A 225,740-nucleotide genomic window follows, 5' to 3' on the forward strand; every position below is an offset into this window, starting at 1 on the left:
TTCAAAGGTGTCATTACTACAACATTACTCAAAGTCATTCAAAGGCATTACTGGAACAGCAGTTGCAGGCTATAAGATGTTTCGTTAGGAGGTGTTTAAAAGCCTCTTGAATGTTGCCTAGTCATGTGTTTCACTTAGCCAAACAAAAGGCCACTAGGTTCTTTGTAAAGGCTCAGGTTGCACTTTGTAAAAGTATTTCTGCTCGTAAATGCTGCTTAGAAATGTTAACTACAGTTCTGGTGATGCCCAGCTAGATGGGGATGGAATCATGGCTTAGCGGAGAGGAGCAATGTCCAAACATGCAGTTGTGCTCCTTAATTTGTTCACGTAAGCAGATCGTGATATTTATTAACTTTACTATCATCATCATCATCATCATCATCAAGAATATTTAAATACAGTCTGCTTTTCAACAAAGTTCTCAAATAATTTACATTTAAAAATGAATAAGATGGTTCCCTGACGCAGAAGGATTTGTAGGCTAAAAAGAAATGCAAGGTAGAAACCAGCAACAGCTGCTGCAAAGACACTGTGTTGGGTGGGGTTGGATAGGGACAGTTGGTCTTCTGCTAAATAGAAGAGAGTCACCACTTTAAAAGTGCCTTTTTGCCCAGTTAGCAAGGGCATGACCACAAACATAAGCTTTGTAGTCTACCATGCTACATGTAGCCACCTAATGGCACAGCAGGGAAGTAACTTGCCTAGGGAGCGAGAGATTGCAGCCGGTTCTAATCCCTGCAGGTATGTTTCCCAGACACCTATATTGGGCAGCAGCGATATAGCAAGATGCAAAAAGGCATCATCTCTTACTGTGTGGGAGATGGCAATGGTAAACCCCTCCTGTATCCTACCATGGCTCTGTGGTCGCCAGGAGTTGACACCGACTTGATGGCACAACTTTAACTTTATGCTACATGTAAAGCAATTCAACTATGTTTGGTCAACCTACCTGACCCCTGCTAACTGGGCAAAGAAGCACCTTTTACCGTGGTGATTCTCTTTATTTAGCATTGGGAGAGTAACTGGCCCTATCCACCTCCAGCACAGGACCTCCAGTGACTGTTGCTGGTGTGTGTCTTATGTTTCTTTTTAGAATGTGAGCCCTTTGGGGACAGGGAGCCATCTTATTTGTTTGTTATCTCTCTTTGTAAACAGCCCTGAGCCATTTTTGGAAGGGCCATTTTTGGAAGGGCAGTATAGAAATCTAAATAATAATAATAATAATAATAATAATAATAATAATACCTTTCATATGGTCCTGTTTCATTCATAATACTGAATCCATTAAAATGCCCATTAGAATCAATGAGTTGGGCATACCTCCAAACAGTGACTGCTGACAGGGCTGCACTGCAGGGCTACCTCACTCCCCTGTGAGGGTTCTATGCACACAGTTGCATGGTGCAAGGCCTATTGGAAATAATGGGCATTGTGAATGCAACTACATGCACAGAGCATCAGCAGTGCTTATGAGTGCGCAGGGATGTGGGTGGTACACAAGCTGTATGTGAGCCTCCTTTGCTTTTCTCATAAACCACAGAGCTGGCTTAAGGGAAATAGAAAATGCATGTAATGGACCTCATTAATCCAAGCTCAATTATGAGTCAAACTTCCCTCAGAACTGTGACTTGATCAATGGTAATGCGTTACCAAACACCTCTTTGGTTTCTGTTATGTAATCAGCTGTGTGATTCCTTGGAATGCAAGTGAGTTTGCAGGTAGGAGGCCAGGTCAAATGGTTGTAGAAAGCAAATTCAAAAGACACCATTATGCCACAACCTTTTCCAAAATGTTAATGTATTTCCTTTTTAAAGAAATGTGAAATTGTTCAGAGAAATCTCAATACAAACATAATATTTTTCCATATCAACACCAAATTGGTTTATTTTTTTCTGAAGGTAGAAGTTAGAAGAGATTAATAATTCTGGGACTCAGAACCAGATCATACAATAGAGATGGCCCCTGCAAGTCACAAATCTCCCTGCTAGATTCTAAGCTCTGTGTAATACATCAAGGAAATATCATAATTTTGTTTGTATTTCCATTTTTAAAATCAAGGAAAACGTATTTTAGAAAGGTGTCCATGAATTTAATGTTCAGGTGAGACATAGTAGAAAGAAGGAGCTGAAGAGAGTAGCTGGCAGGAATCAGTACCACATTATATTGTCCATTTTAAATTGACAAAGTACATCACAATCCATGGTGGCAATTCTGTGCACAGTTAGGCTGCTTCAGTTGTATTGATAAGATGTTAAGCAGTCTGTGTGCAGGACTGCAGCCCAAATCTTGTTTTAATCTAAGATCTGGCACCTTAAATAATTTCTTGTTATTCCCATGTACATTTCGAATGTCTCTCTTTCTGCTTAATGAGCTGCATCCCACTGCTTCTAGAACTGACTAAGAATGTGAAGATAAGAAAATATCTCTCTTTCTTCACACAAAAATCTTCTTCCCCAATAGCGTCTTTGACTAACATTTATCTCCCACCACCACCACTGCCACCCCTCTTGGGGCATCCTCCTAAAAAACTCAGCACGCTAACATTTTGCCAGTAAATATACTGTGGTGCCTAAAAAGACTGTTAATCCTTTTTGGCAGTCTTTAAAATACAGTTAAATGAAAATACTATCAGATACAGTTTTGTCACTATGTTGGACATTTAAAAGCCTTGCCCACATGTATGGTATGAATTGAAGGATCGGTATTACTTCCTTCGGGGCTCTGGGGCTTCTACACAGGAATTGAAGTTGTGATAGAGATAGCATAGCAGATGATCTTGCTGCTTTTAAACTGCAACTCTTCAAGGCAACGGATGCCAATAGGATCTTGCCTTATCAAACCAAGATAACTGATATAATGGGATTAAATTTATTCTTTAATAAGGTTGTTACAGTTTAGGGGTTTCCCATCAGTCAGCATTATACACCATCCTAAACAACCTAATGTTCTTGAAAACATTACTTAAGAAAGCCTCTTGCTTACTATCACAAGAAATAGTTCTGTATGGTAGCTGCCATTCAAGCCATTACATTATTCTGCAAAGATGAACTCTATAGCGTTCCATTTATGCAAGACAGAAAAGGGGAGGAACAGAGAATAGTACTTACAGGTAACAGGATTCCTTCAGTAGCTCCAGCACAAGAGGACACTGGCTTGGGAAGGATAATGAGAGCCACTGACCCAATAATCTCTGCTTTAAAAGACTTGTAGAAAGAGGTGGGGGGAGAAATCCAAGGAGGTGGGGTGGGGGAGCTGAAATTCCAGTCTTTCTGGTCAGCTTGCTTGTATTTTCCTTTGTGCTAAACATCCACATTAAAAAGTCTCCCTGCCATAGCTGGCTGCCAGACAGCTGCTGGCTTGAAAACTTCCAGAATACAAAAGCTGCAGTGCTCTCTATGATAAGGACATTCTAAAGATGCCTTCAAGTGTTTACACTGAGCAATTATTTTTTGGCGGTGAGCCCCAGAACTTCCCTTTTTCTTTCTGCTAGTTGGCTGCACTGGGGCTCTCTCTCGCGCGCGCGCTCTCTCTCTCTCTCTCTCTCTCACACACACACGGTGTGCTCTTCCCACTGTCTTCTCACACCAAACTTTCTACCAGTTTTGTATCACCTGTAGTTCTAGACTACACTGTTAAAGCAGCAGTAGTTTTAGTCCAGACATTTTCCCACTTAGAGGTAATATCACTAGCAATCAATGGAGTCAGGTGTTGCAGACAGTCTCCCTCACAACACTTAATAGTGAGGTGATATAAAACCAATCGCCGTCGCCATCAGCTATTTATTCCCTACCGTCCATGTACACCAGAGATTCTCAGAGATTCTGGGGACCCAAGTTTGAGAAGCCCTGCTGTTCATCATTCTTTACTACAAATGAGAAGACAGCTCCCCATCCCAAGAGGCTCACATGCAAGGGAGTCTACAGAGGAAGGGGAGGGAAGGGGAGGCAGTCCAGGGTTGCCATGTCCCCCAGAATTTAGGGTAGCCCCCTGATTTTGGCTCTTCCCCCCAGCTGCTAAATTCCACCCGAATTTACATGGATTTCAAATGCGTTGCCTGTATTGCCCAGATTTTAATCTGTATCCGATCACATGGGAAGGCAGAGAAGGAGGGGAAAGTATACAAATCTTTCAAATAAATAAACAAACACAAATTAGTTGCAACATAATTTGCATAATATGCAAATTAGGCAACCCGGATTTGGGAAGCTTGAATATGGCAACCCTATAGCAAGGGAAGAATATGCATGGCTCTGGGAAAAAGCCAGAAATGGCCAGAACAACCCCTTTGAAATCAAAATGGATCCCAAATATTTCCAGTATTACACTTTTATTAACCCCATCCAGAGCCAAAAATGGACTGGAACATTGTTTTGGAATCCAGTTTGATTTTTAAGGGGTCGTTCCAGCCTGTTCTGTTCTGGCTTCTACAAAGACCCCCAATACAATTATTTCATATAGACATATTTTGACTCAGTTGCAGTAGTCTATGGGGACATGGAAGAGGAAGCAGTCGCTCAGTTGACAGACCTCTTCTCCCCTAGGGCCCCCTTGTTCAATTATAGCAACTCCCCCTGCTGTCTCACAGGGTTGTTGTGAGGATGAAAGGGAGCAGCGAGAAACATATATGCAAGTCTGAGCTCTTTGGAGGAAGAGTGGAACAAATGCAATAAACGAATCTATCCTGCCTTGTGGTGTGATTTAAAATGCTAACCATGGAATGGTCATAATGTGCAAACTGGCCTTGTGGCTTGCTAATCTAAATTGTATTCTCAGTACCAAATCTCCCACTATTAGTGATACCTAAACTGCCAGATTTGGCTGAAAAGATGTGAATACTAAGACACTCTTTCTACATCAAAGGCTCCTAAGCTAGAGATGGAATCGAAGAGGAATACAGAAAGCATATAGGATGGCCCCATTCTAACCCTGCTGGAAATAAACAGAGGATTTGCCACTAGACCTTTTGAAGGCATAAATCTTACCTCTGAGGTTTGTTAGAAAGCCATTGACTTGACTAGAGATGCTTGCCGTTTACACCAAAACACACAGTTTCCCACACAGAATCAAAAGGAAACAGTTTCATTAAGGAAAACAGCATGAGAGCAAAGCAGATGTTCTTATTTTGATCAGGAACTATGTAATGACAGCATGTGTAAACAAAGTGCAATTCTATACACAATAGAAAAGTAGTAAACCCCACTAACACAAAGCAACTTACTTCCAAGTAAACATGTCTAAGAATGCATCTGAGTACTGAAGTGGGCTGTAAAAGCTACATCAAAGAGACTGGAAATAAAAGTAGGCTTGTGGGAGTATTTTCTGTTACCTGTATTAGGAAGTTGGGAGCATTAACGTTTAGAAATAGGTACATACCCATGGACTCTGAATTACTTTTATGAGTGATGGTTGACATTAGAAAAATGTTTATAACCAACCAATTGGTTGGTTATAAACCCACAGATTGAAAATAGTCCCCCAAAGTGATCATGTGAAATTAACTAACAACAGAACTATATGTTCAGCAAAATCACATGGTAAAATCTATCCTGGATTGTATCATTCAAAATTGCAGTTAAGGAATCACATTTAAAATGCTTCTGTGTGTTTAAAAAACAACAACAATTTCCTGCATACAGCAAACTAACACTTGAAATGTGCTAGATATACTAGCCAATAAACATCCAAATTCCAACCTATTAATGTGTACATATCTATTTGTCACTGTAAAAATAATACCTTGGATTTCCTAACAACCTTGTTCCCTTTCACTGCAATAAATTTTAGAACAATCTTTCTTGTCTGAGTCATTAAAGTGTTTTCTTTGTTTAATTTGCAGAACATATCAGCATTGACATATATTCTGCATCTAAATCCATGCAATGGGTGGCCTTCTTATATCATTCATTTCCCATGCTTGGGATCTGCACTGTGTCTGCTTAACAAGAAACATGTGTATGCTGTCAAGGACAGTACATTTGCGAGAGAGAGAGAGAGAGCACTTTTTGAGAAGTAATGCATCTGGGCAGGTTCAGTATAGTCTCATCATTTCCAGTTTTTATCACAGAAGTTTTACTAATTGCTCCCAATTCAACTAAAGGTAATTGTGTGTTTGTGATTAAACCCCTCTGCAAACAATGAGACAAGTTGAGATTAACCTTTTCCACTGCTTTCAACTAAATTTGTCATGACTGTTTCTGAAGCCTCCAGCCTTCATAAACACGAAGGCCCATCTCCAGCTAAAGTTCATATGAGCATGTCCATATATCCAACTTCTGCTAGTCAGAGATATAATTCTTTTTAAAAAGTTTTTAAATTGTATTTGGTATTTGGTATTTTAAAAATTGTGTTATGATTTCATGTGTTATGTGTTTTTACTTGATGTCATAATGCTATGTTGTGAGTCGCCCAATTTGTTAAGGGGCACCTAACAAAGTTGTATATTATATTAATTATTATTTATTATTATTATTATTATTATTATTATTATTATTATTATTATTATTATTATTTTACTTTTCTCTGCTTATACCTCACAAATGTATTTAAGCTGCTGTAGCTTTCTAGGGGTTCCTAGACTTCAATGAATTTCAGTGAGGCAATGGCCACATTCGCACGTAATGTGGAACCAGAGTTGCAGGGACCAGAGTTTGCCAAACCGTTACATCCGCATGCGTGCAACTACAGTCCCATTTGGAAAGCAACTGGAGGTTGTGCTCTGCAAACTCCCGTTTGAACTCTTGGCTTGTAGTGAATTTTGCTGCTCACAGCCAAGGTTGGAGTTTGGGAGAGTTATGAGCAAATGCAGAACTGGAGGCTGCATTTGCTCCAACTGGAGTTTAGGGAGGAAGCTTCTCCCTCTCTCCAGCTGTGATTGGCTTTGTGGGCTGTCCTTCAAGCAAAAAGGAAGCCCACACAGCTGGTTCCCCCTCCTCTACGCAGTCTCCCTGATTGCAGAAAGCCTGCTCTCCGTTTTGTCCAAATGATGACAGGGGAGCAGAAAAATGGATCCACTGGACCAGTGGTTCTGCATTATGTGTGAATGCAACCTATATGTGGTTTTATGTACCACATCAATTTTCACAACACCATATTTCAATGACACACTTCCCGAACTATGGAATACAGAAAAATCACAGATTTTTAATAAAGTAAAATCTGTTTTATTTACTACCTAATAGGCTAAAACCAACATTCAGGGCTCATCTGCATTCTACAACATGCCACAAAATATTGAGCACATATAAAACTGCACTCAGTGCATAACATGTCAAACTGCTTACAGATATGGCCCTATGTGTGCAGAGGGGTCATCCCCTTACAGCAGTCCTAGGCATGTGTATGTCACAAGCTGCTCATAAACTTGCAACAAATGCTTTAGATACAGAATATTTTCCCCTCACTGTTGCTGTTCTTGACACAGTTCAGTACTAGAAACTGGAGGCAGAGCATGAACACAACCTATCAAGGTATTGGGTATGCTGAAGAAGCATGTGTTCCCAATTCCTGTTTAAATGCAAGACTAGGAGCCCCTTCTTATGATCAGTGAGAAAGGGCTTGAGGGCACGTGGGGAGGAGGGTTTGAAAAGCTAATCTCCCTGCAGATGATTATCGCTCTGGGTCTGGGCACAGAGCTCATGCACCCAGACATGCAGCTGCTTCCTCTGGCAGCATGGAGGGTCAGGGGCCTGGATGCATTGCCCTGGCCCCCAGAATTCGGCCCTGGATCAAAATGCAAGTGCACGGTGCATTATGGGGATTACCCCAGAGATGGGCAGGAGCCCCGCAGTCTCCCAGCTGCAGCTGCCCCATTTGTTCATAATGCTCCTGAACTCCAACTTAGCTATGAGCAGCGAAATTCACTACAAGCAGCCGGGGCTGGTAAAAAATGGGGCTAAAGGAGCACTCACCTTCCGAACCCCATTTAAGGAGCTGGCCTCTTTGGTGGGTTTGCCGCTACTGGCAGCCATTTGGCTGCCATGGGTTCACACACAGCGGCAAGAGCGGGCTTGGCTGCCTTAACCCGCTCTTGGCTGCGCATGTGAGCAGCCTGTATAACTATCAGAGATTTTCCCTCTGTCAATTGAGAAAGAAAACACACCTGTTAATGCATAACATAATACGTAACCATTAACATAATACAATGACGCTATTCACATGTGCAGGCCAAACTGGGCTGAGGAAGCCCAGCCCGGTTTTGCCTGTGCATGTGTGCTGCTAGGATCAGGTCCGATCCCGGCAGTGCCTTGGTGGCAAATCCACCACCCTTGAAAACGAGGTTAGTAGAGTGAGTGCTCTCCCAACTCCATTTTTGTGACCGTCTGCCAGCCGTAGCTACTTGCAGCCAGGGCTGGCAGACTTAGGGGCTCCCAGCCAGCTTCGGGGAGGGGAGGGGAGGATCCCCATAATGCACCATGCACTAGCATTATGGGAGCTCCAGGGGGCGGGGGGTGGGGTCGATGCATTCCGGCACCCTGACCCTCCAATCTACCAGCAGCAGCCAGTAATCGTCTGGGCAGGCGATCCACCCACCAAAGAGGGAGCCCTCGGTCGTCTGCGGAGAGGTAAGCTTTTTAAGGCTTCCTCCCCACTAGCTCTCTTGCCCTTCCTCACTGCTTGTGAGAAAGGGTTCCATACATAACAATTAAAAGATTTCCAACATTTTAAAAAACAGCCAACCAACATAGGTTTGGACTAGCCTCGTTATTGTTGGGAATTCTCTCTGGTAAGAGAAACCCTTTTTCATTCTAGCAGCGTGCACAGAGGCACAACACAGTGGAATTTAGTTAGGCATGCGTGTATGCTGAGAGTAAAGTAACTTGGAGCCAATTCAAAGTTTCAAATCAATATAAGTGGTATTTTTTTTAGAGAACTCCATTCTGGATAGGAAAGTGAGGAGATAGAATCTCTAATCTAGCTAGCTAGCTGGATTCTGCATCTCTGCACACATGTTGCACGGGAGAGTTGCTTGCATGTTGCAAGGTAGAAGGAAGGGAAGAAGAAGGGAAGGAAGTAGGAAGTGGCTGGAAGTAAGTAAGCCCCTAAGGAAAGCAATCTACATATCAAGGGATAGTGTCAGGGCAGTTGAGAAGGGATGACCAATGTCTTGACCCTCTAGCCCTCTGACTCACTAGTCTGTCCTCCTATGTCATTGAGACAAGAGACAGCGTATAGTCCTTCACTTTCAAGAGTTATTAGAGGCAGCTTATTTATTTATCTATCACATATCTATATACAATCAGATGTGTGTGTTCCTAGGTAGTGTACATACATTTCAAATGTAACAAATATAAAAAGGATAAAATGCTTAAAATATTTTACATTATAAAACAAGCAATTTTAACTTAACTAACCAAGAGCCTTAATACAGTTGTGTCTTAAGGGTAATTTTAAAAGCAGCCTGAGACAGAGAAGCTCTTATTTTGACAGGAAGTGCATTCCAGAACCCTGGGCAGCCACCAAGAAGGCCCAAACATAGGAATATAGGAAGCTGCCATATGCCATTAGTCCATCTAGCTCAATATTGTCTTCACAGACTGGCAGCAGCTTCTCCAAGCTTGTAGGCAGAAATGTCTCTCAGCCCTATCTTAGAGAAGCCAGGGAGGAAACTTGAAACTTTCTGCTCTTCCCAGAGTGGCTCCATCCCCTGAGGGAAATATCTTACAATGCTCAGACTTCTAGTCTCCCTTTCATATGCAACTAGGGCAGACCCTACTTAGCCAAGGGGACAAGTCATGCTTGCTACCACAAGACCAGCTCTCCTCTCAGTCCTGCCAGTACTGAGTAGCCACCAAACGAGTTAGTGGCAACCATAACCAGATCTCCCCAGATGATATTAAGAGGCAGGAGGGTTCATGACAAAGAAGGCACTCTCTTAAGTACCTGCCTTAAATACCTCTTTTTACCTGTCACCCATGCACCTGGCCAGCTCTGTCCTCTGGCTGGCCCTGCCCTCAGCCACTTGACTCACTGCCCCATCCTCTGGACTGGAAGTCCAGCACTGCTTGCTGCCCCTCTCCCCCTCACTGGCCTCTTTGGCTGCACCACTGCTCACTACACTGGAGAGCTGGCATAGCAGTGGCAGCAGCAAGAGATAGACTGGCTTGCGAAGGTGGATTATGCCTGCTTTGGGTAGCAAGCAGTGGGCACAGCTTTCCCTGCCTTTAAAACTTTGCCAGCCAGTCTGCCTCTCGCTGCCACTACTATGCCAACTTTCTCTCCCTCCTCTACCAAACCTGTCTGCTTTCTTTCCTCCCCCAAGTGTCAACTGGTGCCCAGGGGGAGTGATCCAGATCAGGAGCACAGCAGGGGAATAGGGCTAAAGCCCCATCCCCACCACAGTCCCTATTTAGCTGCTGTTTCCCAAGGAAAATTAAAGGAAGAGAGCTGGTCTTGTGGTAGCAAGCATGACTTGTCCCCTTAGCTAAGCCGGGTCTGCCCTGGCTGCATGTGAAAGGGAGACTAGAAATGTGAGCACTGTAAGATATTCCCCTCAGGGGGTGGATTCACTCTGGGAAGAGCATCTAGGTTCCAAGTTCCTTCCCTGGTATCCCCAAGATAGGGCTGAGAGAGATTCCTGCCTGCAACCTTGGAGAAGCTGCTGTCTGTCTATTAAGACAATACTGAGCTAGATAGACCAAAGGTCTGATTCAGTATATGGCAGCTTCCTATGTTCCTTTGTTCCTAAAGTGCATTAGGACCTGTGACAGTTTTACTTTTACTGTTTGTAGGTATGAGAGGAGTCTCCCAAGTGTTGCTCCAGCACAGTAAAAAGAGGCTCGCCTAATCAATGCTTGACTAAATTGCAGAACCCCCTAAAACATGAACACCTTTGATCCAGGGGTGGAGCCACCATTGCACGAACAGATTCAAAGAACCCGGGCCACCACCAATCAGGGGCCGCGCCATGCGCCTCAGACACACATCCCGCGCCTGATTTCAATCCCTGTTTGGGAGAATAATTGGCCAGCCAGAGCGGCTTTCCCTGCCTTTAAAAGGCCCCGCTTGGGAGCGAAACCACTCCCCTCAGGGGTGTAGCTATAATTGAGCGAATGTGTTCAAAGAACCCAGGCCCCCAAGCTCCTGAGGGGCCCGCAGCTCCACCGCTCCCTATTTTCTTCATTATCTCCCTCACTGGGAGGGGCCTCCAGGGAGAGTGGTGAACATGGGCCCCCTCTCCCTTAGCTACGCCCCTCCCCACATCTGATGTCAGATGTGGGGGGCATGGCTTAACGCTCCCTGCGTCTGACATCAGATTCAGCAGGGGGTGGGCTGGCGGTGTTTGGCTCCTTCAACGGCTGATTTGATCCTCCTGCTGTTGCTTAACTTTAGTTCAAGAAGTATTCTTAGCCAGGCAGCTTTCAATCTATCTGTGCTCTGGAATGTCTGTTGATCAAAAGAGCCTAATGTTTGAAATCATTATTGTTTTTGCATATCTTTCATGTAGTAATTAAGTAAATTTGAATCACTGTGGCTGGAAAAGAAGGTTCCAGGAACTATTGTTTTAATATGGTTTGTCTGAAAAGTTTTCATCCCTCTTTGTTTGGCAGATAAGGATCATCAGGGCAGATAAAGACCCTCAGGATTCACAAGTAACAATGAAGCTTTCCAAGGGAAGCAACACAGCAATAAATCAGCACATGGTGGATGGTTCTTCCTTGATAAGTATCAAAAACATTCCTTTCTGAGGCCTTATGTTACAAAGACCCAAAAACACCTTAAAGGCTTTGTTTCAGATACCTTGCCTTGGGGAAGTTATTTTCAGCTTCAGCGACAAAACAATTGACCTCTGAATTCATGGTCCATGACTGCCGTGTTTTCTGAGAAAAGAAAAAGCATGTAACTGTGACCTAAGTGAGTTTTAACAAGCATGTACCTCCATTAGGAAGACAGAAAGGCATGCTTTTATTCTCTGGGGAGCAGAGGAAGAGGCTTTTGATAACAAGCCTGCTAACAGCGTATTATCTGATGCCAGCCAGCTGATTCATTTCCCCAGAAAAACACTGGGCCCTGTCAGATGCAACATGCGAAGCCAAGTTTTATTTTAACCGAGCTTCTAAGAACAAGCAGAGATCCACTCCACAGACAATAGGGTGGTTTGTTTTGGCTGGAAGTGGTTGGTTTTTGGTCTCTCCCCTATCCCAGTCCTGCCAGACACAATCCCTGCGTTCCAAGTGGACCTGGCAATAATTTGTCTTGCCACTCCCTCCCTTACCATTGGGTCACCAACTTGGCATGGGCGTGGAAAAGTGACACGAGCCGCTTCAACTCATTTTGCCCATCCTCCTTGGCTGCTCTCAGAAGTTAGGATGAGGGGTGTTGACGCTTGCACTTCTCATACCTTTGCTTCGCAGCAGGTTAGAAGGAAAGGAGGATACCGGCCCACGGCACTCCAGCACAGAAAGCCGCTAGTGGTTTGCTTTTGGCTCCTGAAGTCACCCTGCCATTCCCCCACCTCCTGAAACTCCTGGTCAATGTCTGCACCCAACATACAATGGTATAGGAGAGTTGCTGTTGTGGACTGCTTATGGTTGTAGTGATGTCAATAATCACTAGGTTGTCTTCCCCTAACGCATCCAGAGGAGAAACCCCAGAGAGGCAGTACTTGGCTGCTTCTTTGCTGCACTGCTCTGTGCTCTGTGCTCTGTGGGTAGAGGCGGAGTTCTTGCAACAAGCCAAGAGTAAACTACCAGGGCTGGTTTAGATGCAACATGATGACAAAAATGAAGCATGGTTAAAACAAACAAGCCAAATGCAAACTTTGGTTGCAAAGATTGGTTTGTTGGACCAATCTGAACCTTGGTTGAATTTCAGAGGCACATTCAGACAAAAAAACAACCTGGGAATGATGGCATTCAGCCAAGCTTCTGCACTGCATCTGGAAGTGTCCACTGAAAGTATCTATCTATCTATCTATCTATCTATCTATCTATCTATCTATCTATCTATCTATCTATCCATCCTTCTAAGAACTGAAATGTCATGTAATGCAGTCCCAATTATCAGAGTTTTTGATCCTGTGGTAGTGCTTTTCCATTACTGAAACCTAATAATCAGTAGCTTTGGATCTTCCCAGATAGCTGTACAATGTGAAAAACTGGTGCACAAGTTCTGAGTGCAGGCTTACTCATCCTCCACTTCCTCCCACATGCTTCCATCTTCTTTCCCAGTGCAAATTTGCACACTGTTCAGATGCTGAGCAGGGTCCTCACTCAATTTTTGCAATGCCCCTACCAGCCAGCTCTTGCTTTCCAAGAAGAACCAGCCCTTTCCCCCTGCCAGAAAAGTAGTAATTTGTTGGTTCTCTGGAAAGGCAAGAGCTGGCTGGCAGCTGGTGGTGTAAAAATCGAAATGAGGACCCTGCTCAGCATCTGAACAGAGCGTGAATTTGCACTGGGAGAAGGGACATGGAAGCATATGGGAATATGTGGAAGGTGAGAAAACCCACACTTGGAACTTGTGCACAAACTTCTCAAGTCACATGCAAATACACATATGAATCCAACAGATATTTATATACCACTGTTCAACAAAGTTCCCAAAGTAGTTTACATAGATATCAATAAATAAAATAAAATAAAATAAAATAAAATGGCTCCTGGTCCCCAAAGGGTCCACAATCTAAAAAAGAAACATAAGATAGACACCAGCAACAGCCACTGGAGGGATGCTTTGCTGGGATCGGACCAGTCACTTACTGGCATCTGGAAGGACCCAAAGATGCTAATGATTGGGATCCAGTCACGAAAAAGTAATACTTAGCCACATTTTGGTCTATTAGTGACTTTGGCATCATATGAGCAGACCATGCTTAGAAGGCATAACAACATGGAAGCATTCAGTCACCAGATCTGGAGGTATTTCATGAAAACTGTTGAGTTGTGGAACTGGATCAGGATTCAGTAGCATATCCATGATAGAAAGAGGGAGAATTATGGAAACAGATGAGAGAAATTAGAAGCAGGAGGAAAGGGGTTATGGAGGAGGGAAATTTAGTCACACAGGGAATATAACATGCATGGAAGCCATTTGATGTAATAATTCTGAGATATTTGTTGGATAAAATATGTATTTGTTTTTTAAAAGTCCACAAAGTATTGTAATGTCCAGGCTCTGATAAACACAACAGAGACAAAACACTGATTTAAGGTGCTCCTCTTATACCCCTCCCCCTCCCCCACTCTTTTAAATTAGTATATCATGCTTGATGTTTGAGCTTTTTTGGTCAAAGACCGTAAATAAAGTATGATGATGATGCATGAGTATACAAAAGTCAAAAGGATTGGTTACATGCGCACATGCAGATGTTCACATACAGATTAAAACACAAAGGGTTCAACTATCATGTCTCCATACCATCAAAAGATATTAAAGATAAAGGATTGTATCCAGACAATTGTGAGCAGCCTGTGGAACTCCCCACCTCTTTCTCCCAATTGCACCTCTACAGAGCATCTCCTGAGTGGTAGGGGACATTCGATATGAAGTGGGATGGGGTGTGGGGAGCTGTGCAATATCAGCCAGAGGCAGATTTGAGCCCAAGCCTCGCTCTCTTGCCCCACTCTGAATAGATCAGTTCCAACCAAAACAATGACCAGGGGCTTCTACTGCTGCAAGAGCTGTTGAGCAAAGGAAGAAGCCATCATCCGTGACTGTAGGGATGCTTCACTTCACTGGTGAATATCTTCATTTGACACCTGCCCTAGTTTGACACCATTTATTTTATTTTCAGCAGTCTAAGGACATATTCTCTGCCAACTGGCACTCAGAGCAACATAAAAACAATAAAAACAGGATAAACCAGTTATTAATCAGCTTCATGAAAGCACCAAAAAGCCCATAAATGGGAAAAAGTTAAAAAAAAAGAACAAAAAGCTTTTCACCCTAGCCAGCTTCTGTTTCTGATTCAGAATTTTTGCCATCTTTTGCCCTTATCTTTTGAATCACATCATCTTTTGCCATAGTCATTTGGATCACATTGTCCCCTACATGTAATTCTGACACCCTGGAGATCCTTTCACTACTTCGTAGTGGTCCCATGTGAGTACAGCAACATACAGAGGACCTCTTACTATTCCATCGATTGTAAATCTATTCTGTTGATTGTATGTTACAAGGAACTATGATTAAAGGAATTTCATTTGACACTGGACCAGTTTGGACAACATACTGACCTGCTGACCAGACCAATTCAACATGTGATGGGAGGAGCATAGATGTACACATCCCCCCACTTGGTGCACCATTGCCTAAGTACATAGTGGGTGTTTCTCTGAAATGCTCCCACCTGCATTATTACGTAGGTGATGTGCCACCTCACACCCTCCTCATAGTCGTTCAGTTGGGCCAATCAAAGTATCATCCAAATCAGTCCACAGAGTATTAAAATGTGGTCTTGTCTGTGTGGCATAATTCCGTAAGTCTATAGAGCTGATTATAGACAGTGTATATAGTGTATAATGTGGAATGCTGATCAGTACTTGGGGTATCCTATAATGTGCACAACCACACACTCCATATTTATGCCATGTAATAATCAGTTTCGTCATATGTGCTCACATACAACTGATTGGTGTGTGTGTGTTCTGTACCAAGCTCCATCTCTTTTTAAAACTTTCTGAACATGTAAACACTTTGGATGAAACCCCTATAGAGTGTAGCAAAAGGGCAGCATCCTATTTGAGTTTCAGAGAGCTAGAAACATATTTACATTTATTACAGCCCAACTACCTTTTGTTCCTGCACTCCAGATCCCACAGAAGATCAAAGCAGAGCAAGTCATAGCGGAAAGAGCCACCCACCCCTATGTTCTGAAGAGATCCAAGCAATGAAGAGTGTTGAGCTGGAAATGCTTTTTGGGAAGGAAGGCAGGTCCCCAGGCAATTCACTAACCGCTTTGTCTTTAAAGGGTTGGACCTTTTAACAGCTCAGGGATAATTAACAGGACTTCTAAACACCATATGTTTAACAAAAACAATGTGGGTATAAAGTTCCGTTGCCTGAAGGCCTTGCCAACTGGGAGAGAACCAGAAACATATTATTGCTTTAATAGAAGTTCAAAATGTAACAGTGGGTCTTTTCTGGGATCAAGGTAATCATAGTCAGCACATCCAAACGAAACCAAAAAGGGACATGGTTATCTTAACCAGATATTTTAATTAACTCTGAAGATTTTGCAGAATCCATTATCAATGGTAAATTTTAGCACTCTGCTTCAACAGGAGGAAACACATGTACTTGCGGGACTGTGGCTGTGTTTCTTGGGGCTGTAAAACTTGATTGAGAGGCCAGGGCTGCAAACACAGAGCACCAGTGAGAGGTTGTGCTATAACACTAGATCTGTCTTTGCTCAAGAAGAGACACAGGGAAGAATGTTGGGAGGACTGAATCCACACACACTGAACCCCACGCTTTCCACACTCAATTGGCAATATGACAGAGCTCCTAATCAGAGCTCCAGACACATAGGCCTTGTTCAATTTCCCCCCTCAGCCCAGCATATATATATGTTCAATTTCCCCCCTCAGCTCAGCATATATTTATTCATTTATTTTTCCTGTTAAATTAGGGCCATAAAGTGTTTGGCCCAAGCAAGAGGTTTTGGCATATCATACAGGCACAGTAGGAACATAGGAAGCTGCCATATACTGAGTCAGACCATAGTTCCATCTAGCTCAGTATTGTCTACACAGACTGGCAGTGGCTTTTCCAAGGTTGCAGGCAGGAATCTTTCTCAGCCCTATCTTGGAGAACCCAAGGAGGGAACTTGGAACCTTCTGCTCTTCCCAGAGAGGCTCCATTCCCTGAGGGGAATATCTTACAGTGCTCACACACTTCAAATATCCCTTTCATATGCAACCAGGGCAGACCCTGCTTAGCTAAGGGGACAAGTCATGCTTGCTACCACAAGACCAGCTCTCCTCCCAAAGACAGTATTGTTTGTCTTGTTAAAGGATGGTGTAAAACTTGAATTCCACCATAACCAGCTTTGAACATTCTACCTGTCATAAAATTTAAACAATTTTATGCCTGAAAATTTGGCATAGACCAAATAGGTGAAAAGCTCCACCATCACCTCTCCATACTTCATGCAGATCCACTGAGTGACCAAGAGATAGCAGTTTCAAAACCGATGCCTAAGAAGCTGATTTCACTTCTTGGCAACCTAAATTTGGCCCATTCCTCCCAGCCCCCCACTCGCGTTTCTTGTTTGTCATATTTATTTGAACGATTTGCGCTCTCTAGCTAGCCATGAGGCATGATAGGTCTTATCTATCCCCCGGATGGATTTCCTAAACAAACTAATTTGAACTCTAGCTCCATCATGTCTCCAGACAATATCGATCAGCAGTGCTCCCTCACCTGTGCATTTCTGCTCCACTGTAGCTGGGGCAGATAAAGGAATCTCCCCTTCTGAGCTCTCTAACATGGTGATGGGCCCAGTCAACCCAGAAAAAGCAGACAAAATGGCACAGTAAGTAAGTGGAAGGCCTGCTTGATTGGAAAGGAGTTCCAGAAAAATGGCAGGGAACACCCAGCTTGTTAATCTGGAGTTGCCAGCTTTTTTCCTAATAGCGGCTGTGAGTCTTTGAGCAGCTACAGGAGACATCAAAATTCAACAGAGCCATCTTTCCTTGCAAGAAGGCATAAAGCTTCAGCTGTTGCATTTCTGCCCATCTCTCAAATTGTTAAAGGCAAAGCCTCTGTCAGAAAGAAAGTGGCAACCCTACCAATGTCTCATTATCACAGCTAAACAGACCAATACTGAGGCATTTGCATCAGGGGCGGGGTGCCTCTAGGTATCAGTTGCGGGGGAGTAACAGCAGGAGAGAGGGCATGCCCTCAACTCCTGCCTGTGGCTTCCAGAGGCATCTGGTGGGCCACTATGCGAAACGGGTGCTGGACTAGATGGACCTTGGGCCTGATCCAGCAGGGCTGTTCTTATGTTCTTATTTCAGCTGAATAAAAATTGAGCCATAACTATTACTTGTACCACACATGGCTTCCAACAACAACAAAAGTCTTTAATCTGCTGTGCTCTTTATGACTTTTCAAAATAATCCTGAAATTATGTGCTTCTACAACAATTTTAAGAGCACTCTCTCATAAACCAGAGAGGTTTCTAGGTTTTTGGAAGGTATGCTGAACTTTTTAATCCAACAACACTACTTAAATCTAACATAATCCTTCAAAAAGATTAATTTCCAGGCATTCCCATACTTGGTGCCTAGCCAAGATTTTATTAAGATGACAATTTAATTAGAGAAAATTGAAGGAGTCTCTTGAGATTTAATGGGGAGAAATTCAGACAACTAGGGAGCCTTTCAGAAATTGATGGATCCCATTTGTTTGTTAAAACAGAGGGTACCAAGAGGATATTGTATGAGTTATAACATATTGCTTCTTATCAGAGATATTGTTGCTGCAGAAGGAATGAGGGGGCTGTGCCAGCAGTCTTAAAAGAGGCTGTGGTACACCCTCATTTGAAGAACACTTCTCTTGATCCTGAGGTCCTTAATAACTATAGACCAATCTCCAACCTCCCATTTCTTGCAAAGGTTTTGGAGAAGGTTGTATGTACCCAGCTTGAGAGAGTTCTGGATGAAGCTGATTTTCTAGATCCTTGTCAGTCAGGTTTAAGGCCATGGCATGGCATGGAAATGGCATTGATCACTCTGGTTGATGACTTGTATCGTTACCTTGATGAGGGTAGCGCCCCTCTGTTGGTCCTTTTAGATCTCTCAGTGGCTTTCGATACCATCGGCCATGGTATCCTTCTGGAGCGCCTGCGTGGGTTGGGTATTGGGGACACTGTTTTGCAGTGGTTCTGTTCTTTCCTTAGTAGGCACTTTCAGTCGGTGTGTATTCGTGGCAAGTGCTCTGCCCTGTGACCACTCCTTTGTGGTGTGCCTCACAAGTGGCACTAATTGTCACTCCCATTCTTTTTAACATGTACATGAAACCGCTGGGGCAGGTCATCCTTCGCTTTGGGGTAAGATTCCATCAATATGCCGATGATACTCAGCTGTATATTGTCACCCCAGGACATTCCGGAGATGCCGTTTCTGTGCTTGTCCAGTGTCTGAAGGCTGTCAGGATCTGGATGGGTCAAAACAAGCTCTGACTTAATCCCTCCAAGACTGAGTTGCTTTTGCTTACTTCTCGATCTGGCCAATTGCAGAGTCTGAGTCTCTCCCTGGACGGGGTTGCGCTTCCCCTGAAGGAGGTGGTCCACAGCTTGGGGTCCTCTTGGACTCACGGCTCCTGCTCGAGTAGCAAGTGGAAGCTGTGGCCAGAGGTGCCTTTGCCAAGCTTCGGCTGGTCCACCAGTTGCAGCCCTATCTCAACCGGCTGGCTCTGGCAATGGTAACTCATGCCCTTGTCATCTCTTGTTTGGATTACTGTAATGCGCTCTACCTGGGGTTGCCTTTGAAGACAAACTGGAAGCTTCAGTTGGTCCAGAATGTGGCGGCCCACCTGCATATGGGCGCTAGAAGATATGATAGTGTGACACCTCTTCTGCGGTCACTGCAGTGGTTACCTATTTGCTTCCAGGTCCAATTCATACTGCTGGTTCTTACCTTTAAAACCCTTCAGGGCTTAGCGCCTGCTTACCTTCAGGACTGCCTCTCCCGGCCAGTCCTGTCCTGTCCTGTCCTGTGAGATCTTCTCAGGTTGCCCTTCTTTTGGTCCCTGGTCTCAGAGAGGTCCATAATACTAGAGCCCTTGGAAGGGCTTTCTCTGTTGCCACCCCTTCACTTTGGAATTCTCTTTCCCCCCCAGATTCGGTCTGCCTCCTCCCTTTCAGCCTTTGACCTTATTGAAGATATTTCTTTTCCTCCAGGCATTGGCCCTTTAAAATCTTTAAAAAAAAAAAAAAATCTCGGATGCTGTTCTTGCTTTGTACACCACCCTGAGTCTGTGCATTGGGCGGTATATTAAATTTTTTAATAAATAAATAAATAAATAAATAAATAAATGCTCACAGACTATTGTTATTATATGTTGTTAGTATTGTTCTCAATTAACTATCAGGAGGTAAGATAGGCCAGCACATTGGAGGTGCTACTAAGGGCAGCAGAATGATAGACAGACAAATCTTACCCATGGAGCCCAATTCACTGGGAAGTTCCCCTGCAGAAGTACTCACTGAAATCAGCAACAGTTCTATAAGAGGATGGCCATTCGGTTTTTCTGCACCAGGTATCAAAATATCTTGGGTTGGCCCTGTAACTATCACCCAGAAAGTTAATGAAGTTTATGATCTAGCTCAGGGTCTCCCTGCAGATCTGGGCCAGCGTCATGGGTCAGCACAGTTGAACAGCTTTCAAGGACTCAGACCCCACTGCTGATCCCTGAGACCACCTCTGTGCTGTAGCCTTTGTGGCGGCGGCACAGGAACTCTCGCGGGGACCTTCCAATAGAGGGGGTCTGTGGAGGCTAGTTTTCCAAGGATGCCCTGAAATCTTGAGCTGCTCTGCTGGAGATGAACCAGAAGCAGACTAAAGATCATTGACTGGTCACTGGCTCATATGTTTCACAGCCACAGGGCAATGAAAGAAGGCTGTGGGTCCACAGGAGGCTTTCAGCATCCCTGAGCTGAAGGCTTCTTGAGTTGTGGAGCAGGTGCAATGGGGGAGGGAAGCAATTTTTGCTTCTTGGCAAAAGCCCTTTCCACTTGCATAAATCTGTTGCTGAGAGCCACCCAACCCTCCACACTTGATCTTCTGTGCAAGAAGCCTTTCAGCACAGGGGTGCGGAAGGCTCCCTGTGCAGACCAGCCGTCCTCCTTCTGTCACTGTATAGCTGTGCATCATGCCAGCCATTGAAATCAAATGGCTTATTATTGGACCACTTTTGAATAAAAAGATCAGGCTAAAAATTAAAACAACAACAATGAAGGAGAACTCAGAAAGAACCAACATGGAAAACAGCTGCAGCAAGATACAAAAGCAGCACCTGGGAATAAGTTCAGCCAGCAGAATGGGGAGATAAATAGGAGGGTTCATTCGTGGACATGAGCCTGTTCTGTCCCCATGTTTATCACCCATCCATACACCAAGACTTGATGATGGCACTAATGCAGTCCCACTAGCTCTCACCATGAAGGTCATGCATTTGCTAATATCATCAATTAGAAAAGTCTGGATAAGTACACATAATTTATTTATTTTATTTTTATTTATTTATTTTTACATTTCTATACCGCCTTTCGTTAAAAGAAAACCCCAAGGCAGTTTACAAAAATTAAAACATACAAAAAAAGCAGTAAAAACATCAAGCAATAAAAACATCAAGCTAAAAACATATAAACAAGCATAAAAACACAACAACAGATAGATAAAAACACAGAGAAGCCGCAGTAAAAACGATCATGTAAAAGCCTGGGTAAAAAGCCAAGTCTTTAAAAGCTTTCTAAAAGCCGTGATGGAGTCTGAGGAACGAATGGCCACCGGGAGAGCATTCCAGAGTCTAGGGGCAGCAACAGAGAAGGCCCTGTCCCGAGTGCACGAAAGCTGGGCCTCTCTCATTGTCGGCACCCGGAGCAGGGCCCCCCCAGATGTCCTAGTCAAGCGGGCAGCAACCCTTGGGAGCAGGCGGTCCCTCAAATACCCCGGGCCCAAACCGTTAAGGGCTTTAAAGGTCAAAACCAGCACCTTGAATTGGACCCGGAAACGATCCGGCAGCCAGTGCAGCTCTTTCAAAATGGGGGTGATATGTTCCCAATGGGCAGCTCCAGATAACACCCTCGCTGCCGCGTTTTGCACTAGCTGCAGTTTCCGGATATTCTTCAAGGGCAGCCCCACGTAGAGCGCGTTACAGTAATCCAGCCGCGACGTGACTAAGGCGTGGGTAACCGTGGCCAGATCTGCCTTCTCGAGAAAGGGATGCAGCTGGCGCACCAGCCGAAGCCGTGCAAAGGCACCCCTGGCCACCGCCTCCACCTGAGCCTCCAAAAGCAGAGCCAGGTCCAGTAGTACCCCCAAGCTGCGTACTTGCTCCTTCAAGGGGAGTGCAACCCCATCCAGAACCGGTAAAAACTCCTCATCCCGATTGGCTCTCCTACTGACCAACAGTACCTCCGTCTTATCCGGATTCAATTTCAGTTTGTTAGCCCACATCCACCCCATCACGGCCTCCAGCCCCCGATTCAGGACATCCACCGCCTCCCTAGGATCAGATGACAAGGAGAGATAGAGCTGAGTGTCATCCGCATATTGCTGACAACTCAGTCCAAGTCCCCGGATGACCTCTCCCAGCGGCTTCATGTAGATGTTAAACAGCATGGGGGACAAGACCGATCCCTGCGGGACCCCACAGGCCAACGGCCACGGGGCCGAGCAGTAGTCCCCCAGCACCACCTTCTGGACCCTTCCCTCAAGAAAGGACCGGAACCACCGCAACGCTGTGCCTCCGATTCCCATACACGAGAGGCGGCCCAGAAGGATACCATGGTCGATGGTATCGAACACCGCCGAGAGGTCCAGCATAACCAACAGGGACGCACTCCCCCTGTCTAGTTCCCGGCGTAGGTCATCCACTAGAGCGACCAAGGCAGTCTCAGTCCCATACCCGGGGCGGAAGCCCGATTGAAAAGGGTCCAGATAATCCGTATCATCCAAGACCCTCTGCAGCTAGGACGCCACCACACGCTCCATCACCTTGACCAAAAAGGGAAGGTTAGACACAGGTCTATAGTTGTCTAGGTTGGAGGGATCAAGGGAGGGCTTTTTAAATAGTGGTCTTACCACCGCCTCCTTGAGGCACGATGTCATCCTGCCCTCCCTTAATGAAGCATTAACGATCACCTCCAACCATCTGCCTGTCCCCTCCCTGGCAGCTTTTATTAGCCATGAAGGGCAAGGGTCAAGAGCGCACGAAGTCGCCCGCACACTGCCCAGGATCTTGTCCACATCCTCAGGCTGCACCAACTGAAAAGAATCCAACACAATGGGACCAGATGGTACCAAAGGCACGTCTGCCGGAACTGCCAAAACTCTGGAGTCCAGGTCAGCACGGATGCAAGCGACTTTATCTGCAAAGCGACAGGCAAACCGATCACAAAGAGCTGTAGATGACTCCTCCCCCATTGTCTGGGGGGACGTGTGGAGCAAAGTTTTCACCACACGAAACAGCTCTGTTTGTCTGCACTGAGCAGACGCAATGGAGGCGGAGAAAAAGCATTTCTTTGCCGCCCCCACCGCCACGGCATAATCCCTAAAATGGGCTCTAGCCCGTGTTCGGTTGGATTCATGACGATTCTTCCTCCAGCGTCGCTCCAGCCGTCGCCCGAGTTGCTTCATCGCCCTAAGCTCTGAGGAAAACCAAGGAGCCGAACGGGCTCCACCAAGCCAGAGAGGGCGTTTAGGAGCAACCCTGTCAACAGCCCGGGTCATCTCTCCATTCCAGAGATCAACCAAGGCCTCAACAGGGTCACCAGCTCTGGACACTGGAAACTCCCCGAGGGCCGTCTGAAATCCGAGCGGATCCATAAGCCTCCAGAGGCGGGCCATCTTAATTGGCCCACCACCCCTGCAGAGGGCAGACGGAGCAGTCAAACTAAACCCCACCAGGTGATGATCTGTCCATGACAAGGGAGTGATCTCAAATTCCCCCACCTCCAGATCATTTATTTCCCGGTCGGCAAAAACCAGATCCTGAGTGTGTCCCGCCACATGGGTAGGGCCCGATACCAATTGAGACAGGCCAATGGTTGCCATGGAGGCCATGAAATCCTGAGCCGCACCCACTAGGGGGGCCTCAGCGTGGACATTGAAATCCCCCAAAACAATAAGCCTGGGGGAACCCAAGGCCACCTCCGAGATCACCCCTGCCAGCTCAGGTAGGGAGACTGAAGTGCAGCGGGGTGGTCGGTACACCAGCAGAATCCCCAGCCTATCTCGGAGGCCCACCCTCAAGGACAAACACTCGAAATTCTGAGATTGCCTGACCGGGCACCTGGAAACGGGGAGAGTCTCACGAAAGATGACTGCAACGCCTCCTCCCCAGCCCTCGAGGCAGGGCTGCTGCACGATCTGGAAACCTGGAGGACAAAGCTGAGAGAGACCGACCCCGCCCAGTGCATCCAACCAGGTCTCCGTCACACATACCAGGTCAGCATGCTCATCCACAATCAAATCGTGGATGAGAGATGTTTTTGCGTTAACTGACCTGGCATTCAGCAGCAGCACCCTAATCCTCGAAGGAGTGTTCTCAGAGCTCCCTAGGGTCAGAGGGTTGGGAGAAGGGCCGGAAAAAGGAACAGGCCTCAATTGCCTGGACCGATTTCCCCTGTAACGGCCTGCCCAACTCCCACCGCCATACCTCCCTCTGCCCGCTACCCGTGATCTTGCCGCCCCCACTCCAGACCCACTTTTTCGCTCTCCCAGACACATCTCGCCAGACTAACCCACCACGGCCACTTGGCTTAATAAAAACCAGAACCAGGCTTATGTAAACTCCTGCTAGCTTCTCGATTAAGGGAATAATATGTGCACGTCCACATTTGAGATAAAGGTGTGCTTAACTATCTTCCTTAGGCTGTTCTAAACACATTACTAAGAAGGTTGTCCCATTTAACTCTACATTATTTACTAGTGGTGTGTCCGAACCGGTCCGGCAGCCATTCCAAAGAATGGCCGAACTGCCGGACCGGTCCGGCCCTGCCTGGTCCGGGTCCGGGTGGGGGGTATGTCTTTAAGGGCGGGGAGGGCTTGCTTAGCCCTCCCGCCTCCTTGCCCCCGCCAGCGCCCGTATTGTACTGTATAGGGGCGCTGGAAACCAGCCGCCCCCCCGCCGCCGCCGCCGCGGCGAAATAACCTCTAAAACCATCCAGCCCTCCCTCCCTCCCAGCTAGCTGCCCGCCCACCCACCCACCCACTCACCCAGTCGCTCACCCGGTCGCTGGATAAAAAGCGAGAGGAGCTCCGGCACAGAGCTCCTCTCGCTTGGAAGGCCTCCAGCAGAATGGTGGCTTGCGCGCGCGCGCATGCACACGCCGCAAACCACGCCGTTCTCCGGAGGCCCGGTCTACCCGGCGGGAAAGGGCCGGGTAGACCGGGCCTCCGATCGCTGGGTAGACCGGGCCTCCGGCGATCGGAGGCCTGGTCTACCCAGCGATCGGAGGCCCGGTCTACCCGGCCCTTTCCTGCCGGGTAGACCGGGCCTCCGGAGAACGGCGTGGTTTGCGGTGCGCGCATGCGCGCACGCGCAAGCCACCATTCTGCTGGAGGCCTTCCAAGCGAGAGGAGTTCTGTGCCGGAGCTCCTCTCGCTTTTTATCCAGCGACCGGGTGAGCGACTGGGTGAGTGGGTGGGTGGGTGGGCGGGCAGCTAGCTGGGAGGGAGGGAGGGCTGGATGGTTTTAGAGGTTATTTCGCGGCGGCGGCGGGGGGGGCGGCTGGTTTCCAGCGCCCCTATACAGTACAATACGGGCGCTGGCGGGGGCAAGGAGGCGGGAGGGCTAAGCAAGCCCTCCCCGCCCTAAAAACAAGGCCCCCCTTCGGTGCCGGTCCGGACTTCTCCGGACCGTGAACATCCCTATTATTTACTTCCGAGTAAATACGCATAAAAGTGCACTGTTGAAATTCAAAGCTTGTATCAATATCATTTGTACCCCCGCCACCCAAAGCACCAATGGAATTTACTGAACTATTCAGTCTTCAAGCCAGTAACTTTATTAACTCAGTCTGATCTAGACAACAACAAAACCCTTATTAACAGTCTAGCCAAAGACTGTAGTTTGATCCTTTTAAATCATGGACTCAAGTCAGGTATGTAATTACATGGAAGGGAATTACATGGACAGTATCAAAGACTTCTTACGTGTGGCAATGGATATGATCTTGGCTTAAAATCTTTTTTATAACAGACTGAATTTCATTGCTTCTGGGTACTTGTTTTTCTATTAATTACTCTTTGAGCCCGTGAAAAGGAGGGGACAAATGATCCTAATGCAGTGACAGTACATGAAATTAAAAATATGCAGCTATTGCTCTCACCCTAGAAACCAGGAAATGAATGGACAATAAGTCTATCAACAGCTTATTGTATATCCCACTATAATCCATGAGCTCAGAGTGACTTATAGCACTTTCCCCCTAAAAGTTAATACTGTACTCCTGTCCCTAGGGGGATCACAATTTAAAAAAAAACAAAACACATATTGGTTTGAGGAATAAAAGGAGCCAAATAAAATCAAAATAACATTGTAAACAAAATCAATTTAGAAGAAGATGGAGTTTTGCAGCCATAATAGCTAAACAGAGTGCATGCACTCCCACAATGTCATGTGAACCCAGAAAATTTCCCCGATCTCCGGCTGGCAATGCGCCAAACCGATAAGAAGTGACATGTCAACTCATTGACAAGCTGAGTTCAAATCTAGATTACAGCTCTCAACTTCATGTCACTTTGGCCCACTGTCAACTGGAGATCAAGGAAATTTTCTTAGTTTACATGACATGCCCTACAGGAGCGAGCACACAACCAGAATTTTGCTTTTCATCTGACATTAGATTGATCATGTGAAGAGCCCCTGTGTACCTCTGATTAACAGATGTGACTAAAAAAATAATAGGGAGTAGCTATGGTTATCATGTGGTGCTTATGGGGACTTATTTGATTATTTGACTGGCCACGGTTGGAAACAGAATGCTGGACTAGATGGACTGTGGCACTTTGATCCAATCCAGCAAAGCACTTCTAAGAGTCTTGTGTCATCCTCCTGTGCTGGGCAACAGCAGTGATCAGTCCTGGGAGTTATTCACACATGGCTTCATGTGTGGGGTAAATGTTGAGTGAAGCCACTTCGAATCACACTCGCAGCATTGAGGGAAGCAGCTCCTCCCCTCCGCTTTTGGGTTTTGTTTTGTTGCAAGTTCACATGCCATGCCTCCATGTTTTCCTTCTAGCCAATGGAGGTGGGGAGGAGAGCTTACTAAAGAGGTACATCTGCATTTCTAAAGAGAGTATCTCTCTTATCGTGCTAATGATTCTAGTAAGTGCCTTTCCCTAAATGCCTTTCCATAATTGCATAAATTTCCATAAATGTCTGTGTTTTCAGAAAAAGTAGCTTAAAACCAGCATTTTAAAAACCCAGAAATAACTCAAGATAAGCTAGAATTCGCAAGACAGAGCCTGAGTTGTGTGTGAAGTAGGTCCAAGGATCTTGAAGGGACTTTGGGGTAAGTTTGTGTGAACGCATACACCCAAAGGAGATTTGGGGTAGAAACCCTGTCTGTAAAGGGCTGCTCCAACACTCAGAAAAAGCTCTTACAGGAAGCATGTTTTCATGCAAGTGATTTGGGAGGGATGGAAAGGGGATGGGACCTCCAGAGTCCACTTGTGCAGGAAGGATCCAAAGAACTATGGACATCACCTGCTGATGTTGTAAAAATTGTATTGCAACTAGTGTATTCAAAAGGGGGAAGGGGGCTTCAAGGGCAGATGGATCACAGCTGGACAGCTCTCCAAAGATGCAATTAATGGTCGTGCTTACACTGCAGCAGTGATATCAGAGATGGGTCAGGGCTCTAAATGACTCCTAATTGACGCTTGAATGATTTTTCTGTGGACAATTTTGAAGCAGTCACTTGACACACTCAGCCCACAAACTGACAGCACATATTTCAGCATCTATTGAAGGTTATATGAAGGCTACTCCACCAATTACAGTAAGAGGAGAGCTGGTCTGAGAGGAGAGCTGGTCTTGTGGTAGCAAGCATGACTTGTCCCCTTAGCTAAGCAGGATCTGCCCTAGCTGCATATGAATAGGAGACTTGATGTGTGAGCACTGTAAGATATTTCCCTCAGGGGATGGAGCTGCTCTGGGAAGAGCATCTAGGTTCCATGTTCCCTCCCTGGCATCTCCAAGATTGGGCTGAGAGAGACTCCTGCCTGCCTGCAACCCTGGAGAAGCCGCTGTCAGGCTGTGTAGACAAGACTGAGCTAGATGGACCTAGGATATGGCAGCTTCCTATGTAAGCATGGATCCCTTTGTGAAAACACATGGTAAACATACAGTAGGATGGCTGGCTGAAACTTCTTTGGACACATGTTTACAATGGCCAAATGCAAATGAGAATGGAATTCCTTTGCCTTTAATAATTGTGCCGAAGAAGAATTTTTAGCAGATGTCAATTGTCATGCAGGAGCACTGGTACAGACAGAGGGAAGGTTTGCAGAGCAATTCCTCACTTTATTATTATTATTTATTTGCACAGTCAGACAGGTGTTATTGACTGGTTTGTTTTATCCAGACATCGAGTCCTTCCCAAGGACCTGAGATGGCTGAATTTTATCGTCAATGTTGTTGCTGTTGTTATAGATATCGTCGCATAATATAGGCTGTTCCCAGTAAAGTTGCTTTTTGTAATTGGCTGGTGGTGATTTCTGTGGCCCCTATGGTGTTGAGGTGGTCTTCAAGGTCTTTTGGAACTGCACCCAGGGCGCCAATTACCATTGGGATTATTTTGGTCTTTTTCTGCCACAGCCTTTCAATTTCAATTTGTAGATCTTTGTATTTTTGTGATTTTTTTTTTCTATTTCTTTTTCTTCTATTCTGCTATCCCCTGGTATTGCTATGTTGATTACTTGTTTTTCTTTCTTCTCGACTACAGTTATATCTGGTGTATTGTGTGGCAGATGTTTGTCTGTTTGTAGCCGGAAGTCCCATAATATTTTTACATCTTCATTTTCTACAACTTTTTCAATTTTATGGTCCCACTATTATTATTATTATTATTATTATTATTACATTTTATATCCCACTCTTCCTCCAAGGAGCCCAGAGAGGTACAACCCTGTGAAGTAGGTTAGGCTGAGAGAGAAGTGACTGGCCCAGAGTCACCCAGCAAGTATCATGGCTGAATGGGGATTTGAACTCGGGTCTCCCCGGTCCTAGTCCAACACTCTAACTCTGGGAAGAGCAGAAGGTTTCATGTTCCCTCCTTGGCTTCTCCAAGATAGGGCTGAGAGAGCTTCCTGCCTGCAACCTTGGAGGAGCCGCTGCCAGTCTGTGAAGACAATACTGTGCTAGATAGACCAATGGTCTGACTCAGTATATGGCAGTTTCCTATGTTCCTATGTTCCTAACCACTACAACACGCTGGCTCTTGACTTTATTTGGGATGGGGAGAAGAAAGTTTATTTCAGTGGAGAGATATGGATTATTAGGTTTTGTGTTCAGCAACATGAGGAGAGAAACAAATGCTCAAAGGTATGGAATCTACACCTTCCGAGATTCTCTCCTCTGTACAACTCTTAACAGTTTCCTGTCCTCAAGGGGACCTAGCTTGCCAATGCCTCTGCATGTGTTTATTTTACTTAGGACAAGTGCTCTCAGGAAAACTAATAAGTCAAAACAGTTTAAAACCATAACCTCAGACAACACAGCGATGGGGACAGCAGGCATAAAAACAGAGCAGCAACATAAAACCAACTAGACATTTACACTTTGTGGGGAAATGAAAGGGTCTTTGCCTGATGCCACAGAATGAGTAGTGGGTGAGCCACCCTGGAGTGTTCCCAGATGGCAATTTTGCTTTGATTAACCACAGACAGGCAAGTATGTGCTCACATATTGTCCAGCTTTAAGTCAAAGTCTGTGCGAGCTAGCAGGGAGCACTCCATAGATGATTCGTGTTTTTCATTGCTTATCGGAGCTTAGCTCAATTTATGTCCGTGGTAAATAATCCACTTTTTGCATCATTTTTTAAGGCAAATTAGAAATATTTGTAACTCGCAGTATTTCACCCCTCTTAATCCCGTGATAAAGCTTGCTGTCTAGGAAAGCTCCTGGCAAGGGTATTCCAAAAGCAGGGTGACACAGCCAAAAAGGCCCTTGCCATCTGATTGCTTCTGGAGGCACGGCCACCAGAGAAGGGTATCCAAGGGTATAGCCCTATTATCCAGGCATTTAGTAACCATGTACAATGTACATGGTCACAGCACTGACCAAAAGCAACTCACCCCAGGGAGAAATTTTCCCTGAAATAGGGAATGCTTGGATGCCAGCATTCCTAATCACAGGGAAGATTTCTTCCTAGGTACAGTGTTTGTTTGGCAGACACATTTCGCATTTATCCGAATAGAAGACAACCCTGAATTTAAGACTCCTTAAAGAACAGAGGTTAAATATAGGTTATACCTGTATTTACCCAAACGGATCAGCACTATTAATTTAAAACACCCCCACCCCCATACACACATACACACAATTTCTAACATCAAAGAACTTGGGGGGAAACTTAGTCTTGGATTCAGGTAAATACAATACTGTCGTTGTGGTTGGCATGTGCTTTCTAGCTTGATGGTGTAGGAAACTGGACTTTCAGTCTGTATTGTACCCATGTACACCGTACACCATGACTGAACATCTGATTTAGGCTTATGTGATTTACCAATTATTTTATGTTTTCAGACAGGCAAATAGCCATTAAATGGTGTAGAAATGATGTGACTGAGCTAGAGTTAAGAGCTGTTCCAGATGGCCGTAGTGTGGGATATATAAAGCCTCCACACAAGTTTCTAATGTCATTTTACAGTCCACATGCTGACGTAGCCTTTGTGCTTCTTCTGGACAAGATCTTATTATCTCCAAACATGGTCCTCACACTGTTTTCACAGTATCACCTGTAGGCCAGAGCTTGCATTCTGAGAGGAACCCTTCCCTCTCCATTGGGATGATGGGTCATTCTCAGAATGTCAGTGCTGGCCAGCAGGTAGAGCTGTGAAAATAGCATGATGACTGTGCCTGGAGTGTAGTCACAGAGTAAGATCTTGCCAGGGTGTTATTCACACATGCCTTCATGCCACGGGGTATCTGAAGAGTGAATCTGCTTCGCAGCAGATTTGCAAGATGCTTAATTTGGGGGATTAAATTGACAGTTCACATAGCTGTCGGCCCCTCCCCGCACTCCCTGGCAGATCTTTTTCCTGTGTGTTCCCACCTACTTGCTCCAGGTTTTTCCTCCAATCAATCACAAATAACACCACAAAGGAAGAGGCAAGAGAGTATTCTGCATATCTAAAGCCTATGTAAAACATAGGAAGACACACATTTTGCAGTTTGTGTTTGTGTTTAACTCAGGAATTTATCCCCCGCTCCCCTTCTGGACTTCCTCCACAAAGTATCCCCAATCTGCAACAACACCTCCTCGCCCCCAGCACCTGCAATTGCAAATCACTTAGAGCAAACCATACCCAAAACAGCTGTCAAGCTCCCCTTCACTGAGTTTTGAAAAACGCCAAATTACTGGCATGATCACCCCACAAATAACAGAAACTGTGGGGCATAACAGAAGCCCTGTTTCCCCTCCGCAAAAGCCTCTGAAACTAGAGGATTTTAAAAAGCTGGGCATACTTTGGGCTAAGCCGGAATGCACAGCCTCCATTCAGGGGGAAACAAAGTCCTGTCTGTCCTGGTCCCTGATAGCCCACAGGGACATTGGGGTAAATCCAGCTAATATGTAGACTGGCACACTCTAGTCCGGATTGGATTCAAAATAAAAGCCCTGTCTGTAAAGCTTCCAGGAAGGCACATGGAAGCTTACAGGAGCATGTGGACTGTGAGTAAGATGGTGCTAGAAACTTGTGTGGAAGTTTTCAAAATCTCTAACTGAACACCCTTCTTTTTGTGGCAGCATATGAAGTTGCCCTGAGATGATCCTAACTTTAAAGTTACACAAATATTTTTATATTGAAGTATTACTGTGGTGGGACAGAAACAAAGAAGCCTGAGTGTTTCCACAGGACATTGTTTAATTTTCCCTCCATTTTAGTTCATAACTGGGAATGGGAGAATAGATTATTGCCCGTGAGCAGGTTTGGGTAGAGAGGAGAAAGATGCTGTGTTGTGCAAGCCGTATTATTGCCCTAGTACTTAACTTCCCCACTTAAATATAAATATATTGAGGCCCACCTGCTCATCTCTCATGTTAAGCATATTTGCTGTGGGCTCAAAGTGCAATTGTTGTTTCCAGATATTAGCTTGCTGGGCATTGGGATGGAAAGGCTATGGGGATCCAGAGTTATTTAACACTGTTGCTTTCAAAATAACAGAAGTCTTCTGCACAAAGAATCCAAGAGGGAAGACGTGCCCAACCCGTGATCACAACATACCATTGGTGTTGCATTCAGGGATGCCACTGAGGGACGACAAGGAAACCAACAGCCTGCCTTGGTTCAATTCACATGCAATTATGCCTCAGGAACACCTGTATTTAGGATTGTGATGTGCTACGTCAGTCACCAGAAGTTTCTCTTTAAATCTCCATTTGAAGTGTGGGGGGAGCAGTTGCAGCACATCCCACTATTTGCTCCTCAGCAGAGCTAGCATCAGTGGTCAGCATTGGCAGGTAGCTCCTGAGGGCCCTCTGATGATCCCTCCCTGAGAACTGTGCCCATGGCCTTTGTGTGGTGGCAGCAGAGTGACTCTGTTGAATTGCTCCTTCATCCACCAAGACAACCCTCGCCACATACCTTAGGGGAGTCCCACCCCACCCAGGTAGGAGGGGCTCATAGAAGGCAGATTGTTGAGGGGCCAGCTCCCTGCTCCTTCCCCTGCTGTGATACACAAATATATGGATCAGTTCAGATGACACCTTACCAGCCCAAGTTATTAGAAAGGGGATGCACCAAGTGTGTGCCCATCTTGACATCTTATGTGACTGTCCTTTGGAGCATATTGAAAGCAAACATTCAGAAGAACGGCCCTCCCCCATGCATACAGGGACATGCCACAAAAGCATTTGGACTGCAGAAGGTGTCACAATGGGTACACTCGCAGCATATCCCCTTTATAATTGTGTGGGCCCATAAGGTATTGTCCAAAGCTGTCCTTTATGTGCTCCACAGTAGGTAGAGAGGGGGCAGAGAAGAGGACTGTGGATGGAATGTGTAGAAGGAGTAGTGTCTGCCTTTTCTTTCATCCCCCCGCCCCTGAGATTTTCAGGAACTGGAGCAAGAGTTGGCAAATGTCCTTGCACTTCTGGACCACTCACTGCTTCTACACACACAACTATTTTTATAAACAGTAAGTTGCACCTGCGTACTAGCAATGTATGCCAGAGCAACAATCCCTTTTCTGGTTTTTTTTTAAAGTGAATTTTAAACCGGAGTCCAATAACACTGTTGTGGTTATTACACTTACACACACACACACACACACACCAAAACAATGGATACTCTTAGAAATCACTGCTTTTCCCTGTTTAATCTTTGATATGTTCAAGAGTGGGCTTTAAATCCTAGGGAGAATCTTGCTCCCTCCTGCTGAAATCTTTGCACCCACCCCACATCTGAAAAGGCACTCTAGAATGTGCAGTGGAACGGCAAGGAAAAGGTTCAAGATGCTGATTTACACTTCCTTTCAAAATATGTCTTTATTCTCCAATTTAACTGGACTCTTTCAAAAATATCCAGAAAGCCCTCTGGAAACAGGACTATTTTCCAGTACGTGCAGGGTCCTTGCTGCTACAGGAGCCAGCTTGTTTTTTAATCCCATTTTGTGACAGATGGTTGCAATCAGCTTGGTCCTGATAAGCACAAACAGAAACTGAAGTTTACATTCCTAGCATCCTCTGGATAATATCTCATGGAAAGATTAAGTAAATTTCATTGTGAAATGTGTCTTGAAATGCTTTTAAAGGGATTAATGATTATTTCAGTTCCTCCCATGAGGTCATGAATGCAACTGCACACAGTTAAGGGGTGGACTCTTGACTTAATCCTATTCCTTTCGACACTCATCTGACAACGCTCAGAATTTCATTGGCAATCTCATGGATTTAGAACAGTACCGGTGTCAACATTATCCATATTTTATTTTAAAACATGGATTCTAGGCCTTATGATCATAAACCATTTTGAAAATGTGATTGCCTTACACTCTGGTTACTGTATAGAGCTGGGGCCATGGCCCAGTAGTAGAGCATCGGCTTTGCAGGCAGAAGGTCCCAGGTTCACTTCCTGGCATCTCCAAGTAGGGATGGGAGAGACTTGTGCCTGAAACCTTGGAGAGCTGTTGCTAGTCAGTGTAGACTAGGCCTGCTCAACTTAGGCCCCTCAGTGGTTTTGGGATTTCAATCCCCATAATGCTTAGCCACAGTGGCCAATAGCCAAGGATTATGAGAAATGTGGGCCAACATTTGCAGGGGGACCGAAGTTGAGCAGCCTTGTATAGACAATACTAAGCTAGATGGGCAAAAGGTGCAGCTTGGTATAAGCAACTTCCTATTTTCCTTGTAAAAAGATAAAAAGGCAAAGAGAAAAGCACCAATATTCCAGTTTGTTCTAAAATCCTTTTACTTAGCCAGTTCTGCTATTTGTTTTATGTGCCCTGGCTCTGTATAGCATCTGAAGGTTTCCAGTTTGTGATCCTCTTGTTTCTTTCATGTCCAATACATCCATATGAACCTCTAAAATCAGTCTCCCATTGACACACATTTGATTGGTGGGAGCCAGGACTAGGATGTTTTTGGTGGTGGCACCACAGCTGCGCAATGCTTTCTCCAGAGAAGTTTGTCAGACACCCACTCTTGCTGCATTGAAACATGCTATCAACACCAGGGGTGAAGCTATAATTGAGCAAAATATTTCAAAGAATCTGAGCCCAGAGTTCCTGGGAGCCCCCCAGCTCCACCCACCCCTATTTTCTTCATTATCTCCCTCACTCTGAGGGGCCACCAGAAAGAGGGGTGAACACAGGCCCCTCTCCCCTAGTTATGCCCCTGATCAACACTCTTCTGTTCTGCAAAGCTTTTAGTTGAAACTGTTTTAACTTTGTCCCTGTTGTTGTTGCTGTTGTTGCTGCTGCTGCTGGCTTCTTAAGAAGCTCACCACAGCCACCGTCAATTTAAAAGGGAGCCACCCCTTGCTTGAGGGATTTACCACCACCTCCACAACTCAGGAGCCCATTCCACCTCCAGCCAATCTCACCACCCAAGAAGTGCAAGTCAAGGACACATGAGATGGACTTCAGACTTCCAAGCATTTTCTCAGGTAATACGATCTGGAAGAGGCACAGGCCAAACAGAAATCTGGTTTAAACCAACTCCCACCTTGTCCTGTTTGACTCTGGTCATGCACTGCTTCACTGCTGCTCCTGCTGAATCACAGGGGAAATGCTTTCAGACATTACATCATCACTGCTTTTCAGAAGCAAACGTGGTGGCTTCCCTGTGGGACTTATAACATCCGAAGATATGAGATTTTGCTTTCAGAAGCATGATCTGGCCACTCTAGGTAGAACTCTCTCCCAGTGCTATGTCTTCACCTTATGGTATTGAATGTCTCGAATCAGATAGTGAATTATATAAAGGTAAAGGTAAAGGGTGCTATCAAGTCAATTTTGACTCCTGGTGACCGCAGAGTTCTGTGGTTTTCTTTGGTAGAATACAGGAGGGGTTAGGTTTACCATTGCCTCCTCCCATGCAGTATGACATGATGCCTTTCAGTATCTTCCTGTATCACTGCTGTGATCCAAACTGGCAACCTGTTTGTTAGTCAAGTATTTCCTCACTGCGCCTTAGGTGGCTCAGTGAATTATATAGAATGTCTTTATTACATGGCTGATCTTATAATCAGGGGTGTAGCTATAATTGAGCGGATTGTTTCAAAGCACCCAGGCCCTCCAGCTCCTAAGGGCCCCTCCAGCTCCATCCCTCTCTATTTTCTCCATTATCTCTGTCACTCCGAGAGGCTGCCAGGGAGAGGAACGAACTCTATGCCCCTGCTTATAATAAATATATAATCAATAAGTCTTGCTTTTGGTTTTCACTCTCAGTTTTGCCCTGGGTATTCAGGAGTTGTAGCTACTGAAAAACACATTACTCCAAATATATTACAGAGAAGAGTTAAACAATAGTAAAGTAAAGTGTGCCATCAAGTCGATTTTGACTCCTGGCGCCCACAGACCCCTGTGGTTTTCTTTGGTAGAATACAGGAGGGGTTTACCATTGCATCCTCCCATGCAGTATGAGATGATGCCTTTCAGCATGAGATGATGCCTTTCAGCATCTTCCTATATCGCTGCCCAATATAGTACCAGTGGGGATTCAAACCAGCAATCTGTTAGTCAAGCATTTCCCCGCTGGTACTATAGCAGCTAGTACCATCACCTAAAATTAGTAAATAAGGTTTGCATAATTAGGTCCCAGGGGAAGCTGGAAGGTATCGGAGAAAACGTAATGGTTGCTGTGCAGACATGATGTGTGGTTGAATGAACAGCAGCTTATCAGGATCAAAGGAGCAGAGCTCAGTAAGAGGTACAGTGGGAAGTTAATTAGGAACCCTAAGGGATGTGGCTGGCTGTTGTGAGTTTAAGGATGAGAAGGATGAAGGAGAACCTGTCAGAATTCCAGTCACCTCAGGCTTAAGTGAAATGAGGGCCTGCCTGATTTGGAGCAAAAGGAAGGGAATTATTTATTCAATGACTGTATATATGATTCTGTCATTATAAAGCAATAGTTTATGCTGTGAATATCTGCTGTTGTGCTTCTTCACACAAACAAACTGGATAAATTAATAAAATTGTTTTGCTCCAAGTGTTGAAACTTCCATCATGAAGCAGTCATGTATAATGTCTAGAGGTGGGTAGGAGTGAGTTCCCCTGACCAACTTCTGGCACTTTATATGATTTTTCTGTAACATCCACACATTTCCTCCCACATCAGCAGTAAGCATGACCGCCAGTACTGGCAGTGGTACAATGAAAAGCAGATGGGTGTGGGGACTGAGCATCTGACCCAGTTTCCCCACCACCACCCATTTGGAACATCTGTATAAAGAGATTTGTGCATATATCCTCTCTTAATAATAGGATTGATGACTACATCCCTGTTCTTTTTTCTTCACAGATGCTGAGCGCTCTCCCCTGGTCCGCATTAAAGGGCCACGTTAAACACAGAGAGCAGTAACACTGACTAGCTCGTTGCCTCTCAGCTGCTTTTGCTGCCTGCCCCCATAATTGCCCTTGCCCTGTCCTAGAGATACTGGCTTCCTTTAGGGCCATGGCTGCATGGTAAATAATGACATCTTGTCCTCAAAAGACAATTTGGTGCATCCATTTGATCACAGAGCATCCTAACTTCCCCTGCTCTAGATGCTTCAGAACAACTTTTGCAAGACACTTGGCAGTTTAAAACTTGCTGCAACAACACATCCTGTGTTGCTTGATGCTCAGAGGGAGGCCACCGCCCACATGCAGTGCCAGGCCCACTTATGCTTTATGCATGCTATAAGGCGATCACAGAGTGTTATGGAGCATCTGTGCCCAAATGTGCTTAGAGCCACAGATGCAATTGCACACAAAACAAAAAGGAAATGCTTCAAGGGGCTTGAAAGCACTGAGTGGAGTGTTGTGACTGATATATACTAGGCACCAATAGGCCTACCATGGACTAAGGAAACAAAAAGCAGTCCAGAGCTCTCAAATAGAAGATTTCTAGTCTTGAGAATTGCTTTTCAGTCCTAATAACCGAAGGCCTACAGATACCCTAAGTTACTGGATTTATGCCTTGTCCCTGGACATCTTCGTTAATAGCTACTGAGAATGGACCTAAGTGTTACATACAAGAAACAGTTCTGCAACCTAAAATGGAGGCCCTACATTGAATTCTACTTCCTTCAGTGTAGTATCTAGAACTTCTTCCATATCATTAAACCATGGTGTAATGCATTTCCACACTCCTATTAGTGGCAGTCAATTATGTGGGCCATTTTTGGAAGGGCAGTATAGAAATCAATCAATCAATCAATCAATCAATAAGGAATGTTGATGGGGAAATCCATAGCATGATGATGTCAGGGCATGAGATAGCAGATTGTAGCAGATGTTACAGAGATGGAGTGGAGAACAGGGTCACTGTTCCCTCTAAGGTGTGCACACGTGCTCAAAAGTTTTTGGATGTCTGCTCAGTTCATTTTAGATCTCGCTCAGGTTGAATCAGGAAGGTCCCACTCTGAATGCAGGTGCGCACACACTGCCTTGATACTGCCACCCAGAACAAAACTCATTCCACACAGAGACGGGAAAAATAGAGGGACCACTGCCCAGGACTGCTGTTTTTGGTGGCATCCCTGTTTCTTACAACATGTAGCTCTTCCCTGACATTCCCATATCCCTTGCATTTGTTTTGTTATCTTTAAATAAATGGATCTATCAAGTGTATGTAACAAATGATCTATCTCCTAACAAAGGCAAAGCCCGTAGGGAAGTTTGGTATAGACTTCTTATGTACACTACTTAAATGAATGGATACTGTGAAGCCACTGTGCTCAATGGGTCACTTGCATGAACTCCCTTTTCCTTATTTGATTATTATGCACATTGACTGCTAATCCATGTGCATAATAATTTGCCCAGTACTCAGTGAGCTAAGAGGCACCTTTTCAAAGTGGTGATTCCCTTTATCTTTAGCAACGGGGAGGGGAGAACAATTGGCCCGATTCAGCCCCAGCACAATACCCCTCCGGTGGCAACTGCTGGTGTCTATTTATTTAATTTCTTTAACATATTTGTTTACCACCCACTAGTAAAGACTCTAGGTGGTTTCATTTTAGACTGTGAGCCATTTGGGAACAGGGAATCATTTTCTTACTATACTTTTTCTACATAAACTGCTCTGAGAGCTTTTTGTTGTAAAGCGGTATATAAATAACAGGAATAGTAATGTTCGGTGCAGCCAGAGGTGCACCTAGGTAATTTTGGAGCCTGGACCTAAAGGCCTTTGGAGCCCTTCCCCCTCCCCTACAAATTAAGCATCATCATGCTCCACCGGGCGACCACACCACCCGGGACAGACTAAAGAGGATTTGGGGGGCCCCAGGGGCAGTGGAGCAGGCCTCCAAAGTCCCCCAACATCCAGGGGTAAGAGCATCTTTGACTGCAGCACCTTCTAGAGTGTGAAGTCCAACTGTTGCATTCAGCAGTTTATAATTTAAAGATTACAAAGATAAACAAGACCAAATGCATTTTCTTCCCAATAGCATGGTTTCCCAGAAAAGGATGAACTGGAATGAAAATCCCTACTGAGCCAGTTAACATGTTAATCATTTCCAGAGCTCTGCACTTTAATTAAAAGAGTTATGTTTGAGAAGTTGTGTGTTTGAAGCGCTTGAAAGAACACAGTCGTCTCTCCTTTAAAATGCCTATTACCATTTATGCTGTGTATCACATAAAGGATAACGGTTAACTAAGTCCCAGTAATGTTTAAAATGAAGCACATACTCCACTACCAGTGGGATATTGAACACTTGGCACTGTTTTGATTTTTAATCTGACTGTAATTAAATTGCACGTACAAAACGAAATCAAAGTAAGCCAGCCAGTAGAATAACATAAGTGAAAGATTTTTGTTACGAAGTAAAATACATTGTTAAAAACATCAAGGAAACAAAATGAAAACTGCATGTGATACTGACATGTGATTAGTCATGTGCACATACATATACCCCCTCAAAAATGCTACATTATAGAATATATGCAAAATGCTAGTCTTTCCATCAAAAAGTCTTTTAAAACTCTGAGATAGTCCAGCCACTTGCAATCTGACCCTGAGAAACTCTCACAAAACCAGACAAGTTATAATCAAGGCAGGAAGAAATGCTATTAGATATGTACATAGCAATCTTATGAACTAGCTAGCCATTAGATGCAGACTCTGAGGGGCTCCACAGAAACAGCATAATTAGACTGGGTATTCTCGGTAGCAGTGTTATTAATTAAAGCAGGGAACTAAGAATGAAGACAACTCTGTTTCCTTTGCCTGTGTCTGAAGATAATGCTACATGTTAAGGACATTCAGAAATCTCATAAATCACCTACACAGCAAAGTGTGGGATGTGGTAATTACTGAAAAAATTACTCATTAACTACATGTTGCTAAGGGGAGACTTAAGTCAGAAGACTTCTTAGTGTAGCTCCATTCTTGACTCTTGCAGATGGAGAAAACTCTTTGGTCAATGTTCAATAAGGCAAAAATATATGTATGTGTATCTATATATTTAATTTTCTTATGGCCAATCTGGTAGAAAACTCCGTGGGGATGTTGAGACACGTCTGGATGCCTGCTGGAATTCTCACGAGGTCCTGCAAGAGTTCCAACCATTGCCTTGGGAAGGAACGGGCAGGAGCAGGAACATTGCCTGGGGTGGGAGGGCAATGGGCGGCGAGGCACCCGTTGGAGGCCAGGTCAGGAGGGGAACGGGCAGCAAGACAAAAAAAGTGAGGGCCGAGACAAAAAGGGGTGTAGAGGAGGTGGAACATAGGAAACTGCCATATACTGAGTCAGACCATTGGTCTATCTGGCTCAGTATTGTCTTCACAGACTGGCAGCGGCTTCTCCAAGGCAGGCAGGAATCTCTCTCAGCCCTATCTTGGAGATGCCACCAGGGAGGGAACTTGGAACCTTCTGCTCTTCCCAGAGCGGCTTCATCCCCTAAGGGGAATATCTTGCAGTGCTCACACATCAAGTCTCCCATTCATATGCAACCAGGGCAGACCCTGCTTAGCTATGGGGACAAGTCATGCTTGCTACCACAGGACCAGCTGAGCCGCACCGCTGAGAGGATCCTGGCTGGGTGGGTGGTCGTGGGGGCGGGCTCCCGAAAATGGCCAGATGGAGGCTGGCAGAGCAACTGGGGCTGTTGTGGCAGGGATGGGAGCTGGGAGGGGGGAGAACGGCAGAGGAGGGAATGGGGAATGGACTGGGGCAGAAGGGAGGGGGGAAGCGGTGCAGATGCTGTGCGCCGGGTCTGCTAGTTAATTATATTTTTATCTGACTCTTCGTCCAAGCTCAAGGTAATATGGTTCCCCAACACTCAATTTTTCTCTTTGAGATAAATTAAACCAAGATACAGTGACTATCTCAAGATTACCTATTCAGCTTCACAGCTCAGTAAGAACTTGAACCCACATTTCTCTGTTTCAAGTCCAGGACTGTAACCAGTATGCTACACTATACCAAGTTGGTGTATACCCCTTATAAGTACTTAATAGAAGGATAAAGTCTTAACTTTATATGCTGTTGCTAGCACTGCTTTTCTGCCAGCTTTCATAAGCCTCTCTGCTTATGTTTGAGACTGCAGGCATATGGGTCTCACTCTTGACATGCTCAGGAGCCTCACAGCATCATGAGTTCGCAGTTTGTTGGCATATTGGAGATCAGTCACTTAGTAGGCAGTGGGACAGTTACCCCCAGATTTAGCAGCTGCCAAAGCCAAATTGTAAGGGAACACGCCTCATACCTTCCTCATGCTGGGACAGGTAAATAGACTCCCAAAGTTAACTCGCAACAGTTAACTCTCTGTTCAAGGTCTCTCTGCATTATTAACCCTCCTTTCGTTTACCTTCCCTCCACAGATGCTTCAAAGCAGCTAAAAACCAATTAGCTCAGCAGGGAAGTCAGATAAGCATTGGCGGAATACTGCATAGGCACTATAGGCAGCCACATATGGTGGCAAATCTTGGGGAGTGGCATCTTGGAGAGAAACTTAATTCTTCTTCTTTTTCAACTTTTAAAAATGCTGCTGTGTATTGCCCACTCTGTGTCATTTGTGAGTAAGCTGGGCTTGAGTGAGGACCTCTTTCACTGCCGTCCTCCAGCGCCCGACCTCACCACCTGCGATGATTTAGGAGGCGGGTGGAGCTTCTGCTGCTACACAGCAGCATTTTTTAAAGTTGGAAAAAAAGAAGAAGAAAGTTTCCCTCCCCTCCAAGGCCCCTTACTCTTGTCCCTGGGATGGATCTTTGGCTGCCTATGGGCGGCAAAAAGATTAATCTGCCTCTGCAGATAAGGCTCCATGAATGTGCATTCCCTCCTTATCTAAAGAAGGCTAAAGTGGACGATAGGAACTCAAAGATGTACCTATTAAAATGCTGATTAGTTTACTAAGTGTTTCAGACTGAAAAGAGTTACCATGTTTGCACGTCCAATCAATCCATTTGCATTGACCTATTCAGACATTGAGGTGATTCTCACTATCGCCCAAAAGTGGGCCCTCACTTGGTTTCCATATTTCGGAGTCACCCAATTCTTGGACGCAGCAGTGGATACTTGCCATACCACTTGGGTGTGTTTTGCTCTTGATTTATGCCTTGAAAAGTTGAGCATGAAATTGCCAGTTTGAAGATGTTCCTTCCATGGAGCCATCTGCAAATGGTAAAGTCAGCTCCTAAGGAGAACTGAGAGAAGGAGGTGGGCAGAAGATAAAAGGGGAAGAAGCCTTCAGCAATGCAACCAAGCAACATGCAAAGCCTTCCTCCAGGATTTCTGGCAATTGCTTTGGTTTGGGAATTGGTTTTTTAAATGACCAAAAGAAAAAAAGAAAGAAAGAAAGAAAGAAAGTCAAAAAACATGACAAAAAATTACTCAAGTAATTCTGAGGATGTGCTGCAGGGAAAACAAAAACAAGAACTCAGACAAGTTCCATGTAGAAAAATACTGAAAAAGAGAAAGGAAATTTATAAGAAACAACTACAATTACACAGAAAACCACACCAAAAAGAATAGGTGAAGTAAGTTAGTAGAATCATGTGAAAATAGCTTCATGTGGCTAGCTTCTGCCTGAGTCCTTCTCGGGAAACAATGGGCAGGTTCAGATGATCCGTTACAAGTAAGTAGGCACAGAGGAAGCTGCCTTATATCAGGTCAGATCCATTTAGCTAGTATTGTCTACACTGAGGGGCAGTGGCTCTCCAGGATTTCAGGCAGGAGTCTCTCTCAGCTCCACCTAGAGAAGCCAGGGATTGAAATTGGGACCTTCTGCATGCAGAGCCGATACTCTACCATTGAGCTGCAGTGGTGCTCCCCAGCAAGTGCCAAATCCCACCATTTGCCAGTACTTCAACCCATTTCCTTGTCATGCAAACTAACCAGTGTTGGGTGGAGGATGGTCTCCTCTGTCAGGATGCATCAGTGTCCCAGCAAGTTACAGCCCCCTTCATGTCCCAGCCAAGCCCACCCTCTTGCATGCTTGGCCCAAGCAAAATGGGAGGTGGGGGCCAGAGATGTCAGTTGGGCAGGCAGGAGGACCAGCAAAATTGGCAGCTGCCCAACTGTGTCAATTATAGCCGTTGCAACAATAGGTGGTGTGAGTGCCCACCTCATAGGCAGTCCCCTTTAAGGTGGGAGCACTGCCCTCCTCGCTAGGGGTGTAGCTATAATTGAGTGGAAGGGTTAAAAAAACCTGGGGCCTAGCTCCTGAGGGCCCCCTAGCTCCACCCCTCCCTATTTTCTTCATTCATTCATCTCCCTCACTTTGAGGGGCTACCAGAGAGAGGGGTAAACACGGGTCCCCTCTCCCCTAGCTACGCCCCTGCTTCTTCCTCTTGCGGGTGTGCAGTGGGGTTGCCTCAAGGTAGAGATGCCTGGATTGTGACTCTATTTAAGCCAAAAAAAGACCAGAAAAGAAAGCTTATACATACAGTAGGGCTGCTAAAGACTATGAGTATAGCTAGAAGGGGGTATTTTAATAACAAAATAGTCCTACACAGAACAACTAAGCGCAGTTAAAATCATTCCATAAAGGTAAAATATAAAACATTCTGATACAAATAGCAATATAGTAGCATAGAACATATAGGAATGTCCCAAGTAGTAAAAATATGCTCGCAGGTGAGCCAAAGTCCTCTTGAAAACTGAATGCTGTACCACCAAATAATAAGAGGTCTCCCCAAAGTGTGTGGAATGTTTATACTGTGAACATGTGAAAGCAATTAAATGTATCCAGAAGATAAACCTGGCTAGCCTTCATTGCAAAGCTTCACTGACTTTTAATGTGTGGTGCCAAACTTTAATCCCAGTCAATGAGTTATGGGGCTGTTCATGACATGTATTTTGAAGAAGACCAAAAAGCACTGTTTTAAATTAGTAGTATTAGCTTGTAGGTTTCACAGCTGCAGCTGTGCTGTAAATCTAGAACTGAAACTTAAATTGTTCACAGTGCATTCAGAGGCTCCCATAACGCTCAATAGAAATGATTATTCAGAGACATGGGCTCTGAGCCAGAGAAAACTAGTCACACTGAAGTCTAGTTGAAATCAATGGGACAAGTCAATTGCATTTACTTCACCATTAAGTACTAAACGTATAATTGTAAAAAGCATATATTTTAACATACGATATAGAGGTGGCATTATTGGAACTGGGCTCAGAAGAGGCAGAGTCAGCCTTATGTAGCCATGATTGTGTTTTTCCAACCAGAGAAGGTAAGGCACACTTACATCAGAATTACTGCGTTGTGTCTCCAATGCCACATTGCGCTTGGAGACGGGCCTGATCAGGACTGAGGCTAGAGTGTGGGTGTCCACTCTCTGTTACTGGCTTAGATTACCCTCTTGCCCAATTGGACTTGCCCCCTTAACCCTACATGATGAATATCAATAGATTAAGGGTGGGGAACCTTGGCCCTCCAGCTGTTGTTGAACTACAACTCCCATCATCCCTGGGGATGGTGGGAGTTGTAGTTCAAAAACAGCTGGAAGGCAAAGGTTCCCCACCCCGATCAAGATGGATACAGTCAATTGAGGCCAAAATGGCTACCTTGGGCCTCTCCCCTCAGTCTTTGCTCAACATGGGTTATGATCAGGCAAAAGCAACCATCAAGCAGAGCATCACAGACATTGAGCCCCAAACTGATCTCAGTAGGGTTGCAAAATTTTATATTGGTGACGGGCTCTGATATTCTGTTTCTCCTGCATCATTTCTCAATCAGCTGGAGGCCCCAAACCATAGAAGGGCGTTTACTTTGGCTCTCTGCCATGGCCTCCCCTTAGCAGTGCTAGAATGCCTCTACAGAAGGATCCCTCTTGCAGAGAGACGATGCCCCTGTGGCTCAGGACAGATTGAAACCACCGAGCATGTCCTTCTACACTGCTCGTTCTATAAAGACATCTGCGCCTTGTTTATCCTCCCATTGTTGAACAAGTTTCCGGGCCGTCCAATTTTATACCTTTCTGCTACTCTCTGACTCCAAGCCGGCCATTACATACAGTGTTGCCAGGTTTTGCGCGGCGGCGATCGGCATCCGCCAGAGGCTGACGGACTGTGAGCCCCCTTAGTCATAATCTGATTTCTGGTGACTCTGACTAGACCTCCTATTTGCCCTCGTCTCCTTTTACTTTGAATTGTATTGTCTTTTAGAATTTGTCTTTTAGAATTTTAATCTTTATTGCTTTTATTGCTATTATTGCTTGTAATGTCTATTTTGACTTGCCCAGTTTTATTACCATTTTATGTTTTCTTATAAAGCTCCCGCGCCTGGCTGCAGCTCCATCGGGAGCTCCAGGGATCACGGGAAGGGGAGCTCTGCTGTGCAGCACCCTGGCCCCCTGAACTCTAGGAAGGCACATGAGTGTGAGGTGCCTTCCTGGGGTCGCCCCTCCCCTTTCAAGGAACCAACGATTGACACACAAGCAGAAAAACGAAGTTAATGGAGCGCTTGATCCATTAACCTTGTTTAAGAGGAGGGGTGGTCATGCAGGCTAGCCACTGTGGAACCACTGGGCTCGCCTGCTAGTCTGGTTTTCAGTGATCGTCAGAATAGTTTCATAGATAGCTGGAGAAGTTAGTATTATCTCTCCTTCCTGGGTGTGTTAATTTGTGCGATGTCCAGGCAGATGTAACTCCTCCTGAGTAAAGTGTAGGGTAGAAGTGGGGATCAAGAGCGAGGGAGCAGCAGCCGGATTAGGTGCACTCGACAGCTCTGAGCAGAATCCAACAGATTCTGAGACCATTGTGGCCTGGCTACCGCTACAATGCTACTAATACAAATATTGATATACCGCTTTTCAACAAAAGTTTCCAAAGCAATTTATATAGGCGCTTTCCAGATTACACTCTGTTCAGCAGTAAAAGGTTTTGGCTTGGCAGGATTGTTTTGAAAATTTAAATAGCTTGTGCAACACTCCTACAATGGGAAAATACAGCTTTTTTGCTTTTTTTTTTTTTTTGCAACCCCAGAAGTGCACCTAGGTAATTTTGGAGCCCGCATGCTGGCTGGAGGCCCCCCTCCACCACTACAAGTTAAGCATCATCTCCCTACGCACACATACACTGTGACACACACACCCGGTCTCTAAAGCACCCAGCACAGGTCATATCTTGGAGCATGGGCCTCCGAGATAGGCTGGGGATTCTGCTGGTGTACCGACCACCCCGCTGCACTTCAGTTTCCCTACCTGAGCTGGCGGGGGTGGTCTCGGAGGTGGCTTTGGGTTCCCCCAGGCTTATTGTTTTGGGGGATTTCAATGTCCACGCTGAGGCCCCCCTAGTGGGATTTCATGGCCTCCATGGCAACCATGGGCCTGTCTCAGTTGGTATCTGGCCCTACCCAAGTGGCGGGACACACTCTGGCGGGACACACTCTGGAGGTGGGGGAATTTAAGACCACTCCTTTGTCATGGACAGATCATCATCTGGTGAGGTTTAGTTTGACTGCTCCGTCTGCCCTCTGCAGGGGTGGTGGGCCGATTAGGATGGTCCGCCCCCGGAGGCTTATGGATCCGCTTGGATTCCAGATGGCCCTCGGGGAGTTTCCAGTGTCCAGAGCTGGTGACCCTGTCGAGGCCCTGGTTGATCTCTGGAATGGGCCCGGGCTGTTGACAGGGTTGCTCCTAAACGCCCTCTCTGGCTTGGTGGAGCCCGATCTGCTCCTTGGTTTTCCTCGGAGCTTAGGGCGATGAAGCAAATTGGACGACGGCTGGAACGACACTGGAGGAAGAGTCGTCACGAATCCGACTGAACACGGGTTAGAGCCCATTTTAGGGACTAGTCCGTGGTGGTGGGGGTGGCGAAGAAATGCTTTTTCTCCGCCTCCATTGCGTCTGCTCAGTGCAGACAAACAGAGCTGTTTTGTGTGGTAAAAACCTTGCTCCACACATTCCCCCAGATAATGGGGGAGGAGTCATCTACAGCTCTTTGTGATCAGTTTGCCTGTCGCTTTGCAGATAAAGTCGCTTGCATCCATGCTGACCTGGACTCTAGAGTTTTGGCAGTTCCGGCAGACGTGCCTTTGGTACCATCTGGTCCTGTTGTGTTGGATACTTTTCAGTTGGTGCGGCCTGAGGATGTGGACAAGATCCTGGGCAGTGTGCGGGCGACTTCGTGTGCTCTTGACCCTTGCCCTTCATGGCTAATAAAAGCTGCCAGGGAGGGGACAGGCAGATGGCTGGAGGTGATCATTAATGCTTCATTAAGGGAGGGCAGGATGCCATCGTGCCTCAAGGAGGCGGTCGTAAGACCACTATTTAAAAAGCCCTCCCTTGATCCCTCCAACCTAGACAACTATAGACCTGTGTCTAACCTTCCCTTTTTGGGCAAGGTGATGGAGCGTGTGGTGGCGTCCCAGCTGCAGAGGGTCTTGGATGATACGGATTATCTGGACCCTTTTCAATCTGGCTTCCACCCCGGGTATGGGACTGAGACTGCCTTGGTCACTCTAGTGGATGACCTACGCCGGGAACTAGACAGGGGGAGTGCATCACTGTTGGTTCTGCTGGACCTCTCGGCGGCGTGCGATACCATCGACCATGGTATCCTTCTGGGCCGCCTCTCGAGTATGGGAATCGGAGGCACTGCGTTGCAGTGGTTCCGGTCCTTTCTTGGGGGGAGGGTCCAGAAGGTGGTGCTGGGGGACTACTGCTCGGCCCCGTGGCCGTTGGCCTGTGGAGTCCCGCAGGGATCAGTCTTGTCCCCCATGCTGTTTAACATCTACATGAAGCCGCTGGGAGAGGTCATCCGGGGATTTGGACTGAGTTGTCAGCAATATGCGGATGACACTCAGCTCTATCTCTCCTTGTCATCTGACAATAGGGAGGCGGTGGATGTCCTGAATTGGGGGCTGGAGGCCGTGATGGGTTGGATGTGGGCTAACAAACTGAAATTGAATCCGGATAAGATAGAGGTGCTGTTGGTCAGTAGGAGAGCCAATCAGGATGAGGAGATTTTACCGGTTCTGGATGGGGTTGCACTCCCCTTGAAGGAGTGCAACCCTTCAAGGGGAGCAGCTTGGGGGTACTACTGGACCCGGCTCTGCTTTTGGAAGCTCAGGTGGATGCGGTGGCCAGGGGTGCCTTTGCACGGCTTCGGCTAGTGCGCCAACTGCGTCCCTTTCTCGAGAAGGCAGATCTGGCCACGCTTACCCACGCCTTAGTCACTTCGCGGCTGGATTACTGTAACGCGCTCTACGTGGGGCTGCCCTTGAAGAATATCCGGAAACTGCAGCTAGTGCAAAACGCGGCAGCGAGGGTTTTATCTGGAGCTGCCCATTGGGAACATATCACCCCCATTTTGAAAGAGCTGCACTGGCTGCCGGTTCATTTCCGGGTCCAATTCAAGTTGCTGGTTTTGACCTTTAAAGCCCTTAACGGTTTGGGCCCGGGGTATTTGAGGGACCGCCTGCTCCCAAGGGTTGCTGCCCGCTTGACTAGGACATCTGGGGGGGCCCTGCTCCGGGTGCCGACAATGAGAGAGGCCCGGCTGTCGTACACTCGGGACAGGGCCTTCTCTGTTGCTGCCCCTAGACTCTGGAATGCTCTCCCAGTGGCCATTCGTTCCTCGGACTCCATCACGGCTTTTAGAAAGCTTGTAAAAACTTGGCTTTTTACCCAGGCTTTTACATAATCGTTTTTCCTGCTGATTCGGTGTGTTTTTACTTGTTGTATTGTTTTTATGCCTGTTTTTATGTTTTTAGCTTGATGTTTTAACTGCTTTTTTATTGTATGTTTTAATTTTTGTAAACCGCCTTGGGGTTGTTTTTAACAAAAGGCGGTATAGAAATGTAAAAATAAATAAATAAATAAAATAATCACACTTGGTCACCCAGTGCAGTGAGGGCCAGGGGCAACCATACCCACCCAGGACAGACTAAAGAGGATTTGGGGGCCCCAGGGGGTGTGGAGGCCCTGGACTTTGGTCCCGAAGCCCAGAGGTAAGAGCATCACTGTTTGTAACAATATTTCCCTTGAACACTGAGATATTGGAATGAAATATAAAGCCCTTTCTTACGAGCAATGAGAAAGGGCTACCTGGTTTGCAGGGAGGAAGCCTGAAAGCACTTAACCCTCTGCAGACTATTGTTCCGCTGTCTGTGGGTGGGTGGATTGCCCGCCCAGACGAGCATTGGCTGCTGCTGGCAGCTCTGAGGGTCGGGGTGCCGGGACACGCCGCTGTGTGTCGCTCCACCCCCTGGAACTCCAATAATGCACCATGCGAGTGCACGATGCATTCTGGGGATTCCACCTCCCCAAGTCTGCCAGCCGTGGCTGCTTGCAGCTGTGGCTGACACATGATCAAGGAAATGGGGTTAGGACTAGGAGAGAGTTTGCTCTCCTAACCCTGTTTTCAAGGGTGGCTTCATAGGCGGGTTTGCAGATGTGGTGCCACCGGGAGAAGGTCTAATCCTGGCGGTTCATGTGCACATGCAAAACTGGGATGGGCTCCCTTAGCCCAGTTTTGCACCCTCATGTGAATAGCCTCTTTGTGTTATTGTTCAGAATACAATTCTACATTTCACGTTCAAAATCAGCCCCTTTGTCCATTTTTAAGCAAGGGGAAGGAACATGCAAAATGCATTGGAATGTGATATCTAAATGAGACCTCCTGATCTGAAGCTTTACTAGTTACAAAGTGAAGATTCACAGTCATGAAGTGTATTGAGTCAAAAGCTAGGAAGTGGCTAATTAAAAGATGAGGAGAAAATTAAAATTTGGTAATGGATTTCTCCAATAAATTCATGGCACACTCAAATCTAGCAAACAAGCAACAGAGAATGATTACCCAAATACATCACCACATGCTAAGCCATGCCAAAAGGAGAGAGGAGATGAATAATATAATAAATGCCTGTTCTTCATTTTAAAAAAAAGGTATCCTACACACACAAGACAGCCAGGCTTCTCAGTAGCAGCTATCAGCAGCTGAGAACTGGCAGATCATATCTGAACTATGGAAAACCCATAGTTTTCTCTCACACCAGAGAAATCAGGGAGATTAAGGTGAAAAAGTTGGGATATTCCAGAATGGCTACTGAAGGAAGAAACAAAAAAGCAAGGCTTTCTTTTCTCCATGAAAGATATCACATTCCTGGGAATAACTACCACCATGGTTGAAAAACTCTCTCTTGTGTTTCTTTTTACTTTAGAATGAGAGTCCTTTGGGGACAAAGAATCATGTCTTCTTTCTTTATGCTATGAAAACTGCTTTTGAGAACTTTCTTGTTGAAATGCAGTAAGTACATATTCTAAAGAATAGCAGCAACTTGTTTGGTTTCACAGTATTAACATGTACACACATACACTGTGACACATGTGTGTGTGTGTCCCTGCTCTGTCTCTAAAGTACTCGGCATATAAATATACAACCAACTCCTTTTTCACTTAATAGTCTGAACTTCCTCTCACAGTGCAAAAGTTACCTAATGTTGTGATATTCATTCTCAATTTCATGACTGTTATATTTTAATTTTGTTATTATAAACATAAAATCAATACTTTTTTAAAAGGTTTTTTTTTAAATCGAAGGGAATTGCATGTCAGCACTACAGCACAGATAGCTGAAGGTGGTATGACAGAAGCATGTCTCTACTCACAGAGGTTATTCCCACGATCACTGGAAAGTGGGCTAAGGGAGCTTAGCCCGCTTCCCAGGGATTGTGGGAAACATCGGGCTCGCAGGCAAGCCTGGTGCTCCCAAGGCAGCCAGCCTGCCTAATTCCCCCTCCCCTTAAATGAGGTTAATGGAGCAAGCACTCCGTTAACCTCATTTGGTTGCAGCCTTCCGGGCTCGGGGGTCTCTCTGGGATGCACCGCGCATTCACGCGGGGCATCCTGGAATGTCTGTGGGCCGCGCAATCCCCACAGCCCCCACCGGCTCCGTGACAGAGCCAGCAGCCATGTGGGTGGCCAATCTGGCCACCCAGCTACAAGCGGCTGCTCAGCTGCGGGGAGAGCAGGCTAAAACCGTTCTCCCTGCAAGACTGACAGAAGCTCTTCTCACGGATCATTAGAAGAGCTTCACAGTTTTTCAGGGTTTTGTAGGGTTTGAAACTTGTTTGGCAGAAGGCTTATAAAAATAAGAGTGTATACTTTGGGAAATTATTAGGGATGTGCCCAAATAGTTTCAGTGGCTCTGTAATGAGGCTGTAATTCAAGCTGTTGCAGCCAAATCATTGTGGTGGTGGCAGGGGAGAGGTAGCTTTAAGAGGAGGCACTCAGGTCTTACTGCTCTCTGGGGCCCCCCAGCTGCTTCCCCCCCAGTGCTGTTTTCTAAAAAGCAGCACTGTGCAAGCCATTTGCGTGCTGGTGCATGCACAGGCTGCTGACAGCAGCATTGCAGTCGTGCTGTGTGGCTTTTTAGAACCGACAGCAGGATGGCGGAGCAATGAGGGGTGGAGGGGCAGGTAAGATCTGTGTGCCTCCTTTTAAAGTTCCCGTTCTCCACCCCCCACAGCTGCACAAAACACTTTGTGCACATCCCTAGAAACTATTCCCCTATCATACCACTTTCACTTCTATTAAAACCGATTGCCTATCTCCAGCCAGTGAAAGAAGGTCAACAGGGTGAGTGAAGTGCAATTAGCACAGTCCCTTTTCCTGTCATCTCTTGCTAGGTTGTGTCCAGAAAGCAGTTTGCTGCAGTGCTAGTTGCACACATTCATGCCAAATTAGAAGTGCAGGAAACAGCATCAAAGAAAGGTAGCATCAAAGACTGAATAAAAGGTTGTGCAGCCATCACAGAGCAACCCCATCTTTGGGGCTACCTACAGTATGAACTATGTCACTCATAAGGGCCAGAGCAGGAGAGGAAATGTTGAGAATAGCGAGACTGGGCAATAGTTAAAAAGGAACAAAACATGACAGGGAAAGAGGAATTAAGACAGGTCCTGAGAAGAGAGACATACTCTGTGGATGGTCCCTTTGGACTGTGCCATCTATGAACCCACTAGAAGGGATCACCACAGCAGGGACTAGCAGTGTGCCCATGTGGCTTGTCACTTGTTAAGGATGGTGGGGAGAAACTGGCTGTGAGTTAGGCATTGCAGCTCTTTTACAGCTGCTTCCCTCATACAAACATAAGGAAACCTTAAGCAGGTTTAAAGGTAAAGGTAAAGTGTGCCGCCAAGTCTTGGTTTCGACTCCTGGCGCCCACAGAGCCCTGTGGTTGTCTTTGGTAGAATACAGGAGGGGTTTTCCATTGCCATCTCTCACATGGTATGAGATGATACCTTTCAGCATCTTCCTATATTGGCTGTTGCCCAATGAAGGTGTTTCCCATAGTCTGGGAGACATACCAGCGGAGATTCTAACCGGCAGCCTCTGGCTTGATAATCAAGTCATTTTCCCGCTGCGCCATTAGGTGGCTTTAAGCAGATTTAATTAAAAGTTTATTCAGAAACAACTCCATTTCCCTTTTTCTCCATTTTCCTTCTCCTTTCCCTCCCTCTTCCTCTTGACTCCTCCCCCCTCTTTCTACAGGCTCCCCCTTGGGACAAATGTTCAAACAAACTTCAAAAGGTTACTGAATTGAATACAACAGCAACTTGATAAGCAAATGTACGTGTGTGTGTGTGTGGTTGGGGTGTCAGAGAAGAAACGCTTAAGATGGGTTATTCTGTCCACCATTTTACAATTTTGTCAATACCATTTGAAGTAACCCATTGGGGTTCATGCCTGACATCCAAGTCCTGCTAAGTTTCATAGGCCATATGGGATAATTAATGAGCTAAAACGAAGTTCCCGGCATTTCTGACTGAACTTAGTAAGGCGGCTTTTTTACAGGCAATAAAACTGTTTGCCTCCCACTGCAATTTCAAAATGTTTCAGGCCAGAGCATCCAGGAACGTTGACTACAGATTGTCAAAAGCCACATGAAAAACAAGCCTGCTTGGTGTCCTAAATTACAAACTCTGGACTCTTCTGGTCACTTTTGAAGGTTGTTGTTTTGTTTATTCGTTTAGAAAGACACAATTGCATATTCTCTATGTGTTGTGTGGTGACCCACTTGACTACATTACATAGGAACATAGGAAGCTGCCATATACTGAATCAGACCATTGGTCTATCTATCTCAGTATTGTCTACACAGACTAGAAGTGGCTTCTCCAAGGTCGCAGGCATGAATTTATAATTGAAGACACCCTTCCCCAGGTTTTCAAAGAGTATGTGCTTCCACGATCAGCTGAATTGCTGATATAAGAGGATTCATGGGAAATGGTCTACTTATTGCTATGGACTAAAACCACCAAGATGGCTGGATTGTAGTGGTATCTTTATCCTTTGACATTCTTGTTTTAATACAGGAAGTATGATTGCATCATCACTATTATTTACAATACTTCTGAGATCTGATTCACACATGCACGATCATCTCTAGATTACTGCAGTGGTGGTGAACATATGTGAGACTAAGCCATAAAAGAGACAACTTTCATATCACCCAGTGCAGCCTGAGACATGATGCTTCTCTGTAAAGCCTGTTTACATGTTCAGCTGTGAGTCATCAAGTGATGGGAAATCAAGTGAAATACATGCTTGTGTGAACTGTCTCTTTTCCTTTTCAAATATTAGTGTTACTCATTTTAGGTAATTTGAATTAGCAGTGACTACTGTGAACACATACTGGTCAGGGCAAGATTACAGTTGTTGTTGTTGTTGTTGTTGTTGTTGTTTTTAAAGAACATGGAGCAATCATTCACTGACAGCCATACTCCCCTTGTGACCTGAGACCATTGCCATCTCCCACGCAGTATGATGTGATGCCTTTCAGCATCTTCCTATATTACTGCTGCCCAATATAGGTGTTTCCCATAGTCTGGGAAACATACCGGCGGGGATTCGAATCGGCAACCTCTTGCTCGCTAGGCAAGTTACTTCCTCACTGTGCCATTAGGTGGTGGGGAATGAGGTAAGGTACTCCAAATGATGAAGGGGATGTAACACAGGATGGACATTTTTGGCGACAGGCCATGCTCCTTAAAACATCTAGTTCTCTCCAGTTCTATTATGTGTGTGATTAAAAGGAAGGTAGGAACATAGGAAGCTGCTATATGCTGAATCAGACCATTGGTCTATCTAGCTCAGTATTGTCTACACAGACTAGTAGTGGTTTCTCCAACGTCGCAGGCAGGAATCTCTCTCAGCCCTATCTTGGAGAAGCAAGGGAGGGAACTTGGAACCTTCTGCTCTTCCCAGAGTGGCTCCATCTCCTGAGGGGAATATCTTACAGTGCTCACACTTCTAGTCTCCCTTTCATATGCAACCAGGGCAGACCCTGCTTAGCTAAGGGGACAAGTCATGCTTGCTACCACAAGACCAGCTCTCCTCTCCCTGATGCATAAGCCCAGGAGCTAATAAGTACATAAGGGGAGCCTTTATTTTTTCAAATTTTCTTTTTTACATTCAAATACTGCCCCAAACATCCATCTCTGGTTCAGAGCCTAATACAGCCCTGGTCTGACCTAAAATTGCCTCTCTTTCTTCTGCTTGCTTCCCAGCTGTTTCCCATCTGCTTCTGCAGCTGAAATTAGTCAGCAGCCCATATGCCCAGGCAAGTCTCAATGGACAATGCCCCAAACCCACAAGGCCCAGTCTGCAAGACAGTCTCTCTGTAAACAAAATAACTACTGCCACAAAGAAAGTGTGTGAAAGCGCAGACTGCCTGCTGTTCTCCACTTCATACACCAGGAGGATGAATACTGCCACCCGGAGAAAAATGCACAGGTATCAATGGGCTTTCTCAGCATAAATAATTCCCTTCAATTTGGATTAAATATTAAATATAATTCACAACAGTGATGTTTAATTATGTACCAGCAAAATAGCCATTATGGTGGAGAGATGGAAAACAGGCCCTCCATCACTGAGAGATCACATCTGTGTCTCTAAATGTTAACTATAATCTATACAGCACTGTACAGGGGAACCTTTCTTTGGAGTTTGCCTTTTCTTATTATGCACCTTCAGAGGACTTATGTCATAGTTCCTGCCAGAGCTACAAGAGGAGGGGGGAGTACATTGGGGTGAATCCTTGACTGTAAGGGATTCAAAGTAGGCTGTCACCATCCACTTTATTTTTATGTGGGACAAATCACACTTTCCACATAAGATTCCTGGGGATGTAAAGTGGAAACGCCTCTCTATATGGGCTGAGCTGTCCTAGGCCTCCAAAGGTGTGTGATGAAGGCAGACCCAAAATGGAGAGTAGCATAGTTCAGCAACAATGATTTATTATTGGGGGTAAAATAAAAAGGTATGCAATAAGAACCATTATCTTTCCATATAGCAGATTGTAAGAGAGCGTTTTCATGAACCTGGCAGTTCAGATTCAAGCAATATAATAAAGGAAAATAACTTCCTTCACGTGTCTAACTGAACTGGTCCTTATCTCATTACTCACAGGCAGGGATTTTGGCCTCACATTTCCCCAACAGCTTCTCAGCTAGTTTTGCTGGGCAATGACCGAATAAACTTATATCTATTTTTCTCAGCTAGCTGCTTCATCATGGCACTCCTGGGACAGAACAACTCAAGAAGAGGCTCTCTCTTCTTCTGTAGGGGGCTGTGAGAGTAGTTCTCACCCATTGGTCCTTTTGTTTTGGTTTTCCCAGGCTTTCCCCTCTCACTAGGAAAGGCACACCCTCCCAGCAGTTGCTCTAAGTGAGGCCTCGCCCTCCCTCAAAGCCTCTCCTCACTGCAATTTATGATACACTAAAGTGCTCCTGTTAACAATCCAGAAATATTCTCTCTGCAAAACCTGTCCTGGATGTTGTTTGCAGTGGGGCCATGTTTGTGAACTTCTTTCCTGCACTGAGATTTCTCAAGAATAATTGGCCTAGCACCAATAGAAACTTCCTTATAGCACCTTGGGTGGGGGTGGATTCAGGGGGAGGGGTGCAAGGGTGCAGCTGTACCCCCAGTGCATTTGGATAAAGATCGGCAGTTCCTTGGTGGCGGCAGAGTAAAAAAGTGGGGGTTAACTTCACTCTGTGCTGCGAGTCCTGCTCTCTTCTAGCAGCAGCAGCAGCAGCAGCAGCAGCCTGATTTGTCCTCCTGGGTCTTGTGCTCCTCCCCCACTTGGGCTGGCCTCTGAATGTACTGCAATTAATAAAATTGATAAATAAATAAATAAATAAATAAATAATAAATTTGCCACAAGGATGATGGAGTTGCTGGCTGTTGGGCTTGTCTCCCCCCAGGAGAGTAAAACATTTTTTAAAAACCCAACCCTTATCTGTTTGGGGTGTGTGTGTGTGTGTGTGTGTGATTTGTTCCCCTTGCTTAAGTCACTGAGGCAAGTCACAGGAGCAGTGTGGGGCACCAAAATGAGGTCTGCGGGGAGAGCGGGCATAGCCCGCTCTCCCTGCAAATGATCAAAAGGCAGCCCTGGACAGCCGGATCGGCTGCCCACATGACTGCCGGCTCCATCATGGAGCTGGCGGGGGCTGAAGGGATCGGGGGCCACACGGCCCCCAGACATTCCAGGATGCCCCGTGCAGGTGCGGCGGGCATCTTGGAGAGACCCCCGAGCCCAGGAGGCTGCTTGTAGCCTCCCAGTTGGGGGTTTACTCATGTGTTACTGCGCACCGCAGCAACACACAAGCAAAAAGATGAGGTTAACTATGTGGCTCCTGTTGCAGCACATGATCACCCAGGAGTGGGCTAGGCTCCCTTAGCCCACTTTTGGGCAATCGTGAGAATAGTCTCAGAGTGTTTCTCTTCCCACCCACCCCGATGAACCATGTGTGTGTGTGTACACACATGTGAAAGAAGTGTGTGTGTGTTTTTTTTGTGTGTGTGTGTTTTGTGTGTGTGTGTGTGTGTGTGAGTGAGAGAGAGAGAGAGAGAGAGAGAGAGTATCATACACTTAAAAAAAATCATTTTCAAAGTATAAGCCAAATTTGTTCTAATACAAACTTGTAAGAAAAACCCTCTTTGTCCCAACAATATAGCTTCTTGTGAGGAAATTACTCAGTTCAAAAGTATTAAAATCTTTAAAAGAATGAGAGAAGAAAAAATGCTCTAACAAAATGGATCTGGTTTTGTTTTTGTTTTTGTTCCTGCCTTTTGTTCCTGGAGACACTAAACTTCTTATAGCTCTAATTCTGGCCTCCGTGTGGGGTGTGGGGGTGTGTTCCCCTCTCCCCCACCCCATGTTAAAACATTTATATGCTCCTTTATTAGCAACAAAATTCTCAAAATGGCTTAAATAGCAAAATATGAGAAAATGGTTCTTTCTAAACATGTTTCCCCTTATAATCATTACTATTTTATTTTGCTTTGTGTTTGTAACAGTAGCTCAAATATAAATAACTTACAGGTCCGTCCAGAATAAACCTGAAATCATCCATGATCTGATTCTGGATGAAGGGGCAGACCTGGTATGTATTACAGAGACATGGTTGAGGGAGGCTGGTGGCCCACTCTGGTCCCAGCTTCTTCCTCCAGAGTACTCTGTAGAGGAGCAGGTATGGGGACGTGGGCAGGGAGGTGGAGTGGCTGTGGTCTATAAGAATAACCTCTCCCTGGCTAGGATCCCTGTGGAAGTGTCTGACCATATTGAATGTGTGTACCTAAGTCTGGGGACCAGGAACAGACTGGGACTTCTCTTGGTGTACGGATCGTCCTGCTGCCCAATGGAGTCCCTAACTGAGCTGACAAACTTGGTCTCGGGTTTGGCGTTGGAGTCTCCCAGGCTTGTGGTGCTGGGGGACTTCAATGTCCACTTTGGGACCGATTTGTCTGGAGCGGCTCAGGAGATCATAGCAGCCATGACAACTATGGGCCTATCCCAAAGGGTCTCTGGACTAACCCACATTGCACATCGCACGTTTAATCTGGTCTTTCACTCTGATCAGGGTGGTGTTCCATGGGTGTGGACTCATGTGATTTCTCCATTGTCATGGAGGGACCACCATCCAGTTAAGGTTGGACTCACAGTCACACCCCACCTTCAGTCACACCCCTCACAGGGGCGAGGGGCCCATAAGAATGGTCTGCTCAAGAAGGTTATTGGATCCAATAGGGTTCCAAGGAGCCTTGGAGGGATTTAGTGTTGGCTCTGCCGGTGATCCTGTTGATGCCCTGGTGGAGAACTGGAACTGCAAGATCACCAGGGCAGTAGACATGATCGCACCTATGCATCCTCTCCGACCCACTTCAAAATTGGCCCCTTGGCATACGGAAGAACTACGAGGGCTGAAGTGGCAAGGTAGACGACTGGAGCGCAAGTGGAGGAAGACTCGATGCGAATCCGACAGATTACAACATGGAGAACATTTGAAGATCTATGCTCTGGCAATACGGGCGGCAAAGAAGCGATTCTTTTTGGCTTGTATTGTGTCCGCAAGTTCACGTCCAGCAGAGTTGTCCAGGGTTGTGAGAAGGCTAGTGAGTGCCCCTCCTCCCTTGAATCAGAATTGGGAACCATCTGTTACCCATTGTGATGTGTTTATAGGTTTTTTTGTGGATAAAATCTCTCTTATTTGGGCTGATTTGGATTTAGACCCCACAATTTCTGCAGTGTCTGAATTGGAGGTGTCCAGAGACTCTTCTTATGTAGTTAGGCTGGATCAGTTTCAGTTTGTGACACATGAGGATGTGGACAAGCTGCTTGGAGCGATGCAGCCTACCACCTGTTCTCTTGACCCTTGCCCGATGTGGCTACTACTAACTGGCAGGGAGGTTGTTGTAGAAGGCCTGGTAGAGATCATAAATGCTTCTCTAAGGGAGGGCAGGATACCTCATTGTCTTAAGGAGCCTATTATTAGACCACTTCTTAAGAAGCCTGCCCTGGATTCCTCAGAGTTGAGCAACTATAGGCCTGTCTCCAATCTTTTGTGACTGGGCAAGGTAATTGAGAGGGTGGTGGCCTCCCAACTCCAGGCACTCTTGGATGAAACTGATTATCTAGACCCGTTTCAGACCGGCTTTCAGGCGGGCCATGGGGTGGAGACTGCCTTGGTCGGCCTGATGGATGACCTCCAATTGGGAATTGACAGGGGAAGTGTGACTCTGTTGGTCCTTTTGGATATCTCGGCGGCTTTTGATACTATCGACCATAGTATTCTTCTGGAGCATCTGAGGGGGTTGGGGGTGAGAGGCACTGCTTTGCAGTGGTTCCATTCTTACTTCTCGGGCAGATTCCAGATGGTGCCTCTCAGGGACTGTTGTTCTTCAAAAACTTAACTCCGTTATGGTGTCCCTCAGGGCTCCGTATTGTCTCCTATGTTGTTTAACATCTACATGAAACTGCTGGGAGAGATCATCAGGAGATTTGATGCAGGGTGTTATCAGTATGCTGATGACACCCAAATCTATTTCTCCATGTCAGCATCATCAGGAGAAGGCATAACCTCCCTAAATGGCTGCCTGGAGTTAAATGCCTGCTGGATGAGAGGTAACAAGCTGAGACTGAATCCAGATAAGACGGAGGTACTTATTGTGCGGGGTCGGAACTCGGGAGATGATTTTGATCTGACTGTTCTGGATGGGGTCACACTTCCCCAGAAGAAACAGGTATGCAGTCTGGGAGTGCTTCTGGACACAAAACTGTCCCTGGTGTCCCAGGTTGAGGAATTGGCCAGAAGTGCCTTTTATCAGCTTCAGCTGATATGCCAGTTGTGTCCATTTCTTGAGATAAATGACCTCAGAACAGTAATACATCTGCTGGTCACCTCCAGAGTTGACTACTGCAATGCACTCTATGTGGGACTGCCTTTGTACGTAGTCCAGAAACTGCAGTTAGTCCAGAATGCGTCAGCCAGGTTGGTCTCTGGGTCATCTCGGAGAGACCATATCACTCCTATCCTAAAAGATCTACACTGGCTACCGATACGTTTCTGGGCAGAGTACAAAGTTTTGGTTATCCTATACCATAAAACCCTTCGTTGTGCGCCCGTGCTGCCCGTGCTGCCCATGCTGCCGCATGCCCAGATTGGCCCAAAAAGACACGGCCGCCCAGGCACGGGCAGCCATGTTGGGGCCCGAGAAGCGGCGGCCTAGGAGAAGTGGCCACCACCAACGGGAGAAGAGTGCTGGCGAGGCGGCGGTGGCCGCGGCGGGGCGACTGGCCCCGATGGCGGCAGCGGCCGCCACGACGACAGGGCCGGAAGGAGGAGAAGCAGCGGGCCGAGGAGAAGCAGCCGCCACCAGCGCCAAAGGAAAGTGCGGGCCGAGGTGGCGCTGGCCGCGGCGGGGCGACTGGCTCCAATGGCGGCAGCTGCCACCACGGTGACAGTGCGGGTGAGGCGGCAGCGGGCACCCCCCCCCCACTAGAGCCCGACTTCCCTGCACCCCCCCACATGAACAAGGGCCAACATGGCCCAGGAAAATGCCTCCGCGGCGGCCGCCGCCAACTACCCTCCCGCCCTCCCAGGAGCCCGATCCCGCCTTCCCCGCTCCCCGACACATGAACAAGGGCCAACATGGCCCAGGAAAATGCCTCCACGGCCTCCGCCGCCGCCAACCGCCCACCCAGCTGCCCGAGACCTCCTTACCTGAAGAAGAACCAACCCAGACGAGCGAGGAAAAAGGAGCTCATGATAAGGGCTCCTCTCTTGGCAAAGGCACTGCCCAGACTGCCGCTATGGACGGCCGCCCAATGCAACAGTCCAGGAAGAGGCTTGGCCGAGAAAGGACCTCTGCTTGCGAGCAATTTTCTCCTTCGCATTCAAAATGGTGAGTAAAGTTGCCAGGTGGGGGGTGGAGCGCAAGATTCTTCTGGGCAGGGGGGAGGGGGAGGGCAAGTGGGAGTGGGACAGGGGGGAGGGGGAGGGCAAGAGGGAGTGCATCAGGGTGGAGGGGCAAGAGGGAATGGGGCAGGGGGGAGGGCAGGAGGGAGTGGGGCATGGGGAGGGGAGAGGGCAAGAGGGAGTTAGGCAGGGGGAGGGGGAGGGAAGGGCAAGAGGGAGTGGGGTGGCAGGAGGGACTGGGGCAGGAGGCTGACAGGAAGGGGAGGGTGTGAGCAGGGTGGGAGGGGGAGGGAGAGCAAGAGAGTGGGGTGGAAGGGAGAGGAAGAGAGGCCAGAGTGTGGGGCAGGAGGGAGGGTGGGACAGGAGAGAGAAGGGAACAGCCAAACAAGGGGGGAGGGGCAAGAGGGAGTGGGGTGGGAGGCAGGAGAAGAGAGACAAAAGTGTGGGGCAGAGGGGAGGGAGGGAGAGTGGGGCAGTACTCTCAGAAAAGGACCCCCACCCTCGGCCAGAGGAGGCGACCTACTAGCGCCCGTTATTTTAACGGGCTTAAAAATACGAGTAACCTGTAAAGCCCTAAACAGCTTGGGCCCTGGGTATTCAAGAGAATGTCTTCTTTGCTATGAACCACACCACCCATTGAGATCATCTGGAGAGGTTTGTCTGCAGTTGCCACCAGCTTGTCTCCATTGCTGCCCTGAGGCTTTGGATCACACTTCCTGCTGAAATAAGAGCCTCCCCAACTCTTACAACTTTTAAAAGGGCAGTCAAGATGCATTTGTTCACCCAGGCTTTTAATTAGATATTGTTTTAATTGTGTTTTTATTTTTTTAATAGTTTTAACTTTTTAAATTTTAATTGTTGAAATATGTTAATCTTTTTATGGGGTTTTTATTGTCTTGTGAACCGCCTAGAGAACTTGCCTTTTGGGAGGTATTAAAATGTGCTAAATAAATAAATAAATATTGAGGCACTTCACACAAGCAGGAGGTTTGCGGGTTGAGTGTTTTTGACCTGCTCTCCCTGCAGGTGATTACGTGCCCATTGCTGTGTGGGCGGATTGCCCAGCCAGATGAGTGGCGGCTGGACCTCACCATGCCTCTCCCAGCAGCTCCCGTGTTGGGTGAAGGAAAGAGACACCATGTGATGCCCTCCCCCCGGAGCCCCAGTAACGCACCATGTGAGTGTGCAGTGCATTTCTGGGCTCCCCCTCCCACTCCCTCTCTCCCAGTGTGCCCGCCACAGCTGCGGTGGACACATGATCAACTGAATGAGGTTAATGGAGCGCCCGCTCCGTTAACTTCATTTAGAGGGTGGCTCCATAAGCAGACTTGCTGCCAGGAGCCACACAGTTCCCTGTGGTTCTCACAAGCTGGACTCCCTTAGCCCAGTTCCTGTTGCTCTTGAGAATAGCTTCATTGTCTTTTTAATAAGCTTTTAATGGACTAAAATACCCCAACTTTTTGAAAATAGCTAAATTTGTGAAGTAATTCACAAATTGCTAAAATGAACATTAAGCATTTCTCCTCCCCCCACCAAAAGTCTATTTTATACACTTGCTTCAATATGAGGTTTTGCAAATCAGATCACAAGAAACTCATTTTAACTACTCCCTTGCCCATGAAATGCTTGGTTGTCTTTGAATCTTAAGAAACTGGGGGTAACTCAATATATGACATTCTGCTGTCCTGTTTGAATGTGGTTCATAGAGAAATCAAACTGGGCTGCTTGCTGCTCTGATAGATGTATAAAGCGGTATTTCAATTTGCTTCTGAGTTTACATGTTGAGGATTGGAGTGCATGTGGCTCAAAGTCAACATAAATGTGTATATGGTATAGACAAATCTTTGCGGGCTAAGCCCACAGAACCCCACAGAACCCTCTCAGGCACCACAGAACCCTCAGAACCCTCCCCACAGAACCCTCTCAGGCGCTTCACACGTGTCACGTGAAGCACCTTATCCTGTTCTTCCTCCAAAAAGTTCAGGGTAGGGTACATGATCTTCCTCCCCACTTTTATCCTCACAACAATCCTTTGAGACAGGTTTGGAGGAGAGAAGGAGAGAGTGTGTCTCACCTAAAATCCCGCTCATCCTGCAGCAGGTTTCATGACTGATTGGGGAATGCCAGTCCCTGAATCCTAGTCTTAACACTCTAATTACTGCACCACACCAGTTCTAAACTACTTGGGTACTGATTGCAGGAGAAACCGATGCAGGAGAAAAAGGAGATTCATTTTTAGCAGTGAAGCAAACTAGTAGAGAGGAGAGTGTTGGATACCTTTTAAAGGTAAAGTGTACTATTGAGTCGGTGTTTACTCCTGGCGATTACAAAGCCATTTGGTTTCCTTTGGTAGAATACAGGAGGGGTTTACCATTGCCTTCACCCGCACCGTATGAGAGGATGTCTTTCAGCATTTCCCTGTATTGCTGCTGCCCGATAAAGGTGTTTCCCATAGTCTGGGAAACATATCAGCGGGGATTCGAACCAGCAACTTCTGGCTTGCTAAGTCAAGTCATTTCCCTGCTGCACTATTAGGATACCTTTTAGAGAGCATGAAATTGTTTAAATATCAAAATGTGGGGAGGCTGTGGGCCCAAGCCCTGGATCTTTTAAATACCTAGCAACATCCCCCAGAGGTTCATTGGAATCCAATCCGGCCTTCCACCAGATTTGAGTTTGACAGCCCTGGCATAGTGCATATGCAAGAGAGAGAAAATCCAAGCCCCAATATTTTTATATGGCAGGGGTGGGTTCTCTGTTGCACCCCCTGTAATTTCCTCCTGGATCCATCCCTGGGTGAGGGGTATTTTTGCTGAGACCATGACATGAGGGAAATAGTCAAATGCTTCTTGTGTGCTGTGGTCCTGATCCTCACATAGCTGCTATTTTAGTTAGGGGAGAGAAATAAAAGCAGAAGTGGCATGTTTTGGAGCTGTACAAGGACTTCTTTTAAGAAGCAAAATAGAACATCCAGACACACAAATCAGTGTGCTTTTGGCTTTAGAACTCCGGTTACACTCTCCAGTATGTTTTAGGAGCAGATCCAGCCTCACCACCTGTTCTGGAAGCAAAAAACAAAACCACTTAAAAAAAAGAGTATTCAAATAATTTCAGAGGGGATTAGGAGGCATTCTTTGCAAATATGTTTTCTATTAGGAGTTTGGAAATGATGCAACTCAAATACCTCAGTTCCTGGGATCCAGTTCAGTCTTCTTCAGCTTCTTCAGCTGTTCACATTTCTGGGGAAGAGGGGAGCACTGAAGAAAGAAGGAATTGCTTCAGTTGTTGGTTCACCTATTGTTGCCTGAACTAATAGTTCCTTCCCTTGTTTGAAATGCTGTTATCTAATCCAACATGTCCACAGATACAGGTACCATTTTCCAATACAGTAATTGTGAACTGGGTAGCCTTTTCAACTGTACTTTAAGTTTAAGGACTCAGAAACAGCTGTATATGTTTGTGGTATCTCTTCAATAGCTGACTGAGGTTTATCACAAACACTAATGCATCTTGAGATAGTGGACGCTTGGCAAGGCAACTTTCTGGCTTTTAGGAAATCAGCTAATAAGTCCATCAGATCTCCCTCCCTCCCAGAAATATTTCTCTGAGGAATGTGGTCAAAGCTGTGAACAAGATATGTCAGAGAGGCCTTTGTCTACGATTAAATAAATGTAAAATTAAGCCTAGCAGCTGCAACAGCTGTTTCATCAGCCTGACTCCCCATTTCTACGGTTCACCATCACTTTTCAGTTCTCACAGAATCATAAAGCAGGAGACCAACTTGTCTAACTCGAGCCACTAACTTCAAGGGCCTTTCCACAGCATCCATTTCTCTGTGTACAATAGCAGAGGATAGGATATAAAGTTTCCCAGATGATATTCTGGAAAGCAATCTGGTCAAATGTGGGCTAGATTCTAATACCACCAGGTAGATTCCCAACTGGTTTGAAGGGCTGAAGGAATCCTCACCAGATGTGCAGATTAACTAAAAAGCTTACCTAAAGCCTCCGAACTCAGAAGACAGGAATAACTTTAAAAATGTCTTTGATCGAATAGAAAAAGGGACCGAAGAAACTGGAGAATGAAATTCAGCAGAGACATTTGCAAAGGTTCTGCACTTAGACAAAAAATGAAACCGTTAAAGCCCTCTTTATATACCTGAAGGGCTGTCACTTAAAGGAAGGCACACAGACCTGTTCTCTGATTCCTCTGAGAGACTAGATCTAATAGGCCTAAGTTATAGGAAGGTAGATGTCAGCTGAATATCAGCGGAAGAAGTCCATCTGCTTCCCACCCAATACTGCCTGGGGTGTGAGAACAGGTGGGCCTTGGGGGCTCCTCCTCCTCCTCCTTCTGCTGCTGCTGCTGCCTGCCTGCCTACTCCTGCTTCCCCTGTGGGGCTGCTGCCTGTAGGTGACATCTGTGGGGAGTGAGTGCAGGACTAGGGCCAGCCCCTGAGTGACTCAGCTGTTCCTTGGGTCATCTGCTCAGTCTTGGGCTTTATAGGAGGATGCTTGTGGTGGCGGGCCTGCCACCGGTGGGGTTGGTTGCCACTTTGGGGGAGCCACTTTGGGGGAGGGCTAGAGGGCTTCTGTTTAATTAGTTTTAGCTGTTTGGGAATTGGGTTGAAGTTGCTGCAATGTGTTTGGATTCATCTGGAGATGGGGAAACAGGGGGCACCTTGGTTGACTATGGGGCAGCTATTCCGGTGGTGGTGGGTAATAGAAGAAGAAACATTGGCAGGCCAGCGGGTTGCTCCAGGGGAAGGGTAGTCAGAAATTTATTAGCTGTCTCTCCTTCCAGCTGTCCTGCCAGCTCTTTGACCTCGGGGAGCACTGCCAACAGCCCACATAGCCTTACCTTGCTCCTCTGCAATGCCAGGTCTGTCCAAAATAAACCTGAGCTAATCTATGATTTGATCATGGATGAAGGGGCTGACCTGGTATGTATTACCGAGACTTGGTTGGGGGAGGCTAGTGATCCAGTCTGGTCCCAACTTCTCCCTCCAGGATATTCTGTAGAGGAGCAGGTGAGGGGACATGGGCGGGAAGTGGAGTGGCTGTGGTCTATAAGGATAACATCTCCCTCACCAGGGTCCCTGTTAGGGTATCGGACTATATTGAATGTGTGTACTTAAGTTTGGGGACCAGGGATAGATTGGGACTTCTGTTGGTGTACCAATCGCCCCACTGCCCAACGGAATCCCTTACTGAGCTCACGGACTTGATCGCGGAGCTTGCGTTGAAGTCTCCCAGACTTTTGATGCTGGGGGACTTCAATGTTCGTTTTGGGACCAATTTGTCCGGGGCAGCTCAGGAGTTCATAGTGGCCATGACAACTATGGGCCTATCCCAAGTGGTCTCTGGACCGACACATATTGCAGGTCACACACTTGATTTGGTCTTCTACTCTGATCAGGGTAGTGTTCCGTGGGTGGGGACTCCTTTAATCTCCCCGTTGTCATGGACGGACCACCATCTGGTTAAGGTGGGACTTACAGCCACTTCCCACCTCTGCAGGGGCGAGGGGCCAATTAGAATGGTCCACCCAAAGAGATCCAGTAAGATTCCAAGAAGCCTTGGAGGGATTCAATGTTGGCTTTGCTGGTGATCCTGTTGATGACCTGGTTGAGAACTGGAACAACTCGCTCACCAGTAGACACGATTGCCCCCAAGCATCCCCTCCAACCCTCTTGGCCCCTTGGTATATGGAAGATCTGCGGGGGCTGAAGAGGCAAGGTAGGCGACTGGAGCGCAAGTGGAGAAAGACTCGGCTCGAGTCTGACAGACTACGACATAGAGCACATTTAAAGATTTATGCTCAGGCAATATGTACTGCAAAAAAGTGTTTCTTTTCTGCCCGTATTGCCTCTGTGAGTTCACGCCCAGCAGAGTTGTTCAGGGTTGTGAGGGGACTGGTATCCGCCCCCGCTCCCTTGAACCAGAATTTGGAGTCATCAGTTACCCGCTGTGATGTGTTTAAAGAGTTTTTCGCAGATAAAATCTCTCTGATTCGGACCAATCTAGAGATGGAGACTCCACAGTTAATTTGATGCCTGAACTGGAGGTGTCCAACCAATCCTCTTATGTGATTTGACTGGATCGGTTTCAGTTTGTGACTCCTGAGGATGTGGACAAACTGCTTGGGGCGGTGAGGCCTACCACTTGTTCTCTTGACCCTTGTCCAACATGGCTTGTTCGATCTAGCAGGGAGGCTGTTGTAGACAGCCTGGCAGAAATTATAAATGCTTCTCTGAGGGAGGGCAGGATGCCTCCTTGTCTTAAGGAGGCAATCATTAGACCTCTTCTAAAGAAGCCTGCATTAGATCCCTAGTTGAGCAATTATAGGTCTGTTTCCAACCTCCCATGGCTGGGCAAGGTAACTGAGAGAGTTGTGGCCTCTCAGCTCCAGACGGTCTTGGAGAAAACTGATTATCTAGACCCATTTCAAACTGTTTTTTGGGCAGGCTACGGGGTGGAGACTGCCTTGGTCGGCCTGATGGATGATCTCCAATTGGCAATTGACAGAGGAAGTGTGACTCTGTTGGTCCTTTTGGATCTCTCGGTGGCTTTTGATACTATTGACCATAGTATCCTTCTGGAACGTCTGAGAGTGCTGGGGGTGGGAGGCACTGTTTTACAGTGGTTCTGCTCCTACCTCTCGGACAGTTTCCAGATGGTGTCGATTGGAGACTGTTGCTCTTCAAGATCTGAGCTTAAGTATGGCGTCCCACAAGGCTCCGTACTTTCTCCAATGTTTTTTAACATCTACATGAAACCTCTGGGAGAGATCATCAGGGGATTTGGAGCTGGGTGTTACCAGTATGCTGATGACACCCAGATCTACTTGTCCATGTCAACTTTTTCAGGAGCTGGCATATCCTCTCTAAATGTCTGCCTGGAAGCAGTAATGGGCTGGATGAGGGAGAATAAACTGAAGCTGAATCCAGATAAGACGGAGGTACTTATTGTGCGGGGTCAGAACTCCAGAGAAGATTTTGATCTACCTGTTCTAGATGGGGTCACACTTCCCCAAAAGGAACAGGTTCGCAGTCTGGGAGTACTTCTGGATTCACACCTCTCCTTGGTTTCTCAGGTTGAGGCAGTGGCCAGAGGTGCTTTCTATCAGCTTCGGCTGATACGCCAGCTGCGCCTGTTTCTTGAGATCAGTGACCTCAAAACTGTGGTACATCTGCTGGTAACCTCCAGACTAGACTAGACTGGACTTTTGTAATGTGCTTTACGTGGGACTGCCTTTGTATGTAGTCCAGAAACTTCAGTTGGTTCAGAATGCGGCAGCCAGGTTGGTCTCTGGGTCATCTCGGAGAGACCATGTTACTCCTTTATTGATGGAGTTACACTGGCTGCCAATAGGTTTCTGGACGAAATACAAAGTGCTAGTTATACCTTACAAAGCCCTAAACAGCTTAGGTCCTGGGTATCTAAGAGAGCGTCTTCTTCATTACAAGCCCCACTGCCCATTGAAGACATCTGAGGAGGTCCGTCTCCAGTTACCGCCAACTCGTTTGGTGGCTACACGGAGACGAGCCTTTTCGGTCACTGCCCTGAGATTGTGGAATGCACTCCCTGCTGAGATATGATCCTCCCCATCTCTGGCTATTTTAAAAAAACACCTGAAAGCCAATCTCTTCACCCAAGCTCACTCAGCATCCTAAATTTTGGAGGTTTTAAAATCTGGTTTATTTTAAAATTTAAAACCTGATTTCGGAGATTTTAATTACTGTAATGGTTAATTGTTGTTTTAAAATGTTTTTAAATTGTTTGTTGTTATACTGTTTTTAATTTGTTTTAGCTCTTTACTGTTTTAGTGGTTTGTTTTAACTGTAAACCGCCCTGAGCCATTTTGGAAGGGCGGTATATAAATCAAATAAATAAATTAAATAAATAATAAAATATTCAGAGAAACTTCTTAACACTAAGAGCAATCTGAAAGTTGAACCAAGTACTTAGGAGAATGGTGGGCTATTTCTCAGTGGAGGTCTTCAGGCAAAGGCTGGATAGCCATCTGTCTAGGGGGGGCGATCCATAGATTGTTCTAGCTCTGTATTTCCTGCATAGAGAAGTGGGTTGACCTACAAGACCCCTGAAACTCCATTTGTATGAACATGAAGGTGCCAGTTAGTTGTCATGGCTAATGGATCTATCCTGTGATCAGGATAATGGATCTATCCTGTGATACTCAGCTGTGATTCTCACAGCCCTCTTCTGAATTCTTTCCAGTTTGTCAACATGACGTTTGAACTATGTTTCCAAAATCAAGCATAGCTCTCCAAACAAGGCCCCTCACCATCAGTGGTCAGCCAAGAAGTACGAGGCAATTCACACTTCTCAAGGGGCAGGATTTGGCCCAGGAATTTTCAGAACGAGTTACCCACAAGTTTTCTACGGACAGTCCAGGCTGGAATCCAAAAGTCCTTTTGGGTCCTTCACCTATTATTTTCCATCTTTCCTTTCGGCAGTTTTTTTTCACTTTAGTTGTATTTGAGAACAGAAATAAATGGTGTTGCAAGAAACACAGTATCGTGTTGCAAATCCTAACCACTTCCACTCACTCTAGTTCTTTTCATACCATAAAGATACTTTAAGTCCAAAACCAGCTCCTCTAACCTAGTGTGTCGAGCATCCATCCATCTGTCTCCTTTCAAATCCCTCCTGAAATGTCAAATGTTCCATATGTTAACTTCCCTCTCCCCCAATTCTGCCAGCTTCTTGCCTAGACAGACAAAAGGGCCTTTAGTGGTGTGATGACACTTCAGTTTCTGCTCATCCCCCGCTCCTAGCTCCCAATTGCTTCTCATCAACTTATATTTTAAAGGCACAGGTGCAGTTGTAGGAGGCACTCCTATGACAGAAGATAAGTGAAAATGTCTTGTCTGAAATGCTATTTTTGTCAGCAAGATTCTGAATTTCTTATGTTGCAGAATTCAAAGATATTGAAATAAAACACCAAAGCCTGGATAAAAAAAAAAAAACTACTTTAGATGTGCCCAAGAGCTTGCACTTTTATCCAGGGGTATTTTCCCCTCACTTTGAAAAGCTCTCCTATATGACTAGCTGATTTTGACACTTGACTGAAGAAAATTATTTTGTTAAGAACTCTGAAGGTGGTACAATAGAGGCATCATCACTGGCCAGGATGTACACTCATCCCACTACTACTTCTGGTTTTTGTAATGCTTCAAAAAGGAGGAGGACAAGAAAATGTGTACACCAAAGGCAGCAATGTGTCTTAACAACTGTCATCTGTCTCCAAATCACTTTCAGAAGCAGTTTGTTTCTGCTTGTTTGAAAAGCATAAATCCAGAGCCTCCTAGGGTGTATGCAACTAAGTGCATACTAGGCCAGAATCAAATTGTGTACACTGCACAAGTAAAATTAAGTTGTATAAACTGAACAGAAGCTGATGGACATTTGCATATGTTGCAGTATTCAGTGTTATAAAAACATATCAAAACCAAACTTCAGTACCTCATTCAGTATACATGTAGTCTATGAGCAGGGAGGTCTACTCTGTACTGTACATTGTTATTCTGCTAGTCCATTTGCACTGGCAATAATCAGCAGAAGGAAGGATCAACAACATGAACATATGGGTTGCAGGCAGCTAGTATTCTTATTGAGAGTGTGAATCATCTGCATAACTTGTGAAAACAACCACATCTAGAAGTGCCCTTCAGATCTTTTAACATTTCATCATTACTGTCTTCCCTCCTCAGGACAACAAACATATATTTAAATGGAATACACAGAAATAATATTATTCATTTGCCTGGGGAGAAATGGACTCCTCTTTCTCTGGTTTGAAGGAAAACCAGTGCTTTCATAACTTCAGCAGATGAGAACAGCAGTTAAGAGCAAACGAATCTCTTTGAAGCAATCTTCTCCTAGCACGAGTTGCACACGGGGAGCCCATATCAGTTTGTTAGCAGGAACAAAGGTAATGCTTATGAGTCTGGAGGACTAGAAAAGCAAAACTCTCAACCATCTGAGATTGGTTTATCTCCCCACCTTTTCATTATTTCCTTTACCGTTTTTAAAAGGATCTTTCCATTATTTCTTCCCCCAGTTTGAACAGGGATCTTGCCATCACCCCCCACCCTGTTTTCACAAGGTTTTCCCATTATTCCCCTCCAGCTCTTTTACAGTGAAATGTCCACCACTCTCTCTCCCTTTAACAACAGTGGCCTATGTGATGCTCAAGGCAACACTGACATTCCAAATTGGCTGGCTCTGCTACTCACATGAAAGCCAGTCTTGCAGGGCTGCGCCAGAGTGCAAAGGAAAGGAGAGCTGGTCTTGTGGTAGCAAGCATGACTTGTCCCCTTAGCTAAGCAGGGTCTACCCTGGTTGCGTTTGAATGGGGGACTTGATGTGTGAGCACTGTAAGATATTCCCATAGGGGATGGAGTAAGTCTAGGAAGAGCAGAAGGTTCCAAGTTCCCTTTTTTGGCATCTCCAAGATAGGGCTGAGAGAGATTCCTGCCTGCAACTTTGGAGAAGCCACTGCCAGTCTGTGTAGACAAGACTGAGCTAGATGGACCTGTGGTCTGACTCAGTATGTGGTCTGACTCAGTGCAATTGCATTCTTGCCCAACACTGGCAGGGCTAGCTGCCATATGTGCAGCAGTGCCAGCTGATCAGAAATACTGGCATTGCCTTGGGAATCATGTGGGCCATTCACAGGAAATTCACTAGACTTGTCTGTGACAAGTGAAAAATGATGCCTAATGAGTGAAACAGATCCTAACAAGTAAAGTACCAACATAGTTTGAGAAGTAAAAAATTTTGTTTGGCTGGTGAACAGAACCAACATTTTTTAAACCTTAGCCTTTCGGTCTTATTCTGAGGAATATTTGCATAAGACTGTACTGTCAGCCACAAAAGAGGCTCAATATGCTGGCAATCTCTGCCCTGAACAAGTTAGACATGCAGTTCAGCTTCCTCTCTGAGTCTGCTGGTCTACACCGCTAAGCAAAAGGTCACACAGCAGCCATCTTTACTTAGGGAAAAGACTGTTACTAGGAAGAATCAATCACTCTTTGGCATGTAGATCCAAGCTTCTCCCTGGTGTCTCAGGTTGAGGAGTGGCCAGAGATGCTTTCTATCAGCTTTGGCTGATGCACCAGCTGCGTCCATTTCTTGAGATAAATGACCTCAAAATGGTGGTACCTATGCTGGTAACCTCCAGACTTGACTACTGCATTGTGCTCCATGTGGGGCTGCCTTTATATGTAGTCAGGAAACTGCAGTTGCTACTAAATGCAGCAGCTAGATTGGTCTCTGGGTCATATCAGATAGACCATATTACTCCTGTTTTGAAAGAGCTACACGGGCTGCCAATAAGTTTCTGGACAAAATACAATGTTCTGGTGATAACCTATAAAGACCTAAACAGCTTAGGCCCTGGGTATTTAAGAGAATGCCTTCTTCACCATGAGCCCCACTGCCCATTGAGATCATCTGGAAAGGTTCGTCTGCAGTTGCCACCAGCTCATCTGGTGGCTACTCAGGGATAGACCTTTTCCGTAGCTTTGGAGGCTTTGGAATGTGCTCCCTGCTAAAATAAGAGCCTCCTCATCTCTGACAACTTTTAGGAAGGCAGTTAAGAAACATTTGTTCACCCATTAGATTCACAGTTGTTAATACTTTTAACATGGTGTTGAATTTTTAAATTTTAAAGCTTTAACATTTTAATTCTGTTTCAATTTGTATTTTATTGTGTATCGCCCAGAAATGCAGGTTTTGGGTGGTATACAAGTGTGTTAAATAAATAAATGTGTGATTATGATGGCATGTGCTGTGATGTGTGATAATAGGGATTTCAAAATGCATGACCTGAGAAATACTCTGATTTTTTCAAAAAACATATACTGCTCTCGGACCAGAATATTGTTTGATAACTAAAAAGACAACAAAAACAAAGATAAATGTAGATACTTCTGGACCAAATACCAATGACTTGCATGTGAAAAACATCTTCACAGAGGTCCATTTTCAAACTGATTTATTCCAGTAATTCCTCAATGAATTTGTACAGGTAATGGTTTGATTGTCACCTAGTTGCTCCATGGCAGACTTAAGGGAGATTTGATGAATGCTTTGGATTTTATGACCGATAGAATATTGAGAGTTTATGATTATCAATTTTTATTTATTATTTTATATGTTGAAATGCAGTTTTTATAGTTGTCCTTAACTATACAGGAGATAAGAAGGGGGGGAGTAGGTACCAAAAACCAAATACAATACTGAAAAGCAAACATGAAGTACCTAACTTAGTAAGTTATACTAGTTGATCCAGCACAGAGCATCTGCGCCCCTAGTTCTTCCTGTCTTTTCTCCCCATCTTCATTCCCCCCCTCCCCCCCTTCAGCCCCAGTCCATGCTCCTTTCCTCCCCCTCCCAGACTGCTTTCCTTCCCCGCCGGTCTAGCAGCGGTGGTTTCACTGGCTGGCTGGCCTAGCCGATGCTTTCCCTGTCCGCCCACCCGCCGCCATTGCCATTTCCTCGCCCCATACCATGGCTGTTTGGTAGCTGAGCTGCCAGCATGGGATTAGCCATGGGAACATCTTAGAGAAATAAATATAAAGGAGATTATCAACGGAAGAAGACACAAATAATAAAAGGCTGAAGTATTACAGTATAGGTAATGTTTTGGGTAGTGATACAAATGACAAAAACCAGAGATTATGCAATAAATACAATACAACAAATGTGAAACTTGTAGCACTTAGACTAAGTTTCAAAATCTTCCTCAGTCAAAATGAAGTACAAACAATGACCCAGCCATTATTTTGTTAATGTTAATCACATTTCAAATAGGCTTGTGCCCGAAACATTTCGGAGGCCATTATGAAGGCCTCCGAAACGTTTTGGCTCCGGGGGCCGTTTCGGCGCTTCAGCACCGGCTGGGATAGTCCTTTAAGGGCGGGGGAGGGTGCACTCAGCCCTCTTGCCGCATTTCCCCCACCGGCGCTCCGTTACTTTTGAGCCCCTCAGGGCGGCAGAGTTCCTCCCTACCGCCCCGTTTTGGTCATCGGCCGGAAGTGGCAGGAAGTAGCAAGCATGCATTTGCTCGTCGTGCACGTGTGTGCATGGCGGACGGGTGCACGCACACTTGCTACTTCCGGCCACTTCCAGCCGATGACAAAAATGGGGCATCCCTAATGAAATCCACATCCCTAATTTCAAAGTCCTCTGCATAACTATGCAGGCACTGCATACTTAATATGCAATCATGTAGGAACCTAACAGTGAGAAGGCGTCCTAAGGCTCCAAAGATAATTTTGCAGAAGCGGGTACATGAGGAGGCCAGCCCTAGAAGCTGAGACAAGGAATGAATGGCCCGACACTAATAGTGAGTCAACACAACAAGGTCACAAGCCTACTTGCTTCCTTGTATCAAAGACCTTTAAGCGTCTAAGCACCATCTGGCAAAACAGGCTACCCAACTGGGAACAGGGTGTGGTCCTCTATACAGTACAACTTGGCAGGCACTGAAATTTGAGATAAATGATAGTATTTATTCTGTTAGAAACAATGGAAGTAGTACTTCACAACCGTGCAGATGCTGTTTAAAATCATTGTTGTGCAGTGCCATCAGGACAGCCACTCACTGCAGCAATCCCAGTGGGTCTCTAATTGTAGCATACCACTGGGCAGAATGTTGACCACTTAATTACAAAGGCACGGGAGACGGGAGAATCTGTGTATTATGGGTGGAAAGATAAAACAGCATTCTATCATGTTATTTCACCGGATCCCCTTCAACCCTCTGTGCCTTCTCAAACCTTTCTGTTTGTACTATTTATGCTAAGAAGGGGAAATTTTATGCTCAGAATCTGTTGCTCAACAAGTCTGTCAGATTTTTACTTAATCTGAGGAGAAATAGCTAAGATATGAGGAGTAAAAGTTGAAAAGCAGACATGGAAACTGAAAATCACCATTGGGTCTTCCCTGCCCCCATCAATCAGTGAGAAGGGCTATCGTTCACACGGGGAGGAAGGCTGATGAAACTTCTTTCCCCTGCAGATGATCATTGGGTCTGTGTTGGATACCAACTGCCCCCAGCAGCATGGAGGGCCAGGGGCCGGGATGCGTTATCCTGGCCACCAGCGAGTGCGTGGTGCATTTTGGGGATCCTCACGGCATTGACCAGGAGGCTGCTCTGACACATGGACATTTAGCCCGGGTTAAGGGTGCACTCATGCCCTTAACTTTGGCTAACAGGCAGGCCTCTTGGGCAGGTTTGCCTCCAAGGTGCCACTGGCAGCTGCGTTGCTGCTGGCAGTTCTCACGCACAACCAAGCCTGGGCTTGGCTGCCTTAACCCAGTCTTGGCTGTGCACAAGAATAGCTTCACAGTCTGACTCAATTTCTTCAAGAAAGGTCCCTTTCGGTGGTCTGTCTTCCATATGAGGCTCTTTGGTGGGTTTGTCAAAGAAAACATGTTTTGAATTTCTACAAATTAGGAAACAAAACAGTATTGTAATGTCAAGTTGGCACACGCCCAGTGCAGTTTGAATGTTCATAAGGAGAAACGGGGAGGTGGGAGTGAGTGTGGGCAGAGAAGGGAGGAGGAAGTAAACAGCCTCTGCCTTTGTCTTTAGCCCTGGTGCTTTTGTTAGGGCTGACTGGTAAAATCTTTTCCTTCTCCCAGAGTAGCAGAAATGTCTTGAAACAGTGAGACATTTACTGTTACAGTTGAATGGTCTAACTTGGTGTTTCTCAACTGCTGGTCCAGTCCGTGAGGAGTTGAGTGCTGGTCCATGCTGGTCCATGAGGAATTAACCCACCCCAACAGTTTCTAGACAGTGGGGGCCTCTGAAAAGTATAAGCATACATATGTATTCAGTACTTGGTTTGGGCCCCTTTTGCAGCAATTACTGCCTCAATGCGGCGTGGCATGGATGCTATCAGCCTGTGGCACTGATGAGGTATTATGGAAGACCAGGATGCTTCATTAGCGGCCTTCAGCAATTCTGCATTGTTTGGTCTCATGTCTCTCATCCTTCTCTTGGCAATGCCCCATAGATTCTCTATGGGGTCAGGTCAGGCGAGTTTGCTGGCCAATCAAGCACAGTACACTGTATACTTTTCAGAGGTCCGATATTGTTCTATTCTTCAATCCTTGTCTTATTGGTTCCATGTAATATTCTAATTTTCTGAGATTGTGGATTTGGGGTTTTCATGAGCTGTACGCCATGATCATCACAATTATAACAAATTAAGGCTTGACTTATCTCGCTTTGCATGTAATGCGTCTGTCTCATATATCAGTTTCACCTTTTAATTTGCATTACTGAAATTAATGGACTTTTGCACGATATTCTAATTTTCCAAGTTTCACCTGTAGTTTTTGCCTGCGTAGGTAACAGCACTCACCATATGCACACCAAATTCTTCTTAAAACTGCTTTAACACTAATCCCCAGCCTGCCTATATACCAGACTATGTAGGTAGTGCATTGGAGCAAGGAAGACCTAGCCAAATCGTGTTTCCATGGTTATTGTTTTGTAGGGCAGTACAATAACGCAGACTAGCCATCAAATCTCATGTCTTCATGGCATGAACATCATGGGCTACTGAATTTCCTCTTTTTTTGGAGTGTAGTTAGAGCTACCACACCCATAACCATCCTGTAAACCAAAGTCCCCCCCCCACACTTTTAAGTCGGGGTAGGCAACCTTTGGCACTCCAGTTGTTACTGAAATACAACTCCAATCATCCCCAGCCATTATAAATTGTGGGGATGATGGGAGTTGTAGTTCAACAGATAGATAAACTTTATGACGATCGTAGATCAGACAGAGTTGTAGTTCAACAACAGCTGGACTGGAATGCCAAAGGTTGCCTACCCTGCTTTAATGGAATAATAAATAACCATTATATTGTGTGTTTATAATCCCTAACCCATGGTCAACTGAATTTGCTTTTGATCACTGTGTGTAGCTGATGTAATTTACTCCAGAGAGGACTAGTATGTGTAAGTCTGATCCATAAACTGGTGAAAGTTCCATTTCCCCCCAATGATTAATATAGATGTAATGTTGCAATGCATATATCTATTTTATATTACATCAAAATATGGGATTTTGCCATGGGCATTGTCTCTGTACTTTGTGTGGGGAATGCTTGTATATATTTGAATGTGTCTGTGTACTGGCTTGGGAGGTGGACTCTCTGTTTGTCTCCTCCTCACTTGCTGTCCTGAATTCAAACTGATAAGTTCTTCCTCTCTCTGAATAAGAGACTGTCTGTTTGTTGTTTTCTTAGCCTGTGATTTAGTTAGTAATAAATATCACACTCTTGTTTCCCAGTTAAAGTTGCTTCCTGTACAATTACTTATAATTTCTCTGCAACAGTAGCACCATCTAGTGGTGTCTTTTGTATGTCACGAGGTCTTGAGTTCTATCATTTTTCTCTCTGTCAAATGTTGTGTGTGTGTGTGTATATACATACATACACACTCATTCATATATATATATATGTGTGTGTGTGTGTGTGTGTGTGTGTATAAATAAAATTTGAAGCATTTATACATAAAGGGTTCTCCATGATTAAGACTAGCTTGCATGGTCTAGTATATAGCTGCATTTTATAACTAAGAAATTTATCTTTCAAGCTCTTTTCAGCGTTTCCACCTTATATGCTGAAATGTTTAATTTAAATTTAAAGGTCCATATATAGATATGATCAAACTGCACTGTTTTATCTAGTGCTAAAGTATAAATTGGCAACAAGATAGAAAGGCCTGGAGAGAGTTCCTAGGTTTTTCTGTCATCTTGCCAGTTTATATTTTGGCACTTCCCCGGCTGTCGAAAACACACACATCCTTTTTAAGGGGTGGGCAGTAGCAAGATGGCAGAAGGAGCAGGCCTGACAATAACAAGCTCTTAAACTCCATATATTTAGGGCAACAATATGAGTGTGTGTTTGGCAGTGTATTTGCACATGGTTAGGGCTCTGTATGGGGCTATATGTAAAAGCAGGGGCGTAGCTAAGGAAGAGGGGGCCCGTGTTTGCCCCTCTTTCTGTTGGAGATGAACTTCCAGTGCATCGACCTTTTGCACCAACTGTCCTAATGACCACTAAAGGCATTGGGAGTAGAGACAGTGAGTCAGGGTCTCCCTATCTGTCCCTACTCTATGACCCCTGAACTGACTCTGCAGCACTTCCTGTGCTGAGTCACAATCCTTCCTTTCCTCCTAGAGAGCAGACGGAAACATTTCTCTCTCTCTCCCCTTACCTATCCACTATGTAGTCCTTTAGATTAGATATAGGTCTTTCCTGTCTAAGTGTATTTAACCAATAAATATTTAGTGTTTAGTCATACAAGGATCTCCATGTGTTTTCTCTAAATAGCTGCAATATCTGAACCATCCTCTGCTACCTACTCTGTAACTGGAGTGTGTGCTCATTCCTTAGTGCTCTGCTGTTTTACCTATTGTGGGTAAAAATCAACAACCTCTAACACTTTCTGATGGAGCTTCAGAGTAAGAGCGATAATGAAGAAAATAGGGAGAGATGGAGTTGGGGGGGCCCTCAGGAATTAGGGGCCCTTGGTTCTTTGAACCCATCCTCTCAATTATATCTACATGCCCCTGGGTAAAAGACTACTGAAAGAGGTGGTGAGTATCTAACTTATAACATAAGATCACTTTTGGTGGGATGAGGAAAACATGGACCCTTACTCTGCATCTAAATGAATTAGTACACAAAGCAGTGTAAGGAAATAAGTTGAGATTAAATAAATATATACCAAAAAAGTAGTGATGTGTTCAGGCTTCAGTGCTTGAAAGCTCATGTCCGTCCTTTGTCTCCCAGGCACACAAGCCTATTTAAAAATTAATTCTGTACCTGCTGACTATGAAAAGGAAATTTTCAATGTGTAAATTATTGTGTGTGTGTGGGAAACGATGGTTCTTTGACATTGCACTTGTAAAATCAAACCATCTTGATGGTGCCAGTTTCTCCATACTATAAATCTATTATATTAATTCTCCTGGGTGTGCCTTGGAATGTGCGTCTCAGGGCCCAGCTGATTGGCTGGGCGGTAGACGCACCTGATTGGCTGGGACGCACCCAGGAGGAGCTGTGGAGGTCAGAGGTAGCAGGCCCAGCTGGGCCGCGGAGGCAAGGCCCAGGAGGGGGAAAAGAAAGTGGGCAGGGGACAGAAGTGGCAGTGGGGAAGAGAGGTGGCTGGGCCCGGAAGCAGAGACTGGGGCAGAACGGGGGGGGAGGTAACTGCCGGCCCCATAGAGCGCCCGGATGCTCTGTGCGGGGTCAGCTAGTGAGATTGAAAAGCTGATGGCATTCTTGTTCTTCCTTTGTTGCAGATGCTTTCCATTTTACCAGGAAGAATCCTCCAGCTTCTAGAGTTCATCAGGTTTTCAAGCAATAGGGTATTTACTGTTGCTTACATTATTAATTCTTCAACTTATTGTGGAAAGCTAACTTTGTAAGCTTTTTAAAAAATTCAAAACTAATCCAGTGCTATTATTAATCAATCCAATGCTATTAATGACTGTTGCTTTTCAGTCTTGGCAGAATAACTTGCATTCTTAAGCATATTTCTACAATCCTATCAGATCGGGGTGCACAACTCAAATCACTTTGAAAGCCACTTACTAATTTATCATCATCATCATCATCATCATCATCATCATCACCATCATATTTTATTAGTTCATTGACCACAACAAAGCAATAGAAAAGAGAACACAAATAGCAGAGCCACAAGATTACCACACCAGATTAATTGTCCAACATGACAATTAATGGTATTAACAGCAAGATTTAACTGCTTTCCAAGTGACAGTATATTAATTCCTTCAAAACAGTATGCAAGTACATGTTCAGTGGACCTCTCAGGCAGAGATCAAATCAGTAGCAACACTAAACTCTTCCCTGCATGCCTGTTAAAACTGCAACAAATAAACATATAAGAGATTCAATCGTGCCTGAATTATGGAGGCATAATCTTTGTACCACTGGGATACCTCTGAAGTGACTTTCAGGAAGCAGAGAGAACAAAGCATTAAAACTGATCAAAGAGAAAGCAATTAGGTATTTCAGCATAGATAAATATATCAGGCAAGAGCACTTTTATTTAAGTGCAGGAAGCTCAACTCGTTGGCCAGTGGTGAACAGACACACTGGGCTGAAGCTTTCACAGTCTTCCTTTTAGTGTCCAAAATCCTTTGTGCAATTATGCTTTTAGCATAAACAATGTCAAACCTAAGAGGCAAAGATGGGGAAAACCCCTTCTGTGACAGATCTTGTATTAATTTGAAAGTGCCACATTGCTATGTTAACCATGGAAGAGTTTTTGTTACAATTTATTTATATCTATTTATTAAACTGCCCCCCCCCCATTTAATTATCCTCCCTTTTCTCTGTGATCCATAACATGCTTGTGTGCATGCTCCAAAGTCCTTCTCTGCTAACAAGAGATAATCTATATCTGTGCCATCCCAGCTAGAGATGTGGTAGATGTTCTGAACCAGTACCTGGAGACTGTGAATCATTGGATGTGGGCTAACAAGCTAAAATTAAATCTGGCGAAGACAGTGGCTGGGTTCACACATGACATAGAACCTGCTTGCAAAGCTGATGACCAACTTGTCTGTGACCATCAGAACCCACACCAAGGCAGGAATGAGAGAGTCACTCAGAGTGTGAAACCTAGTTGTGTAACCAAGATTTGAAGTTGGTTTGCCAAATTGAGTGCTGCTTGCTCTGAGGTGCATGCTATTGTCTCTTCATGAGCCTCTGGTTCATTTCTGGCAAGCCAGCCCCCTTTGCATTTGAGACCAATGACTTCAAGGCGGCTGATGCAGGGGAGCTTGCCTGTCATAGGGTAGGGCAGGGCAGGACAGACTGGGAGACAGCATGGCCAGAACCTAAGGGGTATACTCGTGAGTCAAATGGGCCGTAACCCAAAATTTGGCTTTTAAAAAGCCAGTCTGGGAGATGTGGACAGAGGGTGTACCTTTGACTCAACTTGGCTACTTCCAATAAACCAAGACGTGTGATTGTCTGCAGCTCCAGCTTCAAGTTTCCTCCATATCTCGGGGGCACGGAGGAAGAACCTTAGGTGCTTGGTGAAGTTGTATTCCCTTTTGTAGCAAGGATCCCTGGAATTGTTGTGAACTACACCTGATTTCGCACTCTGTACATGCTCAGAGGGAAAGAGGGAAAGTCACATCATACACAAACTGAATTGGTTCTTGGAGATGGTGACCATGTAGGATCTGAGCGCGCAAACAGAGATAGAGAGAGACACACTCAGAAAGTTCAATGGGCTTTATTATAAAAAGTTGCTCATCAGGATGAAATAATCCACATTAAAAACATGTTTCCGATTCAAGGTGTAGTGTAATGTGCCTAACTAACATATGTGTGTGCAAACAGTAATTACAGATATCTAATAATCTAACAAATCCTAAATAAAACATTTAGAGAGAAGCAGAGAAAGGAGGAGGAGGAAGGGGGGGCTTAGGAAGGGGGTAGCAGGGATTAGTAGGAAGGAGGGAAGAGGGATCCAAGGCTTGTGGGGAGGCATATTACCCGGATCAGAGGCTTGAGAATGGTGGAGCTTTCAGCTGAAGGAGAGGAGCTTTTGGCTGGAGACAGGAGCTTTTAGATCAAGCATGCAGTTTGCTCAGAGCACGGCTGAGAGTCAGAGCACCATGGCTGGGGAAGTCTTGACTTCTCACTTCGCAGCAGAAGTCACAAACAGTCCCTTCTCCCATGGCAAGAGTTCCTGCCTCTAGCCCCGCGGCTTGGGCAGCAAACCCATGGATTGCTCATGAGCAGATCTTGCTTGTAGGCACAAGATTGCTTGTAGGCAAAAGACTGCCTGTAGGCACAAGACTTCCCTCTGCCATGTCCAGAGACTCCTTCTTATAGTGATTCCATCCTTTGATGTTCATTTGAGTCTTCTGGATCACAAAAGGCGTCTATCGTCTTTTAATTATCAAAATTAGCTCAGGATATTTGGTCAGTCCAGGGTAAACAGGGTCTCTCCTGTTAGCAGAGTATTGTTCTGTTGTCATTCCCCAAAACAAATCTACATCTTCTCCTGCCTTGTCCCAAGAATGTTAAAAGTCAGGAGTTAGTGAAAGAGTTAATTCTATTTGTGTGAGACAGCAATTAAATTACTTCTTGTGTACCTCTATCTAGTGTGTAATTATAACAAAAGAATATTTAAAGTAACATCAAAAGGGGTACATGTGTGAGGCAAGTTAATCAACACATTTGACTAAGGCAGAAGCATCCTGTCAGTGAGGTAAGGGGATTACTGGACAGCAGGTTAATTTCAGCAGTGTGAGACTGGTAATTAAGCCTGACCCATTGCGTCTCTTCTGAGTTCCACAAACACTGATAACCAATGCTAGATTACCCCTGCCTCTACAAATCATTTACCAGGCAGTCATGAGATCTGGGCATCATGTTCACCTCAAGTTCGGGCATTTAATTGAACTCTTAATATAAAATGAAATCAGACACAGGCCTGAATTCCATATACTTCTGGGCCAGTACCTCTGGATCTAATGTTGGGGTGTCCAACAGAATGGGTTCATCTAAATTGGTGAAGCACATGAATGGATGAATGAGATTCCCACACACTGAAGGACCATCTTCTTAGTTTAAGCATCCTCCTTGACCCAGAATTACACCAGGATGTCCAACTTTGGTTGGTGTGCCAGCTGCACCTGTTACTGGACCAGAATTGGGGGTGGTTTTTTTGTTTAAATTTTTTTTTTAATATCCCGCTCTTCCTCCAAGGAGCCCAGAGAGGTGTACTACATACTTAAGTTTATCCACAAAACAACCCTGTGAAGTAGGTTAGGCTGAGAGAGAAGTGACTGGCCCAGAGTCACCCAGCAAGTATCATCATGGCTGAATGGGGATTTGAACTCGGGTCTCCCCACTCCTAGTCCAGCACTCTAACCACTGCACTACGCTGGCTCTCTTTTGGTCAAGTGATCCATGCTACAAGTGATCCATTGTTACATCTCAATGGATTACTGTAACACACTATGAGGGGCTGCCCTTGAAGACCCCCCAGAAGCATCAGCTGGTCCAAAATGCAGCCATTTGAAGCTCTTCATGGATTAGGACCAGGATACCCGATCACCTTTCCCCACATGAATTATTATTATTTGGGACATTTTTATACTGCCTTTCTGCCTTGACAAAGGCACCCAAAGCAGTTTACAATATTAATAGGAGCAAATCACAGAAGATCAATAAAATGTCTCAGGCTGTTGGTCTTTTCAGAAGCTGAGGACAAGAGCTCCTGGCCTGGGTGCATCCTTTCTTGCCTTCCTCTCAGGGCACACTGGTCTTTCAGTAGCCCTGGGAAGGTTGGGGGGGGGCTGCCCCAACAGTCCCCACAGGCCAGAGCTGGTCTCTATGGGAGCTGATGTTATGCTCTCCCCTGGCCTGCCTGCCTTCCTCTCAGGGCACACACGATTCTGCCCATCCTATAAGAGTGAAGGCCTTTCCTGTGTGGGCCACCTCCATGCGAGGCTTATTTAGCAGTCATGTGGGCATAGGGCTTTCTCCTTGGTGGCCCCTTCCCTCTGGAATGCTCTTCCAAGGAAGAGTTGGTTGGCTTCCTCCCTCCCATTTTTATTTAGGGGAGCTTAAAAAATAAATCAATCAATGAAGCTGTCCTCATGCACAAGCAAAACCAGGCTAGGGAGGCCCAGCCCGGTTTTCCCCTGCGTGTGAGAACTGCTGGGAGCCATGTGGCTAACCCAGTGGCAGCACAGCAGCAAACCTGCAAGGGAGCCCCGGCTGTTAGCTCGGGCTAAAGGCACGAACGCGCCATTACCCTAGGCTAACTGATCATGTGTTGGTGCCACCCATTTGATAGATGCAGAAAAACCTCATAACTCCATCTGTGGAAATATATTTATGGGTTAGTTTCTAATACACTCTACATGTTTCTGTATGCTGACACACAGAATAACATTCAATATGAATAATTATTAAATATACTCTGGATAGACACTTATGTAATTAAAATATAATTAACTGTAGTTCAATTACAAGGTTTGGTACGTATTTTATTAAAAATGCAAGCTACTAGAGACTAGCTCAAAACAGTGCACCATCAAGGCTATAATTACGGGCTTACAGGTGCTAACTCAAATCTAACACAATTATTTTTAAATTTGTCAAATGTAGTCAGTATTTCATATGAATAGCCTCAGTGGCTTATTGTATTGGACTTTGTATTAGATAACTTTATCTAATTATCATCATATGGAGAAATGCTTATTTGATTTGACATAGACTCCTTAAAAAGTACCATTTCCCATTGGGGGAATAAAACGCAAAGACATTTCCATTTTGATAGACATTATATTAAGTCCTGCAGACAAGTACTTGCTTTTCCTGATGGCAAGAAATACATTTAGGTAAAAAACTTAATGATTGTATAGTACTTTCAGAAGGACTTAGAAACGTTTCACAAGGGAAATGCCAATGGAATACTAGCTAAGGCCATATAATATTTCACTTAGAAGGTTTGTAGGGTGAAATGTTAACATGCTGTAGATGGAAATGTTGCCGTCCATTTATACTCTTATTCCCAACTTTGCTAGCTAGTGCCAAAATAATACAACCAGAGACACAAGGCTATATTTTTTTCTGTACTACAACTGGTCTGTATTGGTGGTGAAAAGATTCCCCATAATGAAATTGCTGTATAGTTGTGTTTATTTAGCAATGCAACGAGAAAGCTACCACTCCAGTTACAGAGTGCAGAGTTTAGTTGTTGCATGGAGATCACTGTAGAGTCTAAACTGTGGAATGCACTCCCTGCAGAAATCCGCAATTTGAATTCTTTATTGGCCTTCAGGAGAGCCCTTAAAACCTATCTGTTAGGCCTGGACTTCCAGGGTTTTTAAATAGTTGTAATTGGTTTTCATGTTGTAACCTGGTTTTCAGGATTGTTTAATTGTTCTGATTGTTTAATTGCTGTTTTATGATGCTTTAATTGCTAATTGTTGTTGTTTTACATTGTTCTATAATTTCTGTTTTAATTGTTAACTGATTTTAATAGTTTTGTATTAATTGTAAACTGCCCTGAGCCATTTTGGAAGGGCTGTATAAAAAGTGAACAAACAAACAAACAAAATTACTTAAACTAGTTTATTGGTGAAGTACATTTGGGATGCCAAATGTACTAATGTACCAAATGTACTAATGGTGCAGCGGGGAAGAACCTGCCTAGAAAGCAGGAGGCTGTTGGTTCGAATCCCTGCTGGTGTGTTTCCCAGAATATGGGAAACTCCTATATTGGGCAGAAGTGATATAAGAAGGTGCTGAAAGGCATCATCTCATACTGTGTGGGAGAAGGCAATGGTAAACCACTCCTGTATTCTATCAAGAAAACCACATGGCTCTGTGATTGCCAGGAGTTGACACTGACTCGACGGCACAATCTTTCTTTTTTTACATTTGGGATAGGAAAGACCTATCCTATCTATCAGCTACATAATGATGAACAGGTAGGGTGAGAGAGAGAGGTTTCCATCCTCTCTAGGAGGAAAGGAAGAGGACTGACTCACTAAAGGAAGTACCTGAGGAGTGAAGGCAGGGGTCATAGAGTAGACAAGCAGGGACAGGTAGGGAGACCTTCACTAACTACCTCTACTCCCAGTGCTCCTAGTGGTCATTAGGATAGTTGGTGCAAAAGTTGGATGCACTGGAATTCCATCTCCAACAACTTGTATACAGCAACTGTTGAAATCTAGCATTAGACTCAGAACAGTGCCCTTCAAGGCAACAATTTTATTTTGTTTTTAAGAAGAAAAGACCAATGTTACATAAAGAAGTGATCCTCACAGTTGCTGCAGAAGGCTCCCGCCATCTGTGGGGAGGAAGCCCCAAAACACTTACCTCCCCGCAGACGATCACTGCCTTCTCTCTGGGTGGCCGTATCGACTGCCCACACGATTGCCAGCTCCGTCACAGAGCCGGCAAGGAAGGCAGGGATCGGAGGCTGCACGGCCCCCAGAAGTCCCAGGATGCTCTGCACGAGTGCACAGAGCATCCTGGATAGACCCCCAAGCCCATGGAAGCACACAATCCACCATACAGGGTTAGCGGAGGGGTGGTTTTGCTGGTTTGCTGCCGGGAGCTCCCATCACAGCAGATGACCAGGGGAAATCGGGTTAGGCTCCCTTAGCCCAATTTCCCCTGGTCGTGAGAACAGCTTCAATGAATGGTGCAATAAACCATGGTTTAATTCAATGGTGAATGTAATCTGTGCCTGCATGCTTCTTCTATCTCCTTTGCTCATATTTACTGCAATTAGTTTGGTTAAACCACAATCCTGTTTTGTCTGAGCCCAGAGCTGCGCTTTAACAGGAGTTAACATAACCATGATCAAACTCTGGTTTAATTGTGGTGTGTAAATCACTTTTAAAGCACAGCTCTGGGTTCGGAATTTGGATGAGCTGTGCTGTAATCAGAATATGTCAATGTCATGGCTTAATGACAAAACCAGGGAGGCAAGGAAGGTGAAAGAGTCCATTCATGATGTGGTCCAAAACACCACAGTTTATTTAGTTGTCTGAAATCACCCACTGAATTGGCACACTGCCAGCTATGAACATGAGCAGTTGCCAAATTCTTCACTTTAAAAAAGCATAAGCAATGGCCAAATGATTGGCTTTTAAGTTCAATAAGAAATATTTGGGTTAAAATTTTGCAGGAACGTGAAGGCAGAAATTGTATAATATATGGGAGTTTTTGTGTATATTCTCAGATGCTGAAAACTAGTTTTCTTGAGATCTTTGTGTGCTTTGTCTAGTAATGGTAAATAGTAAAGCAAAATTCATTTCTAGTGTGCAGGTCCCTCTCCTCCTGTAGGCCCTGTTCATAAATGGGGCACAGCAGGCACTTATTTGAACCAATGCTTCCTTGATATCTAAAAGATCAAAGCTACATTTTATTGATTGCAGGATAACATTGCTCAGTAGTATCTAGATGTCATGTTTCCAATGGTTTTTCCTCCCTGGTCTTCCCTGACTTTGACAGTAATATTATTTTTGTGGGGGGAAGCCTACTTTTTTTTTATTTGCAAGAAAATGGTGCTGAATGTCAGGTCACTGAAGATTATTCTAAAGCTAAGAATTACCCAGTAATTCTGGCTGGAGAATTCTCAGATGGCTGTTGTGGCCTGGAAGGAACCCTGGTGGAAACCACCTTTCCAACAACAAGGAAAGGTTCCAACACCACTGTGTGAAATAGGATGGTGAACTAGATAGGCCTTGATCCAGCAAGGCTGTTCTTATGTTCTTAACCTTTAAACATAGGCTAGGCCTTATATGACACTAGCTTTGCATTTATTTGTTCACACAATAGACTAAGTGGCATTAGTAGTGTACCACTGGAGGACAGTACTCAGGAACACTAAAAAAAGATGTGCTGTTGCTCCCGCAAAAGTCTGCCCCAATGTCACATTACCACCATTTTCAAAGTTATACAAATGCCATTTAAATAGAGGAGGCAATTAAAAAACCACCTACATACATCACAGATGACAGATGAGCAGGGGGGAAACTTGATGTGCAGATATTGTAATAAGATATATGCAAAGTTAGAATGGAGAAAACACGCTTGTCTTTATTTCTCATATATGTCAATTATTTACTTTAGCTAACACACAAACTCTGAACACCGCACAGAAACACTGAACAGTATCAACTGCCTCCAAAAATGAAGCAAATAAAATAAAGCCTTAAAACCAATGACTGGTTATGAAGGTAGAGGAGTACGAGAAAGAAAAATAGCATGGTGTTCCCATACAAATGGAAACAGAATTAAATAATGAGACTATATACTGTAAATAATATCAAAGTTATTAAAAGTTATGTTTACTCCAAAAGATAAACAGAAGGTGCATATCATTAATGGGAGCAATCTAGAAAGTTGTTTTAGGCATAAACAAGGACTTGCAGATATGAGGAGGATATTTGTTATGGTTTGAACAATAATCCTGCATAACTGGCTGACCTCTTCAGTAAAGGTGCAGAGGCACTGTGTGCAAAGCACCTCAGCAGTGTTTAGTAATTCAAATAAACATTGCCCCGGTCTGCTGTGTGTGGGGGATTCTGTGACCCTCAGAAAAATATTTAGAGGTGTTAAAGAGCGTACTATCAAGAGAAGGAGAGTTCAACAAAAATTGTCCCCCCTCTCCACCCATGCAGTGGGATGCCAGATTATTAAATACTGCAGAGGCACTTTGCACACAGTGCCTCTGCACAGGCAATGAGGACATCAGCCACAGATTGTAAAAACTCCTTTGAGAGTAAACAAGAGTTTGCTCTTTAGTGTGGAAGGCTACTGTTCAAAAAAGTAACGGGAGGCTTGCTGAATATCTTGCTACTTTCTGCATTGGAGGCAACATTGATTTCCATATACATTAAGCATGTGCATTCAGAGTGTGGCTTTCCTTATTCAGTCTGAGCAGGATCTAAAATTAACTGCGCAGACATAAAAAATGTGTGAGTGAGCACACACGCATATGACTTAGAGGGAACACTGGTTATGGGTTTATTCTTGGTTTGACTGATGTATTGTTATGTGGTCTCTGTTGCTAAGGGAGTCGCTAAGGGTGTGGCTTTAACTGGGAGGTTAGTGTGGAAGGAAGGAAAAAACACAACAGCTGGGAGAAGAAATGTGGAGCTGAAGGTTTTTACATTTGACTGAGGATGGACAGAGAGTGCTGGTGAATTGCTGGGGAAGGAACTGTTGAAGTCACCAAGAAACCCCAGAGAAGTTGGTGGGCCACTGTGTGAAACAGGATGCTGGACTAGATGGGCCTTGGGCCTGATCCAGCAGGGCTGTTCTTATGTCCTTAAGTGCTGAAAGGGAAGAAACACACACAAACCCTACCAGAATAGCATTAATAGGAGCTTTTTGAGGAGATGCCTCTTTTTGAGGTAACAGAGTCAATATAAGAAGTTACAGTCCAGCTTCCTGCTGTCAGAAAAAAGTAAAGAAACAAAGTTGGACAGGTAATGATAGTTGTAAGTAAGCAATTCTGAGTGGGGGGTGGGAATTGGCAGCTGGATCATAACACGGGAAGTATCTGGATCCTCTTAGTTGAAGCCACAGCCTTAGCAGCTTTCCAGGAAGGCACCTGGGACACACATTATTCCGCAACCAGGGACAAACCCCAGAGCCCAAACCAGCTACTGAGGAAGGAAGTTACTGAGGCTCTCCACACAAGCAGTTTCGTGGGGAAAGCAGGTCGGGCACCTCCCAGCCCACAGGAGTCCCAGAATGCCCCATTCAAATGCGCGGGGCATTCTCCCAAGCCCCCCAACACCAGAAGCCTGTTGTTGCCTGTTGATGAGAAGGGGATGTGGCTGAAACTGGAGAGTTTTGTTCTAGAAATGCACGCCAAACATCTGCATGCACACTTGACTGTGGTTGGGGATTTCAATTCTCGGGGTGGCCCAGATGATTTCACTTTGTTTAGAAAATTTCACCAGTTCCCTCCATCTCTACCTATCCCCGCCCCATTCCTCATGAGACAGTCCAAAGATGTAATATGCAATGCATATTAGACCATATTAGACCAAAAAGTTTAGACTTTTTGTTATGATGTTATAAGGCAGAATTATTTTTACTTAATGGTGCAGTCTCGTCTGACTGTCCTGTGGAATTTACTCCTTGGTCGGGTCCGAAACCCTCACTGCTTGACTATGTAGCTATTACTTATAGCTTGGCCTCATAGGTGAGTAATTCTCAAATTCTCCCCCGCTCTGAGAGTGATCACTTCCCGATCCTTTTGACTCTCGGGTTGAAGGGTGGGGCACACCCAGTGGGTACTCAGGAGCCGTGCCCAGACCAGGGCTAAGGTAAGATGGTCCGAGGCTTAAGCTAGGCAACGTACTGATGCACTTAATTTAACTAATCTTTCCCGTCTCCACGACGTAATCATTGCAGGGTCTGCCACTTCTCTGACGAGATCTGTGCTAGACAGCTATGAGAGCATTTTGTCTCTATTGCTCCCTGTTCTTGTTGATTTGTCTCCTCCATCCAGCAATTGTTTAAAGTTCTCCCCCCACCCAAGGTTTGACAGGGAGTGTGTAGCTGCAAAAAGAAACTTAGTGCTCTTAAGTGTTATGCCAAGGGCACATCTAACATTACTACTCAGGAGCTCCACGCTAAGAAACTACAATATAAGCAACTATTAAAATTTAAGAGATTCCATTTAGTTAAACGCAATTGGGCTGAATTAATAGAGGCCACTAAATCCAAAAGCTCTACTATATTCTGGAGGCTAGCTTCACCTGTATTAAATAGAGCTCCTATACCTCCTCCATTTATTATATCTGCAGAGTTATGGGAAGGACATTTTTCCAGTTTGTATAAGAAACTAGATGCAGCAGTGTGTAACACTGATTTAAATATTGATGATTTGCCTCCCTGGGAGCCTATCTCCTGCATGGAGGTTTAAAACCTCATTAAACAATCTAAAAAAGCCAAAGCCCCAGGAATTGACTGTATTTCCATCGAAGTTTTGCTAGCAAATTTGGATTGGTGGGTTCCGATGCTAGCTTATCTCTTCACGTACATAGATTTAACAGCTGAAATACTGAAGGATTGGGGAGTAGCTATCTTAATCCCCATTTATAAAAAAGGGAAATGTGATGATCCTGCTAACTATCGACCCATAAGCCTCTTAAACATAATCAGCAAACTATACGCCAAACACCTACTAGGCAAACTGACCGATTGGATGGATAACAATGTTTTAGCTTCTGAACAGGCAGGCTTTAGAGTGGGCCGGTCCACCATAGAGCATGCTTTTATCCTCCAGTTTTTAGCAGCCAAATACACGCAAAACCCTGGCTCTGCTCTCTACGTAGCCTTTATTGATTTAAAGTCAGCTTTTGATTACATCTCTAGGGAAAGACTTTGGATGAAACTGAAAGAACTATCAATTGACACCCGCCTTCTGCTATTAATTATTAATCTACACAAAAATTCTTGTTTAAAGGTTCTATATACCCTGAGAGGTCATTTATCCTCAAAAATCTCCACCTTTAGAGGAGTAAGACTGGGCTGCATACTAGCACCTATTTTGTTTAACATCTATAATAATTCTGTAGTGTCCTGTCTTTTGACTCCTGTCATTCATCCTCCAAAACTGTCCAATAGACATGTTCCCATTCTTCTATACGCAGATGATATGGCCATCATGACTGAGACACCCATAGGATTAAAATGTGCCCTTGGTATATTATATGATTTCTGTAGGGAGGAATCCATTGAAGTCAATTATCACAAAACGAAAATCTTAGTGTTCGCCAAATGTCTCAGTTGTGTTATGCAGGGGCACAAAATCAAGCAGGTCAACTCATTTAAATATCTTGGAATTGTTTTCCAGTCTTCTGGCTCGTGAAACGCCCATTTAAATTTGTCCATACAAAATGCTCAAATTTCTACAAATAAAATAAAATCATTCCATTTTACGAGAGGGGCCTCATGTATCCCAGTGGCGATTAAGTTATTTGTTGCTAAAGTCTATCCCTTATTTTTTTTATGGTGCCTAACTGGGGCCTCCTAGTAATTTTGGCCCGCTGGGAGCTGTACAGTCTAAATTTATTAGAGCCATTCTTCAAGTTCCCCTCTGCATTCTCAACTGTCTTATTAGACGAAAAGTAGGTCTCGCTATGGTTGAATCGGGTTGCTGGACCTGTATTATAAAGTTTTGGTTAAAAATGGTTTTTGCCAATGTAGGCCTGGCTTCCTTGGTAATGATTGATGACTTTAATTATAAGTGGAAGACCTTGGTTAAAAATAAACTTTTTCAATTTGGGGGTCTCCCATGAGGAAATTCTTAGGACATGATCAGGCCTAGCAGGTTATTAAGCAGCATATTGCCGATACAGAATTACAAGTGGATACAGCCTGTCTAAGGAGTGGTATCTATCTGAGGAAACAACTTTTTAATTCCAAACCAGCAGCATATTTAGATAATATTCTTATCCCTAAAGTTAGGTGTCCATTTACTCTTGCCCGCCTAAACGCCTTTCCGACAGCTGTTAGGAATGGTAGATATAAAGGGATTCCATTTAATTTAAGGATTTGCCCCTGTGGAATGGGTGTCATAGAAACTACCCCTCATGTTATTTTATATTGTAAATTTTATAGTGATGCTCGTTTAAAACTAATTTCTCCTCTTTTGGGGAAGTTTCAGGTCACTCCGATGAATTTTATTTAGAGTTTTTGTTATCTAACCTTTGTAAAGAGATCACTTTCAATGTGGCTGGGTTTTGCTACATTGTTTGTATTATATGCTCTAGCCTTGTGTAATTTTTTGTGTGGTACAGTCTGATCTACGATTGTAATAAAGTTTATCTATTTGTCAGCCATTTGCTGTTGTGTACTGGTAAGACGTTACACTTATACGAGAAGCACCATTTTGTACAGCTGAAAGTAAAATTGCGTATGAAATACCCATTATTAAACATTTAGACATCCAGTTCCATATTTAGTTAACATATTCTCTACAGCCTCTACAAGAATGTGGGGATGAGGCACCACAGTGGGCAGCTCTTGGGAATGTTTTAATGCTGAAGGGGCCTAATCTCTAAAATCTCACTGTGATCATGCTTTATCATCAGTCAAAAGAGCAAGTTATTCAGCCAGTTAATACTATTTATCACTGCCATTTGTTTTTTAATCACATATTTATTTTTAGAACTAGAATATTAGTTGCTTTCCTAGCAAAGGATGACAGAACTGTGACAAAAACAACACCAAGGTATGGATACCATCTTGGTCCAAATTCTGTTTAGTGACACTATTCTCAATGTTGTACAGCATCACTGAAAGGAGGTAGTGCCCAGTACGACTGCAGTCCTCTGCACACATCTGGACATAAATTCTACTGAACCCAAGCAGGTCCTACTTCCAAGCACAAATACTTAGAATCAGGCTGAAAATCTATTTTTATTTTTTATTTTTACATACTAGTGGTAAATGAGTACCCTCTGACATAGCTTTGTGAAATGACACGATAAATAAAGTAGCTAATGAGTACTACTGAAGGAACTAACTTTTTTTTTTAGCCATGCAGTGTAAGAATAGAAACTATATTTATAATCAAATCCAGTATTTAAAAAGAAATCCAAATAATGTATGTGTTCATTTAGAAAAGAGTTGCTTTTCATCATGTTGCTACTGGCAACGTGTTCCAAATCCATTTACCATATTATTTTCTGGCCTTGAGAAAGGTGCAAGAGTTGATAACCATGACCATTATAGTTTACATCAATAAAAACCTTCAACAAGCTAACTTCTAACACACCATCTCTCATTAACTGTTCTATTAATGGTGGAAGGCATTATTTTATCAGTTATTAAAAGCACAATGCAGTATATATTTCTATAAGCAATATATCACTAAAAGCAACAATTATATAGCATAAATATATAATTATAACCATTTTGGTGCAAAATTATAACTAGTGAAGTGAGATTGACTTAACCTTATTGAATAACTGCATATATTTAACATTACAATATATCAAAACCTAAGAGTAATTCCACGTATGTTTGCCATGTTCTTGTCCAACAGCATTATTAAATAACCCTGTGACACTAATGAAGTTCTGCACACAGAATCCTGGACATTGAAACACAAAAAAGAACTGAGATTTTAAGAATACTCGTGGCATGGGTATTTGAGAAATAGTGGCCAGTGTAGTCTAACACTGCGCTGAAGCACCAGGGGTTTCTATCACGTGAGGAGGGGGACACAATTTTCAGCAGTCTCCCTCAGCGCTTTGTTCTGCAGCTGGCTGTGACTCCCAAAACTATGCCCTTGATGACTGGGTTACCCTTCATTTCAGAAAACAGGAAGTTGCAGGAGGATCATAAAAAATTGTGCCCCACTTCCTATGTGACAGAAAATCCTGGCCCACTGGTACAAGATTAATCTGGATATTGGCCAGTAAGAGTAAATTAGTGCTATAATTAAGCAATGGTTAGTAAACAAACCCAAGTCTTGTTTTCTCCTGCTCACAACTGCTTGTCTGCAAACCCCACATCTGAACTAAAATAATGTGTTGAACACTCATCCTGTCTTATGAACTGAGAGGAAGAAAGCAATTTGTGCCAGAACTCTTAAGTTACACTCTATGTGTTTCTTGGCATGAGTATTAATATTCATAGCTGGAAAAGTGATGTGCAGTGATCCTTAGACTTGGCACTAATTCACCTTATTTGAATTAATCCTGAATGTAACAAGGGAGTCCCACTTCTTTGAAATTTTAATGATCTTAAAATGCCAAGAGAAACGAATGCCTCCTCTACTGCCAAACTGAGGACATCAAAAGTTAAGCCCTGGGAGATCATGATTGCACCAGGCAAAAATGGGAAGGAAGTTAGTCCCACCGCCCCACTATCAATCACCCCCTTGTGCCAATGATCACGGTTACAGTGCCATTTGTCCAAAGTGGGCGGCAGCGTAAGCATGATTTTGGCAAATCCATAATGCTGCAAACTGGTTGGATGCAGGCTGCAGCTCATGGATTCTCCACGATCACGGTCAAGGCACTGCCCCCTTTGGACAAACTGCACTGTAACCATGATCTTTGGCAAGAGCAGGTGGTTGACTATGGGACTTCCTCCCACTTTTGCACACTGTAACCATGAGTGCTCAGGGTACTCATAAGATCTGAGAGAGGGCTTTAGAAAGAAGAATAAATTATTTTTAAAAAGATTGCTGGATCAAATATAGCAAGAAACAAAGAAGGCTGTTGGACATAGTTTTCAACAATCCAGCACCATTACTTTGAGAAAACCCTTTAATTTAATTTAGAAAGCTGGACTAACAAACAAACAACAAGTTGTCCTTTTTATTCCTACAATTGCTTCTTATGAACAGGACGGTGTCCAATATCCATCAGCACAATTGTGATAATATAAATTACATTTAAAATGTTATATTTAAAAATTAAACTCTAATACTCCAAATTCCCACTAATTTAGCAACACACAATTAATAACCTAAGTACAAAGTGTGCCTAATGGCAAGGAAAAATTATTTCCTCAAACTGTACTCATAACGTTATGTACTATAAATATACAATTTTATATGAAGCCAGTAAACACTCACAATGGATAGATTTGGTCCTTAATGTAACAGAACTTGTTCTTGTTTTTAAACATATTTTCATTATATTGGTAAAGGACTGAATCTGGACAGACAGTGTACATGTCCAGAGAAACATATACCTGCCTGGAGGTTCCAAAAGTCAGTAACAGGGGACTGAGCTGAACAATAAGAGAGCCATCTTGTTTGGAAGCATTTGGACAACTGTTTCACAACGCAAGTATATTCAAAGATCTCGCAGTGATAATTATGCTGAATACACCTTAAAAAGGAGTCAATTTCCCTTAAGAAATAGTAATTTAAAGTGGAATTTGAGAAAACATCCCATGCACACACAAAATACAAAAAGGTGCCCATTGACCATTGTGGTGGGAGCTGAGGGAGTGTCAGTTCTCAGGATTTAGAACAGCTTTCCTTATTGTACAGTTCACTCTCAATAACATCAGTTAATTAAATACATACAGTGGGACAAATAATTGAACTGCTGCTATTATTCAGTGTTTTTTTAAACCTTGCACCATTATGGGATTAACCATATACCATTGAGAAAGGCTTCCTGCATGTATCTTAAGAACAGCTTTACAAACCAAATGAAAAAAACTATCTTCCTTTAATGTTGTTTAGAGATACATTGTCAGTATATTGCACTGAATTCAAGATAACATTCATGAAGTGACTTCAAGCCATTCATTCTTTTTGGCTACAATATGATCAGTCATATCTTTGGTACATAAATCTAAGCTTCAAATGCCAAATACACAACTACGGCTACCAGCAGCCAACTTTTTTGTTTTTGTTTACAGTTATGACTAAAAAGTTGTAATAAAAATATTGCAGAAATTCAAGCCTTTATGGAATGATGAAACTATGAACTAGGATCATCACACAGTTTCACTGCATAAACAATATTAGTCTCCTCATAAAAAAATAAATTGTTTTAATTACTCTTTATTGCACCAGCAATTGTCTTTTAAAATACTCCCCTTTCATGTCAAACACTAAATGAATCCTTTTATAAGCAAAATAGAAGGTCTTCCTCTAAAATATCAAGCAGAGATATGGAAGTGCACCATAGAAAAAAGAAGCGCCCCAATGGATGACACATTCAAATATCACAAATGATAAAAAATATATCATTGTCACAGCATTTACATGATTTTTTAAGCTTTCAAATAATCACTTGTAGACACTTGTGTTAATATCAGCCCCGATGTCAAGGTGTTGGAGCAGGAGTCACTTTAAGACTGTTAAGTGCTGCGTGGATTCTGAAGTGTAACCGGGATTCCATGGAATAGTCCTTATAATTGTTTCTGCAAAGTAAAAAAAGTTAGGCAACTTGCTTTTTATTTAATCTCTCTTTTTTCTGGCTTTTACTTAATCTATTTTTTCTCCTGTGCTGTTTTCATATAGTAATACAAGTTGGAAAGAGATTGGAAAATAATGGAATAAATCTGTACAGAACCATTACAGTTTTCATGTTCATGGTTCTGCTCTAAGTAAATCCTGTAATAGAAACTAATGTCCCATTATACAAGCCAGGCACTGGGAGTGCCTGGTTAGGAAGTCCTCTCCCCCATATTTTTATACTGCCCAAAACTCGCGTCTCTTGGCAGTTTACAATTAAAATCATTTAAAACATTAAATCAATTAAACAATTAAAATCATTTAAACATTAAAAGCATTTAAAACCAACATTAAAAACTAAAACCATAAATCTAATTAAAAGCCTGGGTGAATGAATGTGTCTTCAGTGCCTTTTTAAAAGTTGCCAGAGATGGGGAGGCTCTTATTTCAACAGAGAGCTCATTCCAAAGTCCAGGGGCAGCAATGGAGAAGGTCCATTCCTGAGTAGCCGCCAAATGAGTTGGCGGCAACCACAGACAGACCTCTCCAGATGATCTTTTTAAAAGGTGGTGAGGCTCATGGTGAACACAACATGCCTTCTACTGACTTAGAGAATTGGTCTATCTGGCTCAATCCTGCCTATTCTAACTGGCAGTGGCTCTCCAAGCCTTTCCAGCTCTACACAAGGATTGAATACTTCTGCAAACAAAGAAGTGACCTACAGCTACAGCCACTCCCCTCCGTCCTCTCTGCTCCTCCTAATCCAAGTCTGAAGAAGCAAAGGTATTCTTATAGCCCAGTATTCTGTCCAGCTGCATTTTGGCTTGCTCTGTGCTGGAATTACAGAGAAGCTTCCTGCCCCTGCTTTTGATGGTTTCACACAAACATTTTTCTGTTTTCAGATGTTAGTAGTGGTCAGTGTGTTTTGGACTATTTATGTGCCAGATTTTTGTTTTCTAGCTGTACCTTAAGCCATTCTGGGGGTACATTTTAAAGCCCTCTTCAGGCCTTTATTTTAAAAAGGAGATGCTGTACTTGTACCCAAGAGCATGCTGGCAACAGCAAGCCTTGCTCCAATGCCAATGCACTCAGGAGCCTCACCCCTGCACTGAACATTTGTCTGCAGAGACAAATGCTGTAAACATGAAGAGACTGTGAGTTCATTCACACAAACAAAAACTGTGTTATACCCGGGTTTGCAAGCTGTGTGTGCTCCCAATTTTCTTTTGTGTGGAAGCAAGGTTCCACACAACCAAAAACTGGGAGCACACACAGCTCCTAAACCTGGGTATAACACAGTTTTTGACTGTGTGAATGACCTCAACCATTTCCTCAGCAAGCGGTTTCCCTACTCACTGCAAGCAAATTATGTGAATATGAGAACAGCACCAACTATGACAAACTTCTAAGCAGGATGAAGCAAATAAGGTTTAAAAGTTACATGTCTTTAAACCCATGAAATTGAAGGTAACAACCACTTACTTTGCAGCCTCTATAAATCTTATTGCTTTTTCTCTTTCGTCCTGTTGTTTGTACAGGAGGCCCAACTCATACATCGTGTATGGTACTAGATAGTTATCATATTTCAGCTGCTTCTCGCTAAGGAGTCAAGGGGACAATATGTCATTTTTCAGGGGAGCTACAGCAGTTATGCTGAAATTCTACATATCTTAACATTTGCCAATTAAAAACTAGCTGTCTAAGCAAGCTCATGCTTACTTTTATTTTCAGTTCTAAAGCCAAGTTGATGAGAAGCTGTCAAACTCCTCAAAAGGTAATAAACATAGGAAGGCAAGGAAAAGGTGAGGAAGTGTGGCAGAAGGCTCTTGATTTTGCTTTTTCTTTGGCCTTCTTGCTGACATTAAACCCTCAAGCAAAAATTTTCCTCAAGGAAAATTTGCAACACTGGCCTACATACAAACTGGGGAGGGTCAATTCTGTCTCTTCAGAAGCTACATTAAGATTATGGCACAGAATCCTTGTGCTCTAGATTTATGTCTATGCAAAATTATGGAATGGAGCATTGGTTCACTTACTGTGAAGGCTTCTTCTGCTTGCTGCAGTCAAGGACATCTCCTTGTGTTATACCCCTCACAAGCTCCAAGACAGGGTAGTTTTGAAGAGCTACATAGAAAAAACACGCCTACTTGAACCTGAGGGGTATAGCCCCACCCCAGTTCTGTCAGTCCAAGTTACGGAAGGCGTCACAACAAGTGACATGATATAAAAAACAGAGAACACAGTAAAGACAGCAATCATAAGAAGCAACATAAGCTCTAAAACAAAAGAGGACTATGAGTGTCCTTGAAAGAGTGCGTCATTGTGCCTTCCATTTCTTTAGTGCAAGGCAAATCAAAGAAAATACTGCTGACAAAATGTTATCCCAGAAACAGACAAGTGCGCCAAGCCAGGTGGACCATGATGTCCTTGACTCCAGCAACCAGAAGACACCTTCACAGTAAGTGAACCAATGCTTTGTTCTCGGTTGCTGGGGTCAAGAACATCTCCTTGAGACATATCACAGCTTGTAAGTCGCCCAGGGAGGGAGCACCCTTGTCTATTCCTGGGGAAGCACCTGTTGCAGCATTCTTCTTCTAAATGCTGTTTGAGCTGAGTCTATTTTATAATGCCTGGTAAATGTTGACAGGCTCCTCTATGTTGCTGCCCTACAAATCTCCTGTACTGGGGCATTCGTGGAGAATGCAGCTGATGTTGCTGCCGATCTTGTTGAGTGAGCAACTATTTGTGTAGGGGGCCGAAGGAGTTGAGCCTCATACGCCAGTGCTATACAAGCCCTAATCCATCTGGCAATGGTAGACGACGGCACCGCTGTTCCTATAGATCCAGGAAGAAAAAAGACAAACAGAGAATCCATTGTTCTGAAAGATGCCGGTCATTTTATGTACTTCTTAAGACAGCGTCGCACGTCCAACTGTTATGCATTGGATGTGGGCAGAATGATGGCAAAAAAAATGTCCTCAGATTGATGAAAGGAGGACGCCACCTTTATATGCACGAAGGGATCCAGAATGAAGCGTGCAGACTCTTGTTGAAAAATACAATACAATTTGTGAATTGAAAGTGCCTGTAGTTCCAATACCCTTCTGGCAGACATATAGCAATCAAGAATGCCAATTTAAAGGACAAACCATTGCAAACCTCTTAGATGAAACCTTGTCCATGGAACAGCCTCCAGTGTGGTAAGTAACTCCTCACCAGTGTGGTAAGTAACACTGATGGTGCTGTGATTACCTCCCTGATCTCTGAGGTAATGGTCACGAACCAATCCTGGGGCAAGAACAGACAGTCCTCCACTGTGTCTATAATCACACCCAGGTGTTGCAGCCTGTGTGATGGGATCAGTTGACTCTTTTCTTGGTTGATCAGGAACCCATGTTCCTTTAGTGTTGACAGGTTGCGCTCCGCTGTCATCTGTGATTTTGACTGGATCAAAGGGTCGTCCAAATATGCAAATATCCAGTTTCCCTACGGACATAGATGTGCCATGACCGGAGCTAGCATCTTTGTGAAGATGCGAGTTGCCAATGGTAGCTCAAATGGAAGAGCTGCGTATCGGTGAGACCTCCCTGTGTACTTGAATCTGAGGAGATGGCGGCTGCTCTGATGAATGGACAGATGCAGGTAGGCCTCCTTCAAATCTATGTGAAATCCAGATGGTGAAGTGATCAAATCAAGAAGTCCAGATGGTGAAGTGATCCCGCCACCGAGCATATCGACTCTATCCTGAAGCATTTGTGTTTTACCCATTTGTTTAGCTACTTTATGTCTAAAACAACTCTTATTAATCTATCCTTTTTTGGGACAGTGAACAAGATAGAATAGATGCCCCTCACCTCCTGACCTAGTGGGACTCACTCCACCGCTCCATGTCCTCCAAATGTCGGATTGCCCATTTGAACAACATTTAGGACCGATCTGTCCATTGTGGAGCACTCCCCTGCGTGGAAGTAGTCCAACAGGCAGCCTCCGAGCCTGGTGGTCTCTGAGTCATTGTTATGGTCTGGAGTGCTTGCTTTGGTTGAAAGGCTGCTTGGAGTTTCTGAAACCCCTGGAAGTAGATTGTTGGAAGTTCCAGGAGCTGCATTGTGCCCTGAAATCTCTGTCCTGGCCCCTGGCTTCTGTCCAGCCCTCAAAAGGGCTGGAACTACTGAAAGGACTTCCTGAAAAACGTTCTCCAGCTTACGGGGTGAGGACAGCAGAGTCTTTCATGTGTCTTTTGATTCAACCAATACATCTTTGAGATCAGCTTCACCAAACAACTTAGTGCTGGTCATATGGCACTGCCATAAAGTTATTCTTTGATGTGGAGTCCACTTGCCAAATATTTAACCACAAGTGTCTCTTTCCTACTATAGATGCTGCTGATGCTCTCGCGGAAAATCTAATTGAGTCCAGTGTAGCATCCGCCACAAATGCCTGTGCCTTTTGAATCTTTACTAATTGTTGCCTCATTTTTACTGGATGAGATGGCAGGTTGTTATTTAGATAATACACCCACAAAAGTGATGCTCTAGCCACCATGGAAGCCACTGCAGCTGAGCATGTGGATAATGAAGAATTATCATGCACTCTTCTGTGCAAATTCTGCCTTTTTATCTGTGGGATCCTTTAGGGGGACCTCTCCATCCCTAGGTACCACAGAACCAGATATGAGTTGTGCCACTGATGCATCTGCATTTGGTGTTTTTAACAAGTCTGATGGCTCTTGCTGAAAGGAATAAAAATGGTTTGCTAGGGCTACTGGCTTCCTATTTTTTGCCGGTAACAGCCACTTTTGCTTAACTACCTCTGTAAAGACTTCAGGTACCGATAGTAGGATGTCTCTAGGTTTTGTCCTGGGAAAAACCAAGTCCCCTCTAGCAGATGGTGCCTACTCTGGTGCCAACCTTTGATTGTAGCCCAATTGCAGCCATTACTCTAGACATAAGAGGGTTAAAGTCCTCTGACACAAATAAACACTGTAAGACATTGCCAGATTCAGGATCTCCCTCCCACCCACTGACCATTCACCCTCCTCCTTGTCAAGGCCAATGTCAGGGTCACGACTTTCTCCATCTGGTCTATTTGCCTCATCCTCAGGATCAGCCCCTAAATCAATCAATGGAGTTGCTATGGGCTTACGTTTTTCAGGCACCAAGGGCCTGGGGTTAAGTACATTTGGGTCCCCAGAGTCCTGTCCTGATAACTCAGAGGAATGCTGATCCTTAGATCTTTGTTTTGAAATTCTGGAACTAGTGCCTTCCTTAGAATGACAGTTTGTAATATGCTTTCTTTTTGCCTTTTTAGGTGGCGGGCTAGCCGAATCAGAAGAGGAGGAATCATCAGAAGAACAAGAAAGCCTCTTTCTTTCTTTTTTTTAATTTACTTTTTTTCTGGGGCCTGGTCTGGTGGATTGTGTCCACAATAGCATTCCTGAACCAGGCCTGCCACTCAGGGGGGACTGCCCTTGGTACAGCTGGAACCGATAAGGAAGGACTGGCTTGTGGGCTGCCCTCCCTGACAAGAGCTCTCCTTGGCTTACTGACTTGTTGATCCTTGCTTTGGTCCTGGATGCCCCGTTACCTCATATGCTAGGGTTGGCTTTGTAATGACCCGCTTTGAGGTCTCTCCATGTCCTTGCAGCTGCTCTGCCTTTCGCATCCAAACAGCACTTTTTGCAGCCGCTCACACCATTTTTGCATTTCCTGCTGCCGTGCCTACCTTTTCTGATGCTCCTTATTTCAACCAAGGTGGGAGGGGGCTTGGGCAAGAGAATCGCCACTGCTCCTCATGAGCACCGATTGCGCCCTGGGGCATTCCTCTGTCTCTTCTCCCCTGCCTAAGATGTGCCGGGCTGCTGAGCTGCGAGTCTCACAAACTGAAGGCGAGAAACTTGAGGCGACCGTGGTGGCATTCGGCCTGGGCAGCTTCAAAGTGGCCGGTGCTGATGCCTGCTGTGGGGGCGATCCTAGAGGGAGTGAACCTAGAGCCCTGGTTGCCTCTGGAAAGCTTCGGTGTCCCTTTCCCTTAGGGACAAGAATGAACTTATAATTTCCTATGTGCTCCATTGCAGAGAGGGAGGGAGTAGCGGGAGAAGGTGCACAGAGAAAGGAGAAGGCTTGAATCGATAAGTAAGGATCCTTTTTTTAAAAAAGAAGTAAAGAGTAGATTAAAGAAAGTTGTGAGAATCTAGGAGAGATTTTAGAAGATTTAAGTGAAAATAGGAGTAATAGTAGACAAAGTGAAGGAGAGAAGTTTTTAAGCTGCCAGGAGCTGTGCAGGAAAGAAAGAACTGGGGCGGGGCTATCACCCTCAGGCTCAAGTAGGTGTGTTTTTCCTATGTAGCTATTCAAAATTGTCTTGCCTTGGAGCTCGTGAAGGGTATAATCTAAGGAGTTGTCCTTGACTCCAGCAACCAAGAAAGGGAATGTTCCTAAGCATTTTCTGATATTGCAGAGTATCAACAAATCTTTAAATTATGCTTCCGGTTTTTACCTTTGAATAACTTGATTGAAGCAGAGCTCTGCTTGCAGGAGTCTTCCTAAATGTTTCAAACACAAACCTTTCAGCAGCTGTAATAGGCAGACGTCATCCATGTAGTATTCGTTGTGATCTTAAAATAAAGTAGCACTAGGTTTCAAACTACAGTAATGATGGATATGAAAATATCTGCTGTAAGAAATTTCAAATAGCAATATTGGCTATCTCCAGTTTCATTTACAGTGGGCCTATTCAACAATAGCCTCACTGTATTTGAATCAACAAATACAGTGGGTCCATTCAGGCTGGTCAACTCTTTCTTCACATAATATATATGAGGTATTCCCAACAAGATTCATTGCTCATCCTCCATGGTAGCCTTTATAACATTAAATTAAACTACTACTTACAAGTTTCATTTTTTAAAGCAGTCTCTTCTTTTTCAATTGTTACTAGTAAATTCTCAGTGAGGTCAGTTCGCTTGCCAACAATAGAAAAGCCGTTCCATACGTACATCATTTCCTGGGCCGCGGGTGAGAGGGAAGTACCAAGAAAAAAAACAACACACACACACACACAAATTAATATGAACAATAAGCTAAACTTGAGACTGTATTTTGACATTTTGTCAGAAAGTTACTCTTCTAGAAACAAAAAGAACAGGTTATTTTAAACCAATTTGCTTGTGGTCAGTGATGATTAAGTGCAGTTATGAGGTTGTAAAGTGGAATGCTTTTATCATACAAACATCTAACCATGCATTCAGCCCACACTCCCTTTGCTTATTGGAACAAAAAGTTGGTTATCTCCAATTTTTATATGCAATGATGCATATATGCATATTTCTTGAAAACTTTAAAAGTATTTTGTTATTTAAGACATCATCACCATGCATAATTAGTGTCAGATTTTAAGTAAAAAGTACTTCCTACAGTATTTGTGAACCACATTATGTTGAAACCTGGTAATGGAAAGCCAGTTCAGAGATGATCTTGTGATCTAGGAAAGGCTATTGGAATGGCCCTTGATGATGAAATATATTGTTTCATTAAAATGTGTAATCTCCACAACTTACTAAAAGGTTTGTACATGGACAGGACAGGACAGAACAAGTAGAGAAGTGTTAATAACTTTCTTAGTAGTGTGGGGGGGGGGGAGAGTGTGCAATACAACAAAGTTGCGTGTACCTAGAGCTACTTAATGAAGTTGTACCTCTCAATGCCTTGAGGCATCTATAGTCACCACGTAATAAAAAGTTAAGACAAGACAAATAGCTAAGAATTATTTGACAAAGCCCTGTGAAAATATATCTGCCTTATGTTAGTCACATGAACACACACACACACACACACACACACACACACACACACAGTCACTCAAAAGATTATTGAAGTAAGTCTGCTATAAATACCAGAGCAGGTACTATGAGCTTCACAGGCTGAGAGCTGCCATAGCGCCGGGCTTTCCTCACAGCAAACTTTTCAGTTGGGATAGATTTCCCTGCAATTCTTTGTTTCAGGCCTTCCACTTGCCTGCAAGACAGAAAACAGTGAAGTTTTCTTGAGTCAGAGAAATAGGATTTCAAAAGTGATACATCAGAGTATCTACTCACAAGATCCTTGGTCTACCTTGGTCTAGGTAAAGAGTTTCCTAATTTGTGATTAGTTTACCCATATCTTAAAATCTAACTTTCTCTAACCTGGTTCACGCAGATGGCCAATGTGCATGTGTGGCAGCCCCCAAAATGGCCGACGTGCACACACAGAGGGCCAAAATGGCCCTGAAATGGGCCAAAACAGGCTGAAGGCCCGGGGGAGGGGGAGTTGCTGGAGACCCCCCGCAGCCATTGTAATACCTCCCAAGGCCACCAAGGCCTTGGAGGCAATAATTCACCATTAAATAACAACAATTTTACCACCCTCCACGAACTGGGCCCAAACCAGTTGAACTTGAACCGAACCTGGCTCCAGTGTGCACGAACCAAACTGGACCCAGTTCAGCTCAAGTCCGGTTCGATTTGAGCCAAACCGGGTTTTCCTGTTTTATGCCCACCCCATGCACTACCCCATAATCCATGTACAATGGATCATGACAAAGTTCTGCAAGTGACACTAAGTCCCAATCTCTATGCCTGACTGGTTAAGAGTCATACATAAAAGTTCCACCACTAAAAGTGTAGTTTTGAAAAAGAGAGAGGCTTTTCACTGGGAGGAGAAGAGTCAGAAATCACCCATCTTGGGTAAAATGCCTTGTAACTTTGTAAGACTCACAGGTGTCTCAGCAGCTATGTTAGATTTACGTTTTGTTTCTTCTCTAAATTGTATTTCTCTATCGATGATTTTGTTTCTCTGTGTTTACCAGGAAAAATATCGTTTTTGTTTTTAATGCTTTAAAAGATATTCTGCAGGCACAATAGTATGTCCATGTACTTGGTGTGTGTTGTATTACTGGCTTGAAGAGGAGTAACTATTCACTGACCCTGCACTCAGAAAAAGTGGGGGAGTAGTAGTGTGCACGGATCGGTTCGGAGGCCATTCTACTGGCCTCCGAACCGGTCCGGACAAGGGGTGGTTTTAATTCGGGAGGGTTAGGGTGGGGGGGTCCATTAAGGGCGGGGGGGGCTTTACTCACCCCTCCCGCGCTTTGCTGCTTCGGCGCCATAATTAGTTTAAAAAATGCGCCGCAGAATCCCTCGCCGCTCCGGGGCTCCTTGACTTCAAAATCGGGTGGCAGGATACTTCCCTGCCGCCCCCAAAGCCCCCTCAAGCCATTTGAGCTCTTTAAATCTCGCCCCGGACCGAGTGCTAAAGCGCTCGGGCGGGCGGCGGGGAGATGTCCGTCCGTCCGCCCGCCCCCTTCCCTGCCTTCTGCGAAGTGCAGGGAGCCTTCTGCGCGCGTGTGCGCAGAAGCAGGGAAGGGGGCGGGCGGACGGAAGGACATCTCCCCACCGCCCGCCCAAGCGCTTTAGCACTCGGTCCGGGGCGAGATTTAAAGAGCTCAAATGGCTTGAGGGGGCTTTGGGGGCGGCAGGGAAGTATCCTGCCGCCCGATTTTGAAGTCAAGGAGCCCCGGAGCGGCGAGGGATTCTGCGGCGCATTTTTTAAACTAATTATGGCGCCGAAGCAGCAAAGCGCGGGAGGGGTGAGTAAAGCCCCCCCGCCCTTAATGGACCCCCCCACCCCAGTGCCGAGCCGCAGGTCCGCGGTCCGGTGCACACCCCTATGGGGGAGGGCATCACAGACCTTCATCTACCTAAACCTTCTCTACTTTGTATAAATCAACCACAGGGATGATAAGGCAGTGAAGTTTGTCAGAACTTACAAGACTGGTGTAAAACTGGGTGGTCAGACTTCTCCAGGTGAACAATTATACCAGGGAAAACAACGGAAACCTTCAAGTACATCAAATCAAAATGATACACATAGTTGTCATAGTCAATCAGAACATATTACCTGAACAAAGCTACAATGTCTTCTCCTGTTGTTTTTACATCTGCTTCTGGAAGCATACACAAAATTGCAGCTTTCTGAAATACATATATTGCCTACATAAAAGAAAACAAAATATTCAGACCATTTATCATTGTTGCAACACATTTGTTCTGGTCTCTAGAACATGTAGCAAGGCTTATGACTTCATAAGTTCTTCAGTATGTGATATCTATGGTGTCACATAGATATTTCTGGTATCATATGGTATTTCTAAGTAGCACAGTAAGGCAGTTTCCTTTCTAAAATGATTTGATTAAGCTAAAAAGAGTGAGATCCATAGTATTTCAATCATCAGCATAATTTATACAATTTTTAAATGAAAAGGTGGTATACACAGGTGAAACTCGGAAAATTAGAATATCGTGCAAAAGTCCATTAATTTCAGTAATGCAAATTAAAATGTGAAACTGATATATGAGACAGACGCATTACATGCAAAGCGAGATAAGTCAAGCCTTAGTTTGTTATAATTGTGATGATCATGGCGTACAGTTCATGAAAACCCCAAATCCACAATCCCAGAAAATCAGAATATTACATGGAACCAATAAGACAAGGATTGAAGAATAGAACAATATCGGACCTCTAAAAAGTATAAGCATGCATATGTATTCAGTACTTGGTTTGGGCCCCTTTTGCAGCAATTACTGCCTCAATGCGGCGTGGCATGGATGCTATCAGCCTGTGGCACTGATGAGGTATTATGGAAGACCAGGATGCTTCATTAGCGGCCTTCAGCAATTCTGCATTGTTTGGTCTCATGTCTCTCATCCTTCTCTTGGCAATGCCCCATAGATTCTCTATGGGGTCAGGTCAGGCGAGTTTGCTGGCCAATCAAGCACAGTACACTGTATACTTTTCAGAGGTCCAATATTGTTCTATTCTTCAATCCTTGTCTTCTTGGTTCCATGTAATATTCTAATTTTCTGGGATTGTGGATTTGGGGTTTTCATGAGCTGTACGCCATGATCATCACAATTATAACAAATTAAGGCTTGACTTATCTCGCTTTGCATGTAATGCGTCTGTCTCATATATCAGTTTCACCTTTTAATTTGCATTACTGAAATTAATGGACTTTTGCACGATATTCTAATTTTCCGAGTTTCACCTGTAGTTATAAAAGTAAATATGAAACCAGTTAACCTTTTGTAATCTGCAGAAGATTAGAACAAGACCCCCATATGGAAACTACAGAAAGGTCTTTCCTACTGAGACACTCCAGGCAGCAGGAGTGATGCTGAAAAGCTCCTGGAAAATGGGACCAGTTGTACAGCCAAAAACTATAGAACATCTCGCTATTTATTCTATGGAACATCTTATTATTTACTGTTATCCTTCTATTCTCCCAAGGAGTTCAGAGCAACATACATTAGAGGAAGATTTCAAAAATTCTTTGCATTACTTATTTATTTTAATCTTACAGGAGAACTCCTCTGGAAAGCGAGCATCAGTTGTAACTATGAAGTGCTCTCACAGCTTCACAGCAATATTTGATCACCCATTTACCTTTGACCACCTGCTTTCTTTGCAAAGCAGATCTGCATACCGATATGCTTGAAGCCACTTCTGCTGGAAGGAGTAGCACCACATCAGCTCCCAGTAGCAGAGGTGATGTATCTGTTTCCACTCTTGCTGAGCAGCAATGCATTCCTGAAATGTTACCTGAGCCTAGAATTCAGTCACATTAAAGATGTGTCAGTTATGTTTATAATGCAACTTCATTCTATTTGAATGAAGTTTCTCATTCCAGTTATGGACTTCTCTTTAATAAAGCTGGCTATAGAAGATACCAATCTAATTATGTTTATGACTAGCAAACCTATGTGCAGTTATGACTAGCCTACAACTTCAAATAATAAATAACTGAAATTCACTGAGGGCAGGGGAAGGGGGAGAAAAATAGGGTGATCTCCTGATCCAGCTTTAAAGGCCAATATTTAAAAAGGGTTTAATAGCTCCAATTCACCAGATAGGAACTTAAGCCAGGACATACCCAATTTGTTTAAATGTATGAGTTTCAAAGTGCAAGAAGAGTCTCCATAGCACAGACAATTAGTTTGAACTTTGGAGCCATCAGTAGAATTTAAATTCATTGAGCCAAAAAACAGACACAATTGGGACTGTGCCCTTCTCTACCTGTCACTGTAGTTGAGATAACTGAGTGGGAAGGAAGAGGATACACATATTCTTCAGGAGGGGCTTGTTGTCACATATGAAAAGTTTATTGTGAACTTCAAAGTAAGTAGTGCCTCCCTGTAGGGATGTGCATGGAAACGGTGGGGGCTGGATGGCTTTAAGGGCAGGAGAGGGCGCACTTCCCCCACTGGAACGCAATTCCCTAAAAGCCCAGTGAGGCAGCAGCATACCTCTCTGCCACCTGGTTCCAATGTTTACCGGATGTAACCAGAAGTAGTAGCTGCGACTGCGCTCATTGCGCACACCCGATATGTGCAAGAGCGCATGCACAATGCATGCAGTCATAGCTACTACTTCTGGTTATATCCAGTAAACATCGGAACAGGGCAGCAGGGAGGTACGCTGCCGCCCCGACCGGCTTTTAGGGAATCGTGTTCCAGCGGGGGAAATGTAGCGGGGGGGGAGTGCATTCTTAAAGCCCTTAAAGCCACCCCACCCCTCGCCATCAAACTTTCGAGCCGGCCAGGTTTTGAACCGGTTCGGAGGCCTGTAAAAGACTCATCCCTACCTCCCTGTAGACTCCCCCCCTTCCTCTTAAATGTAATATATAAGAGTGCGCAATGACAGATGGCATATTGATTTTTACTTATTATTTAACACTGGGGTGCTTTCAACAGCCCCCCCCCGCCACTAAATTTAGCTTATTAACAACATTTGACAGCAGTCCACAAGGTGCTGTAGCAGGTGATTGAAGCTGGATTGTAACCTGTTGAATTTCTGTCAAGGCACTTACTATAGTAGGTGGCATTTTGGGAGAGCACTATGCCCTATATAGCAAGGATAGCCAAACTTGGCTCTCCAGCTGGATTTGAACTACAACTCCCATCATTCCCAACCACAGTAAATTGTGGCTGGGTGTGGTGGGAATTGTGGTTCAACAGCCAGAGAGCCAAGATTGCCTATTCCTGTCTTATAGATGTACCAAGCAAGAATACATAACCTGCATGATTTGGGGAACTGCACTGTTGGATTTCTGCCTGGATGAATCCCTCCTGAGCCCACTGTCAGTTTGAAGGATGAAGGCAAAGTGGGAGCATGGAGCCCCATTTGTAAAGACAGCATAATATATGAGTCTGTATGAAATCTCATATACATAGCATGTATCTTACACAGCATGAAGATTAAGGCAATCATCTTAACTTGTAATTTCTTTACTTTTTAGAGCACAAGTGAAAAATGTAAGCACCTTAACTCAACCAAAGGGTTGTGTGAGATTGCTCTAATTTATTGGATACTTTATTATTATATTCATTGACCAAAACATAAACAAACTGTACCATACACCAATAATGAAACAGAGTGAAATAAAATACAAGTGTACCTCAACTAACTTATAAACAGTTCGGGCCTCCCATCACACTAGACAGAGAGCTACGCATTTATTGCGTCATTTATTGGATATTAACTTCACACTAATACTGACTATACCTTGCACCAATGAGCAGCTTCCCGACTAAGTAACTCAGGAATTGCTCTATAGGGCTACCTATTACTCTGCTCAGGAGTAATTTAATCTGAATGCTGCCCTATATTCACAAGACTATTCACAATGAACTTAACAAGATTTATAACAAACAGTGAAATTAGACACAGTAAACTTCCATTGGTTTCAGTGAATCCATTATTCTCATTCACACAGGTTAAAAAACCCCCAAGTATGAGTAGTGTAAAACTCTTGAAAAACTAAAACATCAAAGTAGCATCAGTATTAGATTTTATTGTAAAAGGGAAAAATCTATTACCTTTTCAAAATTTCCTTTTAATATGTCTATTCTGGCATCATAAAACAGAATGATGGCACCCTTGAGAAATAGAAAAACAACAAATTACAACCTTTTAATTGTAGGTAAAATAATTACTTTATAAAATGATGGGGGGAAAGTAGGAAAAACACCTTTGGAAACTTCTGGAGGTAAGGCTGAAGAAGGGTCTCTGCTTCTAAGAGATTGGCTTCCCCTGTTCCTGTAAAAATAACAGCATGCTCTTTTAGTACCGAAAGTATATTAGAGCTGATATTGTGCAGATGAATCTGTACAGACTATTTACAGACTACTGAACTACTATCAACAAGTCTCACAGAAAGTGAAGCTAGAAACGGAGAAGAATGCCCAATGCCTACCTCTAAAAAATTTTATTTTTATTTTTTATTTTTAAAAATGAGATTTTAAAAAATCATCTAAGCTTTTCAGCATATAACAACAGGTTGCTTACCTGTAACTGAGGTTCTTCTAGTGGTCATCTGTTCGTTCATACTGGTGGGTTTCACACATGCATAGAAGCTCCATCTGGGTACCTTCCAAAGCTCTTAATCCCTGCTAGTGATCTGGTGGGAAGCTCTGGCCCCTTCAGTAGCACAGCATCTCTCTCCCCTCAGTTTGGTTGTTTGCCAATCTGAAAAAGACTGCAGTGGGGAGGAGGGATAGGTGTGTGAACAAACAGATGACCACTAGAAGAACCTCAGTTACAGATAAACAAACTGTTGCTCTGTTGTTCTTCATCGAGGTCTCTGTTGTTCACATTGGTAGGTTCATTTCCTGGAGGAGGGAGGCAGTCACTGGAAGATGGAATGCAGCACCACTCTGCTGAAGGAAGAATAGATTCAAGCCTTAATATCCAGAGAATAGTAAGTAATGAAGGAGGTAGGTCAGGTTGCATCTAGGTTGCATCTCTGCAGATTACCTCCAATGGCACGTGTTTGTCAAACCCTGTGGATGTGGAAACTGCTTTGGTAGAGTGTGCTCTGATTGGGGCAGGTACAGGCCAATGCTTTCCTAACGTCTAGGGGTATTTAACATCTGATCTGCAGGGGAAATTGGATTAGGAAAACAACACTGGAAGGAGCAGCAGCTGTGATCTATGGAAAGTAGAGACTACCTTCGGCAAGAAAGTGATATCCGGATAGAGCTGAATTTTATTCTTGTGAAAGACCAAATATGGTGCTTGAGGCTCACTAACCCATCTCACTGATGTGATCATGACTAGGAAGATGGTTTTCCATGTAGATTACGCAGCAGGAAATGACTAGACTAGCAAGCCAGAAGTCGCTGGTTGGAATCCCTGCTGGTATGTTTCCCAGACTATGGGAAACACTTCTATCAGGTAGCAGAGATATAGGAAGATGCTTAAAGGCATCATCTCATACTGCGTGGGAGATTACAGGTGGGTTTACCCTCCTGTATTCTACCAAAGACAACCACTGGGCTCTGTGGTTGCCAGGAGTCGACACTATCTCAATGACACACTTTACTTAAGCAGAAGTCACACATCACTAGTGGTTCAAATGGTGTGCACATTAGTTGGGCCATCGGCAGGTCCCAAGGAGAAGATGAAATGGGAGTGTCTGGATACAAGCTGGACAGACTCTTAAGAAAGCACATGATATGCGATTTGAGAAGAGCAAAGAAACTCCTTTTGGACCTAAGTAGGAAGTGAGAGCTGCTGTGCGAACTCTTAAGGAGGAGATTGACAAACCAGATAGCTTCAGATGTAGGATGTACTCAAGGAGTAGTTCTAATGAGGGCGAGCTGAGAGGGAGATCTTTAGACTAAGCACGAGAGGAAAAACATTTCCACTTAAGATGATACATCTTTCTCATTGCAGGTTTTCTGGAAGCTGTTAGGATTTCTTGGAGATGGGACGTTATGCTGGGTTCAAGAGCCAGGTTGCAAATCTCAAGTGGGTCATATCTGAATGCATAATAGACCCCCTCACTCTGCGACAGAAGATTTGGCACTTGAGGTAAGATTTTGCAATCCTCTCTGATCTTCTTCAGCACGCTCAAGATTAACAGTAACAGGGAAAATAGATAACAGAAGCTGCCTTTCTATGGAAGGGTGGAGGCATCTCCTAGAGAATTTGGGTTGCTTCATGCTCACATACAGTATGTCAGGCACTGATGGTTGCTTGAGGACACGATGAGATCTATTCCAGAGTGTCCCATGTCTGGAAGATGCCCGCCAGAATGGCGAGTTCCAGTTGCCACTCATGTGATGTTGACAGTGTCCTGCTTAGAGAGTCTGCCAGGACATTTGCCTGTCCCTGAATATGGATGGCAGAGAGCACATGTCTCTGGCAGTAGCCCAGTTCCAAATTCTTAGGGTCAGAGTCAGGAGCGATTTGAATCCTGTGCCACCCTGTCAGATGACATAGGCCTTAGCAGTGGAGTTGTCAGTCTAAATTACCATGTGCTTGTGTCATAGATGTGGAAGAAACCCCTAGAAAACATTATAAATTGCCAGGAGTTTGAGGTAATTGTTATGAAATTTCTTTGAAAACGGGGACCAATGCCCATTGATCCAATAGTTGGAATAATAGGCTCACCAGCTTGAATCCAATGTGTCTGTCATGATCTGTACACAAACACGTCTGGAAGTGAAGGGTATCCCCATAGTCAGATGGGTATGGCTAGTTCACCATAGCAGGGATCTGGTTGTGATACAGGGAAGAACACCCTCATGGTCTGTTTGTGACACTGAGGGTTGAAATGGTGCAAAAACCATCTCTGAAGGATCCCTATTTGCAGTCATGAATGGGGTTATGCAAAAGTTGCGGAGGCCATCAAGTCTAGTATACCTTTAACTTTTCTCACTGAATGTTGATGAGGAGACACAGAGTCTGTCACCAATAGAACAATGTTGTGAATGCATTGCTTTGGGAGACAGACTTCAGCCTTTACTGAATTGAAAATGAGCCCCATGAACTGAATGATTCTTGTGGGATTCAAGGTGGACATGTCAAAATTGATCTGAAGGCCCAATGCTTCCAGTAAAGAGACTGTTCTCCGAACACCGGCTGCTAGGAAGCATAGTACTGGCTGCAAGGAGCCAGTCATCTAGTTAAGGAAAAATCTGGATGTTCAGATGATAGAGGTATGCAACCATGACCACCATACATTTGGCGAAAACATGTGGGGCTGTGGAGAGTCTAAACAGGAGTGCCTTGAATTGATATGCTGACCTCCCTACCTAGAAGCAGAGAAATCGACAGTGTTTGATTGTATCTGACAATCTGACAGTGTCAGATTGTAATGTGATAGTGCACTTCTTTGAGATCAATTGATGCGAACCAAGTCCCCTCTGAAAGAAGTGCAAAAATGTCCAGAATTGCAATCATGTGGAAACGCTTGTAAAGAATGAAGTGATTGAGATTTCTTAGATTCAGAATAGGGTGAAGCCTGCCATCAGGCTTTGATACTATGATATAAGGGAGAAGAAGCCATTGGTTGATTGAGGGTAAACTGGTTCTATGGTTTTTGGAGCAAAAACTGCACTTCTGCCAGGAGGGATGAATTTGTGGGGAGTAATACTTTCAACATGGACAGGTGGATATTCCAGAAATTTTATGGCATACCAGATGTGAGTCATGGTAAGTACCCACTGGTCATTGTTATATCTTCCCAGGTCGCAAGGTAGGGTTTGAGTCAGCTGCCAGTCCTGGAAATTCATGAGTCATGAATGTTTCTTGTAAGCAGGCTGCTTGCCCTTTCTCTCTACAGGTTTCAATCCAGGGTAAGAGGTCTAATGGAAATGACCCTGTCACTGTGGTCGAAAGGAGTGATCAGAGTTCTGAGACTGGGACAAAGACTTTGAGGTAGAGGGTCTATTCAATTTATAAGGCTTGTTAGGCTTAGGTTGTGAGGACAAAGACTCACAGATCAAGTGGTGTTCTGCAGCTTGTGGACTTTCTCCATGGTTCCATGTGTCTTAGCTACAAAGAGTGCTTCCCCATCAAAAGGAAAGTTCCTCTATTCGTGATTTGGCCTCTGGGGTGAGGCTGGAGGAGTGTAGCCAAGCATGACAGTGTAGTGCTATGGATGCTGCCATAACCTGGGAAGCACAATCAGTTTGATAACTGTTGCTAAGCAAGCTGAAAGGCTTCCTTCCTAATAACATTAGCAAGCTCTCTTTGATCTGGAGAGAGATTATCTAAATAGGGGGCCCAACTTCTCCCAAAGAAAGTTACTATAACAGCCCATACACACCTGATAACTGGCAATTTTCAATTGAAGTGTAGAGGTGGAGTACAGATGGAGCCCAATTGAATCAGGTTTTCTCCCTTCTAGGTCAATAGGGGCAGAGAGCACCCTATGTTTGGAACTTAATTGTGCGACCCAAAGCATCCAATCCCAATAGAATTAGGGATTGGATGCTTTTGCAGGAAGACACAATTGTCCAGCTGTACTCTATAGAAAGATTCAAGTCATTTTGAGATAGGTTGAATGGTGGATAGATTTCCCCAGCCTGATTAAGCTATATGGTTGCAGGCTAAAATTTCTGAGAATGGTCTGACAAAGGATCCAAAATCAACCCCCTTGGAGATAACTATTTCTGTCCCTGATCCTGGGTGTTCAGATCCTGCAGGAGATCAATCACCTTTGGTTTGGTGAGAAGCAGGTCAGATAATATCAGGGTCAGATCCAAAAGAGGAAGATTGCCCCACTCTGGTGGTGTCACCGGCTTCTTTTTCCGTATCTCAGGCAGAGAGTGCAACAAAGGAGTGGCAGAAGGCTGTAAAGGCTTAGGGATGGAAGGTGTAGGTGGTTAAAGAGGCTTCTTCTTCAGATCTGAATTTAATCTGTGTTTTGGCAAGATACTTTTCTGAAGTGGTTGCAGTACCTAAGAGGCCATTTTTGGTGAACCAGTTCCCTGTGTAACCCGAGACAGTGCTGTTGGTATCGAAGGCAGCGAGGCTAGGGACGCAGCAGCCATTTGCTGTATCGGAGTGGATACTGGAGCCTGAGGAGGGCTCTGTAGTACCGTACCGAGTCCTAGAACCCCCATCAGGGTTGGGTCAGTGTCGGAGGACATTTTGGGAGGATCAGCTAAGGCACAATCCCAAAGAATAGAGTGAAGTCTCTGAGCCCTACTTTTTTGCACTTGCTGTGTGAACTTTACTCAGTGAGGGCAGGCATCGACCTTATGGATCTCCCCTAAGCAAACAAGACAGCATCAATGTCCATCCAAACTAAGGATTTTTGCATGGCAAACAGAGCACTTCTTTAAAACTTGACTAGCCATACAATAGTGCAGCACAGAGAGAAAAAATATAGGATTACCCGAAGGGCAGGGGGGAAGTTTGTGAAATCCCCTTCACAAGGGGGGGGGAAGGGTGGTGGGAGATGAGAGGCAAAATAAAAATGCAAATGAAAAGATAGGAATAAAAATAGAGGATAACTAAATAATAGCAGGGACCCTCCGCCCCTCCGCGCGCGCACACACACACACAATCTTCTTTATATATATTTCTCTAAGGCATACACATCGCTAATCCCATGTGTGGCAGCTCTCGTGAGAATTCACGAGCAGCTGCCTGGATAGTGATGGGAGATGGGGGAGAAAATGGTGGCGATAGTTGGCCGACCAGCTGGCAGGCAAAGAAAATGGTGGCAAATGGCGACAGATGGCAGGTGGGCAAAGATGACAGACAGCGGGGGTGGTGGGGGAAGAAGGTGGTGAGTAGGCAAAAAAGTGGCGGTGGAGGAAGAAAGCAGCAGCGGGCAAACTAGAGGTGCAGATGCTCTGCACTCAGCTCAGCTAGTTTTCTTTTTTAAGGCAGAAAATGAAACAAAGAAAGGCACTTCAAAGTCGGAGCTGTTCTCTCAGCGGTGGACAACAAAAAACTGAGGGGAGAGAAACGCTGTGCTTCTGAAGGGGAGGGGAGCTTCCTGCCAAAATGCTAGCAGGAACTCAGAGCTTTGGAAAGTTACTGAATGAAACTTCTATGCATGTGCGAAGCCCATCAGTTTGAACAACAGAGACCACAACGAGGAACATAACTTATTTCATCAAGAGGCTGGTGCAGACAAGCTCCTCCCAAAAATGCAGCTAGCAAATCAGAAGACAGTCTTAGGTCTCTTCCTCTCCTTAGAATAAATTTATCCCTCCCTTGTTAATTGCTATGAAGTGGTTAATCAGCACCACTGTCAAGGTGAACTAATCCACTTTCTGAAACCACTTCAAGGTGATCCTGGAGGGTAATGCTGCTGAAACTACCACAGAACAAAACAAAACATGCCACATTAAAACACTTACACTAAATACTGAATTAAAATATACAGCATTCCCACATGTAATTTCACCCAAGAGTTTCTTTTTGGTTCTTACCCAGGATCAATGACACATAAGTGTGGTATAGCAGCAAGGTGAAAGTACACAGTATGGCCCGCAGACTGGCACCAGAAGCCCCTTCCCGCAACTGTTGGAGGCCCAGCTCCTATAAAAACCACAAAGCAGAGAAGACACAAAGTGTTCTCATTTCCACTAATATTAATAGATTACAAGGAAAGGAAGACATAAGGGAAGGAAGAAGAAAATAGTAGAGAAGCACTTGTGGCAGCAACTGTGTTTGGAAAATATTTCGGGTATAGAGATGCCTATAAAAAGGATACATTTAAAGACAAATGTAAGGCGCAGCAAGGTGAGTGCCAGAGCCGTGCTGCCACCATGTGGGCTGATGGGGAGAGAGCTGCCACATCTGGAAGCTGCCTGGAGCGGCAGCACTGCAATAAGGACCTGCTAAATTTACATTTAAAGGTGCCTCTTGCCACTGCCCTCATTGGCCCTTGAACCGCCAAATAGGTTCACAGACCTGTGGGCCAGTCCAAATCCAGACCAGAGTGCAAACATTGGGCCGCACAGACCCCTAGTCACAACAGGCACGTTCTTAGCGCATCCCCTTTCTAATCCCATGGGCTGGTAAGGTGTCATCTGAACCAGTGTACAAATGCTTTTCTGCTATGTAACATGGCACACTTGGATTAACAAAAGTGGCCCTCAAAGTGATTTATGTTGTGCACTGCTAACCTGATATGACTGTAGAAAAATGCTCAATAATACAACCTATTTTCCCTAAAACTGAGATATTTAAAAGGCAACAGTAATTAATAATACATTGGATTACTTTTAAAACTTAAAATTCCACAAAGTTTTAAAAATATTAAAAATATTTAATACCCTATTGCCTGAAAACCCAATAAATTCTAGAAGCCGGAGGATTCTTCCTGGTAAAAGGGACAGCATCTGCAATGAAAGAACAACAAGAATTCCATCAGCTTTTTAAACCTTGTATATCACCAGTACATTAAAAAAAGAAAAACAGACCATATTTTAAAACCTCAAAAATACTTTTAGCATAAAATCAAAGTAGCTAGTGGTTCTATGTTCCGCTGACAAAACAAAGCTGTAAACTGTAGTGGTACATGTACAGAAATCCTGAAGGATTAGGATTGTTACAATGCAAATATGGAAAATCATTATTAGAAACAATTTTATCATTTTAAAAATCTCAGCAGTAATTGCCACATAAAACACGGTATATCGTGTGCCAGAAACTGAATTACACTTTGGAAGTCAAAGACACATACCAAATTGAATGCTCCTATTCCTAACTGCACACCCCCTTCAAACTGGTGGTAGGTTTCATTCTTGTTTTTGCTGTCCTGGGTCATCTGGAGAACTTGATGACATTCTCTTAAGATTAAAATAAAAAGGTGTGTTCACATTAAATGTAATGACAGGAAATGCAATTAATACAACAGGCAATAAATGTAAAGAGAACAGACATGAATCTGCTTCACTATAAATTGGCTGCAATTATTTCAGAGAACATTTTGCTCGTCATGCAATGCCTAGTCTAAATCTAGAGCCCGCCCCAAATATTGTTGCTCAGCATGATCAATGTGCATAGCACTTTATGGAGTACCTACCCAAGGGGCTTACAGTCAGTAATTCAACTTAGGATAGGTCATTAGCAGTCAGCTCACTACCTTCCTATTTCCAAGTCCATGACATCAGAGTAACTTAGCTATGATAGCAAGAGCCTGTCTAGATACATCATAAGATCCATGTTAATCAGCCACTTATTATTATGATTTATTCACACAGTCAGACAAGTGTTATTGACTGGTTTATTTTATCCAGACATCGAGTCCTTCCCAAGGACCTGGGATGGCTGAATTTTATGGTCAATGTTGTTGCTGTTGTTATAGATATCATTGCAGAATATAGGCTGTTCCCAGTAAAGTTGCTTTTTGTAATTGGCTGATGGTGATTTCTGTGGCCCCTATGGTGCTGAGGTGCTCTTCAAGGTCTTTTGGAACTGCACCCAGGGCGCCAATTACCACTGGGATTATTTTGGTCTTTTTCTGCCACAGCCTTTCAATTTCAATTGGTAGATCTTTGTATTTTGTGATTTTTTTCTATTTCTTTTTCTTCTATTCTGCTATCCCCTGGTATTGCTATGTCGATTATTTTCACTTGTTTTTCTTTCTTCTCAACTACAGTTATATCTGGTGTATTGTGTGGCAGATGTTTGTGTGTTTGTAGTCGGAAGTCCCATAATATTTTTACATCTTCATTTTCTACCACTTTTTCAATTTTATGGTCCCACCAATTTTTGGCTACAGGTAGCTTGTATTTTTTGCAGATGTCCCAGTGTATCATCCCTGCTACCTTGTCATGCCTTTGTTTGTAGTCAGTCTGTGTGATCTGATGATGATGATTTCTATACCGCCCTTCCAAAAATGGCTCAGGGCGGTTTATACGGAGAAATAACAAACAAATAAGATGGAACCCTGTTCCCAAAGGGCTCATATTCTAAAGAGAAATGTAAGATAGGACACCAGCAACAGTCACTGGGAATATGGTGCTGGGGGTGGATAGGGCCAGTTACTCTCCCCTGATATATAAAGAGAATCACCATGTTAAAAGGTGCCTCTTTGCCCAGTTAGCAGGGGTTATAGAATATGCTAGTCTACAGATACAAACACATATTTACTAAGGAGAAATTGGGGTCCTCAAGGTGAAACACACACTGATTTTACAAGTGTGATGTCAATGAACAATACCATTGTTTCCCTTAGAATCTAGAGTACCCATTGACCACGAAAAGGAAATCTTCAATGTGTAATCATTGTGTGTCTAAGCCTGAGACACACAATGATTACACATTGCAAATTTCCTTTTCATGGTCAAGAAAAGGTTGATCTATTTAAAAGCTTTATGGGCCTCCCTTTGTAAAGGAGCATGAGCTTACAAGAACTGAAGGACATCAGCTGTGACATCTTTTTGTATTTACTTATTTTATCTCATTTTTAAAGGGTTTGACAATTCACTTATCTTTTAACACTGCTTTGTGCAGTCAATCAGGTGCAGAGTAAGTACTGATGTTTTCCCCATCCCTCCAGAAATGCTCTTGTGTATATGTCAACCATTTCCCTACTCCTACAAATTTCCCTACTCTTAGCCTTTTGCACATTGACACATACAGAGCCCTAGGCATGTGCAGATATACTGCTGGCCCTAGAAACGTGGAATTTCAGACCCTCTTACTGGCAGGCCTGTTCCTTCTGCCATTTTGCTGATGCCTGCCCAGTGAAAAGCATGGTACCTTTGGGGAGGGGTGGTACTAAAGTATAAATTGCCAAGAAGACAGAAATACCCAGAGAGAGTAAAAAAAAACTATCATAGCAATAACAGGGAAAGAATTTGCTGAAATACACACAAACACAAGAAGGCAAATATTATCGAAGCATACTTGTATATTTGGTAACTTGTTCTGATTTTGAGGCCACCCTTGATGAAGTTGATCATATTCTCGTCCTGAAAAAAGGTATAGTCTTTTAAAATATATGATAAACAAAACTGTATAGTTAGACCATATTTTATATACAATATGAACCTTTAATTTAGATTAAAACACTTGAGCATATACATTGGAAATACAGAAAAGAGCTGGAAAGAGAATTTTGTTTACTTCTGAAATGAAGCTGATTATGTATTAGAACACATAAGTTACTCATAAGCAAGAGACACCCTTAATGTACACGTGTTTCAAATAAAAATTTACAAAAGTAAAAATGACAATTTTTTAATATAAATCAAGTCACCTTGAAATACAAGGGAGACCACTAGATGGTGCTACCAATACCTACAAATAATCTGATGTAATACATGCAAACATTAACCATTTACAGTATTCTTTATTACAAGAAGAAATGAAATGCTTCAGCAATTTGTGCATCACCCTTATGCAGTGGCCATACTAGTCCTCCCTGGAGCAGATAATAATGCTGTTCTCATGTGCAAACAAAACTGGGCTAATGAAGCCAAGCCCAGTCTTGCCTTCATGTGAGAACCACTGGGATGGGGCCTGATCTCGATGGCTTCTCAGTGGCAAACCTGCCAAGCCAGCCACCCTCCTAAATGTGGAGTTGGAGGAATCTCCATAATGCCCCATGCACTCGTGCGGGGCATTATGGGAATTCCAGGGGATGGGGAGAAGCTAACAGCCCCCCAACTCTCCACACTGCCTGAAGAGGGAGCTGCACATCTGGGTGTGCGATCTACACACCCAGATTCTTCAGGAGGATTGTCTGTGAGGGAGATAAGCTTTTGAAGGCTTCCTCCCATCGCCCCTTTTGAGCCCTTTCTCCGATCGTGAGAAAGGGCTCTATATCTACTACACAGAGTGACCAACAGCAAATTCAGTTTATCATAGATTAAGGATTGTAAAAGTAGCATAATTGATAATTATTAAGCAAAGATCTGTCAAAAATGACATGCAGCATGAGGGGGAACAATTTTTAGTTTTGTGTGTCACCTCTTTCCCTCTCCACTTAGGTTAGTCACCCTCTTCCTTCCTTTGTGCCTGGAGAAAAATTCTCCTCCTCTAGCCCTCATTCACCACCCCCTTTTTTTAATATCCATATTTTCTCCCTGATGCTCCTCTTCATCTGTCCAGCTGCCGATCTCCTTATTTCCAGCCCATTTCCCTGCTGCTCAAACACAGAAAATTTGTCGTGCAAACATTCTGAGAGCCATTGATCCATTGAAAACAATGGCACCTAATTTAAAGTAATTAAAGCCAATTTGATATGCTCAATTTGTGAACAGGCATGGAATGCCCACCATTTCAGAATTTTGTAAACTCTCAATTGTCTCAGTAGGTGAGGGGAATTAGGTGTTTTTAAATATGAGCAACCAAGTCTCTCTCTCTCTCTCTCTCTCTCACACACTCACACTCACACACACACACACACACACTTTATATATATGTGATATCCATAATTTTTAGCCTATTTTCCAGTAGGCTTATGAGATCACCCAGCATAGTGTGTGTCCCCCCCCCCGCCCATCAACTTCGCAATGCCTGGACCAATATGAACCAGATTCAAGATGGCGGACAGGTAAACTTTGGGAGCCGTAAGTGGGCTAACTTGTAAACTGCTTAACCAATCTGAACCAAATTTGCTGCAGCTGTAGCAACACATAGGGAAACCTCAATGGCGTAGTTTGTGATGATGTAATCTACACCAATCCAAGATGGCAGACGTGTGAATGTTTGAGGCGCAAGCGGGCTAACTTGTGGACTAACTGATTTGAACCAAATTAGGTACAGTTGTAGTGAGTGACACACAAGGACACCTCAGTGGTTTAGTTTGTGATGATGTTACCCACCCTGATTCAGATGGCGGAACCATAAACTTTTGATGTCCAAGTGGGCTAACCTGTGAACCGCTTAACTGATTTGCACCAAATTAGGAACAGCTGAATAGACACATAGGGAAGCCCCAATGGTGTAGTTTGCGATGATGTCACCCACCCTGATCCAAGATGGCAGATGCATAAACTTTTGAGGCATGTGCACTAACGTGAGGACTGTCTAACTGATCTGAACCAAATTTGGAACAGCTATAGTGAGTTACACACAAGGACACCTCAATGGTGCAGTTTGTAATGATTGCATCCACCCCAATCTAAGCTGGCGGACACATTAACATTTGAGGCACAAGAGATCTAACGTGGACCTCAATTTGCACCAAATTTGGTTCAGATGTAGAGACAGTGAAAGGAAAGTAGGCTGGTTTGTTCTTACTAGAACAACTTGTTCATTAATAGTTTCATTATGCACATTTTGTACCATAATAATTAAAAAGCAGCAGCTTCAAAAGACTACAGCTATGAAAAGATGACTTTTTACTCACTTTCCTTATTCGAGGATGGGCTTATATGTACTTGCTAAAGCAGAAGTATGAGGGTCTGATTTTTGTCAAGATTTGGGTCTGTTTTGGGAGATTTCATACTCTGGATACATTCCCCAGGTCTAGCAATCCAATACTAATGTCTGCCTCAAATTTCAGTTACTGTCAAGCAGTAGTATATAAAGGACCACTGGTTCCTAGCTGGATAGATTGCCTGTTTAGCCACACTGATGCTTTGGTTCTTAAAATGTCTTTATCTATCTATTTCTGTCAGCCTTTATCTATCTATGTCTGTTAAAAGGGGGAGGGAGTTTGTTGGGGAATGGTTATGAGCATTATACCAAAAGAGAAGTAATGAACATTATACCAAAAGAGAAGCCAGCTATTGCTTTGTTGCAGGAAAAATATAGAGGGGAAACCTCAAAGCCACTCTTTAAATCCTAGTGGTACCCAGTGCAGTTCACAGCACCTGGAGCTTCTAAAGCTAGAGGAGTGGCTTCCTTTATATCCAAAACTTGTCAATTTATTTTTATTCATTCATTCATTCATTCATTTGATTTCTATACTGCCCTTCCAGAAATGGCTCAGGGCGGTTTACACAGAGAAATAACAAACAAAATTTACTCACTAAAATGTATTGAGAGACCAAAAAGGGAAGGTATTTATTTGTCAAACGGACATGGAAGGATCCACTCTGTCCAATTGGTTTAAATGGCAGCTTTTAAAAATAATATATATATATATATATGGTTTAATATGCCTTTTAAAACTTGATAGTGTTCTGTTTTTAGACTGAATATACTGCCTAGGGCCAGTGGATCCTAGAATAAAGGGCAGAATATAAATGGGGGTGGTGGTGAGAATTAAAATACACAAAAGGCTTCTCAGTTTCCCTGATATTGGGAAATGTCTCCCATTCACTTCCTTTCCTGTACACTGTTGCTACTAAGCAGGGGAGAGGGAGTTCTTGGGGATTAGTCCTTTGAAAGAGCAGATATGTGCACTAATATAGGTGTGCGCCAAGTAATACAATTAAAAAAACAACAGGTTGCTTACCTGTAACAGATGATCTGGTAGTGGTTCCCATTAGTTATGAATGTCTGGAACCACTATCCAGATCAACAGGTAATTTATTGGCAAAGCTGACAATACTTTAAGAACATAAGAATGGCCCTGCTGGATCAGGCCCAAGGCCCATCTAGTCCAGCATCCTGTTTTGCACAGTGGCCCACCAGATGCCACTGGAAGCCTACAGACAGGCGTTGAGGGCATGCCCTCTTTCCTGCTGTTTACTCCCCTGCAACTGGTACTCAGAGGCATCCTGCCTTTGAGGTTGGAGGTGGCCTATAGCTCTCTGACTAGTAGCTGTTGATAGACCTCTCCTCCTTTCTCTCAACATTGTCAGTTTCACTGGCAAACAGAGGTGTGGTGAAGGAAATGCCTGTGGAATATGCTAGAAGAATACCCTGTGGGATTGCATCACAGTATACTTGTAGAGCAGTGTGCACCAGTATCTGGGATAGTGTCTTTTGCACTAGTTGGAGGTAGCTGCTGTGACATTTAAAGCAGCTAAGACATAGCTTGTGAATAGTACTAATGTGCTTTCAGTGAAGTAAAGGAAAATTCCCAAATCAATGCTCTTTTTAAAAAGAATGCAATTCAGGCTTACCTTCTGATTTAGAGAGGAGAACAACGAACCAACCCCTCCTTTCCTGCCACCAGTACCACCCCAAGTCAAAACTAGTCTGGATTTGTTTGCAGACCTGACAGACTGTGGGTGTATTTAACAAGTGCCATCACTGAGAAAGAAGCACAGCAGGCTCCACATTTTGCATTATATGTATATTGTGGGTATAGGTAGGGCAGGATTTGCATCCAGGTGATTACAAATCATCACTTGGGTTTTTGTAAAACAGAACTTGGAGAGCAAAGAGATGCAGAGAAAGCATGCCTGAAAGCCACATGGACTGCATAAATTACCTGTACAAATGTCAGTGCTGCTTTCTGTAGTAAACATTCAGCATAACATATTTCTGCATGCATTTCCTCTATTAAAAAAAGAGAAAAGTTTAAATTTAAATACAAATATGGTATAACAGCTAATATCTTTAGAGCAGCAATCAATAATACTCAGTGGTTCCTCCCCTCAAGTATGTCAAGATTCAAATGGTTTACTCTTTTTTATTTACCTTATGATTATCCATTATATTACCTGAAAATTCATCCCAAAACATTTCACATACACTGTTTCAGCAAACTTTTACAATAACCCATAAGACTGGCCAATACCATTAATTCCATCTATGAATGAGGGACCACAACTTTCTCTAAGGCCAATTAGCAATTAGGTGTCTGAGTTAAATTTGAATTGGAGACATTCTAGCTCACACCCATCACTATACTTACTACTTGTAAAGATGTGTAAGTGCGGTTTTAAAAATCAACATAATTAAATGTATGCTCTTGATTAAATACTTCTTAAAGAACTAAAGAATATTAAACAAACTAATTCAACACAGGGGGTTAATGTGGTTTAAACTTTTCAACAGGTTTTTGGGTGGGGTCTTTTTTTTTTTTTTAACATACTGATACTTAGAACACACACACACACACAAAATTAAACTAAAAAAAGAAGAGCTTGGTTCCTAGCCTTTATATCAGTACTGCAGAAAAAAGGTAAATCTTTAAAGATAGACTATTTACGTCTAAAGAACAACTTTTAGTTAGAACAACAGAAATAGCAGCCACAGACACTGAAAGCTTTCCAGGTAACAAAATACACAATTAAGGTTTGCATAGTGAGAAACATTTACCTATGAAAGCGGTTCTGAGTGTCTTTATAGGCAGGATAACAATGAAAAACAACAGCTAACATCCTGATTAAGTCAGGGGCACTGCACCAGGTCAACTTGCTTATGCTGCGGAAGGCTTCCAGAGTACTGTAGTGCAGAGCTGAGGGGTGGGTTTTTTAATTGGTCTGTGCTTCCCTCGCAAGTGCCCTGCATCACTCAAAAATCTGTCCCTGGGGGTTGCACAGCCCTCAAGCACATGTTTTCAGGTGGTGCATTGCACTTCTAGAGGAGGCAGATGGAATTTTGATAAAACTGCCTCCTATACCCTACGTGCGCTCCACAGTGCAGACGCATCCTCCTGGTGCACTGCTGATGATTTTGTCATGATGTCAACCAGAATTTCCTGGACAGTTGCATAATCTGATAAAGTATCAACTCCCAGAGGTAATACCTCTGGCGGAACCAAAACGTGGTGCAGTGGTTAGAGTGCTGGACTAGGACCGGGGAGACCCGAGTTCAAATCCCCATTCAGCCATGATACTTGCTGGGTGACTCTGGGCCAGTCACTTCTCTCTCAGCCTAACCTACTTCACAGGGTTGTTGTGAGGATAAACTCAAGTATGTCGTACACCGCTCTGGGCTCCTTGGAGGAAGAGCGGGATATAAATGTAATCATCATCATCATCATCCTCCTCCTCCTCTAAGACAAACAAAGAATGCTGGTGCAGACTATTTGATCCTAATGTGAAGGGAAACCTTTTCTGCACTGGCAGTCAACCACACCTTTATTTTAAAAAGTGTAACTGTGTGTGTGTGTGTGTGTGTGTGTGTGTGTGTGTGTTTGCATAAAATTAAGCTGCACAGACTTTTCACAGCTCTTTGTTCCCAATGTTGTTGGAAACACCAATATAGCATATTTATATGCTCACTCAAATTAGCAATGTATGAGCAGCATTCACTTGATTTCAACATTTCACAGCACTCTGGGCGGTTGGCTGCTGAAATCCTGCCACTCTGGGTGGTTGGATGAGCTGGGCGGGGTTGGTCTCTCTCAGCTCTGTCCTCCAGGTTTCCAGATCATGCAGCAGCCCCGCCTCAAGGGTCGGGGAGGAGGCGTTGCAGTCATCTTTCGTGAGACTCTCCCCGTTTCCAGGTGCCCGGTCAGGCAATCTCAGAATTTTGAGTGTTTGTCCTTGAGGATGGGCCTCCGAGATAGGCTGGGGATTCTGTTGGTGTACCGACCACCCCGCTGCACTTCAGTCTCCCTACCTGAGCTGGCGGGGGTGGTCTCGGAGGTGGCCTTGGGTTCCCCCAGGCATATTGTTTTGGGGAATTTCAATGTCCACGCTGAGGCCCACCTAGTGGGTGTGGCTCAGGATTTCATGGCCTCCATGGGACTGTCTCAGTTTGGTATCGGGCCCTACCCACGTGGCGGGACACACTCCGGATCTGGTTTTTGCCGACCGGGAAATAAATGATCTGGAGGTGGGGGAATTTGAGACCACTCCCTTGTCATGGACAGATCATCACCTGGTGGGGTTTAGTTTGACTGCTCCGTCTGCCCTCTGCAGGGGTGGTGGGCCGATTAGGATGGTCAGCCCCCGGAGGCTTATGGATCCGCTTGGATTCCAGACTGCCCTCGGGGAGTTTCCAGTGTTCAGAGCTGGTGACCCTGTTGAGGCCCTGGTTGATCTCTGGAATGGAGAGATGGCCCGGGCTGTTGACACAGTTGCTTCAAAACGCCCTCTCTGGCTTGGTGGAGCCCGATCTGATCCTTGGTTTTCCTTGGAGCTTAGGGCGATGAAGCAACTCGGGCGACGGTTGGAATGACGCTGGAGGAAAAGTCGTCACGAATCCAACCGAACACGGGCTAGAGCCCATTTTAGGGACTACTCCGTGGTGGGGGGCGGCGGCGAAGAAATGCTTTTTCTCCGCCTCCATTGCGTCTGCTCAGTGCAGACAAACAGAGCTGTTTCGTGTGGTGAAAACCTTGCTCCACACGTCCCCCCGGACAATGGGGGAGGAGTCATCTACAGCTCTTTGTGATCAGTTTGCCTGTCACTTTGCAGATAAAGTCGCTCGCATCCGTGCTGACCTGGACTCCAGAGTTTTGGCAGTTCCAGCAGACGTGCCTCTGGTACCATCTGGTCCCGTTGTGTTGGATTCTTTTCAGTTGGTGCGGCCTGAGGATGTGGACAAGATCCTGGGCGGACTTCGTGCGCTCTTGACCCTTGCCCTTCATGGCTAATAAAAGCTGCCAGGGAGGGGACAGGCAGAAGGCTGGAGATGATCATTAATGCTTCATTAAGGGAGGGCAGGATGCCATCGTGCCTCAAGGAGGCGGTGGTAAGACCACTATTAAAAAAGCCCTTCCTTGATCCCTCCAAGCTGGATAACTATAGACCTGTGTCTAACCTTCCCTTTTTGGGCAAGGTGATGGAGCGTGTGGTGGCGTCCCAGCTGCAGAGGGTCTTGGATGATACGGATTATCTGGACCCTTTTCAATCTGGCTTCCGCCCCGGGTATGGGACTGAGACTGCCTTGGTCACTCTAGTGGATGACCTACGCCGGGAACTAGACAGTGGGAGTGCGTCACTGTTGGTTATGCTGGACCTCTCGGCGGCGTTTGATACCATCGACCATGGTATCCTTCCGGGCCACCTCAGTGGTTCCGGTCCTTTCTTGGGGGGAGGGTCCAGAAGGTGGTGCTGGGGGACTACTGCTCGGCCCCGTGGCCGTTGGCCTGTGGGGTCCCGCAGGGATCGGTCTTGTCCCCCATGCTGTTTAACATCTACATGAAGCCGCTGGGAGAGGTCATCCGGGGACTTGGACTGAGTTGTCAGCAATATGCGGATGACACTCAGCTCTATCTCTCCTTGTCATCTGATCCTAGGGAGGCGGTGGATGTCCTGAATCGGGGGCTGGAGGCCGTGATGGGTTGGATGTGGGCTAATAAACTGAAATTGAATCTGGATAAGACGGAGGTACTGTTGGTCAGTAGGAGAGCCTATCGGGATGAGGAGATTTTACTGGTTCTGGATGGGGTTGTACTCCCCTTGAAGGAGCAAGTACGCAGCTTGGGGGTACTACTGGACCTGGCTCTGCTTTGGGAAGCTCAGGTGGAGGCGGTGGCCAGGGGTGCCTTTGCGCAGCTTCGGCTAGTGCGCCAGATACGTCCCTTTCTCAAGAAGGCAGATCTGGCCACGGTTACCCATGCCTTAGTCACGTCATGGCTGGATTACTGTAACGCGCTCTACGTGGGGCTGCCCTTGAAGAATATCCAGAAACTGCAGCTAGTGCAAAACACGGCAGCGAGGGTTTTATCTGGAGCTGCCCGTTGGAAACACAACACCCCCATTCTGAAAGAGTTGTACTGGCTGCCGGTTCGTTTCCAGGTCCAATTCAAGGTGCTGGTTTTGACCTTTAAAGCCCTTAACGGTTTGGGCCTGGGGTATTTGAGGGACCGCCTGCTCCCAAGGGTTGCTGCCCGCTTGACGAGGACATCTGAGGGGGCCCTGCTCTGGGTACCAACAATGAGAGAGGCCTGGCTGTCCTGTACTCAGGACAGGGCCTTCTCTGTTGCTGCTCCCAGACTTTGGAATGCTCTCCCAGTGGCCATTCACTCCTCGGACTCCATCACGGCTTTTAGAAAGCTTGTTAAAACTTGGCTTTTTATCCAGGCTTTTACATAATCGTTTTTACTGCTGCTTCTGTGCGTTTTTACTTGTTGTATTGTTTTTATGCCTGTTTTTAATATGTTTTTATATTTTTTAGCTTGATGTTTTTATTGCCTTTTTATTGTATGTTTTAACTTTTGTAAACCGCCTTGGGGTTGTCTTTTAACGAAAGGCGGTATATAAATGCAACAATAAAATAAATAAAATAAACAAAATTTACAGAAAATAGAGTTCTGCTTCATTCTAAACTAGGAGTTATTTCAAGAGTCTGAGACTATTTATAAGTACACATTATAGAGAGAAAATATTCCACCTCATATTTTTCTTACCTTCACTCAGCTGATCTACAGACTGTTTCGAAACTAAACTGGACAATGATTCAACCACTGTGTTCCTTTTCCTGAATCTGTATTAACACAAGTGAAAAAGAGACAAGCATTTGAAAACAACCAACTTACTCTACAAAAACGAAATAATGTATTAAACACCCTGGAGATGCTTTTGCCCACAGAAGAGGGGAGAAAAAACAGGAGCAACACACAAAGTCTGATTAAGGCAAGCTGCAACATCATCAAGCAAACAACTTCAATAGCTTGGTGTTAAGCGGGCAGAGACCTAAGCATTCTTTCATGTATGTATGTATGTATGTATGTATGTATTTAACATATTTTTATACTGCCCAAAACTTATGTCATGTAGTCTGCATGTTGGTGGGGGACTGAAGAGGAAGACTAGATCAAAGCAGAGAACGATAGGAGCTGATAACTATCACTTTTAGCTATTGCCCTAGGAAAGCATCTGTTAAGCCATCTCCGTTATTGGACTGGTGAATTGTAAATATGAAACATAACCTAGGGGGACACATAGAGCAGTCCTGCGGCAAGCATGAAAAGAACAGTAGACATCATGGTACTATTGGACATTTGATATTTCACTGTCTAGCCATAACCCTCAATTCACTTTTTCAAATAAAGTATACACAGTCAAGCAACCAAACAAAAATCTGGAAAAGTATTGCTTCTCTGTTCTATCCAACCTTGTAGCTATCAAAAATTTGTAAGTAATGTAGATCCTCCTCTCCTCTGCAAAAAGAAGATATGCAGAGAGTGAGTGAGTGTACACAGAGTGAAAACAGGTGTTTTTGCCTCATCTCTCCATCAAGAATAATTATTATTATTTAACATGTGTATACTGCCCTTCAATAAGTATTTCCAGGGTGGTTTACTATACCATCATGTATGAATGAAAGCTTGAGCTTGGATAGTCTCCACATGATAGCCCTATTCATACATTTTGTTCAGCGCATATATAGTAGTACACTTCCTATTTGTACCCTGTAATTGAGGGAGCCTGTACCGAGGTTCACTTTTTAAATGAATGCATGTGTACAATCATTCACACAAAAGCATGTACATGTGTACAGACACATGCCTGAATAGGGTTTCTATCTTTCATCTTCTCAACCTTCCCATCATCACCTTTATTCATGAACTACTACTACTACTACTAATTATTATTATTATATTATTATCTTCTATCTATCTATATAATTATTTTAAATGTTCCCGTCGCTAATCCCATGTGTGGCAGCTCTCACGAGAGTTTGTGAGCAAAATGCCGGTGGGGGGGACGGGGACGAATGGGCAGGCTAATGGATGGCCGGATAGCCAAAAGAAAGGGGAGGAAGGGGAGGAGGGAAGAACTAGACACACAGATGCTCTGTGCCCAGGCCAGCTAGTTATTATTATTATTCATATTTATATACCATTAAGGTGGTAGAGTACACCTTACAGATGATTTTTGGGATGTCTATAGATTCTGACAAGATGGTTCACATATGATCTGAAACTATGACAAAATGCCATGTCATATAGTTTGGACTTCATGGTTTGACATTCTGAAATCTCCCGATATATTATTTATTTATGAGCCAGAGAGATTGCAGCGTTTACCGAGATTTGACAAAGTCCTTTTTTCATGGCTAAACTTATAGAAAGCACGAAGGGTGGTTTAGTGTTGAATTTATCTTGTAGAAGGATATTACCAAAACTTGTTCCCATAAAGCATGTTGTAAAAGTTACTCTGGGGTCAGAAGACTTCATCACAGCTGACATACCACCCTTGCAAATAATTTATAAAATCTTTTTATATTTTGTGTATGAAATAACCAGCAATGTAATAAAGTATGGTTAAAACAGATGTACAGAAAGACATTACATCAGGCATGCTTTAACATACCCCCCTGATGATTAAAGCTATTAGTGTCTTACTCTTGCAGCTGACATTGATAGCCAGAGCAGTCATTATATGAAGCAGTATCAATTTCTTTCCATTGTGTAAAAGGTAGGACATCATTTGAAACACTTAAATGATGTTAAGCTGCTTTCCTTCAGACAAACCATAAGGTTTTGATGCTGGTCATCAAGCTCTGAATTTTATAATTTATACTGCTGTCTTCATGTTATCTTTTCTCTAAAGGTGCTCGAGAGAAACGAAACCTCTCTCCCGCGAAAGCCAAAACATTGTACGTCATGAACATCGTCTCCTTCTGCAGCTTAATGCTGACTATAATTCATTATAATTAATTACATTTTGATCCTACCCTTTTCCCAAGAAGCTTAGGGTGGTGTACAAGCTGCCCCATTTTATTGTTACATTACAGCCATCAGCAGGTTAGGCTGAGAGATAATAGCCCAGCCCAGGATCACCCAGTGAGCTCCCTGGCTGATCAACAATTTGAATCTAGGTCTCCAAGGCTTAAGCCCTATATTCTCACATGGGCTTTCTCTGAACAGTCTTACAAGTAACAGTGAATACTTGCTATTGCTGACTACAGCAGCTGTGCCCTTTGGCTATGGTGCAAGTAAGGAGAAGAGGAGCAAGGACTAAACTCAAAACCTGAGGAAAAGGAGAACCCATGTATCCTTGCTTATAGCAACCAAAAGAACAACATAAGAAAGTTTTTAGATTTGTACTGTTTCTCGTGGACTTTCCTCCCTGGAAAGAGATTGGCTCCCTACTCATGCCCAGGTATTTTGGGTAGCTGGAATGGGACAGAGCTTTTCTACTCAGTGGCTACCAGTTACCTTACTACTCCTAAGAACTCTACTTTGGCAAACTGTCCTGCCAGATCAAAGGTGGGGGCGGGGGGCGGTAACTAGAGTAAGAATGAGGTCTCCCTGCATAGCCATGGTTGAGCATGCCACTCAAGTGCACTCATAAGGAGTTCAAGATGGGGGATGAATCATATCTTGGTGTAATTTCCTGTGCACAGAAAAACTGTAGGACCTTCCCATACTTGCTAACTGTTGATCTCCCACACTTTTCTGTTCCCAACAGGTGATGGGAGAGAAGCTGCAAATATATGACTTGCTGGGGCAGGAGGAAAGAAGAACAGGGCATAGCAGTGCTACTGCCAACTCACTGTCCAGGCTCAAGGAATGAGGGGCAGCTGTTGAAAAGCCTGCATGGATTTGGCTCACAAAAAGACAACTCCCTTTCTGTGTCTCTCAGAGTGATCTCTAGCTAGCGAGAAGGGGGAAGGAATGGACAGAGAGATCAGGGGCGTAACTACTATTAGGCAAGGGGAGGCAGCTGCCTGGGGGCCCCCATGCATCGAGGGCCCCCCCCAGAGGCAAGTCACATGTGGGGTGTGTGTGTGTGTGTGTGTGTATCAGCGAGGGGCCCATTTTAAAATTTTGTCTCTGGGCCCACTCCAGCCTTGTTACGCCCCTGAGAGAGATAAATTTAAAAATAACAACTGACGTACCGAGGAAAATTACTCAGAGCAGTTTCATTGAAATTAAAAGCACAAGAAGTTCTTAACTTTTAATTTCAATGGGACTACTTTAAGTAATTTTCCTCAGTATGTCAGCCAATAAAAATGATAGAAAACAGCTTGTCTGTAGAAACCAGATAAGCCTTCTCCTCCTAGTCTTCCACATCAGAAGGAGAAGCTAATCCAGGACTTTCCTATGGGCCCTGGGAGAATAAGGCATATTTAGGTACTACCAGAGGTGCTCTTACCCCCAGACCTTGGGGCCCCAGCCTGTGGCCTCCAAAGTCGGGGGGGGCTCCAAATGTCCAAGGGGGCCTCCTGCCGCCACCAGGCACCCACCCTGCCACTGCCCCGCCAAACCTACAATCTTTTTCATAATTTTAGCTGCCATGTGCATGGCCAGGGGGTGATCTGAGCAGGGCTCACTCCCCCTGCCCCTGGCAGGGGTGGTGGACAGAGCAGCCACTGGGCCTGTCTGTCCAGCCCAGCAGCCCTTGAAAACTGTGAGGCGTTCCAGCGCAGCTGCACAGTTGGAATAGATTGTTGTAAGACCATCATGTCACGGGCTTGCGATGATCTATTTCAACTGCGCAGATGCGCTGGAGTGCCTCGCAGTTCTCAAGGGCCAATGGGCCGGACACACAGGCTCATCAGCCACTCCATCCACCGCTACCGCGGGGAGAGGCCTCCTTGGATTGATTACACACACACACACCCCTGGCCACGCACATGGTGGCTGCAAAAAGGGCAAGGAGTGGCACGACGTCTAGGGCAGTGGCAGGTGCAGGCAGTGGCAGCAGGAGGCCCCCCAGGACAGAAACCCCCAAATCTGCACGAAAAACGTTTAAAGGGGGGTCTCGCGGCAGAGGGGGCCTATGAAGCCCTTCAGGTCTGGGCGACAAAATGACCTAGGTGTGCTCCTGGGTACTTCTACTATACAGTTTCTGATTTAGTCCTGACCCAGTAATTCTAAATGGTAAGAAATGAAGTTTAGGCCAAGGAAATTCTACCCTGTAAAAGAAGGAGGGATAACAAAAGTGCCCTGTAGGTCAAAACTACGAAGTAGATAGATCACCAGCATCTTTTTCATTATCATCTAATTTGTCACTGAATAGAAAAACATATGCAATCAAACAGAACCTTCCAACACTTATTTAGAGATGTTCAGTTTAGTAATTGAACCACTCAGGGCAGCTTACACAACTAACCACACACACACACACACACCCCTGCAAGAGGTTAAAAAAAAACACACACACACCAAAATATCTTCACAAATATAAAATAAGCCATGCTTACTTTTGGCAAGTTTGTAAAGCTTCTTTCATTGTAGCAATTCCCATTTGGATATCCTGTTGCTCAAAGGTCATAGCAGCCTGCATTACTAAAATAGTGCTATATCCTAGTGCATGGTACATACTACCTTTAGACCTGTTTGGAGGGAAAAACAAATGGGCATTTTCAAGCACTTTTCTTCCATTTTTTTAAAAAAAGCTGTGTGTTCTTTAATGCCAAATTTACAAGTTTCATAAAACATATACTTCTAATATGCAATATTGCTTTTGACATACCATGTAAGATAGCAGCAACCTTGATCAAGCATGAGATGCTTTTCTTTCTCAAATTTCTTATCAATTATGAGATTCTTTGGCTCTGGGTATAATTTTGGAACCCAGTCCTATTTTGAAAAAATCATTTACAAATGGTGTACTGGAAAGACCCTATGTATATTTTCACTCTTCAAACCACATATGCAGTGATTACATATCAGACTATGAACTAAAAAAACCCACAAAATATGAATGACCCATAATATAGGTCTCTTTAGACAGTTTTTTAAAAATGGTTTCAAGAGGCTTGTTTTTGGGCCAAGAAGAAATAAGAATAACAGCAGCCTATATTCAGAGGCCTGAATTTATCTCTAGCAACCAGATGGCATGTCTTATGGCATTTCCTTGAACTGCTTCAAGCAAACAAAACAAACCTCACCATGGACGAAGTAATTCCAGAGCTTCTGAGAATTTGTTGTTTAGAAATAAGTTCAATGCCATCGAACACTCTTCCAGAGCACATTTGAGATCCATCTTGGTGGCCCTAGCAAAATATACAACAACAAACTGTAAGAATTTTGTATTATTCTTAATCCTCACCCTACTTTTTACCCAGACTCCCTTGAACACTCCTCAGAACAGTTCAGTTGTCCGATATACTCAGATTTGCCACATCTGTTCTAGATGGCATATTAATTTGGATTCTCTGTTTCCTGGTCATGCTGTTTTTGAATGTATAAAGCAAAAGACATCAAAGGCAACACTTCAGTCAATTTTAAGAACTAATAACTAACTGGGCTATGGAATGCACCAATATGAAGGAAAAAATGTTAGCAAGTTTTAAAAACAGATTTTCAATCAAAGGGGTGGCAAAATTGTAGCATTTGATTGTATTTTATGTTTTGATTCTAGGAACATCTACATTATTAAAAATAAATGTATGATTTAATGATTACACTGCTTTATCAAAAAAAGATTATTTACTTGACATAAAATCAGCTGCGACTATGACACATAGCCTTACAAGTTTTGTATGCTGCTGTGTGCGTGATGTGAGTAATTTCGGAATTGCTTCCTATAACACAGTTAAGAACATGAGATGAGTCATATTATATCAAATCAGAGGCCTATCTAGTCATAAGAATAGCCCTGCTGGATCAGGCCCAAGGCCTATCAAGTCCAGCATCCTGTCTCACACAGTGGCTTGCCACAGATGCCTCTGAGAAGCCCACAGGCAAGAGGTAAAGGTGTGCCCTCTCTATGGCTGTTGCTCCCCTGCAATTGGTATTTAATGGCATCTTGCCTCTGAGGCTTGAGGTGGCCTAGAGCCACCAGACTAGTAGCCAATAATAAACCTGTCCTCCATGAATTTGTCCAAGCCCCATCCAAACTAGTGACTATTACCACATCCCATGGCAGAGAATTCCATAGATTAATTATGTGCTGTGTGGAAAAGGGACTTCCTTTTTTTGGTCCTAAATTTCCCAGCCTTCTGTTTCATGGGATGACCCCTGCTTCTAGTGTAGTAAGAGAGGGAGAAAAAATTTCTCTCTGTCAACTCTCTATACCATGCATAATTTTACACACCTCTATCATGTCTCTATGTAGTCGTCTCTTTTCCAAACTAATAAGCCTCAGATGTTATAGCCTTGCCTCATAAGGAAAGTGCTCCAGCCCCCGGATCATCAGCCCCTCTTCTGCACCTTTGCCAGTTCTACAATATACTTCTTTAGCTATGGTGACCAGAACTGCAAACAGTACTCCAAATGTGGTCACACCATAGATTTGGATAAGGGCATTATGATATTAGCATTTTTATTTTCAATTCCCTTCCTAATGATCCCTAGGGTGGAATCTGCCTTTTTCACAGCTTCCGTGCACCGAGTTGACACTTCCAACAAGCAGTCCACCTCAACCCCAAGATCTCTCTCCTGGTCAGTCACTAGGGCTGCCAACTGTCCTTCATTATGCAGGATGAAACATTTCATTCAGAGATGAAATGTTGGTCCCTATAGGGACAACATTTGTCCCTCATTTACTCAGTAGCATATAATTCAATTACAAATATGTCAATGATACTCAGGCTCTTGATTACCACTGCATACACCTCCCAGCCACCACAGCCATCCCCCACAAACTTGTGTCCCTCGTTCTGGAACCTGTGCCCCTCATTCTGGCAATGAAATGTTGGCAACCCTATCAGTCACTGATAGTTCAGACCCCATCAGTGTATATGTGAAGTTGGGGTTTCTTGCCCTAATATCCATCACTTTACACTTGCTTACACTGAACCACATTTGCCATTTTGTTTTCCCCTCACCCAGCTTGGAGAGATCCTTTTTGAGAGCCTCACAATCTGTTATGGATTTCGCTATCCTAAATAGTTGAATGTCATCTGCAAATCTGGCCATGTCACTGCTTACCCCAACTTCTAGATCATTTATGAACAAGTTAAAGAGCACTGGTCCCAGTACAGATCCCTGGAAGACCCCACGTCTTACTTCCCTCCATTGTGAAAACTGTCCATTTATTCCTACCCTCTGTTTCCTGACCTTCAACCAATTACCAATCAACACATGAACCTACTACTACTATGAATATTTATATACCGCTGTTCAACAAAATTCTCAAAGCGGTTTACATAGAAAAAAATAATAATACATAAATAAGATGATTCCCTGTCCCCAAAGGGCTCACAATCTAAAAAGAAACATAAGGTAGATACCAGCAACAGCTACTGGACGGATGCTGTGCTGGGGTTGGATAGGGCCGGTGCTCTTCCCCTGCTAAATATAAGAGAATCACCATTTTAAATCACCACTTTCCTTAGTTAGCAGAGGTTAACCTGTCCCCTTATCCCATGACTGCTAAGTTTACTCAAGAACCTTTTCTCTGGAAATTTGTCAAATGCTTTTTCCAAGTCCAAGTATACTATGTCAACCAGATCACCTTTATTCACAAGCCTGTTGACACTCTCACAGAACTCCAAAAAATTAGTGAGGCAAGACTTGCCCTTGCAGAAGCCATGCTGGCTCTCCTTCAGTAAGACTTGTTCTTCTGTATGTTTAACAATGTTGTGCTTAAGTATGCTTTCCATGAAATTTACCCAGCACAGAATTTAAGCTAAGCGTCCTGCAGTTTCCCAGATCCCACCTGGATCCCTTTTTGAAAACTGGAGTTACATTAGCTACTTTCCAGTCCTCTGATACAGAGCCTGACTGTAGGAACAAGTGACATATTTTTGCTAGGAGATCAGCAGTTTCACATTTGAGTTCCTTGGGTGGATGCCATCTGGCCCTGGCAATTTGTTAATTTTTAGTTTTGCAAGATAGAACATCCTCTCGTCACTTCAAATTGTCCCAGTCTTCAGTTGCCAAGTCTGGAACTGAGAAGCTCAGTTCCAGAGCTGGTATATGGTCAGCATCCTCCGCTGTGAAGACAGATACAAATAATTCATTCAGCTTTTCTTCAATCTCCTTATCCTCCTTAATAATCCCTTTCATGCCCCCATCATATTCTAAGGAGTCCCTCCCTAGCTGGTTTTCTGCTTCTGATATATTTAAAGAAGTTTTTGCTATTCCTCAAGACACTTCTAACTTAAACTCTCCACAAGCTCTCTTTTTGCATCCTTTATTATGTCCTTGCTTTGCGGGAGGGGGGGGCAGAGTTTATGTTCCTTTCTGTTCTCTTCATTTGGGCAGGACTTCCATTTTCTGAGGGAAATCTTCTTCCCTTTTATAGCTTCTCTGATTCTACTTGTTAGCCATGCTGGCATCCTCCTGAACTTGGTGGTACCTTTCCTCCTCCTTGATATACAACTGAGCTTCTACTATTGTGGTTTTGAATAAGTTCCATGCTTTCTGAAGTGATTTGACCCACCTGATTTTCTCTTTCCTTTTTACCAGTCCCCTAATTTTTGAGAAGCTTCATCTTCTGAAGACCAATGCATCTGTGTTAGACTTCCTTGGCAATGCTCCACTCATATATAAGCTGAATTGTATCACACTATGCTCACTGTTCCCCAATTGTTATACAACTCTTACATCTTGTACCATGTCCTGGGAACCACTCAAGATTAAGTCCAAGGTCACCTTCTCTGGTTGGTTCCTTGACCAACTGTTCTAAGGCAGAGTTATTTAACATGTCTAGAAATCTGGCCTCTCTGTCAATACCTGCATGTGAATCCGCCCAGTCTATGTGAGGGTAATTGAAGTCACTCATTATTACAGCTCTGTCTCTCCTTGAAGCCTCTCTGATTTGCTCCTCCAACTCCAGGTCACTCTCAGTGTTTTGATCTTGAGCGCGATAGCACATCCCTAGTAACACATTTCCTTTCAGTCCTCATATTGTCACCCATAATTATTCTTTGGGGGAAACTGGTCCCCCTAGGCTTTCTAGCTTGTTGGATACTGTACCTTCTTTAATGCACAGAGCTACTCCTCCCCCTTTCGCCACTCCCTGTCCTGTTTTCCACTGTAGCCAAATGCCTCTAGAAAGCTCACAAGAATGAGCTGAAGGCAAACCCCTCTCTTGCCATTGCTCCCTACACTCAGTATTCTGACATAGGAAGCTAAACCCGGAGGTAGTGTATCGAAGATGATTGCAACAAATTTTTATATACTGTACCACTTTTCAACCAAAGTCCCCAAAGCGGTTTACATAGAAATAAATAAATAAATAAATAAATAAATAAATAAATAAATAAATAAATAAAATGGCTCCCTGTTCCCCAAAGAGCTCACAGTCTAAAAAAGAAATATAAACCAGCAACAGCCACTGGAGGGATGCTGTGCTGGGGGTGGATAGGGCCAGTTGCTCTCTCCCTGTTAAATAAAAAGAATCACCACTTCAAAAAGGTGCCTCTTTGCTCTTTTAGCAGGGGTAGAAGTCATCCTGATGAACAGCCATAGAGCTATCCTCTATCCATGAATTTGTCTGATCACCTTCTAGTGCAATCTAAGCAAGTGGCCATCACCATATTCAGTGGCAGCAAATTCCACTGTGTGAAGAAGCTCTTCCTTTTGTCTGTCTATAGTCACACATTACACTGGAAACAAATGTTAACAACACTGAAAGCAAACCAAGCTTCCTGATTTAACCTGATTTGCAAATGGTTTGAAGCCTCTTTTGTGGTTAAAGCGGAAATTAGTTCCAGTAACCGGAAAGACTGAGGGGTGTGTGGGGAGGGTGTGGGCAATTTTGTGGCCAATTCCAGATTTCTTAACTGCTATTAACAGTTTCTCTTTAATATATCTGCATAAGCTCCTTAAGAGGTAAACTGATGACAATACACAATACACTCAACAATTAGAAGATTTAAAAGGTAACTTGAAAACATAATATGAACACAGGAAACTGCTTTGCACTGAGTCAGACAGTTGGTCCATCTAATTCAATATTCAGAGCTCCAGACAGTAGCTGACATCCAGACTAATATTTAACATATGCAACTAGAGAAGAGCAATTTTAAAATTTCCCCTTCCTTCTGCAGCCCACTGTGCTCCTGAAAATATGTCCCCGAGGGTTGCAGAACCTTTTGGGACATTTTCAGGAAGCACAGTGGGCAATACAGGAAAGGGGAGAGCTGCAAAACCTGTTTTGTGCGTGAAATGTTTTTTGGTGCTCCAGTTTGTCTGGATGTCAGTCACTGTCTTTCCCAGACCTACCTGGAGATACCACAGATTAAACCTTGGACCACCTGCGTGCAAAGCATATGCTATAGCATTGAACTACAGCACCTCCCCAAAGCAAACTTATAACCAGGTCTCCCACACGGACTTGGAATTCTTCACTTTCAAGGTGACAGATGCCTGGATTCAAGCCCATTTGGAAATTCTATAGGACCATGTTAATATTAACATTGAACTTAAAAAATAGTATTAACAATGCTTTATAACCTTCAAATCAAGAATATGATACAAATTGTATAGCATTTAATTATAAAACAGAGCTACTCCTATCATTTGTTATGCTGGTTTCAAATTGATAAGTAAAATGTCAGGAGTTTGGTCTGTGCAGAGCACTAATTTTCCTGATTTTTTTAAAAAATCATTTTTTAAAAAACAAGCTGATTGGAGAAAAAGCATTATTTTTTTAATGAGCAGGATTCAAATCAGTGTTGTGCACGTCTAACACTGTTTTGCTAGTGGGCAAGTCCATGGAAACAGGGACATAGAGGCAAAAAATTAAAAAATGCTGTACACTGACCAAAGTTGTAAAGAAATATCTTAAGATCAATTATTTGTGCATGCTTAACACATGCTAACTCATGAGTTAGCCATATTTTTAGCTAGGAAGTCTGAAATGTTTACACAAAAATGCAGCATTCATTGACAACAACAAAACCCATTAAAATTGGGTTTAAGTTAAATAACTAAATGAGTATGATATATTCTAAAGAGGATACTGAGGGCTTTATTTTTCTCCAATTTGCAAGTTTTAAAATAAATAAATAAATAAATAAATAAATAAATAAAGAGGGGGGCATAATGTATTTACTCGAATCTAAGACAATTCTGAATTCAAGACAACTCTCCTAAAAAAGGTTATATCTATATTTATCCAAAAGAAAGAGGACACTGAATTTAAGTCAACCCCCACCCCGCAAAAAAAAGGTTATACTGGCCACAAAATATTTTGTAAGCATACTTTCCTTAAGGAAAGCAAGCTTATGAGATCACCTGGCATTCTGTGCATGTATGTGTGTCCATGTGTCCCCTGCATCCACAACAGACCAATATGAAACAAATTGAGTAAAGTTGTAGCGACACAGACACACCTCAATGGCATAGTTTGTGATGATGTCATACCTCCCCAATTCAAGATAGCGGGTGCATGAACATTTTAGGCGCAAGTGGGCTAACTTGTGAACCACCTAACTGATTTGAGTCAAACTTGGAACAGTTGTAGGGACACACAAGGACACCTTAGCAGCATAGTTTGTGATGTCATCCATCCTGTTCAAGATGATGGACACATGAACATTTGAGATGTAATTGAGTTACCTTATGGACCACCTAACCGATTTGAACCAAATTTGGAACAGCTGTACAGACACATAGGGACGGCTCAAGGGCATAGTTTGTAAGGATGTCATCCACCCCAATTCAAGATGGCAGAGGCATGAACATTTGAGGTGCAAGTGGGCTAACTTGTGAACTGTCTAACCAATTTGAACCAAATTTGCTACAGCTGTAAGGACATACAGGGACACCTCATCAGTATAGTTTGTGATGATGTTATCCACCCCAATTCAAGATGGTAGGCATGTGAATGTTTAAGGCAGAAGTGGGCTAGCTTGTAAGGATGGTAATTATCAACTGAGACTGTAGTGAAAGAAAGTTAGGCAGATTAGTTCTTACCAGAACAACTTGTTTATTCATATAGTAACTGTAATCAATATACAATAAAGATATGTCTGTACATAGAGAAATGCCCTCCCAACCCCCATTATTGCCAGTGCTTTCAGAAGCACCAGCACTTCCCATACTGCTTCTCACTGTTTTCCTTTGTGAACTAGGAGTGTATGTTCATAAATGCCTCTCTCTCTTTTCCCCTCTCTAAGAGTGACTATAGAGTCAGTGGATAAATCACCTTTGAGAGGCATTCTAAAGACAGTCTCCACCAGGGCAGGGGATTCTGCAGAGAAGAGAGAATGAGGAGGAGACATCCAATCTAATTGTCCTTCTCTGAACAAAATAAAATGAAGTCATCTAACTTTGAAAAGGTCCACCATCCTCCTTGTCTGTACAAGAGTGTCTTCTGTGGATAATGGGCACCCTACTTTGAATTCCATTCCCAGATTCTCTTTTAAAGCCCGGGAAGCACAAGGGCTGCCCTCATGCTGATGTCTCCAAGGACAGAGGGAAGAGTGTGGAAGTGTGTACGTCACAGCTGTTTTTTTGTCACACACACGCACCAACTACTCCTGGTGTGAATTCAGATTGCCCGTACCCCTCCCGCAGCATCTTCAAGTTCATTTTCTCACCTCTAGATTCGCCTTGCCTAGCCAAGCCTCCCTCTTTTCCATGGTGCACAACCAGGTCCTCCATCCCTGTTTGCTCACTGCATGCATTAATACCCTGTTGCCTGTGCCCTTTCAGGTCCCAGACCATTGTGGCCAGCCAGAGAAAGAAGGTGTGCGGGGCGGAAGGTTGATGAGGAGTGGAAGGGTTACTTGTTGTTGCTAGTGAGGTTTACTTCTGAGTAAGCAGCTGCAGAGCTTGGTGGAAGCATGGGGCAGGGTGAGAGCCCAAAGTTGGGTTTACTTTTAAGTATGCACAGCTTGCAGAACTTGGTGAAAATGTGTTTTCTCCAGGACTCAGGGGTATGGCAAACAGAAGAGCTGGCTTTTAGGGGTTGCAACCACTGCCTCTCAGAGCAACTCATGTGGGTCTCTTGATCACAGCTAGCTACCCCAGCTGGGATTCCTGGTATGCACATTTAAGGTGACACCCCCCCCCCAAAAAAACCACTTTCTAAAAACAAAGAACTTGGGGAAAACCTTGTCCTGGATTTGGGTAAATACAGTACACCACAGATAATGAACAGTGCTAAATGTTTTTTAAAAGAAGAATCAGTGCTAAGAGAAATCAAAATCATTGTAAGCAAAAACTGTTTTTATGGCCTAACTTGCCACAATGCTTGCTTCTTATTTTTTTTAACACGTCTCCAAAATATATAGCAACAGCCCTACAGAGAGTAGTTATTTGACTGCAAATATATATGACTATATATGGTCCTGAAACATAAGACCATAGCCCTAAACTACAGAAAGATACTTGTAAGTGTAATTGTAGTGATCAACCCCTCCTATCCCCTAAAGAGTAAACCGGAAGTGAACCCTGTCCTGACTGACAGGCTGGTGAACTCCAGGGATCAGCTAACCAGCACACCAGGTGGGTGGGACCTAGACAGCCATGAGGGAAGAGAAGGTATCTTAGTTGAAGCTAGCTGGGAGGGCAGAGAGGAGAACATGTGGCCATGAGCTGCAGGAAAATCTCTCTGCAGGTCCAGGGAAAGCTAGGAGGGCAGGAAACTTGAATGGTTTCGTTGAGTTCAAGAAGGAAGGCAGGGCTTTGGGGCTTATGTGCTTGCAAATGGGTAACCATTATTTTTAAAATGTGCCGCCCCAACATCAGCTGGGGTGCTTTTTGAAGCATTCTTGTAACCACCGAGTATTGCTTTTGTTTACCTGTAACTAAAAACAGAGAGTCTCAGATGGAATCTGTCTGTAAGATTTTGAATAAAGCATTCCCCCCCCCTTTTTTTGTTCTTTGCATTTCAAAAGCTTCTCTAGGTGGATTTTTGACTCAGAAGAAAGGGGGCTGGAAGGGACTCGGCAGCTGTTAGTTTTCTCACAATGTGTAAGCTTCCATGTGGAAGGTTTTTGTATACTTTTCCACTAACAAAAGCCGATGGTGGCAGCCTAGATTCTAACAAGAATTCAGGAAAGATTGGGGAGAAGCCATTGCTCAGAAAGCGGGGGGGGGATGATTCAGCATTTTTCTTCCCCTCATGTGGGCTTGCTCTGAGACAAAGGCTGGTAATTCGCTACAGTAATTTATAATTATTTGCAGAGTATAATAGTCTTGTGTTTTTTAGTAGTAGGGTTATGCATCACTAAAATGATCAGAACTGATTTTGGTCCCTATCAAGTGTATCAGCAGATTGGGGATTGGGGAGCCCTCATCAAATTGGGGATGATGAGCAGATTGGGGAGCCCTCATCAAATTAATCCAATAATGAATGATGCATCAGATCAATCCAATATATTGGGAGATTAGGGCACTTACCTTACAATGATGTAGTGGGTGGTCCTTCTTCAAAAACCTGCTGCCTTGAAAGCCAGCAGCAGCAGCATTTAAACATGCTGCTGCTCTTCGCTGGCAGCCAGCCAATAATGCTCCAGGGAGGAATGCAATGTCAGGATGTTGCATCCTTTCCCTAGAGCATTACTGGAGGAAAGAAAATAGCTGCACCTACAGGCAGGCATTTTCAACCCCAGCAATGCACAGCAAAAGGGATGTCATGTTATGATGTTGCATTCTCCCCCAAAGCATTATTGGCTGGCTTTCAGGCAAGAAAAGCAGCATGTTTAAATGATGATGCTATTACCACTGCCTACTGACTGGATAAAGAGAAATTTTTCTCCTTCTCTCATAACACTAGAACCAGGGGTCATCCCATGAAACTGAAGACCAGGAAATTTAGGACCAACAAAAGGAAGTTTTGTTGGTCCACAAAACGCATAGTCTATGGAATTCTCTGCCATGGGATGTAGCGATGGCCAATAGCTTGGATGGCTTTAAAAAGGGCTTGGACAAATTCATGGAGGACAGGTCTATCAATGGCTTCTAGTCTGGTGACTACAGGCCACCTCCAGCCTCAGAGGCAAGATGCCTCTAAATACCAGCTGCAGGGGAGCCACAGCAAGAGAGAGTGAACACCCTTACCTCTTGTCTGTGGGCTTCTCAGAGGCATCTAGTGGGACACTGTCTGAAACAGGATGCTGGACTAGATAGCCTTGGGCCTGATCCAGCAGGATTGTTCTTATGAGGCAGCAAGTTTTAGAAGAACTACCCAATGTGTTGCTTCAAGCTCCCACTGAGCTGATACAGGACACCCTTTTATCGGATCAGGCAATTTTTTCACTAGACCCAATCCAATGAAAAAATCTGATATGGCATACAGTGAAAGACATGCTGGGGACAAACTATTTACAGCGAGACATGTGATATAATTGTTTTTGCAGTTCTGATACACCAAAGGCAAAATCTGCTGTGAAGGTGTCTTGTGCAAGCCTCACTGAAATGAATGGATACTGACAAGGGCACTAACATGATCTCAGCTATCATGTTGTGGGAAAATCTCTGTATTCAGCATTCAAAGTGCAATTTGCTGCTACTGGGAAAAATTCTTCTAGTTCTTCGTAGACAATGCAATTTTGGGTGTTGTATTAATCGAGAATGCTTGAATATCACAGCACCTATTGGTTAAAGTCTATGACATCATCAGTGAATGGTAATTCAGCCCTTCCCACTACATACCCATTCCTTTTGAAAACATTTAAACATTTTTATTTATTTATTTTTAGCTTGTTAGAAGCCAAATATTCTAACAGTAATACTCCGGGGGAGTGCTCAGCTATTCTTTGAAACGCATTACAAAACAGCAAGTAGATATATTATCTTCTTTTCACTTGGTTCAAGGTTTCATACTCCTCCATTCCACAACCGGCATTCACTTGTGAAAAAATGGCAACAAGGCAATCCCCTTGCTGCACAGCTAATTTCCCTTGTAGCTTTGCTGCCTGCATTCATATCCATAACATTGCCTTGCTAACCACATAAAACTACTGCTGTAATTACCAAAAATGAAGATGACTCTGAATTTAAGGCTCTCCCACTGATAAATTGAGGTTAAACACACTTATACCTGCATTTACTCAAAAGGAACAGGACTCTGAATTAAAGACGAACTCCTGATTTCTAATATCAAAAAACTTCGGGGGAAATCGAGTCTTTGATTCAGGAAAATACTGTACTACTTTAGCACATTATTTAGGACCAGTTAATCTTTATGGAGTAGCCACCAAATGGCGCAGCGGGGAAATGACTTGATTAGCAGCCAGAGGTTGCCAGTTCAAATCCCTGCTGATATATTCCCCAAACTATGGGAAACACCTATATTGGGCAGCAGTGATATAGGAAAGATGCTGAAAGGCATCAACTCATACTGCATGGGAGACGGCAATGGTAAACCCCTCCTGTATTTTACCAAAGACAACCACAGGGCTCTGTGGTCGCCAGGAGTCGACACTGACTCGATGGCATGCTTTACCTTTAATATTTCTGGACTGCCCATCTCTCATTATCTAGAAGCAACCAATGCGTATGAGCAAGAATCTTCAGCAATCATAATAAAGTACATTGTTGTTACTGCTGAAGATTCTTGCTAGTCCATTGCATATAATGGACTATATAATGTACACCCATGCAACAAAGAGCCACACAACAATGAACAAAATTAAAATATACAACCTCTCATTAACCAATTGCTGACAAAGCTCTACAGGGGTGGGGTGGGGTGGGGGGACAAAACACAAAACACACAGTTCAGCTCATTTTAAAATTTCTCTAGAGAGAGAGAAGCATATAGGGCAACAAAACCAGGCCAGATGTTTATGGCACCGAAACTGCGTCATGCAAATGTTGGCCCAGATCCAGACACACGATTAAGACAGAGTGGTCCTTTTTCTAGGACTTCCCACAACTTCCCAAGGCTTTACATGAAGTTTATTATACCTTATACAATTGTAGCAGAATACCTTCCAAATCTAATGATAAGCTGCAACATCACTTTCGGCTTATTAATCTTTTGAAACTATTGCTCTTTTAGTAGCTATTGTAATAGACCAAAACATCAAAGTCATTGGAGAGAAGAAACTATCACTCCGGGGAGAATCTCACCAATATCATTGCACATCGCCAGCTCAGATGTAGTTTCAAGAACACATCCCAAAATACACACCCTGCAGTATTTCTGCAACCTATAGTACCCCAGCTGATTAAATCACTGACATCAGCAAAAACAAATAGGACTGCTAGAAACAAACTACAAAGGAAGAAAAAAAGCATTAATGTCTTGAATAATTATAATATTAATTTCCTCCCATGAATGTTCAAAGATGAGCTGAACTCACTGTATTTTCACAAAATAGTCACTCAAAGCAAATTTCCCCTGGATAATGTAACAACTACACATTCACTGCTACAATCCATTTCAGTAAGTACTTAGCAGACACAAGATTCAATATACTCACATAAATAAATAATCAGATAACTTCTGCTGAATAAATGCAACTGCTAAAGGAAGAGAAACCTCTCCCAGACACGCTTTGTTTCAGTCAGACACAAAAAATCCAGCAAAATCCAGCTAAAGTATATCCCATTTTCTCCGTTTTCTCCCTCAATACCCATGGGATTCTCATTAATTGGTTATCAAACAGCAAAAGATGTATAAAAGTTCACATAGTAGCAGCTGTCATCAGAGGAGTCCTCCATATCGGAATTTAAAAGAAATGTCAGTTGAAATAGCTGCAGCTACAGCAATGCTGGTAGATGATGCCTCTAGAGGAAGAGAATGCTGGGAGATTTTCCCCATCTGTGCTGCAGCCTAATTCTAATCCATCACTGCCTAACTGCAAAGAGAAAGATGGAGACCAAAGGCAACTCAATGATTGATTGATTTGAAAGACAAAAGAAGTTGCTCTGAGTTTTGCACTTTAATTATCATGAAATGATTAACATCTAATGGAAAAATTAAACCAGGCTATTTCATATGTCCTTTTAAGAACACACAGCAGAAAGCAACAAAACTACTTAATAATGCATTGTCTCTGATTCTAAATATAGCCCTAGAATAACTAGAGAACATTAGACATTTACTGGAAATATGCAGTCTTTAATAATTCTTCATATACAGATAAGATTTCTTACTATGAGCTAAATATGCCATATGTGAGACCACCACTATCTGGGAAAGACATGATAATGACAGCATTAAAGTTCTCATTCCCATGTGAAATATCTACATTCCCATGTGAAATATTTCCCCAGTGTTGATCCTAAGAGACTACCAAAAAGAGCAAGTGAGCTATCTAGTAACCCTCTCAAACCACTTCAGATCTCTTTGGTTCATCTACCATAGTGCTCAAAGTTCTTCAACATCACCACAGAATTTCCGATTCTACAAGGGTGCTTCCTCTGAATATGTTTCCTGTCAATTTATTTTGTTCCCCCTTTTATGCCATCAGGTTCATGCCCTAAACTTGCATGAGTTTACAGATGTGGTTTGATGGCTCAGTACTGAGATGCTGACACCTCCAAGGTTGGCAATGACTTCTGTATATAATGCTGTGAAATATAATACATTTAATGAAGGTTCTTCATTAATGTACTGATTGATGCATGTGCAGCTATGAAGCAGTTCAAGATGTGACGAACAAAATACAGTGGGCCAAGACAACCAATCACGGAACATGTGGGTGTCATGTGATTATGCAATTATTTCTGTAATTACATGTCCCATTTTAGACTAGCAAAGCATCTCTCCAGCAGCTGTTGCTAGTGTTTGTATCTACAGATAGTTAATCCTTTTGAGACAGGAAATCATTTTCTTAAAACTTTTGTTATATAAACCACTTTGAGAAGTGGTATATTAACAGCCAAAAAAACAACAACAACAAGAAAAACCACAATTTCACTGTTGAACTGCACGCATGTGCCCATTTCAAACAGATACAAGTTTTGAGATGGGGGGAAAGCTGAATACAGGGCTCAATAGTTGCAAAAAAATCTACATGACATTAGCTAAGCAGCTTCCATTCTAGCTTTTAAAAATTAAAATTATTATTATTTTAAATCTCACAATCTAAAAAGAAAAATAAGAGAGACACCAGCAACAGCCACTGGAGGAATGCTGTGCTGGGGTTGGATAGGGCGAGTTGCTCTCCCCCTGCTCAGTGAAGAGAAATTTCTTTTTAAAGGTGCCTCTTTGCTCAGTTAGCAGGGGATAGGGATGTGCCCGAAGCGTAGTTTGAAGTGCAGTTTGAGCACTTTGAGGGAAATTAAAAAGGGAACTTTAAGAAAACAGAGAGCAGGTGCTTACCTACTCTCCACTGCCCCTTCCAGCTGGAGTGGTGCATGTCCCAAAATCTCTGTGCGCCAACAGCATGCACATGGCATCTGCACATGCACAGACGCCATGTGCTTGTTGACAGTATGCAGGGCATTTTAGGACATGCACCACCCCAGCTGGAAGTGGCAGTGGAGAGCAGGTAAGCACCTGCTTTCCGTTCTCTTAACGCTCCCTTTATAATATCTCTCAAAGTGCTCAAACAGTGCTTCGAACACATCCCTAGCAAGGGATAACTGATTACTGGGATCTCCACATTTATTTATTTTTTACAAATATGTTGTACTTTCCCCTTTGCTTATACAGGTGGACTTTGGAATCTGTGGGGGTTCTGTTCTCCGCTACTACTGCAAATATTGAAACTGCAAATACCAATGCATTCAGTCAATGGGACTTTTAGTTCAAAAGAGCTGCAAAATGGCTTCTCTTCATAAAATGGTGGGCAGAAATGACCTCTGAGGTCATTTCCGGCTGTCCCGAAACCACGATCTGTGGGTTTTGACTCTTTCACATCTGCGGATAATGAAGTTGTGTAACAACTGGTGGGCCACAGATATGCAGACCCACATATAGCAAGTATTTATTTATGTATTTATTATGTAGTAATTAATTAATTTAACACATTTGTATACCGCCCAAAACACAAGTCTCTGGGCGGTGTACAACAAATGTTATTTATGTTACACAAATGTTATGTGCTTATACAAGACACACCACTGCCCTTTACCCTTGGGGTAGTCAGACATATGTATCTACCATAATACAGTCAGTCCGCCACAACAGCAAGTCTAAATACAGAAAATGTTATGTGCTTATTGGCAAGATGAGCTTGGGGAGGGCTGTCAACTGGTCAGAAAAGAATTAGCTTGGCTGGTTTTGTGGGTTCTAGGGCTTTCACTTCCAGTGTGTGTGGGGCGGAGGAGATTGTTTTCCTACTTCCAGACAGTTCCCCATTCCCATGTATTTATTTTGAATATGCATGCTTTATGCATTTATGCATATTGGGTCTGGGCTCCCTCTTTAGAAAAGAAGTGGGGTATATATGTGTACAATGTATCAGCAGTACACTGAGGTACTGAGGTACTGTGCTGGGGGTGGATAGGGCCAGTTACTCCCCCCCTGCTAAATAAAGAGAATGACCACGTTAAAAGTTGCCTCTTTGCCAAGTTAGCAGGGGTTAGCCTACTTGTGCCTCAAACGTTCATGTGTCCGCCATCTTGAATCGGGCTGGATGACATCATAGCAAACTATGCCCTTGAGCTTTCCCTATATGGCACTACACCTGTACCAGCTTTGGTTCAAATTCGTTCGGTGGTTCAAATGTTAGCCCAATTCTACCAAAAGTACACTATCTTGAATTGGGATGGATAACATTATCACAAACCACACCATTGAGGTAACTCACTACACCTGTACCAAATTTGGTTCAAATTGGTTAGACAATCCACAAGTTAGCCCTTTTGCACCTCAAACATTCATGTGTCCGCCATTTCGCTCTCTCTCTCTCCCCCCCCTCCAGCTAGACCCACCCCTTAACCCCATAAGGCTCTGCCCCCAGGTCTTCATCAGGTAAGAGTTTTTGTTTGAGAGGGCTGTACAACTTCAGCCTGCATGCTGTTTTTGGACTACAACTCTCATAATCCCCAGTCACAGTGGCCAATAGTCAGGGATTATGGGAGTTTCAGGCCAACAAATGTAGAAAGTCCAAGTTCTGCAGTCCTGGTTTAAGAGTTGGCTGCCCAAGGACCTAACATGCATACAATGCATGTTGTGCCAAACATGCATACAATGACTTGAATAGCAAGCCAGAGGTTGTCATCTCGAATTCCCACTGGTACGTTTCCCCAGACTATAAGAAACACCTAAATCGCAGAGATAGCAGAGATATAGGAAGATGCTGAAAGGCATCATCTCATACTGCACGGGAGATGGCAATGGTAACCCCCCGCTGTATCCTACCAAAGAAAAACCACAGGGCTCTGTGGTCGCCAGAAGTCGACATCAACTCGATGGCACACTTTACCTTTACCCAAGGACAGGAAGAATAGAGGCAATGGCAGATTAACGCAGAGTAGGCATCTGCCTACAGTGGCAAAATTCGAGAAGCGGCGATGGCAGTAGCTGTGGGGGTGGGGGCAGAGGAAAGCTCCCACTTCTTACTTTTTTTTTAAAAGCCACAGCAGCAGTAGCTACGGGGGGGGGGTAGGGACCAAGTGAGAGGAAAGTTCCCCTTTTGCCCCCTAAAGAGTGCCACTGCTGGCGGCAGGATGGGGTGCAGTGGAGGCGGTGGCTGGCTGTAGGGGAGGGCAAGGAGGGGAGAGTCACAGTGCCCCCTTTTAATTTTATTTATTTTTATTTGAAATATTTCTATACCGCCAAAAACTTGCATCTCTGGGCGGTTTTAACTTCTGAAAGCCTGCTGTGCGGGCAGCAGCAAGCTCCTCCCTCCTCCCAGGTGACTGCATGGATGCCGGGCTCTGCTATCTATCTGCAGCCCATTTTTGGTTTTCCCTCCACATAGCTGCAGGAGAGGCAATCTGGATCAGAACTGTGATGGGAGCCAAACATTCAAGTCCTCCCATTCTGCAATGCTGATCCAGATCTCTCTCTCACTCTCACACCCCAGCGGCTGCTATTTACACTGAAAAATGGACCCATATCCAGGGCCAAATGATGTGATCACATTTGCCATGCTTTGCCTCTCCCGAGGCCCTATTTGTTGCTGCCTCTTGTGTTACACTGCAGCAGCCTCTTAGCCTTCCTTTGCCCTGGACAAGCCCCACCCTATGGGAGCACTCATTGGCCTTTCTTTGTAGCAGGAAGTATAAAGGGCTTACTGGCTGAGGCAGGCCTTGTCTCAGTATTATGTCCTATTGTGCTGGTATGGTGTCATGCTTTCTCCTGGTCTGTTTGGTGTGATCCTTGGTTTGTTTCTGTGCTAACCCTCTGGCTCTTGACTGTTTCCTGACTTGATCTTCAGTGTCTTCCTGGCTCCTGTAAGACCCTCTAGCTCCTGATGATTACTTGTTTTGGCCCTTGACTTGGCTCTTTGGCTTCTCACTGATGATCTGGCTTGATCTTTTTCATGTTACTGACTTTTGATTCCTGTCTTGGCCCTCCTGACTGTCAATCTGATATGACCCCTGGTATGTTCCTAGCTCTCTCAGTTCCAGCTTTGGGCCTGTGCATCCTAATGACTGCTACTCATGGCTCAGCTCTTGATAATATATAGTTTGACCCTAAATGGTGTACACTGTATCAAGCTTTAAGTATATAATTATAAAGGGGGGCGGGGGCAGAGATTCCAGGTGGCTTCACACAACCAAAGCTTGTACTTTTTCTCTCCAATTAGATTTGACATTTTACAGTAAATGTATGGTGACCATGCAAGTGTCTTTGGATGACTCAACCTACTTCAATGTCTTCTTTCAAGCACATGCTAGCAAAAAGAATAAAATATTTCAGAAGTCAAACTGGAAAAAAACACATTGAAGAATTCCCAAGATAAGGCTGTAATCCCATGCATGCTTACCTGGGCATGCTTACCCACTGAATTCAAGAGGACTTACTTCTGGAATAAAAACATGCATACAATGCATACAATCTCCTCTGTTGAGGAGATCCACCTGGAGCCTCTTCTGGGAGCTACACATGAGAGGAGTGGCTCTCAGGGCTTGTTGGCTTAAAAGCAGGGAGGCTCGCCAAAGGTGTAGTCATCGGGCCGCCAAAGGGGGCCGACCTTTGGGGCTGGGCCTTCGAGGGTGGGGCTGAGGACTGGGGGGTTGGGTTGTGCCAGGCCTTTATCAAATATGTGTTTGGGCTCTCTTGAGGGGGATGGTTCTGGGAGTGTGCCCAGCATTTCTGGGGCAGCTATTACTGTTGTGGTGGAGAATAGAAGAACTGGCACAGGCAGAGCAGCTGGCCATTACAGGGGAAGAGAAATTAGTAACTTAGTGACTGTTTCCACTTCCAACTGCTCTGTCAACTCTCAGGCCTCGGGGAGCAGCCCCAATGACCCACAAAGTCTGGCCTTGCTCCTCTGTAATGCCAGGTCAGTTCAGAATAAGACCGAAATTGCCCACAATTTGATCGTGGATGAGGGAGCTGACCTGGCATGTATAACTGGGACCTGGTTGGGGGAGGCGAGAGGTCCTGTGTGGGCTCAGCTTCTCCCACCAGGTTACTCTGTCGTGGAGCAGGCTAGAGGATGTGGGCGGGGGGGTGGAGTGGCTGTGGTCCATAAGAATACCATTTCCCTTACCAGGGCCCCTGTGAGACAGCTGACTTATATCGAGTGCGTATTTTTGCGGCTGGGGACTAGGGATAGATTGGGGATTCTGTTGGTGTACCGTCCACCCCGCTGCCCAGCTGACTCCCTAACTGAGCTGATGGAGCTAGTCGTGGAGTTGGCGTTGGAGTCTCCTAGACTTTTAGTGCTGGGGGACTTCAATATCCACTTTGGGACTGGCTTGTCTGGTGCGGCTCAGGAGTTCATAGCGGCCATGACAACTATGGGCCTATCCCAATTAGTTTCTGAACCAACTCACGTTGCCGGCCACACACTCGATTTGGTCTTTTGTTCGGATCAGGGGGGTGTTCCATGGGTGCGGGATCCAGTGGTTTCCCCATTGTCATGGACGGACCACTACCTGGTTAAGGTTGGTCTCACAGCCGCAATCCACCCCTGCAGGGGTGGTGAACCTATTAGGATGGTCCGTCCGAAAAGGCTGCTGGACCCAGTGGGATTTCAAAAGGCCTTGGAGGATTTTGACGTTGGTGCAGCCAGTGATTCTTTCAATGCCTTTGTGGGAACCTGGAACAGGGAACTCATCAGGGCAGTAGACATGATTGCTCCTAAGCGTCCCTTCCGACCTGCTGCAAAAATGGCCCCTTGGTATACTGAAGAGTTGCGGGGGCTGAAGCGGTTGGGTAGGCGACTAGAGCGCAAGTGGAGGAGAACTCGGTTCGAATCTGATAGGATACAGCATGTCACCCATTTGAAGAGTTATGCAGTTGCGGTGCATGCGGCAAAAAAGAGCTTTTGGTCTGCGCGCATTGCGGCTGCAGGTTCGCACTCAGCAGAGCTATCCTGGGTTGTGAGGAGTTTGATTTCTGCTTCTTCTACTTCAAATCAGTCCCTGGGGTCGTTCTGCTGTGATGCCTTTAATGGTTTTTTTGCAAAAAAGATCTCCTGTATTCGGGCCGACTTGGACTCCACTGTTTTTGCAGGGTCTATGGAAGAGGTGTCCAGCAATCTCTCTTGCAGTATTAGATTGGATCAGTTTCAATCTGTGACTCCTGAGGATGTGGACAAGCTGCTTGGGTCTGTGAGGCCTACCACCTGTTCTCTAGATCCTTGTCCGACTTGGCTGCTTTTATCTAGCAGGGAGATTGTTGGAAATGGCCTAGTTAATATCATAAATGCATCACTGAGGGAGGGTAGGGTGCCCCCTTGTTTGAAGGAGGGATTGATTAGACAACTCCTAAAGAAGCCTTCTTTGGATCCCTTAGTGATGGACAGTTACAGGCCAATCTCCAATCTCCCTTGGTTGGGCAAGGTGATTGAGAGGGTGGTGGCCAACCAGCTCCAGGCAGTCTTGGAGGAAACTGATTATCTAGACCCATTTCAAACTGGCTTTAGGGCTGGCTATGGGGTTGAGACAGCCTTGGTCGGCCTGATGGATGACCTTTACCGGGGAATCGACAGAGGGAGTGTGACTCTGCTGGTTCTTCTGGATCTCTAGGCGGCGTTCGATACCATCGACCATGGTATCCTTCTGAATCGCCTGGGGGAGCTGGGGATAGGAGGCACTGCTTTGCAGTGGTTCCGCTCCTATCTCTCGGGTAGATTCCAGACGGTGGAGCTTGGTGACAGTTGCTCCTCAAAACGGGAGCTGTTATATGGAGTCCCACAGGGCTCCATTCTGTCACCAATGCTTTTTAATATCTACATGAAACCGCTGGGTGAGGTCATCAGGAGATTTGGTGCTGGGTGTTATCAGTATGCTGATGACACCCAAATCTACTTCTCCTTTTCATCTTCAGGAAATGGCACTCATTCTCTAAATGCCTGCCTACAGGCTGTAATGGGCTGGATGAGGGAGAACAGATTGAAGCTGAATCCAAGCAAGACGGAGGTGTTCATTGTGGGGGCTCAGAATCTGAGGGATGAGTTAGATTTCCCTGTGCTGGATGGGGTTACACTCCCCCAGAAGGAGCAGGTGCGCATCTTGGGAGTACTCCTGGACCCAGGTCTCACCTTGATATATCAGGTGGAGGCCATGGCCAGGAGTGCTTTCTATCAGCTTCGGCTGATTTGACAGCTGCGCCCATTCCTCGAAGAGGATGACTTCAAAACAGTGGTGCATCAGCTGGTAACCTCCCGGCTTGACTACTGCAATGTGCTCTACGTGGGGCTGCCTTTGTACGTAGTCCGGAAACTTCAGTTAGTTCAGAATGTGGCAGCCAGACTGGTCTCTGGGGCAACCCGGAGAGACCATATTATGCCTGTTTTGAAACAGCTACACTGGCTGTTTCAAAACATATGTTTCCGGGCAAAATACAAAGTGCTGGTTATTACCTTTAAAGTCCTGAACAGCTTAGGTCCAAGTTACCTAAGAGAGCGCCTTCTTTTACATGATCCCCACCGCACGTTAAGGTCATCTGAGGAGGTCTGTCTCCAGTTGCCACCAGTTCATCTGGTGGCGACGCAGAGGCGGACCTTCTCTGTAGCTGCTCCTGGGCTATGGAATGTACTCCCAGCAGAAATTCATAATCTGAGATCATTGCTGTCCTTCAAGAGAGCCCTTAAAACGTACTTATTTGACCTGGCCTTCCGAGTTTTAAATGATTAATTGCTTTAAACTGTTTTAAATTGTTGCCCTGATTTTCAGGCCTTTTAGCTGTTTTATTGGTTTTATTGTGTTTTAATAGTTTGATTTTAATTGTTAATTTGTTTTTAATTGTTTTTATCATGTTGTGAATCGCCCTGAGCCGTATCAGAAGGGCGGTATATAAATCTAATAAATAAATAAATAAATACAATTGCATTGTAAGAGGCATATATTCACCTAACAATTATTTTCATAACTGATTTGGTATAGGATTCTTTTCTATACTGTGTAATCAGGGGTGTAGCTAGCAAAGAGGGGGCCTGTGTTCACCCCTCTCCCCAGTGGCCCCTCTGAGTGAGGGAGATAATGAAGAAAATAGGGAGGGGTGGAGCTGGGGGGCCCTCAGGAGCTGGGGGCCCCAGGTTCTTTGAACCCATCCACTCAATTATAGCTACACCTCTGTGTGTAATCATTTTACTTTTGTAGCACATCAAGATCTTTTGAACATTATTTGCCAACAAATATACATGCACTCAACACTACAGACCAGTTCAACCAAAGTATTTCATTCATAAATCCCCATGTATTACATGGGACTTACTCCCTAATAAGTGTATTTGGGAATGAAAATACATTAGCTTTAAGCAGAACTAGACTTAAAACCAACCGCTTAAATTTAGCTTGGTTGTGGAATGGATTAATACCTTCCTACTGTATTGGGGAAGTAACTTGCCTAGTGAGCAAGAGGTTGCCGGTTCAAATCCTCGCTGGTATGTTTCCCAGACTATGGGAAACACCTGTTTTGGGCAGCAGCGATATAGGAAGATGCTGAAAGGCATCATCTCACACTGTGCAGGAGATGGCAATGGTAAACCCCTCCTGTATTTTACCATAGAAAACCACATGGCTCTGTGGTCACCAGGAGTCGACCAACTCGACAGCACAACTTTTTACTTTGCACATCTGAAAGAACTCTCAGAACATGGAGTTCTTTTCAATACTTCCTGGTACTATTCCAGTTCTGTATCCTGGAAGGTGGTTCCTTTATGAAGGGATAATAGTGGAATCTTTAAGCACAGTTTTGAGATTAAAAGGCTAACCTTTCTTAAACACTTCAGGTTTCTGTCTCTGCAGTAATACCACACAGAGCAGCTTTGGCAGGATCAGGGATTAAGAATATCCAGCTTCAGTATGAGGAAAAGATAAATACAAGAGAGAAGAAATCACTTCTAATGTTTCTTTATACCAACAGCTGCAGCTTGTAATTACAAAGAAACTGAACTACTTTTTAAGTAGTTACATCATCACATATCTATATTTCTACTTAATATACTGATACCATAGGAACTGATTTGTAATTATAAATATTTAGCATTTGTATAACACATTTCATGTGTACAAGGTGTGTATTACAATCACAGTCCTTACAACAGCTTTGTCGGCATTCCACCAGCGGCACAGAACAAACTACTATCCTACAGATTAATCCCATTGTACTGCTGTAAAAGGAACAGGCCCAACACCACATGGACAAGCTTAATCACATCAGTCCTTCCTATGCAATAGCTGTCCAGCTAAAATTTTATCCCAAACTGTATATTAGATGCTGAGGCTGATAGAACAGTAGCTTGCTTAAGACCACCTAATGGATTAATTTCTCAAGAAGAGTTAATTCCGTGACATCCACAAAAGTGTAATTATAAGGAAGAACTTAGGAATCAACTTTTGGCAATAAATGGGAATAAGAGGTAACAGAACACCGACTGCTCCACAAGGATTTCCGACGGAAGCATCAGAAGTCCATCTTGCAAGCTGCCATCATGGGTTGGCATGATGTACTTTTTACTTTACAAAAGGCTGGGACTGGGCAACCTAAAGAGCTCACTGTCACTTCCCACCACCACAACCATCATGTCCTCCCTACTCCTCTCTCACACAACAACAATTTAGACGACAGGCTGCAGGAGAGAGCTCTCCTGGTCTGACCCCTCAGAATCCTTGTTCCTCCCCACCTATTAACTGATAAACCTCTGTGCATATGCCAGAAAATCTTACATTGTCACATGTTAGATAGTATATATAAAAGGTCATCTAACTGACTTGTTAACAACATGTGGCTTCCATGCAGCTCAGTTCTTCTACTCACTATTCTACAGTGAACAGAAACATTAACAAACATGTCCCCAGCACACAGATACTAGGGATGTGCAGAACTGGTTTGGGAGTTCGCAGTTCTGGTTTTTGGGGTTCGATGGTTTGGGGTCAAATCGAACCCCCCCCAATGGTCTGTCTGGATTGGAACCGAACCTGAACCCCCTGCCACGTTAGCGAACTTTTTTTTTTGAAAGATTTTTAAAAAACCTTTTAGCCCCTTTGGGGGGCTTCATCAAGGCCGCGGGGGGGGGGGTCTATGAAGGTTCCTCCTCCCCCTGCCAGCCTCCCTCATCACCGTTGTGGCCCGTTCATTTTGTTTTGGTGGCCATTTTTAAAAAATTTAAAAAATGGCTGCTGCGCATGAGCAAATGGCCTCTGCAAGGCCCTAGGCCATGCTAGGCCTCGCAGAGACCATTTGCGCATGTGCAGCAACACCCAAAATGGCCAACACATGAGTCTACTGATAAAGTGGCCGAACAGGCCACAGCGATGATGAGGGAGGCCGGTGGGGGGAAGGGGAACCTTTGCGAACCCCCCCACCCACAGCCTAGATGAGGCCCTCCGAAGGGGCTAGAAGGTTTAAAAATATATACATATATTTTTTAAAAAGTTCACGAACCCCCCTCGGACCGGACCAGGGGGGTATCGAGGCGGTGTAGAACCAAACTGGGCTGGTCAGGTTCGAGTCCAGTTCTGACTTGAACCGAACCAGGCCAGCCGGTTCCATGCACACCCCTAACAGATACGTCAAGGAAACTACAGTCTTGCTTTTCCTACTGCCTCTTCTCCTCTCAGTTAAGAGAGTGGAAAGAGGAGCCGATACCTCTGATTGAGGGGCTCTAAATAAGGGGAGTTACAATCATGAACTAGAAAAGGAGGAGGAAAGGAGCAGCGGGCTACCTGTGCTCTGGGAGCAGAAAGGAAGCAATGGGTTGTGAAAACCATCAGGAGACAAGGAGAAACTGTGTTGTCAGGAGGCAATGTTGGAAGAATTGAGAGGATCACAGTACATTTAGTTTCACTGTATACTTCTCTCTTCCCTTAGCAGAATGATGCAATAATAAAATTGTACTTACACAGGGATGTTTTCAAAGGCATCTTCAAAGTTTTCCTGCAAAATTTAGTATTAACACATTGTTAGTAAGCTGAAAAGTGATAAATTAAAGTTTAAATATTTTGTACAGAAATTTAAGTATCAGTATTTACTGATTTCTATAGTTTTAATTTTCTATAGTGGATCATATATTCACACTGAATTTCTAGTCTCTCTCTAGTTTTGCACATAGTGTGCAAATGTTAATATTTCTGGAGAGTTCAAATGTGTACAGTTCTCAATGAATCCTAAAAGTATACTAATTAGTACTGAAAGATCTAGTGATAAGAATCAATGTTGTATTATTAAATAAAGTACACAGCCAATTACCTATAAAAACTATTGCATACATTTAATATTTCATAACCTGTGCTTTATTTATTCAACATCATATCCACAGACCAGAATCCAAGAGATTAAAGCTTTGCTAATGAGATAAGACCAGCTAGGCAGGAAAAGGGAGATCTATAGAGAGGAGAAACTGATGGCAGAATTGGATATTTGTTTTTTTGTGAAGAACATATTTTCCCTTGTAAGTGTGGATGGGGGCGGAGACATTTTTTATTGGTGAAGAGAATGTAGATTTATTAATGGGAAAACTACTTAAATTGGGAGGTGCATACATGTCAGGTGCTTTTGCCAACTCTCAAGGTTTTCTGGGTCAACAACATGGACATCATTTCATGTTCCTAAATGTAATTTCCCTTCAGAGTTGCTTAATCTGATTACTGAAGGGCTTTCCTCAGTTCTTTCAAAAAGGACACTATATAGCTTAACCTGGAATTAAAGCAGACTCAAGTGTGTTGGAATACAGAACAGAGACAGAGTTAAATACAGGCTGAATTAAGTAACTGCTAGTAATTAGAGGAACAAAACAGAATCAAAGGGCTCCAGTGTTCCCTCTAACAGGGATTTCCAGATGTTGTTGACTACAATTCCCAGAATTCCCAGCTGCAATAGTTTTTGCTTGGGGATTATGGGAGTTGTAGTCAACAACATCTGGGAATCCCTGTTAGAGGGGACACTGGAGGGCTCTGAAACATGATGTCATATTAAGAAATATTGGCAAGTGGACAGCATCCTTCCCATCTTGGAAAATTTAGCCTCTGATCTAAGCAAGGCTGAACAGAACCCCATGCACAGACAGGTGCTTGATATCAGGACAAGAGCAAACCCCCAGATGGGTCAAACTGCTGTGTTAGGCAAATCTCAGCTGCTGCAAAACTGCCTAGGAGAATGTGAATCATCCATTTGGCATTCCCTGCATACTTAATGAGTCCCATCATTCCTAGGAACCCCAACAGCCCCACCTACAAGCAAGAGAAGTTTCCAGGCAACTAATTAAATCCCCCATTGTTCCCTTTACATTTCTGTTTTCCTGCCTTTGGAACATAACAGCAGACATCTCTATTAAAAAGCCTTTGCTCTTGAACCCCAGTGTAAAGACTAATGGCATGGGAGATGGGCACTATCGGCCTTCTACTTCCCAGATGTTTGGCTGGCCAAGTGTCCACTATGTGCTCAAACTCTTTCCCTGTAAGCTGAATCACTGGACCATGAAGTCCCTATCACTGAACTGGAACTCTGGACTGCTGAGTCTACAGGAACTAAAATCATTAAGTCATGGTTTGCATGGCCATGCATGGCCCGGGTCCAGGCGCGGAGCCCGGCGGCCCGGGTCCAGGCGCGGAGCCCGGCGGCCCCTCTGAAGGCATCCTGTGCACATGACATCATGTGCATGGGGTGTGCCTCAAACCCCCCCGCCCGCCTTTGAAGAAAAGAACAATATCGGACCTCTGAAAAGTATAAGCATGCATATGTATTCAGTACTTGGTTTGGGCCCCTTTTGCAGCAATTACTGCCTCAATGCGGCGTGGCATGGATGCTATCAGCCTGTGGCACTGATGAGGTGTTATGGAAGACCAGGATGCTTCATTAGCGGCCTTCAGCTTTTCTGCATTGTTTGGTCTCATGTCTCTCATCCTTCTCTTGGCAATGCCCCATAGATTCTCTATGGGGTCAGGTCAGGCGAGTTTGCTGGCCAATCAAGCACAGTACACTGTATACTTTTCAGAGGTCCGATATTGCTCTATTCTTCAATCCTTGTTTTATTGGTTCCATGTAATATTCTAATTTTCTGGCATTGTGGATTTGGGGTTTTCATGAGCTATACGCCATGATCATCACAGTTATAACAAATTAAGGCTTGACTTATCTCGCTTTGCATGTAATGCGTCTGTCTCATATATCAGTTTCACCTTTTAATTTGCATTACTGAAATTAATGAACTTTTGCACGATATTCTAATTTTCCGAGTTTCACCTGTACTTTGCCTCTTCTGATAAGTGAGTTAAATGTGATGTCTTAATAATATGGCTATTGATGGTGAGTTTGTCTTTGAATCAATGTGAAATCCTTAGTATTAAGGCCCACTGGGAGTTTCTTGCTCTCTTTCTCTCATTTTAACTGTCTTTCTGAAATATTAGAATATATTCCAAGCAGTGATACAGTTTACTCTGCATATCCTTTAATTATTTTCAGAGTATCTGGGAAAAGTCATAATTCTCCATTTATTTTTAAAACTTATGTAATAGTGATGCTACAATGCATAGTAGGGAATTAGACAGGCACTTCTGTTTAGTTTTCCAAGTACACCTCCACATAGTATTTGGGTAGTTCATGAGCCCCAGCATACTGAAATTTGTAGTTTTCCAGCATTTTTTGGTCTGGCTACGTCCACTGCTAAATAGTTTTTGAAATATTAAAAGATTAACGGGCTTGACTTGTATTTTTGAGCTGATATTATGGTAAAGTTATCTGAAAGATGGGTGTCAGATGTTTGGACAGGGGGCACAATTTCAGTGCTTGCCCTAGGCACTATTTTCCCTAGATACGCCTCTGAACACTCTCCTCCCTACTAGTTTACTTCACCACTAAAAATGAATCTCCTTTTCCTCCTGCATCGGTTTCTCCTGCAATGAATACTCGCACAGTTTATACCAGTGTGGTATAGTAATTAAGAGGATGCTTAATGTTCATTTTAGCAATTTGTGAAGCTACTTTCAAGAAGTTGGGGTATTTTAATCCATTACAAAAGACAATATGTAAGCTATTTGTGTATGAGCTACTGTTACAAGCACAAAGCAAAATAAAATAGTAATGATGATTATAAGGGGAAATATGTTGAGAAAGAACCATTTTGTCATAGCATTTTTTCCTTCCCTCCTATTCTTTTTAAAGCTTTTAATATTCTGAGTATATTGTTGGGATAGAGAGCTTTTCTTACAAGTATTAGAACAGTTTTGCCTTATAGTGTAAAACTCTCTCACACACAAAGAAACATATGCACACAAATTGAGATTACTTCTCTCCTGTAGGTGTGCACCTAGGTAATTTTGGAGGCCGGACCTAAAGGCCTTTAGAGGCGGTGCCCCCTCCCCCAGTGCAAGTTCAGCGTCCTCCTTTTTTTTAACACATAGGTTCCTGAGGGCACAAACCACACAACCCAGGGCAGACTAAAAAGGATTTGGGGGCTACAGTAATCCAGCCATGACGCGATTAAGGTGTGGGTACAGTGGCCAGATCTGCCTTCTCGAGAAATGGACACAGCTGGAGCACTAGCTAAAGCCTTGCAAAGGCACCCCTGGCCACTGTCTCCACTTGAGCTTCCAAATGCAGAGCCAGGTCCAGCAATACCCCCAAGCTGCGTACTCTCTTTCAAGGGGAGTGCAACCCCATCCAGAACCAGTAGAATCTCCTCATTCCGATTGGCTCTCCTACTGACCAACAGTACCTCTGTCTTGCCTGGATTCAGTCTCAGTTAGCCCACATCCAACCCATACTGCCTCCAGCCCCTGATTCAGGACATACACTACCTCCCTAGCATCAGGTGACAAAGAGAGATAGAGCTGAGTGTCATCTGCATATTGCTGACAACTCACTCCAAGTCCCCGGATGACCTCTCCCAGCGGTTTCATGTAGATGTTAAATAGCATGGGGGACAAAACTGAGCCCTGCAGAACCCCACAGGCCAATGGCCACAGAGCCGAGCAGTAGTCTCCCAGCACCACCTTCTGAACCCTTCCCCAAGAAAGGGCCAAAGCTACTCCAAAGCAGTATCTACAATCCCTATACTGGAGAGGCGGTCCAGAAGGATACCATGGTTGATGGTATCAAATGCAGCTGAGAGGTCCAGCAGAACCAACAGGAACGCACTCCCCCTGTAAAGCTCCCGGCATAGGTCATCCACTAAAGCAACCAAGGCAGTTTCAGTCCCATATCCAGAACGGAAGACAGACTGAAAAGGGTCTAGATAATCCGTATCATACAAAGCCCTCTGCAGCTGGGACACCATCACACACTCTATCACCTTGCCCAAGAAGAGAAGGTTAAAAACTGGTCTATAGTTGTCTAGGTTGGAGCAAGCAAGGGAGAGATGTTTTAATAAGGGTCTTACCATCACCTCCTTGAGGCATGGTGGTAGCTTGCCCTCCCTTAATGAGGCATTGATTATAGCCTCCAACCATCTGCCTATTCCCTCCCTGGCAGATTTTATTAGCCATGAAGGGCAAGGGTCAAGAGTGCAAGATGTTGCCTGCACACTGCCCAGAATCTTGTCCACATCCTCAGGCTGCATTAACTGAAAAGAATCCAACACAATAGGAGCAAATGGTACCCACGGCACATCTGCTGGAACAGTCAGATCCCTGGAGTATAGATCAACATGGATGCGAATGACTTTATCTGCAAAGTGACATGCAAACTGATCACAATGGGCTGTAAATGGTTCCTCCCCCATTATCTGGGGAGGGGGGGATGTGTGCAGCAACGTATTTGCTACATGGAACAGCTCCATTGGTCTGCACTGAGCAGATGCAATGGAGGTGAAGCAAAAGCGTTTCTTCATGCCCCCCATTGCCATGGAGTACCCTAAGATAGGTTTTCGCTCGTGATCAGTTAGATTTATCACTACTCTCCCTCCAGCGTCATTCTAGCCATCATCTGAATTGTTTCATTGCCTTAAGCGCTGAAGAAAATGTTTTACTTTCCTGAGGGGAGACAAGCCCAACAGCCAGCAACTCCATCCTCCTCCTGGCACATTGCAGTACATTCAGAGGCCAGTCAGACCAGGGGAGGATCACAAGACCTCAGGAGAACAAATCAGGCTGCTGCTGCTGCTGCTGCTGCTGCTGCTGCTGCTGCTGCTAGGAGAGAGCAGGACTCACAGCATGAAGTTACCCCCCCCCCTTTTTACTCTGCTGCTGCTGAGGAACTGACGACCTGGATCCAAATTCACAGGGGGTGCAACTGTGCCCTTGCACCGCCCCTGCCCTGGATCCACCCCTGCCAGCTGCCACTTCTTGCACAGATAAATTCGACCTTTGATAAAGTAATTCATGAAGTAAAGTAATTCAATACTTAAATGAGGAATACTGCTGAAAGTTGTCCTTCAGGACCAGTCGACATTACATACCAGATGTATGCTACATTCTGATGTTTACTTCTTAACTGAAAAACTGTCATTTTTCATCAAGCTGCAATTTTGATCAAAAGGGTGGCTGAGAACGGGTACTTAACCATTTCTCTTGGACCATTTTTTCTGATTAAGATAACCTCTACAAGCTATTTTTCAAGCTGGCAGGGTTGGTGGAATAAATACGAGTATATGTCCTGTACGAGTCGTATGGGATGTGTTAGACCCCAGGAAGGGCATTTTTCTATGGCCAGGTTGACCAGTCTGCTTGACAATGACTTTTGGGCCTATGATGGCAGAAACATGCCCTCTCTGCTGTCTTCACTATGATCTGTTATTTTAGAAGTTTCAAGCAGTTTCCAAATGTCAGAGGGTGTTCTTTCGGGGGTACACTGAAGGGCACAACCAAATGCATCTTGGCAACTTTCCCAGTTTAGTTTGAGTTCTACTTCAAAGGTGATTTGAAGGGATATGGCATTTTGACAGGATAAGCATAAACCACAGAAAGTTCTATATGATGCAATTGTGCTATAGGTACTTTCATTAAAACACCTAGATACAGATTTCGCAGGTATAGTTTGCACAAATTCTACGCACAATATGGATTGACCAATTGATCTATAGGTCATCCGTGGTCTGAGTTCTTCTGACCAATGATTATTGAGACAAACAGGGAGACAAAAATTTGAGTGGGTAACTCTAAGACAGTACATAAGGGAACAGTTTATAAGGGATAAGAGAACAAAAAGCAGAGAGATCTTCAAGGAACACCACCTTCAAGAAACCACAGTAAGGAGAGAGGGGAGGGAGAAAGGAACGAGAGAAAGTGTGAAGGTATTTGATTTCCGGACAGCCAAATTTCTTATCAATGCCAAGAACTTGCTGCCGGAACCCTGAAATTGTCTCTTACTGCTGTTTGCTGAAAGCTGTCAAGATTTGAGTGAGAATAAATGCTGTTAATTTTTAACCACTTGTCTGTGTGTTTTCATGGAGGAGCAGAACAAACCAAGCAAAAGACAAAGTACCTAGACTTCTGAATGCTCTTTTCCCTTTTAGGAAGAGGGAATTCTGATGTCCCAATTTCTTACAAATAGACAGGAAATGAGCTGGTGAGGGAAGTTAGATTGGGTCATATACTGAACAGAAGAGAGCATAATTATAAGGGGTAGCATGTAAGGCATATAACCATGTTATAAAAACTTTATAAAGTTATAGAGAATACACAAGAGAATTGAACCAATCCCTTTCTTAAGAAAAGAATCCTACTATTTCAAATATACAGAATGACATATGTCAGATATTAACTTCCATGTGAACATATGGTCCAAAGACAACATTTCCTTGTTAATTCCCATCAAAGTAATGTGGATCAAGAAAAGAGAAGAGCCCACTAGAGGGCATGACACTAACTTAACTGCAATCTTGAAGTGTCACTGTCATTGCTCCAGAAAGTGGAGCTGCAGATTTATACTCAAAGCTCTTCAGTAATGGCAATGTAGTAATCAATTTCCCCTCACTTTTAAGAATGCTATGGACATTTTAAACGAGCAAAGCAACTGCTGATGAATTGCATGTCATCCTATATAATAAAACCCTAGCGTGTGCGCCCGTGTCTCTGGTGTCTGCGTCCGTGTCTCCCTCGGCCGTTCTGGGCATGCGTGGTGCGCGTGTGCAGAAGAGCCGAGGGAGACACGGACGCCGCTGCCGGACGCCACGTTGGCCGGATGGCCAGCCCGGCTGCGGAGAAGCCGGAGGCGGCGTCCGCAGGACCGGCTGGGCTGCGGGGAGGGCAGAGGCGGTGGCGGCGGAACTGGCCCTGCCGTGGGAAAGCCGAGGCAACGGCGGCGGGTCTGGCCCGGCCCGGCCGCAGGAAGGAGAGAAACGGCGGCGGCGGGTCCGGCCCGGCCCCGGGGAGGCCAGAGATGGCAAGAGCCACCGTCCCCTGTGCTGTGCAATGAGGAGGCTGCAGAGCGGGGGTGGCTGGGAAGGTGCTATACACCTCGCTCCGAAGAAGGAGGAGGAGGGAAGAGCTCTCCCTCCCCCAGAACATGGGCCGCCAGCTGCTGTGATCCGCGGTGAAGCCGAGGACTGGGCGCCACTTGGACTCATCCAAGCCAACAGCCCGCTGCCACCGCGACGTTGGGAGGAAAGAAGCGCCTTGGGAACCGACGGGATGTGGAACGTGTGAAGGAAGCAGCAGGCCTGATAAGTAGAACTTTCAAAATGGAGGGGGAGGGGGAAGGGCCAGAGGGAGTGGAGCAGGGGGGCGGGGGGAAGGGCCAGAGGGAGTGGAGCAGGGGGGCGGGGGGAAGGGCCAGAGGGAGTGGGGCAGGGGGCGGGGGGAGGGCCAGAGGGAGTGGGGCAGGGGGAGGGGGAGGGGCCAGAGGGAGTGGGGCAGGGGGAGGGGAGGGGCCAGAGGGAGGGGGCAGGGGAGGGGGGAGGGCAAGAGGGAGTGGGGCAGGGGAGGGGGAAGGGCAAGAGGGAGTGGGGCAGGAGGAGGGGGAAGGGCAAAAGGGAGTGGGGCAGGGGGAGGGCAGGATGGACTGGGACAGGAGGCTGAGAGGGAGGGGAGGGTGAGAGAGAGGGGTAGAAAGCGGGAGGGAGGGCAAGAGAGTGGGAGGGAGAGGAAGCCAGATGGGGGAGGGGGAGGGGGAGGGCAAGAGGGAGGGGGGCAGGGGGAAGGGTAAGAGGGAGGGGGCAGGGGGACGGGGGGAGGGCAGGATGGACTGGGGCAGGAGGCCAAGAGGGAGGGGAGGATGAGAGAGAGGGGTAGAAAGGGGGAGGGAGGGCAAGAGAGTGGGGTGGGAGGGAGGGGAAGCCGTTGCCTCACCCAGAGGAGGGCCAGAGGACGCGGTGCAATGCAGTGTGAGCGAGGCGGCGGCAGAGCTGCTGCCTCGCCCAGAGGAGGGCCAGAGGACACAATAGCGGTCTACTAGCGTCCGTTAATTTAACGGGCTTAAAGTTACTAGTATGGAATAAAAGAAACTAGCTTAACCCGTGCAGAGCATCAGCGCGCTAGTACTTGATTGCTCCCCTCACCCCAGATCCCCTCTCACTCACAGCCCCCCTACCTCAGAGATCTCTCCACCTTCACTGAGCTGCACTCCTGCTCCTCTTCCTCCATCCAGTTGCTTCCATCCCCCTCACCCCTCTTGGTCAAACCTCTATCCCTTTATTCCATCTTCCTCACATCTCTTGTTTGCGGCTGCAGTGTTGCTGGTGCCTATTAGCCAAGTTGCAGCCTCCTATCCTCAGAGACCTACCCACCCTCACCCGAGCCCTGCTCCTACTTCTCTCCATAGGAGCAGCAGTGGTTGACCGGGCCCTTCCTCTCTGCCACCACCACCATGGCCGCTTGCTTCCCTCAGGCCACTGACAGGCCCAAGCCAGTCCCTTGCCCGCCTGCCTCCCTCCGCCAATGCCCTCGGTAACCTCAAACAGCAGCAGTGGTTGACTGGGCCCTTCCTTGCTGCCAATAGGCACCGCCATGGCCGCTCGTTCCCCTCAGGCCACTGACAAGCTTGTCCCTCACCCTTCCTTCTCTCTCTCTCTCCCCCCTCCCTTCTTTTTCTCTCTTTCTCTCTCCACCACTCACTCTTCCCCTGTTTTTCTTTCCCTCTGTTCCTTCCTTCCTTCCTTCCTTCCTTCCCTCTCTTCCCCTTCCTGACATAACGGATCTTGTTCATCTTGTTTCCTCATCTAATTCACACAACGGCAGCCTCCTTCTCCTGAAGGGGCTCTTTCCTCCCTCACGACCCTTCTCTTCATAGACCACTGCCCCTATGCTTATATATAGATTCCTCTCCTCTACAATCAAGAACATCTTCCAACAGGTAACAGTTGCATTCCAGCTGACCTTAATCATCACAGGCTCCTCCCTCCTATCTGCATATGGAATCCCCACTGCCCAATTACCACGGTGCCACAGGCTCCACCACAGGCTCCTCCTCCCTATCTGAATATCAAATCCCCACTGCCCAATCACCATGGTGCTTCTGCTCTCCCAGGCTCCCCCTCCTATCTGCATATGAAATCCCCACTGCCCAATCAAGTGCTTCTGCTCATGAACGGGATAAGCCACAGTTATGCCTTAGAGAATTATATACAGAGATAATCTAGCTGGCCCGGGAGCAAAGCATCTGTGCCTCTAGTTCTTCCTCGTTCTTGGCCCCCAGCCAGTTTCTTTCTCCCCTCCCCCCAACATCGCTTTCCTCTCCCCCTCCACTGGGCGATGCTTTTTCTCCACTTCCCCAGGCCCCTTTCTCTCCCCATCCACCCATTGGCCTTATCTTCTCTACCGCTTTCCTCTTCCCCTGGCACTGCTTTTTCTCCCCCCCCCCCGCTTTCTCTCCCCGCCCGCCCATTGGCCCTATCTTCTCCACTGCTTTCCTCTCCCCCTTCTCCAGGCGCCACTTTTTCTCTGCCCACCGGCCATTTTCTCTCCCCACCCACCCACCCATTGTCCTTATCTTCTCCTCAACTTTCCTCTCCCCCTCCCGGAAGCTTGCTTGCGAACTCTCACAAAAGCTGCCACACATGGGATTAGTGATGGGTATGTCTAAGAGAATTGTCTATATAGATAGATACTGTTTATTTATAAAGCTAAAATTTGGGGTAAGGTCAGTAGAAATTGTGTAGTGCATGTTGCATCAAGTTTGGACATACTGCAATTCATTTCCAGATCTAATTCAAGGTGCCAGTTATTACCTTTTAAAGCCCTTAATGGTTTGGGCCCTGGATACCTGAAGGACCTCCTACTCCCAGGGGTTTTGGTCTGCTCAATATGGTTGTCAGAGGGGTCTCTGCTAAATTGTCATGCATGCAGGACAGGGCCTTTTCAGTTATTGGCCCCAGGCTCTGGAATGCTCTCCCAGTGAATGTCCACTCTTTGACATCTGTGGCTACTTTTAAAAAACAACTCAATATCTTTTTATTTGTTCAGGCTTTTACCCCAAACTCATCCCCTTGTCCCCAAGTCCCTAGAAGTGGAAGTGGCACCAGACCCAGGCTGAGACCAGCTTTGAATTCAGAGTGAACACTTGGCAGTTCAGGGCTTTCTTTGCAATGGGTCTCCAGAAGAGGGGGATGGCAACTTGGAGGTCTCCTCAGAAGTAGAGCTTCTCTAGGAAGATAAGGAAAGGGTGTGGTCCCTGGAAGCTATACAATATGCCGATACAACAGTTCCTCTTGTGAGCCTGCACCTCAGCTGCCTAGACCCTGCCTTCCTGAGGCCTACAGTTCTGAGTTGCTTGAACTCTGACTCACTGCTTGAAGCCCACCTTGCAGCTTACTGAACCTTGGGCATGGGCAGGTACTAAGCCACATGCATTAGGAGATCCTGGCTCCTCCTCATACTCAGAGCCGTCATCCTTCAGGTCAACCCTAAGGTGTTCCAGCTGGCATAGTTCATGCAGGTTTAAAGGGCAGATCTATGCTCTATCTGCAGTGAGTAGTCATTTCCTATCCTGTGATGTATACCTTTCTGAGGGGTGACTGATGATTTTGTTAGTGTGTCCAAACTTAATGCAACATGCACTGCACAATTTTTACAGATTGATTAAGTGCCATCAAGTTGGTATCGACTCCTAGCAACCACATGGATAGATTCTCTCCAGGATGAAATTTCTACTGACCTTATCTCAAATTTTAACTTTTTAAATATATAGTATCTCTCTCTAAGGTGTACCCATGGCTAATCCCATGTGTGACAGCTCTCACAAGAGTTCGCAAGCAGAAGCACTTGATTGGGCAGTGGGGATTCCATATGCAGATAGGGGGAGGAGCCTGTGATAGTTAAGGTCAGTTGGAATGCAACTTTTACTGGTCGGAAGATGTTCTTGATTGGAGAGGAGAGGAGAGGAGAGATATAGGATAGTGAGCAGGGGTCTGCAAAGAGAGGAGCCATGAGGGAGGAAAGAGCCCCTTCAGGAGGAGGCTGCCATTGTGTGAATTAGATGAGGAAACAAGATGAACAAGATCTGTTAACTCAGGAAGAGAGAGAGGGAAAGAAAGACTGAGAGAAAGAGCGAGTGGAGGAGAGAGAGAGAAGGAAGGGGAAGAGAGAAAGAAGGGAGGGCAAGGGACAGGCCCGAGCCTGTCAGCAACCTGAGGGGAATGAGTGGCCATGGCAGTGGCAAGGAAGGGCCCAGTCAACCACTGCTGCTGTTTGGGGTTACTGAGGCCATTGGCAAAGGGAGATAGGCAGGCAAGAGACGGGCTCAGGCCTGTCAGCGGCCTGAGGAACAAGCAGCCATGGTGGTGGTGGCAGCGAATATGATTTTAATCTAACAGCATATAACCCCTTTAGAAGTTGAGCTCCCATAGCATATCTGTGGATCTGATTTTTCCTGGACTCTAGAAAACACATTTAACATGTGGAATGGTTTGCAAGGTCAAATCACTACAAATAATTCATTTTAGGAGATATTTGTTTTGTGGTACATTGACATATCACATTAAGATATGCCTTAATTTGCCAGAATCTCAGAGGTAAGACATGGCAGTCAGTTTAAAAAGCCAGTGCTTATGTATTGATTGATTGTGATGGGATATGTTTAGAATACTGTACTGCTTTTGCTTCATGACAGAATACCAAGCTAAGGACACACTACTAATCTGGGATTTGTTTCCTTTTGTATTTAAAGGCAGAATAGGATAACACATTGCTGTGTTACCTAGGCTTCATTTCACCTCTTATGAACTTAGGTCAGATGCACTAAAAACAGGAGGAGAAATTCTAAGAACTTGATCAATGAGACAATCTGTTACAGACATCTTTCCCTGGTATGCCAACAAACAAGGGCAATATTGAACTGTTACTTAAGAAAGAGACCAAGTACACATCTTTCATCTGGCTGGCCACCTGCATTAAGCCAGGACATGATATGCTTTCAAGCCTGTGCTTAGTAACAGATGTAAAGTTATATTTTGTATTAATTGTTTGTGGCTAGAAAATCTAAAAGTGTGAGTGGGAACTTACCACTGAACCAGAAGTATTTATTTATTGGATTTATACCTGTGTGGAGTTTCGGGGTGGTATAGTTCTAGTGTTGTATGAGAGGGAGAAAAATTTGTCTGTCTACCCTCTCCACTCCATGCATAATTTTATACACCTTGAACATGTCTCTCCTTAGTTGCCTCTTTTCCAAGGTAAAGAGCCCCAGGTGTTGTAGCCTTGCCTCATAAGGAAGGTGCTCCAGGCCCCTGATCATCTTGGTTGCCCTCTTCTGCACCTTTCCCAGCTGTTCAATATCCTTCTTAAGATATGGTGACCCAAGCTGTACAAAGTACTCCAGATGTGGCTGCACCATAGATTTGTATAAGGACATTATAATATTAGCATTTTTATTTTCAATCCCCTTCCTAATGATTCCTAGCATGGAATTCTCCTTTTTCACAGTGGTTGAAAAAGCACTGAGTCGACACATTCAATGAGCTGTCCACCACGACCCCAAGATCTCTCTCGTTCAGTCACCAACAGCTCAGATCCCTTCAGCGTATATGTGAAGTTGGGGATTTTTGCCCCAATATGCATCACTTTACACTTGCTTACATTGAACAGCATTTACTATTTTGTCACCCACTCGCCCAGTTTGGAGAGATCTTTTTGCAGGTCCTCATAATCCATTGTGGATTTCACTACCCTAAATCGTTTAGTGTCATCTGCAAATTTGGCCACTTTGTGGATTACCTGAACTTCTAGATCATTTACAAACAAGAACACTGGTCCAAGTACAGATCCCTGGAGGACCCCACTTTTTAATTCCCTCCATTGTGAGAACTGTCCATTTATTGCTACCCTCTGTTTCCTGTCTCTGTGTTCTGAGGAAAATCAACCTTGTAGCAATTTCTTAGGCTTTATTGACGTTTTCCACATGCTGCTATCAGGAAAAATTATAAAAACTCTTTTTTTCATTATTTATCTTTATTTTCAGACAACAAAGAAACATCAAAAAAGAAACGGGGGTGGGGGGGGAAGCACATCTCACAGTTACCTAATACATCAACTTGGATTCTGCTTCCACATCATGAGGCAATTCTCACGCTTGCCAAAAAGCGGGCTAAGGGAGCCCACTTTTTGGTGGCCGTGTGCTGCCACGGGAGCCGCACGCCTCCTGGCAGCAAACCCGCCTAATTCCCCCTCCCCTTAGCCGAGGTTAATGGAGCAAGCACTCCGTTAACCTCATCTTTGTGATCGTGTGTTGCTGTGGCGCGGCTCCGCACCATGGCAACACACAAGAAGACCCCCGCTGGGTGGCTGAAACAAACCTCTCGGCCCTGGGGGTCTCTCCAGGATGCTCCGTGCAATCTCACGGGGCATCCTGGAACTTCCAGGGGCCATGCGGCCCCTGATCCCTCGCAGCCCCCGCTGGCTCCATGATGGAGCCAGCAGTCATGTGGTTGGCCGATCTGGCCGCCCAGGGCTCTGTGGGTGATCGTCTGTGGGGCCCCCGCAAACCCGCTCTCGGTGAGTCTCACTAATCGTGAGAGTCACCTCTATGTCTCCTCTTATTTCATTCTAACTCAATGAAAGTTAAATAACATATCTACATATTTAAACATCAGGATTGAAAATAGAAAACTTGTGGCCTTATTTACAAAGAAAATCCAAGTCTTGGATGTGGAGTTAAATCACATACCAAATTATAATGTATAAACTGTTCCCACGTTAAAACAAATTTATCCTCTGATTTGTTCTTTATGTATGAAGTAATCTTGGCCATTGATGCATATTCCCAAAGCTTAGGTTGCCATTCATCTAATAATGGAATTAAATTAACTTTCCAATATAAAGCATAAAGAATCCTAGCTGCGGTTATATATAAAGACAGTTCAGTATATTTTACAGGTATATAAGGTTTTTTTAATATTTAACAAAAAAAAAAACTGGTAGCAAAGGAAAGGTAAGTTTAGATTCCTTTCAGTCTCACTATGTTGGTGAACGTAGCATTGCGTAGCATTAGTAGGGAAGTGACAGAACTCACACAGACCAGAGATTAAAAAAAAAAAAAGCAACATTTACTTCTAACAGGTATTTCTGAGTTTTTGTTTATCTCTACAAGGCTGCAGGGTATTGTACTTGTTGATGTTACAAAGTTACAGGTTACTTTGTTGCAAGGTACTCTTTAATTGAAAGTCCAAACCAGGCACTTTCACAGCCACTCTGCCCTTATTCTTTGAGTCACAGAACAATTCCTATCCAGAGATGTCTCCTAAACTATTCTGTCCTAAACCAGACCCAAACCACCAACTCTCAACTGACTTTTCTGTCCACACCAATTCACATCAACAGATTATTTTGATTGACAGCTCAAGATTATAAACACATTTGCATAAAAATGGTGGAGTTCCAGTAGAAGGGGTTCCCAGGAGTGGTCAGCTATATAGATGATGGCACCTCTCCGTAGGGGTACAATGGAGTCAGGTGCTGTGAGGACTATTTCTCTCATAGTCCTCACCATCCGTGTGGATGCAGTAGAAGCTGGACTTCAGGGGCTGTACCCTGGCATCCACTCCCTGCAGCAAGACTGTCTTGTCTATTTCTCTCCCTTCCCTCGTGGTCCCAGTGGCATGGGTGTTACCTGCTTGCCCTGGGGAGAGGGCATGACATTGTGATGGGCCCATGACTCCAGGGCAGCTTTGAACATCCATTGCCCTGGCCAAATAGACAAGGAATGGTCCTTGAGAGGGCATGGACACAGCCAATGCTGCAGCACCTGGGCAGGCAAAGGATGGGTGGCAGTGGGGGCTGTTATGGGGGCAGGTACCTGCGTGAGGGCCCGACTGGCACTCCATTCCCCCCTCTCCCTGGCCAGGCTGCCACTCCCCCCCCCCGCCGGCTGGGCACAGAGGGATTTGCCCCCTTTTTAACGTCCAAAAGCCAGCTGCTGTGCAGTGTGGCGGGATGGGGGTGGCTGAGATCCTTCCGCTTCCCCTCCTCTCAAGTGACTGTACCAGTTCTGCTGTCTGCAGCCCATTTCCAGCTTTCCTACACATGGAAGGAAAGCCAGAAACAGGCTGCAGACTGCTGCCGGCAACTGTGATCTTTAAGGAGCAAAAGGGGGAACTTTCCCCTTGCCCCCCTCCCCACAGCTACTGCTGCCACAGCAGCTTTTTTTTAAAAAAAAAAATTAAAACCTGTCAAGATGGGGGCTTGAGGGGTGGGCCACTGCCCTTGGTAAGTTGGGGATGAGAAAAATTGTTCAGGGATAGGACTGTGAAGGGAAGAAAAAGTATTGTTGTGGGTTAAAATGCTCTCTCCCTCCCCTGCTGCAAGTTAATGTATTGGATGATATCAAAGTTGGTCAGCATACTCCTGTGGGTGGGTTCTGTAGAAATAGCTTAAACACATGAAATTATGGCTTTCTTAAACTACTTTGGTTCTGAGCCTTTCACATTTTGAAATGTACATATATAATTTTGAAGCCTAGAAAACTGTTTGGATTATGTGAATGCTAAAAGAAGCTTGTAGGTTGTACAAAAATCTCTCAGGGGTCTGCAGAATGCCACAGCCTGCAAATGTTCATCCCTGTTCCAAACTGTCTTTGAAAAGTACTGTACTCTCCTTTCATACTGTCTATACAATTGTCTCATTGATGTACAGCGCTGAGCCAAGATCATTTAATCATATTTATTCTGTGTCACAGCCTGACTTGGAGACTTTGAAGAAGTACATCCAAGATTGGCTGCGCAAGGGACGCATCCAGCCTTCAATTTTACCAGCAGGAGCACCATTATTGATCGTTAAATGTTAACTATACGGGGGTGGGGTGGGGATCAAATTATCAAATGTTATCTTAAAACAGAGCAACAAACTTACAAATCCACAAATAATGCATCAGTTGCATTCAGCTCAATTGTACATGTTCGTTAAAAAAAATGGAATTCACTATCTTCATGCTTCCATGTGTTGTATTTCACAATGATCTGCAGCCCCAGGTTGTGGGAATTTTTTGGGAAGCCTACTCTATGAAGACAGTGTACTTACTAAAGACCATCCATCAATGGGCATTTACAGGTGAAACTCGGAAAATTAGAATATCGTGCAAAAGTCCATTAATTTCAGTAATGCAAATTAAAAGGTGAAACTGATATATGAGACAGACGCATTACATGCACAGCGAGATAAGTCAAGCCTTAATTTGTTATAATTGTGATGATCATGGCGTACAGCTCATGAAAACCCCAAATCCACAATCTCAGAAAATTAGAATATTACATGGAACCAAGAAGACAAGGATTGAAGAATAGAACAATATCAGACCTCTGAAAAGTATACAGTGTACTGTGCTTGATTGGCCAGCAAACTCGCCTGACCTGACCCCATAGAGAATCTATGGGGCATTGCCAAGAGAAGGATGAGAGACATGAGACCAAACAATGCAGAATTGCTGAAGGCCGCTAATGAAGCATCCTGGTCTTCCATAATACCTCATCAGTGCCACAGGCTGATAGCATCCATGCCACGCCGCATTGAGGCAGTAATTGCTGCAAAAGGGGCCCAAACCAAGTACTGAATACATATGCATGCTTATACTTTTCAGAGGTCCGATATTGTTCTATTCTTCAATCCTTGTCTTCTTGGTTCCATGTGATATTCTAATTTTCTGAGATTGTGGATTTGGGGTTTTCATGAGCTGTACGCCATGATCATCACAATTATAACAAATTAAGGCTTGACTTATCTCGCTTTGCATGTAATGCGTCTGTCTCATATATCAGTTTCACCTTTTAATTTGCATTACTGAAATTAATGGACTTTTGCACAATATTCTAATTTTCCAAGTTTCATCTGTAAATGCAAAAGCACAACTTTTGTCATGGCTAAGATATGGGACTCTTATGTCATAATTTGACTCAGTGGGCAAACGAGAAAGGTTACCACTGAATAAGGGAGTGGAGGAAAAGGTGGTACACTTTTGTTTTAAAAGGAATGTTAATTCATTGATCCTTGTGCAAAACAGTGAGATGTATACGGAGACACAGCTGTACATAAGACTCTCCACATGCTCACCTACGACATAGATGAGAGATATAAGATGTCTGGAGGGGTAGATTCAGAAGCTGGAATAAGTTCAGAAGCAAGAATAATATTTTTTTAAGTAGGCATACGTAAGAATTCTTACACAGAACATGTATGTTGCAAACATGTGTGTCACCCTTGTTTATCTAAATGTATGGATCAGTCAAGCAACCTTTCAAGTCAATGTATTTTTCACATAATTGCAGTACTCCTGCTGCAATATTGTGTTAATGTTTATTTTCCACTTCCATAGCACATTCATGCTATGTAGAAAGTGACTCTGCGAATGTCATAGGTCGAAAGCCAGAGTTCGTGACATAGTCCACCAAGGTTATCCCACTTCTCACCCTATAACTGCAACAATATCCCACCAATTTGTGAACTTTTACTTTGTTTTTGTTTTTTTAATGTTGTCTGCACTCCAATATATATAACTCCCTCACAATTTGGGGGTTGAAAAAAGACAACTAAATACAAACACAACTTGCAAACAAATACATAAAAAGACAACTTGCTCTCCTTCAAAGCAAGGCTACCCAGCTCCATCATTCAGGTGAAAATTATTGTTTTTCAAGCTGTTGCTGCTGATTCAGACCAGCTCTTCTGTTTTCCCCTAACACTATAGAAAGGTCCAAAGCCTTTTTAGGTTCTTGCCCTTACCTCCCTACCCCATCCATCCAGTTTGACAGGTGGTTGAGTGTCTATCAGTTTCAACAAGAAACAGGGCCACTCAAAAATAAAGGAATGGTTTCTACATACTCAGGAACTCCCTAGGTACACAGAAGTAGATAAAGTGGCCAGTTAAAAGGACACCACCACCCAGCAGCCTGACAAGGAATGAATACACACAGAGGCCTCCAGGAGCTACAGAACAATGAAATTAGTAATTGGGGTTGGGGGGTGAGAGAGAACAGAAAGCTGAGTGAGGAATTGGGCTGCTTGTACCCTATTCTAGAAATGGACATTAGGGTTGGGGGATTCTGTTACAGGTCCTGATTTTTAGGGATATGCACAAATCTATTTTTTTTATTCGATTTGTGCCCAAAACAAATCACCCCTGATTTGTTTTGTATCCAAATCACCCCAGATTCAATTTGCATTTGCTTTGATTTGATTTGGATTTGGATAAATTCAGTCCACTTAACAAGGTCCTAGGGGCACCAAATTTGGGTGGTGGGTAGGTCCCCATGGGTGCCACCTACCACCTAAACTTCAAGGCAGTGGGACACTTGGCTGATTTTTAATTATTTTCTTTAGTTTTTACTGATTTTGAACATTTCCACCATAGGAAATAATGGAGATTCAAAGTTGCCATATCCTAACCCTAAAACAGATCCCCAACTTTTTTTTTTAAGGCTAAGCTCTAGCCCTTGTAGAAGTAGAGTTATGGAGCAAAATGTGCAGTCATTTTTCAAGTGTTTGGATTCTTTGGTGTGTAACAACCTTTCCTCATAATGAATCCCTATGAGAATTCATTGCACACCTTCATTTCTTCTGTTCATTTTGAGTGTGTTTTGACACTGCCAACTGCCATGTGCCAACGACACCCCTGCCACCTGCAAGGCAGTGGGGTACTCATTTTAATTTTTAGGAATATTGAAATGTTTAGATTCTTTGATGTCTAATAAACTTTCCTTGTGTTTTGCTTGTTGAATGACCGTAACAATAAAGATTTGATTTGATAACCTTTCCTCATAATGAATCCCTATGAGAGTTCATTATAGGTCTTTGTTTCTTCTGTTCATTTTGACTACCATTGGACAGTGACAACTGCCAACTGTCAACTGCCATGTGTCAACTACACACACACACACACACACACACACACTCAGTTTATTTTTTAGGTATTTGAGGTGTTCAGACTATTTGGTGTGTAATGAATCCTCATAGGGATTCATTATGGAGGAAAGGTTATTAGACACCAAAGAGACTAAACACTTGAAAAATATCTTAGAACATAAACTGGGTAGTACCCCTACTGCCTTGAGGGTGAGAGTGGGGTGTAGTTGGCATATGGCAGTTGATATGTTTAGGTTTTGGACATTTACTATCCCCCAAGTAATACTTGCGAGTTGAAAAATATAAGTAGCTATGTATTTGGTAGTTTATGGTCAGTAAGTGTAAAGGTAAAGTGTGCTGTCGAGTCGGTGTCAACTCCTGGCGACCACAGAGCCCTGTGGTTGTCTTTGGTAGAATACAGGAGGAGTTTACCATTGCCTCCTCTCGCACAGTATGAGATGATGCCTTTCAGCACCTTCCTATATCGCTGCTGCCCAATATAGGAAACATACCAGCGAGGATTCGAACCTGCAACCTCTGGCTTGGTAGTCAAGCCATTTCCCCACTGTGCCAAAGTAGCCCCAACAAACCAAAGGAAAGCTTTTGTAAATTAGAAGAGTTCCTATTTTATTTAGACCATCAACGTGCCACTAATGACAATAAAGGAATGCATTCACAAAAGGGCAAAGAGAGTGATCCACGCTGCTCCTGGCAGTGCGATCGTGTGGGCATGCGGCACATGGACCGAGGACACAAACATTGATAGTCTGGGGGAAGGCAGGTTTAACCCTGCCTTCCCCACTTCCCACCCTGGTATTGGTCGTGTGAACAACCTCTTTGTCTGTTATCAATCCAATCATCAAAAAGGCTGAACACACACATTGTGAGGGAAACACACACATCCTCTCAAAAACAGTGGCTATCCTGTAAGAAGCTTCCACTTGACCAACAGAGACTGACCAAAGGGACTGAGGGAAAGAGGAATGGAAAATAGAGACACAAGAAGAGAGCCCAAAAGGTAATATAAAACATGGGGTGGGGGAACAGGGAGTGGCAAAGATGAGGAATTAACTATGTCAATCAGATTCAAGAAGTTCTCTTCTTCTCCCTACAAGACATTTGCACTGCCTCTTTGCAGCTAAATAGCCAAAGGACCAGGCATGTATTCTCTTTCTCATTGCCATGAGGCAATGGGCCAAATTGGAAGGGGTGGTATAAAAATAAATAAATAAAATAAATGAAAGCAACATGTCTCTGTGCAACTTGTGAATACAGTTTTAGTCCAGACTGCTATTTTGTCTCATTTAATCTCACCTATTTACTATTTTATCTTGCTGTCATTTAGTGGGTTTTATTATGTTTTATCATATTTTATTGTTTTTCTCATAATTACTTTGTTTTATGGTTTATTGTAAGGTGCCCTGTGCAGCAGTGTGCTGGAGTCGTGAGCTATAAATACTTTAAATAAATAATAAGTACTCAGCTCAGATGGCATGTTTCTCATGAAAACCTTACCCTCCAGCAAGAATAAAGAGGAAAGCATTATTCATGTCTATGAATACCCACCATCTCTCTAGCCTAGTCATAGAACAAACATATTTTGAGACTAGAAGGGGGGGGGGGGACAAAAAGGATTTTTGGCACTACTAACATGTTGCAGGTCAGTGTTCAGTTGATCTGTAGTGTCCAAACGGGTAACATTCAGAAGTCTGTGCATTGTCAGTAGGAATTCAGAGTGGCCTTGTTCTAAATTTACACATTTGTACAAAGCAAAAGTTCTTCAAACACACAATTTACAAAAGTGTTTCAACAAGTATCTCACATTAATCCCTAGTCTGGCCATTTAGTGTACCTGGAATGAGTTGGTTTGTCCCTGCTTCCTCCCTTTACTTTGCTTTTCCTGCTGTTGTGACCTTTGTCCAGATCGAGGTGCACTTACAAGCATGTTTTATGCCCACTTTGGAGGGTACTTTCACACTTTTCTTGTGGGGTTGTATAAATGCTCTTTCAATACAAGTATAGATTCATTAAATGTTTTAAGTCAGAGGTTTCCAGCCTGTGGTCCATGGACCACTGGTGTTCCATGAGGCTACTGCAGGGTGTCCATGGGGTGGGATAATATCCCCATGTACCTCTTTTGTATTCATATTCATTAGGCAAGTGTTATCTTTTTCCCCCTAGAAGGCCTACTGCAGGTAAATGTACTGTGATGAGTACAATATGTTTGTGAATTAGTATAATTATTACAAACAGCTGTGTTTAATACTGCTTGATAAATATATTTGACTTCCATCAGCCATAGACTTTGTTAAAAATGTTTAAAGCAGGTTACATGCTCACATAGTGGTCCACAAAAGCTTCCAATGGCTATGTAGTGGTCTGTATAAAGGAAAAGTTTGGGAATTATTGTTTTAAGTTCTACTGAAACAGATTTGCCAAGGATATTGACACAATTACAAGAAGAAAATATGGTTAGAGTTGAAAGCAAGTGGTTTATAAATAGCTAGAAGGCAAACATACTGCTGGTTTCAAGAGAAAAAGAATTTTTGCAATTTTGCTACATTGTCAGATGAACCACTTTCCATATTTTCTAAAATAAGTTGGCCAGCAGCCATTCTGTGTTGTCCCTTGACAAAAATCAAAGCTGTGTCCAGATATAGTGCTTTAATCCAAATTACATTAAAAGACACAGACACTGAGCTGTAGCCATCCCCTTCCTCAAGGTTTTAGAGAGACTTTTAAGCTCAGCAGAAGAGCTTAATAGTGCCAGCTACTTTAATGCTAAGTGTCAATTAGTTCCACACAGGCAGATAGATTTAACTGGATTTTTACAGTTGCATATGCTCTTCACACAGATTGTCCTCCACTTGGAATATTCAGAGTACTATAAAAAATTGCTAAGTAGCAAATAGACTATATTTTTAATTTAAAATATATGTTATATTGTTTTTAAAACTGAATGTTTTTGAGCAAAAGCTGCATACGAAAATTTAATATGGCAACCTCCAGCTATTCAGACATGGGCTTCATTCTAAAATTTCTCAAACTTTAAATCAACCAACCAACCAACCAATGGTTGCCCAAGCAATCATTCAATCCAACTGAAGCCATGACCTTCTAAATCTCATTAGAGTTAAGCTTGTGCCTGCACTCCCATTGATTATCAATAGGTCTTAGAAGTATTCAAATTTGGCTGAATTTTGCCACTTTCGTGATATTAATCTAATGTTCACTAAAAAGTAGTGAGGCTTACAATCTTGACACCTTGATAAGGATGTGAGATTGCTTACAGTCAAAGAGACAATAGGAGAGTATTCCAATTGAGTTTGAAATAGCTGTATCAAACTCAAATATGTATTAGTAGAACAGCTGTCTTGTCCAACTGGAATATTAAACAAAAATTAGCTGTTAACATTGCCAAACTTGCTGAAATAGATATGGCTCATAAGTGCGTCTGGGCTACTCTAGTAGTTTGGAAGTTCAGAACTCAAAGCAGGGATGCAGTTGCTAAACTGATGTTTTTGAAATAATTTGATTGATAATATTCCTATGGTTATGCTAAATTTGCCAGGGATCAGCATTTCGAAGACATGAGAACTGCAGTAGTTAAACAAAACACTACTCCTTCCAGACAGTTACATAACAAATCTGGTGTAAATTTTGAACAGGAAATCTGGATACTCCAAATGGCCAAGAATGCAATCCATCTAGCAACAGCTCTAAACGCAAAGTCGATGAAAGCAAAACATCAGATTTTGCTTTCAACAGGATAAATTGGGATAAATACCATATTTACTCAAATCCAGGACTAGCTTTTTCCAAATTATTTGATGTAAGAATTTGGGGGTTGTCTTAAATCCAGAGTCCTCTTCCTTTTGGGTAAATACAGGTACAGCCTCTATTTAACCTGTAGTCTTTAAGGGGGGCATATTAAATTCAGAGTTGTCTTCTATTTGGGTAAATAAGGTAATTCTGGATAAGGACCTAGAAAGTACACTCTGGCCTTAAACTAGACTCCAATCCTACAAGCACATCACACAGCTAGAGAGAATGAGTAAAGCTTAACGGTCAAATCCTTTGACACATTCTGTCTGTGTTAATCTACATCAAGTTTAATGGGAGAAGCATTTGTTCTGTTTCCACTGATCCTGTTATCAGAAATTTTGAAAAAAATGTCACATATGAACGATGAAATTTAACATTCAACTTTTGCACGTGATAACCACTTGCTTATTAACAACTGTGAAAATTAACCTCTTTCCTACAAGCCTCAGTAGTGTGTATTTAACAAAGTTGTCAATATTGTTTTCCTGTCCCATCCTGGGTTGCAACTCTCCTCCAACCTTTGTTTGGCCACACCAGCATACTGAACCCACCCCCGCACTGCAAGGCATTGAGCCTGCACAGGGAGCCAGCCAGGGCTGTGAATGCAAGTGCAGACATGCTAGGGTGCTGCTAATCCACTACACCGGTGGACCCAGGGAGATGCCCCTTCCCTTCACAAGTGCTCACTGCCACATAGATGTCCATCCCTTTCAGCAGATAGCTGGCGTATGACAGCAGGTGTGTGGGTGGATAGCAATAGCAATAGCAATAGCACTTACATTTATATACCGCTCTATAGCCGGAGCTCTCTAAGCGGTTTACAATGATTGAGCATATTGCCCCCAACATTCTGGGTACTCATTTTACCGACCTCGGAAGGATGGAAGGCTGAGTCAACCTTGAGCCCCTGGTCAGGATCGAACTTGTAACCTTCTGGTTACAGGGCGGCAGTTTTACCACTGCGCCACCAGGGGCTCTCTGGATGTGGCTGATGCATGTGATGGAATGGGTTACCGGGCAGCCTACTGCTGGGGCTGCCCTGAACTGGGAGACATCTGACCAGCTCTGCAGGGCAGTGCATCCCTTCCCTGACATCCGCTCCTGCTATAGGACTCTATGGTGCCATATTAGGGCTGGGAGGGAGAGGCGGTGTCCGCGTTGGGTTTTCAGCTGGCAGCAGCCACACAGCAGTTAACTCAGGTTAATGTAATGTTCCAGCCAACCAACCTGGGCTACGACCAGGGTTTCAAAGTAAGGTTAACAGCTTTTGGCTAGCCTGGGTTTGGGCACCTTTCCCCATATCCACACGACCAACTAGCCCAGGTTAGTCCACCATTTGAGGCCAGTGGACTATTAGCAGAGGACAATTGAACATCCCTTAAAGAAAGGACTATTATCATTTAGGAAAAAAATGTTGTAATATGTTCTGATCCCATGGATATAAATCAAACAATAAAACAACTAGTAAATATTTAATCTTAATTATATACCCTAATGCTTCAATGTATTCTAATATTTAAGATGTCCAAGGAAACATGGCTACAGTCAGTACCATGTCAGCATGTCCTGCTACCACTCACTTATGAGGAATCTTTTACCTACTAATACTAGTCATCAATACTAACTGTTGGCTATAAGTGATGCTTTTAAGAGGTGCTGTAGTGACCACCCTCTAAAGAGTTCAGGAAGTGAATCCTTGTTTTGACTGACAGGCTGGTGAACTCCAGGCAACCAATCAGTACACCAGGTGGGTGGGATCTAGAGGGCTGTCGCTGGAAGCATGGAGGAGGACATGCAGCAATGGTGTTTGCTGCACCAAGATGACTGCAGATCCTTGTAAGACTTCTCAGGAGTTTGGTGAGTTCGAGGACAGGAAGCCAGTGCTTTGGCTTTGGGAATTTAGCATAAGAAAAGAGTGTTTAGACAGACTTCACATCAGGAATTTATATGTCTATGTTTGTGTGCTTTGCATTGTCCTAAATAACTGAGTAACTAAGATTTCAAAGAGTGCCGTACCAGAATCATCTGGGCACCTCTGAAATATTCTTGTAACCAACTAAGTATTTTTAAGTGTATCTAAAAAGCTAAAAGCCTCTGACAGAACTAGTCTGTAGTAACATTAATAACAATTCATCCCCCACCCCGGTTCTTTGCTTTTTACAAGCTTCCAAGCAGGGCTGTCCCTAGAGGGGTGTGGGGCTGAGGGCGAATCAGCATGTGTAGGGCCTCTTTAACATTTCAATATAACATACATTATATGTAAACACACACACACACAAATAAGTTCCTTATTTTATACTTTTGCATAATTCAATACACTTCATGACTGGTGAGTTTTTAAAACTCAACAGTCGTGATCAGTATTACATAGCCTTCATTTGGAAACTGAATTCTCTTGCAATAAAAATCTTATTTTAAAAAGGAAGAGACTTTGATTCTCAACATAACTGTACATTGATTGCAAGGGGCAGACATTATTTGAACCATGCACTCCACACTTTTGCATGGAGGTGGAACAATTAATCCTTCCTCCCTCATTAGAGGACCAGAGGGTCAGGGGAAAACAATTTTGCACCAAATTGTTCAGTGAGTGATACCCCCTCTACTTAAGAGGCCACATCTTCAAGGTGATGATAGGCAGAAAGGCATCTCATCATAGAAGAGGTTATGGTGACAGTTTATTGCTAAATGTTATCTGCACATATCAGAAAAGGGTAGCATATAGCAGAGGGCTTTTGAATTATTTCTGATTAGTTGCATCACAATCCTGGGATGCTGATCCAGTTCTTAACAACTCCTATAGAACCACAATCAAACACATAACAATTCTGACCCATACATACATATACACACAGATATATAAATAAAATAAATAATGTGTGTATATATACACACACACACACCTCTATCTATACGAAAAATATTCCTTTGAATAAACATAAAATATAACTTGAATGTACAGTTTATCTGTTTGTATTTCCTTATTTGGAGGTGAGGAAATCTGAGGTATGGGGGACAGTTATTCTGGAATAATATATCTGGTGTTTCAATACACAGACGTTACATAGGTAACTGTGCTTGTCTATTCGTAAGAAATCCTAATGGAGAAGGAGAATTTATTATGAGTGGGGTAAAATATTATCTGTAGTCCATATGCTTTTGAATTTTCCAGTTGTTTTCCTCCAGCTAGATGTAAACAAAATAAATAAGAATGGAGGGAGAAATATCAGAGCTTCCTTATCATGCCCTGGATTCCCCACCCCACCACATTTCCATTTTGCTGCTGCAGAAAACTCAGGATCGGGTATTAGGCCCCTACAAATGGAAAGGTGTCCATTGTTCCCATGCCAAACTGGATTGTTTTTGGATGCATGAGGAGGCTGCCTAAATAGTCAGCTCTGCATATGCTGTGAAAATGAGGTGAAGATAAAAGGGTGGAGAATGGGTTGGATAGCTCTGTTTGGAGATCAGAAAGGAATTTTCTTTCCTCCTCCGCCCCACTGTCCGAGGAGGTAATAGTGTTGAGCTAGAAATGCATTACTCTGTGCAGGGCCCCCAGATAACGCAGCTTATTTGCACACTTAGCAGGCAGCTGCTTGTTTCTTGCAGGAGGTCGCAATGCAACACAGCTGGGCTTCCTCCACCTCCAATCCCCACTCCCCACCCCCAAACACCACTCTCACTGCTCCCTTACTCAAAGCATGAGCCACTCCCTCTCAAATGCTGGCTCCCAATATGCATCACTTCGGTCACCTCTCCATGTATTCTCACACACAAACATTTAAGTTCCCCTCACTCACACAGCAGTCTAACTGGGACAAGTGTGAACATAAGAACATAAGAACAGCCCTGCTGGATCAGTCCCAAGGCCCATCTAGTCCAGCATCCTGTTTCACACAGTGGCCCACCAGATGCTGCTGGAAGCCTACAGGCAGGAGTTGAGGGCATGCCCTCTCTCCTGCCATTACTCCCCTGCAACTAGTACTCAGAGGCATCCTGCCTTTGAGGCTGGAGGTGGCCTATAGCCCTCAGACTAGTAGCTGTTGATAGACCTCTTCTCCATGAAGTTATCCAAGCCCCTCTTAAAGCCATCCAGGTTGTTGGCTGTCACCCCATCTTGTGGCACAGAATTCCACAAGTTGATTATGCATTGTGTGAAAAAGTACCTCCATTTGTAGGTCCTAAATTTCCTGGCAATCAGTTTCATGGGATGACCCCTGGTTCTAGTGTTATGTGAGAGGGAGAAGAATTTCTCTCTCTCCACTTTCTCCACACCATGCATGATTTTATAGACCTCTATCATGTCTCCCCGCAGTCGTCTTTTTTCTAAACTAAATAGCTCCAGGTGTTGTAGCCTTGCCTCATATGAAAGGTGCCTGATCATCTTGGTTGCCCTCTTCTGCACCTTTTCCAGTTCTACAATGCCCTTTTTTAGATGTGGTGACCAGAATTGTACTCAGTACTCCAGGTGTGGCCGCACCATAGTTTTATATAAGGGCATTATAATATTAGCAATTTTATTTTCAATCCTCTTCCTAATGATCCCTAGCATGGAATTGGCCTTTTTCACAGCTGCCTCACACTGAGTCGACACTTTCAACGAGCTGTCTACCATGACTCCAAGATCCTTCTCCTGGTCAGTCACCAACAGCTCAGATTCCATCAGCGTATACTTGAAGTTGGGGTTTTTCATCCCAATGTGCATCACTTTACACTCGCCAACATTGAACTGCATTTGCCATTTTGTTGCCCACTCCCCCAGTTTGGGGAGTTCCTTTTGGAGCTCCTCACAATCCATTTTGGATTTCACTACCCTGAATAGTTATTAGTGTCATCTGCAAATTTGGCCACTTAGCTGCTTAGTCCAACTTTTAGATCATTTATGAATACATTAAAAAGCACCAGTTCCAGTACAGATCCCTGGGTGACGTCACTTCTTACTTCCCTCCATTTATGTGTGCTTACATTTAGGAGAAAGGGAAAGGCAGCAATCTCAGACAAACGTACCCAAGCAAGCCACAGTAAACTTTAAACGCGCATAGGATTTGACAACCCAGTGTTTCAAATCTCAACAGAGGGAAGCTCAGGGGGGGAGGCAGGGGGGTGTTTTGCAGCCGCCAGTGGCAGGGAAAAGGCAGTGGGGGTTTGTAGCCAGTGCCAGCAGGGGGAAAAGGCTGCAGTGCAGATGGGGGATTGCTGTCAGTGGTGGTGACAAAAAGGCAGCAGTTGGGATGGGGGGTGGATTCAGGAGTCACAGCCGCCGGTGGTGGCAGAGCTGCAGCAGAGCAGGTGCACAGACCAGTTTGCTGAGGCTACCAAGTGAGCGGAAAGGCAGGCTGCTCAATCACCGCTCCTTGCCTGGCCAGTTTGTGCTGCCATCTGGCCTGCCTGGAGAGGGACTGTGCATAGCAGCCTGGACAGGCGCACACACGAGCCAAGGGCTTGGCTGCTGAGCAGAAAGGCAAGCCACCCATTGCTTGCTCGCCCAATGTGTGCCACCGCTGCGCAGAGCCTGTCCAAGTGTGGGGCTTGGGGCAAACACACCGGTCGCCCCGCCTTAAAGATGGGCCTGCCTTCAAGGGTTGGCTATTAACCCAGCAAGAGAAGGGGGGGCTAGAAGGGGGATTTCTCTGATGCAAAACACGTCTCAATGAGAACTTGGCCAAACAAATAGGGATGTGCACGGACCGGTCCGTAGGCATGGCCTCCGGACCGGTCCGGACACGGGCGGTTCGGTCCGGCAAGATTCGGGTGGGGGGTTCCATTAAGGGCGGGGGGCTTTACTTATCCCTCCCAACAACAGCGCCGTATTTAGTTGAGCAATCGGGCGGCAGGATACCTCCCTGCCGCCCGCTTCAATCCCCGCTTGGCTCCTTAAGAACTAAGAATCTGGCGGCAGGATACCTCCCTGCTGCGCCCTTCAAACCCCACTTGGCTGGCGGCCACCCCCTTCAATCCCGCTGCCGCCCCCTTCATTCCAGTTTCTCCATTGAAATTGGGCGGCAGGGTAACTCCCTGCTGCCCCTTTGCCGGCTTCTTAAAAGCCTTTTGCAGCCAAGCCGGCAAAGGGGCGGCAGGGAGTCACCCTGCCGTCCGATTTCTAAAAGGAGCAGTTGTTCCTTTTAGAAATCGGGCGGCAGAATAACTCCCTGCCGCCCCTTTGCCTGCTCAAAAGCCAAGCCGGCAAAGGGGCGGCAGGGAGTTACCCTGCCGCCCAATTTCAATGGAGAAACGGGAATGAAGGGGGCGGCAGGGGGATTGGGGGCGGCAGGGAGATTGAAGGGGGCGGCCGCCAGCCAAGCGGGGTTTGAAGGGCGCGGCAGGGAGGTATCCTGCTGCCTGATTCTTAGTTCTTAAGGAGCCAAGCAGGGATTGAAGCAGGCGGAAGGGAGGTATCCTGCCGCCCGATTGCTCAACTAAATACGGCGCCGTTGTTGGGAGGGGTAAGTAAAGCCCCCCCCGCCCTAAATGGAACCCCCCACTCCAGTGCCAGACCGCAGCTCCGCGGTTCTGTGCACACCCCTACAAACAAACAATTAACTCCACATGCAGGCAGATGCCTGGCAGAACAATTGGTTGTATTCTTACTTGTTAGCAAGGAGGAAAAGGCAAAACGGGGATCTTTGATCACTCCAATGCCCATTCAGAGTAGCCTGTAGGAAAGATCTGGTAGCAGCAGTAACCGACCAGAACTTCTGGGTTTATCAAAATCATCTTCTTAGCTTTCTGGGTTTTCAAAGTTAAGGATTTTTAACCGTTCATAGGCAGCTTCTCCGAGCATGCTGTGGAAATGACTCATCGCTGATAGGAGTCAATTCTGAGCTAGTTGACTGAGAAGGGTGCTAAAAGCTGATTAGAACTGTTTCAGCCAGTTTATTCATTAACTGACGTGAGTCAGGAAAGGAAACTTCCACACACTGAGGATATTCACACGACTGCTCGAAAGCAGGCTAAAGGAGTCCAGCACACTTTCAAGCGGCCGTGAGACTGCAGGGAGCTGTGCAGCTCCAGGTGGTTAGCCCACTTAATCCCCCCCCCCTTAAATGTAAAAAATAACAAATGAGGTTAGTGGAGCAAGCACCCCCTAACCCCGTTTTGGTGATCGTGAGTTGCTACAGCGCAGTTCTGCACCATGGAGACTCATAAGGAGACCCCCAACTGGGAGGCTCCAACAAGCCTCCTGGCCACGGGAGTCTCTCCAGAATGCCCTGTGCACTTGCATGGAGCATCCTGGGACTTTCGGGGCTGGGTGGCCCCCGATCCACACTGCCACTACTGGCTCCGTGAGAGTGGGAGTGGGTGGCTGATCCAGCCGCCCCGGGACAGCTCCCTGCTCATGTGCGGGGAGAACAGGCTAAGCCTGCTCTCCCCACAAACCACCTCTAGGCACTTCACTTTGATTGTGCAAAGCACCTCACCAATTCACCACATGTGCATATAGCTTACAGTTTATTGCAATTAAGACCAGAATAGCTGTCTTAAAAAGGAATCACATAACCTTTTAGATTCCTCGTGTCAAAACACATTGTGCAGGGCACAGTATGTAACATAGCCTCTGGTGCACTTCTTTAGGAACTCTTTGACCCAGTGCTTTATTCGATTCAAGATTAGCAAGCCAAAGCATTTAAAGTACTCTTGACACAGTCTAAAAAGCCACTGCAAGAAAATACACTTAGGTGTATAAGTCTAGGGGGAGACGTTTGGATTTGTCCCAAATAATAAAGCATCCATTGCATTAGAAGACTCTTACTTGAAGTAGCTGTGGAATCAAACATTCTGCCAAGGTGAGAAAAGATCTTGTATTCCACATTACCTACTTTATAGTCCTTTATCCCCCTCCTCCTAAGGGCAATAATATTAATCAAACAAGTTGCTATAGTAAGAACTGATCAGCCTACTTTCCTTTCACTCTCTCTACAACTGGACTAAATTTGGTTCAAATCGAGATCAGGGTGGATGATATCATTACAAACTACACCATTGGGGCATCCCTATGTGTCCATACAGCTGTAGCAAATTTGGTTCAAACTGGTTAGACTGTCCACAAGTTAGTTTACATATCTGCCATCTTGAATTGGTTTGGATGACATTGTCACAATCTACGCCGTTGAGGTGTCCCACCAGCTGTAGCAAATTTGGTTCAAATTGGTTAAGCAGTTCACAAGTTAGCCCACTTGCGGCTCAAAAGTTTACTTGTCTGCCATCTTGGATCAGGGTGGATGACATCACCACAAACTACGCCGTTGAGACATCCCTACAACTGTACCCGATTTAATTAATATTAGTCCAGGTGTTGCAAAGTTGATAGGGGGAGACACACAGACACAAACAGAATGCCGGGTGATCTCATAAGCCTACTGGAAAATAGGCTAAAAAGGAGCATAGTTAGGGACCATCTTTACAGGTTCCTCTACTTAAAGTAATTTTGTCAGCCGCCATGAGACACTGGTATGAGGCAGTATAGAAATCATATAACTTACTTGCACCTTTATAAATGCAATACATTTCCCCCCCAGGACAGGAACAGAAAGGTAAGAGAAGTAATTGTAGGGTGGGGGTGGAAGGAGTTTGCTCATATACAAGCCTACAATTCTTGTCTATGTCATTCATTCAATGTCTCAGTAACTGTTCCTTCTCCACACTACCTCCAGTTTCTGGCAATCTTTACAAGTTATTTTAAATACCTGAGTCATGGAGTCACATTGTTTTTTATTTATTTGAAATTCACCACTTTTCAAGCAATTTACACAGAGAGAGAAAAGCTGATGATTGTTTCCCTGTTCCCAGAGGGCTCACAATCCAATAAGAAATGCAAGGCAGACACCAATAGCCACTGGAGGGATGCTTTGTGGGGCTGAATAGGGACAGCTTTTGGAAAGCTTTCTTGTATTTTGAATACTTTGTTGATGAGAGTTGTGATGGAGATGCAACCAATTTTGCATCTGCTATGCTTACCTAGAATTGCCCTTAGCAAGGCCAGGTCCATCATGAGGTTACTTTTCAGTTTTTACTAAATCTATGAAATATGACATCTCAGCTGCTTCTTACTTTTGAAACCTTAATTATACAGGAAACCTTAACTGGTATATATTATGCTTAACAGCACCGTATAAAATTTTATCTTAAAATCAAAACAAATTCGGTGTCTAGTAATGTTCTTCAAGAGCCTTCCACAGATGCCAGCAGGCAGTATATTTTAACCAAGGCAACAGCATGCCAGCTCTATGTGGCTTCCAATTATTTTATACCAAGCTCCTGGAGGTTCCACTACAATAAAATTCCCTAATGGCCAATTAAGTCAGCTTGAAACCTTTTTGACAATATTAAATAGCATACATTGGGCACAATGGTCTGCTATGTGCAGGGTGATATTTTCAAAATATGTCTTTTAGAAGTATCAAAACATTTGTTTGGACTTATATCCACATGAAATCAAAAAGCCTATTTTGTAACACAGAATGCCAGCATGTTTGATTCTCAACTCAGTCTTGACCCACTGTGAACCCTGGGCCAGTCTCAGTCTGACCTATCTCACTGGGCTGTTGTGACAATACACACGCCATCCTCAGCCCCTATACATACATACACACACACACACACACACACACACACACACACACACACCTTGTTCTTTCTCCGTTTCTTTCTTGGAGAAAGAACAAGGTAAAAAAAGGCAATCGTTTTCCAAAACTGATGTCCCTTACTATTAATATTATCTCTTTAAATTACTTGTAAAAGTCACACATGTAAGCATATTTATCCTAATTAAAAAGCTTTCTGCAGCATGCTTTCTTTCTCCTTTTCCCATAATTTGAAAGAGTTGTCAGTAACTATGATAAGTGGAGGGGAAAGGCAGGGGCACAAAAGGAATTCAATAGCATTTAAGTTCAGAAGGGGAAATTACTGGTACAGTAATGTACATGAGTTTTACAGTGCAAAAGTGCTCCCACCCCCAACAAAATCTCTTCTAGTTTCAGTTGTTCTAGTAAGAACTAATCTGCCTCCTTTCTTTTCACTATCCCTACAACTGGACTAAACTTGGTTCAAATTGAGGTCCACAAGTTGGATCTCTTGTGCCTCAAATTTTCACATGTCCACCATCTTGGATTGGGTGACATCATTACAAACTATGCCACTGAGGTGTCCCTGTGTGTCACTCATGACAACTCTACCTAATTTGGTTCAAATTGGTTAGACACTCCACAAGTTAGCCCACTTGTGCCTCAAATGTTTGTGGCCACCATCTTGAATTGGGGTGGGTGAAATAATTATTTTATTGTTTTAACAAAGATAGAAACAGAGAGAAATTAAAAACACAGAGAGAAAAAGAACATATAAATTAAGAGATCTGACATAATTTGAAATTTTAATAACAAAGACCTTAGAACACATGCTAGGTCCTATATATAAACTTGTATTGAAGTTTGACTCAGAAGCTGAACAGACACAAGATTGTATGGCAAAATGGATGCAGAACTTTAACAAAACAATAGAGATGCAGCAGTGGGAATTTCAATGGAAGGTGAATATAAAATTTACAGTGACTAGTACTCTAAGGGAAAATTGGTATAGAATGAATCTGCGTTGGTATATTACTCCAGCAATGATTTCAAAGATGGACAATAACTACCCTGGAGATTGTTGGAATGTATGGAGCAGACAGGTACTTTCTGTCACATGTGGTGGACATGTAAAAAAGCTCAAAAATTCTGGAAAACAATACATTCTAAGATGCAGCAAATTTTGCATACAGATTTCCCTTTTCTCTCAGAAATTTTCATGTTAAATTTTACTAAACTGCATATTCCTGCAAAACATATTGAACTCTCTTTATATATGATAAAGGCAGCAAGAATCCTTTACACTCCTTGCTGGAAAACAAATTTGATTCCGACTTCAGATGAATGGCATCTCAAACTTTGGGAATATGCATCAATGGCCAAAATAACTGCATATGTTAAAAATAAGTCTCAGGATTTTTTTCTTTCAAATATGGGAACCATTTATTCAATATAATATACCGCAGGGATTGGTACCTCATCTGAGATTTGGCTTTTCTTTGTAGAGGAAATTAATGCAAATAGTAAAAATATCATCTTTGTTATCTTTCAGTTCTGTAGTCAATAATTTATAGAGTGTGGGTGAGGAGAGACATGTTGATTGAAGGAATTCAGGAAGATGTATACAGATTGTATTGAGAATCTTTGTATTTGCTGGGTATGATTATCTTGTTTCTTTGTTCTTTTTTTTCTGTTTTCCCATGTCTGTTTTCTTTTTCTCTCTCTGTTTATTTCTCTCTGTTTATATCTTTGTTAAAACAATTTTTTTTAAGAAAAAAAGAAATAATGACAAACTACACCATTGAGGTATCCCTATGTGCCCCTACAACTGTAGCAAATTTGGTTCAAATCAGTCGATTCACTTTTGCACCTCAAATGTTTACATGTCCGCCATCTTGAATTGGAGTGGATTACATAATCACCTACTATGCCATTGAGGTGTCACTATGTGTCCCTACAACTGTACCCAATTTGGTTCATATTGGCCCAGGCATTACGAAGATGATGGTGGGGCCACACATGGACACACAAAATGCCGGGTGATCTCATAAGCCTACTGAAAAGTAGGGTAACAATGTCACATGATTTTCCCACACACTAAGGAATATAGAAGCTTGCTCTCTTTAAAATGAAAATTACAAATCTCTATAGAAGACTTCCATTTTTTGCTACCAACAGTACTATAAGCTGATGATCCATTCCCTTATGTAATTTCTAGGCTCATATCCCTTCTAGAATCAGTACTATCTCCATAACCAAGCATGGAGGGAGCCAAGCGGCAACCTGGGTACTGCCTCCGCCACGGGCTCCCCAGCCCTGCCCCCTGCACCTGATGTCAGACACGGGGGTGTGGTTCCGCACCTAAACGGGGCTATGCAGCCCCATTTAGGAGCTCAGTCAATCAGTGCTGTGAATGCAGCGCTGGTCGATCTAACTTCCAAATGGGGCTACGTGGACCTGTTTGGGAATGAAATTAGCCAGTGCTGCATTTGCTTTAAAAGGCAGGAAGAGCCGCTCTGGCTGTGCTGTGAACTGGGGTGCAGCCACCATTGGGCAAATAGGTTTAAACAACCTGGGCTGCCGCCCCTCACAGGCCGCACCTTAAAGCCCCAGACACACATCCCATGTCTGATGTCAGCCAGGGGGGCGTGGTTTCTTTCCCAAATGAAGTTATTAATTAGTACGTTGGGATTGGGCTCTTAAATGGGGTCACGTGGCCCCGTTTAGGAGTGAAACCACACCCTCAAGTCTGACGTCAGATGCTGGGTATGTGGCTAAACACTCTGTGTCTGCAGGGGGTAGGGCTGGGGCAGCGCGGCAGAGGCAGCACCCGGGCCACCGCTTGGCTTCCCCCACGCCTGCTGCAAACACAGCACTGGCCGATTTCACTCCCAAATGGGGCTGCACTGGCCTGTTTGGGAACAAAGCTACGCCCCCGTATCCGACGTCAGATGCGGGGTGTTATCCGAGGCTGCAAAGTGCAGCCCCTGAGGGCAGCAGCCCAGGTTCTTTGAATCCATTCACCCAATGGTGGCTCTACCCCTGTCCATAAGCTTCTTCTCTAGAGCCCTCTATCTTATATCAAAGTGTTGATTGCATTTATTTATTTATTTGATTTCTATACCACCCTTCCAAAATGGCTCAGGGCAGTTTACACAGCGAAATAATCCTATATAATAAAGAGCTTGGCGTGCCTCCGTGTCTCCCTTGGCTGTTCTGGGCATGCACGGAGCGCATGCCCAGAACACGCCAAGGGAGACACGACTGCCGGGACCAGGTGGCCATGATGGACGGGAGAAGGAGAAGCGGCGGCCGAGGAGAAGTGGCTGCCGCGAAACCGGGCGGGGGGGAAGAGGCAGTGGGGGAAGCTGGCCGAGGCGGCGGCGGAGCCATGGCCGAGGCCTGGCCGCACCGCCGAAGCCGGGCGGGGGGAAGAGGCGGCGGGGGAAGCCGGCTGAGGTGGTGGCAGAGCCGCCGCCGAGGCCTGGTGGCGCCGCCGAAGCCGGGCGGGGGGAAGACCTTGGGGCCCTTGCCCGGCCGGGGAGACCGGCTGCAGCATGGAGGCTGGCAGCGGCGGGAGGGGGAATGGCGGTGGGGGGCCCGGAGCGCACAACTCTCCTAGCGCCCGTTATTTAACGGGCCTAAAATAACTAGTACATAAATAAGATGGATCCCTGTCCCCAAATGGCTCACAATCTAAAAAGGAACATAAGATAGACACCAGCAACAGTCACTAGAGATACAATGCTGGGGTGGATAGGGCCAGTTACTCTTCCCCTGCTAAATAAAGAGAATCACCATGTTAAAAGGTGCCTCTTTACCAAGTTAGCAGGGGTTTATGTAGTTTGCATACTCCCACCACGGTTGGAAAATCTGCTGTGAACCAACATACTAATTAATAACACAAAAGCACTGAATACAGGAGTCTTTAAATGTTCCTATACCTTTATATAATAAAGCTCCATCATTTTATGACTAATTATAGACTCTCTACAAGTTAGGAAATCTGAATACCTTCAGCTGTTTATTAAAGTTTTAGAAGTATGTCAGGCATTTGCAGAAGAAGAAAAAGTTGGTCTTGGCGATTTGCTTTCTATTATATCTCATGTAAGCAACCTCAGAATCAATCTTATTAGATTGCTGGACTGTCTAATCTAAGCGCATGATTTAGAGCAGAACTACATATAATCTAGATAAACTTGTGTTCCCAAAACCATGTTTGCCAGGAGAATAGACAGCTTTACACAACACAGGAAACAGTGAACCATTGGTTCCTGGAGTGTGACCGCCATTGGGCATGTTATTCAAATCCTGGAGTGTGACTGCCATTGGACATGTTGTTCAAACCCACAGTGTCGGCATATTATGACCAACTTGTGTTTCTGAACCCATCTGTAACCAAGATTTGAAGTTGGTTACAGATGTTGGGTTTGGAACCTTAAGTCAAGCAGAATATGCAAATATTGGCGGGTTCAGACGACATGCCCAGTGTCGGCATAGCCATCCCAACCCCTGAAACCATCTCTGCACTCTGGCAGTTCACCATTTCCCATATCATGTGAAGCCATTCTGTGTGTACAGCGGGAGTTATATGGAAGAGCTAAGCACCTCCCTCCTGCTCATTCCACCCTACAAATGCCCTTCATCCCAATATTAGCATTGTGAGGAAAACATGGGGTTGGGAATCCCATGTTCGTCTCAAAGGATAGTTCTATATTTTAGAAAACCGTAACACTGAACTGATAAATAAAAGTTGCCTTCAACTTCATTGTGCAGGGAGAATGACTTCTCCTTCCAAAGTGATTGTTTCTGTATTCCCATGCGCACAATGCATTTCAAAATTTCAATAGTACTCACAATTCCTCTGTTACTAGATGGTGAACAGAAGAGTGGGAGCATTTACATCATTATTTATTTTCATTTCAAATAATCTTGCTAAAAAATAATCATTTGCATTTAATTGAATTGACATTCCACATTAGAAGAGAGAAACAAGTTGCTGAACACTGGGTATCGGTGACCTCTCCTCCTTTCCAAAGCTCAGAATTAATACTCTATTCTCAGCTGCAATGACCTGTCATTTACCTTTGACACTATTTCCCACAGTCTTTGAAAACTTGCCTTAACCTCACTTTTGCACCTTCCTCTTCTTGGTTATCCAGAAACTCATTCTGAAAGTCAGGATAAACTGCTTCTATATTTCTTTAATAGACAGAACTGCATCTTTAGAGTTGTTCTCTATCCTCTGGAATATACTCTCTCCTCTGGAATTCTTATTAACCCTCACATTAACAGATCCAGCTAAAACAGACACACAGATACTAGACCTCTTAAAGATGACAAGATTTCAGCTGTTCAAATCTTTGTGACCACATACCTTAAGCTCAATATCAGGGACAACTTATTATTATTAATTCAATTTCTATACTGCCCTGCCAAAAATGGCTCAGGGCTGTTTACATAGAGAAATAATAAATAAATAAATGAGATGGTCCCCGGTCTCCGAAGGGCTCACAATCTAAAAAGAAACATAAGTCAGATACCAGCAACAGTCACTGGAGGTACTGTGCTGGGGGTGGATAGGGCCAGTTACTCTCCCCCTGCTAAATAAAGAGAATCACCATGTTAAAAGGTGCCTCTTTGCCCAGTTAGCAGGGGTTATCCAAGCACTAAGAACTAGGGATGCCCCTCCCTTGAGACTCCACCACCCCATTGCGGTGCTGTACTTGGTAAAGTTCTATCGTGACAGCAGCAGCCTGTGCTGCTGTCTCTTTCAAGGCACCCGCTGCGGCAATGGGATGCTGCTCCCAGCATCCCTCATGCGGCGCCAGCATGCAAGTGGCACCGATGCATGTGCTGCCATTTGTGGGGCCCGCAACAGCATACTGGCCCTGCAAATGGCATTGGCGCTATTTGATTGCCAATACTCCATGAGGGATGCTGGGAGCAGCATCCCATCGCTGCAGTGGGAACCTTAAAGGAGGCAGCAGTACGGGCTGCTGCTGTCATAGGAACATAGGAAGCTGCCATATACTGAGTCAGACCATTGGTCTATCTAGCTCAGTATTGTTGTCACAGACTGGCAGTGGCTTCTCCAAGGTTGCAGGCAGGAATCTCTCTCAGCCCTATCTTGGAGAAGCCAGGGAGGGGACTTGAAACCTTCTGCTCTTCCCAGAGCGGCTTCATCCCCTGAGGGGAATATCTTGCAGTGCTCACACATCAAGTCTCCCATTCAGATGCAACCAGGGCAGACCCTGCTTAGCTATGGGGACAAGTCATGCTTGCTACCATAAGACCAGCTCTCCTCTTAAGATACATACCAGAGGGGGATTCGAACCAGCAACCTCTTGCTCCCTAGGCAAGTTACTTCCCCACTGCACCATTAGGTGAACGGTAGAACTTTATGGAGTGCAGTGCTGCGATGGAGTGGCGGAGGATTGCAGGAGGGGTAGGTAGGACCTGCCTGCCTCCTCTTAAGGGGACCCCTTGCCCTGTTCCAAAACATTTTCCCCCCTTGCCATGTGCTGAAATGATCTGGGCACATCCTTGCCAAGTACTGTCTTGGAAACATATTATAGACAATCAACAGCAAATTTGCATCTTCATGTACACATTATAGGGCATTATAATGCACTTATAGTTAAGGTGAAGATAAAAATCATTCCTATAAGAGAGCTCTGAAAAGTCCCAAACATTCTATTGGTCCTAAAATCTATACTATTTGACTGATCTTTCTGGAGTTTTGCACATATCCGTCAGATGATAAGTGTCCCCAATTTTGGTGCAGGTATAACGAGAAAAGGTCAAGATACAACAGTTTGAAAATGTCTATGAAATGCAAGACTGAAAATTGGCCAGCAAAATTCCTTCTATTCCTTCCCCATCCCCACACCCCCATCCATTTAACTATATCCAAAAATTCAGGTCCCTGTTCTAGTAGTGCTTTTTGCATTTTTTAAAAAATCAAATTGGTGTTTGTAGAGTTATTAACCTCTGAAGTCCCCGTAACAACAGGGTAATCAAGTAAGGGCACAGATAATAGATTCTGACTGCTGAGGATTTCAAGGGGGTAGCGAGTTCTGGAGAGCAACTTCCTGGATTTGAGGAAGGCTGCCAGAAAAGGCCAGTATATAAACATTCCTGCACTAGAACAGTTAAAATGTTCCCTCCTCCCCCACTTTCCTTTTATGGATTTATATTTTTCCCTCCATCTCCTCAATTAGTGTTTCCCCCCACATACAATATTGGTGCCAGGAGACATTTTAAGCACTTTGCTCCTTTCCCCCTCTAGTTAGTTTTGTGATTTGAAACACAGCAGAGACCCCCAAGGTCTGAATGTAGGCTGGGCTCTATTTTCTCTTCTCCCACCCCCATCAATGCATGAAAGCAAAGTCCCTCAGCAGAGCTTGGAAAACAGGTCTTGCTTCTAACTAAATAAACATACTGGACTGAACTTTCAAGAGCCCCCAGGCTAGGACATGGCTGTTTGGTTTTTATTTTGTTTTTAATGGCCCCATCCACAGCACTGAATCATTGCCTTTCAATGCTTGAGGTGAAAGGCAATGACCTGCCTGCCCCACTCTCTTCCCCCGTGCCAGGCTGCCTTACCTTCTGGGCACACTGTTGCTTGAAGTTACAGGTCAGCGACAATGGCAACAGCAAGAACAGGACTTCTTATATGCAGTGGCAACCTCATTATGCTGCTCTCAAAATGGAGCAGACAAAGCGAAAAGGTCTGTTGGTGGAAGGCAAAAGAGAGAGCACTCAGAGCAACTGGCACAGCAGGAAGAAAGAAGCCACCACTGTGTGCAAAACGCTCTGACCTTGCTGCCACCACTGACCAATAACTTCAAGCAGTGGCTTACCCAAAAGTAAGGGAGACTGGAATCAGGGTCAGGCCATCAGGCAGTTGGGTGGGCAGGGGAGGAATGCACAGAGAAGGTGGTGGAGAGGCTGCAGCAGCAGACAGGTGAGGTGATTCCTGCAAGAGGCCTGCAGTTTCTAATCTGTGGCACAGTCACTGCCTGATGCTGTCGCTTCACCTTACCTCATGGGGTAGCCACCTTTGCCCCTCCACAAATCTTAGAGGACCTTAGTAAGAAGCAAGTGTATTCATTTTAGTGGCCTTTACTTCCAAGAAAATAGACATATGATTGGACCACTTGGCACTTGGGGGGGGCGGATGACATCATCACAAACTATGCTGCTGAGGTGTCCCTACAACTGTACCAAACAAATTGGTTCCCACGTGCACCTCAAACGTTCACGTATCTACCATTTTAGATGAGATCATCACAAACTATGCCACTGAGATGCCCCTACAACTGATTGGTTCAAATCGGTTGGACAAGTTACTCTTGCACCTCAAACATTCATGCGCCTACCATCTTGAATCGAGGTGGATTACATCCTCACAAACTACACCATTGAGGGGCCCTGAAGCTGTAACCAATTTGGTTCATATTGGTCCAGGCATTGTGAAGATGGTGGGGAGGGACACACAGAATGCCAGGTGATCTCATAAGCTAGTTTTCCTTAAGGAAGGAAGGCTAAAAATGGGGAACAGAACAATAGGTGATAGTCTTTGCATCAGGGTGTAATGAAGAGACATGCACTCTGTATGCGCAGAGGCTGTATCTTTTATTTATTTATTTATCTATCAATCATTTTTATACCACCTGATATGTAAATCTCTAGGCGGTGTACAAATGATAATATTAAAAATCACAGGTTAAAATACATAAAAACACAGTAAAACAATATAAAACAAGTTATTAAAATTCTAATTAAAAGCTTGCAAGAACAGGAGAGTCTTGAGGGTCTTCCCGAAAACAAACAGAGAAGGAGATGCTCTTATTTCATCAGGGAACATATTCCAAAGCCCTGGGGCAGCCACAGAGAAAGCCTGGTCCTGAGTCGCCACCAGACGAGATGGTGACAACCATAACTGGACCTCTCCAGAAGACCGTATTGATACCTTTTTAAAGGTGCTACTTTGTGGAAAGCATGAAAAGCACACAAATTTCATACCTATAATTCCTTCTTGAATTTCTGCATGGGCACATCCCTCCCCACTCCAATGCTGAGCTGAACGACCAAAGAAAAGTGTGGGTGCATTGAGCCTTATTTGTAAACCCAGCATAATATGAGACTGTATAAAGTCTACCAAAGACAACCACAGGGCTCTGTGGTCACCAGGAGTCGAAACTGACTCAATGGCACACTTTACTTTTATAAAGTCTTTACTGTTTATATGATGCAAAAGTTAAGAACAGGGATCCATGTATTTAGGCTTAGCTCACTAGCCAGCCATTAGTTGTGGCTACCGCTCAGATCCTAGAGGTCTTAGGAAAAAAGAAGATTTTCTGCCATTTGCACTTGGATATGGAGGAGGTAAGAATTCTTTCTACTGCTTAGAAAGGATTCCTGCTCTTTCTTTCCTTATCAAAATTAAATGACAAGTGGAAATGAGACCTCTTGTTGAAGATATCTGTGTGGTGCTTGGTGTCCTGCTTGTCTTAGGGCTGGGGACTCTTGCCATTGGCAAGTGTATTTGTAGATGCCTGGTTAAGAAGACCACCTTAATTTCAGCTTCTATACTTTTTGGAATATAAGTGAAAGTTTAAGCATCTTTACTTCCATCTTAAACCAAAGAACTTTTGATATTTTAATGACTTGTATAAACATAAGACATCAGTCCAGGTAAAACCAGTTGCAGAGATCCCTCTTTCAAGCTTCAAAAGCAGTTTGTTTTCATTATCAAGGGACATTTGTGCATTCTACTACCTTTCATTTGTAGGCAATAGTTTTTGGCAGGCAAGTTAGTTTGTGATTGAACAGATTGACATTCTGTTAATAGTTTATGGTATTCAAAGTTTGCTTGGCCTATGAAAGTGTTTACTTGGCCTGCGGTTATGCTGTCATGAAGGTGCCCAACCCCTGATGCCACTTTGGGTTGGAGAAGAGCAATTCATGGCATACTCAGATGGGGAAACCTCCATTCCACACAGCCAACTACTCCCAAACTTATCAACCAGCCAGTTCAAAATCCATTTATTATATAACCAACCAATAATGTTACTGTTTTTCCACCAAATGGATAGAGACTCTAGAGCTAAGTTTTGCACTGCAATGGCTCTTTGGGGGAAGAAACTTTTGAGATGGAAACAACAAGCTTCTACTGAACAGCAGACCATATACTGCTTTTCAACAAAATAAGTTCTTACAAGCAATTTACAGAGAGCAAAAATAAAGAGTTTCCTATCTCAAAGAGACTCACAATCCAAAACCACCAATTTAGGCCAAAAGGCACATACTGTATTAGTCAGCAGGCAAACAGGCACAGCGTTTCCAGAAGTGACTTGTGTAGCATGGAGGTTCCAGTGTACCTTCCCTCAGCTCTTTAAAATGTCCCCACTGAGCCTTTCTGAGACATATCTTCCTCCTGGCATTGAGAATCTGCCACACTAGTTGGAGATGCTTCTTTTACCCCAGCTCCCATTATGCCATTCTATATGCTAAATACTACCCTGCAACATCTCTTTCTCTGTCCTCTCCTATGAATGGAAGATACACTCTGACCTGCATCTTCAACACAGCTCTCTCAAATGCACAGCACCCAGCCTGGAGTTTAGGCTCTGTCCTTGACACTCATTGTTTCTTTTCACAGTGTGTGTATCTGGGTCTAGCAAAGCAGCAGCTGGAGCTTGAAGAAGGAACTGTTGGACCACCAGAGGCTGGTTGCAAATGCAAGTGTTATATAGGAGCCAGGACCTCTGCCACTGCCCTAACCCAAAACAGGCTCCCCTCCTCACAAGTAAGCCCACTGTAAGGATGTCCTGAATAGCTAGCTGATGCCCTGAATAGCTAGCACTTTGCCCCTGGTGCTGGAGTTCAGTTCTGATGCTGAGTTACCTCTGCTCCTGAAGGCAAGACAAAAGGACCCCAAAGCTCCTCCCAAGGCCCAACTGCAGAATGGGCATCCAGTTCTGCCTGGTCAGGATCCACTGGATTTTCCTCGGGGCAGGGCATCTCAGCCGAGGCCAGTGATGTGGGGTGGAAATTATTCAACTTCTAAAAATTAATTAGCCAACATCTGGATAAGATGTACACATGTGCAGGAGTGTTCTCTATAATTTTCTTCATCTGTGTGTGGAATGAGTTTTGTTCTGGGCAGCAGTATCAAGGCAGTGTATGCACATGTGCATTCAAAGTGGGGCCTTCCTGATTCAACCTGAGTGGGATCTAAAATTAACTGAGCAGATGTCCCAAAACATGTGAGTGGGTACACATGCACACGCCTTAGAGGGAACACTGATGTGCAGCTGTGCATGTTGCAGACTACCACTATGCTCTAGCTTGAGTGGAGGAAGGAGTGATTGTTGCCCATCTCCCCTTCCCATTGAAGACTACAGCACATCACCAAAACATGTCCCCAAAGGTCACGCAGCCCTCAGGGACATATTTTGGTGGTGCACAGTGGGCTTCAGTGGGAAGGGAAGATTAGAAAAAGCCACCCCTTCCTCCATTCAAGTGACAACACAGCAATAGTTTTGAACCTGCAATGCTACATGCAAACTACACTAGTCCAGACATCATCATTGTTGCATAAAATGTATTAGTAACACTGAACTGATGCTAATTTGACATTAGGCAAGTCTGGCAATTTCACAGTTGTAACTGATCTTTTCAGGTGATTGATTATTCCTAGGAAGTGTGTGAGAAAGTACATATGTTTTACTGATTTGAGTATTTATTTCCATATAAAGATTTTGTGTTTCCCCCCACCCCAGTATAAAATTTAAACCACATTTTGTTTTCATTTGCCTACCCCATATCAAATATTTCAGTTCACCTAGTTGAAAAACTGTTGAGATACAGCATAGAAAATTAATATAGTGGGGTTTTTTTTAAAAAAAAACTGAGTAAATAGGTCAAATAACATGCCAAATCAGATCATAATTTATCTAGGGCATCAAGAAAATGTGCACAGCAAATATTTCCGAGAATAAAATGTAATGCAAATGAGGAAGAAGATTCTAGTGCACTGTCCTCTAAGACAGTAGTTTCCAACCTGGGGTCCTCCAGATGTTGCCGAACTACAGCTCTCTGCATCCCCAGCTACAGTCCCCAGCAGTTGGGACCCACTGCTCAAAATATCTCCTTAGATGTTGGAGATTAAACACCCCAAGACCAGTGTCATACTAGGTATTCACCATTACCCTTCTTTGTATTTTCCATCCAATTTATCCTCATACCACCACTTTTACATTTTCCCTTAGTTCTGTTGAGCTTTTGTCATCCTCCACTCATGGTGGACAGTGAAGGCAGCAAGAGCTACCTTAAAAAGTAACACCATGCTGACCATGCAAATGGCCATCACGCATGTGCAGAGGCCAGATGAGAGCCATAGGCGGGGCAGCAGCTGCACGGGATGCCAGGTGGGGCACCAGTGCTCCCCATGGTTTCCAGCTACCAGTGGCGTCACCAGTAAGACTTTTTTAAAAAGGTACCTCTCGCCGCCTCACCAGCCACCACTGTCCTTCTACAACAGAGGTAGGCAACCTTGGCTCTCCAGCTATTTAACTACAACTCTCATCATCCTCAACCACAACTTACTGTGGTTATCTCCAGTTGTTGTAGTAGTTCAACAACAGCTGGAGAGCCACAGTTGCCTATTCCTGTTCTACAATACAGTATAGGCTTTGCAGTACAGTAGTCTTAAGCAGCGCAGTGGGGAAATGCTTGACTAACAAGCAGAAGGTTGCCAGTTCGAATCCCTGCTGGTATTATATATTGGGCAGCAGCGATATAGGAAGATGCTGCATCATCTCATACTACACGGGAGGAGGCAATGGTAAACCCCTCCTGTATTCCACCAAAAAAACCACCAAAGGGCTCTGTGAGCGCCAGGAGTCAAAATCGACTTGACGGCACACTTTACACTAGTCTTTTAAAGCACATTTGTCATTTGACAGTACATTCACTGTTATCAAAGTGCATTTAGTTTTCTGCAATCTGTTTTAATAAGTCTATATAAGGAGGCTCTGTATGAAGGAGATATAAACAAAGAACAGTCCAGCAAGATATAAATAATGCAATAAAGTACTGTTGACACTTTTGGGCTTCAAATATTATCTAACAACTTCTGAGCAAGATGGGAAACTTTCAGGCAACAAAGAGCATATATTGCTCTTTAACCGCCTAACTAGAAAATGCTAGTATAAACAGATTTGGGAAAAGGTGATTACATTTATTTTTGATAGGACAGCCACATTTAAAGATTTTTCCTCCCCTTCTCAAATGGACCATGGCTACCTTTACTACTGTCTTTCTCTAACTGCCTTTCATAGGTCAGAAGCAAAACTCTATTCCAGTGGATGAATGGCGGGGGAAACATAATCCAACAACATCACAATATAGCAGGCGAAGTTCAAAAAAAAAAGCAGGCAGAGTTACAGTCAACTTGGTATCTCTCTTTAATAGCTGCTTCCCTCAGCACATAAGCAATCTTATGTGGGTTTAACCAAGAACTTTACTGAGAAACAACTCAATTTCCTCCTCCTCCTTTTCCTCCCTCTTTTCCCCCAACTCCATCACTCACACTCTCTACAGGATCCCCACTGGGACAAACTTCTAAATAACAAAACATAAAATATTATTCAATAGAATACAACAATCTCCCAGCCACAAAAAAAAAAGAACCTGGTCACATTGCTTGGTTGAAGGAGAGACTGTCACTCACAGCTGAGAGATACGGCAGCTGGGAGCCAGTTTAGAAACACTTTTATTCCATTACTGTTAAGGTCATCCAGTTCAGTCCCCGCCCCACCCCCGCCTTCACCATGTCCTTTGGTGTATTCCATTTTATTCAAGTAGTAAATAATTTCTGCTTTGTTTGTAAGATAATGTGCTTTTTGGAGATTTTATAGGCTATTAACAAACAAACAAAACAAACAAACAAACCCCACCTCATTTTATTTTGTGCTAAATTCCAGCTTGAAGCCTTTTCTCTTCCTGCAAGGCTGGTTTACAAGCTATAAATGCATGCAGTCATACTGCGTTGCATCATTATGGTGACCAGAAGAGGAAGATTACAGTAAAATATTAAAAACTTAGAGAATTCTGAGCAATAAAGCAAGTGCAAAGGTAAGCCCGATTTTTTATATATAGGTGTGTTGTTGTTTTTTACTCTGCAAGAACAGCAGCAATAAACTCAACAACTGCAATACAGGTAGTGCCCAATTTACAACCAGGTTGAGTTCCAAAAGTTCATTTGTAAGTTAGATGTTCATAACCCAGAACGCATATGGTTCTCAAGAGTGATGTTTTGTTTGTATGTACAGATTGGTATTTGTAAGTTGTGGAATTGTTTAATATTAAACATTATGGAGCTTTGTTTGAAAGTATGGTGTTTTATGTCGGAGAATGTCCGTACTTGCCGCCATATTAATACTTTGCTTCATTGTTTTCTACAACTCTAACACTGTGCAATTCTTCCAGTAGTAATACCAAGAAAAATCTTACAGGAGGTGGGGATATTATCAGTATAAATAAATGACAAATGGTTCCATGGTATGAATTCTAAAGACAGAAGATGTTTCCCTCTTCCACCAAAAAGCTGTATTGGGACTACCACTGAATTAAAGCAAGATATGTGTATTTTGTTTCAACCTGCTACATGAACAGAGGCACCTTTTAAAGTGGCAATTGTCTTAAATTAAGCAGAGGAAGAGCAACTATGCCTATCCAACTCTAACAGCATCTTCCAGTGGTTGTTGCTGATGTCTACCTTGTGTTTTTGTTCCCCTTTTCTTTTTTAAATTGTGAGCCGTTTTGGGACAGGGAACCATCTTATTTATCTATGTAAACCCCTTTGAGAACTTTGGTTGAAAAGCGGTATATAAATATTTGTAGTAGTGTAAGTGTTGGTGGTAGTAGTAATAATACACATCTCCCCCCCCCGCCCCCCCAAAAGCATACTACTTCTTGTTACCTAAACACAGGTTTTTCCATTGCAGTTCACTATAGGTTACTTAGGAGCAATAGTAGTATGGAGTTTAGCAAACATGCATAAATAGAGGATATAAAAATTGTTAACTTCAGAATGAAAGGATTAAATTATCTCTTTACTAGAGCCATTTTCTTCTGCTAAAGCCCCCCCCTATAGTTGCTATTTACTTCTAGTGGGTTCCAGATGTGTATTTTTACTGACGCAATATGTAGTTTGCTCCCCAGAAACATAACCTCAGTTAATAATTGCCCATCGGCTACTCTTAGATAAGACTTGGAGTAATTATTAGGGACATCATGTATCACCACACAGCTTAACATTTGTGCAATTTGAGAAATTTTATCTCTTCTAGAGACAGTGGTATGTCATGAGAGTTCTCAGGCTTAGTAATCACAATTTGTTTTCCTTACCTAGAGAAGGTTCTGTTTAACCCCAGATCAGATAATTTTAGGCTAATACTAATTCTTAAGTATTAATAATGCAAGATCCATGTTGTATATTCAAAATGTTCAACTTGTTCATTCTTTAAATTAGAGGGAATAGGTGTCTTCAATGCTTGCTTGAGAAGCTTATGTCTCATGTTAATAGCTAAAATATGTTTTGTTTTGAGGGACCTCCTAGTACCAAATAGAATTAAATTTCAAGAAGATATGCTACGTATTTCCATGCTTCCAGCCAACAGTATTATCAACAGAAACAGGGCTTCCACAGCTTGGTTATTAGACCATTGGTCTTACAAGATGTAGGTCACATACTCATTTGTTAATGGGCCTTCATTACTTTTAAAGCAAGTATGGTGCAGCAGCTAAAGCAAGGGTAGGGTGACTTTGTGCAGCCTGTTCTTTACTTTTTTAAACAGCAGCACTCCATGGTCTGCAGATATGTTTGAAATGTACAATGCAGAAATCTTTTAAAGGCACTACTAATTAACTTGGGTTAAAGTGAAGCTGAGTATACAGTCTTGCTTAAGAAACGTGCTTGCTAGATCAGACTAAGGTCCACCAAGTCCAGGCTTCTTTGGATGAATTGTGGCAACCAGCAGCTGCTAGATGGTTTACCAGAAGTGAGACAGTGGTCCAGTGGTGGTCTTTCATTTGCACACTCTTAAATTAGTTCAACCTGGATGTGGCAAATCCAGGTTGAAAACACCACTCAACACTGAAGTCAAAGTTTAAGTTAGGAACTATTGCAACCAACAAATCATGTTGTCACTGAATTAATGTAAGACTGGGATTGGGAGGAGCTGACCCCCCCCCCGTGTTCCTACTGAAGCTGTTCACCCCCGCTGTTTTTCCATTAGTGGGTCTTGGTGATCAGAAGTACCTCAGAAAAAGACAGAAAACTATGCAGAAGCTATTTCAGGGGAAAGCATGAGTTGGGCAATGTCCCCTGCCCATGCTATGCTTTAGACAGTCCTCCACTTTATTCTGTTTTATATGAACTCAGCACAACTCACACTGGGGCATATACAAAAGCACAATATGGAGGACTGGCAATCTCTCATAAAACACAATTTCAGAAAACCAGAACTCCTGTTGTCACTTTCCTGTTCTGTGCTTTAGAAGGAATTGAACTATACAAGTTCCAGTTACAATCATGTTTATCAAAGCAATTTATTTGTGAGATATTGCTATTTTGACTTCTGCTCAAAGCCACCTTCCACCCTAATACAGGAGAAGAGATAAGATGTAAAAGTGGCATGTCAAACCATTTTCAAAGTGGAATTCAGTAGCATTGTCATGATGGGTGCATGGCCATTATTGCTTCGATGAGCTCTCTTTTCCTGAGCAAGCCTCAGTGACATAACACATCTGTCAGTTATGACAGAAAGATGGAAGTGTTCTATACTCCAAGTACTTCTATTGGGCAGGGCACAGCAACACCATTTTCATTTTTTAAAACTCAGATCAAGGCATCCAGCTTACAAGTCACACGAGAACTCATTACACACATCTTGCTGCTATGTATGCTATATGATAGGAAGCACTTCCAGCACCCACTTCTCAATGCCAGTTTCAGGCTGCTTTATCAGAAGGTCGGTAGCAGTGACCAGAATCACACCCATAAAAACATCTGGAGGATATAACCTAAAACTAACTAAAAACTTTTCTTTAAATGCACATTCCAGGTTTAGGACAGACACACACAACATCTGATTCCAAGTTCAGTGGTAAATTAGTTCACCTGCTCAAGACATCAGGATTCTTTTACAAAATTATCTTTTGAATTATGCAGGCTTCTCTGACGAGACACTCTCCTGCTCTCATTGTATGGTTATGGGATTCATATGATGGTGAGTTAATATAGGGTATAGAATTAGGATGGTCTGTTCACACCTGCCTCTGAGCATGATGGATGACCTTAAATATTCCAGTCCATTACTGTCTGCAATAATGGCTTGGGAAAGGAACAATCCAGGCAGTTTTCAACAACATAAAAGCAACTCCATGACCCCAATGCAAAACAGGTACAGGTATGATTTTAGCAATGAGTGACTGCCAGATGTGTTGTGCTTGATTCAGTTAGAGGCATTACAGGCAAGCTTAAAATAGGAAGATGCAGCATGATCTACACAAAAAAGGGTACTTAGACATCATTTACAGAAAGATTTTCCAAAGTTTTGTCTCATAAGTAGTAATGAGATGCCTTGAGTGCATAACTATCACGAGGGCTTATTTGTAACCAGGTATTCTGGGACTGTTTTCCTGGTCCCAAGACAGGTTTCAGTTTGAACACATTAATTAAAACAACAACAAAACACAAAGCTGTCATAAGGCTAATAGCAACACCTCCCTTTTTGTTGTTTTAAAACACCAGAGACTTCATTAAGCACCCATCTTGGATCACTTTTGGACGTTCACCCTGTAATTCTGAACAGATAACTCAAGAGGTTACTAACCCCCTGAATTACAGGATGAACATCCAAAAGTGATCTAAGATGGATGCTTAATGAAGTCTGGGGTTACCCCTTCCAAAAACAAAACGGCGATGCTGTGTCTGTGTGTTCGAGCAGTGAGGATACCTCTGGATGCCCACTCCAGACTCATCTTTTATTCGTAGGAGGCGACGACATCCATCCAACCTTTGCTTATTTATTCTTTTCGTTTTAAGGCAGTTTACCCAGCCATTCCCTTCTTCTTCTAAACAAGAGGACAACCTGTTGGACCCCAGGGAGTGAGCGGCGAGACCAGGGATCGGGAAAGTGCGTGTGTGGAGGAGCAATCCAGGCCTCCTCCTCTAGGCTTTCTGCCCTCCCTGGGCACAGGAAGAAGAAGAAGAAGAAGAAGAGCCCCTGCAGCCCAACGTGACAGACTCCCCCTCCCCTGCTAGAACAGAAAACGGACGTTCACACGTACACGCATATACACGCAAGGCAGCGCTCCTCCTGCCCGCCTGCCTGCCTTCTCAAGAGAATCACTCCCCTAACTTCCCCCAGACAGGGTTACCTCTTCGCCGCCGCCGCCGCCGCCGCTACCACTACTCGTCCCTTCGATTCCATTTCTGACACTCGCCATCTTCCCGGTGAAGCTGGAGCTTTCCTCGCGTGACGGTGACTTTCAGCGGAGACGACGGTGCGTCTGTGTGGGAAAAGAGATGCCGCCGTTTCAAGGCACCCCTCACACAAGCGCGCACGGCTAATCCAGGGGCTTCCTCCCTTCGTCCAGCCAGTCAGTCGCTTGGCCACCGGCTCTTCGAGCTCTATTGAATTCGCCACAGACTGCTCTCGGGATGGTCCAATCCGCCAAGTTCTTGCCGGCCTTTATCTACATAAGAAGCCACGCCCGCCAGAACGAAAGAAAAGCCGTTCAATGCATCGCCTTCCTGCTCAGTGCCGAGGATCTATTTACATATCAGGCGCCGCCCACCTTCAAGCCAGCGACGTTGGCCGCCTCCCTTGCCGAGCCCTTCCGTAAGCTCCACCCTTATTATTTGCATGACGAGCGCAACAACCTATAGAATGGCTTCCCATTGTGTTGGCCTTCCACTCGGCTTCAGCGCCGGGAGCCGTTCAAGATAACCAGATCAGATGCACAAAAGCCAGGATCTCATTGCAAGGTCTTGGGTGAAAGCTTCTCCATTAAGGGGCCTTCTGGGCAAAAGAGACTCCCCTTTGTATTAATGTAATAGGAGGAAGCCCACTGTAATGGAATCTTTTGGAGCAAAATAATAGCAATAGCACTTACATTTATATACCGCTTTATAGCCGGAGCTCTCTAAGCGGTTTACAATGATTTAGCATATTGCCCCCAACATTCTGGGTACTCATTTTACCGACCTCGGAAGGATGGAAGGCTGAGTCAGCCTTGAGCCCCTGATCAGGATCGAACTTGTAACCTTCTGGGTTACAGGGCGGCAGTTTTTTTTACCACTGCGCCACCAGGGGCTCTTTGTTTAAAATAAGGTTTAAACAAAGAACAAGAGTGGCAACCATATGTACAATTGGCAGATTTAGGCAGAGGAGGCATTTGCCTAGAGGTTAAAAAAAGGGGGGCACTGAATCTCCCCTCTTTGCCCCCCATCACACCCTCCCTGCAGCCAGCCACTGTCGCTGCTGCCACCACCGTGCCCCATCCTGCCACCAACCGTGGTGATCTTTGGGGGGCAAAAAGGGAAACTTCCCCCTCGCCTGGTTGCCCCTCTCAGTGCAGCTACTGCCGCCGTTGCAGCTTAAAAAAAATTAAAGAAAATGGGACTTTCCCCTTGTCCCCCCTCCCCAGAACTTTTTTTTAGGGCAGTAAAAGGCTTTTTGCCTGTAGGTGGCAAAAAAGTTAATCCACCCCTGGGTATGCACCCTGAAATTCACCCCACAGCTGGGGATGGCTTGCTATGACTCTGGTTGTTTAAACTGCCTAGGGCTATTGGATTGGGCTGCATAGCAATGTCATCCATCCATCCCTAAAACAAGTTTGTTCTAGTAAGAACTAATCTGCTTACATTCCTTTCACTATCCCTACAACTGGCCTAAATTTGGTCCAATTTGGTTAGGCAGTTCACAAGTTAGCCCACTTGCACCTCAAATGTCCATGCGTCTGCCATCTTGAATTAGGATGGATGATATCATCACAAACTATGCATTTGAGGTTTCCCTATGTGTCTCTACAACTATACCAAATTTGGTCCAAATCGGTTCCCACTTGCACCTTCGTTATCCACAGTTGTAGGCGAGAACAGAACTCCCACGGATAATAAGGGCCACCTGTAACATATTCCCACCCAAAACCAGAACCAAACTGACCAGAGTGACTTCTTAAAATTCAAACTGGATCCTCCCGCCCAAAATAGCATGATGTGTCCGAGAAAGTAGAGAACAATATTTTAGAACTTAAATATTTCTAATATTGTAATTAACCCATTCTCAGCCAAAAATGGAATGGAACGGCTCAGAATGACCATATCATAAATAATGTCTTTGTCAAAAACAGTAGCTGTTTTGAGGTTCCAGTTTGATTTTTAAGGGGTGTTTTGACCCGTTCCATTTCGTTCTAGCTTTTATGCAGTCTGATGAAATGAGAATTATACTTAAGAATGAAATTGATAGAGTAGTAAAAAATTATTAACCCAGCCAAAACACATTTTCAAGGAGTCGTTCTGCCCTGATTTGGTCCAATTGGGGGTTCATAAAATAATGATAGACGCTACAGAAAGATTCCCAGTATGGTAGAATTTGTGTTAAGTCCCACAATAATGTGTTGATTGTATGATGACATTTTAATCCCTCCGTTCCTCCAAGGAGTTCAGTGTGACACATGGTTCTCCACACTTCTTATTGTGCCAAGACTTTGACTGCATAATAATTTTTGAGTGGGATGGAAACTGGAATCTCTTTTGCTTTTACTTCTCATCTGGAGGAAAACCTGGAAAATTTAAGTGACCTGTTACTCACTCACCTGGAACTAAGACTGCAATTCTATACAAATGTACATGGAGTAAACTCTATTAAGGGGAAGAAGGTGGCTGAGGCCAATTATATCATCTCTTTGGCCCAAAGAAGTGCTGCAGCCATTATAAGATTTCACTGTGCAAAGGGAGGAAGTTTTCTCTGGTGGCTATTAAGTTATTTACAGCTAAGCCCCTGGCACAGTTACTTTATGGAGTTCAATTAGGCCCTTATCCTAATTCCGAGCTCCTTGAAAGAGTCCTATTTGACTTTTTAAGAGCACTTTTCCTTACTCCAAGATGTGACTTTAATGCAGCATGGAGATTGGAAGCTGGAATAATTAGGGTTGAAGCCAAAATCTAGATGGCCATGATCATTTATTGGTTAACAGGGGTGTAGCGAGACCCCCGGGGGCCCAGGGACAAAATCTTTGTAGGGGCCCCCTACTATCATGCGCGCAAAGCACGCGCCCCAAGCCATGCCCCCTGCATCTGACATCAGATGCAAGGAGCGGGGCAACAAACATCTCCCTCCTCTTCTGCCCTGCATTGCCACCCTTGTCCCACTGCTCCTGCCACGCCGCTGCTTCTTATCTTTGCCACCGTGATGGCGGCAGGTGCTGTGGCTGGGCCGGCCCTCTCCAGCCAGCTGGCATGCCTCTCTCTCTCGTTGGCCAGCTGAACTATGTACCTGCACATTTCAACTATGGATGTCACATGCCCATGAAGTCATGGATATGCAACTTCCATAGTCAAACTGTGCAGGCGCACAGTTCAGCCAGCCAACAAGAAAGAGAGAGGCACGCTGGCCAGCTGGAGAGGCCCGGCCCAGCCACAGCACCCACCACCACACAGGCACAAAGATAAGAAGTGGTGGCGGGGCCAGGGTGGGGGCGGCAGGGCAAGGGCAGGGGTGCGGCAGGGTGGTCTGCTTAGGGGCCCCTTGAGGGGCCCCTGAACCTCTGGGCCCAGGGACATTTGTCCCTACTTGTCCAATGGGTGCTATGCCCATGCCTTTGGAGTTCCATGTCAAAAATTCATTTGTAAATATTTCCTTCGCCCTCTCAAAACCCAGGGATATCAAAAGATCTGATGAAAAGCAACATAGAGATAATTTACTAATAAATTATTAGTTTAAATTATTAGTGGCACTCTAGCCACTACACCAGCGTAGTGTAGTGGCTAGAGTGCCGGACTAGGACCGGGGAGACCCGAGTTCAAATCCCCATTCAGCCATGAGACTTGCTGGGTAACTCTGGGCCAGTCACTTCTCTCTCAGCCTAACCTACTTCACAGGGTTGTAGTGAGGAGAAACTGAAGTATGTAGTACACCACTCTGGGCTCCTTGGAGGAAGAGTGGGATATAAAATGTAAAATTAAATTTAATTTAATTAATTAAATTAATAACAGTCTTCACCATTTTGAGTGAAAATTATCAGTAAGTATTAAAGAAGCCAAGCCACCTAATGGCACAGTGGGAAATGAATATCATCATCATCATCAGTTTTATTACGGCCATTGGCCAGCAAAAATGGTAGTAACAAATATACACAGTACGTCAATAAAACAATGCTAAAACACAATATGACAGATTACAATCAATAATAATAAATTATTTAAAAACAGACAGCTCTCGTAGTTAGGCACTTAATAGGGACCTCAACCTAATGGCAATATAGAAAAATCTAGCCGCAACTGCTGTAGTCCCAGGGCTCGAATCCGCGAGGCAGTAATAAGTATAAAAGAGATCACACCTTCCGGGAAATTTAAGTAACAAAGGGGAAATGAGCTCTTCTCTAGAAATGACTAGCAAGCCAGAGGTTGCCGGTTCAAATCCCCACTGGTATGTTTCCTAGACTATGGGAAACTCCTATATTGGGCAGCAGCAATATAGGAAGGTGCTGAAAGGCATCATCTCATACTGCGCAGGAGGAGGCAATGATAAACCCCTCCTGTATTCTACCAAAGACAACCACAGGGCTCTGCAGACACCAGGAGTCGACACTGACTCGATTGCACACTTTATTAAAGGAGCCATCCTATTGTAAAAAAGTTAAACTTTAGCCAACATGGGTGTAGCATCCGCTGGACAAGCAGGGACAAATGTCCCTGGGCCCAGAGGTTCAGGGGCCCCTCAAAGGCCCCCCAAGGAGACCGCTGCACCGTGTCCCTGCCCCTGCCCCTGGCCCACCGCCCTTGCCCTGCCACCACTTCTTATCTTTGCCCCTGTGTGGCAGCGGGCTCTGTGGCTGGACTGGGCCTCTCCGGCCGGCTGGCATGCCTTTCTCTTTCTCACTGGCTGACCAAACTGTGCACCTGCATGACTTCACGGGCATGCGACATCCATAATTGAAATGCATAGGTGCGAAGTTCAGCTGGCCAGCGAGAGAGAAGAAGCATGCCAGCTAGCCAGAGAGGCTCGGCCCAGCCCAGGCACAGCACCTGCCGCCATCACGGGGCAAAGATAAGAAGCAGTGGCAGGGCAGGGGCAGGGGGGCAAGGGTGGCGGTGGGGGGAGATGTTTGTTGCCCCGCTCTTTGCATCTGATGTCAGATGCAGGGGGCATGGCTTGGGGCGCATGCTTTGCGTGCGTGATAGTAGGGGCCCCCTACAAAGATTTTGTCCCTGGGCCCCCGGGAGTCTCACTACACCCCTGTCCAAAGTGATTTAAATAAGGTGCCTAGAGCCTACCGAGCTCTTTGGCAGATTCCCAACTTTCAACCGGCACCATATTTGGGTATACTGATTGTGCCCAGATATTAGTGGGCCTTCTCTAGGGCCCGTTTCAATGCCCTCCTGTCAGTCCTATTAGAAGGCAGATACAAAAATATCCCTGTCGATCTGACATATTTTACATTTGGTTGCTTTTATGAGATAAAGATAATAGCATTTCTCATAATGTAGCCAAATTCTGTATTTTAACCTCTAGATCACTCCAGGCAATTGTAGCTCTCCCCTAAAGGGTAAGCATTTGGGGGAAATGTTAAATTCTTTGGGTTGCTGTATTTACTGTGGTGTTTTGTTTTGTTTTTAACTGTATGTATGCTGATCAATGGCTGCAATAAAGATTTGATTTTATTTGAACCCTATCAAAATGGATGAGATTTCCTTCAGAGAAAACCTACATAGGACAGGGCTAGTACAATTCTACATGTGCTAGAAATCTTCTTTAACTAGGTCAGAAATGCATAAATCCCAGTGTTCTGTGGGGCTTGTGTTGTGTCCTAGAAAACAGGCTTCATGTTGCACCCCTGCTCCAAGTATGCCTAGGCTTACCTTGCAAACAGTAGTAGCCATCCTTTAAAATTATCCAGCAATTCTGCTGGATATGAAAGATTGTATCTTGGATTATAAATGCTAGCTGTCTGAAATAAAGTTATTATTTCACGTGCTCTTTCTTTAAAAAGTGCAAAGTTGTGCCACTGCAGAACATCTGTTATGGGGTATTCTGAGAACTTTTTAAAGGGGCCCTTGATTTCTCCAACTTCCTTGCCTTGGCAGGAGCTTTAGGAATCCATCACTTAAGTGAGTGTGCAGCATACAGTATCTAGGAGCAAGCGATTGAAAATCCGAAAAAACCCCAAGAAGATCCAGAAATAACCCAAATTAAGCCAAACACTAAAGACTGCCAGAACAGGTACATTATTCAACACAATCAATTAGCACCCAGTTTAAATCCTGTTTAAAAAATCATCCATTTTCCTCCACCCAGATGCATGCCCTATTCCATCTCAAATTACAGTCATCAGCTGATCTGATCCGGCCGCGGGGTGTGTGTGGCGGTGGTCGATCTGCGCGTGCGCATGTGCACTGAGCAGCTTTGGCGGCAGCCGCTGCCAGCGACAAGGGCAGGGGGGACGGAAACACATGCTTGCCTTGCCTGCGTGCTCAAGAGACTGGACTGGAGGGAGCACGGGGGGCTCGGGGTAGGATCCACTCCTCATAGAGACACAAAGCGTGTCCCGGGGTGCGGGGGGGAGAGAAGGAATCAGGCTGGGGCTAAAACAGCCAGCACGCTGTGGCAGCGCAGTAAGAGAGAGGCCGGCGGTGCCAGAATTTAAAGGCTGGCTGGGGCCAAGAGAGGCTGGCCTGTGGGGCGGAGCCGGAATTTAAGGGCTGGCTGGCTGTGGGGCCGGGGAAACAGAGGAGGCTGGACTGGGACGAGGAGTGCATGTGGCAGGCAGCACGTGCACAAGGGGGTGGGGGCGAAGGAAAGGGAAAATTAAAAGGCCCGCGCTTGGTGGCTGCTGCTGTGAGTCTGTCTGTCATGTGATGTGATGTGATGAGGTCAAGGGGAGGACGGCTCTGGTTATTTTTACTTTTTCATCGGGCATCCATCGGCTTGTGAAAAAACCCAGTAAAACCCAAACAACCCAAACAATTTTTATTGAAACCAAGCGACTTAAAAATAGCCAGTCTGGCTAGAAAAAACCCAGTGTAGCAACCTTGGCAAGCACTGCTGCCTGCAGGACCAATGACTCATAGCAGAACCAATGACTCATGGAAGGGCTTTCCCCTCAATCCACTCATGACTGGAGTGTGACAGTCCACATATTCGCTGGATTAAACCCGACCTCCCTGCGGGCTATCAGGGACCAGGACAGACAGGGCTTTGTTTTTCTCAGAAGGGAGGAGAGGCTACGAATTCCTCTATTTCCAGCAGTTTTTGAAAAAAACCTCCTGGGCTTCTGCTTCCTCCTAAGGTGTTGATGGAGGTGCTGATGGCTATGTGAATGGTCCATCTAATCCCTCAAACTAAAATGCCTCAAATCGCTCTTCAGCTACCCTGAGGCATAGTAGAGCCATGTGTGAAAACCTCCTGTAGAAAGCTGGAATGATGAGCTCATAGAATCAAGCATACATTTACTCAAGGTAAATATAGTCCTCTCCTCATACATGTTGTCCTATGCCTCTTAAGTTCACATCTCTAGCCTTCTGCCCTCCTCTCAGCTAGTAAAGCAACAATGATGTCACTCCACCAGCTTCAAGCCCCAGCATTTCAAGGGCTACTCTACCCTATACAATGGAAGTGATATTTGTCAAACATTTGAGTGCCTTATTTATTACAACCCATCCTTCTTTTGGAAATGGAAGTCCTGCCCCAATGAAGAGAACATAAATGAACATAAACCCTGGCAAAATAAATGTAAGGAGACAATAAGGGATACAAAAAGACAGTTTGAGGAGCATATAGCTATTTCTTTAAATATATCAGAAGCAGAAAACCTGCCAAGGAGGTGGTTGGACCCTTAGATGGGGCAGGGAAGGTATTATTAAGGAAGATAAGGAGATTGCAGAGAAGCTGAATGAGTTATTTGCATCTGTTTTCACGGTGGAGGATACGGACCATACACCTGCTCTGTTACTGAGCTTTTTAGGCTTGGAAGATTAAGAACTAGGCCAATCTGAGGTGACAAGAGATGGTTTTTTAAACTACAGGCCTGTTAGCTTAACCTCTGTGCTGGGTAAATTGATGGAAAGCATACTTAAGGACGAAATTGTTAAACAGAAGAACAGGCCCTGCTGAAGGAGAATCAGAATGGCTTCTGCAAGGGCAAGTCTTGCTTCACTAACATTTTGTAGTTCTTTGGAGTGTCAGCAGGAATATGGATGAAGGTGATCCAGTTGACATAGTATATGTGGACTTCCAAAAAGCTTTTGACAAAGTTCCCCACCAAAGGCTTCTGAGTAAACTTAGCAGTCATGGGATAAGGGGATAGGTTCATGTGTGGATTGGTAACTTGTTGAAGGGCAAGAAACAGGAACAGGTAGGAATAAATAGACAGTTATTACAAGGGAAGGAATTAAGATGTGGGGTCCCCCAGGGATCTGTACTGGGACCAGTGCTCTTTAACTTGTTCATAAATGATTTAGAAGTTGGGGTAACCAGCAAAGTGGCAAATTTTCAGATGACACTAAACTATTTAGGGTAGTGAAATCTACAACAGATTGTGAGGAGCTCCAAAAGGGACTCTCCAAACTGGGTGAGTGGATGACAAAATGGCAAATGTGATTCAATGTAAGCAAGTGTAAAGTGATGCACATTGGGCAAAACCCCCCAACTTCACATATACACAGGAGCTCTTCTCACAATCAGAGAGAGAGAGCTCTGGGCGGTCTCGGGGAAAGCTGGTTACACTCACGCTCCCCGCAGATGAGCAGCTGTCCCTCCTTGGGTGGGCAGATCACCTGCCCAGACAAGCAACGGCTCCTGCCAGTAGCTCCAGGAGTCGGGGTACAGGGGCTCCAATAATGCACTGCGCAAGGGCACAGTGCATTACTGAGATCCCCCCTTCCCTGCCCTGAGTGTGCCAGCTGTGGCTGCAGGCAGGGCATTTATTATATAGGGCATTTATAAAAATATATTATTGTATAAATGCCCTTATACAAATGCAAGCAGCTATGGCTGACACACAATCATGAAAATGAGGTTAAGAGAGCGTTTGCTCCCTTAACCTCCTTTAGAAGGGAGGCTACTTAGGCGGGTTTGCCACTGTGTAGCCGCCGGGATCGGGCCCGATCCTGGCGGTTCACACACGCATGCAAAACCAGGCTGAGCTTTCTTAGCCTGGTTGTGCATGCGTGTGGTAATAGCCTCACTAATGCAATGGGGTCTGAGCTGTCAGTGACTGAACAGGAGAGAGATTTTGGAGTTGTAGTGGACAGCTAGTTGAAAGTGTTGACTCAGTGCGCAGCAGCTGTGAAAAAGGCAAATTCCATGCTAGGGATCATTAGGAAGGAGCTTGAAAATAAAAATGCTAATATTATAAAGCCCTTATACAAATCTGTGGTGCAGCCACATTTGGAGTACTGTGTGCTGTTCTGGTCACTGTATCTTAAGGCGGACATTGTAGAAATGGAAAAGATGCAGAAGAGAGCAACCAAGATGATCATGGGCCAGGAGCACCTTCCTTATATGGATAAGGCTACAGCATCTGGGGCTTTTTAGTTTGGAAAAGAGGTGACTATGGGGAGACATGATCGAGGTGTATAAAATTATGCATGGAATAGAGAGAGTAGACAGAGAGAAATTTTTCTCCCAGGTAATTTAGGACCAACAAAAGGAAGTACTTTTCCACACAGCACATAATTAATCTATGGAATCCTCTGCCATGGAATGTGGTGATGGCTGCTAGCTTGGATGGCTTTAAAAGAGGCTTAGACAAATTCATGGAGGACAGGTCTCTCAATGGCTACTAGTCTGAGGGCTATAGGACACCTCCAGCCTCCAAGGCAAGATGCCTCCAAATACCAATTGCAGGGGAGCAACAGCAAGAGAGAGGGCATGCCCTCACCTTTTGCCCGTGGGCTTCCCAGAGGCATCTGGGGGGCCACTGTGTGAAACAGGAAGCTGTACAACATAGGACTTGGGCCTGATCCAGCAAAGCTGTTCTTACGTTCTTTCCACTTTTCTTCAAAGAGCTCAGAGAAGCATACATTTGGTTCCCAGGCAATCTCTGTCTCAGGCAAGCTTAAAGGTCTGCTTAAATTCTAAACTGCCTCATGTACTTTCAGCAGAACATATTTGTTGAAAAGTACACTAATGGTGCAGCGGAGAAATGACTTGATTAGCAAGCCAGAGGTTGCCGGTTCGAATATAGGGAAACACCTGTATCGGGCAGCAGAGATATAGGAAGATGCTGAATGGCATCATCTCATACTGTACTGGAGATAGCAATGGTAAACCCCTCCTGTATTCTACCAAAGACAACCACAGGGCTCTGTGGTCGCCAGGAGACACGGCCTCAATGGCAAACTTTACTTTACTTGACACCAATGGAAATGTTCTTAAATGCAAATCAGACATACTGAACTGAGGAAATGGTTTTGAAAAAGGATCTTCCTATTTCTAGTCCACTCCTTTGCTTGCAATAGATGAAGAGAAACAGGAAGCACCAAATACGGGTGCAAATGAAGAGACAGAAGTCCCACAGTGCTTCAAACATGTTTACAGCACCTCGGGACTTTCATCTCTTCATTTGCATCCACTCCTTTGCTTGCCCAGATGTTTATCTGTTCATTTACATCTACTCCCTTGCTTGCCCAGATGTTAGAATAAAACTGGTGCTGCTTTAGCTCTAATGGAGCAGACTTCAGTATCTATGCTAGTCAGAAAAATAAAAATGAAAGCAGCCTTCACATTACTCTAGATTTTCACACTTCTTTGAGTAACATAGCCAACATACCAATATCCTCTCTGAGATGTTGAATTACTAACATTCTTATAATTTACTGACAGTAAGGAAGACAGTAGCTTTTGACACTTATCTTTCACACTAACCTACCTCATGGGTTGTTGTGAGAATAAACATAACAATGTCTACCACTCTTGGCTCCTTCAAGGAAGAGCAGGAAATAAATGTATAACTAAATAGGCATCCTGTCCTGATGCTTCCTGAACTCACACCCAGATTTGTAAGAGTAATAGCTGCTTTATTGCATAATAATTAGCACAGCAGATCCAGGTACATAATGTAGCAGAGACACTGCACACCTTATTAATCTTAGAAGCACATTAGCAAGGCGTTTCCATTCCACCCAGTTAATTCTCAGTTGCATAATTTATTTCAAGCACAGAGAGCTTGAAGTCCTCTGGGTATTTTCAACAACCAGTTTCTGCTTTACAAAAGAAAATCCCATTGATATGATCATCCTCTGTTGCAACTGCTGTGATGTCACTAATGAAAACAGCCAATGATGACATCTACCAAGCACAAACTCACTGTATCTTCAGTCAGCTTTCTTCAGTGTTCACGATGCATGTAAGCCTGAAATGGAAACAGGTTACCAGCCAGGTAAGTGCCTCACACATCATATAGTTTGGTGTATGTCGTTTGCAACAAAGGCTCAATCGTACTGTAGAAAGCCACAAATAGCTGGTATGAGTTACAAAACTGAAGCCTAGTCTCATTCACAATCTGATCTCATTGCCTTTCATGTAAAACCAGACTGTGGGATTTGCACAATTGTAGGATCATTGTAAAGAAATAAAAAGCAAGCTGGAAGGCAGTGTATATTAGAAACTGAGGGAGGAGTGGAAATAATTTTTTCAGTAGGGAGCTGAGAGATTGGCCACTACCAGATATGCAGTTGGTTGTCTGTAATATCTAGAAATGTCTAGATATTAGGCAAATAAAGTAGCTAAGAAATTGCAACAGAGGAATTTCCAATTCAGCTAAAGAGCCTCAATCAAACCACTATTCTCTCCCATTCCCATCTGCAATAGGGGGATACTGCAAGTCTCCCCTACAAGAATGTTGTAAGGATGACTGAGATATTAGCAGATCATATGTCCTACTTTCAGCCTGGATGTACTAAATTATAGCACATACATAGCGGATTTAAAATGTGTCGTACATATAACTGGAAGTTCACATAATTTTAAAGATTATGTTCTCAAGTGAATACCAGCAGAAATAATTTGATACAGATATCAGATGCCTTGCTAGGTCCTCCACCGCCGCCACTTTGGTAGCGCAACCCTTTGCTCACCCTGGGCAGCTCCTACCGCTCCTACTGCCCTTGGTGCTCCTGCTGCCCTTGCTGTTGCTTGACAGCGGCTCTCTGGACCTCTCAGAAGCAGACAAGCAGACCATTCCTGTCTGCAGTCAAGAAGAGGGCCTTTTCCGTTTCTGAGAGCCCTGGAGAGCTGTTGGCAAGTGGCAGCGAGGGTGATTAGCAGTGAGGGGACAGGCTGGTGAGGCAGCCTCAGATGGTACACATTTGAGCATTTTATTAACCTATGGGGTACTCCTCCCCACCTTTTTTTTTTTTTTTAACAAATGTTTGGTACTCATGAGTACCTGGGTGCCACTTATGTGAATCCTTAACCATAATCCATACACATTTAATTGCATCATACTTATTTTCTTAATTTGCCAAAGAAAGCCTGACAGCAGTAAATATAGTATGCTAATAAATCAGCATAATTAAATAATCCAGATAATATAATTTTTTTCTTCAGTTTTGAATGTTAAGAACTGGGGTACCACCAAAAGGCAACACAAGTCTAAAATAGCTTGGTCTTAGAAAAGGGTAATGTATATACTTGGGGGAAATGGAAGGGTCTCATATAATCTGCTTTTAAAAAGAAAAGGGCAATAACATAGTTTCTTGTTCATGCTAAGAAACAAACCCTTTTAGTTAAATCATGTGTTCCTTGGGTGTAGGGCTGGCTACTTAGAAACAAACAAATCTTAAACAGTAACATATTTGTTATACAGTAAAAGATTTGGCACTGCTTTACCACATCAGTATACTGTATGTGGTGATGAAAAAAGTAGCTAGAATAGCCGTTGGCAGTAATTAAAATGTAAAAAGGCAGTCCTGACACAAGCCTGGGGGAAGTAGAGTTGCCATTTCTGACTGAAGCTATTCTTGGAGATTCCCCCCCCACCTACCATTATTCACAGTACCAAGCCATTCACATCACAAAGATTGCTTTCAGTACTTACCTGAGGATTGTTGATGGATCCTGGAGACTCCAGGCCAAGGTTGGCAGACCTTTCTGGAGGCCAGCCTTCTTTATCCCAGATATGGGCAAGCAGAGTTAACAGTGTAGGAAATAGGCTGAGCCCAAAGGCACTCTTCTGGGTTTCAGGGCTAAGTCATGGTGAGCCCTGCTGGCTAGGGTTAGGATTGGCCTCTTGTTTTACTACCCGAGCTGCTTCCCTTACAAACACAAAGTAATCTTACATAGATTTAACTAAGGGTTTATTCAGAAACAATTCCATTTTCTCCTTCTCCTTGCCCTCCCTTTTCTTTTCTCACTCCACCCACCCACCCCCCACCCCCACCGCCCAGGATCCCCACTGGAGATCCTTCTAAACAACAAAGCATAAAAGATACTGGATAGGAGACAACACATCCCTCCCCTTTAAAACAATCAGAATTCAATTGATTTGAAATTCAGTGACATAGTCTTGAAGTCTTTTAGGCAGTCTCCTGCCATGCACACTTCTCCTGATTCCTGGGTGTTCTGGCACAGGAGCTGTTATGATGTTCTTTCTGGTAAGGAGGATTGCCCATCACTTTCATTAGCCTCCTCTGTGTGGTCAAAACTGGAGGCAATATCACAGTTGTCTCCAGTTCCTCTTTTGAGACTAGAGTAGACTCTTTTCCCTCTTATCTCATAGTATGCATGTTCAGAAGTCTCAAACTGTTCAATTTCTTTCTATCATCCAATATAACAGAATCTCATTGGATGTCAATTATTTATTTTGGTCCAGAATATCACAAACATCCCTTTCTCACTTTATAAAGCAGCCGGACTTAAACAAAGTCCCCCACTTGAACTGTTCGCTGTTTTGCACCCCATTTCTGATCCACATATAATTTGTATTTTTGTTGCTTCTCCCTTACCTGATCATGAATCACTGCATCTTCAGAATGAGATGGCATGGAAAGCTCTATCATTTGTTGCCATTTTGTAAGTTTGGTGGTAGCTTTGCATCCTTTCAGCAGTTCAAAGGGGGATTTTCCTGTAGTGGAATGAAGAATAATTTGATAAGCAAATAATGTTTCACGGATCGCCTCTTTCCAGGATTGTTGTTGCACAGTAGCCAGTTATAAACTTCCCTTCACTAATTTGTTTCCACATTCTTTCCACTAAGCCGTTCCCGAGGACGGTACAATGAAAAAGTCTTGTTTTAATCCATAGTTATGCAAATACTGCTCCATTTCAAATGAGAAAAGCTGTCTCCCATTTTCAACAACTGTGAATTATTTTTTTGCTTATTTTATAATGACATATAGTTTCAAGTTTGTTATGGGAAAAACTACAATATTATCTTGATCCTAGGGATGCTTTTGACAGTTCAGACTTTAACTCCAATGGCATTAGGATTTTACTACGTATTCTGCAGGGGTGCAGAATATGGGTGCAGAAATGCAGGCTGCTTGATTCCATTATTCAGTCTCGGTATATTCTGGACACAAACCTGAGCAGATAGTTTCTAAAGTCTCCAAGGTTACTAAACATATGGGAAAATGTCAGATTTCATTTCGCACTGAAGTACGTTGAATCTGCCAGACTCTTGTATCTGCTAGTTTTACTTAGTGTGTTTGTTGCTCAATGAAAATGCTTTGTCAAGAGTGCTGTGACTGCCTGGAGTTATTTTGTGCAAATAAATACTACACGATGAGGTGCTTCACACGACACGTGCGAAGCGCCTGACAGGGGGTTCTGCGGGGAGAGTGGACTTAGCCCGCTCTCCCTGCAGATGATCAAATGCTCATAGCTAGGTGGCCAAACCAGCTGCCCACACGGCTGCCAGCTCCGTCACGGAGCCAGCGGGGGCTGCAGGGATCGGGGGCTGTGTGGCCCCTGGAAGTTCCAGGATGCCCCACATGCGCGTGCGGGGAATCCTGGAGAGGCCCCGGAGCCCGGGAGGCTGCCTGCAGCCTCCTGGCAGGGGTCTCATGTGTTGCCGCGCTGCAGAGCCATGCCGCAGCAGCACACGAGCGCTAACTCCACTAACCTCATTTAAGGGGAGGGGAACTTGAGGTGGTTTGCTGCTAGGAGCCGTGCGGCTCTCGTGGCAGCAGACGACCAGGAGAAATGAGGCTAGGCTCCCTTAGCCCGATTTCTCCTGATCGTGTGAATAGCTTTATTATCTTACAGAACTGTTTGAATAACTTGTGTTACATCTGGCAAGGCAATAATTCAAAGAGCCCTTTCTCGGACCAGTGAGAAAGGGCAATGGGTTAGCAGGGAGGAAGCCCAGAAGAATGAGCACTGGCTGCTGCTCCAAGGGTCGAGGTGCCAGGACGCTTTGCCCTGGGCCTCCCCACCCTACCCCCAAGCTCCAGTAGTGCACTGTGTGAGTATGCTGTGCATTATGGGGATCGCCCCTCCCCGCCCCAAGAGCGCCACAGTCTGCTAGCCACAGCTGACACACAAGCAAGCAAGCAAGCAAGCAAGCAAACAAACAAAAAAAACAACCCCCCCCCCAAGGTTAAGGGAGTGCTTGCTCCCTTAACCTCATTTTAGAGGCAGGCTCCATAGATGGGTTTGCTGCTGCAGTGCTGCCGGAATCGGGCCCAATCCCAGCTGTGCACACGCACGTGCAAAACTGGGCTGGGTGTCCTTAGCCCAGTTTTGCATGCATGTGTGAATAGCCTCATTGTGTTGGAACAGTTTCAGTTCTTCTTCACACTTTAGCAAGACTATGAAGGCAAAGCCAAGTTGGGGGTTATACAGAAAGAGCAGCTGATTCTAAATGACATTTGCTAAACATAAATGAAATTACAAAACAGC

The 225,740-nt window shown here is 44.3% G+C and overlaps 1 protein-coding gene and 1 long non-coding RNA gene across 6 annotated transcripts; one reads left to right on the plus strand and one right to left on the minus strand.

The window, feature by feature from the left end:
* The first annotated feature begins 79,038 nt into the window (after positions 1–79,038).
* Positions 79,039–116,268, plus strand: LOC128342923 (uncharacterized). Of its 2 annotated transcripts, XR_008315248.1 has the most exons (6): positions 79,039–79,106; positions 107,609–107,793; positions 110,907–111,004; positions 111,982–112,119; positions 113,876–113,970; positions 115,936–116,268. It is a non-coding gene; the product is annotated as an uncharacterized LOC128342923 (long non-coding RNA). The 2 variants fall into 2 exon arrangements; XR_008315247.1 differs by lacking the exon at positions 79,039–79,106 and having other exon boundaries at positions 107,364–107,793.
* TTC39B (tetratricopeptide repeat domain 39B) lies at positions 87,335–223,962 on the minus strand. 4 transcript variants are annotated; one of them, XM_053291115.1, is made up of 20 exons: positions 223,844–223,940; positions 210,052–210,369; positions 158,917–158,951; positions 134,596–134,700; positions 133,906–134,037; positions 129,158–129,234; positions 124,340–124,407; positions 119,914–119,978; positions 117,743–117,848; positions 117,333–117,398; positions 116,484–116,592; positions 110,276–110,343; positions 110,124–110,183; positions 107,692–107,853; positions 106,144–106,235; positions 104,103–104,223; positions 103,102–103,213; positions 102,707–102,824; positions 97,694–97,810; positions 87,335–96,177 (listed from the first exon to the last, which is right to left on the minus strand). In XM_053291115.1, exons 2-20 carry the CDS (start codon positions 210,118–210,120, stop codon positions 96,081–96,083), a joined length of 1,779 nt encoding a protein of 592 aa, XP_053147090.1. In that variant the 5' UTR covers positions 210,121–210,369; positions 223,844–223,940; the 3' UTR covers positions 87,335–96,080. The 4 variants fall into 4 exon arrangements, with proteins under 4 accessions (XP_053147090.1, XP_053147094.1, XP_053147091.1 ...); XM_053291119.1 differs by lacking the exon at positions 223,844–223,940 and adding an exon at positions 199,201–199,327 and having other exon boundaries at positions 210,052–210,449; XM_053291116.1 differs by lacking the exon at positions 210,052–210,369 and having other exon boundaries at positions 223,844–223,962.
* Positions 223,963–225,740: the final 1,778 nt, after the last annotated feature.

The sequence above is a fragment of the Hemicordylus capensis genome, chromosome 2 (assembly GCF_027244095.1).
Source record: "Hemicordylus capensis ecotype Gifberg chromosome 2, rHemCap1.1.pri, whole genome shotgun sequence".
NCBI lineage: Eukaryota > Metazoa > Chordata > Lepidosauria > Squamata > Cordylidae > Hemicordylus > Hemicordylus capensis.

Coding starts and splice junctions, on each gene's coding strand:
- TTC39B (XM_053291115.1), bottom strand. CDS start 210,120: ATGGCGAGTGTCAGAAATGGAATCGAAGGGACGAGTAGTGGTAGCGGC. Junction 117,399..117,742: donor GAATAGGAGCATTCAATTTG/GTATGTGTCTTT, acceptor CTTTCATTGCAG/ATGCTGTCCCTTTTACCAGG. Junction 110,184..110,275: donor ACCTCCAGAAGTTTCCAAAG/GTGTTTTTCCTA, acceptor CTATTTCTCAAG/GGTGCCATCATTCTGTTTTA.